Source organism: Heteronotia binoei, chromosome 12, assembly GCF_032191835.1.
Source record: "Heteronotia binoei isolate CCM8104 ecotype False Entrance Well chromosome 12, APGP_CSIRO_Hbin_v1, whole genome shotgun sequence".
Lineage (NCBI taxonomy): Eukaryota > Metazoa > Chordata > Lepidosauria > Squamata > Gekkonidae > Heteronotia > Heteronotia binoei.
In genome coordinates, this window is record NC_083234.1 from 60254284 (window position 1) to 60502780 (window position 248497).

General features: G+C 45.8%; 4 protein-coding genes across 7 annotated transcripts; 2 read left to right on the forward strand and 2 right to left on the reverse strand.

Moving 5' to 3' along the window:
* Window positions 1-512: 512 nt before the first annotated feature.
* Window positions 513-17548, forward strand: LOC132580362 (uncharacterized). The gene is made up of 2 exons (XM_060251114.1): window positions 513-1113; window positions 15260-17548. The coding sequence occupies exon 2, from the start codon at window positions 15302-15304 to the stop codon at window positions 16643-16645; it is 1344 nt and encodes a 447-aa protein (XP_060107097.1). The 5' UTR covers window positions 513-1113; window positions 15260-15301; the 3' UTR covers window positions 16646-17548.
* Window positions 17549-19453: 1905 nt separating this feature from the next.
* On the reverse strand, window positions 19454-38239 carry FBXW2 (F-box and WD repeat domain containing 2). The gene is made up of 8 exons (XM_060251610.1): window positions 37639-38239; window positions 34362-34470; window positions 33405-33914; window positions 30555-30749; window positions 28785-28918; window positions 26396-26482; window positions 24981-25150; window positions 19454-21358 (listed from the first exon to the last, which is right to left on the reverse strand). The coding sequence occupies exons 3-8, from the start codon at window positions 33892-33894 to the stop codon at window positions 21070-21072; spliced, it is 1365 nt and encodes a 454-aa protein (XP_060107593.1). The 5' UTR covers window positions 33895-33914; window positions 34362-34470; window positions 37639-38239; the 3' UTR covers window positions 19454-21069.
* Window positions 38240-48587: 10348 nt separating this feature from the next.
* On the forward strand, window positions 48588-67158 carry SLC2A8 (solute carrier family 2 member 8). Its single transcript, XM_060251359.1, has 10 exons — window positions 48588-48756; window positions 52688-52850; window positions 54737-54943; window positions 56948-57047; window positions 59332-59543; window positions 61196-61342; window positions 62100-62208; window positions 63198-63362; window positions 64425-64570; window positions 65013-67158. Exons 1-10 carry the CDS (start codon window positions 48668-48670, stop codon window positions 65166-65168), a joined length of 1494 nt encoding a protein of 497 aa, XP_060107342.1. The 5' UTR covers window positions 48588-48667; the 3' UTR covers window positions 65169-67158.
* A 17158-nt stretch (window positions 67159-84316) lies between these two features.
* On the reverse strand, window positions 84317-233532 carry GARNL3 (GTPase activating Rap/RanGAP domain like 3). Of its 4 annotated transcripts, none has more exons than XM_060251123.1 (29): window positions 233405-233532; window positions 191397-191466; window positions 134725-134799; window positions 132983-133082; window positions 131309-131427; window positions 130965-131029; window positions 130030-130093; window positions 126892-126918; window positions 124131-124206; window positions 117387-117485; window positions 115120-115223; window positions 114676-114784; window positions 112708-112753; window positions 111738-111844; window positions 110098-110213; window positions 108302-108406; window positions 104465-104539; window positions 103672-103783; window positions 102538-102636; window positions 100086-100199; window positions 99020-99195; window positions 96861-97019; window positions 95620-95686; window positions 94343-94450; window positions 93376-93494; window positions 89472-89607; window positions 86860-87069; window positions 85766-85877; window positions 84317-84558 (listed from the first exon to the last, which is right to left on the reverse strand). In XM_060251123.1, exons 1-29 carry the CDS (start codon window positions 233500-233502, stop codon window positions 84405-84407), a joined length of 3021 nt encoding a protein of 1006 aa, XP_060107106.1. In that variant the 5' UTR covers window positions 233503-233532; the 3' UTR covers window positions 84317-84404. The 4 variants fall into 4 exon arrangements, with proteins under 4 accessions (XP_060107106.1, XP_060107109.1, XP_060107108.1 ...); XM_060251126.1 differs by lacking the exon at window positions 233405-233532 and adding an exon at window positions 210738-210953; XM_060251125.1 differs by lacking the exon at window positions 233405-233532 and adding an exon at window positions 192080-192179.
* Between the last annotated feature and the right edge of the window lie 14965 nt (window positions 233533-248497).

A 248497-nucleotide genomic window follows, 5' to 3' on the forward strand; every position in this document is an offset into this window, starting at 1 on the left:
GCAGAACGCCACCTTATTGACTTCAGGGGGCTGAGAAGAGAGTAACTCTGCTTTGAGAGCATGCAGCACACACAAAAAGAGGGTGCTTAAGTGTTTACCCCAATGCCGTTTTTACTGTCCTGAAATGGCCTTGAGGAGATGCTATTTGACCCACTGGGGCAATGGCCTTCATTTGTATGGAGAGATTATAGGAAACAGCAGTTCCCTGGGGTTGTTTCAGGTAAAAAAAAATTGGGAAGGGGGGTTTCTTTCCCTCTAAGCTGAGTTAGCATGAGCTAGCGCATAAATTTTTAGTCTCTAGCTCACACATTTTTGTCTTAGCCCAAGAAAAAGGGCCCCAGAGCACAATAATTTACACAGTAGCTCACAACTTTAATGCCAGTAGCTCACAAAGTAGAATTTTTGCTCACAAGACTCTGCAGTTTAGAGGAAACATTGGTCCCAATAGTCCCAGGCTGAATTGACACGGCACCTGTGAGAATTCAAGTTTCAACCAGGAAAACCCTCCCAGCACACATCTGCTTAACAGGAGCCAGGACTAGTGGCTCATGGGGTTAGGCTTTCAGGGAGGCCCATGTTCTGCCTGTTTTTCCCCAGGTGAGTATAAAACCCGGAAGCTCAAATGTGCTTCACCCACCCACCTCTTTTCTCTCTTTCTTTTTCAAAGCAACGCTGCAGCGACAACAGATGCTTTAGGCTTCCGCTGAATGGCGATTAAGCAGCTGTCTAACTTCCCTGAGGCAAGAAAAACCTGTTTTCCCCGACAAACTTGAAGGTTAGACTGTGCCAGGAGAGACTGATGAATACTTCAGATGGAGCACCGGGTTCCGTCCTAGGAGCTGCCGCTCTTCCATCCTTCTCCTTTGAAAAAATTCAGTAGATGCATTCTAAGTACCAAACGGTTCGCAGGAAATCTTATTTCCCCACCCACTGCAAAAAAAACAAAAAGATTCAGAAAATGGAGGCTGGCTACTAATTATCAATTTCCCTATCCAAAGCATTTTCTAAAAGACGTTTGCCATTGAATGTTTGTTCCCTTCACCTGCCAGGGAAAGGGACCCAAAGGAGAAAAAGAAACAGAGAAACCCTGTGTGCAACTGGAAAAGATAGCAGGTACCGTCTTTTGTTTTTAACTGTTATGTTTTTTGAGCCGGGGGGGAGGGGGGAGTTAGACAAAGATAATTTAAACGAATCTGTACATCATTTGAATAACACAGATAAAAGATAAAACAAATACAAAGATGTTTGATTTCATTTGCTCAGCCATTTATGGGGATGTTATTTTGGGTACTCCCGCATGACCTGGAGATAGAAGCAATAGGGTACTTATTATTTTTTATTTATTTAAATTATACCCCACCCTCCCACTGAGGCTGGCTCAGGGCAGCTTCCATGTGACCTAGAAACCGCAAACTGGGTCTACCAAAACGGAGGTGGATTACGCTGCATCTACAAATGGCCTGAGGAGGATTGCCAGCAGGGGATGGGGGAAGGGTTGCCAGATCCAGGTTGGGAAACTCCTGGAGATTTGGGGATGGAGCCTGGAGAGGACTGGGGCCTCAATGGTGTACAGTGCCGTAGAGTCCACCCTCCAAAGCAGCCATTTTCTCCAGGGGAACTGATCTCTGTAATCTGGAGATGAGCTGTCATTCTGGGAGATCTCCAAGTCCCAACTGAAGTCTGGCATCTCTAGGCCTAACATTCCCCCCCTATAATGAAAAGCCTCAAAAGGAAGAAAATGGGACTGCAAAAGCAACCGAGGCAGGGAGAAAAGAGAAGGAGTATTTAACATTTTCCATGCCAGCAGTTATAACTTGCAGTGTTCCCTCTAAGCTGAGTTAGTGTGAGCTCGTGTTTTTTTTTAGTCTCCAGCTTGCCCATTTTTGTCTTATTCAGGAAGCATGGCCCCAGAACAAACTAATTGATACAGTAGCTCACAACTAGGATTGCCAATCCCCAGGTGGGGGCTGGGAATCTCCTGGGTTGGAGGCCCTCCCCCCACTTCAGGGTCATCAGAAAGTTGGGGGGGAGGGAAATGTCTGCTAGGCACTCCATTATTCCCTATAGAGACCGATTCCCATAGGGCATAATGGAGAATTCACCCATGGGTATCTGGGGCTGGGGGGGGCTGTTTTCTGAGATAGAAGCACCAAATTTGCAGTGTAGCATCCAATGCCTCTCCTCAAAACACCCTCCAAGTTTCAAAAGATTTGGACAAGGGGATCCAATTCTTTAAGCCCCAAAAGAAGGTGCCCCTATCCTTCATTATTTCCAATGGAGGGAAGGCATTTAAAAGGTGTGTGGTTCCTTTAAATGTGATGGCCAGAACTCCCTTTGGAGTTCAATTATGCTTGTCACAACCTTGCTCTTGGCTGCACCCCCCCCCCAAAGTCCCCTGGCTCCACCCCCAAAGTCCCCTGGCTCCACCCCCAAAGTCCCCAGATATTTCTTGAATTGAACTTGGCAATCCTACTCACAACTTTAATGTCAGTACCCTCACAAAGTAGAATTTTTGCTCACAAGACTCCTCAGTTTAGAGGGAACGTTGATTATAAACTCAAGAGTTGTGTGTCTCCCTCCCCCACTTGCTTTTCCTCATGGAAGGAAATGGATATGGATACAAATGCAGGACATTGAGGAGAAGGGGATCTGCTTCTCTTTCAAAAAAATCAAGCTCACCATTACAGATTGACTACCACTCTGATAGTGTTCGACATTAATTGCTTCCATTTAAGGAAACGGCTGCAAGTCATTTCTATGGAGGAAAGGAAGGATTTCACAGCCAGGGTGGTAAACAGGAGCCCACAACTGACCAGGGAGAGGTCCAGAGTAGTGGAGGTAGATGGAGACACCCTGTACAAGTGGCACAACCAGGGCTAGCCCAAGACTGCCTGGCACCCTAGAGACTGGAGAGCCAGTTTGGTGTAGTGGTTAAGTGTGCAGACTCTTATCTAGGAGAACCAGGTTTGATTCCCCGCTCCTCCACTTACACCTGCTGGAATGGCCTCGTGTCAGCCATAGCTCTGGCAGAGGTTGTTCTTGAAAGGGCAGCTGCTGTGAGAGCTCTCTCAGCCCCACCCATCTCACAGGGTGTCTGTTGTGGGGGAGGAAGATCAAGGAGATTGTGAGCCACTCTGAGACTCTTCGGAGTGGAGGGCAGAATATAAATCCAATATAATCTTCTTCTTCTATTGGTGCCCACCCACGCTGCGCTGATACCATCACTGAGTCACATGGGGGGGCACTCAATTTGGTGTCCCCAGAAGGCCAGCGCCCTAGGCAATTGCCTAGTGGCAGGGCCAGCCCTGGGCATGACTATATGTAGGCAATGCACACAGAGGCAGTGGTGGGGCTGTGTCTGCTGACTTTGTTTGCACAATAGGGTTGCCAGGTCTGTGCTGGAAAATACCTGGTGACTTTGGGGGTAGATCCAGGAGAGGGCAGGATTTGGGGAGGGGAAGGCACAGTGCCATAGAGTCCACCCTTCAAAGCAGTCATTTCCTCCAGAGGAGCTGATCTCTGACAGTTGGAGATGACGTGTAAAAGTGGAGGCTCTCCAGACCCCACCTGGAGACTGGCAACCCCATCACAGTGTGCATTCAGAATATAGGGCTTCATCCCTGCCATTGGGAAGATGACCTTTCGAGGGCAGCCAAATACAGGAAGATTCTGTGCCAGCGCTAGTCTGAGTGCAGATTCTGTGCCAGTCTGAGTGCACATCAGGGGAAGCAGGTATGATCCTTTTGCCCATGTTGGTTGTGTAGATGCAGCTGTAGCATAGCGGCTAAAAGAAAAGAGCTGTGAATTGGGAGGTTCCCAGTTCAAATCTTGCCACTGCCACACATTCTCTTGTTTGCCTTATAGGCTAGTTCCTTTCCCTCAACTTCCCAATCTTCAGCATGGGAGATATTAATACAGACCTTGGAACACAAAAAAAGATAATGCACATGAAACTCAGAGCTTTTCATAAATGCGGAGAACGTTGTATGGCTATGTTGCATGGATGAGATTAAATGTTTCCAACATCTCGCCCTCCCCCAGCTCAAAAATCCAGTGTGGGAGGAGGGTGGGAAGGATGGAAGAAGTAAGGGTGTATGTGGAAAGTGGGGATGTCCCCAGTCCTGCCCCTTTCATCAGACACAGTGGTCAAGAACCAGTACTAAAGAGGAACAAATGCAATACATCTCTTAGCTCAGCGTGGGATTCAAAACACTATGCAAAGGGTTCTGCTTTGCAATGAAAATCCAAACACAAGCTGGCTTCACTTGAAGGTTTTGCTGGTTTTAACCTTCACCTTGCTTGTGTTTTGAGGCTGTCAGTTATGTTGCAATGAAGAGCACTTCTTTAGCAAGCAGGTGGGGCTTCTTTAGCAAGCAGGTGGGGCTAGGATGTGAAAGATAATAACCCAGATCTACTTCCCATTAAATCTGCCTCATCCATGGGTGGCCCAACTGTGACTCAGGAGCCACATGTGGCTCTTTCACACATATTGTGTGGCTCTTGAAGCCCCCATCACCCTCTCAGCCAGTTTGGAGAAGGCATTTGTCTCTTTAAATCACTTCTCAAGCCAGCCAAAGGCTTGGAGAATGCATTTCAAATTAAAGTTGCTTTCTTTCTACCTCTCCTCCATCCCCCATATATTTTCCTTCCTTCCTTCCTTCCTTCCTTCCTTCCTTCCTTCCTTCCTTCCTTCCTTCCTTCCTTCCTTCCTTCCTTCCTTCCTTCCTTCCTTCCTTCCTTCCTTCCTTCCTTCCTTCCTTCCCTCCCTCCCTCCCTCCCTCCCTCCCTGTCTCGCAGCTCTCAAACATCTGATATCCATGTCTTGTGGCTCTCAAACATCTAACATTTATTCTGTGTGGCTCTTATGTTAGGCAAGTTTGGCCACCCTGTTTATCCCACTTCAGACTTCTGAGTTTATCCCACTTCAGACTTCCGATGACTAGGGTCGCCAGCTTGGGGTTGGGAAAAACCTAGAGATTTGGGAGAGAGGGGAGCCTGAGGATGGCAGGGTTTGAGGGAGGGGAGGGACTTCAATGTGCTATGATGCCATAGAGTTCATCTTCCAAATCTGCCAGTTTCTCCAGGTGAGCTGATCTCTGTTGCCTCGAGATCATTTGTAACAACAGGAGATTTCCCTCCACCACCTGGAGGTTGGCAACCTTACCTGTAACTGTATGGAATATGTCTCCCTGCAAAATAATTCCCTTCTCACAGAAAGCAGACGTTAGGAAGGGAAGTTCTAACCTCCCCTTACATGCTAGTTTTATATATGGAGGCATTTTGTTTACGGGGTTAGACTGGCTGTTTCAATTACAGGGTAAGTTCCTGAGGGCCCCTGGATGCCAGGAGCAAGAAAAGTCCAAGCCCCAGTAGCTCTGCCAGAACCGCTGGGGCTGTTTGGCCTGGACCTTAAAGCAGCATGGACAATAAGCCCAACTTAAGGCGTCCAAGGCACCTACCCCAGCACCCATGATGGGGAGGGGCATGTTTAAAGCCTCCCCCATCCTGCAGCTATGTTTATTGTCTCAGTAAGAACTAGGCCCAGATTTTGTGTTTGGGCTGTAAAGATCAGATCTTGTCACTGATTTCCTGTGCCAAGGCATCCTAGATGTTGCATTGGGACCCAAAGGATTAGTTGCACCTTGGTCCTCTGTGAAAATCCCCAAGCTCCTATATATCAGCTTGCTGTCTGGGGGGAAAAGGGATATAACACCACAGCTGGTGCTGGGGGGGTATCTTTCTCCTGCTGCTGCTCCAATCAGGATTGCCAAACTCCTGGACAGGGTGGGGCTGCTCCTGTTTTGGGGGTCCACAACCCACTGGCCCACAGTGGGCCGATGGGGGGGGATCCCCTCCCGACATCACTGGCACTTGTAAGTGATGTCATCATGCCAGTGACATTGTGTGCTGGCCGCTCTAGGAGCTTCCGGGAAAACTCTATGGTTTTCCTAGACACTCTAGCAATTTGGGAGAAAAACTCTATGGTACCAGAGGTTAGAGGCCGTGGGGGACTTAGCAACCCTAGCTCCAATACATGCAGAAATAAGTAAAATTTGAAAACCCTGGGACTCATTTTCATGGGCTTTATAATCCACTGTTTGGTTGGAACCCACAGATTTGGTAAGAGGAGGGGCCCCAGTGTGGTGCCTGTGGGTGCTATGGTGCCTGCCAAAACCTTTTCTGGTGGCCACCAAGTGTTTTTAGGAAGTGGTTGGGGGCAGGTCATGCTTGGCAGCAACTGTCACCACAGCACAAGGATCTATACTGTGTGAGTGAAGGTAAGCTGCCGCGATCATTTGTAGCTGGCTCCTCCTCCTGCAGCAGCCATTTTGTTGCTGCACTGGGGTTGCCAGACCCCTGCTGGGGGTGACGGAACCCCCATTTTTGTGGGGCACTTCCCCACTGCCAGCCAGCTGTCCATTGGTGGAAAGCTCCCCACAAAAGCGGACTCGGGGTCCCCCCTGCCGGCAGCTGGCTAGTGGCAGGGAAACTCCTCACAAAAGCTAACTCGGGATCCCCCCTGCCAGCAGTCAGGTAGGACTTGGCAACCCTATGCTGCCATGCCATGTCAGAATTCCAAACGTGCCCACAAGCTCAAAAAGGTTTGGGACTCTTGATTCTAGAGAAGCGTTAAGTACAGTTGGCTGGACAATCTGTCAGAGAAATGAGTGGAAGTTCCTTCAAAAAGAATTGCTAAAGGTATGATTTCAAACCATACCCGTAGCATATAAAATGGGTCTCTAAATAAGCCAAAGTGGCTACATTAAAAAAAAAACAAACAGCCTAAAAGCTAAGAGGAAAATGGAAAAGGAATGGCTCCCTTGGGATGTCTACAGATGAGACAATCCAGCTGGTAGGGGAAAAGCCAGAAAAATTAAAGTTCAAAATGAACTCAAGCTGGTGCAGGATGCTAAGAAGAATAAAAGGGGTTTTTAAAAGTATGTTCAAAGTCATCATCAGAATAGGAAGGAAACAGTTACTGCTTAGCAAGGATGGGGAAATGTTAACAGGTGACAGAGAAAGAGGAATTGCTCAGCTTCTGTTTTGCCTTGTTTTCCTTCCAGAAGAACAGCGTGCAACCTAGCAGAAAATTCTAGCTAAGTTCAAGTTTCCAGGGCTGGATGAATTGCATCCAAGGATATTAAAGGCACTTGCTAATGTATGCTCAGTGCCTCTGACCCTCACCTTTGAGAAATCCTGGCAGGCCGGTTGGGTGCCACAGGAATGGAGATTGGCCAGCGTTGTCCTGATCTTCAAAAACAGGAAGTAGTAGGATCCAGGAAACAGCAGAACAGTCAGTTTTATTTTGATATAATGGAAGACATTAAAATAAATTATTAAATGGGTCAACCTGTAAGTATCTTGATAACAGTGCAGTGACTATTAGAAGCTCAGCATGGATTTGTTAAGAAGAAAGCCTGCTAGACTCATCTTAATCATTTAGAATCGTAGCGTTGGAAGGTATCCCCCAGGGTCATCTAGTCCAACTCCTTGCACAATGCAGGAAATTTACAACCAGCTTTTCTGTTGATATAAAAAGGAAAGGCGGGGTCTCCTTTGACCACCAAAATGCGATGCTGGGGGTTATGGGACCTGCATGAACAAAAGCTTGTGATAAAGAGTAGGACTGGGTAAGTTGGAGCAAGAGAGTTGACTGGATCAAAAACATTTTTTTTTCTGCAGGGCATTTTACAACCCAGCTAGCAAGCGAATTAAGTGCAGGTCATTAGATGAGAGTATTAGCAAGCTGACCCACTGTTGACTGGAGACCCATATTCAAAGAGCGTTCACTTCATCGCTCTAGAGGGAGGTTCTCAGGTGGTGTAGAACAGGGCTCTGTCTTGGGCCTGATACTCTCCCACCTTTTAAGAATTACTTGAATGAAGGAATGGAAAGAATCCTTACAGCTTTGCAGATGACACTGAGAGGGATAGCTAACACCTCAGAGCAGTGGTCTTCCCCCTATGGGTGAGGACCTCAGGCAGATAGATCACCAAACTCCCTTGATGAGTCATGAGCTCCTAATGAGTGACCATTTTTGCCGTTTTTTGGGAAGAACATCCTGACAGTGCAAATCAGGGCTGGTGTCAGCAAACACTGCAATGAGGCAGCTGTTGGGACCAAGGATCTCTGGCAGGCCCAGTCATTTGCTAGCACTCCACCACCCATGCATTCTTGCCTGATGCCACTGGGGAAAGGACTGCAGGCTGCAGTTATGGGCATGACTTGGGATTTGTATGATTGTCTGAACATGCAAAAAGAGATAGGAGCCATGGCACCCTTGATCTGTAGACATTTGCACCAGAGCTGGTTCCAGGTTTGGGGGGAATCTTGGGCAGAGAGTTGCCAGGGCCCTCCTCTCCTTCTCTGCCCAGGAGGAAAAGGCTGGTTTGGAGGGTGGAGTCTATGGCATTGTACCTGTCTGAGATCCAACCCATCCTCAAACCCCACCCTCTCCAGGCTCCACCTCTCAAATATTAGGACAATGGAAAGACACATAAAGTAGGTGGGAGACATGTAAATAGGTGGAGGGAAGAAGTCCATGAGTGCTGGTGGGTGGGCAAAGGAGAGGAGGGCCCTGGCAACTCTCTGCCCAGGACCCCCAAAACCTGGAACCAGCCCTGGTGCATATGCCTAGAGATCAAGCGTGCCGCAGCACCTACTTTTTTTTCACGTTCAGACAATCATACAATCCATGGTTCAGTTTGCTGCTGTTTTGTATTGTGTTTGAATCGATCCTGTGCCCTCCAAAAGAAATCATGCCTTGAAAGAAATGCTTACTTGTGATTTCCCCCCCCCTCCCAGAATGCTGTTGAGTAAACTAGCTTCCCTCCCATCCCTCATCCATACAGGAAACACACACCCAGGGTGACCTGCCCTTACTGTGGCTATGACTTTGCTCACCCCTACATCTCTGTTATCTCAGCAAATGTGAGGGTGGGGTGATTGGTTTGCAGCAGATGAAGCCTCACCTAGGAACAGTTTTGAATAAAAACAGCATCTGCCACTTGTATCACTGTAGCATCCATTTAAAGCATGAGGGTTTCTTAGACATGTTTGAGGGCTTTTCATTTAGCAAAATGGTGCTTGGGAGGCAGGGAGCCTGACAGTGGTTTATAAAATTATACCTGGTGTGGAGAAAGTGGAGCACAGAGCTTTCTCACCTTCTTCCCATAATGTTACAATTCCGGGTCACCCAAAGAAACTGATAGGACAGGACAAGACAAAAGGACATTCTTACTTGCTGCTGCAACATCTAGTGACATCCACTGGCTTGGATGGCTTCAAAGCAGAACTAGGCAAATTGTGGAGGGGAAGTCTATCAAGACCCACGATGACTAAGTATGGTTGCCAGTTTCAGCTAGGGAAATTTCTGGAGAATTGGGAATGGGGCTTGAGGAAAGGAGAGATCTCGGTGTGGATTCTTGAAAATCTTTTGGTAGCAGCCAGATAATTATTGGTGTAACTTGGAAACAGCCAAGCCTGCCTGATATTGATGAATGGGCCTATAAAATAAGGTACATGAAATTCAGGGCTTTTTTTAAAAACAGGAACGCAGTTCCAGCTGCCTTGGTGTCAAGGGTGTGGCCTAATATGCAAATGAATTCCTGCTGGGATTTTTCTACAAAAAGCCCTATGTTAAACAATGGTGACATCAGGGGGTATGGCCCAATATGTAAACGAGTTCCTGCTGGGCTTTTTCTATTAAAAAAGCCCCGATGATATTGATAGATAACATTGGTCTCTATGAGAAAATGCAAGAAGGAAAAAGGAAGGCTGTGGAAACAGAGAGATGTGGTATCCTTTTATTCCACATTGGAACAGAAATAAACCCAACAAACAGGTAAAATAGAATATCCTGAGATAAATTTGAACAAGGGACCAACAGATAACTATTAGGTTTGCATATGACAGCAGCAGGTATTACTGTTTTTGTATCTTTTTTGTTCTTTTTATATTTTTGTATTTGTTCTTCTCATACAGAAATGTAGTAGATTCTTTATTCTGATCTGTGGGAGGAGGTATTTGTGAGTTTCCTGCATTGTGCAGGGGGTTGGACTAGATGACCCTGGAGGTCCCTTTCAACTCTATGATTGATTCTATGAATTTAACATTGTATTTGTGTATGAGCATTCTAAAATAGAATAAATCTTAACAATTTAAAAAACCCTCAAAGTTGTGGTGAGAATAAAATGGAGTGTAAGAACAAATGTATGCCCCCCTGAAGTCTTTGGAGGAGTGGCAAGATTAGAAGGCACTACATCAATAATAGAAAAAGAATACCAGGTTTTGTGAGAGAGGCTATAGCAGGAAAGTGTTCTTGCCACAGCCGTGGTTTGTGTGCTTCCCAAAGGCCTGGGGGTTGCCACAGTAAAAACAGGGTGCAGGATTAAATTGATCTTTAGCAATTTTTTTTCTAAAATAGAAAAAAAAATCTAAAATAAAAAATGTGGAGGTTGCTCCCCAAACCACTCCCCTGATTTGCCTAATTGTGATTAGGCAAGATTCCCTTGGGCTCAGGGTGTATACTTCATGAGAACTGACATCATGTTTAAATTATCCTGAAAAATTCCTCCGTGGGCAACTGGGCTGGTTAGCATGGTGATGTGTTTTAAATGGCGTAACGGGAAAGTTGAGGAAGTTGTTTTCTACTTAGGAAAGGTGTTCATTATAAGGCAATCAAACCAGACAATAGCAAAATCAAAATGCCTAAAAGCAAAGAGAAAACAAAAGGGCTCCATCCATCCTATATATTTCTGGTGCTGGCTGTTTATCAAAAAAAAGGAGACACTTGGGCAACTTGAGTGGTAGATGTTTCTGTTCAAAGTGAGGAAACACTGGACTTCCATCCATTTCTTTGAAGTCCTACCAGGAAAGTTTTACAGCCCAATCAAGTGAAAAGGCCAGCTATGGCCTGGGATACAGGCCGGTTACAAGAAAAGCTAAAGCAGCTGGGAAGAGTACAGTCCCAAATGCAGTGATTCTTGGTTCCTAATCCCCCAGTCCCAAATCCACTTCCCACTCCCTTCCACTGGGGTGAAAATTAAGAGCCACCCAGGAGAGGTAGATTTGCAGATAAGAATCGGTGGGTTGGCATGGTTATTTACCCCCTACCAAGTATGTGTTTGTCCCTGCAAGCATACCTTCAGCCCGACAAACTCCCTGCATTTAGAGTTGCCAGGGCTTTTTTTTTGTAGCAGGAACTCCTTTGCATATTATGCCACACACCCCTGATGTAGCCAATTCTGCAAGGGCTTACAGGGCTCTTAGTACAGGGCCTACTGAAAGCTCTTGGAGGACTGGCTACATCAGGGGGTCTGGCCTAATATGCAAAGGAGTTCCTGCTACCAAAAAAAAAGCCCCGGGGTTGCCAAATTCTAGGTGGGGGCTGGAGATCTCCCAGAATTTCCAGACTGTAGAGATCAGTTCCCCTGGAGAAAAGGATGGCTTCAGAGGGTGGGCTGTATGGCTTCACACTCCTGCTGAGCTTCTTCCATACCTTCAAATCTCCAGGAATTTCCCAACTTGGTGTTGGCAACCCTACCTGCATTTCATCATGTAGAAAGCATGCAATTTGGACTCTCTGCATCCTTTGTGTATACCTTCTAACCTTTCACCAGCCAAAACAGGAGCACACTCGCAGAAACCCAACACATCTCCCAAGAATCGTTGCTCACATCCTATCTCCCTTCCTGCCACTGCCCCACATTACCAAAGAACACTAGCTCACCATCTGTATGATGCATTTGCTGACTTCTTGGCAACTGACGATCTTGTAGAGCCAGGAAGGTGTTAGTTCTTTGGATGAAAGGGACACATACTCTCTTGGACACTTCCAGGATCTCTTGCTAATAATACTTTCTCAAACAATCCACCAGTGGCACCTTAAAGACCAACATCTGTTTCATGAGCCACATATCACTTCTTTAGATATGTAAAGAAGGGATCCTACTTATGAGGAAGATTACAAGACAGAGGTGGGAAGGAGGAGCTGGTTTGGTATGAATTCCATCATGAATCTTTGAGATTCCCTGTAATGGGGAAAGGAAGGGGCTGATGCAGAAAAATTAGGTATCATAAACTAACAATTAGCAATTACACATAATGGATTATGAAGGGGTCAGCTTTGAATTGGTAAGCAAAGCGATGAAGTATATTAAATAGGGTAAATAACTACTCGGGTAGTACAACATTTAAGCAAAAATTAACTGATATTGGTATAATGCTAGAGCCTGATGAAAAATGTTGAGTGTATAAAGTGTTGTCAAGTCACAACTGATTTATGGCAATCCTGTGAGATTTTCAAGCCAAAAGCCAATCAGAGATAGTGGTTTTCCATTGCCTGCCTCTGCATAGCAACTCCAGACTTCCTCGGTAGTCTTCCATCTAAGTATTATCAGGGCCGACCTTGATTAGCTTCGGAGATCTGACAAGATTCCCAGTCAGGGAAAACATGTTATGAACATAGGGTTGCCAAGTCCAATTCAAGAAATATCTGGGGACTTTGGGGGCGGAGCCAGGAGACATTGGGGGTGGAGCCAGGAGCAAGGGTGTGATAAGCAGAATTGAACTCCAAAGGAGTTCTGGCCATCACATTTAAAGGGACAGCACACCTTTTAAAATGCCTTCCTTCCATAGAAAATAATGAAAGATAGGGGCACCTTCTTTTGGGGCTCGTAGAATTGGACCCCCTGGTCCAATCCTTTTGAAACTTGGGGGGTTTTTTGGGGATAGGTACTAGATGCTATACTGAAAATTTGGCACCTCTACCTCAAAAAACAGCCCCCCCAGAGCCCCCGATACACGCAGATCAATTCCCCATCATTCCCTATGGGAATCATTCATGGAGGTGCATAATGGCTGTGGGGGTGGGGCTTCCCCCGCCAGCCAGCTGGCTGGGGGAGGGGGGAAGCCTGTAAAACCCGGGGATCCCCCGCTGGGACCTGGGGATTGGGAAGCCTATATGAACAGCCAATTAAAATGGCTAAAGAGTTGTTCCTGTAGAGCCATTAGAGATATCATAGCGACTAAGGAAATCCTAGCCTCTGTTTAAGCCGGGATGGCAGGTCGTGCTTAATATCTTGATGAGTTCTACTTCAGATTGTATATTGCCATTGATTCTGTTTTGGTAGAACACTGACTTTCAGGTCTGTAGTAGTATGGCCAGGGAGATTAAAATGTTCCCCCACTTGTTTCTGGATGCTGTGATTTCCTATGCCCAGTCTGCAGGGACAAAAGCCAAGTGGGGCAGGAGCTGCAGTATGGAGGGGCATTTGAATGAGATGGAGTGAAAAAGCTGTCAGGATCCATCCCAGTGGAGCTCATTAAAGAAAAACTCAGATGAAGAGTAAAGAAAGCCACTCTTATCTGGGAGAACAGGGTTTGACTCCCAACTCCTCCACTTGCAGCTACTGGAATGGCCTTGAGTCAGCCATAGCTCTTGCAAGAGTTGTCCTTGAAAGGGCAGCTGCTGTAAGAGCTCTCTCAGCCCCACCTACCTCAGGGTGTCTGTTGTAGGGGAGGATAAAGGAGATTGTGGCCACTTTGAGACTCTGAGATTCAGAGTATAGGGCAGGATATAAATCCAATATCATCATATCATAATCTTATCATTGCTTTTGTCTTCCACTGATATTAAAGAAATTACTCAGGGCTTTTTTTGAGCAGGAACACACAGGAACGCAGTTCCGGCTGGCTTGGTGTCAGAGTGTGTGGCCTAATATGCAAATGAGTTAGGCTTTTTCTTTAAAAAGCCCTGAAATTACTAATAAATCTTTTATTAATTATTAAGATTTTTTTGTGTATTCTTAAGTCAAATAAGTTAATAAAACTTCACATATATCAGATCAAAACAACTTCACATTCTAGTATATATGAAACACAGTAGATTCCAGATGTCCAAATAGGAGGAGACAGCTATAAACATGCCCTGAAAAACGTCTGATCAGCTCAGTTTAACAGCGAGAAATTCCATTTATCATCAATATCAAATGTGGGCCATTAGAACCACTGATGAGAAGCTACATCAGAGAGCATCGTCTTCAATAGCACATCCGCAATTAAACTGGAACTGATATTAAAACAAGAACTAAATATTGTACAATAGGCTGTATATTTAGTTCTTGTTTTAATATCAGTTCCAGTTGATTGGACTTTTTTCAATCCACATTTATAATTGGATTGATATAAATATATAAATTGGATTTATATAGTATATATAAAACACGTTACTGTGTTTTATATATACTCTAATGTGAAGTTGTTTTGATTTGATATATATGAAGCCTTATTAATGTGTTTTCTGACTAATGAAAACACAAAAAAAGCTTTAATAATAAAGATTTAGTAGTGATTTCTTTAATGTCACTGGAAACGGGAAGATACACAGTATATATTTTATGCAATTACTTCTACTGCTACGGCAGATCACCTGCTTGCAATCTGCTTTTCACTCTGCTACTCAGTGTGGCAGTGGGAGAAAAATAAACCTCCCCCCCACACACACCACACACACACACTCTTTGACCAACAGCATGACATTACTTTTGGGCAAAAACTGTAAGTGACATCACCTCTCTCTAGAAATCTCTCAGGTAGTTTGCTTGCCAGGAGGGTGGTTTTTTTTGAGGGGGGGCAATTTCAAAGAGTTGGTTCTTATCTTCAAAGTCTTAAGAAGTCTACTACTAAATGACCCCATATGAGCCTACCAGCTATGTTCATCATCAGAAATTCCACACGCTCTCTGGCTTCAGAGGTCGGGAGAGCAGACTATAAGAGTTGTGGCACTCCATTGTGGCACCCAACTAGCAGAACGTGGAATAACTCCCGTCTGGCACCAAATCTGGTGGCTGTTTGGAACTAAGGCAAAGCTTCTGTGGCTGCTGTTGCATCTTTGGTTCAGGTACCTATGGACCATTGATGTCTTCATGTTATGCTTGTTTAGTGTAGTGGTTAAGTGTGCGGACTCTTATCTAGAAGAACCAGGTTTGACTCCCCACTCCTCCACTTGTAGCTGCTGGAATGCCTTGGGTCAGCCATAGCTCTGGCAGAGGTTGTCCTTGAAAGGGCAGCTTCTGGGAGAGCTTTCTCAGCCCCACCCACCTCACAAGGTGTCTGTTGTCGGGGAGGAAGATAAAGGAGATTGTGAGCCACTCTGAGACTTTGAGATTCGGAGTGGAGTGCTTACAAAGGGAAAATGTCTCAAGAACTATTTTATACCTGCAAGATGACTCCAATTCTTGCCTGCATTCTTTTTCAGGCTCAGCTGTGGAACACGCTTGGAGTGAAACCCAAGTCGGAGATGATCTGTTTCAGGAGAAAAGCTTATTTGGCCACTGCCATGTTTCTAGTGGCTTTTGCCTGCATGCTGATGATTTCTTACCTCCGGACACAGAAATATTCTTTCCAACCCAAAACTGCCCTACACAAGATCAAAGGCTTCTGCACTGGAGGGATCGTCAATAATTCAATCTCATCTTTGAGTGACAACAAAACCTTTGTTGTTGCCCCATATTTTGATAACAGGGTGAAGAAACTTGTCCGGACGATTGGGATCGTGCATTATGAGGAAGTCAAGGAAATGTACTGCTTGTTCTGTTGCCCGACTGGAGATGACATATATATTTCCAAGGCTTTGATAGACATTCACGAAGATCGATTTGGATTCCCCTATGCAGCAGCAGACTTGCTTTGTATGGAACCCACAGAATGCGATCCACAGTACGTGTCTTTTAACTGGTTTCAAGGAAATGCTGACCAGCTACCTCGCTTTGAAATACAGAATCGTAAGATCACCAGCTCTCTTGTGGATTTCACTGTGTGTATCTCCACCATGTTTGGAGACTACAACAACGTCTTGCAGTTCATACAGAGCATGGAAATGTATAAACTTCTTGGGATGCAGAGGGTGGTCATCTACAAGAACAGCTGCAGCCAACTGATGGAGAAAGTCCTGGAGTTTTATACCGCAGAAGGGACTGTTGAGATAGTCCCCTGGCCAATCACTGCCTACCTCAATGTTTCTACTGAATGGTTTTACAATAATGACGGGACTCAAATAGGTTACTACGGGCAAATCGCAGCCTTGAATGACTGCATCTACCGGAATATGTACAGAAGCAAGTATGTCTTGCTTAATGACATTGATGAAATCATTCTGCCCAATCAGCATCCAGATTGGAAAACCATGATGCGGGATCTGCAGGATCAGAATCCAGAGATTGGTATTTTCCTGTTTGAGAATCACGTTTTCCCTAACACTGTCTTTACCTCTGCTGGCATTCCATCATGGGACACAGTACCTGGAGTCAACATACTACAGCACGTGTTACGAGAACCGGACAGAAAAGAAGTCCTCAACCCACAGAAAATGATTGTCAACCCGAGGAAAGTGGTTCAGACATCTGTACATTCCGTCCTCCAGGCATTAGGAAAAAGTCTGGATGTTCCAATGGATGTTGCCCTTGTTTACCACTGCCGGACCCCCTTCCAACCCAACTTAACCAGGGAATCCCTGATTAGGGACACAACTCTCTGGCGGTATAACTCATCACTGATCAGCAGAGTGAACCACGTACTTCAAAAAATACCCTTGTTAAAAGGAAAGCGATTGGCAGATCTTGAAGTGTTGATGAATCAGAGATGACTACGGTAACAACTGGGAATGAACTCATTCTTTCTTAAGAAAGCCCATCCAAAGCCTGACCCAAAGGGGTCCAGTGACTGGATTTAATGACAACACTAATTTGTAGTTAGGTGCCAAGAAGTAACTATGCAGAAGTGAAGTCTGGGTCGTGGAAGCTTATGGATAAACTGTACTAGCCTTGAAGTTGCCACTGAACTTCCATTGAATTTTGCTGCAATAGACTTACATGGCTACCCCTCTGTAATTACGCTGCCATGCTCGTCAGTGACAGCTAGGAAAGGAACCTCTTGGTGCAGAGGCAGAATACCTCTGACTACCAGCTGCTAAAGATAATTGTTACTTTTGCATTGTTTAATGTTATAATAACATAGCGATGTCTGAAGATATGGAAAATGTCTTATTTTGCACCAGAAATTGTGGCTCGATGTATATGCAAGCTCAAACAATTAATTGACTAAAAGTCAGGTAATTAATCAGCTTTCGTTCACCGTGTAATGACCAGTAATCATAGCACAGTATGTATTACTTATAAAGTCAGGAAGAAGGGCATTAGCAGAATTCTTTGCATGCCGTGCTAATTCTCCGCTTATTGGAAATGATCAAGGCAGGGGAACAAGGTAACCTGTGGACAGAAGTATTTCAGTTGGCCTCCATAATCTCGTCACTGTGCCACCACCTTACTACCTCTGTGCTGGAAGTGGGTCGACATAGGAAGAGAACTTGGGGGATGCGGGGCAGAGAGAAGAAAATGAGGGAGGGGAAGGAAACTACAAAGGGAAGCAGAAATATCCACTGCTGTCTCTGTTTTACTTTGTGATGTCTTTGCCAACTTTGTGCTAACCGTTTGGCCTCTTTCATTTGAACTGCAAACACAGGCAATTCAACTGTTATTTTGTATATCAATATGACTCAGGTATTGTATTGTTCTGTCTTCAGTAGAGTGCCATCCCAAGAACTCATCCCTGTGAGCAAGGGTCATTTCATAGAAAAAGAGGTGCCAGAGCTCATTAGCACAACTCATTTGCATATGTCACACACACACACCCCGACATCACCAGGTGTACTGTCAGCTCAGCACCGACTTTAAAATGCTTCTTGAATTATAATTGTCATAATTACTCCCATACTTTTAAAATGGCTTTCTCCTATGTGGCCACAGTGGCATGAGGAAGATTTCTGTCTGTTTTGTATGTTTTGGCTATTTCCCCATTTTTTGGTGGGCAAAAATATTAGAAAGTTTGTCAAATATTAGAGTTCAGCCAAATTCTCACAGGGGGTATGAACAACGAAGCCCAGAAGCAAGTATTTGGGGATGGGGTTAAGAAAGAGCACAATAAAATTCAGAGGTTCCAGAGCTCTGCTCTTGTGAGTTCCTGCCCAAAATGAGGCCTGACTAAACCCATTGTAAAGGATCAAGGACTTCTTTGCAAGGTCCCACAGAGTCCGTCAGGGCACAATCCCGCCCCCACGAAGTTCATTGCCTGTACCCAGATAATCCCAATAATCAGAAGAGCGTGTCTTGCCAGAACTGCAGAAGAAAACAGCACACTGATTAGAGTGCATCTCTTCTGTGGCACTGGTGTGCTTAATTATTCATAACTATTATCTATTGCTGCTTTGCATCTTTCAGAACAAGAGAACATCTTGTACTAAGACAGCAACTGCTGTCCAAGTTTGAAGTAATGACCGAATGTCCCCAGCAAAGCTTTATTTAGTTAGTTAATTTATATTCTGCCCTTTCCAGACAGGCTTTGGGTTTAGTATTTCTGTCGTGACCTCTTCCCACAACTCGAAGGTGGCCTCCATTTGCTACTGCAGATGCCAAATGATCAACAAACATACTGGGAACAGTCATATTCTGTACTTTAAACATCACCTTGAACGATAGAATGCAGTGAATTTTATAGCACAGAGACAGAAATCATGACCAGCATGTCTGCGCATCAAGGGGCTGTTCGAGGCACACAAAAATAGGGACTGGTTAAAACATTAGCAGCTGTTTGACTCCCACCTTAGTACGTATTCTGCAGTTTCGAGAACAGGTGCCCTTGAGACAATTCCACTTGGAATAAACGTGTGTGGTGAGGAGTGGAATCACACCTGCCGGCTCCACCGCACCCTCCATGAACAGAACCAGACACCCAAGCAATCTAATCAGTGCTGTGAATTAAGCCAGCTACAGCAAAAGACAAAGAGCCACGGCCCAGTCCAAATGCTCTTTTAACCTGAAATAGTGCTGTAAAAATAACAAAGATGTGTTTTTGTTGAAACTGAATACAGAGGAAATGCTGCTTTTAGAAGCAGATCATGTTAATTACAGTTCTTGGGCACAAAAGTCTGGATCCTGCAACTAAGAAAAAAATATAATGGCTACCTACCTAAAATAGGTTTACGTTAACTTCTGCCAGATGGAAATGATGATACTGGATGGAAGACTTTCAAGATGATGACCGTTGGGGGGGGGAGGGAAGCCAGCACACATTCATGGGGCAGCCCAGCCAGATATGTCCATAGCTAATTTCAAAACTGTCCACCTCTGCAACGCAGCCATTGAGCTCTTTAATCACAGCTCTATTCTTGTTCAGAATACATCAAGAAGAGCCAATTTGCAAGCACACTGCTGCCTTCTCCTCATCTTAGGGTCAAGGCCTCAATTCACCCCATTAACCAGCCAACATGGAGCCTGCCCGCATTAAGGGACTTAACTCTTCATTTCATTCACTGTTAATAAAACAGGAAGAGGTGAGTGGATTTTAGCCCCCGACAACCTAAAAGTGTTAGTTGAATAACTGAGCATCAGCACAGAAGTCCAACCAGGCAGATGGTTTTATTAATATCGTTGTGTAAACTTTTGTAGCGTGTGCTGGAAGTAGACTGCCATCTTCGATCCAGCGCCCCTCCGAGAACAGAAGCACAAGTGGATGGGTGGCGGGAGAGAGAGTCCTCCCCTCCACCGCATATTGTTCAGCGCTCTCTCCTGTGCCGTTATTTCAATCTTAAAATTACTTCGGTTGGATTTCAAGCTGCCAGGCTTTAGCCAAACCACAGCTTTGGCCTCTGCACTGGAAAACGAATGGTTAAAAGGAACATTCCCTTTCTTTTGACTTGAGAGTCCTGTGCTGGTAGCACTTCAGTGAGCAATTACAGGAACCAAAGCCTCTGTATGCCTGTGGAGATGAGTAGGAAAGATGAAGGCTGACAAGTGCATGCTGCTACGATACTTCCTCCTAACTCTGTTACCCAATTATCTCCCTATGCAGGGAGAGCACTGTCCACTGGAGCTCTTAGCTACCACTTATTTTTGCGACCATCTCATTCCTTCTCATTAGGTTCAGGAAGCCATGATGGAAACAGCTGCAGATTTCTTCTTCTGCAGAGAGATCAGGGCAAGGGAGGCGAAGGCTTGTTACTGAGGGAGCCAGGGCTTAAGAGAGGAACACTGACTCTGCTAAGCAAGCAGGTTCAATGATGCTTTCAACCGCACACACTTGCAGATCTTTCCTGTACAAGGAGCCGCTCCAAGCATGTGGAGCCTTCCATTGACTTGATGGCTTGTTAGAAAAAGGCAACTTTCTCAAATTGGCCCAAGAATTTGCCTTACAAGACAAAGCATGCCTCTAGTGAGGGATGCTTGGATGTCAACCCTTCCAGCCCACCTGTTTCATCATATGGAGAAGGGAATGCCCATTCCAAAGGAGCCAAACTTTTGGTAGAAAAAACCCTGTATTTGCTGTTTTGCAAATAACTGCAAAATCTCCTGCTTCAGATATTCACAGAGAACAGCTGAGAAGGGGGAGGGTCTACTTTCACTGCATACAGAGGTGTGGGTGTGTGCAGTTAGTAAAGTGACATTTGAACAGCTAAAGAGAAACCGATTAACCTGCTTGTAGCAATCTGATTTTTTCCACAGTGAAGGTGCACAAAATATCAGAAAGAAACAACTGGATTCACTCCCTCCTTTTTTCTATCGGAGAGAAAAGGGGACAGAAGGGGGAAGGGCTGAGAGCCAACACCCTTCTTCTTTTGAGTAGCATCTCATTTTTGTTCAAGGGGAGAAAAAAAAAACAACCAAACCAACAACCCCAAAGCCACAGTTGAGAAAGATGCCCAAATGCGTATGCTTGAACATGAATACTCAAGTCAAAGACAGAAAATCAAGGATGTTCGCATGCTGTGGTGCATTAATGTTTCTAAAAATAATAATACGCACCCCTCGGTGTTATTCTGCACCTCCCCCATCTCTCCAATGCCCCAGAAAATTAAAGGTAAAATGATTGTACATTGATTGTACATTGCATGATGGTGTCTGGAAGATGCGCAGCTTTGGTTCATGCAAAGTCTTCTCTGGCTGACCTGTTGCTGGCAGTCTCAACTGTTCATTTATTTTAAAAAGCCACAACACATGTATTATCTGCTGCTCCCCTTCAGCCATGTTCCTTCCACAAAACCAGATGAATACTGTGGTCGGGCATGCTGGTGGCGAAGACCAAGCCCATGTCATTCTGGCCGTCCAAGCCGTTGAGCCAAGACATTTCTCCAGCCAGAAAGCTTGACCCCCTCTTGGACTTCCTGTATTCTGGCAGCGGCCAGCGGCTAATCAGTTTCTCTGTCCTCAAATCCATGATGTACAGGTAGTGGTTATCAAACAGTAGGGCAAAAATGTCACCGAAGCCTAGCAACGACAAGTTTGCAAACTCTGGAGGTTTGATAACCCTGTGGTGAAAAGAAGGCAGGGGGAGGGGAAAAAAAAATCAGAAAAGCATGGTAGGTAAAGGACAGCTTAGCCTTAAAGAAACAGGGTTTTAAACAGGGTTAAATCTAAGCCGGGGCCTGGATGCTGTGGTCAAAATGGAAGATGGAGAATGGGCAGAAAGTTGAATCCAGGCAACACAGAGGTATTGCTCGCACTGAGGCTGGAGTTCCTGAAAGGGTCTGGTTTGAAACTAGAAGGTGCAAGGTGGTCCTTCTCACGCATTTTTAAGTGGGACCCGCTTCTAAATTTAACTCTGCTTTTCAAGACCAACTTGCAAAAGTGACTCCATACTACTTTCTCTTTCCAATGTGAAATGCAGGAACCTCACTTCAGTTAGCAATGACCAAACTTACACTGTTTTTTGGTGCTCATTATTGACAAATATGCAGCATTACCCAGCTACAGGCTGCATTTTATGGCCATTTCATGCTTTAAACAGAAGCAAATCCAAAATTGCCATCAAGCCACCTCTCTTAACTGAACTCGGTTGGTCTCATGATGCACCTGCAATAGTCACAGCCCACTTTTGGACACGAAACCCCAGTGTGAGAACCGCAAGTGTAAGGCTATCACAACCGGATTCTGCTAAGGCCCTAGGGATCTTATTAGAGACATCCCCCCATCCAGGAAAACACATGACAGAGCAGGTGAGGTTTGCTTTTTTCCATTTAGATCACAGCTGTAGATTATCAATCCTCCTGGACAGGGCTGATCTTCTAGGCTAGGCTACTCTAATGCATCAGAAGCTACCGCTGGTTTAAAATGCGGCCGCCCATTTTTTAAAACGGAAGCAAATCATTTTGTTATGCAGCACTGTTATCGAAACTTTATAAGCTTATTTGTTCCCTGGTTCAGTACTCACCATTAGAGCCCTTCACAACCCCACCCCCACGCTGCATTTTGAACCTGCACACCAATTACACTCCTCAGACCAACACATGTTGAAGGTGCCTTCTCTTGCATGTTACAGTTGTCCACAACCCATTCCTTCTCTGTAAAGGTAGTCCCCTGTGCAAGCACCAGTCGTTTCTGACTCTGGGGGTGACGTCACATCACAACGTTTTCACGGCAGACATTTTACGGGGTGGTTTGCCATTGCCTTCCCCAGCCATCTACATTTCCCCCCCCAGCAAGCTGGGTACTCATTTGTAGGATGCAGATTCAGATTTGCATTACGGCAAGGACAGAGTGCCAAATAGAATCGCACTAATCCTGATCATAGAACTCATTTGCACTAATCTGCCTTAAGAGTTGTAACAAAACCATTACATTCAAAGTAGTATATTTGTATGGCTTGCCTTAAAAGTATATAGTGCCTTTTCTCTCTCTATTCCAGGCCTGAAGTGGTCTGGGGAACAATGGACAATAGGCCTCTATTAAGAGTCCTTGCTCAGCATAATATATATGAAAGGAGGCACATTACATATCACAAAGCACATTTCTCTAGCAAGAGAACATTATCAAAGTTCTGTTAGCATCCTTTGGTAAGGAAAGCTTTTCTCCCTGCCTTGAGGAAGGGCCTCCTAGTCTGAAAGGAGCAATCACGCCTACGCAGTAGAGATTGTACTTACTGACACATTCTCTGGAACAAAACCAGAAACCGGGCAGATGCTAGATGCCAGGAAAACAGGGGATTGGGAGTAGAGAACAAAGAAATCCCCAAGGAATTACCTCACCCTAGTACAGACGGGTTTCTTTAAGCCATGAGATACCACAAAAGACTAAGAGTGAGGTTTTGTAACCAATCAACAAGACCTGCTTTGTTATCAGAAATTGCATAACTATGCTATGTTTGTAAAGATGGGGTTCAGGAAAAACGCAAGAACGATGGTGGTATAGAAAGAGCATGGCTTTTCCTTCTGCCACCGGTGGTAATACAGGAATCTCTGGTTCAACTCACTTAGAACTTTGGCTGTTGAGTCTCCTCAATTGGGCTGGAGGGACTCAACTTTTGGGCACAGATGGTGTGTGCAACAATTTTACTGACCTTGGAAGGATGGAAGGCTAAGTCAACCTTGAGCCGGCTACCTGAACCCAGTTTCCACCAGGATCAAACTCAGGTCGCGAGCACAGACTACAGTACTGCAGCTTTACCACTCTGTAGCTGCCCCATAATTATTGAACAAACTTCCCTTGAAAATGCAAAAGACCTCCCTCCAACCTTTGGAAAGCCAATAAAAACTGTTCTATATCAGAGGGAGCTCACATGGATAGGACTTTGTGTATGAACTATCAAGGTTTGATGGCACTACTTGACATGAGCTCACTGAGGAAAGCCAAGCTACAGTTGCACCAAAAAAGCTAAAGCACTAGGGGACTGAGCAATGAACTCTCTGGCTCAGTGTCCTGCTGGGGGTACTGGGGATCCAGAAGGGTCTGTGGCTGCCAATGCAGAGACCCAAAAAACGCAGCAGTTGGATAAGACCAGAGGTTCATCAAATCCTGCTTCCTATCTCAAGAGGCCTACAAGCAGGGGTTCAAAAGCTAAAGCCCCTCAACTGTTTACCCCACTACACACACTACAACTCAAGGTTCTATTTTGCTATCGTGGCCAATAGCCACTGATGGACCTCCCCCTTCATGAATCTAATACCATTTTACATCTGTCTCAGTTAGGCACAATTACCATGCCCTAGAGCAGCAAGAATGCAGAAGATCAAGGGGAAAAAAGGAGAGTCACAGGGTAGAGTCTGAGAGAGGAAGGAAAAGAGGGAGAATGGGCAGGGAAGAGAAATACGCTTGGCCAGGAAAGCTGCAGATATATGGGGAAAGTGAAGTTCACATAGGGAATGGAATAGGTAGCCACAACTTTAGCTGCTGTTCTGCAGCAGTAATGATCAATCCTATTTTTAAACTGGATGCTGACTTTGGATACATTGACACACATAGCCCAGGTTAGCCCAATCTCGGAAGCTAAGCAAGATCACCCCTGGCTAGTATTTGGATGAGATTCCTTCAGGGAATATTAGAGTTGTGATCAATGTTCCCTCTAAGATGCAGAGTCCTGTGAGCAAAAATTCTACTTTGCGAGCTCCTGGCATTAAAGCTGTGAGCTCCTGCATAAATTAGTGTGCTCTGGGGCCATCCTTCCTGAGCTAAGACAGAAATGTGTGAGCTGGAGGCTAAAAATCTGTGAGCTAGCTCACACTAACTCTGTTTAGAGGGATCACTGGTTGTGATATGGAGGCAGGCAATGGCAACCCACCTCTGAACATCTCTTGCCTTGAGAACCCAACGAGGTCATCATACGTCAGCTGTGATTTGACAGCACTCTCTACCACCAGAAGAAACAAATTAGACCTCACAAGCTAACATGTTCCAGTTGGGGTGCAGTGAAAAATCCTAAACAACCCTGCAAGTTTCTAGGCTTCAGTCACTTGAAGCTGCAGGCCAAGGCCATTGCTGGTTAGCTCTTTCGTTCATCTTAACTTGTCCCTCCATAAAAATGAAGCAGCATCCATTGCATTTCTTCCCTGATTCTCTCCCTTCTCTCTCCTGAAGAATTCCCAACAGGAGGTATTAAGGATCAGTCCTAGTTTTCCTAGATGCAAATGTCTCAGCCTGGAATTCAAAGTGTTTTACCTGAGAATATTATAGCTGGCAAAGTCCCATTGGTACAATCCAAGCGCTGAGCTACACACAATGTATTTCCCATCGAAGTGAAGCCGGGGCTGCAAAGAGATACTGCGGTCTTCCGACACTGTCAGGGTTTTCAGGCATTTGCAGTTGATCTCTCTCCCGATGGGCCAGATCTATTTAAAAAAATTACAACATGGAAAACATGAGGGGAAACATTACCGTTTGCCAGCACCGAATCCCATTTGAGGAATCTCTTATGCCTAGAATGACCTCTCAGACCACCTCCACTCACCCTTCAAATCCCCTCTCAAACACACCGTTACCATTAACTCTTTATCTATATGAACCTGCTTTATACTGGGTCAGTCCACTGCTTACTGCTTAGAGTGACTAGCAGCAGCTTTCCAAGGTATGGGTATGTTTAACCTGGAGAGCAGATGACTGAGACGTGATAGGAAAACCATCTTCAAGTCCTTGAAGGGCTGTCAAATGGAGGGTTGCATCAAGGCTTTGTTCTTGTGGCCCTTTCTTACATGCCCAGGGAAATGCTGTTTACCACTTTTTGGGGCTAAGTTGCAATTTTTCTCCAGGCCAGTTTGGTCATGGGATTCTGGAGGGGGGTGGTTTTGGCCATCTTCTGGACATGGAGCAGGAGTCACTGGGTGTGTGTGGGGAATGGTATTTGTGAATTTCCTGCATTGTGCAGGGGGTTGGACTAGATGTCCCTAGAGATCCTTTCCAACTCTATGATTCTATTCTCTCAGGCAAAGAAAATTATTTCCCAGTTCCTGTTATCTCAGGTCCTTTAACCTGAGATGCCAAGGATCAAAGGTGGGACTTGATTCATGCAAAACTGATACTTTACAACAGTTCCATGGCCCCATCCATTGGCTTAACCCTTTTGTCCGCTAAAGAAAGGAAGTCTAACCATATTTGTGCACATTCATCTCTGTTCCCTTCTACTGCCAGAATTTAGACTGCAAGCTTCTCAGGGCAGAGACTTCATCTCTTGTTTTGGTTAGTAATGTGAAGTGCTATCAACCCCAGTTTTACTATAATCCATAAATGAGAACAAGATAAAAACCTTGGAGTGCAAGCAAACAAACAACAGGCAATATTTTTAGAGGCGTCCTTGAATCAGCCGTGTTGAACATAGACAAGACACAATATTATTTTGTAATATTAATCCCATAGCGAGGCTGAATTTATCTAAATGGAATGGAGCAGTGAGGACTGCAGGTCATTGGGACCTCTGCCTTCTAAGGCATTCCACTGGTGGGCAGTATTTGGTCACGGATGCATTTAGTTATCCACAACCAAACAGATCTTCACATGTGCCTTCAGAACGTTCTCCTTACTGTTCAAGCCTGCAATTTCTCCAACTTCCAAGAGTTCAACAAGGCAGATGCGCCCATTACCTTGATTTCATACTTGTCGGCGCTTAAAAGAATGTAATCCCCAGGGCTGTGCATGACAGATTTGACTTTGCACTTTTGCAAGACCACCTGCAATGAGAAGAAAGGTGTGGTAAGGCCCAGATAACACAAGACCAGTTCGCAAAAGGTGAACATAAGAGAAGCAATGTTGGATCAGGCCAATGGTGCATCCAGTCCAACTCTGTGTCACACAGTGGCCAAAAAAACCCCAGGCACCATCAGGAGGACCATCAGTGGGGCCACGACACTAGAAGCCCTCCCACTTTGCCCCCCCAATCACCAAGAATACAGCGCCTCACTGTCCCAGACAAACTTCCAACAATACGCAGTGGCTAACAGCCACTGATGGACCTCTGCTCCATATGTTTATCCAGTCCCCTCTGGAAGTTGTCTATGTTTGCAGCCACCACCGCCTCCTGTGGCAGTGAATTCCTGTGGCAGGCGCTGCACATTTGTTCAGGTATGTTGGCATCCTGGGTGGTAGAAGCGTTCTCTCTATACAAACCAGTTCCCAACATTCTGCAGCTCCAGAGCAGGGCTACCCAAATTAGTTGAGCTTGCGGAAAGACTTGGAACGTAGAAAACGGAAAGTGGGTACCACCATAAAACAGCTGCTATGTAGGGCTATCAGAAAACGCTGGGAGTATGCAAGTCAAGCATCCTCCTAAGACAGAGGCAGCTGTTTCTGAATGAGTGCTCCCTGCAGACACAAGGATGATGCCTCCTGGACTTCTCTGAATTGCCTTTTGCTACAATGAGCTGGAGGAAAGCCAGAGTTGGTTCTTTGATTTGGGGGAAGAAATACTTTAGAGAAGACAATAAAGAGCCCCAGGAAACGTACTGATAGGCACCATGGCACTCATAGGTCCCATATCGGTGACCCCTGATCTTGACCAAGAAACAGAACCCAGACCAAAGATAATGCAAACAGGAGCAAATGAGTCAAACCCACTTGTCCATTTATCCCAGTATTATCTACTCCAAAGGGCAGAGGCTCTCCAAGGTTGCAAACAGAAGAGTTCTTTCCTGAACATGACAGCCTTTAACTATAAGTGACCAAACCTGGAACCCTACTGCATACAATGTATGTGCACTACCACTGAATTACTACCCTTAGTTAGTTTGGAGGTATTCTGCTGCTTGGCATGAAAACGTATCAGGCTCAAAACCAGTCATTACCCATTAAAAGGATGAAAGGTAGCAGGACTATGAATGAGATCCTTGAAGGATATTTTATTTTGGCTTTATTGATATATTCTTCCGTATGTGTTGCTAAACACTCAGGGAAACTGATGGATGAAAGGCAGGCTACAAAAAACTACCAATGATATTTTTCAGCCAGGACAGAGAAGTCTGAACTAGGGATGGGCACAGAATGCAAAAATGTTGGTTTGTTTCATTTCGTGGTTCACTGGGTTGCTGGAATTAGTGGTCGGTTTCATTTTGTGTTTTTTCGATTTCCCGAAGAATCCATAGCCTGTTGAGTTTGGGAAGGCACTGAACAGTCCCCAAGTGAGCTAGAGACACCAAACTTGTGGCAAACTCTTCAGTGGACTTTCCTCTACCAGCTTCCAAGTTTGGTGCAAACTGGATTTTTGGAGGCTGAACTACAACCCCCCCCCCCAGTAAACTGCTCTCTTAGGAGTATGTCAAGCTGGGGAAAGAAAGGGTAGCTGCCCTGCAGCTTCCAGGGGGTTCACCCCCAGGAAGCTTGGAAACTAACTAGACACCACAGCTCTCCTCTCCCAGCCCCTGTGTGCTTCTGCTCAGTTTCCAATGAAATTGACTAGAAACCGCAGGGGGTCGGAGTGAGCAGCTGAGACATCTAGTCAGGGCCCCGTAGCTGCAGGGGGTCGGGGTAAGCGACTGCAACGTCTAGTCAGAAGCACAGGGGTTGGGGATTCATGCCAGCACCAGGCTGTCCGGAAAAATGAAGCAAACACAAGCCAAAACACATGCCAAGAAAAAGGCTAGTTCATTTTGTGTTTGGATGCAGTGGGATTAGATGAACCAGTTCAGAATGAACCACAAATCGGCCATTTTTAGCACAAATAATGATTTGTTGTTCTGTTCATGCCCATCCCTATTCTAAACTAGATGGGTCTGCCTCGACATAGGACATAGAAAATTGAACTCACGTTCGGATTTTCCATATGTAGCTGGCATTTTAATGTTGCTGCTCTCCCATCATGGAACACAAGGCAGCAGGCACAGACCTCCCAAGGGATCAGCCACCCAGGGGCTGACCAGACCTAGACCTGCTAAGCTTCATTAAAAATCAATCAAACAGAGCAGGCCAAACCTCTCCCCGAATGACACACGGCATGGACTTTTACCAACAGAGGAACAAAACAATCCAGACCAGGCATACCTTAGTGACCCATTCTGTGTGTCCGGTCAGTGTATTAAGACACACTCCAGTTGACAGAGCCCAGACTTTCACAGTGAAATCCGCTGAGCCGCTGACCAGGATATCCAACTCATCGTTGTAATCCACGCTAAAAACTACAAAGCAAAAGGCAGAAAGAACAAGCTTAAAGATCAGCAAGGCCAGCTTCCATTTTCTCATTTGGGACTAATCTGGTCAATTTCTTTATCCTATATACATCCATCTTGCTCACTGGGGTGAAAGACAGATTATGGGACATAAAAACTGTGCAAACAAACAGCATAAAACAACACATAGATAATGCAGATGGACTGGGATTACAGAATAAGAGAACAATGGTCAGATGTTCCCTTAAAGCTTCCTTTGGATTTCATCTGGGTATCATCATATATAGGGGCACAAAGGAGAGCTGTTGTTCCCCAACAAACTATTAACAATGCAGTAAGTGGGAACTGAGACAGACATTCTTTCCATGTGCCTCCACCATCAGTACAGTTAAGGGGCCATCAGGGTGAAAGCCTTCTTGGTTATGACAGCTGTGGCTCTGGAGCTCCTTTCTGATGGATGTCTGCTTGCTTCAGTCTTGCTGGCATTCCATTGCATGCTTCAAAGACAACTTTTTACTAGGATCTTTATTGGATATGCCGCTCTTTAATGGCGGGGCTGGTTTGTAATGCTTCTTTATGATGTTAGTTTTAATTATATGGTTAAGGTGGAAATTAGAAGCTGGTTGTTGGCTGATGGCTTTGTTTCTACTGCAGTGTTGTGGGGTTTGGGTTTTTTCAAGCTTGTGGCATACCTGCCTGGACTGAAGGGCAGGACAGAAATGATTTTACTGAAATCCATCTTGCAGTTTGTTTCTCTCAAAAATGCAGTGTCGACTTAGAAGGATGTGAAGTCTTGCTTAGAATAAGATTTCAGCAAATACCACCACCATGAAAAACGGCTCCTTAACAATCAGATTAAAAGCCTGTGTACAGACAATATCACAAACGTTAAGGAGTAATTTTTCACACTTACATTCAACAAATGAGTTTGAGGACCCACTGGGTCATATATGAAAGCCAAGAACCTTGTGTCTGTGTGTGAAATTTAGTGAAATTGGGGTAATTCTGATACAATTTAAATGCAGCATATATGAATATGTATGTGTGCAGGGTGTTTCTTACTTGTAGTTTTGCATTTATAGTTCCACCTTACAGTCTGAGAACTGAAGAAGAATAAAATCGAAACGTCTTGAATATCTAGACTGGACGTCTTGCGAAGGCTGAATGGATTTCCTGATTCTTTTCCCTCTATTTAGAGAAATTTTGGACGTTTCATTGACTATACCATGGACTTGATTTATTAAAGGGATAAGAGTTTGCTTTATAAATATGTTAACATGTGTGGAAACTGGTTTAATACTGAATATATTGTGTGAATTATTTGTAAATTTATAAGGAGACTGAATATATACAAAATTTGTTATTTAATAAGAGTGTGAAAAATTGTTACTTAGTGGTTTTTCCATCCAAATATCACCACCATAAAAAACTGCTCCTTAACAATTAAATTTAAAGCCTGTGTACAGACAATATCACAGCTTTTTAATGCAAGTGTTAAGAAATAATTTTTCATAGTGATGTTATATTTGCATGTATTTGGGTATTTTAAAGAAATTCTTTGCACAAAAAAAAATCCATCAATAATGTGCAGGTAAGTCTTCAAACCCATAAGATGTTTCATCCTCTTTTGCAGCCTGTAACACACCTGCTCCTGTGTGGCCCCGGAAGTATTGGGTCTTGGCTCCTGAACTCCACTCCCAGCAGGCTACTGTGTTATCAAAAGAGCCTGTGACGAGTTTTTGCTCATCGAACTTCACTGCTGCACAGGTGTGGGTCTGGATCCCGTAGATGCACTGCCCCGTGCTCACATCCCACAGCTTGGCAGACAAGTCGTCCGAACCTGCAGTTCAAAGGAACAAGAAGCACTTTGAATGCTATGCAATGATTCAGAAATGCTATATTATTAAGTACTTTTTAACAGCGCTTTGGAGAGGAGTTCTTTTGCCAGGTGACAGTGTAATCGTCAAATGCTTGGGGAACTGAATAGCTTTGTAAGGGCCCCGCAAATTCACATTTCTCCCGTTGTTGCAAAAACGAGAGGCTGCAGAAATGCCTTGTGTTCTTTCTAACACAAATGGAAACAGATAGATACACCTATGGAACTGTGTTTGCCACCACACAGGAAATACAACCCATCACCCCTATCCAAACAAACTCCTCAATGCAAGCTGGTGATCAACCACTAAGCCTAAACAGGCATGCAAGCCAGACACATATTGCTTTCAGGCTGCGGGAAAGGGTAGAATAGAATAGAATAGAATAGAATAGAATAGAATAGAATAGAATAGAATAGAATAGAATAGAATAGAATAGAATAGAATAGAATAGAATAGAATAGAATAGAATAGAATAGAATAGAAATCAGCTAAGAAATAAGAATAGAATAGAATAGAAATCAGCTAAGTAAAATGAAAAATAAAAATAAAACTGCATTCTGATCACTTTTGCTCAAGGAAGGCTTCCTGTGCATAGTTCCAAAATCCTGCTTCCCAACATGCATTAATTATTCTACCCAGACGCAGCTTCAAGTCAACAATGCAGACAATAGAGTAAAGATCGAGAGTTCCCACAGTCAAGTCTTGGCTGATCTTCAAACTTCACTTTCTCCCACAGCATTAGCTATATAGCTTTGAATGCGGAACTTAGGGTCATCCTCATTTCAAAGAACCTGGGCCTGATACGCTGGAGAGCTACTGCCTGCCAAGAATGTGTGAATTCAATGAAGGGTTTTTGAACGAGGTTCCAGGAAACATGGTGCCTTAAGAATGGGAGGGAGGAGCAGCTCCTGAGCAAGAATGTCAATCATGGCAAACAAACTTCCCTCAAAGGTTGCACATTGAAGCTCCCCCACAGTTACAGGGCACACATCCCACTGTCCCTTCTAGCGTGCAATCTAGTCCACATTTCCTACAAGCTTCTTCGTAAAGGCTGAAGGACAACAAGGTGTCACAGTTCCTTTCTAGCACTCCTGGGTGAAAACAACAGCCACTCCACAGGCAGGAGACAATCCAGGCACTCAGATCCTGGAGAGGGCCCACAAACCTGGCCAAGGCTTCAAGTGAACTACACAGGCAACACACTCCCAAATGGTAACAATGATTCAGCAGACTGAGCTATGCGGAAATTCTGGACTGAAGGCCACTTCATGTAACTCAACTCAATTACTACCTATTGCAGCTTCTGGAGCCACTTTTTTTGGAAACACCTTAAAGCCAGAGGTGCAGCCAAAAGACAAAAGGCTGTTAGCCATTACTGTTGCATGCCAAATCTCTGCCATGCAAAACAATCTCAGCAGCTCTAAAGTGAACTTCAATGCGATTTAAGCACCTCCTGGAGATACCTGTTCAGGGTAGAGACTCACCACAATGCTGCCTAGTGGCAACTGAGTCTCACAACAGCTTTATCTGATAGAGAAGATCTCAGGCCTCCCTCCTATTGCTCAGGGACAAAGGCAAGTATAACACGGCACCAAGCCACCCTTACAACTGGCCCTTCACTACAACATTTCTAAGAGAATGCCAAATATCTGATAAACTAAGGTTTAAAAAGTCTGCTCAATGACTAGTGGTTTAGGTTCTGCATTAGCTGCTGCTTTTATGGCCATTTCTTGTAATTTATTACTTTTGTTTTTCACTGGATGCGTTCACATGCACTAAATAACCCGCTTCACAACTGGATTTCTACAGTGTAAGAACAGCAAGATCCACTTGCAAACAGTCGCCATGTGAAAGCACCCACTGTTTCTACCTGTTTTTGAGTTTGTTGCTGTATGCCACTTTGTATGTTAGGAAAAAAGCAGAAGGGAAATCCTTCTGAAATAGATAAATCTAGTCATTCCCAATGCAGACACATGACAAATTTACCTGCATTCTATCTATGCTTGGCGCAGGGTATCTATACATGTGGACATATGAAGCTGTCTTATACTGAATCAGACCCTCGGTCCATCAAAGTCAGTATTGCCTACTCAGACTGGCAGCGGCTCTCCAGGGTCTCAAGCTGAGGTTTTTCACACCTATTTGCCTGGACCCTTTTTTGGAGATGCCAGGGATTGAACCTGGGACCTTCTGCTTACCAAGCAGATGCTCTACCACTGAGCCACTGTCCCTCTGAGTGTCACTGCTCTGGCTATTTATGTCTTTTTCACTCAGGAATCATGCAGTGACTCAGGGTTACGTTCCTCCAAGGGCAGGTTGTTCTTACTTTTTTTGTATGCTAAAGCAAGCAAATGAATGAAAACATGCTTCAGTTTTAATCCAGGAAAAGAAAAGGCATCTTTGAGACAAAAAAAAATACGGGAAATGTTGCATTACCCCAGAAGATAGACCAGTTTTGTTTCCCTCATACTGCAGATGGAGGAGAGGGAGGCGAGACTGCGAGAACAGTGTCTTGCCAAAGGCCACCCAGTGAGTTGATGGTTGATGTGAAAGCTGAACTAGCAATTTCCTGATTTGCAGCTCATATCCTTTGCCAACAAGCCCAAGGGCATTCCTACCTGTACAAAGAAGCCCGTCTTTATAGTAAAGTGCATAAACCCTGGCACTGTGTCCAATCAGCGAGGAGGTCTCAAAGGCTTCATGGTCCTTCAGTTGCTTCATCCTTAAAATGGCCTTCAAGTACACCTTTTTCCAATGCAAAGCATCCTGGACAGAGTCATCGATCTGCCAGCCCAAATTCTTACAGGCAGTCTGCCACACCTCCGTACAGGCACTTATGACCTTGTTCCACTGCTTAGAGACAAGGCAACACGTGAGTAAGGTCTGAGGGTCAAGCCATTTTAACAAATAGAAACTGAGTTCCAGCGGGAGGAGTTTGAGGAAGTCCCGTTTGAGGAGGGTCTCTAGGTTATTGGAGAGATGCCTGAGCTGGACTGCCCCGCTCAAGCCAATCAGGTGATCCAGCGTCTCATTTTTCTGCAAGTCCGTCAGAGAGAGAAATGTAACAGAAATGTTATCAAGCCATGCTTCAAAGTCCTTTCTCTCCATAAGGTTATGGAAACATTTACCTGCAGTATATCAAAATATGGTATTAGTCTTGCTCAAAATCAAACACAAACATCACTGTAATTGTCACACTCATCATCTCTGTTGTGTTTCAAGACCACATTGATAATATCACCCAGTACAGTTATAACTCAAAATCACTATGTATAGTCTGTAGAAAAATTGTCCCTACAATGACAGCAATAAGGTCTAAAAACCTGCATGATTACAACACGCTGAGCTTGCAGAATTTTGTTGGCCACCACAAAATTAATTTGGCCTCCTGTCAATCTCAAACTGTTAGAAATAAAGCACATTTCCAGTCCTTACTGAGAAGCTATCTATAATCGGCCTTCCTTTGCTCTAGGGAGTGGAGTTAACTACTTTGTATGTTAGTTGTATCCAACTTTACAAACCTAGTTCCCTATTCTCCCTATATCAAACCTGAATGGGAAAAGATATGCACTTACCTTAGATAGTTGCCTGTGTTAGAATGTTGCTCAGCAGGTAACAACCAATGTTCTCCTTCTCTATTCCTGAAGCCCAACAGAGTTTGGGATCTCGCTGAGGCCATTTCTCCTGGAGGAGCAATAGGAACTGTAACCCAGTGCAATTTATTCCAAGCAAATGTACATAATATACATAAGAAATAAGGGGATTAACACTAATTTAGCACTCAGTGTGCTGGAGCTGTACAGAGATTAGCAAACCAAAAGCAGTATTTAAAATATAACAACAACACAGTCCATACTAGGCAGATCATTCTACAAGTATTCAGTGGTACCTCTAAAAAATAGCAAGAACAGATAAAACTAGTTCTAACATTTACTGATTTTGCTACAAGGACACAGCAAACCTCCTCCACCTTTGATGGGAGAAAAACAAAAAACACTTACTGGAAATTAATAATTGCCGCACATTTATTGAAAATGTACTAATGAAAATGTGCATCTCTCCTTTCTCTCTGCTGGACAAACTGGCTCCTACAATAAAACCACATACACTAAAAACAAAGCAAAAGATGTTTTTTAAAAAGCGGCTTCTCTAAATTGCCTGCCACTTATAATTGTGTCTCAATGAGAGACCATTTAAAGCACACTTAAATCATTTCTGGAAATTGCAAACAGTGCCTTTTTAACCACCTTGGGAGGACCATTCCATAATATAGGAATGGCCACAGAAAATGCATATGTTGAAGCCAAAGCAGTTCTCACAGCCCTAGGCAGGGGAGCAACAGAGATCCAGAGCTGATGATTAGAGCTCCCATATAAGCTTATATGAGTGGAAATAATCCCTGTGATACATGGGCATATCATATCAAAAATATGAAAGACTGGGGAAATATTGAAAACAAAATACCACTTGAACCAAAACTGTCTCTTCTCTACTTTGTAAAGCAAGACACTCCAAGGAAATATCAAGAATTAACAGTACATGTGATAGTAGCAAACTTCCTGTTTGAACCTTATGTGATGTTTAGGAATTATAAGATATTTAGATCAATACCTGTCATTAAAACACAGAATATATTATATGAAAAAGAAGATATTGGATTTATATCCCACCCTATACTCTGAATCTCAGAGAGGTCACAATCTCCTTTACTTCCACCCCCACCCCACAACAGACATCCTGTGAGGTAGGTGGGGCTGAAAGAACAGCAGCTGCCATTTCAAGGACAACTCCTGCAAGAGCTATGGCTGACCCAAGACCATTGCAGCAGCTACAAATGGAGGAGTGGGGAATCATATCTAGTTCTCCCAAATAAGAGTCCACACACTTAACCACTAGACCAAACTGAGCATTAATATTTTATATTTGGTCAATATTTTTATTTCATCATGTACCTGTTTATACACTAAAATCAGTGGGAAGAATTTTGTGGGTTTTAATTTCTATTTCGCTTTTCACAATATTTTGTTTTTTCAGATGTTTGAGTGAAGCTTCTACTCTTATTATATAGGAAAGAAAATGGGCAGGAATTACAAAAAATAATTTTGGGAAGTAATTGGGTGTGAGCCAGTGAGGCGGGAGGTTTAAATTTGAACTTGGCTCTTGAAGTAAAAACTAAAGGAAGAAAAGGGGGACAAAAGGCTTGGGGGATGGGGCATGTCACCAACAATAACCCAAAGAAGAGCGAAGTCTAAAACACCAGATATTGCAAATCAAGGATTTGTTGTTGCTGCCATTAACTCATAGCTGACGTATGGTGACCCCATGTTTTCAATGCAAGGGATGCTCAGAAGTGGTTTGCCACTGCCTGCCTCTACGTCAATGTTTCTTCTAAGCTGCAAAGACTTGTGAGAAAACATTCTACTTTGTGAGCTACTGGCATTAAACTTGTGAGCTACTGCATAAATTATTGTGCTCTGGGGTCATCCTATCTGAGCTAAGACAAAAATGTGTGAGCTGGAGGCTAAAAATCTGTGAGCTAGCTCACACTAACTCAGCTTAGAGGGAACACTGCTCTACATCACAACCCTGGTTCTGCTTGGAGGTCTCCCATCCAAACATTAGCCTGGGCCAACCGTCTTTACCTTGCAAGATCTGACAAAACTGTGCTAATGTGGGCTATCCAGGTCATGGCAGAATCAAAAACAAGACTATTGTCGTTGCGGTGATTTGTAGACTTTCCTAGTTCAAAACAGGATAAGGAACGGGGGCACTTCCAAGGCCTGCAATACCTGACAGTGAGAGTCAAACAACTTGAGAGAAGTGTTCCCTCTGAGTTGGCATGAGCTGGCCCACAGATTCTTAGCCTCCAGTTCACACATTTTAGTCTTAGCTCAATGATGATCTTAGAGCAGGGGTGGCCAATGGTAGCTCTGCAGATGTTTTTTGCCTACAAATCCCATCAGCCCCAGCCAGCAGGGCCAATGGCTGGGGCTGATGGGAGTTGTAGGCAAAAAACATCTGGAGAGCTACCGTTGGCCACCCCTGTCCTAGAGCACACTAATTTATGCAGTAGCTCACAACTGTAATGCCAGCAGCTCACAAAATAGAGTTTTTGCTCACAAGACTCTGCAGCTTAGAGGGAACACTGATTCGGAGGTCTGTGGCTTTCATGCCTGGCTAGGGCAGGCTCCCCCCAGCTGAAGCAAACAGGATGCTGGGCTTAACGGACCTTTGGGCGTGATCCAGCTGAGCTCTTCTGGAATTCTAATCATCGCCTCCAAATAAAGCTCAGACGTTGATCACCCTCCCCACCTGCCCTGACTAGGGCCCTTTCTCATTCTCACAGTCTAACCCAGGGGTGGCCAAACTTGCTTAACGTAAGAGCCACATAGAATAAAAGTCTGAAATTTGAGAGCCACAAGACATGAACATCAGATGTTTGAGAGTCGGAAGGAAGGAAGGAAGATAGATTTGGGGGGAGAGGTGAAAAGAAAGCAATTTTAACTTTAAATGCATTCTCCAAGCTGCTGGCTGGCTTGGAGAAGGGATTTAAAGAGAGAATTGCCTTCTCGAATTCGGCCAACGGGGTGGGGGCTCCAAGAGCCGCACAATATGTGTGAAAGAGCCACATGTGGCTCCCCAGCCTCAGTTTGGCCACCCCTGCTCTAACCCGATCCCACTCGGGATTTCTTATCCACCTCCTTCAAGGCCCCGCCCATTCGCTTGGCAGGCCGCTTGGCAAGCGCCTCCCCCTGCCTCCACCCGCTAAGTTCGCGCTTCCCGTCACCTCCTCCCTTTTCTCCTTCTTGCCCCTCTTTTTTCCCTCTCTCGGGGGTGGGATGAGGCTCGAACCTTTTGCCGCTGCCGCCGCCGGGTCCCAGCACAGACTCTACCCCAGGCACTTCCGGCGCGCGCGTCACGTCATCGCCCGGCGCTCGTCGCCTTTCCTTCGCCCCTTCTCCATAGCCCTGTACAAGGCCCACTTCCGTCCTAACCCGGAAATAACGTTTTCTATTGCAAAGCGGATATGATATCCTGATACGTTTGGGCATTTTTTGAGAGGTCTGAGAGGCACAGTGGTTGTCGAGGAGGGGAACGCGCTTGAATGGCACATATAGCCTGAATATTTAAAACTATTAAAATAGAATATTTAAACGCTGACTTTGACGTCACACTGATGTAACCACCCGTCATTTCTGCGTTTAAATGTTGTCATCTCGCCATGCCTAATTTACAAAATTATCAGGAAAAATTTTCAGCAGCATGGTTTCCCGTAGTATCAGCAAAATGTGGTTCCTAATAAGGCTTATTATGCTATTTTTCTAATATATGTCGTTCCTTAGTTGTATCTTCTCTGTAGCGAATATGTATTTGTCTTTGTTGTAATGTACTGTCATATTAGTTTGGTGTATGTTAAAAATAAAGATTATTTCAAAAATCAAAAGAAAAAAAATTCGGCACTCAATAAAAATATTTTGTGAGTCATGACTCAGGAAAGCTCCTACCCTACCACCAATTTTGTTAGTCCTTAAGGTGCTACTGGCTCTTTTCTGCTCCTCTGGGGCAGGGGTGGCCAAACTGTGGCTCTTTCACACTTATTGTGTGGCTCTTGGAGCTCCCACCAGCCCTTTGGCTGACTTGGAGAAGGCATTTCTCTCTTTAAATCACTTCTCCGAACCAAGCCAGCTGGCAGCTTGGAGAATGCATTTAAAGTTGCTTTCTTTCCACCTCCTTCCATCTATTTGCCTGCCTTCCTGTCTTGCGGCTCTCAAACATCTGACGTTCATGCCTTGTGGCTCTCAAACAACTGACATTTATTCTGTGTGGCTCTTGCATTAAGCAAGTTTGGCCACCCCTACTCTAGGGATTGTTCCTCAGAAGCTGGGGTCGCTTCAAGTCTCTTAAACCCGAAGTATCAACGAGGACAGTTTTGGCATTCGAAAGCGGCTCCTTTAAAAAAAAAAAAATTCTCTGACGTAGACCTCCAAGTCCTAGAGCGACCCAAAAGGAGTAACCTCCGGAGGGACTGTTTAGGAGTCGGACTTCCGGTTTGGGATTGTTTTGGCTTCCCCTCGCACCCAACAGCCTCTGTTGTTGATGCCCGCCCCGCAGCTGATCCTAGAGAGAGCCCTTGGCGGCCTGGGCGCAGGCAGAATTAGGCTCCGTATTTGGACTCTAAAGGAGGGGAAGGTGAGTTTGGGGCTAGTCCAGGCCGCGCAGGCTCTTGCTCTTGCTCCACTCTCGCCTGGTGGAGACGTTCACTTGTCGTTCCAGCACCGCTGCTCTTTCTATGTGCTCTTTAGCCGGGGCCGGTCTGTAGGGAGTCAGGGATTAAAGGAAGAGCGAGGACACCACTCAGGGGGACTAGAGGCAAAAGCGAGTAAGGTCTGGAGTTGTTGTTGTAGGACTCTTCTTCTGGAGAAATTAACGTAGCTTTGATTTGTATGTTGTCATGGTACCATCGCTGTGCCTCGACCCAGTTCCAGCTGAGACGTCTTCCCTCCTCCCAGTTGCTAGCTATCATTGACAAGGCCAACCGGCTAAGAGAAAGGAGCCAGGCGCTTCTTCATCGTTCCTAGATCCAGCTCCAGCGAAGACCCATCCTCCATCTGTCACTAAGGGGTAAGGTTGCCAGGTCCAATTCAAGAAGTATCTGGGGACTTTGAGAGTGGAGCCAGGAGCAAAGTTGTGATGAGCATAATTGCACTCCAAACAGAGTTATGGCCATCACATTTAAAGGGACTGAACACCTTTTAAATGCCTTCCCTCCATCGAAAATAATGAAGCACGGGCACATAAGAACATAAGAGAAGCCATGTTGGATCATGCCAACGGCCCATCCAGTCCAACACTCTGTATCATACAGTGGCCAATAATTTATATATATAAATATATACATATATATACACACTGTGGCTAATAGCCACTGATGGACCTCTGCTCCATATTTTTATCTAACCCCCTCTTGAAGCTGGCTATGCTTGTAGCTGCCACCACCTCCTGTGGCAGTGAATTCCACATGTTAATCACCCTTTGGGTGAAGAAGTACCTCCTTTTATCTGTTCTAACCCGACTGCTCAGCAATTTCATTGAATGCCCACGAGTTCTTGTATTGTGAGAAAGGGAGAAAAGAACTTCTTTCTCTGCTTTCTCCATCCCCTGCATAATCTTGTAAACCTCTATCATGTCACCCCGCAGTCGACGTTTCTCCAAGCTAAAGAGCCCCAAGCATCTTAACCTTTCTTCATAGGGAAAGTGTTCCAAACCTGTAATCATTCTAGTTGCCCTTTTCTGCACTTTTTCCAATGCTATAATATCCTTCTTGAGGTGCGGCGACCAGAATTGCACACAGTATTCCAAATGAGACTGCACCATCGATTTATACAGGGGCATTATGATTCTGGCTGATTTGTTTTCAAATCCCTTCCTAATAATACCCAGCATGGCATTGACCTTTTTTATTGTAGTCATTCTTTGGGGGCACATTCTTTGGGGGCTCATAGAATTGGACCCCCTGGTCCAATCTTTTTGAAACTTGGAGTGTGTTTTGAGAAGAGGCACTGGATACTATGCTGCAAATCTGGTGCCTCTACCTCAAGCCCCCCCCCCCACACTTTCTGATGACCCTGAAGTGGGGGGAGGGCCTCCAAACTGGGGGATTCCCTGCCCCCAACTGGGGATTGGCAACCCTGCTAAGGGGATGAGTCCAATTGTAGACAGTCAACCCTCCATCTGGTTTGGATCCAACTGCAATGCTGAGGCCAGCAGGAACAGATGCAATAACAAGGCACCTCTCAAGCTCGGGCTCAGTTCTATCTAGGAGCTCCTTTCCTCCAAGCTGCCAATAAGGCTGCCAAATGTCTAGAAAAAAAATCTTGCCCCCTTAATAGACATTTAAGGTGCCAAGATGGATAGATTTAGTGCTTCATGACATGGAGCTGAATAACATCTGGCAATTGCAGCAGATCAAACTGATATCCAAGGGACTGCTAGAGGGACTTGTTTTTAAAACTGGCAGCCCTAGCTGCTGAATGCCATTGCCGAAGCATATCTTAATATTTGTGTTAGATTTAAGTTGGTGCAAGCTGCTTTGGGAAGGGGAGGGAAGGGGGGGGAGTTGAAAAGTGGAATGACAAAGTATATAATGCACGCTCAGCGAAGTCTGATGGTGTGAATGGACTATTACTTCACATTGGCTGAGGATGGGGAATTACAATTTTCAGTGCTGCCTTGTTTGTGTGCAGGGACTTCCTGCAAGTTAAGAAAACAAAACTAACAGGCAAGGGACCAAAGTGATCTCCCTGCCATTTCTTCAGTACTGTAACTCTTTCCTCCTCTCATTCTGCTGCAGGTGTAGACAGGGCTTTTTTGTGTGTGGTGGTTCTTATCACAGATTTAGATGGTTCATGCCAGCCTGATTTTGCCACAGCTCAGAAGCTGTATTTATTAGATATTGGTATTTAGGGGGATTGTCCAATCAGTCTACATTCCTGTTGTATCAACTTGGTTACATATTTTATATCATTATACGCTTCCTGTGTATAACTCTGTCATACAATATAAATAGCTGGGCATGGTTGGCCCTCATTAGTCCTTGGTTAGGAGACCACCAAAGAAGTTCAGGGTTGCTATGAGGAGGCAGGCAATGGCAAACCACTTCTGTTTGTCTCTTACCTTGAAAACCCTATGAGGTTGCCAAAAGTCAGTTGCAATTTGATGGCACTGCTGCAGCCACCACACCATGATACTGAGTACTGGCACCTTTTTTCAAGCCTCTGCCAAGTCCTCATCCTTGTGCAACAGCCAGCTGTACTCAGCCAGAGAAAAAGAGAGTGGGACCTCAAAAACAGCTTAGTGGGGATTTGCAGAGGGAGGGGGGAATTGGTGGAAATCAGTGCAGCCTCATATATGACTACTGACTATTTTCTAAAAACACTTTTCTGGGAGTGAGTCCTGCTGAACAGACTTGAGTAGGATTCCTAGTAAACCATTATAGGATTGGTCTCCTGAGTGCCTTAAAGACTACTGGATCTGCTGTGGCACAAACTATTGTGGACTAGAGCCGGCCTTATTAAATGCATGAAGTATATTCTGCACTGGCACATATGTGATAAGCACATACATTTTATTGTTCTAATAAAATATTTAAAAGGGGGTTTCCAAATAAAATAAAAATGAATGCCAAGATAAACACAAACACTGAATACTTAAGCTGGAGTTCTGACAAGGAAAATCATTCGTATTAACCAAAGAATATTTGCCTAACTTGGCTTTTCAGTCAAAAAAACTGGCTCCCAAAGCAGCTTATGTAAACTGAAAGCTAATAAAGATATCAATTAAAATGGGGGTGTCGAACTCATTTGTTATGAGGGCCGGATCTGACATAAATGACACCTTGTTAAGCTGAGCCATGTCACGCGGGGCAGATTAGGTAGTAGAGATATAAACTTTATAAAAGACACAGACAAACACAATTTTTTTTAAAAAAAGCATAAAATAAAACATGCTTAAAACATTAGCATTTGTTGGTGTTGAAGGTGCTTTCTGTATCTCTCCCATGGGATCCAGGGAACTGGGCAAAGGAAGCTCTGGCTCTTTCCTTCCTTCCCCAGGGGACCAGGAGGGGGAGGAGCCTTAGCCAACAGAAGGAAGAGAGGCTTGGCTCTGCAGTTCTGCTGTGCAGTTGAGAGAGCCTGGCAAAGCAAGCTCTCCCTCCTCCCCTTCCTCCCCAAGGCAGGAGCTTCAGCCAGTGGAGAAAATAGAGGCTTTGCTCTATAGCTCCTTTGTGATTGAGCAAGCCTGGCAAAGCAAGCTGTTATGCAGAGGGAAGCAAGAGAGAAGGAGAAGGAAGCAGATGACAGCCAATTGCTCGGGGCGCAGATAGGAGCCCTCAGAGGGGCTGATTTGGCCCCCGAGCCACATGTTTGACATCCCTGAATTAAAATATAATTTAAAAATATTTTGGGGATGAGTCTTCTGAATGAGATTTGGCAAAGGCAAGAGATTATAGATATATGCCTCAAATTTGGTTGCCAGGTTCCCCCTGGCTACTGGCGGAACGGGAATGTAAAGTTCCTAGATCCAAACTGAGAAACTCCTGGAGGTTCAGGGGTGGAGCTGAGGAGGACGGGGACTTTAGTGGGGTCCATTGCCATAGAGCCCACCCTTCCAAGCATCCATTTTCTCCAGCGGATCTAATCTCTATAGTCCAGAGATGAGCTGTAAATCCAGGGTAGTTTTAGGTCCCACCTGAAGACTGGCATTCCTAGTCATCAGGTTCAAACATGGTGGGGATGCTTGTCCTCAGGGTTTCGTAGGGAATGGCCCCTGCCATTGCTTTCTGTACAAAACAAAGAATAAGAAGGAAGCATAGCAGCTCCTGGAAGCAAACCTGACTGCCAGCTCTACTGGCTTTTCCCAGACTGCTCTGGGTGTGGTTGTGGATATTCAGAAATGAGGGAAAGGCAAGGTTTCTTTGTTTCCATGCTGCCTTCATTATTACTTCATACGATGTGCTGGCTGACATCAAAGTTTGTACGATGCAAGCTTCTCCTAAGTCACAATGATGAAAGCAAGGGGAATGTTGATGTTACTTCTGATTGGGGCTATTCTGGCTTGAGGCAGACATCTCCTTACAAGTGGTATGTGGCTTAATATACTGGGCATACTCCAGCAAAATGATGTACTTCTAAATTTCCATCTGCATCCATGAAAAAGTGTTCACATACTTGGAGCTCTCTCACTGAAATCAGCGAGGCTTGGAAGTGCTTCTGTGTGGCTGTACCGTGTCCGTTGTCTCTTGATACGGCACAGGAAGAGCGGTGTGATTTTCCCCTCCCCATTTTAAATTTGCCCCCAAGGAAGAGTCCCAAGTGATTGAAAAGCTTCCACATTGTTTTTTGAAGTAATATGACTCCCCATAAATGTATTCTGTTTTCTTCCCCTGGTCTTGTAGCTTTGGATACTGTAGAGATGGGAGCCCTGCGGCTGCCTCGGAGGCTCCTATTAAAAAATTGATTTACTAATATTAAGCTCTTTAAAGAGGATAGCTGCAGAATAATACCTGTATTAGGACCAACTGGAAGGCTGCAAAGAAGTTGCCAGCAGCCTGGAGGAGAAGTGCCATACTCATTAGCCTAAGTCATTAGCATATGCTTTGCCAGAGGTTTAATAGGCAGATGGAAGTTTTTAATGGCATGGAGGCAAATAAAAAAAAAGAGTAGTCTCTTGTGCAAGCACCAGTCGTTTCCGACTCTGGGGTGACGTCGCATCACAACATTTTCATGGCAGACTTTTTACAGAATGGTTTGCCATTGCCTTCCCCAGTCATCTACACTCCCTCCCCCCCCCACCCCACCCCACCAAGCTGAGTACTCATTTTACCGACCTTAGAAGGATGGAAGGCTGAGTCAACCTTGAGCTGACTACTGAACCCAGCTTCCACCAGGATTGAACTCAGGTCATGAGCAGAGCTTAGAACTTCAGTACTGCAGCTTTACCACTCTGCGCCACCTTGTAAATAACATCACCCTACGCAGGCCTTGAATTCAGCAAGAGCTCACAGGAGCACAACTCCTGAACCTTTCTGAGAGTTGCCCCTCCTCCTCCTCATCTACCTTGTCCATTGAATAGCAGGTGAAGCTGCATAACAATCCCTGGATTAGGAGAGTGGCCAGCCAGCCACCAGGAGCTTTGCCACACCCCCAGCAGCCCTCATTAACCCTTGGTGAAGCCCACACCACCTTTTCTCCACTTATGTGATTTTGGGTGGCAGGTGGCTTGCTGACCTTTTGACTCTGGAGGGGGGGCAAGGAGAGCCCCAGGTGAGCAAGGTCTGCTTGAGCTGGCTGGATCTCTATCAGCCCAAGCAGGCCTCGCTCACCTGGGGCTCTCCTTTCTTGTGTTGGATTGCTTTTGGCTGGTGGGGGGATGGCATATGCGAATGACTTATGCTAATGAGCTCCACCACCTATTTTTCTACAAAACGACCCCTGACCCTAAGCCTCTGCTAAAAGGGCAGGGTATTTTCCCCCCTCTGGTTTGTTGGCAACCCTACAAAGAGCTGATCCAGTTTTGCAGTTAAACAAAGTATCAGATTGGATATTTAAAAAATGGGCAGAGGGGAATATGTCAGTGTGCAAGATGGAAAAATTCTAAACTGTAGCTTTATGATAAGCTGGAGGATACATAAACGCCAGCTTTCCATTTTTACCCAGGAATTATTTATAATTTTATTTGTGTTATTTATGGTCTGCCTTTCTCGCTGGGACTCAAAGTGGGTTATAAAGAGTGAGTCAGTAATCCCCAATTTCTGATCCCATTCCCTGGTAAATTACTTAATTTGTCCCTGTTTTGCATTTGGTGGCAGTTTGGCAAATGCTTTAAAATGTCCATATGTGTCAGTGCATGCTAGAGGTCTGATGCTTCTCAGTCTCAAGAAATTAAGTCTCTGGATCTAGAGGTGTCTTGGTTGTACTGTGCATTAATGTGCATAAACATTAAGGCACCATGTAGCTTACAACCTGCTGTTTTCCACGCTGCACGCTGTAGAGATCTCTTTTAAAATGTTGACTGAAGCTCTACCATAGGACAGGCTGCTACACAGGAGAACCATTCAGGGTGCAAAGAGCACCTTTTGTGGGGAGAGGGGAATCTGTGAAGTGCAGAAAAAACAAGGAGTTCCAAGAACACAAATCTGAAATTTCCTCTTGTGAAATATTGGAGGGTAGGAGATAGCAGATGGAGGCCCAGATAGCAGCCACTGCCAAGTCCGCATTTTTTCATCTCAGGCGGGCAAGGCAGTTGGCCCCTTTCCTGGAGGACAGCGACCTGGCAACAGTGATCCATGCAACGGTCACCTCAAGGCTGGACTACTGCAATGCCCTCTACATAGGGCTGCCCCTGTGCCGAACCCGGAAGTTGCAGCTAGTGCAGAATGCCGCTGCCCGGCTGTTGTTAGGGCTCCCTAGATGGGAGCACATTCAGCCGGGGCTTCGGGGACTGCACTGGCTGCTGATAACATACCGAATTCGGTACAAGGTGCTGGTCATGACCTTTAAAGCCCTTTATGGTCTGGGACCTGCCTACCTTAGGGACCTTCTCTCCCCACATGTTTCCCAGAGAGTGCTGAGGTCGGGGTCTCAGAACCTCCTTACAATCCCTGGGCCAAAGGAGGCCCGTCTGAAAGTGACCAGGGACAGGGCCTTCTCAATTGCAACTCCCTGTTGGTGGAATCAGCTCCCGGAGGAGGTGAGGGCCCTGCGGAACCTTGAACAGTTCTGCAGGGCCTGTAAAACAACCCTCTTCCGGTTGGCATATAATTAATTGTGATCGGAATGCCTGAATATTAAATCTCGAACATCAGATTATTGAATACTGGAAAAACTGAAAGACTGATTTAAGGAAACGTAGCATAGTGTATATCGATGTGAGTTTTATGTATTTTTAGGTTTTTATGTATTTTATTGTATAATTATTAATGTATTTAAATTGATCTTTGTTAGCTTTTTTCTGTTGTAAGCCGCCCTGAGCCCGCCTCGGTGGGGAGGGCGGGATATAAATCGAATAAAATAAATAAAAATAAAAAATAGGAGAAAGTATTATGCAGACTTAGGCTCAGTTTGGACATCACATGAAACTATGGCTTAATGGAACAAATAATGGTTAATTGACTTCTGGAATACTCCACTACATTGGTTCAAGCAGCCAGTCAGCCTTTATTGGCGTATAACAAGATAAACATGACACAAAAGGAATAAAAATAAGAATATATTACAGTAGTTAAATATTGTCGTCAATTATTTCTGAAGTTTCTCCTGATGCAGCTTTATGGTGAGTTAAAAGAACTTTGCCACATTCTCAGTTATAACAGAGGAGGAGTCATTTAAAAGGCAGTAGACCTTGTGGAGAGGCCCATTGTATGAGCTAGAATAGAGCTTAAATATTTAAAACGAATATCTACATAGAAAGAACAATAGAGGAATATGTGGAATTGTCTCAATGCAACTGGTATTACAGTGTCTAGCTGAATATCCAATCATTTAAAATCTGCCATATAAAATTGCAGATGGCATGGCATTAAATCTAGCTAAAGAAAAAGCTCTGGGTTGTTGCAGTATTTGCAGAGAATATAGATATGGGGCCACCCGACTTACTGCCAGTGGGATCTCCAAACTCAAAGGAGAGCAAGTTTCATTTGCCATACTGTATAGGTTTGGGAGTTCAATATCCAGAATTCTGCGTTTGATCATTTGATATGTACCCATTATACTTACCTGTCAGGGGAGAAAACCTTGTCACTAAGTTGGTTTATTAAACTCAGTCTTAACTGTGGTTTCATAAGATGTATGCACAGACATCCTGGCTCTTACAGATGCCAGCCTCCAGGTGCGACCTGAGAATCCCCTGGAGTTACAGCTCATCTCCAAAGTATAGAGATCAGTTCCCCTGGAAAAAAATGGATACTTTAGAGGGTGGACTCTGTGGCATTGTACCCCACTGAGGTCCCTATCCTCCCCAGGCTTCATCCCCAAATCTCCAGGAGTTTTTGAACCTGGATCTTGCAACCCTACCTCCACATCTCCCATCGGAGTCCACAGGAGACCTGGCAACCCTACTCAGGCTCTAGAGAAAAGGCTATGAAACCAGCATTTGCCAAGGCAAATCAGGATTTGAGTGATCATCAGCAAACCCTGGTTAAATTAACCAATGTTAAAATAAGCCGTAGTTTCACGTGACATTTGAACTAGGGTTGCCAGATCTTACCTGGCTGGCAGTGATGTGGTTGGTGTGATGACATCACCTGGAAGTGACATCACTGCACCAGGCGCTTCGCTTGTGGGATGCTCTAGCATTCAGGTAAAAAAACCCTTATGTGGTGCCATAGAGTTTTTACCCAAATGCTAGAGTGTTCTGCACACAATGCGCCTCCCTCATTGACAGCACTTCTGAGTTACATCATCACACCAGACATGTCAGACGTAGATGGAGCTTTTCAGGGGCGGGGATCCCCCTGCTGGCCAGCTGCGTGCCAATGGGTTGGAGGCCCCCAAACCAGGGTGCTTCTGCCCCCAGCAGGATGCTGGGAACCCTAGCCTGAACTGAGCCTTACAGTGAACCTGTGCTTATTTACTCAGAAGTAGGGCTTAAAAAAAGGTAGTCCCCTGTGCAAGCACTAGTCGTTTACAACTTTGGGGTGACATTGCATTATGACATTTTCACAGAAGGCTTTTTACAGGGTGGTTTGCCATTGCCTTCCCCAGACACCTACACTCCCCCCCCACCCTGGGAACTCATTTGACCGACCTCGGAAGGATGGAAGGCTGAGTCAACCTTGAGCCTGCTACCTGAACCCAGCTTCCACCGGGATCAAACTCAGGTTGTGAGCAGAGAGCTCGGACTGCAGTTTTACCACTCTGCGCCACAGGGCCTTTTCCCTGGCAAACGTGCATAGGTTTGGTGCTGCCATAATTAACAGTGCAATCCTAAATAGGTCTGCTCAGAATCCTACTTATGTCTGTGCACTGAGTGTTACTCCCACAAAAGGATTGCACTGTAGTAGGCAAGATTTGGTGCTGAAATAGCTCAGGCTGCACCCCCAGAAACAGAGAGACTTTTGAAATCACAGCAGCCAGCAGTTACATGGGTTTTGCCTTTACCTCTAATTGAGACGCACGGGACACTTGTGATGCAGAGAGGAAACGTAAAGAAAAAAAAAGTGGCCGTGCTTAAAACTTCTGAGGTCACAAGACTTGCTTTCACTTCTGCCTGGAGCTGTTTCCTATCTCTTCCCTTTTTTTATAACTCAGGGCTAAGGATTAGGCTGGCCCACTGACAACAGCGCAGGCAGTGCTGCACCGCTCCTTTCCTGACAACCCCAAAGATGACTTCCGAAGAATCCAGCCCTCTTCTGGGCTCCAGGCAGGGGTCTGCAGGGATCCAGGGAGCCCCAGCGCTGGATATTTATTTGAGGTATTTCTGCCTGAGCTGTTGGAAGCAGGAGGCATTTTCCAGTGGTGTATGCGGCGGAAGGTTTTATTTGAAAGATTGCCCATTCCCAATTGTTCTAAGTGTTGTTTATCCTGCCTGATCATAGAAAGGCAAAACATTTGAAGCCAGCATCTCTCAGCCTTCTAATAGCTGAGAAATGCTTCCAGTATTAATTCAGAAAACAGCTGTGAAGGTTTTAATTTTAGAGGAAGTGTTATGCACCTCCAAAGAAACCTCAGCTGCATAGCTCTGTATGTTACTGACCTGGACATCTCCCGGGAAAATGAAGGCTAGGTGGATGATTGAAGCTGCAGGATTAATCAGCTTCTTGATTTCAGTTTTAAATCAGTTTTAGGGTGTCATAACACATAAGGTTTGAGAGTTTGCTTCTAGGTTCTTGCATATGTCTGCAAACATGCATCCCCCCCCCCCCCCGCACTGTTCCAGCAAACTTGCAGCCTTGAGAAAGATAGCTTATGAATCAGTGGCTTTATGTCCAGAATAAACCCCAGAGCAAAGTTTGCAACAGTTATTCTTTAGAATGCTCAGAGTTGTTTAAGATCACGCTTTTTGGAGAAAACTACTTAAATGGTTTAAGAAAGTAATGTGAGGCTCATGCAATTGTGTCTATATAGGATAGTGTGTCTCGAAGCCCCCTGGATCTCTCTCATCTGGGTTGCGGTGAGACTGTTTTATCTTTTCTGAGTCCATTGGCACTTTTAAGACCAACCAAGCGTTATTCTAAATACGAGTTTTTGTGCGCACGCACACTTGCACACGCACACGAAAGCTCATACCTTGAATAAAAGTTGGTTGGTCTTAAAGGTGCTCCTGAGGTCAGGTTTTGTTCTGCTGCTTCAGACCAACACGGCTGCCCGCTCGGATTTATTTATTTATTTTTTCAGAAAGGACTTGGCAAGACTTTTAGAAATTGCATTTTTATCTTTAAATGCAAAGTTAGGTTGGAAAAGGGAGGCCACATATGACTTTTTAAAATTTATAATCACAATTACACAACGCTAGCGTTTTTTGTATAGTTATGATCCTGGTTTGCTTAATACGTTCAAGAATAACTAGAGTGATTTGAAGTAAAGTTCTTAAAAGGCAACATTGGTGGATCATTGGCTTGGATACAGAATTTCCCCCAAGACCTGGAAGAAATAAACTTCTGATTTCTTGTCTGTCAGGGGACCAGCACCTGTGCAGAATGACCATTGAAGAGACTGGCCATCCTTCACATGGCCTTATGATTCAGTGGTTAATGCATTGGTTAATGCATTGGTCAGTGGTTAATGACTCAATGCACAGCAGCCAAGAAGGTCAGAGCGCCTGCTCCGGCTGCAACGCCACTGAGGATGTTCTCCGCAGCTGAGAACGAAACGTCTGGAAAGAAAACTTTCTCCAGTAGAACACGGCACTTGAGCCCGAAAGATTCTACAAACCCTAAGGGTTAATGCATTGCTTTAAAACAATCAAAAAGATTTTTGGCTTCCGTGTGCCTGACATTCACCTACTGATGGGTATAGCCAGGGGTCGTTTTGTCAAAAAATAGGTGGCGGAGCTCATTAGTATAACTCATTAGCATATGCCCCCCCAGCCAAAAGCAACCCGATGCAAGAAAGGAGAGTGCTGGGTGAGCAAGGCCTGCTTGCTGAAGCAGGCCTCACTCACCTGGGGCTCTCCTGGGCCGCCCCCCCCCCCAGGCCAAAGGCCAGCAAGCCATCTACCACCCAAAACCACATAAGAAATGGAGAAAGGGTGGCACAGGCTTCTCCAGGGGTTAATGAGGGCTGCTGGGGGCAAAGCAAGGCCCCTGGTGGCTGGCTGGCTGCCCTCTCCTAATCCAGAGATTGTTATGCAGCTGCACCTACTATTCAATGGACAAGGTAGGTGGGGAAGAAGAAGGGGAACCCTCAGAAAGGTTCAACAGCTGTGCTCCTGTGAGCTTCTGCTGAATCTGAGGCTTGGGTGTAGCTCTGTAAGACTCTAGAAGAGGCATGCAGAGATGCAGCAAGGCAGGCTCTTCTTCGGTGGATGCTTTGGGCTTCCAGGAGACTTCAGGTAATCTCTTTTTGTACAATACAATGCCCTAGCATACAGGTTAGGAATTTCTGTGCTGACAAAAGCATGATATATCTTCACGTGCCAGGGAAGGCTGATCCATCCACCCCCGTAATCTTAGTAAAGCAGGAAAGGGTGTGGTCCCTACCTTGTTTTGATCATCAGGTATGCTGTTTGCAGGTTCAAGTCCATCCCTGTTGCCCTTTTCCTATCCTTGGTCTGTGCTCTTCATACACCGACCTGAGACAAATTCCAGAAGGGCTTGCCGCAGCCATGTTGTTCTGTTCCCAAAGAACCAGGAGTGTTGTTGTACCTTAATGACTAACAGGTTAATCTGAGCAACAGCTTTCAGGCTCCTGTGAGCCAATTCCTGAGGCTCTGTCCATTTTGTCACCTCTTCTTACAGACGGCTGTTGCAACCGAAGTTTCCATAAGTATTTGGCACCAGCAAGTGCTTCTAGATACCTGTGTGTGTGAAGTCTGGCGACAGTAAATAGACTTAGCTATTGTGCTGATAGCTGGGACTTCACTGTATTCAGCCTATTCCATGTTGCCCCCTCTCCTTTTTGTTAAAGTTTTAAAGTGTTAGAACTGTTTCTGGCATGTGGCCCAAACACAGTCATTCCAGCCGAGCCCCGTTTGCTGGGAGGATAGGACTTTGCAACTCATGTAACTGAAAGGGGATCAAGATGTGCAAAGTTGTCTGAGGCTTTGTTGCCAATCTCCCCTGCTGCCCTTCGGACATCAAGCTAGATCAGCAGTTTGCATATTGCTGCAGAGGTCAGATGATCTACAAAAGCCCGTGTTTACCAGGCTCCGAATCACTAGCTCAACCATCAGGGTGCATAGTCCAATCACACTACAAGAGTGTTTTTCTTTCTAAATGGTTTAACTGAAATGGCCTTTAATCGGCAAATATTCCAGAGCTATTTTAGCCCCTTGCAATGAAAAGCAGCCTGAATAACCCGGACTAACCTGAGCTTTGTCAGAGCTTTCAAGCTAAGCAGGGTCGGCCACAGCCAATACTTGGTCAGGAGACCACCAAGGGAGATCACGGTTGCTATGCAGAGGAAGGCAACGGCATGCCTCGTCTGCTCATTTTTTAACCTTGAAAACCCCATGAGAGGTCACCATGAGTCGGTTGTGATTGGATGGCATTTAATTATTGCCCTAACCTGGTCAGATAACCTAGACTAGTCTGACCCTGTCAGATCTCAGAAGCTTAAACTACCAAGGAAGTCCAGGCAATGACAAGCCACCTCTGGTCACCTCTTGCCTTGAAAACCCCATAAGGGGTCCCTGTAAGTCAGCTGCAACTTGATACCAAAAAAAGGCAACAAAGAGTCTTGTGGCACTTCAAAGACTAACAGTTGTACTGTGATATGCATTTTTGTGGGCCAGACCACTTCTTTAGAAGCATGAAGGACTCCATTCAGTTGTATTTATACGCACACATTAATTAGAATTGTGGTGTTTAGGAGAGTTTTTGGATACTGCAAACTGCCCGGAAGACAAATGAATGGGTTCCAGATCAAATGAAGCCTGAACTCTGCCTAGAAGCTAAAACGACTAAACTGAGGCCCCAGCATTCCAAAATAGAGGTGTACTATATGATATCATTGCGGTTGATGTTTGGCAGAGCTAAGGCTAGGCTAAACCAGTCTGATCCAGCAGGATAGTTTGAGAGAGTGGCTGGTACAAAGTTGCAGGGTCACCTTCATGGGAACTGGAACCCAGGACCCCCCAGACTTACTGTAAACGCTGGCTCCATCCTGGGTGCTGTGCTCTCCTTAGCCTTGACAGTCTGTGGAGGAGGCCTCTTCTCTTTGTCTCACTTCTGCTTCTCTTGCAGCAGAGTCCAGAACTGGAATCTCTACCTGGCCACGTTTGCCGCTGTGTTGGGACCACTGAGTTTCGGATTCGTCCTTGGGTACAGCTCTCCAGCAATTCCAGCCTTGAAGCAAAGCGACAATCCAGCTTTAAGGCTAGATGACAACCAAGCCTCTTGGTTTGGGGTAAGTCTTTGCTGGAGAAACAAAAGCAACCAATTGGCCAGAGACCAGCAGGAAATATATCTTAGCAAGCGCTGGCCTAGAAGCTTTATTTTTATTTATTTATTTTGTGGATTTATAGTCCACCCTTTCCTATAACGGGCTCAGGGTGGGTTACAGCATAATAAAACAGTTAAAAATCCAACAGTAAAACCATTAAACAATTAAAACAATTAGATAAAACAGCGTGGATGGTGTAAGCACATTTTACAATTAAGACATAGATGCCACAGGTGTCCTAGATGTCAGAAATATCAAGAATGTCAGCCTGATCTCTAGCAATCAGGATGGTAAATCAGTGTAGGGAGGCCAGTTAGATGGTATAGCCAATAAAGGACGTCCACTTGCCTCAGCTAAAGGCCTGGCAGAACAGCTCCGTTTTACAGGCCCTACGGAATGGTAGTAAATCCAGTAAGGCCCAAATCTCCACAGGGAGCTGATTCCACCAGGTCGGGGCCAGGGCCAAAAAGGCCTTGGCCCTAGTTGAGGCAAGCCGGACATCTGTTGGTCCAGAGATAGTCAGAAGATGTTGATTGGCCAATTGTAATACTCTCCAGGGCTCATATGGGTCAGAGACCAGCAGTTTTCTCCAAAACAAAACAAAACAAAAGCTTTGTCCAAATAAAAGTTGGATCCTGTGGATCTGTTCTGCTGGGGTAAGCAGCCAGCTACTGACATAAAGAGTTTCTTCTGCTATTCTTATTTCATGTGCTAGACATTTGTAGCTCGGGCAGGGGTTGAACTGATGTGCTAATTATGCCCATGTGGTTGGTTTGTTTGGGTTACAGCCTAAACAAGATGGTGTGCGTCTGCAGAGGCCCATGGGAGAGTTATTTTGCTTCACTAGCATCCTGCTTAAATGAGGCCTTAGCTGCAAAAGGAGAGGAGAACTGAGGGAATCTCCTGCCCCGGGATTTTTGGAGAAGGTGTATTTTGAGGGCAGCTCTGAAGGAAGTTTAAGGGATGGCAGTTTTGCAATGGAAGATACACCAAGGAAGCCCAGGGCCATTACAGAGGCAGGCGATGGTAAGCCAAGTCTGTCTCTTGCCTTGAAAAGCCTGCAGAGTCGCCGCAAGTCATCTGCAAGTTGATGGCACTTTCAGCTACCACCAAGGTTGGCCTCTTCTGGACATTCAGAATTCGGTTTTCTCCAGCCCTACTGCCTGTTGCTATTTTGAAAAAAAATCTATTTAGTACAGAGTTATGTTGCCCTTCCTCTAAGGAGCTCAGGGTAGTATAGACAGCTCCCTTTCTGCCTCCCTTTTATCACTGCAACAACCCTGTGAGGAAGGTCAAGCTGAAAGAGTGCGACGGGCCAAACATTTCCCCATGACTGTCAAGGCAAGAAGGGATTTGAGCTTGGGTCCCTCGGATTCTCATTCACCACCCTAACCGCTATGCAAGACTAGCCTTTTGAAGAACTGAAAATGCATATGGAGCATATTGTGTACGTGGAAGAAGAGGAGGAGGAGATTGGTTTCATATCCTGCCCTTCACTATCTGAAGAAGTCTCAGTGGTTTATAATCTCCTTTCCCTTCCCCTCTTCACAACAGACACCCTGTGAGGTAGATGGGGCTGAGAGAGCTCTAACAGAAACCGTTCTTGAGAGGAACAGCTCTGTGAGAACTTGTGTTTGACATCAGCAGGTGCATATGGAGGAGGGAGGAATCAAACCCGGTTCTCCCAGTTAAGAGTACGCATGTTTAACCACTACACCAGAATGGCAATCCAGAGTCAAAAAAGCCAGGTCCCTGCCCCAAGGAGCTTAAAAGGAGATTGTCAATTGCTAAACTGCTGCCTCTTAGAAGTTGACGTTGTGTTTTGACTCCTGTTTTCCTCTTGTGTGCAGTCTGTAGTAACTCTGGGTGCTGCAGCTGGCGGAATCCTGGGAGGTTACATGGTGGATAAAGTTGGCAGGAAGCTGAGCCTGATGCTTTGCACGCTCCCATATGTTATTGGCTTCACAGTAATCGCTGCTGCCCAGAACATCTGGATGCTTTATGTCGGCCGGCTCCTGAACGGCTTGGCCAGCGGCGTCACTTCCTTGGTTGTTCCGGTAAGAGAAAACACACACTTGTTCTTTCTCACCCCCAAGCTGGATAAAAATAGCTGCCTCGTATCTGTGGGTCCACCTCTTCCCCTCTGCCCTACCACACCAAACTCGCTCATCCCAGCTGGCCCTTCTGCAGGTACCATCCTGCAAATGAGCAAAATCAATAACTGCCACAGCTTTTTTTGTAGCAGGAACTCCTTTGCATATTAGGCCACACCCCTCTGGTGTAGCCAATCCTCCAAGAGCTTACAAAGCTCTTCTTACAGGGCCTACTGTAAGCTCCAGGAGGATTGGCTACATCAGGGGGGTGTAACCTAATATGCAAAGGAGTTCCTGCTACAAAAAAAAGCCCTGATAACTGCTTTGTGAATTCTCTGCTGTGGCCCCCACCTTATGGAATGGCCTCCCTGAGAAGGCTAGGAAGGCTTCCATTGTCCTGGGTTTTCACAAACTATACAAAATAGAAATTTTTTTTGGTGTGGGGGGCTTTTGGGGTGGGTAAATATTTATTTATTGGACTTTTATCCTGCCTTCCCCCTGCACTGCAGGGTTCAGGGTGGGTTACAACAATAACAACAAAAACAAAAGCAATCAATTAAAACATCACCCAATATTAAAACTGTAGCAGCAATTACAGTATACCAGATGGCAACCCGGTACGATTGAGGAGTCTTCCTGCCCCAAATTTCTGCATGTAGATGCACCCACGATGGGCCAATGTCCTGGGCAAAGGTCATCAGTACACCAGATGGAACAGTGTGGGCAGTGCAAAAGGACAGAGCAGAACAGAGCAGAGGAGTCCGATGTACTTTAGACACCTTCTGTACTGTAATGACAGTCAGAAAGTTGCATTGGTAAAGCGATAGGGACCGTGACTTGAACTACTGGTTCGTCTGGCTCAGCTTTGTCCATTCTGACTGGCGGTGGCTGGGCAAGGAAGGTCTTTCCCAACTCCTGCTCTTCAAAATCATTTTTAAGTGGAGTTGGAAGGAACCAAACCTGGCAGCAGCTGCATTGATCCATCTGGCTTCATATCGTCCTGCTCTAACAACCTGATACCTTCTGCATGGAAGCCATCGGGAAAGGCAGAACATAAAAAATGTAATAAAATACAAATAAGTTCTTTACTGCTGAGCTTTGGCTTTTCTCTTGAAAAATCCTGCATCTCAACCGGGAAACTGCAATGAGCCATAGTGGGCCTGGGATGGTCCCTATGCTGATGGCTACTAGCTGGATCAATGCATCAGCACTGGCCGCTCCACCGTGTAACCCCTCTGATTGGGATGCAGGTGTGTTTATAAGCAGGAGGGATAGACTGCTGTCTCAACTTAGTGGTCCAGGCATGTGTGGAAATAAATCCTGCTCATGTTTGGAGGAGCTAGTGAATGAGCAGTCTTTGCCCCTTCATCTGCCTCACACCCTGTATTAGAACTTCATGCTTGCAGAAAGCCAGCATGATGTTGATATTGATGATATTGGATTTATATCCCGCCCTCCACTCCGAATCTCAGAGTCTCAGAGTGGTTCGCAATCTCCTCTATCTTCCTCCCCCACAACAGACACCCTGCGAGGTGGTTGGGGCTGAGAGGGCTCTCACAGCAGCTGCCCTTTCAAGGACAACCTCTGCCAGAGCTGTGGCTGACCCAAGGCCATTTCAGCAGCTGCAAGTGGAGGAGTGGGGAATCAAACCCAGTTCTCCCAGATAACAGTCTGCACACTTAACCACAACACCAAACTAGCTCTCCATTAGAGCTATGGCTGACCCAAGGCCATTCCAGCAGGTGCAAGTGGAGGAGTGGAGAATCAAACCCAGTTCTCCCAGATAAGAGTCCACACACTTAACCACTACACCAAACTGGCTCTGAACTTGAGCTCATGAGAGAGACACCCCTATTGTTTCAGTCCCAAGACTTTATGGAAGAGTTGCCAACTCTTTTAAAAATAAAAGAAAAAAATCCTGTCCTTTATGTTACTTGGCGTAACCCTCTTCCTGCTTGCATATCCCAGATATATATTTCTGAAGTGGCTCACTCCAAGGTCCGAGGGATGCTGGGCTCCTGCGTTCAGCTGATGGTGGTGACAGGCATCCTGGGAGCTTATGTGGCAGGTACGGTGAACCATGTTTTGGGCTTACGTTACTTCTGCATCTGCTCTGGGTGAAGGTCCGTGCCTGGCCACATAATTTGTTCTTTCTATCGCAATGTGCCATATGTCTAGTGTTGATGATTTGAGGCTGTGTATTCCTAGATGAGTAATTGCTGTGAGACTGTATTCAGATCAATCTGCATATGGGCGTACTCCACTGTAATAATGATATTAAATGGCCTCCATGGCGAGGAACGAGGAGCCCCATGGCGCACTGTGGCAAAGCTGCAGTACTGCAGTCTGAGCTCTCTGCTCACGACGTGAGTTCGATCTTGGCAGAAGTTGGCTTCAGGTAGCCGGCTCAAGGTTGACTCAGCCTTCCATCCTTCCAAGGTTGGTAAAATGAGTACCCAGCTTGCTGGGGAGGGGAGTGTAGATGACTGAAGGCAGTGGCAAACCACTCTGTAAAAAAAAGGGTCATGAAAACATGATACATCACCCCATAGTCAGAAATGACTGGTGCTAGCACAGGGGACTGCCTTTACCTTTATGGAAAGGAATAGTGATTGACTGGCTATATTTATAAATATAAGCTTCCAAGACAATCAGATGTACCCTACAAGTAAATGTATTTAACCAGTTCACGGAGCAAGAGACCAGTTTTGCCACCATCAGTTATCAGCCTGTCTCTGGGAGCATTTTGTAGGGAAGAATATCTTATGACTAATTCTAGACTTGATTCCCAGCAGGTGGGGACACAGTGGTGCCTTGTAAGGACTGGGGAGTTGCTTCTGCAGAACAGGATAGGGTGGGGGTAGACAAAAATGAAGGGGTGAGGAAAAGAGAAGATAAAACAGTTTGTGCTGAGATGTCGGGCCTCTCTCATGAGATCTCAGCAGCCATTTTGGATTGCCTAGGCAACTGGAGTGCTGCAATATCATGCAACAGTCTCTTGAAACTTCAGTGGACATCTTCTGTACTGTGAAACAGAAAAGTCAGTGGGGGGGGGCGAAGAGGAGTGAGCATGCATGCAGATGGGAAGCCAAGTGTGTGTAGTGAGGAAGCAGAGCCAATAGGGAAGGAAAATCAAGCAAAAGATGGGAAATGGAGTCTGGCATGGGGAGGAATTTGTAGGCCCTCCTCTTGGGAGACACAATGCACACTGTCTTCCATTTTTGGTGATGTATTCTACAGTGTTTCCCTGATGGGATTTTAAGTATCTTCCTTTTGAAGGCCTGTACCCCAAGGCTTGGAAAAGCTTTTCAGAGTGGGGGTGGGGAGGAATGTGAACTCACACAGGTGCATTCGTTGGGCACAAATATTCATATTAACCCAGTACTCTCTAGAAGGGGGGCGGGGATCCCAAGAATAAATTTTGTCTTGTAACCATCCTGCTTATGAGCACAGGTGTTAAAATAGCCAGACTTGAGATTCACTATAAACAAAGGTAGTAACATTTTCTCATTGTCTGTGCCACTTGTTTAGACCAGCATGGAGGGAGGAGGAGTCCATCAACTGGCTCCTGTTGAAGTTTTATCCACTGCATAAGTATAAATGTGTGTATTTATAACCCAGTGCATGAGAATATGATCTGTGGGTCTCATGTTTTATGTGTAGCTCTGGTGGGGTTACCAACTCCAGGTTCAGAAATACCTGGTGATTTGAAGGTGGAGCCCGGGGAGGGTGGGGTTTAGGGAGGGAGGGACCTTGGTTGGGTATAATACCATGCAGAGCCAGTTTGGTGTACTGGTTAAGTGTGCAGACTCTTATCTAGGAGAACCGGGTTTGATTCCGCACTCCTCATGCATCTGCTGGAATGGCCTTGGGTCAGCCATAGCTCTCACAGAGCTGTCCTTGAAATGGTGTCTGTTGTGGGGGGAGGGAGGTAAAGGAGATTGTAAGCCACTCTGAGATTCTAAATTTCAGAGTATAAGGCGGGGTATAAATCCAACATCCTCCTCCTCTTCTTCCTCCTCCAAAGTAGATGTTTTCTCCAAGAGAAGTGGAATACATATTTTTCATTAAAAATGATAAATTAGCAATTTATGTAGTCTGGAGATCAGTTGTAATCCCAGGAGAACTCCAGCCTCCCCCACACACACACCTGGAGTTTGGCAAACCTAAGCTCTGGAATTTTGTTCACCAGCAAGCCCAACGCAACATGCATATGGCTGAATGACATGTGATGAAGGCATGGAAATGCCGTTTCCTGGGGAGCACGTGTTATCATCAGCAGTGTCCATGAAATACCGGTTGCCAGTGGATCTGGCCTAAAAACTCCTGATCTTTCTCCGTTTCCCTCTCAGGTATGGGGCTTGAGTGGCGCTGGCTGGCGATCCTGGGCTCCGTCCCCCCCTGCTGCATGCTCCTGATCATGGCTTTCATGCCCGAGACGCCTCGTTTCTTGCTGCATCAGAACAAGCGCTCTGAAGCTATTGCTGCTCTGCAGTTTCTGCGGGGACCCCTGGTGGACCATGAGTGGGAATGCAGCGAGATCGAAGCAAACAGTGGCGAGCAGGTACACACAGGCGCTGTGTGCAGAGGGCACAGGCTGGAGAAGATGGCGTGTGCGTGTCTGTATGAAGACTCAGTCCAGAAAACTTACCCAGATTGAGATTTGGCAGGGCAGAGGAGAGAAGAGTTTCAAAAAAGATTTGACAGAATGGAGAGGGGGCAAAGGAGAGTGAGGAGGATGATCAGGTCCCTGGAGACCAAGCCCTATGAGGAAAGGCTGAGGGAGTCGGGAATGTTCTGTCTGGAGAAGAGGAGGCTGAGGGGGGACATGATGGCTCTAAGTATTTGAAAGGCTGCCACTTAGAGGAAGGCAGGGAGCTGTTCCTGTTGGCAGCAGAAGACGGGACCAGCGTTCCCTCTGAGCTGAGTGAACGTGAGCTAGCTCACAGATTTTTAAGCCTCCAGCTCACACATTTTTGCCTTAGCCCAGGAAGGATGGCCCCAGAGCACACTAATTTATGCAGTCGCTCACAACTTTAATGCCAGCAGCTCGCAAAGTAGAATTTTTGCTCACAAGACTCCGCAGCTTAGAGGAGACATTGGATGGGACTCGCAATAATGGGTTTAAAGGAAGGGTGGGAAGGTAGCAGCTGGATATTAGGAAAAATGTTTTTTTACAGGAAGAGTTGTTCATCAGTGGAATCAGCAACCTACGGAAGTGGTGAGCTCTGCCTCACTGGCAGTATTTAAGCAGCAGCTGGACAAACACTTGCCAAGGGTGCTCGAGGCTGATCCTGGATTGAGCAGGGGGTTGGGCTAGATGGCCAGTATGGCCCCTTCCGACTCTGTGATTCTGTGACTCTAAGAGCCTGGAGCAGTTTCTATCCACCCTCTATGCCGCCCTACCCAGAACAATGTGGCAGACCCTTACTGTCCTCTGACCTTCCTTTCCTTCAGCCCTGAGCTGCTTAATGGAATTGCCTGTGAGGGCCAGCGCTGGAGGCTCCCGGACAAGTCTTGTCCCTGAGGGATGCCACGTATTCCTTCTGCTCCGCTTGCCAACCAAGGAGAGAACTTCCTGGCATTTCCCTTCGCCTCTGTAGAACATGAGGAAAGCCCTGCTGGCGTAGAACAAAGAGCCATGAAGCCCAGCATCCTGTCGTCCAGAGTGAGAAGCCGGCTGGCATGGCGAAAAAGGAAGCAACCCTCCCCCTGCAGCCCCATCCCCTTTCAGTAAACTGTCATTCAGAAGTACACTGCCTCTGAATATGGAGATTCCACCTATGATGTCATAGCTAATAGCCACTGATGAGCCTCTCTTCCTCCAATTCCTTTTTAAAGCCAATTTGGTGTAGTGGTTAAGTGCGCGGACTCTTATCTGGGAGAATCTGGTTTGATTCCCCACTCCTCCACTTGCAGCTGTTGGAATGGCCTTGGGTCAACCATAGCTCTTGTGGGAATTGTCCTTAAAAGGGCAGCTTCTGGGAGAGCTCTCTTAGCCCCACCTACCTCACGGGGTGTCTGTTGTGGAGGAAGAAGCTAAATGAGATTGTGGCCAGTCTGAGACTCTGATTCAGAGAGAAGGGCGGGGTGTAAATCTACGGTCTTCTTCTTAAAGCCCTTTTCTAAGTTTTTGAATCTCGCTCTTTGTTCTTTCCTCCTCCCCATCTGTAAAATGACTGTCCTTGTTAACATCCCTCGTGCTTCTCTCTCTAGCAGAAACTGGCTATAGCAGAGTTCAAGAATCCAGCCATCTACAAGCCTTTCCTAATTGGAACCACCATGATGTTCTTCCAGCAGGTGTCGGGGATCAACGCCATCATGTTTTATGCAGACACTATCTTTGAGGAGGCCAACTTCAAGGTCAGCGGGCCGCAGTTTATTTTTGATCGCCTCACAACGTCTAACGCATCCTTCCCTCTGCTGCCTGTGTCTAGCACGCTGAGGGCCACACATTAAATGCAGATGAGCCTAACAAAAGCTGACAGGATGCTTATTAACTGTGAAGAAGCATCTTGAGTTCCTTATGCAAAATACTGAATTTTAGGTTCTCCTAGACAGCAGGGGCCTCAGGTGCAAACACCAGCAGGGTAATGTGGTTGATCAGGCTAGAGAGCTCTCGATTCAAATCCCCTCTTGGTTGACCATAAGCCAGTCACATGCTCTCAGTCTAATCTGCCTCAAGGCAAGAAAGTTTGGGAATGTCTTGGTTATCATTTGGAGGGCCATCTTTGTGTGGACATGGCCTGATACCTCCAGTGTACATCACGGCTCAGTGTGCATTTGACATCTGTGATGCTTAAATGGAACATCCAGGTTCAGAGGCAGTGTGTCTTTGAATGCCAGTGCTTGCGAGCTACAGCAGGGGAAGGACCCTGCTTTTGGGAATCAAGGAAGCATCTGGCCGGCCACTCTGGGAAACAGGATGCTAGGCTAAGCGGATCCCCTTGGTCTGTCCGCCTGTGGTTTCCTTATGCAGAACTTGTTCCCAGCAGATATTTGTTCCCTCTTCCTTCAGCTGTACAAAGCAATCATGGATCATCAAACTAGACATGTTGTGCCTCAAAACACTTTGAATGATTCTCTTCTTTGGGGGGGGGGGCGGTTCTTATGCTTTCAGAACAGCAACGCTGCGTCGGTCATTGTGGGGTCCATACAAGTCTTTTTCACAGCAGTGGCTGCTCTCTTCATCGACAGAACGGGAAGGAAAATCCTTCTGGTTGTATCAGGTATGCAAATGAGCAGCTTGTCCAGTAATGAGGGGTGGGACTTTTTAAGAGCAGGGAATAGGTTTGCAGAAAAATCTGAAACCTAAGATTTCTGGAGTATAAAGTGGAGGATATAATATAACAAGTGGAGGATCTGCAAGGACATACAGGGTGCATCTCATCTTCCTTTCCCCATCATTTCCTTTTTCCCTTCTCTGAAAGTCCCCATAGCCTCTCCCCTTCCTGCTTCCTTCTTTCCACCAACCAACCAGTCTACCTTTATATGCCTCTTTGTCCTGCCCTCACTTTTCCTCTGAATCCTCTTATCCAGTTTTTCTTCTTTCCCTTCTCCTGGTAACTTCCACACCTTTCCCAGCCCACCCATCCACCCACTTTTTACCTGCCCCCCCACCCCTATCTTCAGCTATATTTACTTCCTTTATATTTCACCTCTCTCCCCAATGAGAACCTAAAGCAGCTTACATCATTCTCCTTCTCCTTTCCTGCATTTTATCCTCACAACATCCCTGTGAGGTGGGTGAGGTTGAGAAAGAATGACTGTCCCAAGGTCAGCCAGCCCGCTTGATCCTCATCTGACACTCACCATCACACAACGCTGGCTGTCAGTAGCCATCGGTCATTAGCCATAAAATGAAGACAGTCCAGATTTAAAGTTGTACTAAGTCAGGGAAAAAACAGATCAGAGATCCTCCAGAATAAAATAGTTCTAACCCTTCTCCAGAAAGAAAGAAGCAAGGAAGCGAGCTGATATTCTTGAACCCCAAATCCCAGAGACTGTGCTTGGAAAGGCCCTGTCCAGTGTACTTGCCAAACTCAGTTCGGTTCATGCCATCTTTAATAGAAGGGTGCCAGTGGCTCTCCTCAAAGCGCAGGCAGCCTTCTTCTCTCTAAGCTCACCTTGATCCCCTAGGTGAAAGATCACAAGGGTGAGATAGGGTTGGACCACATGATTCTGACTATGTATGACGAAATGCTCTCTTGTGTTGCAGGGATCATCATGGCCATCAATGCAGCAGTGTTTGGGATCTACTTCAAAGTAACAGCCCCAAGTCTCAGCAACTCCTCCTACATTGACTCACTGAATGCCACACTCATGGAAGAAGAGCACCACCTCTCTTGGCTGGCAGTGCTGAGTGTGGGTCTCTTCATCATGGGTCAGTGTAGCCATCGAGCTATTTGTTCTGGCTGCTGTATCCTTCAAGCTTCTGTGTGATGTACACTGCTTTGTTTTAACTCCTCTCCTCATGGTTGCTGACACAAGCATGGGAAGTACCCATGTGATCAGCACATTACCACAAACTTGTCATATAAGCTTTGCAAAAGTTATCCTCACTAGAGCCCTGTAAGGTACACCAGTAACATTTGTTTCTGTAGATGGGGAGGCATACGAGAGAATAGCGAGCCCAAGACAACCTAGTGAATTCATGACACAGAGAGGAGAATTCAAACACCCTTTCATAAAAAAGCTAATACCATACACGTAGAAAACTAGCATGCCAGGCAGTGGGGTATTTGCTTCATCTTCATCCTGACATGGTAGCTTTTGATGGACAAAGAGGAAGAGCTATATAGAAGTCAGATGTTTGAGAGCTGCAAGACATGAACATCAGATGTCTGAGAACTGCAAGGAAGGAAGGCAAATAGATGGTGGGAGGGAGGAGGGAGGGAGTGGTGGAAAGAAAGCAACTTTAACTTTAAATGTATTCTTCAAGCCGCCAGCCGGCTTGGCTTGGAGAAGCCAGCCAATGGGGCGGGGCTTTGAGAGCCACACAATATGTGTGAAAGAGCCACATGTGGCTCCCGAGCTGCAGTTTGGCCACCCTGGTTTAGGAGATAGTAATATTGGCTTAGCTTAAGGCATTGTTGTAAAGGTTATTAGTAAAACGATGTATATGGAGTGCTTTGAACTTTTTAAAGTGCTGCCTGAACACGTAATACTGCTGTTTGTTTACTAGGAGGGCTGATGGGTGGGAAAAAAGGACTAGGGTTGACGATTCTTTTTTTAGCATCTTTGGTTGAATGAACAAATGACTCACCTTCTAAGATTCTATTGGCAGTTTAGCGCAGTATTTTTGTTTGGCTCAGGAAAGATAATGAAAGCACCCAATCATGGTTTCTAAGTTCATTTATCTGTTCACTGCCAGCCACACTGAATACCCACTAAGCTCCTCCAGGAATTCTCCATTGTGACTGTTCTGTTCTTTTGTGACCTGCAGGTTTTGCCCTGGGCTGGGGCCCCATTCCATGGCTGGTGATGTCAGAAATATTCCCGCTCCGAGCACGAGGAGCAGCCAGCGGTGCCTGTGTCTTAACAAACTGGTTCATGGCGTTTCTGATAACCAAAGAATTCCATGACTTCATGGTAAGGAAGTGTCACATTGATGTGGTTGGGGAAAAGAAAATGGGATCAATGCCCAAGGCATTCTCAATTAGTCAGGCAGCAGGTTTTTACTTTTTTAAAAAAGGGTTTTTAAAGTGCTTATAAATTCTGGAGTTGGCAAGCATCGTCTCTGAAGAGGTGTTCCCTTCGATGTGAGAAAGAAGATGGAATGCCTCTGCCAACATGCAGGGCTGCCCCTTGGGTACGCGTCACCCCAGGCAGACTTTCCACCCGCTGCCCCCCTCCCCTCTTTTTATCTGCGGCGTCACAAACTATCAGGAAGTTGTAAACTTTCTGATAGTTTGTCTGTCTTGTGGAATTGGCCTTGTTTTGTTGGTGGTTATGAATTTGTTGAACTGTAATATATGTATAAAATGTTAAATAGTCGTCATAAAGGAAGATCTCACTTTTCTTTCCCTTCCAGGTCCTCCTGACCCCTTATGGTACGTTCTGGCTGTTCTCTGCTATGTGCCTTCTCAACGTGCTCTTCACTGTTTTTTGCATACCTGAAACCAAAGGCAAGACCCTAGAAGAGATAGAGACTTACTTCCAGGGATCACGTCAGCCATTGGCATTCTGAGGGAGGAAATCTGCCGTCTTTCCTCTAGGATTTTATCACGGGTGTTGACTGATGGGCCCCAAATCTTCCTGCTTCAAAGAGATTCTCGTGGATTTCGTGGGGAGCTGACGGGTCCAGTTCAGCTTTTAAGGAATGTAACCGGGGAGTTTTTGGGGAGACAAAGGTGGACTTTGTGTGAGGACTGATCACATTGTAGTGAAAGAACGAATGGTGCTAAACTTTCCAAAATATGTTTTTCTAATCTTTGGCTATGCCATGACATATATTTTCCGTTGTGCCTGCTGACTGCTGCTCAAAAAGGTAAGTGTTATGAAAACAGACGCATGGTTGGCCCCGTTGTTCAGTTACAGTGCTGTAGCCGCGGGGCACGGAGATCGGGTGGGCTTGGCAAAACAGCCTTCTCTCATTGCCACTGCTGCCGTATCTAGGAGAAATAGGTAGCAGCAGTGTGAGGCATCACTGGCCTGTTTCATTGGTCCGTTTTTTAAAGTCTGTAGGCCTTTGGCATACAGAGATGCGAGACCAAACTTGCAGGCAGTATTCTAGCCCGTTTGCTCAGCAGGAGGGACACGTGTCCCTATCTAGTGTTCTAACCAGTGCGTGCAAAGACATTAGGAGTAGTGGTCGAGCAACTGACTTTTTATTTGTAGAGTGTAAAATGTGAATGTTATTTTATTAATATTTAATACCGTTAACTCTGGACAGATTAGGTTGCCAGTATTTTAGGTTATGCTGAGAGTCAGTGTGGTTAGAACCAGGGGTGGAATTCTAGCAGGAGCTCCTTTGCATATTAGGCCACACACCCCTAATGTAGCCAATCCTCCAAGGGCTTACAAGGCTCTTTTTTGTAAGCTCTTGGAGGATTGGCTACATCAGGGGTGTGTGGCCTAATATGCAAAGGAGTTCCTGCTAGAATTCCACCACTGTTTAGAACACTGGACTAGGAGCAGGGACATCAAGGTTCAAACACCCATTCAGCTATGATAGTCACAAAGGGTGACCTTTGCCTCATTGTTCTCTCTTTTGGCCTCACTTACTTTGGTGGGCTCCTATGAGAGTAAATTTATTTATTTACTTCATTTGCACCCCACCTTTCAGAGAGCCAGTTTGGTGTAGTGGTTAAGTGTGTGGACTCTTATCTAGGAGAACCAGGTTTGATTCCCCACTCCTCCACTTGCAGCTGCTGGAAAGGCCTTGGGTCAGCTATAGCTCTTGCAGAGGTTGTCCTTGAAAGGGCAGCTTGTGGGAGAGTGCTCTCAGCCCCACCCACCTCACAAGGTGTCTGTTGTGGGGGAAGAAGATAAAGGAGATTGTAAGCCGCTCTGAGACTCGGATTCAGAGAGAAGAGTGGGGTATAAATCTGCAGTCACCTTCTTCTTTCTCCTTAGTGGGGACCCCAGGCAGCTTACATCATTCTTCTCTCCACAGAATAACTCTGTGAAGTGGGTCAGGCTGAGAGAGTGTGATTGGCCCAAGGTTGCCCAGCAGGCTTCTATGGTACAAATTGGGATTCGAACTTGGATCTCCCAGATACTAGTCCAGCACTCTTAACCTCTATACCACATGGACCATGCACATTGATCTCCTTGTTGGAAGGGCAAGATAAAAATGTGTTAGGTTTTTGCTATTTTATACCAATTCATTCCCACAATACCTCATATAACCTGAGGCTCTTTCACTACAAAATTTCTGGGTGTTGCATTAGAAATGCACGCGTCTTCGCAGGACGTTGGCTTTCCCCCATCCTTCCATTTGCTTAGCAGTTCTGTGCAACTTTTCTATCTGGCATGGCAACTTCTTATACCAGTAGAGGCTGGGCTGGTTCAGATGTCATCAATCTCTTTCCCTGTCCCCGTGCTTTTGTAACTACTGAACTGAATATGGCAGAAGTGTTTACCTAGAAGTTCAGATCCCAAGTTTATTGTTATAGTCTGGTTACAGAGCATACGTGTGCAGTATCAATAAAGCAGACATTTGATCTGGAAAAAAATGATTACAAATATATCTAAAATCCAGTCTAAACTACAGTGAGACCAACATAATCAAAACACAAATAATTCCAAGTATTTGAAAAATCAAGAGAAGTCTAGATAATAAACTGGCTTCCAGTTGGCAGTTAAATTTCAGCAGTCTGGAAAAAGGTATTTATATGCTGAAATTTCTGTTACTGTTCATGCATTGAACATTCACCTTACTGGAAGTTTCTGTATCTTAAGGAAGTATAATCATGTCCACACGCAGTTCAGTTCCAGCTAAAACGTTACCTGGTGATTTTGCTATCTAGCAATGCATTAACAATATTTAAAAGGACCAACTTGCACTGGTGCGCCAGCTGTAGCGCTGTATAGAACTCTATAAGGAGAGGAGAGAGGCCCTTTATCATGGGGCGATGTTTGCATTTTGATGATGCCAGAAGCTGTAAACGACGTGTTGTGTATCACATTCTTGTTTGCACTGCTACGCTCCAGAAGCAGTGACAACATTAACTCTGCTAAATACACAAAGGGCTGATGCGAGAATGCACACAGATTAATTTAAATCTTTTTTTGCTTTCTTAAATTGTTCACACTGAGAAAAATCAACACTTATCAATAAAGCAAAGTAGAGGTATTAACCCTCCCCCCCACCCCAACAAAACATAGGTAATTGAAGTGTTATGCAAATCAAACAACTTCTGGAAATTCAGTTCCATCCAGTATCCAGTAATGATTACTAGTACATGACTCAGCTAAGGGTTAAACCAAACAGGATACTGGAAATTCTGTGAATGGATCTCCACGATGTGTTCGGTTGCTAAAAAAGTCGGGGGGGGGGATTCCCAAATAGGATTAGAGGTGTTTAAGGAGGGGTGTTTACTGTTTAACTCTACCTTCTGGCACCGTGTTCTCATTTTCACTTCCCCTTCCCCTTTTAGCTTATCCTGCTGGGAGCACATAGGTGTTGCCTGTATGTTTTCCCCTATAGGGGCAAATACCACTTCAACAGGAACCATTGAAATTGGAAAAATAGCAGTGGGAATTAAACACCTTTGTGCCATAAATTCAATCCAAATTGGGATCTGTCAGATTTAGCAATTCACAGATCATGCACTGTCTCTTCTGGTTTATGCCTGTCAGGTGGTTCAGAACAAGCTGTGAGAACTTACTTGATCTGTTGGGAAATCAAATAACCTTCATTCCATTAGAGAACATCCAACATTCCATTAAAGAACATCCAGCATATTTCAGCATTTATTTGATTTTCATCCTATCTAGTGAAAGAATGCATATATTTGTTGTTGTTTTCAAATATGGATATTGGCATGAAAGCAAAAAGATTAACATCTGTGGGCATTATTTGATCAAGCCCTTTTGTGCTGGGCATTCTAATTTGGCGTTTTTCCCCCTGACGTGTCTGTGTAGGATTAAGCCTTGAATTCGCCGACCGTTGCTAGCTTTGTGTGTATTCTTGCATCTTGACTGTAGTCCCTTGCTTCTATTTGGTCTTCCTGTTGACAGATCTTCCAGGTCTTGCTACTACAGATCTTTCCTTCTATGCTGGCTTAGTTACTCAGGGAGCCTGGCAGAGTGCAACAAACTGACATCCTGAAAAGCTTTTGCTTTGGAATCTTGATGCTATGCTAGTTAATGTGCATCTTTCTGCCCTTAAGTACTTTGTGAGCCTGGGAAAGTGCAGGAATCCCTGCTGTTCTGTGCATTGGGCTTAAAGCTTTATAACTTCCAAAGGGTTTTGGAAACAGAACAAAAATTAAGTGCACATACAAAAGGCGGGGGTAAATGTCTTTCATAGGCACTGGGGAATGAAACCACCAAAGCTTAAAAAGATGACATTTTTGGTTTTGTGTGTATGTAGTTTAGTTACTAACAACAGTATTCAAACTGGCCAGTGGTTGGATTATACTTCCACCTCTGCGGTTACTTGAAATGAGGGGTGTGTGGGCACTACATTTGTGTATTTTGGGGGAGGGGAGAATCTTCCCTCATTGCTGCTGGGATCAGTAATGATCTGTCTGAACTTTTTGCTGAGATGAAAAACAAAGCCGTGCGTCGTATGCGAACCTTTCTTGCCTAGACTGACCTTTCTCTTTATAAAAGGAATCTCAGTGTTAACGCCGGGATGATAATGGAGGTTGACTTCCAAGACAATCCTGTGCATGTTTATTCACAAGTAAGTTCCAATCGGCACAGCAGCACTTACTCCTAGGCAGTGCTCCTTCTAAGCTGTGAAGTCTTGTGAGCAAAAATTCTACTTTGTGAGCTACTGGCATTTAAGTTGTGGGCTGCTGCATAAATTAGTTTGCTCTGGGGCCATTTTTCCTGAGCTAAGACAAAAATGTGCGAGCCGGAGGCTAAAAGACTGAGCTAGCTCACATTCACACTCAGCTTAGAGGGAACACTGCTTCTAGGTAAATGTGCACAGGATTACAGTCTAAACTGTCTCAACGGCTCCTCATTTCACACTGTGTATTATTGCACGGCTGTTTGGCCAGAGGGCAGTCTGGTTTGGGTATGGTATTGAAAGTAATATTTTTGTACTGACTTGAAAATGTTAGGCAAAGAGGCAGCCATCAAAGTCTATCACCATAAATGTGTTCCGCCCTCTGTCCTGGCTCATGGAATGATGCTTTGAATTGTTATATCCATTGTCTAAACCAGGGGTGGCCAAACTTGCTTAACGTAAGAGCACACAGAATAAACCTCAGGTGTTTGAGAGCCACAAGACATGCAAGTCGGAAGGGAGGGAGGGAGGGAAATAGATGGGGAAAGGGAAGGAAAGGTGGAAAGAAAGCGACTTTAACTTCATTCTCCAAACTGGCTGACAGGACCTTCCACACAATATGTGTGAAAGAGCCAGTTTGGCCAGCCCTGGTCTAAACCCTCTGTTGGGAGGGAACTGGATAATGTTCTCGTGGTCAGTGGTCTCCACTATGAAAAGATTGTCACTGATGCCGCTCTCATGTTAGAATGCTGATTATGCAAAAGAACTTGTAAAATTCTGTCTGTTCTGTCCTGAACACTTTCCCCCTTCATGATGAAAAGCTCTCTGATATGCTAGTTTGCTATATGTGGGGAAGGTTTTTTTTTTAAACAAGGTGAGATGATGAAGAGCATTTCAGAAATGGAGCCCTCCCATCTGAAGGCTGAAGCAGTCCAGTACAGAAATCCTCTTTTCTTTGGACTGTCTTGTAATTGTGCAGAACCAAGTGGTAGAGTTCCTGGGGCAATAGAATGAACGATGCTGATTCTGTCTGCAGCTGGTGGATTACCCTCCTGAATGTGCCTTGTGCCCAGGGGGAGGAGCTGTGGCTCAGTGGAAGAGCCTCTGTTTTTGCATGCAGAAGGTCCCAGGATCAATCCCTGGCATTTTCAGTTAGAAGGACCAGGCAGGACGTGATGTGAAAGGCCTCAGCCTGAGACCTTGGAAAGCTGTTTTGATGGACCAAAGTTTCTGATTTAGTACAAGGCAGCTTCATGTATTCAGTGTTTCTCCATAGTCTTCGCACATAATTCCACCCCCAAGCACAAGTACTTCCATGGGCATTCATTCTATCAGTTCTTGCTATGGCACATGTGAATGGGTTCTTTAACACACAGAGTGGGGGCCTTGGTGCTGCTCAAAGCCAAAGAACTGGTTTAGGCACCGGTGTCTGTCTTTGCCATTGTGGACCACACAGTCACAATGTAGTGCAGAACTTTGCATGGCATTTCTGTGAATGGATGGGCTCGCAACGGCCACTTTCTACCCCATGCATTTATTGTAAGCTCAGTCCCAGACACCACGTGGTGTAGGGGAGGAAAAACTGGGGAGACCCCGAGCTCCAATCTTGACTCAGCCATGCAGCACCTTGACCCAGTCTCTTCTCTTTCAGCCAAACCTGCCTCACTGCATTGTAGTGAGGAAAAAAGAGGGAGGAAGACATTATGTACTCTGGAGGAAAGGTAGCACATTCCCAAATGCTCCCGCTTCTCGCTCCACAATTAACAGTGTTAGTGCCTAATTTTGCGTTCTGTTGAAGAAAGAACTATTTAATGTGAAGGGTGCTTTTGTGGAAGGGGTTTGCCATGTGAAATAAAATGATTGACTCTCTTCTGATGCTTTGATTTCTGATCTTGCTTCCAAACTTCCTGTCTTAACGCAGGAAGCTGTTGCGAGGATAAAACTGAAAAGAGGAGACCCATATAAGCATCCCCACAGGGATAAAGTAAGGGTGAAAATCAACAAGGAGTTCCAGAGCTAACTTATTCATTAATGATTTGGAGTTGGGTAAGCAGTGAAGTGTTTGCGGATGACAATAAGTTGTCCAGGGCAATGAGAACCAGAGAAGAAGATGACTGCAGATTTATACCCTGCCCTTCTCTCTGAATCAGAGACTCAGAGCCACTTACAATCTCTATATCTTTTCCCCCCACAACAGACACCCTGTGAGTTGGTGGGGCTGAGAGAGCTCTCCCGCCAACTGCCCTTTTAAGAACAACTCCTGTGATAGCTATGGCTAACCCAAGGCCATTCCAGCAGCTGTAAGTGGAGGAGTGGGGAATCAAACCCGGTTCTCTCAGATAAGAGTCCGCACGCTTAACCACTACACCAAACTGAGGACTGTGAGGGGCTCCATAGGGACCTGACAAGTGGGTGACAGAGTGGCAAACGAGGTTCAGAGTGGGCAAGTGCAAGTAATACACATTGGAGAAAAAAATCTTAATTATTAAATATATGTCGATGGAGTCTGGACTGGTGGTAACTGACCAGGAAAGGGACCCTTGGGTCATGGCAGATAAATCGCTGAAGATGTCAACTCGGTGTGGAACTGCATTGTAGGCAAATGGTATGCTGGGGACTATGAGGGAGGGGACTGAAAGCAAATCAGCCAGTTTCGTAATGCCTTTGTATAAATCTGTGTGGCCTCAGTTGGAATGCTGTGTACAATTCTGGTCACCACACTGCTAAAAAGGCATTATATGTGAAAGGTGCAGAAAAGGGCAACTAAAATGATTTAAGGGAATGGGACACCACCTTTATGAAGAAAGGTTAAAGAGGTTAGGGCTCTTTAGCCTGGAGAAACAATGACTGAGAGGTGGCATGATTAGAGGTTTACAAAATTATGTAAGGGATATAGAAGGTAGAGAAAGAAGTACTTCTCTCTCTTTCTCACAATACAAGAGCACTCAATGAAATTAATGAGCGGTAGGCTTAGAACAGATAAAAGGAAGCAAAATGTTGAATTCACTGCCACAGGAAGTGGTGGTGGCAGCTACAAGTATAACTTCAAGAGAGGACTGGATAAACATATGGAGCAGAGATCCATGAGTGGCTATTTATCCATAAGGTATAGATGAAACATTATGCCTGGGGCAGTGATGCTTTGTGTTCTTGATGCTTGAAGTTCTGGTCCAGTGGGTGGACCTCTTGATAGCATCTGGGTTTTTGTGACAGAGTTGGAATGGATGGGCTATTGGCCTGATCCAACATGGCTTTTCTTATGTTCTGATGTTCCTCAATCAGGTAAGATAGTGGAGCCTTGTGCCCTCCCCAATAGGACAGGGGATAACTTTGACATCCAGGTATGTCCTCTGTAGTGCTGTGGGCAGAGCACACCCCCCCCCCCAATATCTGTTGATAAGGAATCTCAAGGAAAGCAAGTTAACATCAAAGAAATGGCTACACCCAAAGTCTTATTTGGGAAAAGCTCAATTAAGGCTTTATACCTATAACCAGTGTTCCCTCTAAGCTGAGTTAGTGTGAGCTAGCTCACAGATTTTTAGCCTCCAGCTCACCCATTTTTGTCTTAGCTCAGGAAAAACGGCCCCAGAACAAACTAATGTATACAATAGCTCACAAGTTTAATGCCAGTAGCTCACAAAGTAGAATTTTTGCTCACAAGACTTTGCAGCTTAGAGGGAACATTGCCTGTGACTCTTTATAGCCAGTGGTACCTGAGCTGCTGAGAGAGGGGTTTAGATGCTGTGTCCCTGCCCTTAAATAAAGGTGCATCCTGAAAGCCAGCCAGGTCCAGCATCTCCCGCAAGGCAAAGCGACTCGCTATCACTGGGGTCTTCAGGCACTCTCTGCAGCACACGGATACTTCATTAGAATTCAGCTCGCCATCCATCATCCCAGTTATTTCCAGCTTGTCTTTTTTGGGCTTGTGTTTGCTGCCGCTGGTGAGGTGAGGGTGCAGGGAGACGGCTGTGGGCTGGAGATCCTCCCCCCTCATTTGTGCTCACAAAAGCTTCCAAAACAGCAGCTTGGCAGGATTGCTGCTTGAAGCCAGCCTCGTTCCGCTTCATCCCTTCCTGCTCTTCGCTTTGACACATTTTTTTTTCCTCCTGGCTCGAGAGGCAAATATGTCTCTCTCTCAAAGAAATCTTCACATCGTGAAGCCAAGATGTATTAAAGGAGGTAGATGGGAAACTGGAATAACTGTGAAGGGAATGGCAGCCAGCCATTTTTAGGGGGTTTAAAGGGCTTCTTAGAGATGCCGCACGGAAAGGGAAACAATAAAGGTGTACAGTTGTCAGTAATCCAAGAGCAAACCATGCCCAGATTTAAGCTAGTTCAGTGCACTAAAACAACGGCACAAGGAACTCCCGGATGCACTTATTAGTTATTATGAGAGCTGATGGGTGCTGCTTCCTAATCAAGGGCTCACAACAGGGCTGCAGAAACGGCATGGATTATTAATCAACATGCCAATTAGCGTGAATGCTGAAATTGTGCATTTTCAGTTCTGCAAATGGGCTTTCTTATGCTGGCTCTTTGTTGATTTCTTACTCTGGATACTGATGTAGTTTAGGTCTAACTAAAAGGCTGAAGACTCCTCTCCCCACCCCAATTTAAAGGTGTTTTTTTAAAAAAAAAATTCAGGACTTACTGCAAGTTGAAGTGACTGCTTAATATCTGCAAAATCTTTAGGTTTGTCTTGCAAAAAAATAGATATCTTTGTCTGGTAGATATTAGAAAAGGCAATGACGGGTGGTGGGACAAAACTAAGCAAGCCTTTCATACCTTTGTTATATTCAGACTTGATGCTTTTAAGGTATGGGGGGGCCTTTATGGGGGGGCTGCAGCTGGTTCTTCCCACCCATCTCCCCCAGCTACTATTTTAAAATAAAATCTGCACTGTAAATAGGATTGCCAGATCTGGGTTGGGAAATACTTGAAGATTTGGGGGGAGGAGTTGGGAAGGGGAGGGACGTCAGTGGGATATAACACCACGGAGTCCACCTTCTAAAGCAGCCATTCTCTCCAGGAGAAATGATCTCTGTTGTCTGAAGATCAGTTGTAATCCCAGGAGATCTCCAGTTAAGAAGAGAAGACCACCACAGATTTAGACCCCACCCTTCGCTCTGAATCAGAGTCTCAGAGTGGCTTACAATCACCTTTATCTCCTTCCCTGACAACAGACACTCTGTGAGGCGGGTGGGGCTGAGAGAATGCTCCCAGAAGCTGCAAGTGGAGGAGTGGGAAATCAAACCCAGTTTTCCCAGATAAGAATCCGCGCGCTTAACCACTACACCAACCTGGCTCTCCCCACCTGGAGATTGGCAACCCTAGTGCAGATCCCATTATATCTCTTCCACTATCTTGTCTGGCCGGATCCTGTGTTTCCTCCTGTGTTCATGTGCAGCTCCCATCCACTTAAACCTTGTGCATCTGCCCCAAGGGGGAAAAATGAAATATTTAAATGTCATAAATATTTATTACATATCAAGGAAGGAAAAAAAAACAAAGAACCTACAGTCCATTTTACAGCTGTGGTCTACAGAATTGTTTAGAACTTTTTTTTTTTTTGCCATTATATTCATACCTTGATTCTTTTCTTTACAGGCTACATTTGAAAACACACACACACACGCACACACAAACAGGAAAAAAAATCAATACATTATTACTTTATAGCATTTAAAAACAATGGCAATACAATCGAGTTTAAGACACTTGGTGGTAATTTAAACTTTGAGACTCACAAGAGGATAAACCCACAGCCCAACAGTACGGAATCATTGAAAGTACAAAACCCCACTAGAGTAACAGTCAAGGGGCACAATCCAGCAAAAGTTAGGCCTGGGGCTCAGGCTGAGCTGCTAAGCATACTTACGGGGGAGCAGGTCTCATTGAACTTGAGTGGGAATATGTGAGCTGAGCAAACGCACAGAGGATCGAGCAGCCAACCATCCCACGGAAATCAAGAGGGAAACTGTTCTGTTGCAACCAAAGGCTGAAACAGATGCAAACTGGATGAGCCAGAATCAGAACTCGTGACCGTGACTTTTTAAACACTTAAAGAAGGTGAGGAAGCAGCAAGATGATGGAAATTAGTCTGGTTCAGATGCAGATGAAAACCTTCCCTCCTTAAATTCATTTTGTTAAAAAAAAAAAATATGCTGCTGGGTCTTGTTTGTAGATAAGACATATTACCATCTCTTGCACTGTTTTCAAGCAGCTGCTTTACCGTTCATATGCTCTCGTGGCTGTTCCACTATCAGGCTTTATGTGCTGTAATAGGTTCGTTTAAAAATGTTTATGTCGGGAAACACCTTGAGAGCCTTTTAAAAGTTCCAAGCAGCAGGATTAAAATTAAGTAAATAAATAGAGAATCTTACGGTACCATAAAGGTTAACCAAATTACTGTGGTGGAAGCTTTCATGAGTCAGCGTCTGCTTGGTCAGATGTATGGACTGTTACAGCTGGTTGACAATACATATACACATCCATTACAAAGAGAGTCCAGAAGGGCAGCTTCCCAATGTGCCTTGGCCCTCGATGCCAACTGCATACAGCATTTCATGCATCTGACAAAGCAAGCTCTGGCACATGAAAAGTTTGTGCCACAATAAAGAGACTTGTCAGGACCACAAGACGCTTCATTGTTTTGGCTGCCACAAACTCAGTCAGTTTTCTTTCACAAAAGAATGTAAGTATCTGTATCACACCTACTTTTGGATTTTGTTTTCCTGATCTGTATAGCTCTATGGGATGGCCTCATTTAATCACCAGATCTCAAAAAGGACATTGCAGAGCTGGAAGAAGGGCAACCAAGATGATTAGGGGATTGGAGCACCTTCCCTATGAGAAAAGTCTGTAGAGTCGGGGTCTTCTCTGTTTTAGAAAAGAGACAACTAAGGCGGGGGCAGGATAGAGATTTATAAAGTTATGCCTAGAGTGCAGAGAATGGGCAGAGAAAACACTTTCTCTCTCCCACAGTTCTAGAACTTGAGGTCATCCAATGAAGTTAATGGGCAGTAGATTCAAGAAATAAAAATAAATGTGGAATTCGCTGCCAGAGGATGACTGTTGGCCACAGACACTGGCAGCTTTAAAGGGGGATTAGACAGATGCATGGAAGATAGTCTATCAGAGGCTTCTAGATATGATAACTCCACACTCAGTCAACCTCTGAATCCTAGTGCTGGGAGGCAACATCAGGGGAAGGCCTTGGCTTCTATGGCCCGTTGTTGGTCCTCCAGAGGAACCGGTTGGCCAGTGTGAGAAAGGATGCTGGGCCAGATGGACCACTGGTCTGATCCAGCAGGACTCTTCTGATGTTCTTATCCCTCCAAAGCTGCTCTTAGTCCTGGTGGGATAAGTACAGTATGTTTAATGTGTACCTAGATAAACATGCAATCTCTTTCTCTCTGTATAGAATAGAGATGTGCATCATATCTGCCTATATAATTTGCCACACAGCTATAGAGGGTTTTGGTGTATATGGACATGGGGGGGGCAGGGGGGAAGACTGAGATCTGGAAAACAGCATCAAGAAGGAAAGGGGCAACAAATTCCCCCTTCAGGCTGTTGCCCCAGTCAAACCAGAACTCCCACTGGCTGCTTTAGATTAACAAAAAAAAATCAAGTCAGGTTATCTGACCATGGATCTTCTCAGTGACATCTGTTTGGCCCATTTGCTACAATCTTAAACTGCCCCGTTTACGTTCACTCGGTTAAATCCCAAGCATGTTTAGGACTGCAGCTTTACTCCTAAGTGGCTCTCACTGGCATGAGGGTGGTGTGGCTTCTGAGCAACCCACTCAATGATTGGGCTCGCTGGTCCCAACCAACTTGTGCCGGATTCTGACCAAAGTCTTTGAAGGAAAACAAGCAATCAAGGTTGACGACAAACTGTTTTGTACAAACATTAGAATCGGAGCGCCTTCTGTCTGGCAAGAGAAAATACTTAATAAATATTTGGAAGTCAAACCTGCAGAAAACAGTCACTTTAAAAAAAAAAAAAAGGAAAAGGGAACAGGAAAGAAGAAAGAGAGAGAGAAATCCTCCTCACTCTGGCCACACAGAGATGTTGCAGGAAATGTGGAAGTTCTTGGTCACCGGGTATCAGATGGCACAAACAGGACAGACATGCAAAGAGTGCTTGTGTGTGTCTGTGTATACATGTGTTGCAGTGCTACAAAGGAGGCAGGGACCCCAAGTGCTTTAGGAGCCTGCGTGCAAGAGGAAACCTTTTGCCACACGTTCTGGCCAAAGGACTTTCCTTTATCCAAGGGCTGTTTTGCCAGGTTTTGGTTCTTGTAACAGTGTATGGTCTGAGCAGCCGTTTCATCGCTGAAGATCTGCAGCTGTAGATCAAACGAGTGGGAGGCCACCCCAGAGCCCCACATTGGCAGCTCTGAGCTTTCCAAGGAAGACAGGATAGAAAGCACAGATCTTCCAAGAACTAGACTCTCTTCCCACCGCCTCATCCTCCTGCACCATGTTTGTTAGAACAGAAAGGAGAGGTGCTGTCTAAAACCAGGAAAGGGTGGTGGTGGGGAAACGGCAAATGGAATTTAAGTCCAAGCCGATTTTTGAAAAGCTACATTTTCCTAAGAAAGGCAATAAGGAAGAGGCTCTTTCAGGCGAAGGGCCTTTTCTCCTTCTTTATTACTATTTTCACGGCAACAGCCATGAGCGGCGAGGGTTAAGGGCCATTGTGACATCAGCAGCCAGCAGATCAACTCTCTCTCTCTCTCTGCCTTCTCCTCCACTTAGATATTTCAGTTACAAATCAAAGAAGGAACAAAAGAGAAAGCCATGCTGTGATTTTTGCCCACTTGGGGGGGGGGAGGGGGCACCTTGTCAATAATTTATACATTGTAAACATGGAATGGATGCTTCTGACTCTGTTGGGCCAGCTTTACTGTATTACAGCCTTTGCTTTTTTTTGGTCTTAATTCTACACAAATGCCTTACAGTAACTTTTCTACTGTAGGCTGGTATTGTTATTATTCCCTGTATAGTAGAAGGGTAAGCCAGGACCGAGGCTCAGTTCACTCCATGCAGGAGAATTAAGTGGGTATCCATTGTTCAATGTTCCATATATATGTTCAATGTTCCACTTACTAGGTGGCCTTAAAATATATATAAAATATATATATTTTAAAAATAACTTCACTCCCTACAACTAGAAAACTAGCACAGGAGAGAAAAAACCCTGCAACTAGAAAACAAGCACAGGAGAGAGAAAAATGTTCTCCTTCCCCCACCTCTTGCTGTGAAAACTTTTTTCTATTTGCAGGGAATTTTAAGCAGAGGGGAGCATTTATCCCTCCCACCTGAAATTATTCAGTCGGTTCATCTCAGATCTCCGCCTCCTCATTTTCCTGCACTAACCAGCTGGGGCTGAGTGGCTTGCCAAAGGCCACCTAGTAAGTCAGTGACTGAGGTGAGATTTGAACTGGGGAAATCCTGGCTTGTAATTTCAAACCACCCTGTGCTATATCAGTACATGCCACCAATTCTTTCCAATCTGCCTTTTTATATTTGACTTTTACGCCCACAAGGCTGAGACAATTAGCTCGGGCAAGACACTCAAATCTTCTTTACTCCACTATGATAAGTAATCAGGGCTATCTCTTTCCAGGGCTTTTTTTTTTGTAGCAGGAACTCCTTTGCACATTAGGCTACACCCCCCTGATGTAGCCAATCCTCCAAGAGCTTACAGGAGGCCCTATAAGAAGAGCCCCGTAAGCTCTCGGAGGATTGGCTACATCGAGGGGGGGGTGTAGCCTAATACGCAAAGGAGTTCCTGCTACAAAAAAACCCGATCTTTTCCCTGCTGCTCCCAGCACAGGTTTGGCTGCAGGCATCCCAGGGCAGAGGACAACCTGTCTTTCCTTAATATTCTGAGAAAAGCGTGGGGCATTTATGACGGAAGCGGCATTGTCAGTGCCAGATGAGGGCTGACATGAATGTGCATGCCCCCTTTCTTGCCACTGCCCGCTTATTCTGCTTTGTCCTCTGGGGTCCAGTCCACAGAGGAAAAGAGTGAACATTGATAGCTGCTGCTCCTCCTTTGGCCACTACGTACTTGTTCAGAGAGGGCAGGCAGTGATCACAAAATGGAGAAAACGAAGGCCCAAGGTTGAGGCTCTGAGAATTGGAACAACTCCACCACCGCCCACCCCGGGGGTGTGAGCTTTGGATGGGACCCTAGTTCCTGATGCCAGCCCTTAGTGGCATGATCAGTCTTGCACGTATGCCCAAACCTTTTTGAGTGAACTATTGATCTACAACATGCAGGACTCAGGAATCTTGTGAAGGCTTCAAGGCCCTGGCAAAGAACCCAGGAGACATGTAAATTTCATGCATAAGTCAGCCCCATTGGTCCCACGTCTGCACATGACAGCAAGGGTCTTACTCTGAAGGAGCAACAGGACTGCCTCCTCAACAGACCTATGACAGGCACAGGTCCCGAATGCTCCTGTTGGCAGCTCACCAGACTGTTGGTGGGTTTTCCCTGCACGCAGACCATGCCTGCGAAGGTTGCATGGGCGCAGGAGTTGTTCGGCAAAAGACAGCATGAGAAGCAGCCCTAGCAAACAAACAGATTTCATCCCAAACCAGGAACCGCTCAAAAGCTCTTTTTTTTAGAATTGGGGGGGAGGGGGGGGGAAGGATGGAAAACTGAAAAAGAACACCATAGTTAGTCAAAAGGTTTAAAATGGGGTATCATAAGCAGGCCAGTGAACTACATCAGAATTCATCAATAGTATCTCATGATGCATTTGAAACCCCAAAGCGGAGAACAGATTCAAACCGACTAGATAACATCCGATGGAGAAAAGAGATCCCAAAAAGTTTAAGTCAATTCAAATCACTTTCCAGGATCTCAAAGAGGAGGGGAAAGAACTGTCAGTTGAATAATTTCCACCCAGACCCTGCAGAATCCCCCCTGTGCTGTTTTGCAGAGGCCCGGACATATTTGCACTCAGGGGAACAAATACAAAGCTGTATCTTCACGTAGAGAGTTCCCACTACTGATCTGTGCAAATGGCATCTATCACCAGTAGAACTCTCTAAGACAGCGGTCCCCAACCTTTTTGGCACCAGGGACCGGTTTTGTAGAAGACAATTTTTCCAGAGACCAGGGCGGGGGGCGGCAATGGTTTCGGGATGATACAATTGTGCACTTTAGTTCTATTAGCTTGCCATGGTGGTTAAGTGTGCAAGGTGGTTATCTGGGAGAACTGGGTTTGATTCCCCACTCCTCCACTTGCAGCTGCTGGAATGGCCTTGAGTCAGCCATAGCTCTCATAGGAGTTGTCCTTGAAAGGCCAGCTTTTGGGGAGAGCTCTCTCAGCCCCATCCACCACACAGGATGTCTGTTGTGGGAGAGAAAGGTAAAGGAGATTATGATCTGCTCTGAAACTCTGAAATTCGGAGTGGAGGGCAGGATATAAATCCAATGTCACCTTCTTATTTTTATTATTACTACATTGTAATATATAATGAAATAATTATACAACTCACGGCCCTGTTGCTAACAGGCCACGGACCAGGACCGGTCCACAGACTGGGGATTGGGGACCCCTGCTCTAAGCGATGATGCCATGACATGCGTGGTTCATGTTTGCATATAATGGGGGAATTCAGAAGCCACAGGTTGGCATGGGAAAGGCTTGAAGGGGACAGAGAGCAGCACAGGTTCTACATTTGGTTTGCGGATGCGGGAGAAAAACAGTCAACCGTCAAAGTGCGCTGCCAGTGTGGGCTGCCGGTGCCCTGCGAACAGTGGCAAAGCAAAGGAAGAGGAATGGAGAAAAACCAAGCTAGTTTTCTTAGGCAGGGGCATCCACAGTCATGTCTGCTTGTGAACAGGGCTGTCTGCCTACAGGGCTGGCGCCAGGGGTTAGGCGACTTGCAATGAACCCTTCCCAGCTAAGTCCGACAGTGGCGCTCTCGGCTGCAAGTGGGACTGCAAATGAAGAAATGAACCTCAAAAGGTGCCAAAAAACACCTTTGCTCAGCAGCTGTCAAAGTTGACAGCTGCTCTGTGCTTTGCTGTTTACAGCCACGGGCCCTCCACTCATACAAGGGCCCTGGCCGCACGCCTAGTGTCTTGCTGGGTGCTCGCTCCAGCTGTGTTGATCGCACATAAAGATAGTGATATTACAAAAGCGACAGTAGCCACCTCTTTGACACAAGCATGCAACACAACATGAGACATGCGTTTTGCCATATTGGATTTTTCACCTACGTTTGAACGGCTTGCAAGGGAGCGCTTCTCGGCTCGCTCTCATTTGGGGGTCCGCTCCTGCACCTCAGGTATTGGTCTGTACAACTTCTGCATGGCAAGCTACAGGAGTGAAGCAGCCATTCACTGCTTGTAGCGATTGTTCATCTGACACAGTCGCTCCCACACTGGCCAAAATGTGAAAAAACCACTTATTCGCTAGCGTTTCACTCAGGGTGGATTAAGTGCTCTGTTCCTACGAGCAAAAATAAGGCAATTGTGTAATAAAGGGAGCAAGGGATTGGACTCATGGAATATTGGTGGGCAAAAGGAGGTAGGAGAAAGGAAGGTGGAATCTGGATCCAAAAGGAAGCACCGCAAATTGCAACAAGTGTACAGAGTCTTACCACTTCCTAGACCTGTCCCCTTCTAATCTCAGTGAGGGCACTGCATTCACCATTGAGCTAATTCTCCTTGTACCCATGAGGACTAGGAACATGCTCTGTTCTTAAAAAGGAAAGTAGCATTCTACACGATGCTGCAAGCCCAAGCTCTTGCCTCAAACCACACCATAAAAGCTCTGCTACTGTGCATCATTAATTGAAAGTATTGCTTCACTTAATGATTAGCTTTTAGTGCTACATGGGAAAAAAACACATCGACAACAGAAGATTCCCAAGAAGCAAAGGGGACCAGTTGCAGGACAGGTAGTTAGGCATTTTTTTGATCCATGTAATTATACACATCAGAAATGACAATGGGGAAAGGAACAAGGAACAGGCAAAAGGCTACTGGATCTAACATCTAGCACGTGGCAGGAGCACCTGGTCTGTGCGCAGAGAACTAGCACCTATGGGATCCCACCTCATCTCCTCCCTGATGCGCTAGCTTTCCTAAAGCAGGGAACTTTGGGATGTGGCGGAGCGCTCAGACGTCTCTCTCTCCAGCCTAGAGGCAGGGAAGCCACTCTTCCTTGAGCTCTCTGCTTTTGCCTTCAAACAGTTCGACAAACTCGCAAAAGGTTACGCGGTCGACAGGAGAGAAGCTCGCCCCATATGTTTTGTTCGACTGTTTTGAATTTTCTTTTCTGTCTGTAATTTTTGTAGGTGATGGATATTAAGATGCCACCAATCCCTGTGCCCTTAGATTAAGTGAAGATATGTCCTGGATAGTCTCCCCATGGCAACTCTTCCTGCCTTAGAAAGTCTCCATGGGATTCAAGTCCTCCAGGGCCAATACATGGGGCTGGTTAGCCAGGCTACTTGGAGCTCGTCCCAAGCCACCCATCCCAGTGCGCCGCAGTCAAGTGATTGCTAAAGGCAGCTAATACCATGTCAGCATAGGAACAGGCTGGGGAGAGCAGAAGGCAGGCTGCAGAAGGGACAAAGGAAAGTATTTCATCAGGGCCTCTTCCCAAGTACGCCAAAATCTACACACAAGGGTCTGGCCTGGGGTCAATATAACATTGGCTCCTAGGTAACAAATCAGGAACCAGCCTCTAAGACACATGCCCACCCTCTCCAAAGAAATCTGCCCCCCTTTCCTTCTAAGCACTTTTCCACCACTAATGGGCAGTTGAGGTTAACCAGAGTTATCCTTAACCTAGTACCTTAAACTTACATCATGCAAAAGTTCCAGATCTTAGAAAAACAGGACCCCCTAGTTACTGGTGCTGATTAGCTGCTTAAAATTCGTGGTTAAAGGGGAGAATTTGCTGGGAGGGGGATAAAGGAGGAGGAGCGTGTTGCAGAGGCCTGGCCTTGATTCGCTAACCGGGGTTAACTGGAGCCGGCACCATGCCTGCATCCAAAGCAGCAGTATTGCACACTTCCCCAGCTTTCCACAGACAGTGTCCCTACCTCCACCTGACAGGTGGCCAATTCTCTGTGCCGCTTAAAAAAAAAGAATCCTTCCTGATCCACTTTCTTCTTCTCAGCAAATGTGTAGAAGACTAAGGCCAGAGCCAGTCAAGAGCTTTCTGTTAAGAAGGAAGCTGAAAGTGGCTCAGGAGAGGTTTTGCTCCCTGTGGTGTAGGCAGGCATTGCTTTTGACCCACTGACCGGAACAGGCTTTGCAGATTGTCTGAGCAATGCCTGCTGAGCAGAGGCTGCGGCGGGATGAGGATCCGCACTGCCAGCTGCGATCTCGCTTGGCTTTCAAACCTCCAAAGAAGCACAGTCTCTCTCTCCAGCCTAGAGGCAGGAAAGCCACTCTTCCTTGAGCTCTCTGCTTTTGCCTTCAAACAGTTCAACAAACTCACAAAAGGTTACGCGGTCGACAGGAGAGAAGCTCGCTTGGCCAACGCCAGTGACACTCCTGGCTTGCAGTTTTTAGAAGGACAAAACAGAGAGACCTTTTTTGCTCAATGATTCTTTCCTATTTTTTTTTCAATGAAAAGAAGCTGCATTTCAGCCGTGCTATCACCTACTTCTGATTCAAAGAGTTCTGGGGATGGGAGGCAGATTTTATGTACATAAGACCTTCAACTTTTTCTTTTTCTTTTTTAAATCACCTTGGCTATCAGACATCTCACTCAGAAGAGCACAAGATGGCTATTTTAAGCAAGGGAAAACCTAAATTACTCCCACCTCCATCAGTTCGAAGGGTCAGAAATATCAAGTTTTCCAGAGCTTAATTGCCAATACTCTCTGTTTTGAGGATTATCAGAAAATGTAGTGTGATGCTTCCATGATGATTAGAGAATCATACGAAACAGGGGAGATGGGGAGAAGAGATAGGGGGAGGGAAGGAATATGTGTGAGTGTATGTGCACTGTGTCCAGACTGTCTTCATTTCAAATCAATGGTGTCTTCGTCAAAGGAGGTTCCGAGAAGGAAGTTGCTACCGGAGGGGGGGCTGTCTTCCCGCGTGGTGGTGTCGGGGTCTGAACTAGTGGACAAATGGCGTTCTTCACAAGTGCTTTCAGAAGAGGTGGGAACAAGTCTGCAGAGAGAAAGGCAGGAATGACTGGGGTTGGGAAATTCAACCTATCCCCCCCACATCAAGATTTTCATCTTTCCGCAGAAATAATTTAAAGTCTGGTTTTAGGCTCCCTGCGCAAGTAAAGGCTGGTACAGGCAGAACACCGGGGGATCGCTTAAAGCTAGTTAAGATGGACATGAGCAAGCATCTAAGATTACGCCCATAGAAAAAGTTAGTTAAGAGCCAGGCTTCACATTCAAAAGAATCAGCTACCGTGGGGCTGCACCACTTTAGAAGGCAGGTAAGGAACGACATGGCTGAATTCTTCTTTCTGTAACCAGCCCCCCATACACACACACACAGAAAACGAATACATCAGGAAGAAGAGGCCCTAAGCATAGCCAAGAATTTATGGAGCAGGGAAGATATTCATGCAAGTGATTCCCTCCTAGTATTCTGAAATTATATTGTCACAGGAAGGACTATACCACAGCATTATTCTCAAGTGGTAGATCAGCCTTTGATGCGTCTTGTGGGACTTGCTGATGGCTCATTCTGAGTATTTCAAAAGTATGCAAGGAAGACCAAAAGGGGGAGAGGGGAAGAAAGCAACTGAATCTCCCAGCTCTGTTCTGCTAGCAGAGGGAGAATCTCCAGCAGAAAGCATTTTATCTTCAAGTCAGGGGAAGAGTCCTAGTACCAGAAGAGCACCTCTGGTGGTGGAACAGCTTTGCAGAACCTTACCCAACCCTGTCTAAAGAAATTGGATTTAAACTACAGGGACAAGGAGCTGAGCACACGATAACCTTATGCTCATCTTCTTCTAGCATGCAAACCTGAAGCCAAGTTATAATCAACAAGATGCAGCCAACATCTATCAAAGTGAAACACTATTCATCCTAGGTTACCGTAAAACAGACATTGACAAAAATCACGTCATTTCAAATGCCTTCTAAGAAAGGAAAAACTTTGTAAGCCTTTCCAGAGAAAATCTGAAGGAGGGAGTCTCAGCAACAGTGGTGACACTTCAAAAGTAGTTAGTAGGAATGGGCACAAACTGAAAAATGAACCATGGTTCAAGCACGAACTGTGTTGGTTCGTGGTTCATTTCAAACCAGTCGGGTCGTTCATTCGGTTTGTTTTTGCAGTTCGTCAGATGCAACAGGAACTTGATCTCTTAATTCAAGGTGCCATCCATGGAAAAGTTACACATTTTTAAAACCTCTACCTGTCGCTGCTAGTTGACCGGAGTGTTCCTTGCTTGGGGTCCGTCAATTTCGGAGAAGGTTTCTTTTGCTTCTGCCCACCTTCTGACTTTGGGATGGGCTCATCTAAGAGACCTGGATAACAAAGCAAGGAAAAGATTTAAATCAGAGGGGGGGAAAGAAAGCCGAAACATTCCTAAGGATGTAGTAGAACAAAGTAAGAATCCAGTAGCCCCTTAAAGACAAGGTGCTACTAGACGCTTACTTTTTTCTCCTGAGGATGTTGCAGTGTGATCACTTGCCCCCAAACACTTTCCCACAATATTCCCTTTAGGCGGTGGAGTCTAGTGAGCAAAAATTCTACTTTGTGAGCTAATGGCATGAAAGTTGTGACCTGTTGCAAAAATTAGTTTGCTCTGGGGCCATTTTTCCTGAGCCAAGACACAAAAGTGTGAGCCGGAGGCTTCCCCACTTCCAACAGCCACCTGCCAGATGCCATGGAGATGAAGTCTGCAAGCAACACAGGAAGGTGACTGCTTTCCCCTGGTGTCTGCAAAAGGACTATGTGACAGTAACATCGCAGCTGCTCTGGAAGTATGTCAGCAAGATCCTTAAGAGGGCAATTGTGGTGCTGGGACAGAACCCTCCTTTTGGGCATCCAGAAGGAACTCCAGACCAATGTTTCCTCTAAGCTGGGGAGTCTTGTGAGCAAAAATTCTACTTCGTGAGCTACTGGCATTAAAGTTGTGAGCTACTGCATAAATTAGCTTGCCCTAGGACCATTTTCCCTGAGCTGGGACAAAAACGTGTGAGCCAGAGGCTAAAAAATTGTAAGCTAGCTCACACTAACTCAACTTAGAGGGAACACTGCTCCAGACTGTACCGAAGTAATAGTTTGAGACCCTCCTCTCTTCCCACACTGACCATCGAAATGGCCTCCATAGTTATCAACAGCCAAGGCTGGCCTAGGATCAACTTGCAATATGAGGTTCAAGTTTTTTTAAACTGGCAGCTAGCAGGAGGGAAAGCATTTTAACCAGTTCTGAAAGCCGCCACCCAAGGAAGGTAGACAGTGCGACACCAAGGACGCTACAAGGTGTTTGTCATGCAGCTTTACCCAGTAATTCTTTGCGCGTCCTGCTTGCGATCTCTTTGATTTCCATGCGTGGCAAAGAGAGGGAAGGAACGGCAGGAACGGAGGCCACACCGCCGGATGTTGGGGTGGTGATGACTTTCGGGACAAGGGGGGACTTCAGTGGACGTTCGATACTCCTGCCAACAAGGTTGCTGAGAGGAATTTTGTAAATGTTTTTGCACAGGACTTCACCTAAAATGACAAAGAGAATCAGGGACTCAAAAGGGACTAAATACAAAAAGAATAGGGCTATAATATAATAGAATGGATCAGGAAGGTACTTGATAAGGTGGCTTTTTCAAACCTGTTCATTACTGTCTCAATTTCCTGATGATTTGGTACCATTTTTTTAAAAAAAAATCTAGGTTGTCTTCAACTGGGAATAGTCACCCAGTCAATTAGGGATCACAACGTGAATGAGATTACTTTAAAAGTGCTGATGTCATTGCTTTGGTTTCCTTTCATTCCCTTAGAGGTTCATGGATTCATAAATCTGGAGCAGCAGAAAATACTTATTCCTTATTTTTTTGATGCAAGGGCTAAAAGGACTGAGGCGTATTCTGCAACTGCTGAAATAAATTTAGGATCCATATCGCTAAGCAAAAGAACCAGGATCTCTGGGGTAGAAGGGGGTGGTTGGTTAATTAAAGGCTTAATATAATGATCTCTTATATTTTTGAAAAATCTACATTTGAGCAGGGCGTGAAAGCATTTATTGATCCTGTTAAGGCCACAAGGGCAAATTCTGTCAGAATAGAGCCTATTCAAAAATCTCCCCTGTAAAATTATTGTAGGTATAATATTCAATCTTGCAAACAGGAAATCTCTGCAATATTGTGGGATGGACAGATAGTACATGTGGGGGGTGTTGATTTTGGAAAAGAAAGACCAAAAGAATGGGTGAACCAACTCTGGGGGCTCTCAGATTCAAACTACCTGAAGGAGTCTCAGAGTGGCTTACAATCTCCTTTCCCTTCCCCTCCCCACAACAGACACCCTGTGAGGTAGGTGGGGCTGAGAGAGCTCTGACAGAAATTGCTCTTAAGAGGAACAGCTCTGAGAGAACTTGTGGCTGACCCAAGGTCACATCAGCAGGTGCATGTAGAGGAGTGGGGATTCAAACCCAGTCCTCCCAGAAAAGAGTCCACACACTTAATCACTACACCAAAAGCACAAGTCTCCCCTGTGACACACTGTGCCCTTTCAGCTTTCGCCAATACACTACCTACAGCCATTGCTAAAAAAGAGTGACCTGGCCACACTGGTCTGATCATAAATGGGCTATGTGCCATTACCTTTGAAAACAATGTGAAAACTTCCAATTATCCAAAACAGGCCGCTGTCTGGGATGGGATACAGGAACTATATGACCTCAGTGTTGAAAGATCTGCACTGGCTATTAATCCGGACACAGTTCAAGGTGCTGGTTCTTACCTTTAAGATCTGAAACAGCAGCTTGGAACCCAGGTACATGAAGGACCATCTTCCCCCATATTGTTCAACCTACCAGTTAAGATCTGCCTTCCCAAGCTCCATTCTTTGTATCTCAACTTCAGAGCTGAGGTGATGACTAGCAACAAATTGCTTTTGGAGAGTATTATTATTATTAAATTTTATTTGTATCCCGCCCTCCCCGCCTGGGCAGGCTCAGGGCGGCTAACAACATTCAATAAGACATGATATAAATACAGTAATTAAAACACATTAAAATTATAAAACAGCATTAAAATTATACATAGTTAATAATATACATAGTTAATACAGATGGCACCATGTCTTTGAAATGTCCCTCCATCTCACCCTGAAGAAGGCCTGGTATCTCACCCTGAAGAAGGCCTGTTTTGGTGCCAGGCCAAAACAATTCTTTTTACCCAAGCTTTTAATTCAAAGGTTTTAAATTTTAAAATGTTTTACCATCTACGTACTTCTGTTTTATGGATTTTTTAAAAGTGCAGTGTGCTTGTTATATGCCATTTTTAAGCCCCTGATTTGCTTTTAATGGCGTGTGCTGTTTCTTTATTGGTAATTAATTAAATTTTTATATTTTTCCCTGCAAGCTGCCAGAAGTGGGACTGCCTGTGTAATCACAGAGAAAACAAATGCAACTTTTCTCACCCATGCCTGTCAAATCGCCCTGAGCCTGCTTCGGCGGGGAGGGCAAGATATAAATCCAATAAAATAAAATAAATAAAAACTCTCTGCTATCGCAGGTAGAAAAGACAGAAGATCTCTTTCTTCCTTGCAGAGAGGAGGAGGAAGATGACTGCAGATTTATACCCTGCCCTTCTCTCTGAATCGAGACTCAAGTGGCTCACAATCTCCTTTATCTTCTCCCCTCCACAACAGACCCTGAGAGGTGGGTGGAGCTGAAAGGGCTCTCACAGCAGCTGCCCTTTCAAGAACAACCTCTGCAATAGCTATGGCTGATCCAAGGCCATTCCAGCAGCTGTAAGTGGAAGAGTGGGGAAGCAAAAATCTGAGTGAATCCTAGGTGGCAGACTGGGATTAAAGTTGGATTTCTTGCCTGAAAAGGACTACCTCCTTAGTTGTGATGCTCTGGAGATCAGCCACCAGCTACTCCCTTCCCTCTTTACCTTCTGCTGCAGAAGGAGAGAAAACTGGGATCTCATGAATCGATGGCGTCTGCGGGGAGCTGGGGGAACTGGTCTCCTTGGAGCTGCTGTTGGACGGTTCACTCACTGCCGTTGCAGCTTTAAAGTAGATATCTGACTGGAAAGAGATGGAAGTTGAGTTAGTTTTAAAAAAAAGAGTTGGTTTTTATACCTTGCTTTATTCTACCCTGAGGAGTGTCTCATGGGATCAAACTCAGGTCATGAGCAGAGCTCGGACTGCAGTAGTGCAGCTCACCACTCTGCACCTCGGGGCTCCTCTCTTAACCGCTACACCACCTCATAAGCCATCTTCTGCAAGAAGGAATCTCTCATTTCCAGATGTTTGTATCTGAATAAGCTCTACATAGACCTAGTAACAAGAAACACACACACCTATCATCGGTCCTTATGAATGAGTCTGGCATGTCCTCTGCTGGATCAGACCAAACTTAATTCTAGTCTAGCATGCTGGACCCAAAAGTGACCAGCCAGATGCTCCCAGGAAGTCCATAAGCACAGAATGAAGGAAACAGACTTCCTCTGTTGTCTGTCTTCAGCTTCTGCTATTCAGAGCTATGCTAACTCTGGACATGGAGGTTCCATTTAATTATAACTGACTGATTTTCTCCATGTGGGTACCTATGTGTTTGAACAAAATGCTCCGATTCACACAAACAGAATGGTCTGCTTTCTTTTTTAACAGCTAGATTGAAGTCCAGTAGCAACAAGATTTTCAGGTTATAAACTTTCGAGAGCTAAAGCTCCCTTTGTCAGATATTTGGGAATGGAGAGCTCCAGGGCTTCTTTTGTAGAAAAAGCCCAGCAGGAACTCATTTGCATATTAGGCCACACCCTATGAAATGAAGCCAGCCAGAACTGAATTCCTGTTCAAAAGAAGCCCTGGAGATCTCAGAGTTCTTCTATCCCAGTCAGAAGGCGGGAGGGGTGTTGTGAAGAAGGAACTCAGAGATGCAGAGGTACAATGCATGCTGTAAGCCCAAGCATGGTGTAGTGGTTAAGAGCAGCGGATTCTGATCTAGAGAACTGGGTTCGATTCCACACTCCTCCACATGAAGTCAGCTGGGTGACCTTGGGTCATTGCAGCTCTCAGAGCTCTCCGCCCCCCCAAAATAAGACTAGCTCGCCACCTAGTGGTGCATAATACTAAAACTAAAGGCTGCCAGACAATCTTAAGGGTTCTCCCGGCTATACTACACACAATGCTGTACAATAATTTAATTTTGCATGCTGTAATTAGCTTGATTAGAGCAGAGGGGAAATGCTCAGGGGCAGACTATGAACATTGGTAGGGAGATAAGTATCCTGTGTCTCTATTCTGCCCGGAGATTTGTGTGTGCCCACTGCGCTGAACTTGTGAAAGAACTCAAATTTGGGAATCCTCGCGTTGTAATCTTCCTAGAATCTTCTCTGAGGACTGCCGCTCTTTGGTCACTAATGGAATGATCTGGAAGATTAAAATGTTCTCCTACTAGTTTCTGAGTGTTGCGTTTTTTAATGTCACATTTATATCCATTTATTCATTTGTATAACTATTCTACTGGCTACCCTCTTGTATAACTATTCTACTGGCTATTCTACATGGCTACCCTCTGAAACATTCTTTAAATATTTTCTTAGTCTTGATTGAACATTAGGACAATTAGGACCAATTTTCTATCAGAGGGAGGAAACGCAGCAGCTAGGTATGCCTTTCTCATGCTTTCATCCAGTTTGGAGAACAACGCCCCGCTTCTCCAACTCTCAGCCACCATTAGATGGAGGGGAAGCTGAAGCCAGGTACCCCTCCATTCTGCTTAGATCTAGCCTCTCCAGCAGTACTTTGAACTGTAACTTCATGGCTATGAGCTACTACTAATAATCAGGCCTTTTTTTGCGGAAAATGCCCAGCAGGAACCCCTCTGCATATGAGGCCACACCACCTGACATCACCATTGTTTCACACAGGGCTTTTTCTGTAGAAAAAGCCGGGCAGGAACTTATTTGCATATTAGGCCACACACCCCTGAAGCCAAGCCAGCCGGAGCTGTGTTCCTGCTCAAGAAAAGCCCTGCGTAATAATTATTATTGTATGCCATTGTGGGTAGAATAGTCAGGAGATTCCAAATCCAAACATTTATTACAGCAGAAGCCAGCAGCAGTAACAGTTCACAATAGCCAGTGAATTAATGCGAACCCAAAAATAAAATCTGAGGTATAAAAAGGATAAAATCCAGTATAAGTGAAAACAAGTTACAGTGTGTCTTCCATTACAAGGGATTTGCGTTTTCTGATTACTAAGCAACAGAATCTGGCCACAGCGCAAGATACAGAACTTTGAGAGACCGTTTTCGCACACAGCTTACCTCGCAGTCACAATCCTGTTCCCTCCGCAGCGTCCGGTCGGATTTCCCACCATCTGCGCCGAAGTTACAGGAAGTGCTGCAGCTTTTGCGTAGCAAACGTAAACCGCTAAAACCCAGTTTACGTTTGCTACGCAAAAGCCGCGGCACTTCCTGTAACTCCAGCGCAGATGGTGGAAAATCCGACAGATGCTGCGGAGGGAACAGGATTGTGACTGCGAGGTTAGCTGTGTGCGACTCTTTAGCTTGGAGAAACGTCGACTGCGGGGTGACATGATAGAGGTTTACAAGATAATGCATGGGATGGAGAAAGTAGAGAAAGAAGTACTTTTCTCCCTTTCTCACAATACAAGAACTCGTGGGCATTCGATGAAATTGCTGAGCAGACAGGTTAAAACGGATAAAAGGAAGTACTTCTTCACCCAAAGGGTGATTAACATGTGGAATTCACTGCCACAGGAGGTGGTGGCGGCCACAAGTATAGCCACCTTCAAGAGGGGTTTAGATAAAAATATGGAGCACAGGTCCATCAGTGGCTATTAGCCTCAGTGTGTGTATATATAAAAATTTTTGCCACTGTGTGACACAGAGTGTTGGACTGGATGGGCCGTTGGCCTGATCCAACATGGCTTCTCTTATGTTCTTATGAAAACGGTAAGAGTCTTCTAGGAGAAAGTTACACGAAGTTTCTGGCCTAAATTTTAGATAAGATTTCAGAGGCTTAAATTTAGACAAAAGTGGTTACATAAGATGGGACTGTTCTTCCAGTCAGGAGATTCTAAGATTATCTGGCAGCCAGAAGTTCTAGCTCTTTCAGCATGATGCAGCGCTAGATGCTGAGCGAGACTTGCTTTTAAGGCAAGAGACATTTCAGTGGTGGTTTGCCATTGCCTGCCTCTGTGTCATGCCCCTGGTATTCCTTCAGGGCTGCCCTTCCAAATATTAGCCAAGGCTGACTCTGCTTAGCTTCTGATGGGATCAGGCTAGCCTGGGCTCTTTCTGGCTGAAAAGTTTTATGTATGATTTTTGTAAATTAACGTGGAACTCCTTGTAGTGGCAAATGTGAAAATGATCCAAGACTCTGTTGATTGCAGACATGACAAGGTACAAATCTGGGCTTGTGCTGAAAACTTCTCAAGATTCACTTAAGGTGCCAAAATCCACTGGGACAGTCAAGTGGGATTGATTCCCATCACATAAGAGAGAATCAGACCTCACTCACTGAAAATCTCCAGGCAAAGGACTCTGCTAAATAACATAATAATGTAGAATTAATTTATGCAAATTGCTTTGATTCTCTTGGCTTACCATGGCAAAAACTGTCTATCCACAAGGGACAAGGACTTTCCATGCCACCCTAAACAGATTTGCAGCCTTCAAAGACCACTGAAATCAGTGGGCTTAGAAGGCCGTAATTCTACTGAGGGTGATACTGTCATTCCTGTTTGCAGCTGTCTAAACAATAAAAACGAACTTATTTGCACAGGCAACCCCTTCTTGTGTGTGTGTCTTTCCCTGCTCCTTACCCTTGACGCCACAAGCTGCAGTGCAGGGACCACAGCCGTGTGGACAAGGTTCCCATTCACCACTAACCGGATCTCGATGGAATCAGTCGTGAAGGCCAAGATGTAAGGAAAAGCACAAACTGTAAGAGGAAGCAAGAAAACAGCTTTGCAAAGGAATGACTGCAGCACAGCACACTGACTGGTCTAGCTGTTTGCTTTTTTATACAGCAGCATGAACACAGATGCAGCTGCCTTACGCTAACTCAGTACTGTCTATTCTGACTAGCAGCAGCTCTCTAGGGTCAGACTGAGGTCTTTCACATCACCTACAGCCTGATCCTCTTTAACTGGAGATGCTGGGGACTGAACTTGAGACCTTCTGCATGCTAAACAGGCACTTTACTACTGAGCCATGACCCCTCTCCCTCTGTAAAGGTACTATCAATCATCCACAGTATCTTACAGATCAACAAAAGACAGGCTCCTACACTAGAAGCTTACATCCCATAATTCGACAGTAGAGAAGGTGAGCAGGAAGACAGGACCCAGGGTAAACAGAGGAAGAATGAGCTTGTTCAGCGATACATGCTTTGGCTTAATTTCTGCAGGGGACAGAGACAAGAGGGTACAGTCTGAGTGGGAAATGTGCCCCTGAGGATGACTTTGAAGAAACAGTGAGGGGGGGGGGGGCAGAATCGTGCAAGTAATCTGGGAGGTAGTTCCAGGTATACTGGATAGAAAGGAATAAAAGAGTGGGGAAGAAGGAGAGGGACAGCTGTGGAGCTGGAGAAGTGAAGATCACGGCCGGGGGCATATTGGCATACGACAGCACCGCCACGGAAGCTTTTGATGGTAAGGATTAGGAGCTCGTGTTGGATCCTGGTGAAGAGATTTAAGGAGCAGCATCAAATGGTCAGAGAGATGAGAGGCCTTCCCTTTCCACAGCGCAATTGCCAATGCTGTACCTGCCACGGTGACTTGTTCTTACCAATAGCATAAGGAACCTGGTTCCAGCTGAAATGGAAGTCAGACGCTGAGGGCTGGACCAGAGGAGAACCCCCATTGAAGGGACACACTTTTCTGTAGTAGCAGACATCTGAAACAAGATACACCAATCTTGATGTTAACTGCAGAAAAGGGACTGTGAGAAAGTATAATGGAGCCAGGATAACCAGTCCTGTCTTGTACCACTGATAGTAGGAAGACAGAGAGAAAGATTTCCCCAGTACAGCATCTACATCACATCTGGAGAAGAGTCACCCAGTTCAATTCTATGCACCCAGCTGTGGTCAAAGACCCAGCAGAAGTGCTAGCAACCTCCAATGGAGTTGAGGGCTTGGCTTTCCCTTCTTTCACGCTTGCTGGCTGAACGTTGAAGACTGCCTTGCAACTCTTTAAGGCATCAACCTTGTCAGCCCTTTTCAACCCTTGCTTAGTGGACAGGTAAGTGAGGAAAAAGAACCAAAATGCTCTGGATCCTATATTATTTCAGAAAGTGCTTTCACAGTATGGTGAGCTCTCCTCAAAATTTAAGATTGGTCAATCAGATCTTGCTGTGACATCCAACTTTTTATAAAGACCTATTAGAAAAAGGGTCACTTCCACTGTAGCCCCAGAACGAGGGAACTCTCTTCCAAAGGAGTGTTCCATAACGGAGCAAAAGCAGTCTTGTTCCATTGCGTTTTGGGAAAGCAACTCTCTTCTCCTCAACAATGCCGCCTTTCAGTTGCCACTGCCATTTGTAAAAAAAATACTGTCTGTTTTTTTAATTGTTCTTTGAAATTGAAGGTTTAGGCTGCTTGGTGAATGGAAGTTGAAAAGCAGGAGACATGTTTCATAAGGGCCATGGTTAATTTCAGAGTCTTCCAGCTGTTTTGATACAGCTTGAATAGTTCAGTAACTGTCTAAGAGTACTTGTGAACCAGTCAAAATGATGGGTGGTTAGTAGAAGACTGTGCAATCCAAGGCATTTGACGTAGGTGCAATTTTGATTATAAGGAAACTGTGCTAGTGTTCTTAGACATTAAGAAAACTTTTGACTGTCTTGGGTTGCAGTTCCAGTCCTAGATACTTGGCAAATACATTTATCAGTGTTGTAAAAATTTAAAAATTGAATTAAAACTATACACACATACACACGCCATTCGCTGCCATTTCATCAATTGATGTTTATCTACCAAACATCAACTCTGCACTGCCATGAGACAGAACGCCATCCCACGTTCACACAGTCTCCCCTAGACAGAGTGAGCTGGTGATACTTACAGTTATAACACAAGAGGAGGCCAGCTTCTCCATCTTCATACACATCAATAGCTGCAACAAAATTAACCTGTAATGACAACGGGTAAGGGTAGTGGGCAAGCTGGAGGCGGAAGTTACAACATGCTATTCAAGGACAATCCAGTGGCTTCTCCAACATGAGCATGCCCAAGCACTGAGATCATCTGCTGCAAGCTGGGCTGTTGGGAGCTACCAAGGATTCATAGGCAAAGATGCCATCTGGACACCCCTCATTCCACCTAGATCAAACTCAAACATGTCTGAAACTCCTAGATCAAACTCAAACATATCTCATGGCTTGCCTGGCTTCACGGGCTCCAAAATAATCATAACCCATAGAATTTTGTTTCCCCTATTACACCTTGTTAGTCCTGGTAGAAAGTGACCTCACTTTTTGGAGTTAAGTGGGTGGTTCCCAGGGACAGGGCCTTCTTGGTAGTGGGCCCTGTGTATGTGGAACTTCTTCCCCAGATACATTTCTTTATTTACTTAAATAATTTTGCATCCCCCCTACTGTCAGCCTTAAAAAGGACCCCTAAGAAAGCTATTAGTAAAATATATATGAGGTATGATAAAGCAACCAAAAGATACATGGTTTTATAAAATCAGTCAGAATACAACAGCAGATTAAAGCAGCAGTGGAAATCCAGAAGGCAAATAAAATGCCTTTGAACGGCCAAAGGTCACCCAAGGGGTATCTCAGCTGAGCAGGGATTTGAACCACATTCTTCCCAGTCCAACATTCACCCTACATTCTGATGGATTAAGTGTAATCACTAAGGTAGTGATTAAGTGTAATCAATCTCTGTGAAGCAACCATGAGGCAGATCTTAAATCCTTAAGCAAGAGGATGGGTTAGTTGTCCAGCATCCTTTGCTCGAATTCTGGCAATCAGGGGGAGCCAGGCATCAACCAGAAACTAGTCCACCTGTAGAAAAGACTTTCTTTCTGCCCACTGCTGCTCTGCAGAGAACCATCCCTGCTCTCAAGACAGGCCAGGTTGCATTGGCTTGGACCTTTTTTGTAGAAAAAGCCCAGCAGAAACTCATTTGCATATTAGGCCACACCTCCTGACACCAAGCCAGCTGGAGCTGTGTTCCAGTGTGTTCCTGCTCAAAAAAAGCCCTGGGCTTAGGCATACTTGGTGGCAAGAAATATTCTGAAGGAGGGGAGGCACACAGCAGCGGATAGAAGCACTATACTGATGCCAGAGAGAAACCTACCCTGCTCGTTTCGACATGATGCAACCTGTAGGACTCGCCTGTGCTCTCATTGATCAAGTCAAACTGGTGCCGGTAGGCAACACAAATCAGGTTGTCGTTTTCTCCAGTGGGTCCGTCCACCAGGGTCATGACGACTGGAGGGTCCGACAAGCAGATCTCCTGCAACCCGAAGAACACCAGATTTCAGTCAGGGAATAGCAGAAGTAATTGTGTATTGTTTGATTTTGCAGGAATGATAGAAAAGACATATAGTGCAGTCCCAGGACACAGAATTCAACCTCAGGAAAAACAAAACATATTGTTTGTTGGCCCTTATGGTTGAAAGTGCTTTGGAAAAGGCTGCTGGATTCTCAGGAGCCCGAATGATGACTAAGATTTTCTGTGTTCTGGCTGAAGCAGAGGGCTCTAGAGCAGTGGCTCCCAATCTTTTTGGCACCAGGGACTGGTTTCGTGGAAGACCATTTTTCCATGGCTGGGGGCGGGGGCAGCACTGAGGCTTTTGCTGCCTCAGGCTGCCCACCCCCCTGCCCACAGCCTGTCCCTGCCCCAATGGGGCTGTTTCTGCTGCCTCCCTGCTAGGTGACCAGGCAGCAGAAGGCCAATCTGCGCCCCCCTCACTTGATTGGCAGGGGTCTATAAATGAGGGGTAGGCCAAGGTTGCATCCACTGTGTTCTAATGCATCTCTTTTTTGTATTAGTGTGCTGGAACAATGTTTGTAATACTATGCTACATATTAGAATGGGGGGGGGGGGACAGCACCCCTATGTTGTATGCCACTCAGGAGCACTGTATAGGGAAAGCAGCACTAAGGGGAGTGGGAGCACTGCTGCCATATTTCGCTTGATAGGTAGTGATTTCTCAGAAGCATCTTGCCTTCTAGCCAGTTCTCTGTTTCCACACCCAGGGCAGCTACTGTTATAATCAGTGCGATGGGCCTACATCAAGAGCACAATGTTTTCTTGTGTCATTACTAGGGATGAGCACAAACTGACTTATGAAGTAAAATTCATGACAAACTGTGCCAGTTTATTGGTTTGTGAACAGCTATTTGAGCAACTGTACTGTTTGCAAATCGCTCACGAACCACCATGTTTGTGTGGCAATTTGTTCAGTTCGTAAGTCTTTTAAATGCCTTTCCGTCACTTGCTGAGTTGTACTGCCACAGCATGCCTCAGCACCTGAAGGGAAGGCATTTAAAAGTGCCACCCTGTTGCGGAAGCTCCCTCCACCAACTCATAAACCAATGAACCATGAACCGGTTCAGGAAACCGAAAAGTTCATGAAGGTTTATGGTTTCTCACGAACCATGAACCATTACAAACTTCCATTTTCCCAGTCCGTGCCCATCCCTAGTCATTACTGTTATTATAAGGTTTAACTTATAACAATTATATTTGATCGGAAGTATAAACGTAACTACAGCCAGTGGTCTTAAATTTGTTGCTTTCTCCTCCTTTTTTTGCAATTTAAGATTGAATTGATCTAACAGTGGAACATTAAATCTTCCCGCATCCCCTGAAATCTATAATTGAATGATGCCCCTAGTAATTGAGGGATTGCATGTCTCCCACTCTGTATACTGGTTCTGATTATACACTGTTGCATTTTAATAATGATTTTTTAAAAGATTATACCTCTCTCGGACCTATCTGTTCCCAGCAGAGCTCAAAGATCAGTAGACTCAAACTGCTTTGAATGCAGAAGGTCACGAGGTTCAGTTCCCAGAGTCTCCAGTTAAAAGGATCTCAGTCACCAACAAGGACTTGGGGAAAGACTTTCTCTCTACATGAGAACCTTTAAAGCTCAGTGAGAGACAGACATCACAGAATAAAGCAGGGATGTACTTTCATCTCTCTCGTAGGGGGCCATAACAGGGTGTCTGAGCACATGCTTTGAGTGCAAAAGGCTCCCCAGGTTCAAACCTTGGCACGTCCAATTGAAAAGGCCCTCAGGTTGGAGGCCTGGAAAAGATGCTGGAGAGCCACAGCCAGTCAGAGTCTGAAGTACCGTGTCTGACGAATCAATCACCTGACTGGTGTATGACAGCTTTGTATGTTCACATGTATGTTGCAAAACCAGAGGTGAAGTTTTCCTCCTAGAACCCATTACTGTGCGCAGGGAGTGATGATAATTTGCCAGTGCTTTACCTCAAACCTACCCTGATGTACTGGAATTCCTCGACGGGAGAATCCGACTGAGGAGACATCAACGGGGCACTGTTGGGGCTCTCCCACTGCTTGTACTTCTTGGTAATGAGGAGCAGCTTATTCCGAATGGCAGCGACTATCCGCAGTTCGTTGCTGTGGTGGGTGTTGATGGCGTATAAATGGCAGCCTGGATGAGGAATGTCACATGTCAGTCTGGCCCACATAGGATTCCATCACTGGTTGACAGGGATGGAAGAGACAACTCTGCACCTCTGATGGGGTCTGCAGAGTTATCACTGGGGGGGGGGGGTTGTAGCATATTTGGTCACACACCCCTGATGTAGCCAATCCTCCTGGAGCTTACAGTAGGCTGTGTACTAGAAGCCTTGTAAGCTCTTGGCTACATCATGAGTGTGTGGTCTAATATGCAAAGAAGTTCCTGCTACAAACAAGGCCATGGTTATCATACCTACACACACTTCCTCTCCTGGCCTTAGAGGTTAGAAAGGCACAGAGAATAGGTCCATTTGTCCCCCAGCCAGGCAGCAGAAGGCAGTGGACAGAATGCTGGACAGCAGGAGAGGAAACTGGGAACATCTAAGTCAGCTAAAGAAGACCTGGGCTGACCATTTGTCCATTCTCTTTCTGCAGATATGTTAAAGCCTGGGCATGACTGGAGGTGAGAGCCTTTGGTGCAAGCCCAAGCTACTCAGCATGAAACTCAAATGGGTGACCTCCGGCCAGTCATTCCTTCTTAGCCTAACCTACCTCACAGGGGTGTTGGGAGGATACAGTGGTGAAGGAGAGAAGGACTTATGCCACCCTATGCTCCCTGAAGGAAGGGCAGGATAAAGAAACCAATGTGTCAATAAATCTAAACAAACCACACTTTACCAGTTCAAACATCACTGAACTTTTAAATTATGGTTTCTGGTTATGTCTCAACTCAGCCAGAGAGAAGGGGGAAGGCACAGATTACATAGACTAAAATAAGACAAACTGGGATGAAAAATGGATGCTCCCTCTAAAACAGTGGAGGACGACCGCCCCGACTTCACAGCTGACAGTTTAAGGCACCTTTTGTTTTCTCCAGCTTGTTTTCCCGGCAGTCGCATTTGCTTTTGACTTGTCTTGCTTCGATGCCTTTCCGCAGGGAACTCAGCCGGAAGACAAGGAGGCGGGCATCCTTCCCTGTTGGGCGGGAGGCAAGCAGAGAAGTTAAAGGAAGGAAGCCTGCCTGCAATTTGGGTTTTTAAAAACCAAACAGGTATGAGGCCCAAGGAATACCCCCAGCTGGTGCAAGTCAAGAGAGCCAGACCAGCATTCTGCTACTGGGTGGGAAGCTGTACTCAGCCCTCCTTCCAACAGAAAGATAATCCTCTTGCTTCTAGAGCTACAAACAGCTCCAGGGAGAGTTCGGGACTGCTGCCTTTTGCTGAGCTGCTTCCCTGTCGCTATGGGAACACAGACACCTGCTTCTGTCAAGGCTGATCACAAGCATCCCTTGTAATTGCATATGGTGAAGTCAGAAGGAATGGTGGCCAGAACAGGAGTGTGAAGCCACTGAAAGAAGAAGACAAGACCCCAGTGGCCAACAAAATTCATATCTGTGTCGCCTGGGCAACAGAACAGAGATGTCACCATAGTGACACTGGGAAGGGTCATGAGGTGCTGGAGGGCTCCAGCTGGGCATTTAAAGCCCAATTGTTGGTGGGGAGGAAGGAAGGAAGGAAGGAAGGAAGGAAGGAAGGAAGGAAGGAAGGAAGGAAGGAAGGAAGGAAGGAAGGAAGGAAGGAAGGAAGGAAGGAAGGAAGGAAGGAAGGAAGGAAGGAAGGAAGGAAGGAAGGAAGGAATATCGAAGATTGTGGGAAAATGTTATGCCAAAGTGAGGAAAACTCCCACAATTTTGGGAAAGCAGTATGACGGAAAAGCGACCCAGCCTCCATTTCAGGGCAGCTTTGTTTGAGATATTTGTTTTCTGAGAGTTGTGTGTTTAAGCTTATGGCAGAGAAGCTGTTTTTATGCCCTTGGCTTGTTTTTAATAGTTTCTGTTTGTTTTATGTCAATAATTTATTATGGTTTATTGTTCTCCTTGTAAGTTGCCACAGCCAGGACTCTGGAGAAGCAGCATATAAATTCCCTAATGAAACAAACAAGCAAGCAGAACTAGGCCATGTTCCTCAAGCCCAGGAGTCCTCCTTCCTCCATCTGATTGGGGTTCCGGGTTGGGGAGGGGGAGTGTGTGTGTGCCAGCCATCAGGAAGGAGAAGCAGCCCACCAAATAAGAAAAGGCCAAAGTGTTTCTTGAAAAAGGGAGATTGCTGGTTATTGGGGAGTGTTGAGTTCTGAAGGCAGTAATGACTTGTTTTGTTATCTCCTGCAAGGCAGCAGACCCTGCAAGCCAGTAAATTCCGTTAAGCTGTCTTTCTTTGTGTAATTACCTGCTTCAGCAACCCAGCGAGGGCTCTGGAGTCACAGTCGGAGGTTTTTATTTTTATTTTTTTTAATGTAGAACACTATTTTGCAGGAGACTCAACGTGCCATTTGAAGTCTCCACCTCCTCAGGGGAGAAAGAATTGTAACCCAAAGAAGGAGTTTTACATTTGAAAGATGCTAATGGAAGTAGCTCAAATATTTCTACCATCCTATTACTCAGAAATTCTAGGAAAGAGGGTCTGGGGTGACACAGGGTGGTGGTGACTCACAGGTTTTTACAATGGCTCTTTTTAAGCTCTAACTGTCTAACAGCCACTGACCAAAGGACCGGTTTGAAGGGGCACACGAAGTCCTGGCTCAACAGAGACATTGAAGAAATTTGGAATCTGTATTCATTTTTGATTCAAAATGACACCTCCCTCACCTTTCTTTTCTAAAGCTTGCCAATGGAAAGACACTTCATTTATTAGGTTGTTAATTTCTATAGTCACTAGGAGTAAGGCCCATTGTGGTGAAAAATACAATGGGCTCTAGAAAGAGGTAGTGGGCAAGTGCCCCTCCTTGCTGTCATCCCACCCATCCAAGTGAAAGGAATTTAAAAAAAAAACCACCTCAAGGGGAGCTGATCTCTGCCATCTGGAGAGCAGCTGTAATTCTGAGTGACCTCCAACTCTCACATGGAGACTGGCAATAACAGTTTTATTATTAAGGATGCCAATGGGCATGGGGCTCTACAGAGGATAAGGGAGACAGCAAACGAAAAGGAGAAAGGTGGAGGCAGGAAGAACCAAGGGGAGTTGCCAGTCCCATAAGCTTAGTGTGAACTTTAGCCGGGACTAAAGGGTTGAGTCAAAGGCTTTATAGAAATGGGGAATATCACAGAGGGATTGGAAGGAACTGAGAAAGATGGTATCGCACTGGTGTATACTGGGAAACAAATCCAGGCATAATGTGCAGCAGGAGTAAAACAGCAGAGGCTCTGAGGGAGCAGGAGATCTTTCAATGAATGACAGTGATGGACCTGCAGAACCATGCAGCTGGCTGTATTCTGCTCCAGAACTCAACGGAGCAATCAAATGAATGCCTTCTTTACCTTTGTCTGCTCGAGTAATCAGCAGGTCCAGAGTTTCCAATACATGCATCTGTTTGACTTGCAGAGTTTTATCAAATACTAGGATGGAAGGCTGGCCATCTGGAAAAAAAAGAATCAAAAGCTCTCACTGGGGCAACAATAGCAAGTTTCTTCTGTGTCTTAATGATGAGCACTGAGTGATTCAGAGAAGCACATTTCAGCTCCCCCTTCCCAGGTAATTCAGTTCCCCTGAAGAGTTATTTTACTATGAGTAAAGCAGGGATATCTCATATGAATATTAGGGGTCTTCAGGTCCTGCTGGGAACCAAGAAGGTAATGATCACAGGATGCACCACAAGGCCTACCCTTCTGTCCCCAGGCAGGGCTCAAGGTGCCTAAGGAAACATGAAGAGCCTATCTACATACTCTGAAAAACACATGGAATAGTCCTCCTGGTAGGACTGTGCACTTCCAAATACAGATGGAAGAAACCTTCATGAATGAAAGTTAAAAACAACTTTGCCCATAAAAAGCAAGCTTATTGGGTTCTTCACCTTAGTCTTCTCCCTGACATGCTAGAATTCTGCATGCAGGAAACTTTAATAAAAAAAAAAAACCATACAGGACCCTGACCTGGATAGCCCAGGCAAGCCTGATCTTGTCAGATCTCAGAAGCTAAGCAGGGTCGACTCTGGCAAGTACATGGATGGGAGACCTCCTTGGAATAACAGCAGGCAGCAGGCAGGGGCAGGCTTTATTCAGCCACCTTCCTGAATATTCTCTAGGCTCCCAGTAGGGGTCAATCACCAGAGGTCGCCATGACTTCCAGGTGCAAATGCTCTCTCTCTCTCTCTCTCTCTCTCTCTGTCACACACACACACACACAAATACAAAAAACCTATACAGGAGTACTAAGACTAGAGATCATTCATCTGCATTCTGACAATGTAGTCATAGGAGAATGCTACCATGTGCCTCTTCTTGAACATACAGCTGAGCTGGCCGGCAGAACTTGCCATATAGAAATTATTCAAAATTACCCCAAGCGCATCCACATGAGAACTAACCGAAATCACAGTGGATTATTTCCAAATGGTTGGAACAGGGTGCAAGATTATTAATTCAGGACAAATCAGCAAGAGCTGATCTACCAACCGTCCATAAGCAGGACTCCGCTGTCTGTGGAGACGAGCAATGACTGGCCCCACGAATCTGCGCAAATGACGTCGTGAGGGAAATTGCTGCAGAAACACTGGGACTCCCAGGGCTGCGGAACAACATAAGTATTGGCTGGTGAGTGCTAGAGAAGAGAGATCTTGTATATTCAGAAGACATTAATCACAAAAATGGCGATGCATTCCTCTAAGGTGGTAATCACTTCTGGGAATTCAAGAGTTTGCTTTCTAAACGGCCCCCTCCCAAAACCAGAGCAACCCTTACATATTACCTGTAAAGTATAAAACTCAGCCTTTGTGAACTCCATTAAAATTCTTCACTAAGCAAAGCTCAATTTTGTGACTTGCATTAATTATATAAATATAGTAGACACTATTTTCCCCCCAAGATGTTATGAGTCATTTATTCTGGTTTTGCTATCACCAAGAGGTGTAAATTGCTATGCAGGCCTTCCCTGATCACCAATAAAATTTATTCTGCCGCTTCTGAGAACATCATAAAGTGATCTTGCTGCCACTTCTTTTTTTTAAAGATAGAACTAAGAAAGAGAAAGTCTCAGGAATGGCAAGTTGGCATCCACTTCTATGCTTTTTCTATACCCCTTCAGAATCACAACGTATCTTCAGCCCTGTATGGTTGCCAAACAGAGTCTGTCTAATGAAGTCTGAATGGAATGGAATACAGTTTGCCTCCCAGCACACGTCTACAAATAAACAACAGTTCTGGCTTCAAGGAACCCTTGCAGAGTGTTACCCGCAAACAAGTCACTCACCTCCTTCTTACAAAGGGACGTGGTGGCGAGAATTGCTGGGGCATCACCTTTCACAATGGTTTTGAGTTTAAGAGCCTTCAAAAACAAGAGAGAAGAGTTCATTCAAAGGGCACTCCTGGTCCACACATTGTATACAGCAGAAGTAATGAGAAAGTTCTACTGGGGGGGAGAAGCTCCAGGCTCTCAAAACAATTCTTATTCTGGGCTTATTTAGCACAATAGGAAGAAGGAGAAGCGACGGAAGAGCCAGAGCTGCCAATCAATAGTTTGGCCAAAGTGAGGAAGTCCTGTCCTAACTATTGACATCGGAGAGAAGTATTTTTCTTGGGGCTGCTGCAGAGACTTGCAAGAGCACCATCTGGGTCAGCAGGAGTCCTGGGGACAGGCTAGAACTGCAGATTTGGGTTTGAAATGAGGGCAGAGGAACCATCTTTTAATCATCTCTTCCCCATTCCCAACATAGCAGCCACAGAAAAAAGGCCCTGTGTCCAGCATAGACAACCTTCCAAAGCAAAATTCTACTACGACAGTTAGACAGACCTGCACACAGCTTCACTGAAATTTTAATTGCTATATTGAAGTTTGGATTCTATTTTTTAAAAATTGTGTATTGTTATGGATTTTGAATTAGAAACAGTTTTAGGAGCTGGTTTGGCTTGGGAAACAGGGTGTTCGTATAATAAACACATTGAATGTTTCATAAGAAAACCAGCCCTCCTACACACAATGGAGACTTGACCGAGATTTCTGGAACAAGGTGAGATCTGCTAAATATCCCAAGATACCACAGTAACACATGCACACACTGCAAAAGCTTCAATCAGAGATCTGAGAACTGATGGGCTCCCTCCAGTCTCATCATTCCTGCCAGCCCCGCAAGGCAAATGACCTCATTTCTCTTTAAAATAAAATAAGAGCTCAATGTTCTGCCGATCACAGAGAAACCTAATCTATTAATACATCTTCGCTCTTCATGACTGACATATTTTGTTCCTGGGTTATCTTCATGCAAAACAGTACAAAAACAGCAAGAGGGAGGATGCCCAAAGACCCGTCCTGATATCATGCTGGGGAAGAATAAATTAAAGACCCTCTTTTGAGACATGGCAGAGAAGTAGGTGGGTGGCTTAGAGCAGAAGGAACCCCTTTCCTGAGCAGTAGACTGATCCTTCCCCACCCGCCATACCACCTTCCACCTGTCCTAATTATTCCCTGGACAGATGGGATATGATGATGCATTGCCACCAACCTGGCTTAACCTGAGAAGGCTCAGAGAAACTCACTTTCCCTTTCAATTCCATTGGCATTTTTTTTTTAACATGAGGACCCAAAGCTTGGCCAAGACAGAAAGAAAAGTCCACCTTGAAGAGCCAGATTTCCTTCCTGAAATAGACTTATAAGCAGTAATTTCCCTATTTTCAAATCCAGAGCAAGAAAACCCACATTAGGGGCTGCAGGTCTTTGGTCAGCCTTACAAATGGAAGCCCTGTTTAGCTGCTGTGAGACCTGCCCAGCTGGATGTGACCAAAAGTCCATCTAGCTCAGCATTCAATTTCCAATAGAAGCCATCCAGATGCTCCAGGAAGCCCACAAGAGAGACACTTTCATTTGGTTTATCCCACTCTTTAGTCAAATGACTCCAAGGCAGCTAGCTACCAAAACGAGATACCATTCTACACTGTAAGTATAAAATGATAAGTCACTAAAAGACAACAAAGGAAGCTCTTCATCTCTCCATTTATTTGTCCCCAATGCCCATTGCTCAGAGGCATAGCGCCTCTGAATATTGAGGTTCCATTTAGCCATCACAGTGGATAGATTCTGATGGACCATATCTTTCATGAATGTGTTCCTTTCACTGATTCCGCTGTGACAGTGAATTCTTTATGTTCATGCATTGTGTGACTTTCTTCTGCACAAGTGTTCTTGGTTAAGTACTTTGATTGGGCTAGACACCATTTCGGCATCACAAACATGCAGAATTTGTGAAGATGCAGTATCTCTGCATACTTGGCAAGACTGCTAATAGCAATAATTAATTTCTTTATCCTTTATTGCAGTGGAAGGATTTCTCCCGAGTCACTGTGCTGGGAACTGGTATCACTGATGAAACCAAGGATCCCTAACGAGCATTTCCAAACTGGGGAGGGAAAATTCTGAATTCAGATGCTTTAAGTCATTTAATACTGATCCCCAGATGCTGTGGTTTGCCTTTTCTCCACAAATGAGACCCCAGTGAACTTCCCAAAGCAAATTTCTTTTGCTTCAAATTGCTCCAAGAATGAGGAGCAAATTAAGGTATTTTATGGCACAGTAAAAATGTTTCTGTAATGCCTTTGCAGTTTCTTGAGGGCAGATGATAAGAGAAATTAAAATGCAGTCATAATGTATTGTATGGCATTGTGTGTAGTATAGCTAGGAGACCCAAAGAATATCTGGCAACCTTAAGTTCTAGCTCTTTTGCGGCGAGCTAGGCTTATTTTAATAAACGCCCTGTGGTGCAGAGTGGTAAAGCTGCAGTACTGCTGTCCTAAGCTCTGCTCACAACCTGAGTTTGATCCTGGCGGAAGCTGGGTTCAGGTAGCCAGCTCGAGGTTGATTCAGCCTTCCATTCTTCCAAGGTCGGTAAAATGAGTATCCAGCTTGCTGGGGGGAAAGCGTAGATGACTGGGGAAGGCAATGGCAAACCACCTCGTAAAAAGTCTGCCGTGAAAACGTTGTGAAAGCAACGGCACCCCAGAGTCGGAAACGACTGGTGCTTGCACAACCTTTACCTTTTTTTTTTTTAGGCTTATTTTGGGGGGTGACGGAGCTCTGAAAGAGCAATGACTGACCCAAGGTCACCCAGCTGCTTCATGTGGAGGAATGGGGAATCGAACCCGGTTCTCCAGATTAGAGTCTGCTGCTCTTAATCACTACGGCAAACTGTCTCCCTTTCAAATGCAGTACCAGCTGCTCATATCATACAGTTTCAAGGTAGGCTTGAAACCCTGCTGGGTTGCTTTAAGTCTGCAAGTGGCAACTATGGAAAGAGTGACACACACACTACCACCCACAAATATACAACTTGTTTTGAAATGAAGCAAACCCAGCTACCAGGATCATAAGAAACTGCCTTATACCAAGTCAGACCATGGATTCATCTACGTCGGGGTGGCCAAACTTGCTTAACATAACAGCCACATACAATAAACATCAGATGTTTGAGAGCTGCAAGACATGAAGGAAGGAAAGAAGGGAGGCAGGCAGGCAGGCAAATAGATGGGGGAAGGGAAGAGGGAAGGAAAGGTGGAAAGAAAGCAACCAATGGGGCAGTGCGGGCTTGGAGAGCCAGGCGATATGTGTGAAAGAGCCACATGTGGCTCCCAAGTCACAGTTTGGCCTCCCCTGATCCAGGTCAACATGGCCCACCCCAAAATGGCAGCAAGTCTCTGTGGTTCAAGGCTGAAAAAAGTCTTTCCCAACACCTCCTGTCAGAGAGCTGTTAACTGGGGCTGAACCTGGTACCACTTGGCCTTCCAAACCCCACCAGCTATATGTGGCTCTGCTTACTGTACCTCATTCCTCGTCTGAAGAAGTGTGCATGCACACGAAAGCTTACGTTCTGAATAAAACTAAGTTGGTCTTAAAGGTGCAATCGACTCCTATAATGAAGCAGACAAATCCCCTTTCCCCTCAACCAGGGGTAGGGAACATTGGCTCTCCAGATGTTTTTTTTGCCTACAACTCCCATCAGCCCCAGCCATTGGCCATGCTGGCTGGGGCCGATGGGAGTTGTAGGCAAAAAAAAAAAAAAAACTGGAGAGCCAACGTTCCCTAACCCTGCCCTAAACGCACCTGGCCAAGGCGAACAAATTCAGCTTGACGGGCTTCTTCTTTCTTCCTGGCCGATTTTGGGGACTCGGGTAGGACATCGCTGAAGGACCTCCTGTTAAGCATGTTCTTGACAAAAACAACAACAGTTTTTAACAAACAGGATGCGACTATAGGAGTTCTCTTAAATTTCATGCTATACTAGCTTTCCACATGCATGTTCTCCAAACAGGAGTACTCAAACAGTCTTCCAAGAAAGACTACACCACAGGTTTTAAAAATGACTTTTAAACTCTATTATATAACCTAAGATAAACTGAGGCACAACTCTATTATATAACCTAAGATAAACTGAGGCACAATTCTAGATATGAAATTCCATTTTTTCCCTTCTCCATGTGTTTAGAATTCAGTTCCAAAAGTTCCATCATACTCTAGCATTCGGGGGGGGGGGACACAAAGCCCTAGGAAAGGCCATGTAGATGAAAGGATGGGGCTATGCAGATGGTGTAACCTTGATTCTCAAGACCTGGGGTCACCACAGTCAGGGAGCAGGTATAGCTCCTACCCCAATGGTATGCTCTCTCCCATTCCAATAAATAATTTCTTATGGGAAACACAGATCCAATTTGAGGCATCATCAAGCCGAGCCATGGTTTGAACTTACAGTCATAGGGTGCCTTCATTTTCCATCTGCTCAGCTCACCAGTCTCAAAGTGCATTGTCCTCTGCAAGTTGGGCAACTACCACAACCATGGTTTGACAACTCACAGAGTTAAAGCCAACCAACAAACCATGGTTTGTAAACCCACTTCAGACCCTGGTTTCAGATCCTGGTTTGCCAACCAATCGAAAACCATGGTTTGTCCATTCAAATATCATCCTTAAGAATGAAAGGTCAGCCTTGCAGGATCAGACCAGTGGTCCACGTAGTCCAACATCTTGGCCCGCCAGTTATTCTGGAGGGCCAGAAACAGGGCATGGAGGCCAAGGCTTTCTCTCAGTGATGCCTCCTAGCACTGATATTCAGAGCTTTACTCTCTTTGAAACCAGGAGTTCCCTTCAGTCACCATGGCTAGTAGCAACTGATGGTCCCAGCTTGCATGAATTGATCTAATTCCTTTTTAAAGCCATCTATCTTTTGGCCATCAGTTCAAGAGTACATATAACATATGTGGGTACAGGACAGTACATGAAAGGGAAAGCAATATTCTCCCTTTGTTGGCTGACAACTGAGCACACTGGTCTCATCTATGCTTTTCAAGGACTCCTGATCGATCATCAGGGCGGAGCTTCTGCACATACAGCTTGCATTTGCACGGAGTCTGGGTCCATGTGCAGTGAGTGAGCATAGGCAGGAGGTTGAGTCCAGAGCACTTGATCCTGTGTCCCCTTTACATGCATAAACTTTTACTCACCTAGGGCACGCACACAAGACTACTACAGTCACAATTCTCATTTGGCATGATGGCTAAATGAGATACTGCTGAACTGACAGCAAAACCCTGACCCGACACTGTCCTCCTTGCAGAAGGGTGCAATGTGACTGTATGCACAAAGCACACAAAGATACTGGATGTCTTCTTTGGCCTGCAGTACATATAATGAGGATAGCATTCAATAAGACATCAGCAAAGACTCATCTTTGGACAGCCGTCAAACTTGATTTAGGCGAACCAAAATGGTAAAAGGGGAACTTGTTTATTACCCAACAAGCCTACTGCTTGGCAGGCAGTCTTCATCAAGAGATATCAGGGGTTTCCATTACAGAGAAAGCTCAGCAATTCAAAAAGCTAAGTTGCTGGAGCACTCGAGTTTACCTTGTGCATATCGGGCATGAGGTCCTGGTATAAGGAGCGGATCAGCATGTCCAAAGTACGCTGCCGTTTCTGAGCAAACGTTGGGGTTTCCAAAGTGGCCTTCTCCCCATTTATCACTGCAATGCAATAAACATGGGAAGACAACATATTCCTTGGCAGAGATTCCAAAGGAGTGATGGAAGCAGCAGTGTCCCTAAAACTAAGCTAGTCTGGGCATGGCCAGTGACAGGCAGGGATGCTGCCAACATTACACAACCTTGCTTATTTCACTTGAATAGAGCCTTTTCCATTTTGCTTCTAACTGTGTGGATCAAACCTGTGAGTTTTCATGGCATTTCTGGCTTCCTTGCCCATGAACTATGCATGTTTTTCAACCTTATCTGTGCAATCACCCGATTCTACTTTTATAGTATATGAATGCAATATGAAGACAATAACCACTGGCCTATCCAGTAGTTATCCACGGATGTTGTAAGGACCACTGAACAGAAAGCACTGCGGAAGATGCTAAAACTCAACACATCATTTTAATCCCACTCTTTCTACAAGGAGATCAGGGCAGAATAGAAGAAGACTGCAGATTTATACCCTGCCCTTCTCTCTGAATCAGAGACTCAGAGCAGTTTACAATCTCCTATATCTTCTCCGACAACATACACCCTGTGAGGTGGGTGGGACTGAGAGAACTCTGACAGAAGCTGCCCTTTCAAGGACAACCTCTGCCAGAGCTATGGCTGACCCAAGGCCATTCCAGCAGCTGCAAGTGGAGGAGTGGGGAATCAAACCCGGTTCTCCCAGATAAGAGTCTGCACACTTTACCACCGCACCAAACTGGCTCACTACATGGTCACTTCTCCCCATTTCTGAGAATATGTCACTGGCCCAAGATCACTCAGTAAGCTTCAAAGCTGGGTGATGATTTGAACTCGGGCCTTTAACTTACAGTCTGACATTGGTCAGTTATGTAAAATCTGCCTTGGTGGATCAGACCAACATCCACGTACTACAGCTGCTGGCTTCCAAGCATCATTAACAACATGCCTTGGAATGCTCAGAAACAGGATGTAAAGGTGAAGGCCATTCCCTGTTGCTTGTCATTGGCATGTGGAACACACAGACTGCTCCTGAATACCAAGCAAGCATTTACCTCTAGAGGATTTGACTGTGTGATACCTTTAGGATACTACGTCCAAGCCACTTCTCTTTTTCATGGGGATCTCCTATCGATGTTTGCTGAAATGGGGGATGGAAACACGTGTGGCCCAGCTGGCAAGAGAAGCAGGGACCTGGACTCCCCCTGGTCCCATTTTGTGGCACCACAGGGAGGGGTAAGAAGAAGGGTAGCCTTTTGCCGGGTAGAGGAAGTGGGCCAGGCCAAGCGCGGGAAGCAGGACCCACCCCCAGCCTATGGGCTGTCTAGGGGGTTGGTCAGAGGGCAGGAATGGCCAGCAGCTACTTAGGACCCAGCACCAACACCTGCCCTCTTTGGCCATCGGATTGCTTGGATGGTTACATCCTTCCAAGCCCATTGCAGTCAATAGCCTTAAACTGGCATGATTTTGGTTAGGACTGTGATGTGTTTTAAATAAAAGGTCTACTTTGCTTTGAAGGAAAAGGGGTGGGGGAGAGATCCAGCTTACATTTCACCAGCAGGAAGTCCCTGAATTCCTGGTGGTCCGTAAACACTGGTGGGGACGGAAGGGGAGGCCCAAAGAGAGGCACGCTTTCTTCTGAAAAGATTTTCAGCCTAGCAAGAAACACATATGGTTATTTAGGACAGGATGCAATTAGCCTAGTGACTGGATAAGATGCCATACAATTTTTTTAATAAAAAATGGTAATTTGTTACCCTCCAATCACCTCTTGAGTGATGTAATGTTATATGTGATCTAGCATTATCCTTGGGGATGATTATACTAATCGCTACATCTAATGGCAAACTGGATCACGTCTTGGCGCATCACAAAAGCTGCACAACGGGGCCACCCGCAGACAAGACGGGGAACTATAGGGATGCAGAAAAATATGACTTCACAGATCAACTGAAAGAAAAATCCCTCCAAAATGGCCTGATGAGGACTCAAGACAGCTCCAAGATACAAAAACAGTGACAGCCAGATTCTTTCCCAGGAGAGGGGCAAAGAGAACAAAACATCCGACTCTAGCCCCTGAAATTAACTCCACGGTCTGGGGTGGAATTTCTGAAGCTGCCCACCTAGGCAACAGTTCCTTGCAACATAAGCTTATTGCAATCATCATCATCGGTACCCCTGTGAATGACATTTTGCAGAGTTCCATGAACAAAGCAAAACCAAGCAAGAAATCAGCGGGCTGCCCATCCCTGAGCTAGATGAACCAGCGGTCTGACTCCATACACTCACACCCCTGGCATTTGTTCTTGACAATCAAAATAGGCTCCAGGGCTGAGCCATGAAATCATGCCCCAGGAAGAGTCCGTAACCTTTGAAAAACAAATTATTCTTTCTAGACTGTGCGCTCTTTGATCTCTCTTTTTTCCTGCTGATTTTTCAGTGGCATCGTACTAAGCAGACATCACAATATGCCACATCAAACTGGCAGAATGAATGATTTGTCTGAAACGACACTCACCTGTAACTATCATTTTGCTTATTATATCTCACTAAGGCAAAAATATCTGAAGTGTTAGTTAAAGAAATCAATTTGTGACTCTCACGTGGACGGCAACTGCTCCTAACTCGAACAGTCCGCATTTTTGACAGAAATCAAAGACAAAGCACAGAAAGAGAAGAAAGGTCAAGAATTGCAATATGCTGGAATATATTTTTTTTTCTGAGTTAAAAGGAATCATGGACCAGCCCATGGGTCAGAAATATTGTGCAGCACACTTCGAGCACACAGCTTAATTGTGTTCTGTCGCCTTAACCCTGATTAAGACCTTAATGACAGAAAAGCCATGATTTAGCTTGCTAAGCCCAACCCCCCCAGAAGGGCACAGACGAGGAAAGATATTTTTGTTCCCTTTCAAGCAAAGAAGTCAGGAAAACACCAGACTCACAGGGAGCTTTTGTGCAGACATAATGCTTAATCATCGTTAATACAGCTCATGTTTTGCAAACTCACATCGACCCATGGTTTTACATACTGATTTGCAGCCGCTCGTAAACTCCGGTAGACGTTCAGATGCCACACTTAATCACAGCTATGTCACTGTTTGCATAAGGAATGTGTGTGGTACTGTGATTAGCACAACAAAACTTGTATTCCAAAACGCTGCTACATCTTTTCTTTCACCGCAGAATTCATCAAGATTTTTGAAACAGGTACAATGCTGGGGCAATATTAGCTGTAAATGACAGTGGTTTGTTAGCACATTGCCCCCTTCCTCGCAATGTACTAGAGAAATGGAGAACATCTGGACTTAAAACTCTGCATGTCAGATAGCTAGAACATTCATCAAGAGCCCAGGAACAGCTGTCAAACTGATCTGGGGGATGCTTCTTCATTTGCAGACAACCTTCTATTTGGTGATCAGGTCTAACAGTCCCTTGATCCATGACTTTGCCACAGATGTGAGTTTTATCTCCCAATCCTGATATTCTGAAATACTTGACCCTTCCTCCCACCCTTGCCCCCACCCAATTCATTCCACTGTGTTGACTGAGGCAGATATGTAACCATACCACACACCCTAGCAAATAAAACTTTTTTTTAAAAAAAATAGGGTTGGATCCAATCATGCCTTTCCATTAAGAGAAAAATCTTTTTAAAGAGGAAAACTCCTGCTGCAAAAAGGACTTCTTCCAGTGAAGGAGAACTTTTTTGGTGTAGACATAATGCTTAATCATGGTTAACATAGTTAACGTTTTGCAAACTCACACAGACTAACCAAAGTTAGTGAAACAGAACCATCCTATCCAAACAATTTAAAACACAGCAGTAAACAGTACTAAAACCAGCAAAGGCATTTTAAAAAATAAATAAGCAAAATTTGCAGCATTAACCAATTAAAAAAAAAAAAACTCCCCCCTTCCCCCCAGCAGCACACAAAAAAAACTTTTAAAAGACAAGCTGCAGGCCCCTAGGGCACTAAAAGGCTTTAAGAACAACAGATAATAATGCAGATCAAAACATAGTAAGCAAAATGTCAGAGGAAGATTTTCTCAACCTGAGGCTGAAAACTTCAGAGACTACATCCAAAGCAAATGGATGAGGAAAGGATATTCTGCAAACAGGTGCCACTACAGTGAAGGCCCTGTCGCTTGTAACCAGCCACCATATTTCAGAAGGTGGAAGGATTTGGACAAAAAGGTCCTGAGATGGCGGGCAAGCTCAGGACTTTAATAACTAACATGTTTGTGCACTTGTCAGTAGTTTCACAGGTGGCTTGTCAGGTGTACAGGGGGATGTTGGGGGAGGGGGGGAAACCTAGAAATCCCATCTTGCCTGCAAGTCAGTTATTTGGATTCCAACCACAGTGTGCCCTTTAAAAGATTTCTCCGTGTTCTGCAAAGGACATCCAGAAAGCAGTTCAGTTCACACTGGCGAATAACGTAGCTGTCAAATGAAGATCCAACAAAGCAGTACTGAAAAAGATACGTGTAAAGTGGGAGCGGATCATGGATGGCTTAAAGGCTGGAGAAGACTCTTCCCCTTCCTGGAACACGATGGTAACGATGTCATTCCCAATATGCCGTTTCCTTTCCACCTGGAAAATATAAATGGAGATCAAACATGGCATGCAGCCCTATCCTCTGTAAGTTTGTTCAGAAGAAAATCTATTTCCATTCAGCAGAGGGCCTCACAAGACAAGACCTCAGCAGATCTACATAAGACACACAGCCCCACTCCTAAAAGGCAGAAAGCAGACAGGCGACATGGAGGCCAAACAGAACTTTGACTGCCAAAGAGAGTCTTAACGTTACTTTTCCCAAAACGCGCCTCCTAGAAGGAGTGCAGCATTCTGCCACCCCACTTCCCACCTTCTGTTCTTTGACAGCAGTTTGCGGTTTGCCAAGAAAAATCAATACGGAAACCACATACTTGCTGTTTGTTCTCTTTAGAATATGGAAGCATGGTCGAAACATGGAACATTATCTCGTGCCCTTGGTAGACCGTGTAGACGGAATAGATTCCCGTGGTATCATCTGCAAAGGGAGAGGGAGGGAAAGAAATACACTCTCAGTGGGGCTATGTAGTTCAGGGACTCCTAAAACCACCCCAGACGCCTGTTGGTAAGTGATGGGACAGCCTGCAGGCATGGGAAGAACAGGCACTGCCATGCAGAGGAAGCCCCACAGAAGTGAGGAGTGGACGAGAGCACTAGAGACTATGCAGACTTTGAAATAACCAGATTACTACAGGCGTTGCGAATTTCTTAGCAGAAGTCTATAAAACTAAATCTAGGCATACTACTGTACTTTAATTGATGGGTGTCGACTCTTGATTTCTTTCATTGGCTGCTATTTTAATTGATTATTTTATGTATTGTTCTTACTATACTCCAGGCCTTTGTATCTACTTTTGATTGTGAATCATTATTGCTTTTATGCCAATAAAGGTCTGAACTGAACTGAATTGATAACCAGACGTTAACTGGACAAGGAGGGAGCTGAGAGGAGAAAAGAAGGGCAGAATCTCAAAAAGGGTGAGTCAGTGGACCAAAACACACATGACCTAAGAGATATGCAGGGCTTGATCACAGGAACATAAGAACATAAGAGAAGCCATGATGGATCAGGCCAATGGCCCATTCAGTCCAACACTCTGGGAATCCTCCCTCCCCTATAGATTCCAGTGACCACCCATCGTATCATCTTTGGGCGGAGTGGAAGGAACCAGGCCAAAAAAAACAGTGGCCAAAAAAACCAAATGCCATCAGGAGGTCCATCAGTGGGGCCAGGACACTAGAAGCTCTCCCACTGTGCCTCCCCAAGCATCAAGAATAGAGAGCATCATTTGCCCCAGACAGAGAGTTCCTACGATAAACTGCGGCTAATAGCCACTGATGGACCTCTGCTCCATATGCTTATCCAATCCCCTCTTGAAGCTGGCTACGCCTGTAGCAGCCACCACCTCCTGTGGCAGTGAATTCCATGTGTTAATCACCCTTTGGGTGAAGAAGTACTTCCTTTTATCCGTTCTAACCCGACTGCTCAGCAATTTCATTGAGTGCCCACAAGTTCTCGTATTGTGAGAAAGGGAGAAAAGTGCTTCTTTCTCTACCATCTCTATCCCATGCATAATCTTGCAATCCTCTATCATGTCACCCCTCAGTTGACGTTTCTCCAAGCTAAAGAGCCCCAAGGAAGGTAAATTTTAGCTGAACATCAGGAGAAACTTCTCATCTCCCAACTTTTTTTGAAATGAAAATGATCTGGGCATGATGGACTCTGGGCAAGCAAGTGCACAACTTTTATTAAATCTCAGCTGGAAGCCTTTAAGAGACTGAGATCTCTTTCCTGGCAGGAGATCTGCTGCCACCCCATCACCAAAACCTCCTTCTAACCCCCCCCCCTCCGACCAATGGAAGGAAAGGTGGGAGGAAAGAGATACAAGCTACCAATTCCCACTAACAGGACTAATTTCCTTTTTGTGCTCCTTCTTTGAAAATCCATGTGCCATTTGGGAGCCCCTAGATCAGGGGCAGCCAATGGTAGCTCTCCAGATGTTTTTTGCCTACAACTCCCATCAGCCCCAGCCATTGGCCATGTTGGCTGGGGCTGATGGGAGTTGTAGACAAAAAACATCTGGAGAGCTACCGTTGGCCACCCCTGCCCTAGATCATTATCAGCGGGGATGACCATCCAGAGGCCTAAGAGCTAGAAGCAATTTATCTGCCCCCTGGTGGCCCTACCAGATTTTAATGAGGCATGATAAAAAGTCTGAGACACAAGGGAAAGGAAAACATTTGCAAGCTGGGAGAAAGATGCTATCCTTTAATAAAATGTATACCTACTACGGAGTGTGTGTGTGAGAGATACACAACATGCATGCCACACCTGCCTCTAGTTCCAGCTGAGAATCCTCCCTCCCCTACAGATTCCAGTGACCACTCATTGTACCATCTTTGGGAAGACTGGAAGGAACCAGGCACCATTCCAGCGGGCCTAGAGCCAGTGAAGAACCTCTCCCATCAGCTTTCAGCACTCTACAGCAAAAGCTTGCCACTGACTTCCTCTGCACAGAGACGTCTCCCATCCAAATACTAACCAGGGCCAACGCTGCTTAGCTTACGAGATCTGACAAGATTGGGCTAGCTGAGCCATCCAGGCCAGGCCCAATTCCTTTCACTGCCAATAAAACCTTACTTTTGGTGTCCAGTCCTCCTCTGTAGCCAGTCCAGCCCTTCAGTGTAATGGTGTCACCCAAGAGGCTCAATAACCTTTCAAAGCTCTCGCTTCCTGTTTCTGAAGGGAGACAGAAGAAAGAGACAGAAAAATCATTAAAAACCACAGCCTTGGATCAAAGCTGAATTTCCTTCACCACCCGAAGAGGAAGTTTGATCATAAGCAAGTTTGGGGCAATGTCCAGTCACAAGGATATGAACAGCTGTGCCTTTTCAAGGTTCCTCGTGGGACACTTAACATCTCAGAAGGCATGGAGGTTTATACCCTGATTTCTGCACACACTTTTGTGTCTTTAGCTTTCGCTTGGAGTTTTCCTACCCATTTTATTCTGGTTCTTTTGAGACTACTTTACCCTGATCTTTTCTGGAAGCCAATTTTGAATAGCCCTTTTCCTTGTGCATAATGTACAGTTGCCAGCCTCCAGGTGGTGACTGGAGATCTTCTACTATTACAACTTATCTCTAGGAGACAGAAATCAGTTCTCCTGGAGAAAATGGCCGCTTTGAGGTAGAATGTATGGCATTATACCCCACTGAAGTCCCTCCCCCCTCCCCAAGCCCCACCCTCCCCAGGCACCATCCCCAAAATCTCCAGATATTTCCCAACCCTGAGCTGTCAACCCTAGCATAATGTTTCTGTTGGTTTTCTTTGTCCTGTCCACTTCCACCCACCTCCAGTTGACTTTTCGATGACTGGACTGTCTTCATCATCAAACCACCCCTTTCCTCCCCCAAAAAACAAGTGGTTTTGTTTTCAACTTTTTTAAAAAAGCAGATACAATCCTAATATTGATATAAGATTTGGCTGATTTGTCTTCTTCCTGAATGATGTGCTTTTAATTGTTTTAATTGTATTTTTATTGTTTGATTGTTTAAATTTATTGTACTCTGCCCCGAGCCGTTCGTGGGGAGGGCAGAATAGAAATCTGCTTAAATAAATAAGCAAGCAAGCATGCACGAACAAAAAATAAGTTTAGTAGGTTTCTGAATAAAGTTATACTTAGTTTACTCAAGACAACCCTCAGGATATTCCTGAGTAATTTCAGCATCCTACAAGTTTCCAGAAAAATGGAAAGACAACTGAGTCATTCCCCCCCTCCCCCACACCAACCATCAGAACATTAACACAACCTTTCTAGTGTTAAGTTTCCTTTAGGTAGTGTAGTCTTGTTGCCACAAGGCTGGCCTGGGGACCAGGTGCTTCACCAGCACTGTGATGACATCACTGGCAATGTGATGATGTCACTTCCGGTGCATCTGGACATGACGTCACCATATCTTCGGCAGTGCTGTACCATGTGGCCCAAACTATGATTTTGACTGAATGCTACAGCATCATTAGTGACACAGTGATGTTGCCTCCGGTCACAGTGGCCCTCCATTTTTCTCCTCTTGCCCAGCTGGCCAGGACAGGAGATGTCCCACCCAAATTGGGAACCCGGTAAGCCTACCTTAAGGGGAGAATGCTCTAGATATATACACATTATTTTTAAAAAATAATCAGCTTGTGTACATGTTAAACAAATATTACAGGGACTCAATAGCAACAACAAGGTCACAACATATTTATAGCAACATCATTTCTGTCCTGCCATTAACACAAATCAAGACTCAGACAGTGATTTTTTTAAAATAGCTGCTCTTTAGGTCTTCTCACACTCTCTAATTAAAAAGGACAGACTTCTTCAAGTCCCCTAAGAATCTCCTCACACAGAGATGATAAGTTATTATTATTAAAAAACACAACCAGGTTGCCATAGGAACCACAAAACCATGGAGCCAAGCTTAATAGCTAGTGTGTGTTTCTGGGAGCCAGCTGGGCATATCATTTCACTGGACAACACATTTGTACATCCAGGCACACAGAAGGCAGCTTCAGTAGGTCAACCCATATGTAAATATACAGCCAGGGTGATGTGGCAGTTAAAGTACCAGTCTAAGATCTGGAAGGCCCAGCTTCAAATCTATACTCTGCCATGGAAGCTGAGTGCCCTTGGGCTACTCTCTCTCTTTCTCTTAGATTAGCCCAGGGGTGGCCAAACAGTGGCTCTGGAGCCACATGTGGCTCTTTCACACATATTCTGTGGCTCTCAAAGCCCCCACCGCCCTGTCAGCTGGCTTGGATATGGCATTCTCTCTTTAAATCACTTTTTCAAGCCAGCCAGTGGCTTGGAGAATGCATTTAAAGCTGCTTTCTTTCCACCTCCCCTCCCTCCTCCCTCCCCCATCTATTTGCCTTCCTGCCTGCCTGCCTGCCCTCAAACATCCGACATTCATGTCTTGTGGCTCTCAAACATCTGACATTTATTCTATGTGACTCTTAAATTAAGCAAATTTAGCAACCCCTGGCTTAGCCCATCTCACAGGGTGGTGGCTTTATGTAGAAAATGGAGGAGGGGAGAACAATGTTATAAGTTGCTCTGTGAAACAAACGAACAAACATGATGCCAGAATCAGCTAGCAGGCAAAGTAAGAATAGGGTCCCCATATACTAATCACTGGTCACCAATTGCTGGGTCAAGACCCACAGGTGACTCACACTAACAGTGCCCACACAAGTTCTTTCTTTGTTGGGGAAGGGTTAGCAATGGTGCAAGAAGAAAGGGTGTTATATACACTGCATATGTCAAGCCTGCTCCTGTCTATGTTTGCTTGGAAAGATGTCAAAAATGAGTGCATAGGGTTTCCGTATACACTGACTTAGAGGTTGTCCCTTCTATCCAGGGGACCACAGTTTTATACAGATAGTGGGGTTAGAGATCTGTAACAGCTTCCTCATCTCACCAGAATATAGTTTCCAGAATTCTCTGGGGATTAAAGGTAAAAACCTGACACAAATTTGCAGTGCAGATACACTGGGCAGGAAAAAACAGGCCCATTTGCAAAAAATAAAGTGAGCAATGTCAGGTGGTGACTTATGGGTTAATTCCATGATGGTAATTTCAGATGGGTGGCCTTGCAAGTATGTAGCAGCAAAATACAACCTGAGTCCAGTGGCACCTTAAAGACTCTCATTTCTTCCAGCATGCATGTTTGTGAGTCGCAGCTCACTTCATCAGATGCACCAAAGAGTACACCAGTTATGTAGGTGCTTTTTTATATACCCTGCCATTATTCTGTTGAGAATAAGAACATAAGAGAAGCCATGTTGGATCAGGTCAATGGCCCATCCAGTCCAACACTCTGTGTCACACAGTGGCCAAAAAAGACCCCAAGTGCCATAAGGAGGTTCACAAGTGGGGCTAGCCCTTCCACTTTGCCCCCCCCCCAAGCACCAAGAATACAGAGCATCACTGCCCCAGACTCCAACAATATCCTGTGGCTAATAGCCACTGATGGACCTCTGCTCCATATGCTTATCCAATCCCCTCTTGAAGCTGGCTATGCCTGTAGCTGCCACCACCTCCTGTGGCAGTGAATTCCATGTGTTAATCACCCTTTGGGTGAAGAAGTACTTCCTTTTATCAGTTCTAACCCAACTGCTCAACAATTCCATTGAATGCCCATGAGTTCTTGTATTGTGAGAAAGGGAGAAAAGGACTTCTTTCTCTACTTTCTCCATCCCATGCATAATCTTGTAAACCTCTATCATGTCACCTCGCAGTTGATGTTTCTCCAAGCTATAAAAGCAGCAACCGAATGGATATACCCGTTCAATGCATTGTTAGTCTTTAAAGTACAACTGGATTCCTGCTTTATTATGGGTTATTTGGACTAGATTTTGTCCATGTAAATATATGTTTTAAGTCAAATGAGACCAGTGGTACATCTGCCCCAGCAGTGACTACTGAAATGGTGGAAGCAGCTCTTTAGATTCTTAGACATATAAAAGTCTCCCCCATCACCTGCTACCTGAGAGCCTTTCACTGAAGATCAGTACTGGGGACTGAAGCTGGGACCTTTCTGCATGCAAATTCAGTGATCTAACCTTGAGCCACAGCCTTTTCTCAGCCTGTTTTGTTCTCAAGACAAGATGCTTCCTTCTGCCATGTTGCAATGCAAGCTCTTGAGAATGAGATAAACAGGCATGAGAAATGAAGACAGACAAATTGGGGATGGTCGAGAAACGGATGGTGTTTCTTCCTTTCATTTTGGCTGTTGGGAACACAAATATGTCAAAATGGCTTTGTAAATATAACCAAAGCATTAAGAGCCTGCCAGAGCTTTTAGTCATACAAACACAAAATGTTCTGAGTCTGACGCTGAAATATTTCTTGTCGTTTAGAGAGGAGTAGGGAAAACGAATGCCAAGACACGCAGAGATGCTTAGAACGGATAGAATGAATCCACCACTACAGCTGTCAGGGGGAATTCTGAATATGTGGGAACACCAGAGTTCTCAAGAAACCAGGGCGCCGGGTATGTGTTTGCTGCCCAGCAGAGCCAGCTAAAATTAACAGTAAATTTACTTGAAAGGAGCTTGCTGTTATGATCAACCATGACATCCTTTGGTGGGAAAGTCCAACAGAGAGAGACAAATTTATAGAATAGAATAAATATTTAGAATAGGATATCATCAATATGTTCAGGGCTATTTAGAGGGAAATTCAGGATGAGAGAGACAGAGACAGAAAAATCATTAAAAATCACAGAGAGACAGACAGACAAAGAGAGAGAGAGAGAGAGAGAGAGAGAGAGAGAGGCTGATCTCCTGCCCCCAGAAATTTGAAATCCAAATTTCAAAGGCAAGAACAAATATAACTGCTCCCCAGCAAGCCCATGGCTTGTTATATTTTATGTTGGGTGGCTTTCAATTTTGGGAGGCTTCTTGTTCCCAGAATGCCAAGGGCGCACAGCGTGATCCTAACCACACCCTGTGCCCACCGAAATCAATAAAGCATTCTACTCAGGATGCCAACAAAAGGGCCTTAAAATCATTGCCTGAAGGATACTTCTTTTTTTTCTCCCCAAGCCTGACAGTTCTGAAAAACTCGGAAGGTTTTACCCCACTTTGTATTATTTGGGTTGGCCTTGATGAACAGTATTACCTGGCTTTTTTGGGAGGGTGGGGGGCTATAGACTGCCACTACTTCTTTGGTCTTCCAACGCTGAAGACCCACTGACTTCCCCCAGGGGTCATTTCATAGAAACAGAGGTGCCGGAGTTCATTAGCACAACTCATTTGCATATGCCGCACACCCCTGACATCTCCTAGGTGGCCACAGTGACATGATGATGATTTCCATCTTTCTGCTTAATATGTTTGGGTTATTTTCCCATTTTTTGGTGGGGAAAAATATTAGAAAGTCTGTCAAATCTCAGAATCCTTGGTAAATACAGAGGAAACTCAGTGAGAATATGGCAAAAAATACAAAAAACCGAGTAGCACATACACACTATATTTATTTATTTATTTATTTATTTATTTATTTATTTATTTGGGATTTATATCCTGCCCTTCCCACGGATGGCTCAGGGCGGCTTCCAACAATTAATCGACATAAAATTTAAACAATTTCAGGTATAAAAACAATTAAATATTTAAACAGTTAAAACTTTAAAACAGAATATTTCAATTTACTGTAAACAGATGGCTGGCCAGTTACATCAGTTGTCATTCTGGCTAGGTATAGGCTAGCCGGAAGAGGGTCGTCTTACAGGCCCTGCGGAACTGCGCCAAGTCCCGCAGGGCCCTCACCTCTTCCGGCAGCTGATTCCACCATACGGGGGCCATAACGGAGAAAGCCCTTTCTCTGGTGGCTTTCAGACGGGCTTCTTTTGGCCCGGGGATAGTGAGGAGATTTTGTGTTCCTGACCTCAGTGCTCTCTGGGGAACATATTAAAGATATACACATCAATTGTACAATAACATTCATTTGGGAAGCAAACTGCAACTTATGAATGTTATTGTGCAATTGATGTGTATATCTTTAATAATATAGTGTGTATGTGCTACTCATTTTTTTTGTATTTTTTGCCAAAATCTCAGAATCCAGCAAAATTCTCACTGGGGGTTTTGTCTAACACATAAATGATAGCTTACAACCTTTCCACCAGTGAACACCGGAAACACCAATCAATGTCCAAAAATTAACCCAGTTTTGCCCAAGTTTTGCATGAAAGTCTTGTCAAAAGAATCCACAGGTTTGGAAGACAACTCCTTTCATTTCTAAGCCTAAATATGTATGACTGCATCTGCACACATTCATCCCCCATTACCCTGTTTCCCTCACCTACTGCAAGATGGTAATTTCCTAGGTGTCAGGACATCTCTTTTGCTTGTAATCCATACAAAGCTAGAAGCCAGAGAGGCTCCCCTTTATGCACTTGAAGGGTACCTGCCAACTTTTTTAGTCTAGGGAACCAGACCAGCTTTACTGTTCACTCCATGACCAAGAAGGCGAAGTTTGACTCCCAGCAGCTCAGACAGGGAAGAGCCAGTCCTCCAGGCTGAAGAAGGAAGCTACTGCTGGTTGATCTAGACCAGGGGTGGCCAGCGGTAGCTCTCATGTTTTTGCCTACAACTCCCATCAGCCCCAGCCAGCATGGCCAATGGCTGGGGATGATGGGAGTTGTAGGCAAAAAAAGATCTGGAGAGCTACCATTGGCCACCCCTGATCTAGACTTAAGAAAATCACCATGCTGGTGTGTGTTTGTGTGTGCGCACGTGCACACCCACACCCCCTTCCCCACCCCACTGAGACAAACCCAAAACCCTCAGCTGCCTCACAGCCAAGGGATCAAAATCCATTAGCAGCAGACTCACCATTGCTGAACATTTCATCATCTGTTAGCTGTCCATCTTTGGCATAAAGAACTCCAAACTTAAAATTGACTGAGCCCTGAAAAATAGGAGAACTGCATGTTATTATAGAAGAGAAACTGGCTGACTCTCCTTGTTTTATCAAATGCACAGACTAGTTTTATAAAAAAACATCTAAAAAAATTCAAAGCAGTTTTCAATGGGAAAAAATGACATCAAACGGAGGATAAGAGACAGGAAGAGATCAAAGCAACTCAGAAGACAATTAGAGTTTTCAAAGGCCAACTGATTCTAATCAAATAAAACTCTTCTATTTAAAGACAGCATAAATCTCTTATTGAAGACAATCAGTACTACAGAAATCATTAAAATCACGGAAGCAAAAAAAAAAAAACCTCTTAAAACACCTTTAAAGACTATTAAAAATTCAGCAGCTAAAAAAAAAAGACAGGAGAGATGCTGCCAACTAGGCCTCTGTGGGTGAAGGGTAAGTCTATAATGATGGGGCTACCACTAAAAATGCCATACTCTTGTTGAAGACAATCCAACATGCAATTCTGTTGGAATCCAGAGCAAGGCCTAACTCAGAGGAGTAAACAATTTCTTTAAGCCCAAGATGTTATGAAAAACAGATGATTGTATTTGCTCCTTGGAACTCAGCACTCAGATCTATTTTTTTAAAAAAAACAACTGGCAATAAATAGGCTATATGTGTGAAACCTGCAACAGCTAGAACGTATGAAGGTAGAAATAGCCATGTGCAAAAAAGAAACCATTCACAGTGGTTGTCTCATAGAGACACACACACTTTCCAAATACACACATTTTGCAGCTTTAGCAAGCCAAGTTGTTTAATTCACTTCCGGTGATCCATGAATCAGAAAATCTACCCCTGGTGCCACCCAGGTGCTCAGAGAATCAATGACATTTTATTAGTTTACCTGCTTGCCCCTTCCTCACAAAGGGGAATTACGTTGTTGTTTTTAATGTGGGATTTCCCCCCTTTTTCTTTCTCAAAGAACACAAGTTCCCAACACCTCCATTACATCCTTACAACAGAACTGTGTGGTTGGTTAGAATGAGAGATGACCAACCTGAAGTCACCTGCAATGAGTTCATGGCTGAATGGGGATTTGAATGACGGTCTTCCCAATGCTAAAGGAAGGGAACCACAGGCACTTCAAGTAAAGGTATGAGCGCCTTGAGCCAGAATCTTCCTGGTTCTGGGAATCGGATGGCTTTAGAGCAGGAATCTCCAACAGGTTGCTAACAGTAGCTCACCAGCTGCTGCAATTTATGAAACGTACGTGCTCTAGGTGTGTGTGTGTGCATGTGTGTTTAAGCTTCTGTTTCATAGGATTCGTCTCTCTAAGGCTTAATTTCATTTCTGATGCTTTTCCTAGCCCATGTTCTGTTCTAGGGCAGAACAAACTTGATAACAGGCTGGGGAGGAATAGCTCAGGATATTTTTCATTACTCTGAAGAAATAGGCTGTCAACTTCCTGGCATGGCCTGACAATCAAGTTCCCACATTTGCTGTAGTCTCTCAGTTTGGGGGACCCATTGCAGAGAGAGGCCTCTCAGCCTCTGCACTTCTAGATGATTCCCCTTCTTAATGACCCCTCTGCAAGTCAGAGTGCATTCACTACCAACAGGCAGCATTGAGAAGGAGATGGAGTGGGTGCCAGCGCCTCGCACTCCCAACTGGAGATCTAAAGTATGTTCGTCTTTTTGTATCACTAAATGGAAGCTCTTCAATTCTAGACATTCTGCGGGACATACAAACCCACAAATGTTATTGTTACGAGGGACAGCAGACGCTCAATTATGGCTTGCGGGGCTCAGGCTCCCATGAGTCATCCCTGTGTCGGCACCAAGTTACTTGCTTTGATTTATGGCCCCACCTCCACCTCGGGGGCTGAGGGTGAGTTAACAACAATTGTAGACGATGAACCTTAGAAAGGCCCACAATTGAACTGAACAGATATATGGGTCCAGGGAATACTAGAGGAAGAAGAATGAGATATGTTAATGAAAAATTTTACAAGTTCTCTCTCTCTCTCTTCCTTGCTCATTATCTGTCAGTTTACCACTTAGTTCTTCAGAATATGATGAGGTGAAAGGAGGGGAGAAGGTGGGACCATGATCTGAGCCTGCCTTTACCTCTGAAATTCCTCTCAGGATAATATGCGATGTCCATCATCTAGATGGCCGCCCAAAACAGCAGCCTTAGGTCAATGTTCTCTTCTCTCAGAGGCCCTGTAGAAATCCTTATCCCATTATGTCATCAGTTTCTCCACCCCAGAGGGGGCAGAGATAGAAATACAATGATGGCATATCATGGGGTTTATGTCCTCAACGCTTCATGTGAGAGACAGAGGAGAACATGAGACAGGCAAGCCATTTATAGTAGCATCCTCAAGGTACGCTGTTTTCTGTGGCATCTTTTACGTGTGCATGACGGGTAGTCCTGGCCTCCTACGGTGATGTGAGCAAGTGTATTTTCCAATGTGAGTATCGTGTGTGACTGCTGTCAGAACGGATCTGTGAAATGCAATAAATGAGAGCTGGTTCCGCATCCCTGACTGGCATTCTCATACAGCAAATGTGATTGCACACATAGGTTGGATCTCAGAAGTAACTCACAGGGGTTTGCTTGAAGGTGAACCTACAAAAACACACAGCCTACATCATGGAATGAGGCCAGAAACGATGTTTACTAAAGAAGCTTCTGAGAACGTAAAAAGATCAGTCTGCAGCTTACCTCTTGCTCTTCCAGAACCAGTAAATCCTGAGGACGGGGGGAGAAGGAGAAGAGAAAGAAATTTATTTAGCCTCTAAATTGATTAAAAACTCTCCCCCACCTCATTTCCACTGTGCTCGTAGTAAAATCAGAAGACAGTCCATAAAAAAATCTAATGAACATGGTCAAGGCATGACTGCTGCATATTAACAGATAAGCATAGGAGAGGATGTGTTGCTGCCTAATTCCACAGGAGCAGAAACTGTTACAGAATATGGTAATGGTTGCGGAATTCAGTTTTTGAAACATCTCATTCCTGTAATAAAAACAGCAAGTTTCTAGTTCTCATGTCTGTGAAGAAACAGCTGAAAGTGTTAGACAGTAACTGCTGTATAATATAGTGGGTTCTAAGCACTGAAGAGGCGAGGTGGTAGTGAATTGTTGTTGTTGTTCAGTCGCAGTCAAGTTCGACTCTTTGCGACCCCATGGACAAAGTCACGCCAGGCCCTCCTGTCTTCCACCATCCTCCGAAGTCTGCTCAAATTTGTGTTTGTTACATCAGTAACACTGCCCAGCCATCTCATCTTTTCCCATCCCCTTCTTCTTTTGCCTTCTTTCCCAGCATCAGGATCTTCTCCAGGGAGTGCTCCTTCTCATTTGGTGGCCAAAGTATTTCAGCTTCAGCATCTGACCTTCCAGTGAACAGTCTGGGTTGATTTCCCTTAGGACTGACTGATTTGATCTTCTTGCAGTCCAAGGGACTCTTAAGAGTCTTCTCCAGCACCACATCTCAAAAGCATCTATTCTTCTGCACTCAGCCTTCCTTACTGTCCAGCTCTCACAGCCATACATGACTACTGGGAATACTATCACTTTGACTATACGGACTTTTGTTGGCAGGGTGATGTCTCTACTTTTTATTATACTGCCCAGGTTCGCCATAGCTGTCCTCCCAAGGAGCAAACGTCTTTTAATTTAATGGCTACAGTCACCATCTGCAGCGATCTTGGATCCCAGAAATGTGAAGTCTGTCACTACTTCCATGTCTCTCCCTTCTATTTGCCAAGGTGTGATGGGTAGTGAATAACAGCTCTTTATTAGGTACAATATTGTAAGTGGCTGCACTGTAAGACTGGGGAACTGGGCCCACGGACCAACTATATACAACTCAGGGTTCCTGCTCAAGCATGTTATTGGGTCATTCAAACTGGTGGAGACCTGTGATTGGTGTAGGGCAGCAGGGATTTGGATCCTACTGCCCATTGTTCCCAAGTCCCCAAGCTCCGTTCATATGGCTCCAATGAGCCAGGCAAGAACGCCCAATTCAGTCCTTTATTGAGTCTACATACAGACTGCCGCCAAATTGGAGTACCAGTGGTCAGAGGGTAGGGCTTCAGCTGCCAGTACAAAGTGGGGGAAATCATGCAAGTAAGAGCAACCATGCAGATGCACTTATTTTGCCTGTTAGGACTGACAGCCGAAGAGCCATTCAGTCCGTGCTTAAACAACAAACAGACCACGGGGACACCACAGCGGTGTTCCCATGATCACGACATACAAAGGACCTGTTAAACATACACAAAGGGTGAAAACACTGCAGAAGAGTTTGCTACCACAAGATGCGCAATTGGGTTGCCCCTTGTCTCCATTATTATATCTATCTAGGTATCACAAATGTCGGTAAGAAAAGTTAGGTCTGGAAGAAATATCCAGGGAAGTTAGGTTAAGCACTCCCTCCTTTCATCAGATACCAAGGGAGCTCTGATTCTCAAAAGCTTATACCACCCAAACCTTGTTCATCATCTCTTAAGGGGCTACTGGACTCAAACCTAGCCCTTCTTCTGCAGATCAACACGGCTCCCTTCTGAAACTGTCTTAATGTATGTGGATATCACTTCAAGCAATCATAAAGAATCAGTGAGCTACACAATGGACCGTTACACTTTTTGGAGGGAAGAGGGGAAAGTCTCAGGATATTAAACGTACTTTAATAAATCCAAGATGCTGGGCACCAAAGCAGAAAAGCAGTTAAACGGAGATATTGAAGGAAGCAGGAAGCACCGCATGGATTAAAAATCCGTGATGAGGAAAAACTGAACATGTTGCAGAAACATTGGCTGAAGCTCTGCACTTAAGGGACACGCGTAGGGTGTCTTAGTTATTGGAAAAATGTATGCCTCCCTCTCTTTTATTTGAAATGGCTGGCAATCAAATGCATAAAACCCAACATAAAACCATGAAAACAGTGATTCATATACCTAACAGACCTGACCAGGAGACAAAAATATATTCAACGCAACAAGACACAGCTGTTTGCTATACGAAAAAAACACCACAAGATGTCCTAAATTTAACCAAATGCTCTTTGAAATCAAGACTGCTTGCAGAATTTAGTCGATGAAGAAGCTCTTTGCCTGGCAAGGCTCTTCCAAAGCGTGGGGGCTACCACTGAAAAGGCTGTAGATCTTAATGTGCCTCCAAAAAGTAGAGAGCTTTAAAAGAAATCACTGGGCTGACTTAAGTGGGAAGGAGGGTCTGAGATACAGTCATCATGTCCTATGCAGAAAGCACCTAGGAGCACAATGGATGGGGTTTCACAACGTTTAGAAGCTGGTCTGTTAATGGAGAAGAAGAAATTTAATTAAAACTGGGTCTGTAACAAGGTGTTCCTTGCCACCTGTTGCTCTGGCATCACGCCCAGCAAATGCCCCTCAAGTCCAGCTATAGATATGTTGGCCATCTGTTTCCACCTTTTGTAATACCTTTATTCAGTTTGATGGGCTACATTTCACACCACTTTTCTTCCAACCCTCTAGGGGCTTTCTTAAATACCTTCTCTTTTCATGTTAGGTTCCCCACCCCAAGGTACAGGTTAATGAAGGAGTTATATGTAGAATTTCCCTTGCTTTAAAAAAAAAAACAACACCTGGCAAACAGAAGTATTAGTCTTTGTCATTTTTAAAATGTCTCATAAACACGGAAGTGATCACTGCATTATTTGTACTATGGGTTTTACCAAAAGAGTATCTTTTTTTTAAGGAACAGAAGGGCCCTAAGTGCAAAACTTTATATCACACTGATTCTACACAACAATCTATACAGTCTGAGAGAGAAAAGAAATACTGAAAAGTATTTCCTGGAAAATGTTTTGCAACTCACCTTCTGGATTTCAGGATGAAGAATTTCTCTAGGACCTTTTTCAAATTTGTCAAGATTCATGGCACTGAAATGGCAACAAAATTGTAATGTTACTGTTTCAAAGGAATATCAGTGAATATTAACTAGAGTATAAAAGACCTTTCCCTTGTGTGTATCCTAACAAAATCTTGCACACTGCTGTAGGCATTATGTTCATCGTTTAGTGTATATTGTTGAACTGGACATAACATTGTGGGGGGTGGAGGGTGGATATCTTAACCATGGTTAAGAATCTGGAAGTGAATCACACACTCCTTCCCCCGAACCTTCACTCACTAGCATCAAACCTCTAGCCAGACTTAACCATGGTTAAGCACTATAACAACACTGATGTTAACCTTTAACAAGGATCAGGGTTGCCCTGACCTGGATAGCCCAAGCAAGCCTGATCTTGTCAGATCTCAGAAACTAAGCAAGTACTTGCATGGGAGACCTCCAGGAATACCAGAGCTGGGATGCAGGGGCAGGCAATAGAGCCACCTTTCTGAACATCCAAGCCCCAGCAGGGATCACCAGAAGTCAACTATAACTTCCAGGCATGAACACATGCATACGTACGCGCACGCACACACACACCCTTTTAAAAAAAACCATGATCAAGATTCCCTTGTAACCAGGTTTAAACACAGTTTCAAGCTGGTTAACAATTTTTTTAACATGGGATTTTGGTCCACATCAAGCACGATTCATGTCAGTAGTGCTGTAATGCTGAACCATGGTTAGAGCAGACAGGGGTGGGCGAGAAACCAGCATGAGAGGGTGTGGGGGGAATGCATGATCCACACAGCTGTTAGCGGCAACTCTTTTACAGTCACACAGATGTGTGCCTTGTTTCGTACATTTTGTTCTTCAGACCAGAAGCAAAGCACATCATAAACAAAATATGGCTATCTTACCTTAAAATAGATTTCACAGATAGAGTTTTTGTAGGACTGTAAGGGAGGCATATTTTCTGAGTACCCTACGAGAGAAAGAAACGAAGAGAAAGGCTAGAGTGCATCAGATTTTCTGCCTGACCAATAAGATGCTTATAAATATGTCAAGGATACTAAGGAGTGAATAAGACTTCAAGGGCTGTCAATACACAGATAAGGGGGTGAAAAATGGGAGGCTTGCCTTTTTTTACATCTTGGACTTCCTAGCATGGCATTTCCCACTGATTACATGAAGCACCAGAATCTGAGCTAAGAAATGAGATTATATTAAATACAGGGAGCAAAGGCAGCTATCGGCCCCTTACTGTTTTTCTCCAGAGGATCGCACGGTATTGAGGAACACGCTGATTGTTTTGGTCAGAGAGCACGACAGATAGAAAGAAAGGATTCTTCTCTGCGTCTGCGCCTACATAGTTTTGATGCACTGGAAGGAAAACATGACACCCATCAGGAAACACGCACACACAAAAAGCACCATGCGCAAGACCACAGATGCTGCATGTTGTAAGTAGGCAGTCCACATGCTGCCTCCATGCGACATTCACTGCATGTTTGGCACAAAGTGCAATTCTTTGCAGCAGGTAGGTTAATCAGAACTGCAAAAGGATAAACAGCTGTAGAGGTATAACCCAGGACTGCTATAGGAGCAACACTAGAGAATGACAGATTGACGTAGCAGGTTTCAGCAGAAGAGCATAAGACGACAGGCACTGCCCTTCTGGATCAGCTTCCAAGTCCATCTAGTCTAGCATTCTGCTTCCAGCAGATGTTAGAAGCCCCCAAGCAGGATATTTGGGATGATGATTATTAACGACAATGTTCACAAAGGCACATTTGTATATTGCTTTGGAATGTTAAAAGACATTAATGTACATTATTATCCCCATACTGCAGGCTGAGAATGGCTTGCATTAGTTCACCTATTGATTTCATGGTACAGGCAATGCTAGAATTCCTATTGGTGGTTCTCAGTACCCACCAGAATCACAGCTTTCTAAGCTCATTTACTTGAATGGATTTGGAAGGATGCAACTTTGCCCTCTGGAGCAGAGTGGTAAAACTGCAGTACTGCAGTCCAAGCTTTGCTCATGACCTGAGTTCAATCCCGGTGGAAGCTGGGTTCAGGTAGCTGGCTCAAGGTTGACTCAGTCTTCCATCCTTCCGAGGTCGATAAAATGAGCTTGCTGGGGGGAAGTGTAGATGACTGGGGAAGGCAATGGCAAACCACCCCGTAAAAAGTCTGCTGTGAAAACATCGTGATGTGATATCACCCCAGAGTCAGAAATGACTGGTGCTTGCACAGGGGACTACCTTTACCTTTAACTTTGCTCAGGATGGCACAGTCAGTCTTCTAACCTTAGTGTTCCTCCAGCTCTAAACACCAGCCAAAGCTTCCTCCATTTGTTTTCTCCCAGTTATTTGATGTTCAAAGATATCCTGCCACTGAACATGGAGGTTCCATTTAGCTGTGACTAAGAGTCATTAAGCAATCCATCTCCCGTAAACTTGGTCCATCCTTTAACTGAACAGGGCCACATTCTAGAGCGGAGAATTCTCTAAGCCATTACTATTATTATTTATCAAGTGTCCTGTGAAGGATTGCTTTCTGTTCTCTGTTTTGAATCTAGTTCCCTCCAGGGTCACCAGGCGATCCTCCTCACCTATCCCACTCCACTGCTTAGCATTATGAGAAAGAGAAAATAAAAATAGTTGCAGATGCTATGGGGCCAATCCATGACCTAAGGCTCTGACACCTACCCCAAAATGCCAACCTCTGGCCCCAGTCATGCAAAACTGTCCACTGGATGAATCCGCTCTGGATTCTGGATATGACAACATGGTGGAAGATGCAATGTTCCCAGCAGAGCTGAAAAGCACGTCTCAGGTAGCCACTTACTCTGATCAAGGCAAGCGGGTATTAACCGCTATTCAAATGCATTAATTCATTTATGCTCACACACCAACGAAACGTAAACTACCTTTTCCTAGAAAATACTTGAAGTACCATCTGGTGTGGTATTCTGGGTTTTCCAAGTGCACATCTGTTCTGCGCCACGTACCAGGAGCATAGTCTGCATTCTGAAACGGGAAGGAAATACCAGGAAATCATTCAACTCCCTGTTGTCACACCCTAGAGTACCCTGGCCCTGGGAGGAACAGATCTGTTACACCCCAGAGTGCCTTGACCATGAGGCAGACGAGTGCAGTCTTAGGGAGGGCACTTGGCACAGAGGCAGGGCAGAAGGAAGAGCAAGGCAGGTCTGCAGAGGTAGCAAAGGAACAGGCAGAGGGGACTGACAGTCAGCACTAGGCCTCCTCTCATATACCGGTTTCCTTGGGAGAAAGGGAATCCCTAGGAGTAAGCTAAGAAAGGCAGGAACTGAGAGTGGCCAGGAAAAAAGGGACAAAAGGCTTTAGCAGAAGAAAGCAGCTGATTGGTAAATGCAGGAAGCTGGAAAGGGGAGTAGGTAATGAGGCCCGGAGAGTCCCTGTGTTTTAGAGAAACTAGAACCTCACTTGGATTGGGAAGGCAGCATGCCTACTCAGAAATGGAGACACTGATCCCGGGACAGCCATGTCAAGAGTTAACCAGGCAGGAAGGGTGCAGCAGCCTGAAACTGTGGCTGAAGGAGCCATGTCTGAAGCTGCTGTAGAAGAGGTGGAGGTGATAATTGGATACTTGGCCTCCTGGCTGAAGTGGGACGCCTAACAGCATGAGTTGTGCTGCTACATGTGATTGAGCAATTAACTTGGAGACTCTGCAACTGCTTTGTGTTGGTTTGGTGGTCTTCCAAAGTGGGGGAGTGGCCCCTGGCCCTCTATATGAGCTCTCTCTCTCTCTCACACACACACACACACACGAGTGGGATGGCTCTGAAGAGAACCTGAAGGGAACCTCTGAAGCTATTAGATGTTGTCAGCTGGCAACCCAAGGGTTCATTCTGGCCCCCACCACAGCCTGTGATCTCAAACCTTATGTAAATTACCCACTTTTCCCCATGTGAGTTGATACATGCGCAAAGGCCTCTTTAACCACTCCCTTCCCAAGGCGAGCAACAGCAGAATCACTGGCAGAGCATTTCCCCTGATTCCAGAGCTCCAGCAAAGATAACAGGCCAATGGAAAAGAGCAGCTAATGCACTTAAGGGGAGGATTCCGCTAAAGCCATTCTTGTTGCTCATTATGTACATGGTGGTGAATGGAGAGCCCTTTGCCCATGGTTCAGCTTAGAAGAAGAATTGCAGATTTATACCCCGCCCTCCTCTCTGAATCAGAGACTCAGAGTGGCTTACAATCTCCTATACCTTCCGCGCACTTAACCACTACATTAAACTGGCTCTCACCAAACTAGGATAAAGTGTCTGTTCTGTATAATGCCAAAGCCTCTACTGCTGTTCATTATGGAAAGGAAGACGTCAAAAGAGCCCTTTGCCCATGTCTCTGCTTGAGCAGAAAATGAAACAATGAACAGAGTCTGTGTTACTGGGAAGATCCGTAATGTGATAGCTGAACTCTGAATCACAGAGTAGCAACCCAGCGCCGAAACTATCCCTGAAGCCATGCAGACCCAAAAACAAACAGGAGATTGCTTCAGGCTGCAATGTGAATTCTCCAGCCAAGGGCTAAAGCACAGCAGAGACTGCTCTGGATAGTTGCTCAGAATAACAAAACCAATGCCTAATGAGTCTGGATGGGAAAAGACCTTAAAACAGAGACCTACCTCGTCAATGGAGCCGTTTTCCACCCGGAACCGGCCAGCTCTTTGGATAGCTCCATCGGCGTCACTGGAAATGAGCTGTGCAACAAGAGAGGAAATGTTAAAAGTAGAAATGTGGATCTCCAAATAAAGAGAGCTCTGCTGGATGAGTCTATACATCTGGCCTGGCGAACTGATTCCCACAAGCTATACATGGAGGCCCAACCTCCCCCCCTTCCCCAATTTGCCTTCAGCAACTGGTACTCAGAGGAACATGATATCTGAACGTGGAAGGTTCCATGAAGCCATCACAAATAGTAGGCATTGATGGACTTCCAGGGGTGGAATTCTAGCAGGAGCTCCTTTGCATATTAGGCCACACACCCCTGATGTAGCCAATCCTCCAAGAGCTTACAAGGCTCTTTTTTGTAAGCTCTTGGAGGACTGGCTACATCAAGGGGGTGTGGCCTAATATGCAAAGGTGCTCCTGCTGGAATTCCACCCCTGTGGACTTCTCTTTCATGTTATTTTGCCATCCGTTGCAGCTGACTCAAGGCGACCCTGCAGGGTTTTCAAAGCAAGAGATGCCCAGAGCTGGTTTGCCATTGCCTGCCTCAGTGTAGCAACCCTGGTATTCCTTGGCAGCCCTCCATCCAAATACCAGCCGGGGCTGACCCTGCTTGGCTTCTGAGGCCTGATGAGACTGGGTTAGCTCAGACTCTGCATTTGTCTAGTCCCCTTTAAAAGACATCTAAACTAGCAGCCATCACTACATCTTCTGGTAGTGTGTTCGACAAGTTCATTATGCATCTTGCTTCCAAAAGCGGCCTTTTCTTTCCTTTATTAGCTTCCATGACCAAAGGTCTTAAGCTCAACCAGGCTATATCAATTATCAAAACATATATGGATATTCAGCGTTACTCACAATACTCACAGAATTCAAAAATTACAGTCAAAATAATCAAATCTAAAAGTAAATAAAATACGAAAACAGGAATTTCTAAAAAAACCTATCGTTCGCCTAAAGTCATCATGTTGTAGTCAAGTATATACCAGATTCTATTACAATCAGATCAATCCAGATTTTTGTTGTTTTACAGATAAAATTATCATTAAAGATTTTGTAACGAAACAGCGGTCCATTGCAGTGACCCTTCAAAGACGGCTTGCTATAGGCATGTCTTTATTTTTAAAAGATCCATTATATTTGGACATTGTTTAGTAAGGAATGGTTCATCTTTATCACTCTGTTGCAAGGAGGAGGATGCTGAAAGCAAAACGGAGGAGTGCCGTGTTCTTTAGGTTGGGGGCTGTTTCCTCCCAAGGTGCCACAGCTCCTGTCTCTGCTAAAAGATCATGCTGCAAAGATTCCCCAAGAGAGGAGAATACAGCCAATGAGGTTCCATTGTCATGGCCAGAAAGTCAACCAGATGATTATAGTCTCAGGAATGTGGCTACGTCTGTTTGCAGCAGAAGAGCTAGCTTTCTTTGACTCTCAAAAACTTATACCCAGGAACATCTTGTTGGCCTCTAAGGTGCTACTGGACTCAAATCTAATGATGCATATTAAAAGAGGAGGAAGCACATATGTTGCAATTATGTAAGCATGCCTAAAGCAGTGAGAATGCTTCACTGTCAGACTTCGACTGCAGTTTCTAGCACTCATCCTCTCCCTTTCGACCTTTTATTTATATCCCCAGAGCTCCTCTTCAGTCCCCCCCCTCGTAATTAGTACCTAACATTTATAACATCTTCACTTTTCAAAGCACTTCACATGCATTATCACATGATAGTGGAGAGAGGCTGTGGTTCAGCGGAAGAGCCTCTGCTTTGCATGCAGAAGGTCCCAGGTTCAATCCCTGGGATCTCCAGTTAAGAAGACCGTAAATTTATACTCCACCCTTCTCTCTGAATCAGAGTCTCAGAACAGCTCACAATCTCCTTTACCTTCTTCCCCCACAACAGACATCCTGTGGGATGGGTGGGGCTGAGAGAGCTCTCCCAGAAGCTGCCCTTTCAAGGACAATTCCTGTGAAAGCTATGGCTGACCCAAGGCCATTCCAGCAGCTGCAAATGGAGGAGTGGGGAATCAAACCCGGTTCTCCCAGATAAGAGTCCACACACTTAGCCATTATACTAAACTGGTTTAAAAAATCTAGGTGGTAGATGATGTGAAAGACCTCAGCCTGACACCCTGGAGAGCTGCTACCACTCTGAGGAGACAATACTGGCCTTGATGGACCAGGAGTCTGACTCAGTATAGGTCAGCTTCATTTGTGTGATGATGGGATCATAGCAATCCTTGCAATAACCCTGAGAGCTGGGTCAGTATCACTTCCCCCCATATTGCAGATGAGAGATATGCATTAGGGTAGGTTGGACTGATAAAGTAAGAGCTTCCTAAGAGGGTGGTTGTGGGAAGGCTGGGGAGGGGGCTGTGTTTCAGTTGAGGGATCGTGCCTTGTTGGAGTGGCCAAACTTGTCCACTTTCCAGATCTTTCCACTATCTTCTGTTTTCCATCTTTTTGGATCACAACCACCAGTTGATAAGGCAGACCCATTGTCTGGATTCATGTTTTTAATTCAGGCAACGGGCTTTTAGGAGGGCAGGAAGCCAGAAGCTCACAGCTGTCCCAAAGTGAAGGTTACACTCACTGTGCAAAGTGTCTATCATGCTCTTCAACGTCACTGTGACCCTGACCTCCGTTTTAAATCACTGGAGGCAACATGGCCACGAGTAGCGCAAGTTACATTTGCTTCCCCAGCGGCTGCCAAAATTGCAATTAATGGCTGGCATGGAGACAAGGAGGAAAATGAATCCTGCTCCAAAGCCACATTGATTTACACAGGCACAAATAGTCAGTAGGAAGACGGAGCTTCAGACTTGAACTAGCCCTCTGAAACCAAAAGGGTATGATGATGTGGCTCTTAGTCTGGGAGCATAATGTCATAAAATGATAGTTCTGTGATCAAGATGGAGAGGAAGAAAGAAAAAAGGAGGCAGCACAGGTTTTAAAAACATCCATACAGTCAGAATTTATCAGATGTCACCTTTTGTTCAATGGCAGGAGGGACTGTGTTGCACCCCACCCCCACCATCCAGGGTCCTACATTCATACCCTGTGGTTGCTGTATTGCAGGTGTGGCCAAACTGTGGCTCAGGAGCCACATGTGGCTCTTTCACACACATTGATTTAAAGAAACAAATGCTTTCTCCAAGCTCCCATCACCTTGTCGGCTGGCTTGGAGAAGGAATTTGTCTCTTTAAATCACTTATTTTTATATATATATATTTCATAGCTCCCCCCCCACCCGCCCCCAATCCTTCTAGACCCTTGTGGCCATCCTGGATTGAAATGCAAGGGGTTTTTTTTCTTTCAATAGTTAAGCATAGCAATAATAGTGATGATGAAAAAAAGGAAAGGAAATAAAGTAGCAAAGATTAATGTTTAATGTTCTGTCAATATAGCAAGATTAAGTTGATAATTATATCTTCTTTTGTAAACCTGCTTCCAAAAAAAAAGAAAGACACTTCTCCAAGCCAAGCCAGCCAGGGAGAATCCATTTAAAGTTACTTTCTTTCTACCAGCTATTTGCCTTCCTTCCTTTCTGCTCTCAAACATCTGATGCTCATGTCTTGTGGCTCTCAAACATCTGATATTTATTCTGTGTGGCTCTTATATTAAGCAAGTTTGGCCACCCTTTCTCTATTGCATCCTGTTCAGGGTGGTGAGAACCAGAGAGGATTGTGAGGCACTCCAAAGGGATCCGTTGAGGCTGGGTGAATGGGCGTCAACGTGGCAGATGCGGTTCAGTGTGGCCAAGTGCAAAGTAATGCATATTGGGGCCAAGAATCCCAGCTACAAATACAAGTTGATAGGGTGTGAACTGGCAGAGACTGACCAAGAGAGAGATCTTGGGGTCGTGGTAGATAACTCACTGAAAATGTCAAGACAGTGTGCGATTGCAATATAAAAGGTCAACGCCATGATGGGAATTATTAGGAAGGGAACTGAAAACAAATCAGCCAGTATCATAATGCCCCTGTATAAATCGATGGTGCGTCTCATTTGGAATACTGTGTGCAATTCTGGTCACCGCACCTCAAAAAGGATATTATAGCATTGGAAAAAGTGCAGAAAAGGGCAACTAGAATGATTAAAGGTTTGGAACACTTTCCCTATGAAGAAAGGTTAAAACGCTTGGGGCTCTTTAGCTTGGAGAAACGTCGACTGCGGGGTGACATGATAGAGGTTTACAAGATTATGCATGGGATGGAGAAGGTAGAGAAAGAAGTCCTTTTCTCCCTTTCTCACAATACAAGAACTCATGGGCCGTTTTCCCACTAGCGTTTGCTCCGTCGTAGCGCCCCATTTACCTCCGGATCTTCTCTTGGATTTCCCACATGCTGCTCCGGCGCTGCGGTTTGCTCCGGCGCTACAGGGATTTTACGCCGGAGTATGTTTTCCAGCATGTTGCCGGAGTTTCCGAAAAGCTCCGGATCCACTCCGGATCCACTCAGCGGAGTTTGCTGTGGGAAATCCATCCACGCCGGATCGACTGCTTTGTGGGCGTCACCCTCCCCCTTTTCCGTCCTCCCACCCCATCCACCCTCTTGGCCAATCATCACCCTTTCGCGGCGCTTCCCCGAAGTGCCGGCGCGTCCATTTTTTTTTTAAAAAAAGCATCTCAGTTTTGCGTAATAGCGATATTACGAAATAACAACCCCTCCCGGAATAGCCTCGTTTGCAGTTTTTTTTTGCAATGTTGCGCTGTCTCTCCGCTGTTACACCATTTCAACAGTGGATGCATTAATGTTTTTTTATTTTTTTCTTACTTCACTAAACCGGTCATTACGAGTGATGTTTCGTTACTTCGTAGTTGCGTTACAAATAACACATTTCGGCGGATACGTGATTATTGATAATATGCATTATTATTGGTAGGGTGTTAGGTTTGCGAGACTCTGATGGGTGCTATGGCGAGGGTCTCGCGAGAATTGCGGACGATACATTATAGTTGAGGGTGTTGGGTCTCGCGAGAATTGCAGCTGCGGAGCTAGAATCAGGGAATCGCCCACATCATGCTGCCGATGCTAGTGGCCAATCATGAGGCGAGAAGCAGCTGTCGTCACAATTTGCAGGAGCCGAACAGAACACTGGGAGGAAGAAGGGACAGATATTGCTGGCCGCCATTGAGCATCTTACTCCCGCCACCGCACAGCAGGTCCGTTTAAGAGAAGCTTGACTTTTATCTTTTATCGCAATAGCGATACTTCGTACCAACGAAACTACAAAACGTAAGTGGTTGGCCGGTGATAGGGAGCCATGGGGAAAACCTTAATGAAACCGCCCCTAGATGAAGGGAGACGTTGGTGTTTGGCACTTATTATACCCGCGACACTCCTCCGCCTTCTGCCTCCCTCCCCCCCCCCCCCCGCTTGCGTGGTACTGTTGATTTCTCTGCATTGCTATAGGTTCAAGCGGCGTGAACCCAAGCAGTGCGTTGCAGGAACAGGAACACAGCCAGGTTTTTACTGATGGACATCCAGGCGAGGAGTCATTTCGGGGTAAGTGCGGCCTGCAGTGCTTCTGATAAGTCTTATGTGGAATGTGAAAGCTTTCAGTGGAACTTAGATGCATTGCCCAGCTTACAATTGCTGAGCCATTGACCCTGCGTTTCCTGCTTCATGTATGAGCAGAACTGCCCCTGAAGACATGTTATAGCACAGATTTTTAAGGTAAGCATGGGCTTTGCGGCACTAGCCATGGAGAGGGATGAGTGTGGTGTCAATTTCAATTCCAGGTGACTTTGAGGAGGAAGAAGGGTGCTTTATCCAGAGGGGAGGACCTGGAAAGCCGTCTGGATCATGAAGATGCGATGGAGTGCTTTGACCGAATGCTAGCTTCTGAAGAACGCTGGTTCACTTTGCGGGGAGAGCGTGACACAGGCTTGGTAAAGAATTTCGAGCAGGCCTCAAGGTAGACTGTGGATGTTATGAGGGCAGCTGTTGATATGCTAGGCAGCATTGCCCAAATTTTTAGGGAAGGTCGGGCACAGGGAAGGGTGGGTGAGGCACCAGCCACTGCAACATCTCCTCCATATGCAGCATCTCCAACTCAGGTCGTGATCAGAGAGCTTGGACTGCAGTACTACAGCTTTACCACTTTGTGCCACGGGGCTCCTCTAGTATCTCTGGTATTTTATGGCACAATGGCCTGGCCTGACGAAGTGATATTTGTGTCAGATCCAGCCCTCATTCCAAATGACTTTGTCACCTCTGGCCTAAGATAAGTGTTTGTCAGGTGCTAAAGACTGCTAGTGTGAGGGAGTTCACCACCTAGGCAGCTGATTCGACTGCTGAAATGGTGACCCATTAGGGTTTTCAAGGGAAGAGCCATTCATAGGTAGTTTCCCCTTGCCTGCCTGTGTCACCACCCTGGTATTCCTTGCTGGTCTCCCATCCAAACACTAACTAGGGCTGAGCCCTGCTTAGCTTCTGAGATGGAACATCAGGCTAGCCTGAGCTGCCCAGATCAGGGTGGAAACCTAAAAAGTGTGTGTGTGGCGGAAATCCTCAGAATGTGTCAGAAGTCCTGATTTTTTGAACTGCACGGATGTCCTTTAGAAATTAAATATCGTGTTTTTTAAAAGTCTATTAGCTTGGAACCATAGGGCTCAGTACGAAATAAGGCATAGTGGGTTTTGGATAAGGCTTTTTCTTCCTCCCTTCCCCCGAATTCTTTTTCTGCACTTGCTATAGTTGCTTCACTTGCCAAGTCCTTTTTCCACACATAAGTGACTTTTGCTTTAATCAGGGAGGCCACCTGTCTTTCAAGAAGATCCCTAATAAAGTCTGAATGTAAACCATTTGAACCCTTCACAAGCCAAGATATCAGCTTCTCCTTGAACCCACCCAAAATACATTGGGAAACCAATTTATAAATAAATTGGCAGCTTCACCTAAAATGTGACTGCAGCGAAACTCATGGGCCACTGCCTTCAGATATAGCTTGCCCGGTTTTGGCAGAGCCTGCTGTCTCCTGCACCCTGCTCAAGTGGCAGTGTTGCGGCTTCCCGTAGGGGCAAGATGATGTTATTTCATTGATTACATGTTGTGCATGTTGTTATTGATGATGTTATAATAAAGTTATGTTTTGCAAAGGTCCCAGCTCGGTGTTTAGGTAAAGAAAAACGATATCTTAAGGTTTCAAGATTAACAATGATTTATTACAAATGACAAACTTATATACAACTTTAAACATATATACAACTTCATTCCTCCAACCCCCCACCCCTGGGCCGCTCCTGCCTCCGGACATGCCGCTCCAGGGCGTCGATCCGGCGTGTGAAGGCGCTCACTGGAATTTAGAAAAGAAGCAAGTAAGTGCAACGCCCTCAGTAATGTACGCACAGCAGTCCATCACTCACAAGAACCACCCATCCTGCAAAATAGTGAGCACTCACACGCTGAGCGGCAGAGGGCCTCCAGCCGGGCGATGGCCTCCAGCGGTGCCTCCGGTGCTGGGCGCCGCTCGAGGGCCTCGATTCTTTGGGTCAGGGACTCAATCTCCGCCGCTGCTGGCCGCCGTTCGAGGGCCTCGACCCGTTGGGTGAGGGCCTCCATTTCTGGCGCTGATGTGCGCCGCTCGATGGCCTCGATCCGGCTAATCAGGGCCTCGAGACGGGCAACGGTAACCTGTGCTTGCTGCACCGGCTCCTCCACCACTGAAATGCAAGCACACCATGCATGCACGTTAGAAAATTATAGGCATGTGTGCATTGTATAGCACATACAATGCACACATAGCATGTGTGCATTGTATAGGCATGTGTCCATTGTATAGCAACATTAGTTCGCAGTGCCCTGAGAGGCAGCTCAGCAAACCCACCTGCCTCTCTGGCCGGATCACCGCCCTCCTCCCGCGGGACTTCTGGGCTCACACCGCCTAAGATTTGCAAAAGTAATCATTAATTTTTTTTTCTGAACGCCCTGCGCACATCGCTTTTTAATGCCTCTAATGTGCAGTAACCCAGAGGTGGCTGCTTTGTCAGGTAATGTACCTTCTTGCTCCTCAGTACCCTGCTGCTCATCCTCCTCTCCCCCCAAGGCTGAGCCTGGCCGCTCTGCCTCGCCTCGTGGCCCTAGAGACAGGTAGTTAGTGCACTCCTGTACTCATCTGACAGGGCGGCTAACAAGGGCTGCAACATCATATTTATTAGAAACTTGCATGCCATGCCTATTGATTTCTATCTGCGGCTCAGCTCAGCGAACTCACCGGCCTCCTCAGCGCCTCCCGCCTCCTCAGCGCCTCCCGCCTCCTCAGCGCCTCCGGCCTGCTGGGCTGCTGGGCTCACACCGCCTAAGATTTGCAAAAGTAATCATTATGTTATTATCTTGAACCCCCTGCGCACATGGCTTATTGATGCGTTTACTGCGCAGTAACCAAGAGGCGGCCGCTTTGTCAGGTAATGTACCTTCTTGCTCCTCCGCACCCTGGTCCTCCTCTCCCTCCGATGGTGGGCCTGGCCGCTCAGCCGCGCCTCGTGGACAGGTGTCAACTAGAAAAAAACCAAACAATGAAACTCATACATGCAAGTGGTGTGAATGAAAGCACACATCATATGTGAAAAATGCACTGTAACCTGCAGGTAATATGTACTGGATCAGGACGGCACATCAGGAAATAGAATGGGGTGGGGGCGGGGTGTTGGATCCACTTAAGGAGGTTTCTGTGATCACCCATGCCCCCCCCCCCCATTCCACCAGGAATGCTCAGCAGAGCATAGGAAGGTTTGGGTGTTTGATCCACTTAAGGAGGTTTCTGTGATCACCAATGCCCCCCACCCCCCTATTCCACCAGGAATGCTCAGCAGAGCATAGGAAGGTTTGGGTGTTTGATCCACTTAAGGAGGTTTCTGTGATCACCGAAGCCCCCACCCCCCTATTCCACCAGGAATGCTCAGCAGAGCATAGGAAGGTTTGGGTGTTTGATCCACTTAAGGAGGTTTCTGTGATCACCGAAGCCCCCACCCCCCTATTCCACCAGGAATGCTCAGCAGAGCATAGGAAGGTTTGGGTGTTTGATCCACTTAAGGAGGTTTCTGTGATCACCAATGCCCCCCCCCCCCCCATTCCACCAGGAATGCTCAGCAGAGCATAGGAAGGTTTGGGTGTTTGATCCACTTAAGGAGGTTTCTGTGATCACCAATGCCCCCCACCCCCCATTCCACCAGGAATGCTCAGCAGAGCATAGGAAGGTTTGGGTGTTTGATCCACTTAAGGAGGTTTCTGTGATCACCGAAGCCCCCACCCCCCTATTCCACCAGGAATGCTCAGCAGAGCATAGGAAGGTTTGGGTGTTTGATCCACTTAAGGAGGTTTCTGTGATCACCGAAGCCCCCACCCCCCTATTCCACCAGGAATGCTCAGCAGAGCATAGGAAGGTTTGGGTGTTTGATCCACTTAAGGAGGTTTCTGTGATCACCAATGCCCCCCACCCCCCATTCCACCAGGAATGCTCAGCAGAGCATAGGAAGGTTTGGGTGTTTGATCCACTTAAGGAGGTTTCTGTGATCACCGAAGCCCCCACCCCCCTATTCCACCAGGAATGCTCAGCAGAGCATAGGAAGGTTTGGGTGTTTGATCCACTTAAGGAGGTTTCTGTGATCACCGAAGCCCCCACCCCCCTATTCCACCAGGAATGCTCAGCAGAGCATAGGAAGGTTTGGGTGTTTGATCCACTTAAGGAGGTTTCTGTGACCACCCATGGCCACCCCACATTACAGTAATAAGGCAGTAATAAAGAAGGGAGGGGTGTGTGTGGCGTTTTTGTGTTGTGTGTGTGTGTGGTGTTACTCACAATCATGATGACGGTCCTCCCAACGGGGCCGCCCCGCCAACTCCCAAAGACGCACCATGGCGTCATGGTAAGGCGTCCTGCCTGACGCCCTGGGGATACCGCCCCAAGCTTCAAGGCTAGCCATGAAGCTGCAGCGGAGGCGTTTGATTTTTGACCGGCACTGCGCGGCAGTCCGGTCAAACCCCCTCCGCTGCAGCCTCCGGGCTATCGCCGCATAGATGTGGCTTGTGTTGAGGTGGGTGCTGGACATTACATCGGCCGCGTGCCCGCTCCTCTCAACAATATCGAGCATAGCCAGCACCTCCTCCCGCTGCCAGAACGTCCCTCTCCTTCCCCTGGCTGCCATTTCGAAATAACGCTCTTTCGATGTTGCGAAATAGCAGCCTTCCCTTTCTGATTTGATTTATCCAATCATGTGGAAGGCATATCCTGATTGACAAGGCAAAAACAGACCCAGGCCAGAAACACGTGTCAGAAACCCATGGTGCACCAAAAAACTACCCCCCCCCACAACCACCACCAAAGTAAATGAACGCGGTGCAGTTTATAATGCTCAAAACTTTATTCGCTGTAACGGGAAGCAGCCTAAGTAAACGCAGGCATAATGATAAGAAATATGTAGTATTACTGGGTGGAAGTATCTACTCCGGAACCACTAAGCGGAGTTTGCTGTTGGAAATCCATCTTTTTTTTTTAAAACTTAACAGTTTTGCGTAGTAGCGATATTTCGAAATTAACAAGGGGGAAAAAAAAAACCCCTCCTGGAATAGTTCCCCCCCCCTTCTCCAGTATACATTATACATTATGGTCGATACATTATGGTTGATAGCATGTTTGGTCTCGCGAGAAATTCATGGGTGTTGTGGCGAGGGTCTCGCGAGAATTGCGACCGCTGAATGAGGATCAGGGAATCGCCCACATCACTGTCAATTAGCCAATGCTTGGAGGCTGCAAATGCTAGTGGCCAATCATGAGGCGAGTGGCAGCTATCGTCACAGCTTGTATGAGCCGAACAGGACACTGGGAGGAAGAAGGGACAGATTTGGCTGGCCGGCATTGATCAGCTTACTGCCTCCACCGCACAGCAGCTCCGTGCAATGGCGTCCAGCGGCAGGGCAATGGGGGCTCGTGGAGTTTCTTGGCGGGAGGCAGAAACAGAAGCCTTGTTGTCCATTTGGGTTGAGGATAAGATCCAGAATGCGCTGGCCTCTAACCGCAAAAACACCTATGTCTACGAGGCTATATCTAAGGCCATGCATGCCATGGGACACAAGAGGTCGGCGCTTGAGTGCCGAACGAAGACCAAGGGCTTGCGCGCGGACTACAGGAGATGCGTTAGCCACAATGCAAAGACTGGAGTATCCCCAGTTTACTGCGCTCACTTTGACGTGCTGCACCGCATCCTTAAGGATGATAAGTCCGCGCGTCCCCCCGACATGAGGAGAAGCTGGACGGCGAAGTATTACAAGGCAAACAAGGAAAACTTGCCGCTTCTGGGATCAGATAACATCGTTTCCGCTGACCTCCAAACAATCAACGCCGATGATCTCCGCACGCACACCACTGTGTCACCTCCAGGTGAGTATCAGGGCGATGCAGTGCCCCTGAGCCCTGTACTTTTCTGTGTATGGGGTTCCGTTCTCGCCCCTAAGGAAACCCACGCAGAGGATTCCTCAGTATATATGTGGGTCGCTGTGGGTTCGCCGGTGATTGGGAGGCATGGGGGAAACCTTAATGGAACTTCCCCTAGATGAAGGGAGACGTGGATGCTTGCCTCACTGTACTGTGCACTTATTAGACTCGCAATACTTCTGTGCCTTCTGCGTTAACACTGCTGATTTTCCTGCATTCCTATAGGCTCAATCATCCTGACCACAAGCGATGCGTCGCAGGAGCAGGAACAGAGCCAGGAATTTAGTGCTCAACAACCAGCAGAGGAGTCCTTGCCGGGGGGTAAGTGCCTCTGATTAGTCTTCTGTTGAATGTGAAAGCTTTCAGTGGGACTCGGAATTACTGCCCAGCTTACAATTGCTGACACTGATGCTGCTCCTGAACACATGTTATAGTGAAGAACTTTACGGTAGGCAGGGCTTTTCAGCACTTTGCACGTTAAGGAATGAGTGTTGTATCAATTTCAGGTTGCTTTGAGGAGGGAGAAGGGTGCAGTATTCAAACCGGAGAATCTGGGGATGCTGTCCTCTCGGAGCAGGAAACAGAGGAAGGAGGTATGTTTCGGGGATTTCTGCGTAAACTGCAGCAGCGGTGCCAATGCCTGCAGCACAGTAGTGCAGCTTGTAACATAGCTGAAACAATGGGTGCACTGCCAGAGTTCTCCAGGTAATGTACTCCTTCCATCCTTCTTCTTTCAGATGCTTCAGGAGATCATCTGCCGGTGTCATCAGCACAGCAAAGAAAGGAAGAGAGTGCGCAGAACGAAGCTCAACGTCAGCGAAGGGTTGCCTTGCTTAATAATGTGGCTAAGGAGATGATGATTCAAACCCGTCGGGATCACGAAGACACAATGGAGCGGTTGGACCGTATGCTTGAAGCTGAAGAACGCAGGTTCTCAGTGCAGGGGGAGCGTGATACACAGAACAGGGAGGCTTTTGAAAAGGCAACAAGGGAGACTGTGGATGTTATGAAGGCAGCGGTTGATATGCTAGGCAGCATTGCCCAAATTTTTAGGGAAGGTCGGGGACAGGGAAGGGTGGGTGAGATACCAGCCACTGCAACATCGCCACCATATGCAGCATCTACACCATCCGTCACACGTAGGCAGCTGCACCTGGATTGTGACTGCAGCTATAATCGGGGCACTCTGCCGTCAGATATGGAGTACCCAGTTTTGGCAGAGGAATCTATGCCTGAAAGTCAGCCACTCCTCTCTGTGCCTGAGAGTCACAACCCCACGTCTGTGCCTGATACTCAGACCCTACCGTCTGTCCCTGAAAGTCAGAGCGTCCTGGCTCCTGCACCCTGCTCCAGTGGCAGTGTTGCGGCCTCACGTAGGGGCAAGAAACGATCCTGCACAGGGAAGCAGAGGATGTATTTTGAGCCCTGAAAGCACTCCCTTTGGAACATCTGATGATAACTCCATTGGATTATTGTTAGGCTGCCCCTAAGGTGCACTGCTGTCTATGACAGATGCTTCTTATGTTGCTGTTTTCCAGCAATGTCCCATTCATGGGTACCAGAACCAATGCCCATCAAGGGAAGGTGTGAGTTGCAGGCATTGTTTACATGTTGTGCATGTTGTTATTCATGATGTTTTTTCATTGGTTATACCTGTTTATATGATGTTATTTCATTGTTCACATGCTGTGCATGATGTCATTTATGATGTTATTTCAGTGTTTATGCCTGCACAGGCAGTGTGCTCCTAGCTATTGCTTTGTTCCTCTGATGTTTACGCACTTTTATTAAAGTTATGTTTGCACTTCTCCCTGTTCAGTGTCTAGGTAAAGGAAAACGACACCTTAAGGTTTCAAAAGTAACAATAATTTATTTGAACAAACAACACATTTAAGAGAATGAAACTTTATTCCCCAACACCCCCACCCCTCCCAGCACCCCCACCCCTGCTTTGTCAGGCAATGCACCTTATTCCCTCAGGCCAACCAGCTGAGGACCCTCATCATCCTCTTCCACCAGGGGTGGGCCTGGCTGCTCTACCGCGCCTCCTGGACGGTTGTCGACTGCGGTTGGATATAGAAAAGAAAAAAGTAATTAGACTCATGTGAATGAAAGCACACAGCAGCTGTGAGAAATGCACTGGAATCTGCAGTGCCACTTATTGGACCAGTAATATCATAACAGGGGAGGGTGGCTGGTGGGGGGATCCGCAGAAACACCATGCATTACAGCTCTTTTCTTAGCAATAGCATAAGAAAATGTAAATTTCTTGAGCCTTCTCCTTTATGGTTGTAGGATTGCATATTACATCTAATAGGGGAGGGCTGCAACCACACCTGGATCAATAGCGCTTTTATAACAAACTGCCCATGATCTGTGCGTGTGAGAAAGAAGATATTATATGAACTGCCTGAAGTAGCGCCATTGTTGTGCATCTGATTGTTCAACTCTTTTAATATTGCCTCTTTACTGCCTATGTTATGCTGTTAGCTGCCTCGAGTCTGTATGGAATGGGCAGGATATAAGTATAATGTAAATAAATACATACAACTTCAAATTTTATTTGATTTAACATATTTATAAAAAAATTTCCCAGTAGCTAGAATGTTCAACAGCAAATTAAAATACAAACAATAATAATGAAAATATAAACAAAGCACAAAAAAGCCATAGAACATTTTAAGTAATTTATTTATTTAGTATCCAAATAGTTCCTGATAAGAATGGTTTTACACCAGCAGGGCTTATCAGAACTGGGATGGGTGGGTGTGGGTGGTAGTCTGTGCACAGACCTGGTGCCTCCCCCTGGCACACATCCCACCAGTAAGGCATATCAGAAACTAGAAGGGTGAGGGTGGGTGAATGAAAATATAAACAAAGCACAAAAAAGGCATAGAACATTTTAAGTGATTTATTTATTTAGTATCCAAGTAGTTCCTGATAAGAATGGTTTTACACCAGCAGGGCTTATCAGAACTGGGATGGGTGGGTGTGGGTGGTAGTCTGTGCACAGACCTGGTGCCTCCCCCTGGCACACATCCCACCAGTAAGGCATATCAGAAACTAGAAGGGTGAGGGTGGGTGGGGAAATTGTACTGTACTGCCATAAAGCAGTAATAAAGAAGGAAGGGGTCGCTGCCAGAAAGTGCAAAATCAAAATTCATCCATCCAATCATGGGGAAGGCATTTTATGATCGGCAAGGCAAAAACAGAGCCAGCCCAGGAGCACGTGTAGGACCACCGGTGCACCGAAATATTGCCCCCCCCCCCAACCGCAACCAAAGTAAATGAACACTATGCAGTTTATAATGCCCAAAGCTTTATTCGCTGAAACGGGAAGCAGTATAAACAAACGCAGGTATAACGTTAAGGCGATTATACATATAACGGTTGAAACAGCGTAACTTCGCAGCACCGGAAAAGCAGTCTTTCATTCAAGGGCAGCGGCAGCGAGAGCCATGGGGGACGGAAAGCCGAAGAATCATCTCCTTTGATAAATATATTCTGCGACAGCATCCCGCACAGCCCTCCCACTCTCTAACTGCCTCCTGTTTATAACCCTGAAGTCTGGTTCTTCTTGGTCTGGGAGGAGTGTTATCTCCTTATCTGGAATGTCCAGGTTGACCGCATGTCCCTTTCCCTCACAAATATTGTGCAGAGTCACAGATGCGGTCACGATGGAGAAAATACTCCGGTACTGCGCGTTCATTCGCGTTAGCAGGACACGCCAGCGAGCCTTAAGCCTCCCGAAAGCACGCTCCACCACGTTCCTGGCCCTGGCGTGTTTCTTGTTAAAGTGCTTCTGCACGGGCCCGACGGGTGTCCTGTACGGGGTCATCAGCCACGGTCTAAGGGGGTATGCTCCGTCGCCCAATACAAGCGCAGGTATGGTTACATTTCCCAAAGTCACCGTGGGGTTCCCCGGAACCCAGAGCCCTGCATCATTGCCAGAGCAGAGATGGCTGTTCGCGAGAACAAAGGCATCGTTGGTCTTTCCGCTGTGGCCGAACTCTGCATCCACGAAGCGTCCTGTGTGATCAACCGTGCCTTGGAGGATCATGGAGCAGAACATCTTCCGGTTGCAGAACTCCTCCGATTTGCCCCCAGGCGCCCGTATCGGGATGTGCGATCCATCCAGAGCAGCCACCGTATGCGGCATACCGAGCTTACCGAAACCGTCCATAATCTGTAGAGAAATGGAGCACAATGGATCAGGGATATTTCAACTTCCACTGTATTAGCAATAGAGAATCACATCAGGGTCAGATATATCGATGTTACGTTATAACGCAAAACTAGGGAAAAGAAAAAAAAATACACACCGTTCCGATGTCGTCACCGAGGCACACGACCTTTGAGAACAAACGTTTCTCGATGGCTTCGCAGATCTCCATCACAATCCCATGGACGGTGGTAACGCCGATCCCGAACTGCGCACCGACTTCCCGATAGGCGCTTCCGGTAGCGAGGTACCACAGCGCTACCGCGAGCCGCTTCTCAGGGTGGACCGGAGACCTCATCCTTGTGGTTTGCCTTTCCAGCTTGTCCTTCAAAGCGGCATAAATCTCCATAAAGGTCCCTCTGGTCATCCGGAAGTTATCCAGCCATTGCTCGTCGCCCCAGTACACAAGCACAAAGTTCTCCCACCAGCCGAGTTCACGGGGGAACACCCAATACCTGGGCGCGAACCGGATACCGGCAAGGTAGTGCCATCTACGTTGCTGGCGGCGACTGCCACCTCTAATCAGCCGAAGCCGGTCAGACTTCCTAGAGGCGGCCAGAGGTTTCGGTGATCCAAGTCCATGAGCGAGGAGTCTTTCTCCGGCGCGGAGCACTTGGCGCGCGGCGTAGATACACAAAATCAGAATATCCACTGCTGAATAAAGCAGCGCCATAGTCTCGTCATCAGGATTCTCCATTGTGAATGCTTCTGACGATACGAGGCAGTGTGGAGGACGCCGCTGCGGCCAGTATTAAAACAGAACCATCACGTGATTGTTTGCCCGCGAAAAAGGGGATTCTCTATCACGTTGTCGCGTTGTTACGTTGTTACGTTGTTGCGTTGTTACGTAATTACGCAACTAGAATGACGTCTAAAAAAAAATGATTGACAGGGCATCGACTCCAGTCGATGCCACTGGGAAAACGCCGGTGGGAAAACGATTTGAGCCGGCGCTTCAGGGAGGGCGACTCCGCAAAGAGTCACTAGTGGGAAAACGAAAAAAGTGATCCGGAGATAATTGCGCCGGGGAATAAGGGGAGCAAACGCTAAGTGGGAAAACGGCCATGGGCATTCAATGAAATTGCTGAGCAGTCGGGTTAGAAGGGATAAAAGGAGGTAATTCTTCACCTAAAGGGTGATTAACATGTGGAATTCACTGCCACAGGAGGTGGTGGCGACTACAAGCATAGCCAGCTTCAAGAGGGGGTTAGATAAAAATATGGAGCAGAGGTCCATCAGTGGCTATTAGCCACAGTGTGTGTGTGTGTGTATATATATATATATATATATATATATATATATATATATATATATAAATAAATTTTTTGGCCACTGTGTGACACAGAGTGTTGGACTGGATGGGCCATTGGCCTGATCCACCATGGCTTCTCTTATGTTCTTAATCAGGGAATCCAGACCACAAAATAGGTTTCTTTTCAGGTCTGGGAGGGCAGAACCACCCCTGGTAACATTGCTGGAAGCTGACTCCATCCCCTGCTGGCCAAGATGGATCATCTGGTAAAGAAATGCTTCAGAGGGTCAAACTAGATACGTTCTGGGAGATCTATATTCAGAGCCTACAGTGATTAAAGAAAAAGATTCAGCCTCACAGTGCCATGATTTGGATCAGGACCACGGCACGTGGGATGAGGGTTTTTAAGTCTTCTCCCCTGCACTATTTCCCCAAACTGTGAGGGTCCAGAGGAGCTGTTCTTTGCCTTGGTGGGCTAAACTTGAATATTCAATGGGACAAACAGTAGCTTCTCAGGACCACTTTAGGTAGAAAAAACTATGTGCGGGAGGTGGATTAAAAACCTTTCCACTGGGTGCCACAATCCTGGTCCAAATCAGGTCCCTCTCTGCATGAAAATTCAGTTTAAAAGATCACCAGGAGCTTTAATGCAGAGTTCCAAGACCATGTCTGACCTGGCTGTTAGCCTGCAGGCCTGTGGAGTGACCACACTGAGGGCAGAGATGCTAGCCAAGTTGAGAGCCTGGCCTGCCCATTTCTGGTCCCGGGGTGAGGTTATGTGAAGGATGGCCCTGGTCAGGCTGAATGCTTCCAAGCAAGGGTTGTGCGAGATGCAGTGATGTGAGAAAGAGCATGGAGAACCAAGATGGGGCTGGATGGAGCCTGAGAACTGGCAGCTGACTACCCCATTCATGACTTAAATCCCACTCATGAGTGGAGAACTGGGCAGACCCTGTTACCTATGGGACCACCTTTGCCCATCTGAATCTGTGCAGGACCTAACGCTGACTACCACTATCCTGCTCCCAAAAATATGGCACAAAACGTGGTTTCCAGCGAGGGTTCCCCCATTTTTGGTTATTTGATCCTCCACAAGCCAGCTGTCTGGTAGGAGAAACCCCATTCCCACCCCCCAAAAGGGACATTGCATGGCAACACTGGTTTTTTTTGCAAACTCTATGGTTCTAAAGGCAAAAAACCTGTAGAGTTTTGCCTAAAAACCAGTGTCACATGTGTCATGGGCAACACAATGGCATCACTCCCAGGCGATGTCATCATGCCCTGGAACTCCCCCAAAATCCCCCTGCTGCAACAATGAGGGGACCTGACAATCCTTTGGGAAAAGTTTTCCAGTGATTTGTTTGTCCGTTCTTGAAAATTCTTGCAAAAAATTAAGAACGATGAATGGATGCCATTGCCAATACAATGTCAGGCAAACCTGGAAGTTTCAGCGGTGCAATTAATGTTGTTCAGGTGATCATCCTATGAAAGGTATGAGAGTACTACAGGTATGTTTTGCTGATTTTAAAGGGAGGTGGGTGTGGAATGGTATGCCATAGCCCAATCTTGGTACTTGGATAGGAGATTAGCAAGGAAATCTCTGCAGAGGAAGGCCACCTCTGCTTTAATAGTTGCCTTGAAAACCCTGTGGGGTCACCATTAGTCAGTTGTGACCTGTTAGCACATACATACATATAGTGGGACAGGGGAGACCATGAATACATACCGTAATGCAGATTTAAAAACCAAGTTAGGAATTCATCCAGTTGGCTATGCAGGTCCAAACAAAACTAAAGCTAAAATTCTTATTCAGACACCACCGCTCACATGGTGGAAAGGCACTGTCATCTTATTTGAAAGTAACGAGTAATGCAGGTGAGAGTGTAGAGAGTAACAACGAAATTGTGGTGTACCACTGACCTCCATCAAGATTTTAAATCAGATCGTGCTCTGTTTAGGACAACAGATAATTTTCAAACATGTTTTCCAGAAAAGATTCCAATCATAACTTTCTGCAAAATCCTCATCACTCCCTGCTATAGGTGCCCGCACTGAATAATGAAATCGGTGGGAGCATGGGACAGGGCTTTTTCATTGGTGGCTCCTACCATTTTGTCCAGGAAAACTGTTTTTGCGCCCTTGCTCATAACCTTCCAGAAATCTTTTAAATTATTGCTTTTCCAGAGGTCTTTTGGAGGCTGCTAAATAAAGCAGTGTCCTGCTAATCACTTGAGGTTTCTGCTGCCTGTTGTTTCAGATTTATTTTGTTGCTTTTAATTGCTTCAGATGCTTCATTACTGCTTTTACTGTTGCTGTTAAAGCTCCTTTGTTGCTATTTTAATTTTTGTCTGATACTTTGAACCTCTCTCTTGCTTTTATTATTGTCCTGAACTGCTCAGGACTACCGTTCACTTAATAGATGGAAATCTTTCCAATAGCCATACAAACTGGCTTGATAGCATAGATGCACCTGAGTGATACCCTCCCAGCCACCGGATTTTTGACGTTGCCCATGCCCCCCCCCCCCCAAGATCCACAGAGAGTGGCACTAGCTCCTACCAAGCTGGGGCAATGCATGGGTGTACACAGTGAAGAAATCAAGAAAAGAACCCTGTTGTCGCTCAAACCAGAGTGCAAGCCAGCTTTTATAAGCATCAAGTCTGACACAGGACTTGCTCTGGCCAATTGTTGGTGTTGGGGCATGTGCTAAGCAGTACTAATTAAAAATAGAACATTTGTGATGCCTCCAGGAATAGAAACATTTCCTTGTCTAATTATATGACCGGGGGGGGGGGGAGGGGAATGAGAGCACCCAGTGGGCAAAGAGTTCCTCAAAAATCTCATACAGCTAGGATTTATTTATAGTATACTAAAGAGTATAAATATGGCCTCTAGGGAAATCTTATGATTTCCCTCTGCCATTCTCATGTAACATCCGTGGCAGCTTGTGGTAATGGTGGCATGCAGTTGCAGAACACCCCACCATTCCTGCGCAGCTGTTTTGTGGTTACGATCCTTGTCTGGCCAGCAGCATCAATTACAAACGAATGCTGCAAAATAAGCCGTAGGTTTGTAACCACTGACCAGGGAGGAACTTCCAACAGCACCCCCTGAGAAAGCTCCACAGCTCATTTCGTAAACCAACACAGGGGCGTGAGCTGACATGAATGAAAAGAATACATAATCAAATGTATGTCGGCCTGATAAAGAAAAGCGAAGACAGTCGGACTGTTTTCTCTTCAGACAGACGCCAACTAATGACTCCAATAAAAGCTTAATGAGGTATATGAAATCAGATGCGGTTTCAGGGCTATCGAATGGTCCAGAGCTGATTATTCATCAGGGACTCCGGCAGCAGAACCTGATCCATGTCTCCTGTCAGTACATTAAAAGTTCCTTTCAAGATGGCATAGAGCTGAGGGGAATCATGAAGCAGACAATGCGATGGATGAGGCCCTGGGACTTAAACCAGAAATCTCAGGTGTGAGGCCTAGTCAACCACTGGGGATGGCTCTGGGCTCTAAGCAAGGGTCACAGAGGAAAAAAGTACTGTAACTACTTAGCCACCCATACTTCGGCAGAGATGGATAGAGTGGAAAATAACTTCTTGCTCACTTTGCTTCAAATCTCAACTGTTTAGCACTGTACAGCAATTGCCTTAACATTGAAGGTGAGCAGAAGGCAGACATTTTTACCCTTCCTTGCCCACGCTGGATAGGAGAGTGGGGTGTGTGTGTGAGCAATGCTAAATCCACCCTATCGCCTCGTTCCAGAATATATAATGTAGAGGTGTTGCCCCTTTTGCTGTTTATTCTTATTTTTATTTATTTAGAGGGCATATACACAAGCCAATGCTGTAAAGGTTGAACAACCTACAGTGCCATGACAATTTCCCAGCAGCCAGCCACAGCCCAAAGCGTGACTAAAGTAACAGTGACCACTGGCAACATTTAAAACTGTTTCTAAAAACAAAAACCTTAAAGCCAATAAAAACAGCTCAAAGAGTTTTAGATCTTGTTGTTTTAATGCATGGAGAACGCTTAAAAGATCAATGAGTCCTGGATTGGCAGGGGTGGGATGAAAAATCAGTGCTTGGGAACTCGCAGCGCACATCTCTCAACCCAAATCTCCCCTCTGGTATACTATAAGGCCAGGGTGGCCAAACTTGCTTAATGTAAGAGCCACCTAGAATGAATGTCAGATGTTTCAGAGCTGCAAGACGGAAGGAAGGAAGGAAGGAAGGAAGGAAGGAAGGAAGGAAGGAAGGAAGGAAGGAAGGAAGGAAGGAAGGAAGGAAGGAAGGAAGGAAGGAAGGAAGGAAGGAAGGAAGGAAGGAAGGAAGGAAGGAAGGAAGGAAGGAAGGAAGGAAGGAAGGAAGGAAGGAAAATAGATGGAGGAAAGGAGCAGGGAGGGAGAGGTGGAAAGAAAGCAACTTTAACTTGAAATGCATTCTCTAAGCCACTGGTTGGCTTGGCTCAGAGAAGTTACTTAACGAGAGAAATGCCTTCTCCAAGTTGCATGATGGGGAGTTGGGGGCTTTGAGAGTCACATGTGTCTCTCAAGCTGCAGTTTGACCACCCCTGCTATAAGATGAGGAAAGGTATCCTCCCTTCTATTTCCTTATTCTCCCCCTTCAGTTGATACTCAGCGGCTATCAACATTCTGGGGCCAATCAAAATAATCATTCCTCATTAGGCTATTGTTTTGGAGGGATGCCTATTTGCTTATTAAAATTGATTTCTACCCCCTCCCCCCAGCATATCTGAAGAAACCCTGGAGTATAGCAGAAACCCCTGCCCTGCCACTGGATAGTTGTCCTCTATTTCCCTACTGATCAGAATGGGTGTATCCTTTGCTACTGGAACAAATGAGGAGGCGGAGATCAGCTGCTGCTACTGACAGCGTGAAGTCTAAGGACTGGATGGGCTTGCTATAAATGTCAGGAGCCCCACCATCTTCCCTTACCTGGCCTACAAAGCTCAAGCTGGATAATGTAGAGTCCAAGCATAGATCTGGGTTCAGCCACCCAAGGCCCTGGCCTTGCCTGAATAGACGGACAGTCATTCACGGAGGACTTAACAGTTGCTCAGGCAGTCACATCAGCCCTGCTTTCATGAGCAAAGCAAGGCAACTCTCCCTCCTCCCTCTATGCAGAAATGTTTGTCCCCTGTGGGATGTTGCCTTGGTTTTACAGGAAATGCTGGGGAAAGAATACGGAACATTTGCCAATAAAATCCTGTAATGTTTGGAGGCAAATTCATGGCATGTTTCGGCTGGCTGGTCTTTGAACCGTCTCCCTGTCAATCTCCTCCCCAGACGCACAAGCTTGGCCAGACTTGTGTTCCCACGTTTCTGACATCCTCGAAGAGACTATAAGTCTCTTATTCATCATATTTGACTTAAACAACCAGCAGTTAGTAATTAAGAGTTGGACGTGTTCATTCTCAGATTGCATTTAGTCACTTTGGGAGAGCATAAATGTTAAATTAGCAGGGGGATTGCTGCAGCCTATGCTTTGTATGCCTGTGTGCAGGTGTGAAGGGGACGGCAAAAGATGAGATGGCTGGACAGCATTACTGATGTAACAAACACGAATTTGAGTAGACTTCAGAGGATGGTGGAAGACAGGAGGGCCTGGCATGACTTTGTCCACGGGGTCGCAAAGAGTTGGAATCGACTGTGCAACTAAACAACAACAAAGTGCAGGGGTTAGACCAGGGGTCAAACATGCGGCTTGGGGTCCAAATCAGGCCCCCAGAGGGCTCCTATCAGGGCCCTGAACAACTGGCTGTCATTTGCTTCCTTCTCTCTCTCTTGCTTCCTTCTGCAAAAAGCTTGCTTTGCCAGGCTCTCTCAATCGCACAGCAGAGCTACTGAGCCAAGTCTCTCTTCCTTCTATTGGCTGAGACTCCTCCCCCACCTGGTCTCCTGGGGAAGGAAGGAAAAAGCCAGAACTTCCTTTGCTCACTTCCCTGGATCCCACGGGAGAAATTCAAAGTAAGCGCCTTTAAGACCAACGAGTGCTAATGGTTTAAAGGGTGTTTTAAGGTTTTTAAAAAATCTTTGTGTTTATCTGTGTCCTTTATAAAGTTTATATCTCTGCTACCTATTCATAAATGCGTACACACATGGCCCGGCCCAACCCGACATGGCTCAGCCCAACAAGGTCTCATTTATGTCATATTCGGCCCTCATAACAAATTAGTTTGACATCCCTGGGTTAGACTGCTGCACTGCATATACAGGCTGCAGTGAAGTTTGAAGGACCAGCTGCACACTATGAAAGGAAAGGAAAGGTCCCCTGTGCAAGTACCAATCGTTTCCGACTCTGGGGTGACGTTGCTTTCACAATGTTTTCACAGCAGACTTTTTCTGGGGTGGTTTGCCGTTGGCTTCCTCAGTCATCTACACTTCCCCCCCCCCCCCGCACCCCAGCAAGCTGGGTACTCATTTTACCGACCTTAGAAGGATGGAAGGCTGAGTCAACCAGGAGCCGGCTACCTGAAAACCCAGTTTCTGCCGGGGATCAAACTCAGGTTGTGAGCAGAGCTTAGGACTGCAGTGCTACAGCTTTAACACTCTGTGCCACGGGGCACACTATGAACACACTTGAAACTGCCTATCACACATCTGAGGTTCAGAGCAGTGGCTGGGAACAGCCAGGGCTCCAGAACCTCAATGATAACTTGATGTGGCAGCTACTAAAATGCAAATTCTTTGTTGGCAATAAGATGGCTGATGCAGTTACCTCAGCCACAAGTGTGGCCATAGCACTGTCCTACCTCTAACTCTGTTTGGGCTGTCAGACTCACTTTCACCCAAGTATTTACAGCAGCATCTCCTTTAGGGCTTGTTTCAGCAGAGCTATCGGGCTTAGCCAGAACAAGAATTGTCTTCTCCACACTGTGGTAACTACAGCTTTTTTTGGTAGCAGGAACTCCTTTGCGTATTAGGCCATGCCCCTCTTATGTAGCCAATCCTCCAAGAGCTTACAGGGCTCTTATTACAGGGCCTACTGAAAGCTCTTGAAGGATTGGCCACATTGGGGTGTGTGGCCTAATATGCAAAGGAGTTCCTGCTACTCAAAAAAGCCCTAGTGGTAACAATCCCTCTCTCCACTGACCCCCTTTTTATCCCTGGAGTGGTGTATGAGCCCCCACTCATTCTGCCCAGATTAGAATTCCCAAATCCAATTCAAGAATTATCTGGGGACTATGGGGGTGGAGTCAGGAGCAAGGTTGTGACAAGCATAACTGAATTCCAAAGGGAGTTCTGGCCATCACTTTTGAATGCTTTCCCTCCACTGGAAATAATGACTAGGGGCACCTTCTTTTGGAGCTCATAGAATTGGACCCCCGGTCCAATCTTTTTGAAACGTGGTGTTTTGAGGAGAGACATTGGATGCTATGCTGAAAACTTGGTGCCTCTAACTAAAAAAAAAACCAGCCCATCCAGAGCCTAAAATACCCGTGGATCAATTCTCCATTAAACTCTATAGGAATCAGTCTCCATAGGGAATAATTGAATGCCCAGTAGACATTTCCCTCCCCACCCCTGCTTTCTGATGACCCTGAAGTGGGGGGAGGACCTCTAAATTGGGGATTCCCTGCCCCCACCTGGGGACTGGCAACCCTAGCCCAGATGACCCCAACCTCACCTTCCCCATAGGTGGGTGGTTTGGTGCAGGAAGCAGCCCTGATGGGCAATGGCTGTGAGCCACTGCTTCCGTTCCCATTAGCATTGGCTGGTACCCCTGGGCTGGTGACCAGTTCCCAGTGGGGTGGGCTGGCACCTTGCCTTACATCAAATCTGTCCATTGGTCTATCAAAGCCAGTGAAGTCTATTCTGTCTCACAGCAGCACTCTAGGGTCTCTAGCACAATTCAATACATGCTCTACCACTGAGCCATGCCCCTACCCCACCATCAAGGGCAAACTAGATAACATCCCTGGGTCTGACCCAAGGATCCTGCTGCCATTTTAAAGCCTAATTTGGGCAATTTAAAAATGCCATGAGGGCCTGGCAATACAGCAAAACTAGGCACTCTTATCCTGTTCCCCCTCCGTCCCATGTGCAGGCCTTTTCATGTGGCAAAACAGCCATGGCAGGGGGCTGCTTTGGCACTTGCAAAGATGCAGGGGGGGGGGGAGAGGGAAGAGTAACTGGTCCTGCTACGGGACCAATCAGAATCAGACTTTTGCAAACTTAGGCTTTAAAATGCTGGCACCCATCCCCCCAGGTCTGTCTTATTTGGCCCTCAGCCTAACCTTTCTCAGAGTTTTTCTGCAGATAAAATGGAGATCCATGTATGGAACCCTACTCTCTCTAGAAAGGTGGGATGAAAATTCAATACAGAGACAGTGTGGGGGAGGGGGGAGGTATGATACTAAGCAGCTAAGACCACACGCATAAGTCTTCCACCACATCATTATATGGGGTTAAAGGAAAATGGTCTGAGATATTAGCAGCGGTGTAGCTTACAGAAAAAGAAAATGAACTGTAATTCAAGAGTTCTTTGGTTCAAACCTCCCCGCTGCCACAAACTCATTGGTAGCCTTATGGAAGCCTCTCCCTCTTTGCCTTTGTCATTCTCTCCATCCGTAACATGGGGGGAAATGCTTGTTGTTGTTTTTGCCATCAGGTCACAGCTGACGTCTGGCAACCCCAAGGCAAGAGATGTCCAGAGGTGGTTTCCCATTGCTTGCCTTTGCATCACAACCCTGGTATTCCTTGGAGGGCTCCCCGCCAAGTACAAGGCTGACCCTGCTTAGCTTATGAGATAAGGCTAGGCTGGGCTATCCAAGGCAGGGCAGGAAAATACTGGTCTATTTTAAAGGGCTGTTGTGACATTAAAATCAACATAGTATGAGAACAAAGATATGATAAACTAGATTAGATCAACATACTGGGGTGGAAGGGTGGGGGGTGGAGGTGGAGAATGAGTCCCCAAACCAACCTGGGTTACCACATGGTTAGCTTTGATTCTGTTTTGTTCATCAATGTATATCCTGCTCACTTGACTCCAAGCTCCCTAGGCACTTTGTTGGGAGTCCCAGCTGGTTTTTACAAGCCCAGCCTCTACTGACTTGTAACTGACCTATTCCTAACTGGGAACCTAAGAACTGACCTCCGCTATCAGACCAACAGTACGTCCAAGTCCCTGTCTCCAATAGCAGCCAGACAGATGCATGAGAAAATTCATGAAAAAAAGCACTAAGTGTTGGACCAGATCCCATTTTTGTCCCCGGCATCTGGCACTTTTAGGCCAAATTACAGGTGATGCCGGAGCTCTGAGTCTGGAACCCCCACTTGTATTATTTGGCTCTGAAAAGCAGCCATGGGGAGGGGCAGAATCTGGATAGGAGCCACAGTGCTGGGAAAAGGGTGTTTCATTCCCTCACCCAAAAAATTGCCAACCGCCTGGAGAACAAAGGGTCCTGTCCCTTTAAATGAGGCTCAGTGGGATGTTATTTAGCAGTTCTTTGCCTCCATGCCCCTTCAAACTTTCAGCTGTCCATTCTGTACAGTAAGCCTCTATTAAAGGGGCATTATTTTTCTCTCCAGGTCTTTTGGCAACCCTACCTCATATAGTTTCCCCTAACGACATCGTTTCACCCTCTCCTGGCTGCCTTAAGCCCTGGGAAGAAAAAGAAAAAATGAGTGAAACCTGAGGGGAGGAACATTTTTTAATCAGGGAACCCTACCCCCAGCACCGGACTTTGTATATGAAGTACTGTTCTGGATTGGTCCCTAACAACAAATCGTCTGGAACCTTTCCACTATCCTCCAGTAGCTTCACAGCCCCAATCTAAAGACTTGGGAGGAAAGAATCAAGCAAATAAGGGCCACCCGGTCTCATCTCATCTCACTTAAGAGTCCAGACATGCTAGGAAATACACCCATCATGGTGGAATTGAATCTCTGTCACAACAGCACATGCCGGATGTCAGCATGAAACGTCACTCATCTGCAAAAAAAATAAAAAATAAAAATAAATCCACATTAAAAAGACCATCCTGTGTCTGGTTTATATCGCCCTGGTATCTTTCCAAACTGGAAATTGTGTTATATTTCACTGTTTCCAAACTCCCAAGACATGCAGAGAGTCTTTGAGGGCTGCCAAAAGCCCTGTACGTAAATAGAACATCGTCTGCTTCCACTTAGGCCGAATTGTGATGCTACATCTTCAGCCTGATTGTCTTTGCTCTGTCCAAAAGAGACTGTCATTAGTGGAAACATTAAGAGAACACTGACGCTGGAGTCTAACGGGAAGAACTAAGCAGAACAGAAAAGCTGGGCTAGGGGGGCATAAATCAAAGACTTCTGGGGAATTTAGTTAAGTGTATAATCTTAGATTTGAGTCCAGTAGCGCCTTAGAGACTTGAATGTGACTGTTCTCCTGCAGATCAATACAGGAACCCTTTGAAACTACCTTGTATAGTTTCAGAGGACTGCATAGCAAACACTATTCCTGCACTTGGGGAAAGAAAAGCAGCAGCTGGATGTTCCCAGTCTCGGAAGAAGAAGAAGATATTGGATTTATATCCCGCCCTCCACTCCGAAGAGTCTCAGAGCGGCTCACAATCTCCTTTACCTTCCTCCCCCACAACAGACACCCTGTGAGGTGGGTGGGGCTGGAGAGGGCTCTCACAGCAGCTGCCCTTTCAAGGACAACCTCTGCCAGAGCTATGGCTGACCCAAGGCCAAGCTAGCAGGTGCAAGTGGAGGAGTGGGGAATCAAACCCGGTTCTCCCAGATAAGAGTCCGCACACTTAACCACTACACCAAACTTGCTCGGAGCAGGAGACAGGCCCGGCGCTAGGGTTTCTGGCACTCCAGGCTGAACCCTGCGCCGGTGTCCCCTTCTATGATCTTCTCACACGCGCTTTGCACAAACACTCAGCCAGTTCCTCTCCCTCTTCAAAGGGAGCTGGGAAGAAGGCGGCCTCTTCTCGGCTCCCTCTGAAGAAGGAGAGGGACAGGCAATGGATGGGCCGAGACGCATTCGGGAGGGGCAGAGGCCAGGGCCCCCGAGGCCACCCCCTCCCCACAAGAGCGGCCCAAAGTCACTCCTGCTGCCGTCCAGCAAGAGACAGGGCCGAGCTGCATTTGGGAGTGGCAGAGGCTGGGGCCCCAGAGGCCGCCCCTCCCCCCAAAAGCGGCCCAAAGTTGCTCCTGCCACCACCCAGCAAGGGACAGCCAAGCCACGTTTGGGTCAGCGTGAGCAGGGAGGGGGTGCCCTCTCCCACCCCTGCGATGAGGTGGCGCCCCAGACATCACGATGAGGTGGCCACCTAAGTTGCCGACTCCCACGCGCCAGCCCTGGCTGGAGGGAAAACTGCTGAGCATGAAATAAGAAAGAGAAGTCATTTAGTTTCGCACTCAGGGCCCAAGTTCTTCATGTACAAAATGTGTACTGCGCACACAGACACAATTTGGATCAGAGCCCACATGGAACAGGAAGAAAGGATCAATAATCATTCAGTTTTGCTACTCAAAACTGATCTTCTGCTGTTATCAGCACTAGGAGGCAGGGAATGCAATTAATCTTTTACAGATGTCAGTTTTTGCCTTAGGACTTCAAGATGCAGGTTCCAGTCCTCAGTCCAACACGGAGTTCATTCAGTGACTGTGGGCCTATCTTCAACCTAGTCTTACCTCACGGGATTGGGAGGATAAAAATGGAAAAGGGAGAACTACATATGCTGATCTGTCCTCCATGATTAGATAAAAATAGATTAGATAAAAATATGGAGCAGAGGTCCATCAGTGGCTATTAGCCACAGTATATGTGTGTGTGTGTGTATATGTATGTATGCATATGTGTGTGTATATATATGTATGTATACACACACATATATTGGTTACTGTGTGACAGAGTGTTGGACTGGATGGGCCATTGGCCTGATCCAACATGGCTTCTCTTATGTTCTTATGGAAGAAGGGCTGGGAAAAGGTACAATCGACAATAAGGGAAAACTCACTTTTACAGCCTTTCACAGATAGGGAGGAAAGAGCACACCCAGAGGAACTTCTGATCTGAGTTTAGACTCTAGTTGGAAGCACCCCAGTAAATGAGCAGCAACAGCAAGCAGCAAGCTGGAGGAGAGTGCCCAATATGGCCCGGAAAAGGTAATATGCATGAGGTGCTTCCAGAGCAATAGGGCAGCAGAGCAACAGATCCAATTGACAGCAAGGGATAGGATTAACAATAATCAGGGCTTTTTTTGAGCAGGAATGCACCGGAACGCAGTTCCAACTGGCTTGGCATCAGGGGGTGTGGCCTAACATGCAAATGAGTTCCTGCTGGGCATTTTCCTACAAAAAAAAAGCCCTGATGATAATCGATTTAAATTAAGGGTGCGAAGACACCAGCTGGATATTAGGAAAAACTTTTTTATAGTAAGAGTTGTTCAACTGTGGAATCAACTACTTAGGGAGGTGGTGAGCTCCACTCACTGGCAGTCTTGAAGCAGCAGCTGGACAAACACTTCTCAGGGAGACTGATCCTGTGTTGAGCAGGGGGTTGGCCTAGATGGCCTGTATGGCCCCTTCCAACTCTGTCATTCTAGGATTATTTGCACATATGAGCCATGCCACAGCAAATATGCAACAAAAACCATGCCAGCTCCTGGGCTCCTAGGCCCAAGAGTCAGGAATAGTCAGAGAGCTCCCTTAATGTTCAAGAAGAGGGTATACAAGCTGAGACTTCTCTTCCATTGCCTCAGCCCTTTATAGAAAGTGAGGATAGCAGCTCAGTTGCCTGAGGTGTCTTTTACCTGTCTTGGGGCCTCAGAAAAATGCCTGATGCCTCCCACTGGAGCCAGGAAAGTAAATAAAAAGGAAAAGAAAAGAAAAGAAAAGAAAAGAAAAGAAAAGAAAAGAAAAGAAAAGAAAAGAAAAGGTGGACAACTAGCTCATCTGCTCAGAGAGGGATTCTTTCCCAGAGCAAGGATCTTACTTATTTCAAGAGTATGAACCCACTAGAGAACCACGAGACAATTATTCAGTCCCTGAACAACAAAGAAAACACGTTCTGTGGGTCATCCCAAGGGGTTTCCCCTGGGTGCGTTTCCAAATCACCACCAATCTTGTCTCTAGAGCACCAGAGGAAAGATGAAAAACCCCAAAAATGTCACACAAGGGAAGGGGAGCCCCTCCCTGGCCCAGATGAGCCACAACAGAAACTCCTGAGTAGCGACTGCAAGATATTCTTTAAAAATCCACCCAATTTCAGGAATGCTCAGGTTTCGGTTCTTCATCTACAAATCCAGTTGGGCAATATTGGGCCAATCACACTCTTCCAGCCTTAGCTAAACAGCGTCGCCTACCTCACAGGATGGTTGTGAGGGTTTAAAAGAATGGGTCACCAACCATCTCTGCTGTTCTGAATTCTTTGGAAGAAAGGCAGAATAAAAACTGAGAAATTACTGAAAACAGCAAGGCACTTCAAATCCAGAAGAAAGAAATGGAAGGAGCAGGGCTGCAGGAGGCCGTGGAACGTTTCAGGGGTCCTTCTGGGAGATGCGCCCAAGAATCAAAGATTTTGTGTTAATCAACACAAAACAGCAAAATAACAAGACACAAACTGCACAGTCCGCTGTGCTGCGCTGACATCTTGGCAATCTGCCTCCTTATCAAGCCAAGGCGCCCACTGAAAAGGGACAGAAAGAACCTCAGGGCTGTGCCAGTAACTGTGAGTTACAGCATTGCCCTTGTGCTCTTAAAAATACTGCAAAAGCGGTGCAATGGCTAGAGAGTAGGGCTCTGGACGTGCAAGCCCATATCCGCATTCGGATGAATTCTCCCTGCACCCATTCTACCACACAGGGCTGCTGGGAGAAGCTAAACACAGCTCCTTGGAAGAAAGAAGGGAAAAATAAAATAAAATAAATATTCCGTATAAAATATGCTATGTTTTGGCTACCTCTTTGTCCTGCTTTTAAGAATCATTCAAAACTTCTCTACTGTATTTCCTTTCTGGTGTTCGATCTGATTTCTTTCATCCTTTTCCTAACCACACATTAATTATTAGCTATAATGTGCCTGAGATCTTTCTGCTTTCTTTTAGGCTCTCTGCATTATAGAAAAGCCTGCCTCCCGTTCCCTTCAAATCCCCTCTACTTCTGCCTGTTTTGTTTGGATTCTGAGTCTCCAGGCAAGAATGTCCATTTTATAGCAGTACAGCGTCTAGTATATTTTAGACAATTTTAGAAACAATAAACGAAGAGGGAACCTACTGCACTGGGGCTGACGGAAGGTTTTTAATGCACCCAGCCCAGCCCTGGATTAGCCATTAAGCAACATAAGCACATGCTTAGGGCACTGAGGGAAGGGGAGGTTTGCTTATAATGCTTACTGTTATTTAGTGTTAAATACATTATTTTAAAAACTTTATATTTACCATAGTTGTAGGGTCTAGACTGGAAGAAAACTGAATTTTTAACCTCTTACTTCACCTTCAGCCCTTATCGAATCTTAACATCTTGTCAATTAAGCAATGGAAGGGGGGGACCATTGCTGGACTGTGTTTCAGGCATCAGTTGGCTTTAATTCGGCCCTGAGAGAACAACTGCAACTTTGCAGGGCCTCCCGGGCCAATTTGGAAGGGTTGGCCTGGAGAAGACAGCTGAATGCAAATCTCTTGCACTCGGCTTCCTCCACGATTTCAGGTATCCCAATTTTAGGTTTCGCAACAGGAGACTATTTAAATGTTTATTTTGGACATTACTCCCCCCCCCCCCATGGTGCTCCAAATGACTTTATACCATTCTGACCTGAACATTATCAAACAGGGCTCACACGGCCAATTTGGTCCCAAGGGCTTCCTTGCCACCCCCAATACAAACTTAGGCCTCATGGATCTGGCCTCCCTTACTGCTTGCTTGCTTTTCAGTTTTATGTCACACACTACTTTACACCTGCTAGTCATGATGGCTAAATCAATCCTCCATGTTCAAAGGTAGCATATTTCTGAAAGCCAATTACTGGGCCACGGCAATGTGGGGGACTTGGACCACTGCAGGCTTTTGGGGGTGAGGGATTTGGTTGGCAGCTGTGAGAAACAGGATGCTGGATGAGCAGGACCATTGGTCTGATGCAGCAGGGTTTTAGTGCAATCTAGGTTACAACATATTATACTAAAATAATAGGGCTGCCAAGCTTCCACTGGGGGCAGGTTTCCCCCAGTTTGGGGGCCCCCAACCCACTGGCAAGGAGCAGACTGCCAGTGAAATCCCTGCCCCCAAAAGAGCTCTGTTAGTGCTCGGGGAAGCTCTAGCATTCAGGGTAAGAATCTCTATGGTGCCATAGAGTTTTTACAATGAATGCTAGAGTGTCCCCCACATGATGTGCCCAGCGTGATAATGTCACTTCTGGGTGACATCATTGTGCCATGCGTGCTGTGCGTGCACAAGAGGACTCCCCCACCACAGCCAAGGTAAGGCTTGGCAACCCTATAAAATAAATAAAATACAGTCATAGCATGAATCTCTGTTGGTTATCTCCTGGGTTGGGAGATGGGCAAAGGGCTCTGAAAACCCGTCCCTTGTGAAATGCAGCAGGTCTTTCTTATGGCCCTCAAGTCATCCTCTCTGAGGCACAGGCAAGGGACTGGAGCGCAGAACAAGTGAAGGACTGCCCAAGCCTCGGCTGTTCCACACAGCATTGGAAACGGTTAAAGAGCTCTTTGCCAGTTTTTTGGATCTGGCATAACAAACCAGTTTGCTGAGCCAATACTGCTGGCCTAACTTTCCTTGTCAAATTCAAAATATGCCCAGTTAACGAAAAACTCAGTTGCCAGTTAGGGTACTAGAATCAACTTTGTTTATTATTATAAACACACAAAAAGACTTCCTGAGCCAGCTGAACAGAGCTGGTACAATTTGCTTATCTGTTGTGCTTATTTCCCATTGTTCCTACATTTTTTTAAAAAACAAACGAACATGGGATTCCCAGATGGTCTGCCATACAGACCCAATCCTAACTTAACTTTTAGAGATGGAACAGCATCAGGGAGTCAATGCAGTGTCATAGTTAGAACACAGGACTAGGAAAAGGGAAACCAGGGTTCAAATTCTCATTCAGATATGATTCTCACTTGCAGTGCAGTCCTAACCAGAGTTACAATGTTTTAAGTCCATTGACTTTAGTGGACTTTAAAGGGTATAACTTCGGTAAGGATTGCATGGAAGGTGTCACTCTTGCTCAGCTTAGCATTTTCCACAAAAAAGTTGGCTGTGAGGATAAAACTGGAGGAGTATAATCCTCAGAGCTCCTTAAGGTAATGTAAAAATATGATAGCAAGATAACAAATGACTGGTAGCATACTTCTGAAAGCCAGCTGCCAGGTCATGGCAATGTGGGAGATTTGGACCTCTGCAAGCTTTAGGGGGGTGGGATTTGGTTGGCAAGGCAGCTGTGAGAAACAGGATGCTGGATGAACAGGACCACCATTCTGGTCATCTGTTACCATGGTGATCAAAAGTTCCCCCATTAGAACATCAGCAATGACTGGCCACCACATCCAATCTTCCATTGCAATGTGCAGTTTCAGGCAGTGTTCCCTCTAAGCTGTGCTAGGGGGCACTAGCAAACAAAATTTTAGCTGGCTGCTCAAAGATTTTAGCTTCCAGCTCACAAGCATTTTTTCTTCTATTGGAAACAATGGAGGATGGGGGCACCCTTTTGGGGGGCCCACAGAATAGGACTCCTGGTCCAATCTTTTTTTTAATCTTCGAGGGTTTTTTGAGGAGAAGGACCAAATTTTGAGAAGGACCAAATTTGAATATGCTGCAAATTTGGTACCTCTACCTCAAAAAAACAGCCCCACCAGATCCTCAGATATCCTTAGATCAATTCTTCATTATAGCCTATGGGGCCCATTGACAATAATGGTCCCCATAAGCTATAATGGAGTCGGGGGGGATCAAAATTTTTGTTCACCCCTATTATGCTTTTCAGTATGATTTGTAAGCTACCTTGAGTCACAAAATGGGACACAAATATTTATATAAGTAAGTAGTTTGGGCAAGCTGATAACATTTAAGCAACTTCCTGTTTGTTAGACTAGACAGGGTTCTGACAGTGATTGTTTCTCTTCTGTTATAATTGACCTGTAAATTTGTCGTATTTCACTTTTTAAAAAAAACCCTCAAAGTAGTAGAAAAAGAAGATTATATTGGATTCATATCCCGCCCTATACTCTGAATCTCAGAGGGGTCACAATCTCCTTTACCTCCTCCCCCCCAATAGACACCCTGTGAGGTGGGTGGGGCTGAGAGAGCTTTTACAGCAGCTACTATGACTGCCTACCAGCTATGTATGGCTCTGCTCAGCTATGTATGGCTGCTCACGGTGCTGGATTCCTCATCTAATGAAGTGTGCTTAAGAGCACACAAAAGCTTACGTTCTAAATAAAAATTGGTTGGTCTTAAAGGTGAAACTTGACTCTTGCTTTGTTCAACTGCTTCAGACCAACACTGCTGCCCGCTTGGATCTAAGGACAACTTCAGTGAAAGCTACAGCTGACTCAAGGCCATTCCAGCAGGTGCAAGTGGAGGAGTGGAGAATCAAACCTAGTTCTCCCAGATAAGAGTCCACACACTTAACCATTACACCAAACTGGCTCTGAAAGAGTTCCACCCGCTCAGTGCTGATATATTTTCTAAGGCTCAGCACAGGGTGATGATCCAAGACCAGGTCTACCAATATAGTTGAAAGAGGTGGGTAGACCTGTTCTTTGAAGGCCAGGTCTACCATTATAGTGCAAAGGGAGGGTAGACCTGTTCTCAAGATTCCAGGTCTACTAATATAATGGAAAGCGGTGGGTAGATCTGTTCTCCAGAGGCCTGATCTACCCCCAAAGAGGACATTTTCTGTAATTAAATTTGGCTTCATTCTGTTTTCTTTTATAATGTTTAAATTATTCATAAAATATAGTTTAAAAGAATTCATTCTGAGATTTTTACAAGGAAATAATCTTCTAAAAACTTATTTGTGATAGTTAAATGTAGACTTGCTCACAACTTTAATGCTACTAGCTTTTTCCACTCAGCAGGCAGAATTTCTGTTTACAGCACTGTGGAGCTTAGAGGGAACACTGGTTGCAGGGGATTGTGGTTGAGTCATGAGCCACATTCTCTCTTTGAAGCCTGGACAACATGAACTGAATGTGCGCCCTGCAGCATCACCCAGAATCCCCAGTGACAACCAGTTTGGTGGCAGATGGTCAAAGATTTTCTCTGAAGGCACATGGCGTGAAAATTAGCACCATGCAACATCACCCAGACTTCTCAGTGACAACCAGTTTGGTGGCAGATGGTCAAAGATTTTCTCTGAAGGCACACACACAGTGTGAAAATTAGCTCCTGAAGCAGTACCAGGCCAGTCTAGACATAGAAATGACCTAGGTTCAAATCAACTCTGCCAGAAACCTTCTAGGGCCAGTACATCTCCTTGAGTGGGATTTACATAAGGTTGTTGTGAGAATAAGATGCATGGCAGGTGGGGGGAAAAGACTCATCAGCTATGATCACACACACTAAATAATGCACTTTCAATTCACTTTCAGTGCACTTTCCAACTGGATTTTACTGTGTGAACTGGCAAAATCCAGTTGAAAAATGCATTGGAATTGGATTGAAAGTACACATTATTTAGTGTATGTGATCACAGCCATCCTGTATGACAGACAAAGGACAGGATAAAAAATATAAACTAACAAAACCACTGCCTTAGTCCATCTTCAGTTCTCCCAGTAATTCACTCTTCAAATTTCTATCCTACCCTTCTTCCAAGGAACTCCAAATGGCATAGATGGGAAAGGATTAACCCATTTTTTCCCCACTTCTCACAACAAGCCTATGAGGTAGGTTAGGCCAAGAGAGCTCTTTAATCCAGCTCTTTAACTGGGACTGATTTCCCACTAGCCTTGTCCCAGTCTCGCGTTCCTCTTCTTCGTGGTGCTTCTGTCTGATTTTGCACACGCTGCCATCAGGCTGCAACTCACTCCGCCTCTTTCCGGCTCACTCCGCAAGCAGAAACCGGTTTTCAGAGGATCTTGCTTGCCACAGGAAAGAGGCAGAGCGAGCTGAGCCTTGTGGCAGCTTGTACAAAAATCAGACGGAAGCGCCGCAGAGAAGAGACGCAGGAGACCGGGACAAGACTAGTGGGGAATTGGTCTGGATTCCTGCATGGAAGGAAGGGGCAGACAGACACCCCCACAATGGCACAATGTTGTAAAAGTTTCAAATCCCATACTGGAACTACCATTAACTGTAAAATGATTGCTCCACAATAGCTGTAGATGTGCAGTGTGCAAAATCAAAGAAGCATAAACAGTATTTTGAAGGCCAATTAAATTGCTACTTTACGTTGTACAAATGAGCCCCATCTGGACATTGCAGTGCTTTAAAAGATGCACCTTCCTGCATTGCTTGTGGTCTCCAGAGATTTGGAGATATGTGCCCTTGATGCGACTCAGGAAGCAGCTGACAGCACAGATGCTGTCAAAACTGGAATGCCGACAGGTTTCACTGGCACATTTAATTAAAAACACAAAGCCCAAGCTGGGTGAATTCATGAAAAAGACAAATCCTGCCCCAGAAATATTTCCATGGCAGCAAAAAAAAGCCCAAGACCCTTCAAAGGATTTGGGGAGTTCAAATGTAAAGGCATCAAAGCATTTTCAGTGAGTATAGTGGTTAGAGTACTGGACTAGACCCGGGAGAGCAAAGTTCAAATCCCTGTTCTGCCATGAAATTCACAGGGTGTGTAATGGATGCAAAGTGCTTGGAAGACTTTTTTCCAGACTACGCTACCTCGCAGAGCAGCTGTCAAGATAAAATGAGGTTATGGAAAACTATCTATGGGAAATCTTATTGTACACAAAGCTAGAAATCTCTAAGGAAGAGATATAATTAAAAAATGAACTGGACTTCTGAATATTACAGGCATCTAGAGTTTGTTTTTTTTTTAGCAGGAACACAGGAATGCAGTTCCAGCTTTGTTAAGTACTGTAAGAGGTACTCTTGACAGGCTTGGTATCAGGAGGTGTGGCCTAATATGCAAATGAGTCCCCATTGGGCTTTTTCTACAAAAAAGCCCTCATGTGTCTCATCTTTTCTCTCCATCTTATGTCTACATATCCAATTTTTGCAATGAGATATTATCATTGGGGTATAATACAGCAGGGGGGGAGATAAGGGTGCCTTTTGCCCCCTTTTTGCTTACTCCCTAAATATGCTATGCCTTTTGCCCATGTTCCCCATCTGATAATCCCATCCGCCACCAACTCCTCCTCTGCCCAACTCCCCTGTTCATTCTTTATCATAAAAACAGAAAATGCTATGCAAAATAGCTCAAACACAATCAAGAAATAAAAATAAAAGGGCAGGGAAAACATTATGCATAATTTCTAATATTCACTAACACCCCTAGGTTTGGGGGGAAAGGAAGGAAACAAACTGGTTTTTTTTTTCCTATGAGGAATTCTTGAGAAATCTGGTCCATTTCCGGAGTGGAGAAGAGCTGAACCCCCTCCAGCTTAAAAAGGGAATTTTGATGATAGGCATGAGGCTTGTGGCACAAGCTGCCAATAAGCATCACTTTAAAAAAAAAAAAACATTTTTAAATAGCACATTTCCAGATCTTATAATTCATAGAGTCCAACATGAAAATGCAAAACCTACCACCTGGTAAATAACGTGAACAAAGTACCCCTCAGTGGGAAGGGACTAAGACTTGTACGCTCTGCACAATTTCTAGTCCCTCTCCACAGTTAACAAAAACAAAATAAACTATGCAAAACAAATGCCAGTGTCAATGCACCCAATTTGTATAAGCATATTATTAAAAGTTCAGAATATTCACACCTCTACCTGTGAAATAATGGTGACAATAGGTAACTGCAAAGCCAACATCTCCAGACAATAATATTTGGTATGTATAGAGCACTCTGGATTAGCCCAGGGACCATCCGCAAATCTCCAGGAATTTCTCAAGCTAGAGTTGGCAACCCTACTCTGGAGCATTTCCTGCTTTCTTCCTTACTGAACCAGATAGCTGAGACAGACTGGCGTATCTATGGCAAAGTGATATTTTGAACAGTGGCCCAGCTCTCACACATAAAGGTACACTGTCCACGAGCAACGGCAACCAGGTTAGCTTGTTGCATAACTTGTATGGCATAGCATAATGGTGAGAATGTTGGAATAGGATCACAGGGAATAGCCCTCCTGACCAACCCTTAACAATCACAGAACCTCATTTGGTATGTATGTGAGAAAGGAGCTTTTCAGTGGCAGCCCCATGATTATGGAAAAGCATGGCCCCGCCCCCTCCTTTTCAATCTTTAGGCTGGAGAAAGTTTTACTTATGGCTGCATTTGATTAAAGTAGTCCTAAATTGTGATTTTTAAAAAAACAAACTGTTTTCATGAATCTAATGCACTTTATTTTTTATTGAAAGCCACCTTGCAATCCATAAGGAAGAAAGGTGGCTGAATAATTGTTTTAAATAAGTAAACAGGATCAGGGAGAAAGAGGTTCAAGTCCCTACTCTAGCATGGAAGCTTGTTGGGTGACCATGGGCCTCTCACTCCTCCTCAGCCTAAATGACCTCACAGGGTTGTTGTAAGGATAAAATGGAGTAGGGGCAAATGCAGTAAGGTGCTTAGGGTATAAACACTGAAATAGATTTAAAAAAATAAAGTTTCAGTCCAGTGGTTAACTATGACCAACAAAGTTTTATTCAGGGTATGAACTTTCATGTGGATTCACACTTCTTCAGATACATTGAAATGGAACATATAGGCAAATTAGCATACAACATAGAAAGCTCATACCTTGAAGAAAACTTTGTTGGTCTTAAGAGGTCCCACTGGACTTTGTTCTACTGCTTCAGACCAACACAGCTACCCACCTGGATCTATAAATATAATAAATTAGTTAACAAACTGGCAAGCATTGACCTGGGAGCCAGAAAGTCTTCAGTGACTACCTCTGCCAGAAACTATTCAGTCTTAGCCTCAGTGCTTTGAAAACTCATATAAACACTGCATGTGATTATTGTGCAGCCCTCTCCACTGTGCAGCGGGAAGCATAAGAGATCTTCCCATGCAGTACTGCCCATTCTCTTTCTCCTGCCAATCACGGACCTCCCAGCATCCATACGGGGAGAATGAATCTTAACCAACTTCACAGGGTTGTTAAAACGGACTGCTATAAAACCATGGACGTGGAGTGCTTGGAAGTCTCAAAAGTGCAATATACAAGCTAAGCAGCCTGACGGTGCAAAGGGTTAACTTCTCTCCTTCCCTCTCCATGCACCAGCCCAGATGTCTCCCCTGCCAAATCATAGCTGTCAGCCCTCCTGCCGTCCTGAATAGATGCTTCACAGAAGAAAAGCTCACAACTTCACTGCCATTACTGGGTGAGAGATGCCTTAAGAGAAGATGCCTGCCTTCCAGAAGTGCCTATTGAGAGCAGCAGGAGCCGGAACACTTGCTAGCAGCAGGCAAAGTCTGAAAAGGTAGAACAGGGAATGAATGGAAGGATCGCCTTGAAAAGAAGACTTTCTTTTTGGCATGGTGCAAATGCAATACCTATCACCAGGGCTTTTTTGGTAGAAAAGGTCCAGCAGAACTATTTTGCATATTAGGCCACACGCCCTGACGCCAAGCCAGCCGGAACTGCATTCCTGTGCATTCCTGCTCAAAAAAAAAAAAAAAGCCCTGCCTATCTCCTAGCCATAAGTTTGGGAGTACTCTACAAGGACCTTTCCTCTCCTGCCTCCTCCTCCCTCTTCTCTTGGGCACCATTTCTCCTTGCCTCTCATTGCCAGAGCCAACTGCACTACAGTCTTACGCGCACAATGGCACTTTTGCTGACCATGGGCTAGCCCCCATGTTCACGACTGAGCTAAGTCTGGTTAGCAAAAAAAGCAGCAGAAGTGAAGATCTGCAGCTCCAAACCTGAAAGGGAGAGGGGAATTTGTATACAAGAGAAATGATGAGAACAAGCAGCAAAGGGTGCTCCCAGGTTCCGAACCATGGTTAGATCAGGTAGTGTTATGAGGGACCTCAGGCCCTTATGGTGTTAAGTGCAGGATGAAAGGAGCCCGTATGGATGCATTCACCATACAATCTACAGAGGAAATGATCCAAAGGAAAAGGGGACATTCTCCTTGCTGAAGAGATAAAACCAGGTAACTTGCCAGACCATTAAAGGGAAATTCAGAGAGTCACTCTCTCCTTTGCATTTTTTTTTAAAAGCATCCAGCCTATGAAAAAGTTATGAGCAACTCAAAAACTGGCGTACCCCATTGTGAACTATAGTTTAACCACAGAGTCAATTTGGTGTAGTGGTTAAGAGTGGCTGACTCTAATATGGAGAACTGGGTTTGATTCCTCACTCCTCCACATAAAGCCAGCTAGGTGACCCTAGGTCAGACACAGTTCTCTCAGAACTCTCTCAGCCCCACCTACTTCACAAGGTGTCTGTTGTGGGGAGAGGAAGGGAAGGTGATTGTAAGCCACTCCGAGATTCCTTTAGGTAGTGAAGGGCAGGGTATAAAACCAACTCCTACTCCTCTTCTTCTGATGATGATTGAGGTGCCCTTACTGCAAGGTTATGAGATACACTGGTGCACATACCTTTGAAGACCAAAGCAGATATGGCATTGTTTAAATGAGTTGGATGTAGGACTCACTTTCCACACAGCAGCTGCAGGGAACTAATTTTGAAAGCACAGCAGGGTCTTGATTTACATTGGGACTGCAGCACAGAGGAGGAAGGGCTCCTGCCTCCCCGCTGCAGCATTTTTCTGAGCTGAAATGGCCCCAGGAGTGTTATTTGCCCCCTATTCTGAGCTGCAAGTGCAGTATTATTCCATTTGCAGACCAAAAATAGAGCAAGTAACAGCTCCAAGGCTGCTTCAGCTCAGAAGAACAGCACGGAGGGCGAAGCAGATGCCCCTCCTCCCACTGCACTGTGGTCCCAATCCCAGTCAGCCCCCTGCACTGCTTTAAAATTAGATCTCTGTAGTTGCTGTGTGGCTGCACAGAAAGAAAGTTGAGTCTGAGAAAGCCAGACCCAACTCTTTAAAAACATCCTAAGACTTGAGCTATGTGTTCAGGGGCCGGGGGTGGGGGGCTGGGGTGTGGATCACAAGAAGAGATCCTTTGGGGACTGTACCATTGATGGTTAGTTAAAATGCTCCCTCATGTTAAAGCATTTTCTACCCAAAGAAAAGTAGTAAGGAAAGAAGAAAGGCTTAATCTATCCTTCAGTGGAGCACCAATAATAACAGTTCTTTCCTATTGGAATGTCAGCTTCCCCACAGGCTGGGGAAAAGATTGTGTAAAGGAATTACCTCACTGGGCTCTGCACACGTTACCAGTGCAATGTGAGAACAGCAAACCACAAGAAAGCCCATAGAGCCCAATCCTCATGTGGACTAGAATCTGGACTTCTTAAATATGGATGTCTTGCAAGAACAAGTTCCCTGCCCTTCTTCAACCATCCAGACTGCTAAAACAACAGGGTGTCCATAAAGTTTTTAAGTAGGTAACTGTCTTGTATGTAGATCGTTCTGGTCCCTTATCATGACAGGCCATACAGTGAAAATCATGCAAAGCTGTTTCCGTTTAGCAGGGGTAGGCCTGTTATAAAGTCAATGTGATTAAAGTGAGGCTGCTGCAGGCTTCTCATCTGGGGAAAAAAAAATTAGCACCAGTTCATTACGGAAGAATCCAGGGAAATTATGGGATATTTCTGCAAATGCGCTACATCAGAATACAGGCGGTAGTATAAATATATATTAAAGACCCACTTCAAAAACTGTTTGCACGTACAAAAGTAGCCTGTCATGGAACACTGGTAGTCAGGATGGAACCGCATGTTGTGAGAGACCCCAGACAGCATCCCACCCCCATATCATGACTTCTAATGAGAAGCAGCATTCACTGCTTCCTGTGGCACCACCTTGCCGTGGGTTGCCTGGCGCCTACCAGGCAAGATGTGGAAAGGGGGGAAGGAACCCCACAGTGGGATAATATGACATTAGCAGCCAATCAAAGGGCACGACATAGCACAGGGGGATGCTGGTTTGGGCTGTATCCCTCGCCTGTAACATCTCATGCATACTATGGAGTACAAGAATGTGGTCTTGGAAATGTAGAACAAGAAACCTTAGGAAACTTTAGTGGCTAGAATGCTGGAGCCGGACTAGAGACCCCGACTCAATCAAACTCCCCTGAGTTACTTTGAGACAGCCCCCACCCACCCACCTCACAGGAGTATCACAAGGATACGATGGGAAACATGTACATCCACCCTGGATAAAGAATTGAAATAGATAAGTATGGAGGTACGTATACAGGATAAACGGGGGAAGTCAATGAAGTTGGCAGCCGGTTTTAGCTCACAAGCTGCATTTGTCACAAGCAGCCAGAATATAAATAAACCCCCTGTGCCAACTATATGGCTGGAACGCTCCAGTCTCTGAGTTTAGGAAAATGAAGGAGAAGAGGTTTAACTCCTTCCAGATGAGCTGTGACAGCTTATTTTCATTCACACATTATATTGGGTTTGCTAGTTGCTGGGCGGGTGGCTTATTTTCTGCCTAACCCAGACCACGTGGTGCTGGTCATCCATTGAAGCAAACAGAACAGCTCTGAACAGGCTTCCCTTTCTTGCTGCAGAAGGCTTGTGGGGAATGTTAAACCATTCCTTCACTAGACATGTTCAAAGCCTCTCAAAGCTCTACAAATGATTACATTGGGATTCTAATAGATTTTCCTTTTTGCTCCCCCCCCCCTCCCCTTCTTTCTTTCAAGTCAACTGAAAGAAATTATTTTGCAGGAATTAGGGTACCGACCAAAGGGTATATTAAGCAAGGAATGCCATGAATACCTCATAAATAAAACAGGTTCCCATTTTAATGTTTCTATATATAGACCCTTTCACAAATTCAGGTAGAAAGCATGATTTGACATTTTGCGAGCTGTGCCAGAATTCAGAGGTCTCCAAGCCAGCGATATTTTTAATTTCCACAGAAGGTGATAATTATGCGCTGAAATATATTGTATTTTTGGTTGCAAGCCACCCAGAAGATGCTTCTGCTACAGAGATGGTGAGACACGTGAGTGCCATTTTCACTGAAAATTTGCCCACTGTTCTATACAAATCCTGATTCTAATCCACCTGAGGGAAGATTCAGTTACTAAAGAAAAAAAAGGGGGGGTGGGAAATAGCATTACATTAAAAACAGCCACCAGCCAAAAGACAACCTCTAATTTCTCAATCTGTCTGTATCATTTGAAAGCACATTAGCCAGACCGAAAGACGAATCCACTAGTACAATTAAGCAATCATGCAGCCAGGCAGGTTTCCCTTGGGAGAAAGAACTCCAGAGCTGCAGTTCTGCTATAGAGAAGGCCTTCTGCTTATAGTTTCCCACCACACACAGAGAGGAACAAACAAGACAACCCCACCCTAGCCTGGTCTGTAAAGGAATACTGCAGTATCTTCTGCTAGACCAGTTTAAGACACGACCTTCCCATGGAAAGGAAGAGCCCCGTGGTGCAGAGTGGTAAAGCTGCAGTACTGCAGTCCTAAACTCTGCTCACGACCTGAGTTCGATCCCAGCAGAAGCTGGGTTCAGGTAGCTGGCTCAAGGTTGACTCAGCCTTCCATCCTTCCGAGGTCGGTAAAATGAGTACCCAGCTTGCTGGGGAGGGGAGTGTAGATGACTGGGGAAGGCAATGGCAAACCACCCCATAAAAAGTCTGCTGTGAAAATGTTGTGAAAGCAACATCACCTCAGAGTCGGAAACGACTCTGCACTGGGGACTACCTTTACCTTTTTTTCCCATGGAAGCCAGTGATTTCAGGAACACTAGAGAATACATCTCATGAGATTAGGACATTCCCAGCCTAATTTTCCAGTCTCACATCCTAGTTTTAGGCCTGGTTTACACATGCAGAAGAATGAGGGGTTGGAACAGAGAATACTACTTCAGACTGCAGGGAAACATTCTTCTGTGTTCAAAACTCACTGCAAATGAAAAACTAGCGCAGCCAACAATGAGGAGGGGATGGCATTCAAAATGTTTTCCCCTGCCACACTAGTATCTGCAAAGGCAAAAGAACATTCCACATAGGAAACTACGACCTGCAGTCTCAAGAGGTGCAGTCCATTCTATCTCCTCACTCCACCAGCATGTGCAAGCCAGGTCTTAGTTAGTTACTTCTTGCTATATGCAACTTGTTCCAAACACTACTAGGTGGCTCAGAGAGCAATTTAAGCACCACTTATACTTGAGTGGCTGAACTGAGAACGATAGTATAATGGCTAGGCTTGTGGGTGATTCATAGAAGAGGGTTAAGAGACCAAATCTGCGCATTTACTGTTCAATATTATGCATATTTACCCAGGAGCAAGTCCCACCAACTTCAATGGGAATTAAAATGCAACCCTAAGCAAAGTCAAGGGACTCCCTTGAAGACTCCCTTGAAGTCAGGGGGACTTAATGGTTTAAGTCCTGCTTAGGACCGCACAGTTACTGTGTTCAGAGGGCTTCAGCCAATACTCCCTCTAAGCTGTGAAGTCTTGTGAGCAGGAATTCTGCTTTATGAGCTACTGACATTACAGTCGGGGCCTTTTTTTTAGCAGGAATGCAGTTCCAGCTGGCTTGGTGTCAGGGGGTGTGGCCTAATAGGCAAATGAGTTCCTGTTGGGCTTTTTCTGCAAAAAGCCCAATGTGTAACAATGGTGGTGTCAGGGGGTGTGGCCTAATATACAAATGAGTTCCTGCTGGGCTTTTTCTACCAAAAAAGCCCTGATTACAGTTATAAGCTACTGCATAAATTAGTTTGCTCTGGGACCATTTTTCCTGAGACAAGACAAAAATGTGTGAACTGGAGGCTAAAAAACTGTGAGCTAGCTCACGCTAATTCAGTTTAGAGGAACACTGGCTGCAGCCGTAGGCACCATAGCAAAGTACAAATTGCCCTTGTTTCTTCATTTAAAACTGATGCATCAAAATGCCAAATTAAAAAAAAGCTCCATCAGAACAATTAAGTGCCACAGCAGTGAATAAATTAGCTTCTTAAAAACCTGAAGGTAACAAAAGTTAAAACAAAAAAAAAGTGCAAGGAAGGAAGAACACAATGTGCCACCCCCCCCAAAAAAACCCTGCTGAATTTCAACTGATGTGGTGATACACTCAGAAAAGGGATGTTATTTGACTGCCCTTGCTTCATGAGAGGAATTTAAAACATCTCTGAATGGCAAACTGAATTGCAAAAAATTAATAAAATAACATCAAAATGTAAAACCTCAAAGAATGGAATAAAAGTGCCTGCTACTCTTTGCAGAGTCATTGCCAGCTTTGGGTTACCACGGAAAGAAAAATGAGGTACCAAATTATAGTGCAAAGCATGCACCCTGGTAGAATACCTCTTTTCCTGCCAACTTCCCTCCTCACAATTAAAAGTTTGCTTGTTTGTTTGTTTGTTTTAAAAAGGAAAGATCTGAATTCAACACAGGCTGAAATTTTTAAAACTTTCGTAGTTGGTGACTGCAAAGAGTTCTGGCTTCATCTGAATGAGACCTCCCATACCACAGAATGGTAGCTCCTGTTGAGACATTAAGAAATATTTCTAAACACTCCAACTTCTCAGAAAAAAGAAAAACCATCAACCTGTGAGGCACAGACAGGGCTGTTAGGTTCAGGAAGGAAGCAGCAGGCTGTTGTACTGAACTACTGGTCAACCGTTAAGTCCGTGCATATGACTCTTCTATAGGAGAGGCAGCATCCTGAACATGGTGTGCATGAATATGTGAGAGTGAATAACAAAGTTAAAACAGACTAGTAGAGTGTGCAGTAGACTGAAGGAGAACATGCAAGCATTACACACCAAAGTCCAGGGGGGGTTTTGAGCAGGAACACACAGGAACACAGTTCCGCCTGGCTTGGCATCAGGGGGTGTGTCCTAATATGCAAATGCATTCCTGCTGGGGGTTTTTGGTAGAAAAAGCCTTGTGTGAAACAATGGTGGTGTCAAGGGTGTGGCCTAATATGCAAATGAATTCCTGCTGGGCTTTTTCTACCAAAAAAAGCCCTGCCAAAGTCTATATTTGTATATGTACAGTGCCTTCAAAAAACCTGGACTCTGCTCTGAGGAGCTTACTATCTACATTTTGAGAATAGGAGAAACATCAAAGAGAAGAAAAACAAGAGTCTAGAATAACAAAAGGATGAATGCAGCCTCTAGCTAAACTGAAGCCCAAGTTTTGTGAGTGAAAAGTAAGGCCAAATGCCTTTGTGGGTTTTGAGGTGTGAGTGGAAATGGGCACTAAGAAAGAGTTCCAGGCACAATTGCTTGAAATGAGTCCTTTATGGATATTTGACACAAATGCGGAGGCATTAAGGAACATTTACAAACATCCCAATTTCTCAGAGTAGGGCAGCAAGGGGAAATGGAATGAAACAAAGAAAAGGGCGACACCATTTCTGGCTTAGGCTATCAAACACAAACCACAGAGTGGAAAGTCAAATCCAGCTCTTCCCATTTCTATAAAGGGTCATCTTCTAAAAGACCCTTTTTACATGATAACAATTTCGTACTGAATGGCTGGAGCTAATTAGGCAATCGTGATTTTTTCCCCCCTGTCACCAGTGTGCTAGTAGAAAGGCATCTGAGAGCAGATGTGATGAACGCATGTTAACAGAGTGGGAGACCTGTGGACAGCTGAGGGAAGGGGTTGAATCTGGAAAGCGAAGACAAAGAGTGAAAGGCAAAAAGGCACTGCCAGTGCAAAGCTACACAGAGTTTTCCCTTTTTAAGTCCCTTGAAGTTAATGAGCTTAAAAGGGCAGAACTCTGATTAGGACTGCGTGGCAACCATTACCATCAGAAGCAGCCATCTTTTAAAGTCCTCCAATTACTTGATATATAAGCACTCTTTCATAATGCTACTGAATGCTATAGATTAGCTGCTGTCAATATTTTCAAAGCCTAAGCCCATCTCTCCAACAAGACAGCTGGTTTGCAGTTTTTCTACCAGATACATGCCCCATCTTTCTCCTCTCACTGGGATGCAAAAGAGGCTGCGGCTCTCCTTTTAATACTTTCAACCAAGAGGGAAATTTGGCAGGCGCAAGCTTGTTGAGCAAGGTGTGAGAAATTGCACCTTCCAACATTCTCTCCTCCACAGCTATTATAGGAAAAGAACCTGCAACACTCTGCAAACAAAGTCAGTTCCTCCCTCCCTCCTTCCCAATTCTCTCTTGCATCCTTCTTCTCTTCTCCATCCTCCCCCCCCCCCAAATGAAAGAAAAACAGAGGCAAGGCGTCTTGTAACCATAGGGCATGGGAGGACCCACATGTGGGGTTTGATCTCCCAGATGAAATTCAATGAGATCATTCTATGAGCAGGAGGGAGGCCAAAGTTGTGCTTTTGAAAAACACAAGCCAAAGATAACCTCTGCTCCTTGTTCTAATGTGGTAGCTGGCTTCATATTGCATCAGATACATATCATCATCTACAAGTTGTCATGTTTTGGTGGGTTGCTTCTCTCTCTCTCTCCCCCCACCTTTTTGTGGCTCTCTAACAACCTTTTAAGAGCCCTGTGGTGCAGAGTGGTAAAGCTGCAGTACTGCAGTCTGAACTCCCTGCTACAACCTGAGTTCGATCCCAGCGGAAGATGGGTTCAAGTAGCCGGCTCCAGGTTGACTCAGCCTTCCAGCCTTCCGAGGTTGGTAAAATGAGTACCCAGCTTGCTGGGGGGAAAGTGTAGATGACTGGGGAAAACAATGGCAAACCACCCCGTTAAAAAGTCTGCCGGGAAAACGTGAAAGCAATGTCACCCCAGAGTCAGAAACGACTGGTGCTTGCATAGGGGACTACCTTTACCTTTTTAATAACCTTTTGAAAGCCTGCAGCAACATATAGGACACTTACAGTGCGGTCCTATACAGAGATACTCCAGTCAAAACTCATCTGATTCCAGTGGTCTTAGAATGGAGCAATTCTCTGAATAGGGTTGTGCTGTTAGTGTACAGATCTGACATGTTGGGTTATCCAAAACCAGAACTTCCAACTTTAACTTTCTATAAATAACAGCTGGAGTGGGGGGTGTAACTTAGATCGTGCTCATGGCACCAGAGAAGGGGGATTAACTGTGGCCCCTCCATACATACACCACTTTTTCAGATGCAAGCAGGCCCTTGGGAGGTACTATCGCCACTGGTAGAGAAATGTTCATCTTGGCCTCCACTGTTCAAAATCAAGATTCCTCCCTAATGTTCACACAGGATTATGCTCAGATTTGCAAATACTATATAAAACCACCATATGTAGTTCATGCATTGACCTAAAGCAGAGCAAATTTCGGCAAATTTCAGTTTACATCAGGAAAGGAATTGGAGGGAAACAGTTTACAAAATCCATGCCTAGAGCATGTGTCTTGACCCAAACACCCCACCAACTCCAACTACAGCTGCCATTTGGAGAAGTCTAAAATGGCAGAAGACGACAACGGCATTGGATTTATATTCCGCCCTCCACTCAGAGTGGCTCACAATCTCCTTTACCTTCCTCCCCCACAACAGACACCCTGTGAGGTGGGTGGGGCTGAGAGGACTCTCACAGCAGCTGCCCTTTCAAGGACAACTCCTATTAGAGCTATGGCTGACCCAAGGCCATTCCAGCAGCTGCAAGTGGAGGAGTGGGGAATCAAACCCGGTTCTCCCAGATAAGAGTCCACTCACTTAACCACTGCACCAAACTGGCAGGAGATCTGCGCCCTTATTCACAGCTGCAAAAACAATTTTCATTTCCTAGAACAACAGCAAAAAAGGATAATTAATGCACCCATCCCTCATTTTAGGGCTACATTTGTGAGTGGGTTTTTATTTTATTTTCCACACTATTTTGCCCTCTGAGGCCTACAAAGAAAAAAAATCTGCAGATTGACTCTGCAAGGTTAAGACATCTCTGCTTCTTCCAGGCACACCCCCAACAGCAATGTCATCCCGTCATCCTCTTTTATGGCACCTTTAAAAGCAATCCCATATCTGGATTAAAAAGCTGCTCATAAATATTTGGCTCCTAAAAGATTGTAATTGGTGATGGCTGGCCCTGGAGCACGCTTTGGGTGGAGCCAACCCATCTGGAGCCTACAAACTTCTCGAACAAAGATGGATCAGAAAAACAATCACATTTTGGCCTATTTAGCTCAGACAGATAAGTCGACAGGACAGGCATTTTAAAAGGGCTGGCTCCCACTGTCGCTGGATGCCCTCTACGTTAAGAGACCGATCACATTTTAAAACACTGTCCTTTAGTCCCAATTTAAATGTGACATTTGCAGACAGGAACATCTCACCCATGCAATGTTTCACATGTCCAAAATCCCTTTTAAAGTGAGCTCTCAACCATTATGAGTGAAATGTTAGCATACCAGGCAACACTTGTCTGGGCTACAGATCTCCAGTATGCTAACTTTGTACATGCAGCAGCTGAGGGCATAAATCTTTGAGAACATACAATATCACGCAGGTGAGTTCTTCTTGCCCACCAGGGCCATGTTGAAAACTGGACTTTATTCTAGAATAGGAAAACTAAAAGGAGGCCCCTGGGCTAGATTTGACCTTTTTCTGGCCCTGGTTGCCTTTTTCTGGCCCTGGTTGTCCTGCTATATGAGTATCAGGATGTGTTTATCTCCCAAAGAAAAGCAGTTGTAGAGACTCTGTGGGTATTTCATTTAAAAATGCACTGCTCTCTCAGGTGACATTTTAGAAAGGAAAACAGTTGTTGCCAAACTGGAATTGCATTCATTTCTCTGCCCCCCAACTAGTGGCGTCATCCTATCAAAACACATGGTTCCAAACAGCGGAAGGCCTGCCTGCTAGGCAATGCTGACTTTATTGTACTGCCTACCTATCCATGTGGGAACTGAAATGTTCCAGCCCTCAAATCTGTGCCTAGAGAACAGAGTGGCCCATGGGAAAACAGAAGATCATCATCACTGTGTCGTTTAAACGCTTGTATCCAAAGGCAGGCTGTTTCGGTATCTGGAGGTTCCATTCATTTTTCATGGAATTTATTTAATCCTCTTTTTAAAGTCATCTGTGGCCTTGGTCTATACAAGCCGCAGAATGAACTGGCAGAGGCCTAATGTTGTTCTGGAGATTCACTGTGGAACTGAGCTACCCGTGGTGTCAAATTGCAGCTGACTTCTAGAAACCTCATAGGGTTTTCCAGGCAAGAGATGTTCACGGGTGGTTTGCCGTTGTCTGCCTCTACATGGTGAATCTGAACTTCCTTGGTGGTCTCCAGATCCTAACCAGGGTGGGCCCTGCTTAGCTTTCTGAGATCTGGTAGGGATCAGGCTAGTCTGGGCTGGGATTTCTATAGGTTGGTTCAGTAAGAGAGAATATGCCTTTCACAATCTCAGGTTCGATGCCTCCTGGGAAAGGATCTCAGGTACCGGATGATGGGAAAGGTTTCTTTCATCCTAAGACCTCTGGAGACCCAATGCAAGTCACAACCAGCTGGCCAACAGTCCAACTCAGTTTAAGGCGATTATTCCTTGAAACAGTTTTCTCATGTCATATTAGCATGCATACGGTTTGAGACTGGTTTGTTTTGAAACTTGGCAGGGGCAGCTGTGGATCCATCCACTTGTAAGGTCCTGATTGTTAAAACTCCCAATTCTGATGGTCTGAAATGTTGAATTTCATAAGTATCCGCTATCTCTCTGAGTTGACAGAGAGGGCGTTTGTCGACATAGCCCTGTGGCTACAAATAAGATATATTTTCCCCCCAATGCATTTAGCATATGGCGAAGAAAGACAGCAACGACTTTCCCCGTCAAAGAGGCACAGCAATGCATCCTGCATATTCAACTTCCTTGTGATTTTCTCAGCTCCCTGCTTTGGCTGCCACGTCCTAGGTTAACAGGTGGGGGAATGTTGCCAGGGGGGCGTGGATGTAATTGCTGCCGATGAAGTAACCTTTTGTACTGTTGAGATCTAACGTGTCTGACAGGTTGGGTCAAAATTCATTACACTGAAGGGGATTTAGAAATAGTGTCTTAGGGGTTTTAGGCCGCGGTTCTGAGCTCCTTGATTAAACCTGCTCAATGATTTACTTTCCTTAAAGATATCTGCATTCAGCGACTAGCAAGATGGAGTGCCTTAATAGTGCTGTCCTTGGCACAGTTACACCCGTCTAAACCCCGTCGCCTTTAGCTCCTGCATCTGTAATGTTAGTATCACAGGTACTAACCTACTTTTCAAGGCAGTAGTAAGGATTATCTGGCTAGCCATATGCTGCTCAGGGCAGTATGCAAAACAAAGTTGCTAGACCTTAAGAAGCTGAAGAGAAGCTTTGAAACCTTAGAAAATGCTAGGGCAATAGTTAAAAACTCAAAAGCCAAGAAGAGGAACTGAATAGATTGCCAGTAGATTAGTGGGGGTGGGTTGGGGAAGATAATGCAAAGCGTAACTTACTGCCTGTCCTCAGAAGCAGCAGCAGTATACAACAACTAAAGCAAAAATGTGTGTACGTTGCTGGATTTGTACAGGCTTACCTTTATGTAGAACCGACTCTTTAATACATATACATACACAAACAAACATGTACGAAGCTGTCTTCTACTAAACCAGACCCTTGCTTCATCAAAGTCAGTACTGTCTATTCAGCCTGGCAGCAACTCTCCAGGATCTCCAGCAGAGGTCTTTCACATCACCTGTTGCCTGGTCCTTTTAACTGGAGATGCTAGGGGTTGAACCTGGGATCTTTAACATGACAAGCAGGTGGTCTACCATTTTGCTACAGCACTTTCCCACAAGACACTGAGAAGAATGTCACTTCTCCTAATCTTCCCTCAGTACAGCTGGGACAAGCTATCTGCTGGGTCTGACCAAAAAGGGATTCGAACCAGGGACTCCCACAGGGCACAGGTCGTTCTCGCAGCCACTACACTAGGCTAGCTGCCAGCATATGACCTGATGAGATCATTAATCTCATTTCAACACAAACAAGCCCATTAGGGACCCACTTTTCTCTCCCACAGATCTAAAGAGCTGGTTCAGTTGAAGCCACTGAAATGCATTGCCTCCCTTCCTCGGACGAAGCCACTCGGCGTACAGAAATAGACTTCAATGACATCACAGAGGATGAAGGATTACCAGTTTCATAAGACTGCAGCATGTGCTTCTGGTTACTTGCCTCCTCACTATTCACACGGCTTCATCCTAAGCCAGGTTTGTGTATTCCTAATGGGACACACGAGCAGCAGATGCCTGTGAAAGCAAGCCAGGCAGCAGATCTGGGACATCCTTATGGTCAGAAGCATGAGAGGTATTCACATCTGGTCCCCGGGACACAAGGGCACAAGAAGAGGTTGGCTGGATCACATCAATGGCCCATCTAGACCAGCATTCTGTTCCCAGCCGTGAGAACCCAGATGCTTTTTGAAAGCCCTCAAACAAGGCAATCTCTCTCTCTCTCTCTCTCTGTGCCCACCAGCAACTGGTATTGGGAGGCAGACTAGCTATGAACATGTTACTTTTGGCATATGTATCCTCTCTTTCTCTTTGAAGGATTCAAGGCAGGCTACTGTCCCAGTTCAAATCTCTATCTGGTAAACTAAAACAATGAAAACCGACAAATGCAACACTAGGTTCCATTTAGCTTTCATGGTTAATAGCTAATTCTACTCCCACTTTTAAAGGGTATTGAATCATTGGCTTTCACTATGTCACACAGCAATCAAATTCCCAATGGTGAAGTGTGGGACACAATCCACTGGTCTTCACGGCAAGTTCCATTGCTACCATGAATAGAAGCGTGCCCAGGATAATTTCTCATTGTGCCATATCACTTTGTCGGAAGGATGGTGCCATTTGGATTTTGTGTCAAAATGTCTCAAGCCAGCCTTAGATTCTGTAGTATTGGATTATCTTGGACTTAGCCTGAATATCCAGAGAATATACATAAAACAATTGGGGATGGTCACGTTATGTGCCAAAAGTTGCTTCCGACATGGCAAGCCTATGAATTAATGACCTCCAGAACATCCAATCATTAAGAGCTTTGCTCAGGTCTTGCAATCTGAAGGCAGTGGCCTCCTTTATTGAGACAATCCATCTCAAGTTTGGTCTTCCTCTTTTCCTATTGCTTTTGACTTTTGCTAGCACTAGAGTCCTTTCCAGTGAGTCTTGTTTTCTCTGTCTCAGTGGAACAGGCTTTGTTGGAAAGTGGTGGGCTCTCCTCCTTTGGAGGTTTTTAAAGAGAGGCTAGATGGTAACTTGACAGCAATGTTGATTCCGTAAACGTAGGCAGATCTTGAAAGGGAGGGCAGGAAGGGTTGCATCAATGCTTAGTTCTCGTGGTCCTTTCTTACATGCTCACGGAAATGCTGTTCACCACTTTGAAGTCAGCAATTTTCTCCAGGCCAATTTGGCCAGAGATCCTGGAGTTTTTTGGGGGGGGTTGCCATCTTCTGGGCATGGAGAGGGGTCACTGGGGGTGGGTGGGGGGGAGGTATTTGTGAAGTTCCTGCATTATGCAAGGGGTTGGACCAAATAACCTTGGAGATGAACATATGAACTTATGAAGCTGCCTTATACTGAATCAGACCCTTGGTCCATCAAAGTCAGTAATGTCTACGCAGACTGGCAGTGGCTCTCCAGGGTCTCAAGCTGAGGTTTTTCACGCCTACTTGCCTGGACCCTTTTTCGGTGGACATGCTGGGGATTGAACCTGGGACCTTTTGCTTACCAAGCAGATGCTCTTCCACTGAGCCACCGTCCCTCCCCTAATCCATTCCAGCTCTATGATTCATGATGTAACCCAAGTATGATAGCCTCAGTTTGGTAATTTTGGCTTGTAAGAAGAATTCAGGCTTGATTTGATATAGAACCAACTTATTTATCTTTTTGGCAGTCCATGGTATCCAGAAAACTCTCCCCCAACACCACATTGCAAATAAATAAAAAGATACAGATGACAAAAGAAGCAGAGCCTTTCTAGATGAGTTTTTAGTGTAATAAGTATGTAGCTGGCACTAATTAGTTACACACCACATTCTTCTAGATGTACTCCCTTCTTCCTGGACACAACATCCACTAAAGATTTCACCCCTTCCAAGAATTAAGTGATCCTAATTTCGGTGCTTAGGAAAATGCAGCTCTTCCTGAGAATGGCACATCAGGTCATGAGACTCTTTTGGCAACCACTTACCAGATAACAAGTGACGGTGGCACAGCCTTCTTTTTTCATGCTTGCACCATTTTATGAACTCATAATTTTATTTATTTATACATTTTTGTTGCTCTCTTGGTAACTGCAGGCTACTCTGACATGCTACTGCTGGAACACTCCAAAGTATTATACAGCTACAAGGGAGTGGAATGCCACATAGTCCAACTTCTAAGTCATATCCACCCAGGTGACATACATCAGCCTATGCAGCCAAGCCAAACTGTAGTGCAAGCAAAAGAAAGCTACACAACAGAAGTGCACCTAGGGCACTTCCAGCTCAAGATGGCCAAGCTAATGACTTCCATGTTGATCTCAACCACTACAAGACTTGTAGTTGCTTTCCCCCAGCATGGACGACGGATGTCAAGCTGGGGGTTCACCAAGCCCTGGCCCAAGGACAGAACTACACACAGGTTAGCCAAAAAGAATCTTAATAATAATTAACAGATGCTGTGTAGCAGGAATTAACACATTCAGATGGAAGAGAAATGATCCTTTAGCTCGGGATGGGTGAAGAGGAGAAATTTCCATAACTCTTCTTAATGATAAAAGAATAACCTCCTGGAATTTGGGATTATAGCAAATAAGGAAGTTTATCATGAGTGGACTGCATTACACAGTCCATTATTATTAGGGGCTAGGTTAACAAAAGCATCTAGTCCAGTGTCCAGCTCTCGCAAACACAGTTCAAAGAGGACATGGACATGCTGGGAAGGATTAGCAGGAAAACATCGAAAGCATCCACAATCTGCTAGGCATGAAAACCAGCATGGCAGGTTTAGATACCACACCAGCTTTGGGTACCACACAAGCTGCGTCCAGCAAAATGGTGGGACTGCTGGCCAAAGTGCACCCAACACTGTCAATTCTGTGACAATGAATGTTGTTTATTTATGGTCAATGACTTTTAGCAACCATTTATATATAGTTACAGCAATCGCAGATAAACGAAGATCCCATTAAATTCCAACATGTAAGATGTAAGGTATAGTAAATACATCATAATACCATTTAAAACATACATTAAAATCATACCAAAAGAAGAAGAGAGAGGGGGCCCCTATGTGTGTACGGTTCTGTTACTTACTCTGGAATTTTATCACATGAACACACACCTTGGCTATTTTCTGGTTCTGTGATTGGATCCCCAGATGTTTCATTCACCCTCAGGGAGATCCCCCTAATGAATTAGGGCCAAGGAGCTAGGCAAGGGTGCTTTTAATCCCCTTCAAACCCTTGTGTCATTTCCACAACTGAAACAGACTCCCATTTCTGAAGCTCTATCACAAATGTGTGTGTGGAGGGAACAGACTCCCCTTTCTGAAGCTCTATTACAAGTGTGGCCGGGGGGGGGGGGAGAGAATCTCATCACAGGCCCCCAAAGTCATGAGTTCTTTGGCCCTAGGTGATTTACTGAATCGCTTCCTGAAATACATGCCAAAGAAAATATGACTGAGCTGCAGTCAACAGACTGAAGGCCAAAGAGAAAGTGAGAGAAATGATATCCATTTCTTTCCCAAACACCTTAAGATAATGGGGAAGAAGCGAGTAACCCCTTTAGCTGGAGACAGAACATCTGCGGCTTTGATTCTTTATCATATTACTGGCCTTCTTTATACCAGATGTAAAAAACACACCCGGATTTGATCTCCATGCCACAGTATTCCACTTCAACCATCCATCAGGCACCGAGTGCTGAATGCATATTCACCAGCATGCATTCCATTCATGAGCCCCTCACAACTGTGCCACAGTCAAAAAGAGGGCTTCCCTCTCTCCGTACACTGCTGTTTCTATAGCTGACTTGTACAATGCTATTCCAAATTACCAGAGCAAGGGCATCTACGATTCAGCAATTGCCATGCTTTCTGCAATTTTTTTTTAAAGCCTCCATTCAAAAGTCAAAATATTCATTTGGTCCTCGGAATGTAAAGTGGTGCCCCCCCCCCAGGGGTGGGGTGGGAAATCTACATGGGATGTGAGCAATTGTATTATTATGTCTTTTAAAGACAAGGCTTTTCACTACCTCTCCCTTTCTCGTATCAATTTCTATCCAGGTTGGTAAACAAAACAATGAACGATCCCTTCCCATTCTTCACACAGACCTCAAGATTTGCAAAAGAGCAACCAGCTCCAATTACATCTCTTTTTTTAAGGCAATTGCAGGGCAACCATACACAATGTTTTTTTAACCCAATGAGATAACCGAGATTTTTTTAAAAAAAAAATCAACAGCAGAAATATATTCAACCCAGTCCAGAGAAACCCAAGCTTCTTTCCGATGTTTCTGTGTCGTAACCGCTTCAGCCGGGGAAGGAACACAGCGAGCCAAGAACTGGCGGGGTCCTTCCAAGGAGGCGCTCGAGACCATTTACAAAAGCTTTTCAGGTGTACGGAACAGGCTGCATTTAAAATATATATATATATATTTATTCAAGAAAAACTTACCAACTCTACCGATCCATAATGCTTTCGGCTGAATTCTCCCCGTCTACAGCCCAGGTCCTCGGAGACAGAGCTGGAATAGAAGTGCTTCATCAGTAGACATAGCTAACTGGCCCCCTCAAGCTCTTTAAAAAAAGAGAGAAAAAGATCCCCCCCCCCCTGCTCAGCTGTGCCGAAGGAGGTCTGCAGCGCGCGGCTTCACCACTGCGGGAGACCCTCGAAAGATGCACAACCACTCGCAGCCATTGCGGAGGCTGCCTTGCCGAAAGAAGGGGGAAGGGGTGGGATGCTGCTTGCCCTGCCTGCCTTCAGTTGGGAAGGCAAAAAAAAGAGAGAGCTACAATTCAATTAAATATTTAGTCACGGCAGGATGATCGATAGAGGAGGACAGGGGCAGACGGTGGCTGGAATGACGTTTGCCAGACTCTCCCTCTGACCAAAGAGAGTCCCTGAAGCAGACTCAAATGCAGGAAAGAAAGGGAAGGGGGGAAGATGATAAAAGGCAAGCAAGGCCACCTCCCCTCTGCAGCGTTAGCTCGCACACAACAAGCTGCCTTGCAATTAAAAACTTTCTTTTTAGGACATTTTGCAATTCCTGGGGTTACGTGGGGAGGGGGGATTGTCCCATTTCTGCATTAAAACACACACACACACACACACAAGCACACACACACAATATCAATGACCTTTGCCGGGTCTCCGTGACAAAGAGTAAGTTCTCACGGAAAGAAGCCTCGCTAGCCGTCATGAGAGATCAGAGCCCCTTGTGCGTGCATCACCATCGAGGCACATAGAGGGTGGCAGAGTTCCCTACAGCCAAAGGAGATGAGGGAGGGTCTCTGCCCCAGAGAAGCTTCCCCCTCTAAATTTTAATTATGGGGAGGGACTGCTGAGGAAAGGGGAAGGGGGCGGGTGTGAACCAGTGAAGTCATGCAGGCTTGGGCTCTTGTCACAGCTGGGGTTACCAGCAGGCAGCAAGATGAAATTACACTGAGGTTTCCAGGGTTCAGAAGAAGGCAGAGGGGGGATAATCACAGCTTAGAAAGGGGGTTAGGCAAATTCACCGCTGAATGGGAAAGCTGGATACTTCAGAATACTCCTGACTGGAGGGGGGAGAACCTCCTCCTTCTGTCTGTAGGCTGCCTGAAGGCATCTGGTTGGCCATTGTGAGAAACAAGAAGATGAACTCAAGGGAATCTAACAGGGCTCTGATGTTCTTCATCAAGCCATTTGCTGTCATGTGGATAAGCTGGGGAAACGGAGAACCGTCCTTGGGCTTGCATCCTTCTTCCTCTTGTGTAAAAGCAATTATTTCCACTCCCAGTGGCACAACCCGCTACCCGTTAATACCGGCAAACCATAGTTTATGCTCGCCCTACAAACCGAGACTTCAATCAGTGGTTGGATCAGCCCCTTGCAGCAAAATAACTAAATAAATAAAGCCCACCAGAGGCATAACTGACCTGCAAGACCCAACCCACAGGTGTGAGTGATCCTGGTTTGGAATTCCAGCTTGCAGAAAAAGCACAAACCCTTGTTTGGGTATAAACTATGGTTTGCCACAAAGAGAAAATAACCCAGTGGTTAGTTGCACACAGTGGGAGAAGAAAGTGTGCCAGTTCAAACATCCCGCAAGCTGATTCAAATAGTGCCAAACCATGGCTCACCACTGTATCTGAACTATATGAAGTTTTTAAAGAATCACATGGGAATGCCTCCTCTGCCCCAGTTTGGTTAACACAAACCGTTCACAAGTTATGTGCTCCCCTTCCCGTGCTTTAAACGCCACCATGCCATCACCAGTTATTGTGAGAGAAGACACCCCCCCAACACCACTGAGACCCTTGGAGGCAGCAGTGGGATAAAATGTGATAGACAGAAGTCCATCCTGTGCCCTGCACCACTTCATGGTTGCCGCAGGCTGTCCAATTCCCCTAACCCAGGGGTGGCCAAACTGTGGCTCAGGAGCCAATTGTGGCTCTTTCACACATATTGTGTGGCTCTCGAAGCCCCCACCACCGTCGGCTAGCTTGGAGAAGGCATTTGTCTCTTTAAATCACTTCCCCATGCCAAACCAGCTGGCAGCTTGGAGAATGCATGTAAAGTTAAAGCTGCTTTCTTTTCACTTCTCCCTCCCTTTCCCCCCATCTATCTGCCTTCCTTCCTTCCTGTCTTGCGGCTCCTCAAACATCTGACGTCCCTGTCTTGCGGCTCTCAGACATCTGATGTTTATTCTATGTGGCTCTCATGTTAAGCAAATTTGGCTACCCCTGCCCTAAACAGCATGCAAAGCTATCTTTGTGTAAGAGCAAAAGAGACTTATGACAATTTTCAATATTTTGCTTGATCACAAATATATAAGTAGCACATATTCAGAAGTAAAGAAGCAAGCATGTAGCAGATCCACAGGGAGAGGGAGACAGATCTAGCACCCCAAAGTGTTTCACTCTAACACAACTCTCCACTTACCTCTCTCTTTTCCAAACTGGGGTTACTTCACACATATGTATACCTGCCCAAGGACAAAAACTGTTTGGGGATTTTTCCCACACAACTACCTACAGATTTGTCCTGCTCTGATAAGACATCTCCTCCTCCCCTTCAGGAAACATCCACAGCCATTAAAAAACATTCACTTCCTCTTGTCAAAGGATTCCACACACCCCCTCTACTTCCATCAGGTGCCGCTTCAGGTAAAACCACAGTGACAGACCCATCCAAAGTAATCAGACAGCAAACGTGCAACAGTGCCCCCTCTCCAGAACTAAAGGGCAAATTATGGGAAATTGCACAGTGCATATAAATGAAAAGAGCTAAGTAGCCTTCCAAAGGACAGATGCAATTACCGGGCATCTCCAATTGTCTCCAGATATCAACATTCCAATTTGATTCTCTGGCAGGGCACTGTTCAGGGGCGTAATTCTAGCAGGAGCTCCTTTGCATATTAGGCCACACACCCCTGATGTAGCCAATCCACCAAGAGCTTACAAGGCTCTTTTTTTGTAAGCTCCTGGAGGATTGGCTGCATCAGGGGGTGTGGCCTAATATGCAAATGCACTCCTGCTAGAATTACACCCCTGGCACTGCTGATGTGATTTCAGCCATCAAGGAGGTAGAGGGTGGCCAAAACTTTATTTTCAATGGCCAATCCACAAAAAATTCTCTCTTTTTAAAGGGGGACCAAACCACACACACACTATTCTCTAAGATTGGGATATTTCAAAAACTTTATTTATTTTGAATATTTTTACTCTGCCTGCCTTTCTATCAAAACAGCACTCAGCTTGGTTCAAAAAATATTGGGGGGGGGGGGGGGGGGAGATGCACAGTTAGGCTTTGTATCAACCTACTCTGAGCCATACCTTGGTAGTACAACACCACCACCTCCCAGGGATGGATGAGGAAAGGCCCGCCCTGGCAGCCTTTAACCTCCCATTGCCACAATTACCATACAGAAATCCTCAGGAGGTTTGGGGGATCTTATGGTGCCCTCTAGGCAGAAGTGCACCCTTCTAAGCCCATTGACGTCAGTAGCCCTAGAATGGTGCAGCTCTGCTTTAGATCGCACTGTTAGGCATTAATAATACAACATGCTAGAGTTACAAAAAAGGATTTCCACAATACAATGAAAACTAGCCTGGTTAAAACTTGGATGGGAGACCACCAAGGAAGTCCAGGCCAGGGTCGCTACACAGAGGCGTGCACTGCCAAACCACCTCAATTTGTCTCTTGCCTTGAAAACCCTGCAAGATTGCCATAAGTTGGTTGTGACTTGATGGCACATTTCATCCACTGCATCTATTAAAATTCATGACACCTTTTCCTCCTCTAAGCGAGCTAGCCACTGAACAAAACTAACTGGCAACAGAATCTTCACCACCGCAGCGCCTGCTCATGACACACTCAGGCCCTCCAAACTGTGTGCTAAGAGAAATTAAATTAAATACATTTTTAAGAAGAGTCCTTTGGAGGCAAAAGCATCCATCCATGTAGAAGGCTGTCTTCTATATCTCTAGACAATTCATTGTTTTGGCCTTAATTCCTTCCAATTGACATCCACTGAGAGGGAGAGGTAATTCTTCCCTAACTTTACCTGGAGTGCAATTGGGTCCTTGACAGTCCTGAACAGCATGACAACCTTCTCTGCTGAGGATGGCATTGTTCATCACCACCAGTGCAGTTATGCAGCAAGGAAGGGGCTGCCTGTTGTGGCTCTAAATGACTATCCTTACACTCAAATTCCCCAGGAGCAAAGAGCTCCCCACAGGCACACAGGGTGGCCTAGCTTGAAAAACACATATGGGGATATAAGAAGTGAGCTTTCGGTCAAATTGCAGAAGAGAAGTCTCAGTCAGCTACCCGTGATGGGAAAGTCCTGGAATCTGCTTGAGGCTAGACAGCTCTCCCAACCCTACCTTGGTCCAGGGATTTCAGTTCCTGGCATTCTTGTGTTGCTCCCAGTCCAACTCGTGTTCTTGGTTCCCAAGCTGTGCTTGAGATCATCCCCACAGTCTGCCCCACTTGGCTAAATATCAAACCTGGCCTGGATTCCAGCCCTGTTGGCCGCTGGCTGGCTTTCGGCAAGTTATTCCAGATCCAGCTGGGAAAGGAAGCGGTGAGTTTCCCCATGGCTTTGTCTCCCAGCTGGCTCTGGGCTAACCCTGAAAATAAAGCCAAGGCTGACATTGGGTGGGGGGAAGTAGGCCTCCAGGGCCCTGTGGAAGGCTCCCACCTCCATGGGAGAGGAGATAGCATGAGAAAGTCAGTTTTTTCCTTGTAAAGCCAAAGCAGGATAGCTTCCACTGTCCACATTGACCATCTCTTCATTCAGTGAACAGAATTCTCTGCTACACCCTTCTAAGAATCTCTTCTGAATGCCTGTTGCTCACAGGGCCAGCTTGCCCATTAGGCAAACTAGGCATTTGCCTAGGGTGCCAGAAGGGGGCAGATGAATTGGGCTCTCCTTCCTCCCGGTACCCCAGACAAACACCTAATTCACGGCACGCTGAGAGGAGCGATGCCAGCCTCCCTTTACCCACTTCGATGTGGGCATCTCCATAAAGTGTTCTCTTAAGAGAGCGCAGGAAGCAATGAGGCTTCACTCCCCCCTCCCTTCTGCCCCTCATATATTAAAGGTAAAGGTAGCCCCCTGTGCAAGCACTGAGTCATTGCCAGTCCATGGGGTGGTATCACATCACAATGTTTCCTTGGTGGACTTTTTGTTGTGGGGTGATTTGCCATTGCCTTCCCCAGTCCTCATACATTACCCAGCTCAAACTCCAAATGGCCACTAAAAGCATGCTGAAGGGGGAGGGGGAAATCTCATACTGTCCTTGGCTTCCTAATCACAGAACCTACACGTTTACGAATTATCAGACATCAGGAGGACCCTTGCTGTGCCAAGACCCTGGAACACAGAAATGGGCTCCATACTGGCAGAAGCGGGGGGTGGGGGGAGGTGCTGACTTGGAAGGATTGTAAATGGGCAGCCCAGCAGTACAGCCACCTTACATCAGTGTCTTTCCAGCCACTGACTTGATAGGAGGGGAATGGTAGCTACAGACATCAGGTTAGGGTTGCCAATCCTGAGGTGGGGGCAGGAGATCCCACAGTTTGGAGGCCCTCCCCCCATTTCAGGGTCATCAGAAAACGGGGGGGGGGAGGGAAATGTCTGCTAGGCACTCCATTATTCCCTACGGAGACCAATTGCCATAGGGTATAATGGAGAATTAATCTGCGGGTATCTGGGGAGGCTGCTTTTTGAGATAAAGGCACCAAATTTTCATCATAGCATCCAGTGCCTCTCCCCAGAATACCCTCCAAGTCTCAAAAGGATGGACCAGGGGGTCCAATTCTATGAACCCTAAAAGTAGGCGCTTCATCCTTCATTATTTCCAGTGGAGGGAAGGCATTTAAAAGGTGTGCTGTCCCTTTAAATGTGATGGCCAGAACTCCCTTTGGAGTTTAGTTATGCTGGCCACAGCCTTACTCCTGGCTCCACCCCCAAAGTCCCCAGATATTTCTTGAATTGGACATGGCAACCCTAATCAGGGTTCAAAACCCTCTTCTGCTGAAGAGCAGCCACTGCAGCCTGCCTGGGAGCTGAGGCCTACCTGCAAGCAAAGTCCTACTAAGGAGCAGGAACAGGGCTGGCACAATGGTTAATTACCTGCCGATTATTTTGACGGTCATCAATCCTAGTCAAACGTTCCGCAAAGCCAAAATGCTACTGTGCGGGGAGAGGAACAGCTTTTCTTTTGCATTAAGTCATTTGTCTGCAAGAGCAGGGGGAGAAAACGGTCCCATCCCTGCTCCCCCCAGAGCCTTGTTGCAGCCAGTGGCAAATTCAGCAGCACAGAAAAAGCTTCATGTACCAGCCGCTTGCTATGAACGCAGAGATCTTCAAACAGGAACAAGGAAGCGGGCGTCACTGGGTGAGGACGCTGCCTGAGACCATCCATGTAAAAAGTTTTATATATTGATCTTTCTTTGTTGCGGCCATAGATCAACCAAGACTGACACACACAGTCATCAGCGCATCTACATACAATAAAAATTCAAAGGCACGTAATAGGCTGATTTCATAGGCTTGACCAGCTGCTTCCCTGTTATACATGCCAAGGCGCAAAATTTGGCCCCCTTAAAGGTGGTTTCGTTAGGACAATCTGAAAGGAGGAGGGAAATATAAAATGCATCAGGCCTGCCTGGAAAATTTGTTCAGATTGGAGTTATGTATAGAAACCAAATGTCCCCATTCAATACAATAACAGACGGTCAACTATTTCAACCTTGTCCAACTGGCAGGAACAAACACATTGAGAGGCTGGGGTTTCTTTTCCTCAAAGAGCATTTTGTTGTTTCAACATAACATTTAGCTAACTGAGCTTCGGGATTAATGTAAGTGCCAAATCTGGTGGTGTTATTGTCCTCTCCATGTCTAATAATCAAATTAATGCTGTATTTTATTTGTTATAGTGGGGAAAATCAGATGCAATACATAACTTATCCACAATGCATTTTATAAAGTTTATTAAGTAAGGGGGGGAAACACAGAACAGTCAAACAAGCAGTGATATTAAACAAGCTCACTATCTTATAATTCTACTGATAACAAAGTTAATGCTTTACAAATCCATGAGCCATTATTGGACATTTGCCTGGATAATATACTGGTCAAATGCCCAGCCTTAAGTAAAAAGGTGCATGGGGGTGAAAGGAAATCAACATTGTCTAGACCAGGGGTGGCCAAACTGCAGCTTGGGAGCCACAAGTGGCTCTTTCACACATATTGTGTGGCTCTTGAAGCCCCCACAACCCCATCAGCTGGCTTGGAGAAGGCATTTATTTCTTTAAATCACTTCTCCAAGTCAATCCAGCTGGCAGCTTAGAGAATGCATTTAAAGTTAAAATTGCTTTCTTTCCACCTCTCCCTCCCTCCCCCTCCCCCCATCTATTTGCCTTCCCCCCCCCCCTTCCTCTCTCTGGTTTCAAATATCTGATCATCAAACCTCTAACACGTGGAATTCACTGCCACAGGAGGTGGTGGCGGCTACATGGATAGACAGAAGAAGAAGAAGACGACATTGGATTTATATTCCGCCCTCCACTCAGAGTGGCTCACAATTTCCTTTATCTTCCTCCCCCCCACAACAAACACCCTGCAAGGTGGGTGGGGCTGAGAGGACTCTCACAGCAGCTGCCCTTTCAAGGACAACCTATGCCAAAGCTATGGCTGACCCAAGGCCATTCCAGCAGGTGCAAGTGGAGGAGTGGGGAACCAAACCCGGTTCTCCCAGATAAGAGTCGATGCACTTAACCACTACACCAAACTGGCTCTCATCTTCAAGAAGGGATTGGATAAGCATATGGAGCAGAGGTCCATCAGTGGCTGTTAGCCACAGCATATTGTTGGAACTCTCTGTCTGGGACAGTGATGCTCTGTATTCTTGGTGCTTGGGGAGGCACAGTGGGAGGGCTTCTAGCCCCACTGGTGGACCTCCTGATGGCACTTGAGTTTTTTGGCCACTGTGTGACACAGAGTGTTGGACTGGATGGGCCATTGGCCTGATCCAACATGGCTTCTTTTATGTTCTTATGTTCATGTCTTGTGGCTTTCAAACACCTGATGTTCATGTCTTGCGGCTCTCAAACATATGGCATTTATTCTATATGGTTCTTACATTAAGCAAGTCCGGTCACCCCTGGCCTAGACAGCTGCCTGGGGTGTATCACAAGGAGTGGGGGTCCTGTCACACTTACCCTTTTCTACTCAGGAAGGGCAACCAGTGCTTAGAGGGAACATTGGATGGCACTGAAAATCATGTGGAGTGTTGGCTGTGTAGAAGTAACCTGGAAGTTCCTGTTTATTCTCAAGGGAGTCGCCCAAATGCCAGGTCTCACATGGCAACTCATGAAGGGCAACTCATGAAGAGCAACCAGTCAGGAAGGGCCAGGAGGGTTCCACAGGGTCCTGCAGTGAGGAAGGGAAACACCATCCGACCTTCTCCTACTCTTTGTTGAAACACACAGTTCCAAGCATAATCTCTTATGTGGGTTAGCCTTAAGCAGACTTAATGCTCTGTTTTAAAAAGTCCCAATCTTGGACCACGACAAACGCATCTCCTCTCTGCTGAGCTAGGTGACCCACTGCCAGTTGGGCATGGCCAACAGGAGTGCAAGGCCTCTTCCTCCCACCCACCCACTCATTCTAGACTTTGCAGACCATGCAAGATCAAAACGAGCATCTGAGCAGTGACTGGTTACACTAGGGTTGACCCTGTGAGACCTGGCATTTGGGCGACTTCCTTGAGAAGAAACAGGAACTTCCAGGTTACTTCTACACAGCCAAAACTCCACATGATTTGCAGTGCCATCCAATGTTCCCTCTAAGCTGTGGAGTCTTGTGAGCAAAAATTCTACTTTGTGAGCTACCGGCATTAAAGTTGTGAGCTACTGCATAAATTATTCTGCTCTGGGGTCATCCTTCCTGAGCTTAAATAAAAATGTGTGAGCTGAAGGCTAAAAATCTGTGAGCTAGCCCAAGCTAACTCAGCTTAGAGGGAACACTGGTGCCATCCTAAGCAGGGCCTTCTAAGTGCACTGAAGTCAATCCAGCACATTAGTAAAGATCCTCCTCACAAGCTCTGGTCTCTATGCCCTTACCTCCTGAAGTAAGGCAGATGGAAAGCGGAGACAGAGCTTTTACAGTGGTGTCATCTCGCCTGAGGAATGCCCTCTGCCTTGAAGCTTGCCAAATGCCTACCCTGCTCTCTTTTAAGCATCCAGCCTAAACATTTTCTTCTGACTAGGGTTTGTTTGTTTTTAAACTGTTTTTACAAGCTGCTTCTAGCCTAAGGGCAGCTATGAGAATCATTTAGGGTGGTAACTGTTTTGTGCTTTGGGCTATTGTGTACTTGTATGCTGCAAGGTGTTCAACCATTGCTAATTTTAATAATTGTTATGAGTTCATCTTATTTTTTTCTGCTGCCTCAAGCAGGTCTCTGCAGAGGTAGATTATTATTGTTGTTGTTGTTATTTTAGGAAATAAGGGTATAGCTCATCTTAAGATGGCACCTAGGGTTGTCAGGTCCCATGCAGGAAAAATCTGGGGACTTTGGGGGTGGAGCCAGGAGCAAGGGTGTGACAAGCACGACTGATCTCTGAAGGGAGTTCTGGCCATCACATTTAAAGGGACTGCACTCCTTTTAAATGCTTTCCCTTCACTGGAAACAATGGAGGATGGGAGCACCCTATTTGGGAGCTCATAAAATTGGACCACCTGATCCAATCTTTTTGAAACATGGGGATTTTTTGAAGTGAGGCACCAGCAGCTATGCTTAAAATGTAGTGCCTCTACCTCAAAAAAGAGCTGCCTAGGGCCCCAGATACCCATGGATCCATTATACACCATGGGAACCAGCCTCATCCCACCCCCTGTTTTTATTCCCGCCCCCCCAACTGGGGATTGGCAACCCTACTTTGGCACACTTGGTCTTGAGTCCCAGCTCCATTTTCCTCCTTCCTCCTTTTACAGTTTGTTGTGTGGGAGTGAGGAAGTCCCATAAGCTATTTTGTTCCAAAGCCTAAATTAATTGTGCAGAGGAGCTGAGCGTCTGCAACAAGCAGCAATTTAATCCAATAACTCAGCTCATGGAAACTGGCCTTGCTTCTTTTTTGGTCACCAATAATGCTTTTTTTAAAAAGATAGAAAACCCATGCAGAAGAAGCACTTTGCAAAACTCTAGGTGGAAATAATGGTGCACGTGGAAAAGTTTTCCATTAGCCATCTCTGAATGTCCTAGATATGAAAAAAAGTTTTATATGAGAACATTGCACCTAGCACATTTTTTAGTAAATCCTGCAAAAATTAGCTGATTTTTTTAAAAAAGAAAGGGGAAAAAAACACTTCCTTCCTATAGTCTAATTCTGTGGCTGGGTGTGCTGGTTGCCACAGAAACCGTCATAGAAATAATTGTGTTTGGAAGGACTTTTCTTTTGGACAAAGTTGCAGGTAGAATTTTAAGCAAACACCTGGCAAGGTGGTAGGGGTTCTGGGCTGCAGCCAGTCTCCATAAGAAATCTGCTTTTCTTGATGAAATCATAGGTGTCATTAACAAGAAACACTTGAGAAAAGAACATCTTTGCACTGCTGTTCATATGCCATGTTATGGTTAACTTTAGGCCTCTTTAGGCAGTAAGTCACAGTGCTCACAGCAGCTAACCCCAAGTCATACATGGTAAGTGATGGCTGAGCCAGTGCTAATGAAGAGTCTGGCTTCCTAGAGAAGTTGTTCTCAAACCATGTTTCTTGGGAAGCTCAGAGTCCTTCACAGGGCTCTAGCAGTTCATTCAGTGATGGTAAATAAGGTCCTCCAAGAAACCTGCCTCTTACAACCATATTCCCCTTGCTACATGCAGCCATGGGAGAGCACACTGTAAGTGCTCACTTACTGAGTACAGCACCATGACATTACACCTACTTTGTTCCAATGACACCAACTGCCTTTGGGGTGGATCTTCCAACTGTGTTTTTTTGAAGGCTTAAGGCCAGAAGTCTTTGGAAGACAGAGGCAGTGATCTCCATCAATTCCCCCTCCAACTGCAGACTGCCGCTTTGCCTCAATGCTGTTTCTGTGGACCAGGGCTCTATAGCTCGTCTTGAAGCTATAACTCTTCCTGTGGTGCTCATGCTGTGGGTTGCTGACTAATTTTAAGTCAGGGTCTTTCTTTGAAAGTCCCCATGCTCTCTGCCATCTAATATTGGCTTTCTGGAGCCCTGAGGCTGATCCTAGGGGGCTCTGTATTGGGGGAACGAACCAAAGCAAACAGAAAAAGTGCTGGTCTAGGGCAGTTACTGGGAGAGCTCTCTCAGCCCCACCCACCACAGGGTGAGTTGGATTCCATGGTACAGCCTCCTTGATCTGCAGTTGTACACTCACTGAACTCCATATGGAAGATGATGTCTGGGAGAATTTCCATGGAACCCAACTCCTAGTGTTTTTGATAGCAGAAGAAGGAGATTGCAGATTTATACCCCGCCCTTCTCTCTGAATCAGAGACTCAGAGCGGTTTACAATCTCCTATATCTTCTCCCACCACAACAGACACCCTGTGAGGTGGTTGGGGCTGAGAGAGCTCTCCCACCAACTGCCCTTTTAAGGACAACTCCTGTGATTGCTATGGCTAACCCAAGGCCATTCCAGCAGCTGTAAGTGGAGGAGTGGGGAATCAAACCCGGTTCTCCCAGATAAGAGTCTAGTTGTAGTTGCAGTGGTGGCACAGGGGGGAAAGTTCAAGTAATTTCTGCAAAGCCCTCCAACCTTGTTTAAACAGCAGTGCTTTGACACTCTGAATACGTTACCTTTCCTTCCCCTGTGGCATTTCTCAAAAGGAGATCTGGGAGTCAGGCGAACAATTCAGAGGATGTATGACACCTCATGGCTGGGCACTCCCTCCCCAATTCATGCCTGCTTTATGCAAATCGGCATCAACCTTCTTGCTTCTGGTATATTTTCTGTGCCTCTTTGCTGATGATCTGAGATCCATGTGCTGCTTACAACAACAGGCTCTTGTTTGGACCATCATAAAATCCCACTTGAGGTTCTCTCCTGCATGAGAAGTAGCAAAAGCTGGAAACCATCCAATGAGCTTCACGCTGCAGCTTTTTGAGGAAGAGTTCCCCAAAGAGGCTCTGGGTAAAGCAACTGATTTATAGAAATGGAGGCTCTGGGAGAGCTATGGAAAAATATTATTGTTCGCTCCAACAGAAAACTCTACAGCTGGCTGTTTGAGGGGGAAGGGGGAGGGTCCTTTTCCTGTCTAGCGTCAAGAGCAGGCAGACTCCAAGATGCGTTTTCCAGCTTCAACAATGAGGATACAATTAAAGGCAGAAAAGCAAGGGCACCTGGGAAACATATTATGCTGGCTCTGCTAAAAGAGCTGATGGCTGGTTTCTCCAGGGCAGGCCGCAGTCCAAGTGTTACCTACATTGCATCCCGACACAGGGGTCAGGAACTCAATGGGTGTGGCCTCTCTCTGGCACACGACAGCCACTCAGCCAACTGGCCATATAAAGTTGTCTTTTACCAGATTAGGGCAACTGCCTCAGTTGTCGACCCCAGTGGTCTTCGGTCCAGGGGTCAGAAGCCCCTACAGAGCTGCCAGTTGTTGCCACCTTTTGAGAAGACCTGCCACTCATGCTCATGTGTAGAAAGCAAGGGTGCCAATTCTCCTGCAATTCCTTACACACACTGAGAGGATCAGCAGGTCTGGAAGGAAGGGTCTGCAGCCCTAGAGCACATTCTTTTTAGCAAGGGGAAGCTAAGACACACACACACACACACAAAAGTCCTCCTTTGCCCTCTCTCACCCCTTCCTTTGTCTTCTCTAAGCCTACTATTTGGGGAGGGGGCATGACTCACTGGTTAGAGCAGTGTTTTCCATTTGCAGGGTCATGTCCCGGTACCGGGCCATGGAAGCCTCACTACCGGGTCACAAGAAAAGCCAAAGCTAGCCCCGCCCCCAGCAAAGCATGACCTCTGCTCTGCTTCCTTCCTTCCCCCATCTCTCTGTTGTGCAGATAAAAGCTAGCCTTGAAGACTGACACAGGCTGCAAAGCCTGGGCTCCGTTTGGCTTCCTTCCCCCATCTCTCTGTTGTGCAGAGATAAGCTAGCCTTGAAGACTAACACAGGCTGCAAAGTCTGAGCTCTGTTTGGCTTCCTTCCTTCCCCCGTCTCTGTGTTGTGCAGAGAGGAGCTGGGCTGTCTCTCCTTCCTTCTCCCCCCCTTCCAGTGTTTGAGAGAAAAGTTGGCGCCCACTGGCACTTTAGACCCATGAAGTGTTCTTCAAGGTATGAGCTTTCCTGTGCCTTGCAGTAAGTTCTTTTGGGAAGATTTCCCCCAGAGGCCTGGGCAGCAAAGAAGGGTGTGTGTGTTTTTTTTTCAGCCAGGAGAGGCGGGGAGTGGGCATTCCAGCAGCTAGGGTTTTTTTTACCAAATGACCCCTGAGCAGAATTGTTGCTGGCTGAGGTCATCTGATGGTGAGGAAGGCTTTTTTTCTTTGCCCTCTCCCCTCTTTCTTTCTTTCCCTGCAAGTGATGCTCTGTCTGTATTCTTGGTGCTGGCAGGGGGGAAGCAACAATGGGAGAGCTTCCAGTGCCCTGGCCCCACTAGTGGACATTCTGGAAGTGACATCACAGGAAAAGGTGGAGTTCTGGTTCAGTGTGTCCCAGAAGTGATATCACTTGGCCCTTGACACCACAGGAAATGACATAATTCCTGTCTCCGGCTCCACCCCCAAATTTTAGTGGGTCACGAAGGAGAAATGTAAAAATAACCAGGCCACGGGAAAGAAAAGTTTGGGAAACCCTGGGTTAGAGCATCCACTTGGCGTGCAGAAGGCCCCAGATTCAATCCCTGGCATCTCCAGCTAAAAGGATCAGGAAGGAGGTGATGTGAAAGCCTGAGACTCTGGATGGCTGCTGCCAGTCAGAGTAGGAAGTACTGACCTTGACAGAGCAATGTTCTGACTCAGCCAAAGTCAGCTTCATTTGGTCCACCAATGCTCTCTGTGTGCTCGCAACATAGAGCTCCATCCCACCCCCCCAGAAAGGGCACAACTCTGATTCCTCCTCTTCCTTTCATGTGAATCTGATGTTACTTGATGTCCTGTCCTGGGCTTGTAGTGTGATGGGTTAAATGCTCCTGTCTGGGCATTAAAGACAAGTCCTGTGCCTAAAAAATCTGAAGGCCAATAATCTATCCTAGGGAGGGGGGCAAACTTGCTTAATGTAAGAGCCACATCGAATGAACGTCAGATGTTTTAGAGCTGCAGGCAGGCAGGAAGGAAAATAGATGTAGGGAGGGAACAGGGAGAGAGAGGTGGAAAGAAAGTGACTTTAACTTGAAATGCATTCTCCAGGCCACCAGCTGGCTTGACTTGGAGAAGTGATTTAGAGAGAAATGCCTTCTCCAAGCAGGATGATGGGGTGTTGGGAGCTTTGAGAACCACACAATATGTGTGAAAGAGCCACATGTGGCTCCCAAGCCGCAGTTTGGCCATCCCTAATCTATCCTAATGCATTGAAAAGGTAGTAACTCTCCAGAGCAGTAAATGTAGCCCACAACCTTTAACTGTAAATGCCAGAGTTGCAGTTCTGTAGCAGTTCCACAGGGCCTGAAAGACAGAGCTGTTCCACCAGGCATTCAACTGAGGCAGTAGACATTTTGTTATTCTGTGGCCTCCCTGCTGCTGGGACCCTTATGATATAACTCTGCTGACCCATTTATTTTACACCAGCTGGGGGATGTATAGGAGTGGAGGCAACTGATATTACCAACTGCAGAATTGGAGCTTGTTTTTAGATTGTTTTATTGCTTTTAGATTGTATATTGTTTTATTATATGCATTTGATTTGAATCTTGTATTATTGATTGTTGTTACCTGCCCAGAGTCCATTTGGGAAAGGGTGGGCTATAAATTGAAAACAAACAAACAAACCTGCAACCTTCTGCATGCAAAACATATCATCTGCTCCTAAGCCAGAGGACCTTCCCAACTGCAGTTCTCTCCTGGGTTTCCGTAACCAGACTGTTGGTCCATCCAACTCAGTACCACCTTCACCAAAAGACAGCAGCTCTCCAAGGCCTCGGATCTTTCCCAGCCACATCTTGCATGCAAAGCAAGCATGCCACCATCAAGCTATGGCTCCTTGAGACAATACATCTGTCATTATGTCCCTTGTTTCAAGACTCCTTGGCGCTGACTGTCCTGCATTCTGATAACCTTCTGCCCTGATTTTATGTCCATCAACTAGGCTGCTTGTGGAACACACAGCCTGTGCCTGCATAGGAAAGGCCTGTCTGGAGCAATTAGACTGCCCCCAACACAGAAATGCATGGTCATAGTGTGCATTTCATCCTCCTGGTAGATTGCCCTATCTGTTCTTTATGTCCCTGGAAATAGTCTCCACTCACATATCAGCTGTGCCCTATGCAAACCTGCCTACCTTATGTCTTTCTGCTGCTCTCTCTCTTTCCCAACAGTTCTCCCCCTATCAACCTCCTCCAAAAGAACCACATCCAAGATGGCACCAAGCACATCCTCAGCATGCAGGCTTCCTACAGCATCTTCTTTGAGGCAGTGCTGACCTCTAGGAAACCAGTGTGCACCCTTGAAGGAAGGGTTCTTGCTCCTGCCACTGCAGAAGGCTGTTGAATCCAGTCAGAGAAGCATCCCAAGGCAGCATATTTTAGATGACCTTTATTGATGACTTGATGCCTCCTAAACCATACCACAAATTCATAGCCTTTAAACTCACTTCAGTATCTGAGCTAACCCTGTTGGCTGCAATTCTGTCCCCATTCAGTTTTGCATCTTTGGTCCAGCTGAACTCATGATTTCAGCATCTTTTAAAACGAAAAAGTTTTTGTCTGCAGATAGTACTGAAATGGGACACTAAAAATTATCTTTCAGCAGAATCTGGGATGCTGATTATAATTTCATGATAAATAGACACATGGCAAAACGTTTTAAAAATAACTTTCAGAGGAGGAGGAGGAGTCAGTGACCCATATCTGTCTTCCCCCCTTCTTGGCTTCTTCTGGTGTTTCCCAAAACACTGGTGAACATTTTTTTAATTACTGAAAAAATATTAAACCTTTCTCTAACCACAGAGGTTCTCCCCACCCCAGTTCTTTAAACTCAAACTACACGTAAGTACTTTTATCAGCCTTAGACAAGGACTTTGGTGTATCAGGGGAAGAAAGAACAACCTACTCTTTAGAGGCAGGAATATATATATACACACTAGATAAAATCCCTATTCCAAAGATGCTGAAACCCAGCAATCAGGCTTCAGGCTGTGGATACAGACTAGCCTATAAATACAGGAGTTCTACTGGAGCAGATCAGAGATTCACCTGTTCCAATATTCTGTTTCAATGAAGACCACAGAATCAAAGTATCATAGAGTTAGAGGGAGCCACACAGGACACCTAGTCCAACCTCCTGCTCAATGCAGAATCACTCTAAAGCATCCTTGACAAATGTTTGTCCAGCCACTGGTTGAAGACTGCCAGAGAGGGGGAGTTCACCACCTCCCTAGGAAGTCAGTTCCACTGCTGAACTATTCTTAACTGTAAAATATTTTCCAAATATCCAGCCAGTACCTTTCTGCCCATGATTTAAACCCATTATTGCGAGTCCTATCCTCTGCTGCCAACAGGAACAGCTCCCTGTCCTTCAAATACTTAAAGAAAGCAATCATGCCCCCCACCCACTTTCTCTTTTCTAGATGGAACATTCCCAAGTCCCTCAGCCTTTCCTCAAAGGGCTTGGACTCCAGGCCCCCACCAATCAGATACATCTGGGTGGTCAAAAGATGAGCATAGAAGCAAGAAGACATTATTTATTGTTTGTTTCCAATATCAGGTACACTGCCTATGAACATGGAGTCTCTGTTCAGAAATTCTAGCTAACAGCTGTTGACAGACCTCTCCACCATAAGTTTACCCAGCCTTCACTTAAAGCCACCTAAACCAATGGTGTCCACACTGCATCTTCTTTCCGCAAACAGCAGCATCAAGTGAAAAGGCTCTTTCTATGGGAAGACCAGTCATGTTTTTGACAAGGTGAAATATCTTTTAAAGAAACAGCAATGGAGTGAGGAAAAACGGCTTGCAGAGGAAAGTCTTGTGTCAGATCAGTAAGCTCTACAGAGGAGGGGCCCATCCTTGTACTCTGTAAAATGCCCGTGCATATTTAGGACTCTATATACAATAAATATATCCACAGGGCTACTGCCGCTCCAGACATCACCAAGCCACAACCTGTGGCAAACACCTTCAACTCCTCTCCCATTGTATACCTGCAACGGTTACTGAGAAATACATATATACCCAGCACACATCCAGCAGCTGCTGTTTTAAGCTTTCCCTTGCCTTTACCATTGGAGCCCCCCCCCCCATTTATTTATTCAGTTCAATATTTATTGACAGTGAGCATGATGCAGCATTGAGAGCTCACTGGACTAGGATCTGGGAGACCCAGGTTTGAATCCCCAGTTCTGCCAAGGAAGACTGCTAGTAGACCTTGGGCCAGTCACATACTCTGAGCCTAGCCTACCTCACAGGACTGCCACTGTGAGGATAAAATGGGGCAGAGCAGAATATTGTAAGCCACTTTGGCTCCTCATTGGAGAGCAAAGCGTATTTGAAGCACATGCATGAAGTTCATCTCAGTTCCATTTTTCTCCCCAACCAGAACCCAAAGCTGTCCTCACTAGCCCTTAAGGCAAGTGATGGCAGTTGTAGGCCCATGCAGCAACATGTAATGCAAGCCTGGGAAAACAGAAGTCAAGCCAATGGCATGGGAAGCCGCCATACAATCAGTGCCCTGTGTATTTTGTAGAAATGAATGGTAGAAATGAAACGCCATACAATCAGTGCCCTGCTATCTGGATTGCAAGTGGCCCTGCTGTTGCACATGTAAAAACAGATTCTCATCACTTGGTCCCCCTGCCAGGAAAGAAAGCTCCCCTCCCCTCCCTCCAAGATGAAGCAATTGCTTCATGTTAGAGAGATGCTTGGATTACTGGAATCCATTTGTTATTTCTTGCTCCCAGAAATCCAATGATACAATCCCACACCAGCCACAGGGTTGCTCAGCATTTTGCACAGGATGCTGAAAAGACCAGGTCTTAATATCACAACCTGAGACATCTGCTTCTCGCTCCCCCCCCTTTCCCCTTTTATTTTTGTAAAATCCTGAGGAAGATTTCTGGTGAACCTGAAAGCTCACACACTGTTTTGTGTCCATATGATCGGTCCCAATAAAAGGTAACACTTGCATGGATTTTGTTCTTGTTTTGGACACTGCTACATTTCCATGTGTTGTCAATAAAGAAAGACCAATTCCCAAAGATAGATAAACAGATGTTGCCGTCCTCAGTCCAGTAATTTGCCATTGCCATTTTTCTTAAACCAGGAAGGCTCCCGGATGTGCAATATCTTCTCCCCCCTCACCCCCAGCTGAAAATAATAGGATATAAGCATGTGGCTATTCTTGTCTGTACTCCCCCCTCTTGTATTTTTAGGTAGCAGAAATCCAGCCCATGCAGCCTTTCTAGGATTCAGAACCACTTCTGTATTAGGGCTGCCAATCTCAGGTGGAGGCAGGGGATCCCCCGGTTTGGAGGCCCTGCCCCCACTTAAGGGTCATCAGAAAGCGGGGGGGGGGGGGGAGGAAATGTCTGCTGGGCACTCCATTATTCCCTATGGAGACCGATTCCCATAGGGTATAATGAAGAATTGATCTGTGGGTATCTGGGGCACTGGGGGGGGGGGTATTTTTTGAGGTAGAGGCACCAAATTTGCAGCGTCGTGCCTCTCCCCAAAATACCCTCCAAGTTTCAAAAAGGATTGGACCAGGGGATCCAATTCTACGAGCCCCCAAAGAAGGTGCCCCTTTCCATTATTTCCAATTGATGGAAGGCATTTAAAAGGAGCAGTCCCTTTAAATGTGATGGCCAGAACTCCCTCTGGAGTTCAATTATTCTTGTCACAACCTTGCTCCTGGCTCCACCCCCAAAGTCTCCTGGCTCCACCACGAAAGTTCCCAGATATTTCTTGAATTGGACTTGGCAACCCTGTGCTATATTTGCTGGAGCTGCACCTCTGGAGCTTCTGCCTGTCATGCAGCTCTTTTAAAAGCACAGGAATCCCGACCCGAGGAAAAACACCATTTCCCGCCCCTTCATTGCGCCCCGCCCCTAGGCGGGGCCAATGGGACCTGACAGCGGCCCGCCCCCATTTAGCCCCACCCCCGATATCCCGACCGTTAGCTACCGTTGTGTGGCGGTGAAGAGACGGGGATACACCGCCTCGGCGCCGGTTGGCTCCATGTTTGCTTCGCTTCTCGAGACTCATTCCTTCGTCCCGGAGACCGGCTGCCGCTCCGGTTTGGCGCCGAAGGTCCAGTAGATACAGTGGCCAACATTCCCTTCACGGAGCCACCGACGTCCGCCCCGTCTCCTCGTTTAAGCCAATAACAGCCTTCAGCTGGCACGCTCGCATCTCTCCGGCCAATCAGAAGTCTGTTCCAGGTATAACAGACACCTCGGCAGGCCAGGTTTCTACAAGCCAATTACAAGCGCCTCTACAACCAAAACATCCGCCTCTCACGTGGCTGGGAAGCCAATAAGTATTCCCTGAAGGCTCAAGGAATACTGGGATTTATGGTCCTTAAAGGCAGTATAAGTCGCATTCATTTTTCAGGTAGCCCTTTTTCTCAAAGTGTGTTTGTTTCATGTGCATACAGCATCCACTGCTTGAAGATTTATGCCACACGCACTCAACTGAAATTAAATAAGCAAAAGCATATGTGTACACCAGTGTTCCCTCTAAGCTGAGTTAGCATGAGCTAGCTCACACATTTTTTATCTTAGCTCAGGAAGGATGACCCCCCCCCAAAGCGCATTAATTTATGTAGCACCTCACACCTTTAATACCAGTAGCTCACAAAGTAGAATTTTTGCTCACAAGACTCTGCAGCTTAGAGGGATCATTGGTGTAAACACATATTCACACATACATGGTCTTACTTGTTTGAATATGTTCATTTCATTTATCCTCTACTTTTCTTCCCAGTGGGGACCCAAAGCAGCTAACACTGGTCTCCATTTTATCCTCACATAAAATCTGTGAGGTTAGGTTGAGAATGTATGAGTAGCCCAACACCCAGATATAGGGTTGCTTGCCAGGTCTGTGTTGGAAAATACTTGGGAGATTTTGGGGGTGGATTTGGGAGGGGAGGGGCCTCAGCATGGTACAACGCCATAGAGCCAACCCTTCAAAGCTGCCATTTTCTTCAGGGGCAAAAACAGACTGTGGTCAAATTAATGAACTTCAGCTTTTCTTAACGATAGACACCCTAATGTTAATATATGCAAAATTCATTTGTGTTACATAATAAACATATTCCAAAATTATTAATCCAGTCCAAAGAAGTGTTTGTGCAAAATATGCAATGTTGTTATTATATGTTGCTTATGGAAAGAAGGAACTCATGTAGGACTTCTGAGAGTCAATATATGCAAATGAATTTTGCATATATTGATATTAGTGTATTTATCTTTTAAGAAAATTTGAAGTTTACTAGTTATTTGGCCACGGCCTGTTTTTGTAATTGGATAATCATTTCTGTGGTTCTCTCCTTGTTAATATTTTCTCCAGGGGAGCTGATCTCTGCTAGTTGGAGATCAGTTGTAATAGCAGGAGATCTCCAGGCCCCACCTGGAGGCTAGCAACCCTATGGGCCAGATAAATTTCAGGTGGGTAGCCATGTTGGTCTGAAGCCATGTTGGTATAAGCTTTCATGTGCAAGCATACTTCGTCAGATGCAGTGAAACAGGATTTCCTGAACTATTACATATGCGGGGGCGTTATCAGGAAGGGCCAGTTAGAGTCAAGATGTATAAATATTGGATGATTATTAGCTGAGATTGGATTATGGTGACTGGTAAGATCTGTGAATGGCAGTAAATTAGCATACAAATACAAGAGTTAATGTGTTAGTAATACATTATACATCAATTACACCATCTTGGGTTTATTTGCTTGCTCATCTTCTAACATTGTATATGCCATTAAATGCCAACAGTGCCCTTCAGTTCTTTACATAGGGCAAACAGGTCAAAACCTACACCAAAAGGATAAATGGACATCAAGAATCACAGAACTGAGAATCCCGGAGAGGGTCTTCAGTGGGTATAATGTCATGAGTCCATATTTCAAAGCAGCCATTTTCTCTGGGGGAACTGATCTCTTGTAATTCTGGGGAAACTCCAGGTCCTAACTGGATGTTGGCAACCCTAATATAGTCTAATTAACATATAGTTAAATACACCTGTATTTTATGCTTACTGAACACCTGTTCCACATTATGTGGTATGGAGAAAAGAGTCTGGTCAAAATGCAAGAAGTACAGGATTAAATGTAATTATGTCACATTCAAATCTAATCAAGAAGAATACACAGACATTTCATTAGTTATGCTAAACAAGTTAGCACCTGTAATATATGGGGAGTCTCAGATTTTGCCAAAGCAGTAGTAAATGCTTATACAGTGCCATCCTAAGTAAAGTTACACCTTCTAATCTTGCAGGAGAAAAATCCTAAATCCCCAGAGGAGGTGGCTAGTGCAAAACTTGTTAATGAATTGCAGTTCAGGAACTAACTATCACAAGATCTGTTGATAGTCACAGTCTCCCCAAAATTAAACTCCGTTGGACTTAAAAGATGCCACTGGCCTCACACTTTGGTCTAACCTCAGAAGGCTTTTTTGTTAAGGGATCAAGCCATTGCCTGGAGATACCACACAGCCAAGTAGAACTTCTGTGTTCAGAGGCAATCTACCTCCAGATAACAGATGCTGGAAACAAACAACAAGAATGATGGTTGTCTTCGCACCCTGCTTGTGAGATCCTCGGGGCATCTGGTAGGCTTCTGTTGGAAACAGACTGCTTAGCTAGACAGACTTTTGAACTGATCTGGCAGGGCTCCTTCTTTTAATCATGAAACATTCAGGGAAGCAGAGAGACAACAAGGAGCTAAATTCAATTAAAGAACAATACCAGGAGCGTCATCATCCTGTAATTTATGGGTTTTCGCTCCCAAAATAGCACATACAATTTCTTACAGATAGAAGAGGGGAAGGAGAAGAGGCCGAATGTGCATAGTGGAAATTCTCAAGAGGCACAAAAGTGTTTCCATATGCAGGATCTTAAAAGATGAGGGTGGGGGTGAGGAGAAATTAAATTCTCAATTATCCATCTCTGTTCTCGCAATGATTTATATAAGACATTCGGTGTACGTTTAAGAAGCGATTAGGGCATGTAGATTTATGTACCTACCATATAAGAATGTAAAAAAGACCTATTTGATCAATCCCCAGCATTTGATATTCAGCTGCATCCAGCCTCTGAACACAGAGAAGTCATTTAACCATCATGGCTAACAGCCATCCATGAGCCTATAATTCAAGGAATTTGTCTGATCCTCTTTTAAAGCCAGTAGCCATCACCACATCCTGTGGCTGTGCATCTTGCACGTTCATTATGCTAAGAAAAGTTCTTGGGTGATCTATCCTGAGTATATTTTAGATGTTGTGCCAATAAAGGTGTGATGTTGCTAGCAATCGATGGAATATATTTAAGACATTTTTTCAGCCTTCCAGAGTCATCAACTTCATTGGGTTCGCCAATGTTTTAGTATTATGGAAACAGAAAAAAGGCCTTTCTGTCCACATTCTTCACACCACGCATCATTTTATAACCTTCTGTCATGCCTCCTCCCTTACTTACTTGCCCTTTCTCTGCCCTAGAAAACAACGGATTGGTTAGCCTTTCCGCATAAAGAAGTGCCCCAAGCTCTTGATCAGTTTGTAATGACAGAAAGGCAGCATATACATTTTGCAAATAATCTCTATACTAATAAAGAAGTCAGCCAGATCTGAGGATTCTTAAACCCAGCGACTGGAGCTGTGAACAGACAAGACAGATCTTTCTGCTAACCTGAAAGAAGCCCCAGGTTTGCAGAATAATGTAAAATCTAAAAAAACCCTACATTGGGGGTATAACCCCCCCCCCCCAAATTATAAAAGGAGCAGCTGTCGCTTTAAGCAACAGTTCCCTAGGTGGCAGTTGCTAGGCAACCAGAATACTCCAGACTGTGTTTCTGTGAGTAAACAGGCAGGGAGAGAGGGCAGGGTCCTTTCCATTCCTATTTTGACCTTTGCAGGGGGACTAGTTGGGGCCAGACCTTATTTGGGTCGCTAGTTCCAAGTTGGGAAATTCCTGGAGATTTTGTTGTAAAGTCTGAGGAGGGCAGGGTTTGGGGAGGGGAAAGGCCTTTGCCATATATAATGCCATAGAGCCCACCCTCCCAACTGTCATTTTCTCCAGGGAGGCAGATCTCTGTTCTCAAGTTCAGTTGTAACTCTGGGAGATCTCCAGGTCTCACCTGAAATCTGGCAATCCTAGGCCTGAAGGCAACCTCTGGGTTGTGTGTCTCAGCTACGCCTTGCTGCCTGCTTCTGTTCAACAGCAGCCACCCCATGAAAGCCAGTGTGGTGTAGCAGTTGACTCAGGTTTCAATCCTCATCTTGCTGTGGAAGCTCACTGAGTGACTGGATCAGTCACATAATTTCAGCCTAACCTACCTCGCAGATAAAAGGAGAGGAGAGAATAATGTAAGCTGCTTTGGTCCCCACTGTGGAGAAGAGTGGGGGTCTAAATAAAGTAAATGCAGAACAAAAGCAGCTGAAGGCGGGAGGCTGGCAAATGGCTGAGAAGGAGAGAATGAAGCGGGGGGAAAGGGGAGAGAATTTGGGAGTTGCCAGGAGGAGAGAAAGAAAAAATGGTATGTGGAGGAGGATACAGGGGAAGGTCAGGTGTCACTCCACAAGTCCTTGAAGGTTCCCCACCATGAACGTTGGCCTGGCCCAGTAGCTGGTACGACACAACTGGGTCACAGTGTTCCTAAATAAAGACTGCAGGGGCGAGGAGAGGGAGAGCTTAAGACAGAGGGGCAGATAAAAGTAGGTTGGCCATTGGGTGGGAAGGAGAGAGGGTTGCCAACTCCAGGTTAAGAATTGCTTAGTGATTTGGGAGTGGAGTATGGGCAGAGTGGGATTTGAGGGGGAGGGGCTCAGAGGGGTATAATGTCATAGACTCCACCCTCCAAAATGGCCATTTCTTCCACAAGAACTAGTGTTGCCAGCCTCCAGGTGGAGGCTAGAGAGCACCTGAAATTACAGGTGCTCTCCAGTTGACAGAGATTAATTCCCCTGGAGAAAATGCCTGCTTTGGAGGGTGGACTTGATGACATTATACCCTAGTAAGGTAGGTTGCTTCCCTCCTCAAACCTGTCCTCTCAAGGCTCCACCCCCATATGTTCAGGCATTTCCCAACCTGGAGCTGGCAACTCTAAGGAGGGGAGGGGCCGACTGATATCTGTAGCTGGGAGATCTACTATGATTCCAGGAGATCTCTAGGCCCTATCTGGAGCTTGGCAACCCTAGAAAGAGAGAAGGAAGCAGGGAATTGGGAGAGACTATGGGGGCTTTCAGGAAAAGGAAAGAGGGAATAGTGGAGGGCAGGGTGAAAGTATTTGCAGATTCCCACTTGTAATAATAATAAATTTGACTGCTTTGTTATGCCCCTTTCCCAACTCTGTAGCAACTTCTCTGAGATCAGGTATGCACAACGGTATACAGCACCCATGCACAAACAGCTCTTTCTGCATCTCCTGCCATGAACTTTGAGGTTCACTTAGGATGTTTCGGCGAGTCGCATTTATCACCAAGCTAGAACATTCTAACCCCCTATACCTCATCCTATCAGCAGTCCTGCAACCGAAGCCTGATTTCCCTTCAGACAGACTCTGAAACACACAGCTTCTCAATCATCTAAATTCTGTGCCAAGCAGCTGCCCTGGTTGGCAACTGCATTGGCCAGTGATGCAGACTCCAGCACAGGGGCCAAGTCCTTTCTTGCTTTTCCTCTTCCATTCCATTGCCAGCACATTTACAGCTGGCTGCAGGGCCCCAAAGCCTATTTCTGGTGGCCTCCCCTCCCTCCTGCAGCCGGTTAGCTGGAAGTGTGGCTAGAATGGTGGGAGGATCCTAATCATGTTTCCTTCAAAGTAAATCCCATTGATTTCCATTGGACTTCATTTGCCAGGATTTAGAAGTCTCTGTTTATCTTCTAAAAGAGTAGGCTGGTGTGCCAGCTGGTGTCTGTCCTCAGGCCCATTTGGCCCACACACCACTGAGTTGCTGAGTAGGGCGCTGCGTTGTCTGAAACACTGGCAAATGCACCACTTAAAGCATTTCTTGCCCGCCACTGGCATGCACATGTGAAAGGCAGGAGAGTTTTCAATGCCTTTGCATCAGATTTTAAAGTAAACTGGCTGACTAGAGAAAAGAGTGCTGTAAATAAATACAGGAGGGTGGATCGACCATCTACTTGTGTATTTTAACCTCTCTGCTTATTTCTCATCCTCCATTTTCCCACAGAATTGTACATATCTTGGAAAGGCTTTTTGCACATTCCTTTTAGGTGCTCTTCCATGTACAGAAGTATCTTTTTGGTCACATGCAAGGCTAGTTTGTGCATTTCTTCCTCAGCTCGAACTCACTGCCTTCCATTGAAACTGACAGGGTCCGTTGTCAAAGTCTGCCCACTTTCGCCAGCTTCAAAGGGGCTTGTATATGTAGCCCTTGTAAATGTGTTATATGATTGGTCAATTGACCGTAATAAAAAATGACTGTCTGTCTGTCTGTCTGTCTGTCTGATGTAGCCCTTGTGGATATAAGAGAATCTAAACCTGACAGGGTACCTGTGAAACTGACAAGGCTGTTCACCACCACCACCACCTTCGTGAGTCCCAGCAGCAAATCAAAGAGAGGAACGATGGAAAAAGCAACAGGTATAAACACTTGGAGCACTTGGTTACTCTAAAGCCCCTCCAAACATAGGGAAGTGGCTTTTATGTATATGATCAGCAAAACACATATCCTTATGCAGGCCTTGAATTCAGCAGGTGCTCACAGGAGCACAGCTCCTGAACTTTCCCCATCTTCCTCCCCACCTACCTTGTCCATTGAATAGTAGGTGCAGCTGTACATTCAGCCGGGGCTCCGGGGACTGCACTGGCTGCCAATAATATACCGGGTTCGTTACAAGGTGCTGGTTATTACCTTTAAAGCCCTATATGGCCTAGGACCTACCTACCTTAGGGACCGTCTCTCCCCACATGTTCCGCAGAGAGTACTCAGATCTAGTTCCCAAAATCTGCCAGTAATCCCCGGGCCGAAGGAGGCCCATATGAAGTCAACCAGGGATAGGGCCTTTTCAATCACAGCCCCCTGCTGGTGGAACCAGCTACCAGAGGAGGTGAGGGCCTTGCGGAACCTTGGGCAGTTCCGCAAGGCCTGTAAGGCGGTCCTCTTCTGGTTGACATATAACTAACTGGTATTTAAAAACTGCAAAGGAAGGCTGTGAGAATAGCACCGAACTGTCAGACTCTTTGTTCTTGTTTTACTGTTTTAACTATTGTAAATTATTGTATATGCATTTTAATATTTATTAATCTTATTGTTCTAGCTTTTATGTTGTAAGCGTGCTGAGCCCGCCTTGGTGGGGAGGGCGGGATATAAATTGAATAAATAAATAAACAATCCCTGGATTAGGGGAGCGGGCAACCAGCCAGACATCTGGGGCTTTGCCACACCCCAGCACCCTCATTAACCCCTGGAGAAGCCCGTGCCACCCTTTCTCCACTTTTTATGTGATTTTGGGTGGTGGGTAGCTTGTTGGCCTTTTGCCTGGGGGGGGGGGCGGCCCAGGAGAGCCCCAGGTGAGCGAGGCCTGATTGAGCTGAGTGGATCACTAGCCAGCCCAAGCCGGCCTCGCTCACCCGGGGCTCTTCTTTCTTGCATCAGGTTGCTTTTGGCTGGTGAGGGGACAGCATATGCTAATGAGTTATACTAATGAGCTCCACCACCTATTTTTCTACAAAACAACCCCTGTCCTTATGGCAGCTGGGGGTATGTGTGCAGGAAAAATGTTGATAATGCAGACATACTGCTGGGGTACCTTGAGTAGCAGAGCATCTTCCAAGGCTCCTTGAACTCTGGCTTCTGGGATCTCTCTGATAACATGTCTCTTTGGGGCCTGGTCTGGCTACATGCTGGCCTTTTCTGGCAAACGGGGCTGCTAGAAATATTTTCAGAAATACTTTTTCTCTCTGGTATTGGTTCCTCAGTCCCTTCTACTGGTGGGCTCAGCTTTTTCTCTGGATCCCCTTCCCAACTCCTCTCCTAAATACCTTGGTCCATGAAATTGTCTTATATGGCCCAGCTTGTTGACAAAGTAAAACATGGACTGCTTGACTGTCTGCACAACATGACTCCCCCACATGCTGATCTCTGGCCTGCAGAAACCATGCAGTTTGTACGCCTTTCTGTCCTCTCGAGGACTTAGAACCCTACTTTTCCCCCATAGTCAAAGCTCAGCGAATATTTGCTTATTTAGAAAAACTTATATGACATCTCTCAAAAAAAACACTGTTTCAGACCACTTGCAAGAAAAACATCATAATGAAATCATAAAAACAAGCTATATAAAAACATAGCATAAAAACAAGCTAGGACACAAAAACAAGACATAATAGCAACAATTTCAAAATGTTACATGTAAAACAGTCCTCAGGCTAGAAGCTTACTCCAAAAATAACTTTAAACAATGGAACCCTTTAGTTAAAAGCCCAGGCAAAAATAAATGTTTTGTCCTGGCACCAAAAAGAGAATATGCTACGCAGCAGGCTAATTTCAGGGGAGTGCATTCCTCCTCCGGTGAGGTGCCACCACTGAAAAAGTCCTTTCTTTGGCTGCCATCTGCCTCACCTCCACAGGTGGGAGTGCAAAGAACAGGACTGGAACAGGATTTTAACTGGTGGGCCAGATAATATGGGAGGAGTACCCCAATTATAGATTCCAGCTTTCATCTATAAGGATTCCAGCAAGGATCTGTGCACAGCCTTGCATTTTACCCTCCCTCCCCCCCCCCCCCAGCCCCGAGTCACTATTCAAGCCTTCCTTCCATACAACCTACTTGCTTTGCACTTCAGGAGGCTGTTTGGTCATAGAATTCAGCATCCTTCCCTGGAACACAGCTTCTCTCACACTTGAAGCATTTAATTGCATTTAGACATCTAACGCCAACAAATAAAAACATGATTTGAAAGAAGCCAGTCCACTCCCAGTACCCTTGGTGCAGATCTCACTTTCCATCTCTTGAAGTTTTTATTCTCAGCCACAAGAAAGGATTTTTTCTCCCTCTTGCTTCCAAAGCCAGGAATTAATATAATCTTATCGCTAACATCAGCTACTCTTTAGTGCCCTCTTGTGGTCTTCTATGAGAAAGGCAGAGACTCAGGCACACCCCAATCCCTTAACACAGCCAAGGATTCTCCCTTCTTTTCCCCAAGCTATGGATTATATATATCTGAAAGTGCAATATCAGCAAAGTTGCTTTAGTGTGTGTGTGTATATATAGCACCAACACTTCATCAGTCCTACCAACTGAATAAACATGGGAGTCCCCCCCCCCCCCCCCGGAAAGGTTTTAGGAGGAATGTTTCCATATTTGGGTCTGAAATTTGCAATATGTTTATATGACCTAGACAAGCTGGAAAACAATACACAGGCAACCTTTGCATGGTTAAAAAAAAATCATCACCATGGGCATGTAGAAAGCGAGCCACCCTTTGCAGCACTGCGAAAATAATCTGAAATGCGTTCGGAGGGGGAAAGCTTCCATTCATAGCACTGCTAAAGGCTTCTTCCCTTACCTCATCCTGTCAGCATTTCTTATCCATTTAGCATGAACAACAAGCAACCAAAGGGGGTGGGGGAGAGAAGACAGGCTAATTTTTTAAAATGGAAAAGGAAGAAGAAACAGCAAAGGGCTGGCATGAATGACGCACATTTGTCAGCAAGACACCGCCTAGTTTAAACTCAGGATTCCAATCTTGCCTCTTTGCAGGAGTGAGAGGGGTTGTTTCCCCCCCCTTAGGGGGAGGGCAGCACACAATGCAGCAAAGAGGGAAACAGCACCACGGGGCTGGCACAGCCCAGAGAGAATCGCAGTTATGCTCAGAGAGGAAGGCTGGCGGCAAGCCGAGGAGAGCTTAATTCAGCGTTGCCAGGTAAGTCCGCTGAAGCTCCTAGCCCACAAAAGCTGTTCTTCAGCTGGCTTAGCCATATAGACAGAGCTCAGTGGTGAAGCACCAGAAGGTCACAGGTTCAGTTCCTGGCAGCCTTTGTTAAAGGCTCTCAAACCTTATTTTCTTTCCGAGGCCCCAGACAGCCGCTGAATCTTGATGAAGAGGGCTCGGATCACCCAGAGATACGACAGTAAATGAATGCCACCAGAGTCCTGCTTTGCCTTTATTGCAAGAGATTCCAATCGTTCCCTCTTTTGGAATTACAATATGTGTGCTTTGTCATGTAGGTGTCACAGGACTGTTTGGTGTAGTGGTTAAGTGTGCGAACTCTTATCTGGGAGAACCGGGTTTGATTCCCCACTCCTCCACTTGCACCTGCTGGAGTGGCCTTGGGTCAGCCATAGCTATCGCAGGGGTTGTCCTTGAAAGGGCAGCTGCTGTGAGAGCCCTCTCAGCTCCATCCACCTCACAAGGTGTCTGTTGTGGGGGGAGAAGATATAGGAGATTGTAAGCCGCTCTGAGTCTCTGATTCAGAGAGAATTGCGGGGTATAAATCTGCAGTCTTCCATCTTCTTGTCTTCTGTTTGTGCTGCAACAGCCTCAACTATCCGTAGCATATACATTCTTTATCCCTCCTTCCCACCAAGAGCAATGGATTAGAGATGACCTGTAAGGTTAAACCAAATACTATACTATTAGCAGTCAGCACCTCCTCCGAAGTGCTGCATGCAACACAAGGAATTCAAAGTGTTGTGCAAGGTTCCTCCATCTTTATTTTCTATTCACAACAAGCCTGTGAAGGAGGTTCAGCTGAAATGTGTGATTGGCTCAGCATCATGAGCTTCAGAGTAGAGTGCGGCCTTGCATATCCCAATTCCATATCTGCTGCTTTAACCACTGCACCAGCACTACGTCTTACACTAACCGTGCAATCTTAAGAATACTTTGCCCTGACCTGGATGGCCCAGGCTAGCCCAATATTATCAGATCTCAGAAGCGAAGAAGGGCAGGCCCTGCTTAGTATTTGGATGGGAGACCACCAAGGAAGCCCAGGATTGCTGCTCAGAGGCAGGCAATAGCAAACCCCCTCTAAGCATCTCTTGCCTTGAAAACCCCATGGGGGTGCCATAAGGCAGCTGCAACTTGATGGCACTTTGTACCCAGTAAACTGCATTGAATAGATCAGAGCAGGATTTGGAGTAGAGCAATTTTCTGGAGTTAAAGAACTGACCGAATGATTGACTGAATGAATAAGTACAATCCTGCACAGGAATATACCCTGTTAAGTTCACTGAAGTCTTAAAAGGTGCCACTCTTCTTAGGATTGCGCTGACGGTCAGTGTTGGTGGAAGTTTTTGTTTGCTTGCTTGATTGCATTATTGATGCCTTGGAGATCATACTTTTTAAAAGGTATATATTTTATTTATTTCATTTATATCCCTCTTTTCCTTAATGGAGACCCAAAGTGGCTTACATCTTTCTCCTCTCCTCCATTTTATCCTCACAAAACCCCTGCGAGGGAGGTTAGGCTGAGAGAATGTGACTGGCCCAAAGTCACCCAGTGAGCTTCCATGGCATGAGCAGAGATTCGAACTCGCGTCTCTCAGATGCTAGCCTGATATACTAACCACTATACTACACAATTTAAAAACAAAACAAAACACAAAGACACACAACATTGGGATGAAAATCTCAGCATAGGATTTTTAAAAACTAAGAGTAAATACCAGGGCTTTTTTTGAGCAGGAACGCAGTTCCGGATGGCTTCGTGTCAAGGGGTGTGGTCTGATATGCAAATAAGTTCCTGCTGGGCTTTTTCTACATAGAAAACCCCTATGTGAAAAAATGGTGATGTCGGGGTTTGGACTAATATGCAAATGAGTTCCTGCTGGACTTTTTCTACCCAAAAGGCCCTGGTAAATACTATTAACCAGGGAACAGAATTTGAAGTGGAAAAGGCACAGTCGGGCATGGCAGAAACAGCAAAGCTGGATTTCAAACACTGCAGTCGTTTGAATGGAAATGTCAGGAGAGATGGAGCCCCCAAGGATAGCAAATCTGGGGTTGTTCTATGGCTAGACATATCCAGAATCTACAGCTAGCTGTCTGGACTGCAGTTGGGTTTTGTTTAGATCTCTTTCTGCCCATTTAAGGTCACAAGTCATGATACTGAAGAAGGAAAAATAGCAAAGGCAGGAGCCAAAAGGAGCAATCTGCCAGGTTTCCCGAACAAGCGTCACTGAAAGCCAAGGCAGTGGTCTTGCGCAGCCCAGGCTGATTGAGCAGGAAAGCGTCCTGACAGATGAGGGCTCAAAATCCCCGCTTCCATAGCCAAATCCGTTTACATGAAAATTCCAAAACAGCTGCATTCATATAAACCTTCTTAGATCAGCATTGTCTGCTCTGACCAGCAGCTTCTTCTTAGGCATCGAAAGCCTTTCCTTTAACTGGAGATACCAGGAACTGATCCAGGGACGTTTAGCATGGAAGCAGATATTCTGCCACCAAACCATCCCTGTGAATGAAACAGCTTTCTTCTGAGACAGGTGACTGGTCCATTTAACTCAGCATTGTCTAGCTTGATTGGTGGCGGCTCTCTAGAGTCCCAAGCAAAAGAAGGTCTTTCCCAGTATCTGATACATGCTCAGCATGGGGAAGATCCAAGTATCATCTCCAATGAAAGGATCTCAGGTGTTTGGGAGAGATGTTCTGCCTAGGGCCCTGGAGGGCCACTGCCTGTCAGAGTTGACAGCAGTGAACTAGATGGAGCAACAGCCTGACGTGGTACAAGGCAGAATCATATGAACTGGGGACCCTTTAACCAGAACTGCCAGGGTCTGAACATGTGCAAGCCATGTGCTCTAGTACAGCGCCATGGCTCCACCCAGCATGAAGTGCATTTTGTATTATTTATATGCAAACTCCACCCCCACCCCCGCCCTTCATTGCTGGCTTTCAAAGTTTGGAACTTTCTGAGGACACTCTGCATGGCCACCAATCTCTCCACTGAGCACTGAGTCAGGGATTCTCTGTGCATGGTAAAGGATTCTGGGAAATATTCACATACAGTCAAACCTCACCCTAACCATGGTCTAACACACCCAGCTTTTTTCCTGTGACCGTACATTGCTACGCGGGGCATAAGAACATGGGACACAAGATAGTCAAAAGAACGTAAGAAGAGCCCTATTGGACCAGACCAGTCCATCATCCTTTCTCAAACAGTGGCCTACCACTTCCTCTGGAGGGTCAACAACAGGATGTAGAGGCTGCGGTCTTCCCCTAATGTTGCCTCCTAGCACTGATATTTAGAGGTTCACTGCCTCTGAATGTGGAGATTCCCTACAGTTACCATGGCTAGTAACCACTGTTGGACATATCACAGGTTATATTTCAGGGAAGTCAGTTATCCTGTTACCAAACTTCTCATCAGGAAACTTCTGAGAAACATCTAAGGAACTCAAAAAGTTTATTGATGAGATACTAAAAAGCCCCAATTCCACCAATACATGTTCACTCCCACGACACTATCACCATTTGTTTTTGCCTTTTTTCATCCTGACCACTCAGAACTAGACAGATCATCCTAGCCATTCATGCCTGAGATGGAATTTGGATCAAGAAATTCCTGGTTTAACCTGTAACCTCATAAATGAGGATGCAGATGGGGAAAGGTGCCATTATCTTGATTATCAGGTTTTAACATCATGGAAGCTCTATCCAGATCTGGTAACTCTTGTGAAAGGTTTAGTAACTGGAAGACCCCGGACCAAATCTAGCCACTTCATTTGCCAAAAGGTGGATGACAAAAAGTGTCTCCAGCAGGCCCCCATGAAGCACGGCTGATCTGGAAACTGGACCTCTGCCTCTTGCTCCATCTTTAAAGTGGCATTTCAAGAAAGCTAGTTGCTCACCACCGAGGTTCTAGCTCCCTCCCCGCCATCACCAATTCTTGTACACTGGATAAAATCAACTCTTTTTCCATTTTCTCTCTCATCCAATGGGCTGATGGCAAAGCTTTCTCTGGAATGTACCAGGAAGGAGGCCTGCCTAGAGCAGTGACTCATGCAGAGGCACAACAAGCTGCCTCTTGGGAGAGTGAGTAATGCCAATGAGTCCTTGAATTTAGAGTGATTGATCATACCACATTCCATAAAGAGATGTGGCAGAAATATCCTTCTCCTGGAAGGAGGCCACAAGGTGAAAGCCAGGCATCAAAACCAGGATTGCACCACAAACGAGGCATGCTCCAAACCACCAACCCAGCAGATTTTCTTCTTGGCACCAGTGAAAAAATGGCCGTCCACTTTTGTCACTGGCTGATTTAAAAGACCCCGAAGCCACATAGCAACAAAGAAATCTGCTGCCAGTGTTCAGATTGTAATTTCCAAGAACTTCAAATATGTAGATGCCAAAAGCATAAAAGGGGGGGGGGAGGAACAAAAAGGAAGATCTTTCCATTTCGTTTTCTGAAAAACAGCTCATTAAACAAATGAGGAGGAAAAATGCAGTGCAAGGAAATGACAGCGCTAGATTAGTCTGTATCCTGCAAATTATTACCAGATCAGGAATACAGGGAAATATAAGACAGACTTTTTTCTTTCTGGGAGGATTCCTGGTAACTATCAAAACTGTGTGACGAATTAAAATTGAACAAGTAAAGTTTTCCCCATCTCAGTGCTAGGAAAAATGGTGCCTGCCAGATTCCTGATTTCCATGGGGTTGTTAAGGGTGCAGGGAACCTGGAAGAATAAAGGAGCCATTGCTGAAATTATAAGAAGAGGATATGATAGTCAAGCAAAAATTCACACATTGGGACACTAGGGTGATTTAAAAAAAAAAGAAAGAAATAGAAATAGAAATATGCTATGAGAAATAGAAAAATGGAAGGCAGTCCGAACCTACAGGAGAGGTTGTCTGCTGAGTCTCTGCATGATTCGCTTTTCAAAGGATTCACTGGTTTCTTTCCAACCATCTTCTGCTGACTGAGCAAGTAATTTGGCCACATTCGTGACTGGATCATTGTGATCATCGCTCTCATCCACATTCTGCTTTCCCTTGCTCTGTCTCATGCTCAGGCTTCTCTGCAACGTCAACACACAAACACACACTACTCTACCTGAATTAGGATTGCCAATAGGCAGGGCTTTTTTTTTTTTTGCAGGAAAAGTCCAGAATGAACTCATTTGCATATTAGGCCACACCCTCTGATGTCATGATAGTTCCACACGGGGCGTTTTTGTAGAAAAAGCCCAGCAGGAACTCATTTGCATATTAGGCCACACCATCTGATGCCAAGCCAGCCAGAACTGCATTCCTGGGCATTCCTGCTCAAAAAAAAGCCCAGCCAACAGACATACATAAAAGAGCCCTGTCCCTTTAACAGTGTCTTAACAAGATGCTGTATACCCGGTGGTGTTCCTTACCTCCTCGCCATGGAAAGCTTCTGCTGCCCATTTTCACTCATAGAGCATCTATTAAAGCAGGGGCCCCCAACCACCAGGCTGTGGACCAGTACCGGTCCGTGGCCTGCTAGCAATCAGGCCGTGAAGGGAGGCAGAGGCGCCATACTGCCTCCACCTGCCCATGACCCAGGCAGATGAAAGAGGCAACGCAGCCTTGCTCTGAGGCAGGGAAGCAGCCTCGGAGTGAGGTAGAGCAGCCCCACTGCCCCTTCTGCCCGCCCAGGACCCAATCAGCTGATCGACGGGGGTCTTTAAATGGGAGGGGGAGGCAGATTGGCCTTCTGCTGCCTGGCCACCTAGTGGGGAAGTGGCAGAAACAGCTCTAGTCTCCCTCTCCCCATTAAAAGACCGCCATGTGAGGCAGGGATGGGATGCGGGGGGGGGGGGGGCAGCCTGGGGAAGCAAAAAACCAAGCACCACCCCCTCACCAGTCTGTGGGAAGATGGTCTTCCACAAAACCGGTCCCTGGTGCCAAAAAGGTTGGGAGCCACTGTACTAAAGGGACAGGACTTTTGTCTCCAGGTCTGTTGCACACACAGGGTTGCCAACCCTGAATAAGAAAATACCTGAAGATTTTCCTGGCAAGGAAAATATCCAGGGAGGGCAGAGTTTGGGGAGGGGACAGACCTCAGCAGGGTATAATGCCACAGACTCCTCTCCAAAGCAGCCATTTTCCCCCCCAGGGAAGCTTATCATCTGGAGAGAACTGTAATAGCAGATCTCCAGGTGCCACCTGCAGGTTGGCAACCCTAGTTGCCATCCCAGTTTTAAAAACAAATTTGATTTAGCCACTTCCATCCAATTCTAACCCACGTGGTCACCACTTTGACTAACTGGCCATGTTCAAATCCTTCCCATGATCCCTTTAGCCCCATTTACCTAACTTTCCTTGCTGAGACTTTTTAAATAAAACGGTGGCCGCATGATTCCCTTGCAGCTCCAAAGCCGGCTCCCCTGCCAGCACAGCTGGCCCAACAAGCAGGGCAGTTTCTAAAGAGAGGGCTGCCAAGGCCTATGTCGAGGCCAATGGATCTAGCGGCTCCCCGTCCCCTTGCCTGCGAATGACTAGAGCGGGCTCGCCCCACTTGGCAACCCTGCATTCCACATCGAAACCTGGCATTTTAAAACTTGGCTGCTCTCAAATGTCACCTATAACTGGAGCTTAAGGGAGAATGTACAGAATGCCAGCACATTTCTCTGTGTCTGCACCTCTCCTCTGGGGCCAAGAATCCTAGTTAAACACAAACTCTAGTTACGCATGGTCCGGGACTATGGGGGCATCAGCTAACCAAAGTTAGTTCCCTCCCCCACTAATAGGGCCTTTATACCTGGATTAAACCCAGGCTACAAATCACAGTTACTCAGGGTGAAACTAAGGGCATAATTCTACACACGTTCACTGGGAAGAAAATCCCTTTGAGCTCCATGGGGGATTATTCAGTATTGATAGGATTGCAGCCTAACATTGTCCCTGCATTCCTACATGACAAGGACAGGAAATTACAGTGCAATCCTAAACCGTTACAGCCTTCTGAATCCACTTGAAACTGTTTAGGATTGCATGGCCAGTGTTTAACTGGAAGGTTCAGTTCTAGAAAGGAGCCACAGGGAGGGAGGGCCACAGGTGAGTACATTTTTTCCCTGTCTGCAATGACAGGTGACATCAGGGCTTTTTTTTGTAGCAGGAACTCCTTTGCATATTAGGCCACATGCTCCTGATATAGCCAATCCTCAAAGAGTTTACAGGGCTCTTAGTACAGGGCCTACTGTAAGCTCTTGGAGGATTGGCTACATCAGGGTATGTGGCCATTTAAAGGAGTTCCTACTACAATGATTTTCAACTACAAGGAAGTTAAATTTAAGCAAAAACTTCAAAAGGCTGTTCAGAGTTGGAATGAGCCCATGCCAGGAGGGCACACCACTTGTTTCCTTGAAATATTGGGGGGGAGGGGCACGGGATTAAGTATAGGGTATTTGCTTTCAGGCAAGGCGTTGCTGCATATCCATGGCACTCTCCAAATAACTCTGTTTTGCATTCATTAAGAAAATCTCTATGCTGCCACTCCAGAGAACCTGTGGGAGGTCCTGTTCAGACAGCATCTCAAACCACAGTTTGCACTAACTATTGTTCAGAACCCAAACTGTGGCATCAGCTTTCAAAATCACAAGTAGGCGGTTTCTGGTCTCCTTTTTTTAACATGCAAGTCCACAACTTTCCTCCTATTTTCATGCTGCAGCATTCTCCAGAGGAACATCAATGGCTCCCACTGATGCTTTGCCAATTCAGACACCAAACCACAGTTAACATAAACCATGCTTTGCAAGCCAGCCCACATACATACAAAAGCTGCCTTAATTCAGATCATTGGTCCATCTGGTGAGAGTAGACAATACTGAGAAAGGTGAAGATGATCACTAGTCAAGATGATTCATTGATATGTTGTAAACCATCTAGAGCAGGGATGTCGAACTCATTTGCTCTGAGGGCCGGATCTTGATCTTGTCGGCTGGGCCATGTGTGTCATAAAATGTAATGCCACGTCAGGGAGATATAAACTTTATAAAGGACACAGACAGACACACTCAACCTAATCCACCTCACTGATTTGCTGAGCCTCAGCCAACAGAAGGAAGAAAGGCCTGGTTCAGTAGCTCTGCTGTGCAATTGAGAGAGCCTGACAAAGCTAGTTCTCCTTCCCCCACTTCCACCCCAAGGGAGGAGCTTTGTTCTGTAGCTCCTGTGCAATTGAGCAAGCCTGGCAAAGCAAGTTGTGATGCAGAAGGAAGCAAGAGAGGGAGAAGGAAGCAGACAACAGTGAGTTGCTTGCGGACCTAATAGGAGCCCTACAGTGGGCTGATTTGACCCGCGGGCCGCATGTTTGACACCTATGACCTAGAGAGCCTACAGGTGATATAGAATGGAGGAGGAGGAAGAGAAAACTTCCCAGAATGTGGAGGGAAGGCTGGCCTGGAGAATGGATGAGAGAGAGAAAAGCTACTGTGTGTCCAAAGTACCCATTCACAGAAGAGGCTGCCTACTCTATCTCTGCATGATTGCCTGCTCTGGCCTCCTTTTGATCTATCTGTGCTGCAAGCAGCACACCTCTCCCATGACTGTCTTCTCTTGACACCACTCTGCTGTAATGATCTGCCATTCTTATTCATTCTTGCCTAACTTCCTGGATCCCAGAGACCTGAGTTCCAGTCAAGATTGCCAGACTGCTTGGGGGGAAGATTTGATTTCAGCCATGGTTCCCCAAGAATTCAGCTTCGGAATAGATTTTTAATGCCAGGTAGGGATGAGCACTGGACCACAAAATAAGAGAAGGAAACCTCTCAGGAAGCACATAGTGCCATTCGCATACCACCATGTAATACCCACCAAGCCCTCATCACATCAGGACTTCAGAAGCAGAGCATCTTCATGTCTTTCCCACCACTATACTAGGAATTGAACCTGGGACTTTCTGCATGTGAACGCTGAGCCAAAGTGCTTCATCTAAACATGGTCTCATATGAAACGACTTTATATCAAGTCAAATCACTGAAACATCTAGCTCAGGTGTGGCCAAATCTGCTTAACAAAAGAGTCACATAGAATAAATGTCAGAAAGCTATGAGAGCCACAAGACATGAATGTCAGACGTTTGAGAGTCACAAGGCATGGACATCAGATGTTGGAGAGCAAGCAGGCAGGCAGATAGATGGGGAGGGGGGGGATGGAAATAAAGCAACTTTAAATACATTCTCCGAGCTGCATTATACAAAAAAAATACTAGCCCATAGAAAGGAGGCTTGGCTTGGAGAAGTGATTTAAAGAGAGAAATACCTCCATTCAGCCAACAGGGCGGCAGGGGCTTTGAGAGCCACACAATATGTGTGAAAGAGCCACAATTTGGCCACCCCTAATCTAGCTTAATATTGCCTACTCTGACCAGCAACAATTTTCCAGAATCTCAGACAGAGAAAGCTCTTTCCCTGCATGTCCCCCCCCCCCCACCCCGAGATTTTTTAAAACTGCTGATGCCAGGGACAGTACCTGCGACCTTCCAACACAAAGCAGTTGCACCATCAGTGAACCATGACCCAAATGTTGGGATTGCCAGGTCTGTATTAGGAAATACCTGGAGACTTTGGGGGTGGATCCAGGAGAGGGTGGGGTTTGAGGAGGGGAGGGGTCTCAGCGGGGTACAATGCCATAGAGTCCACCCTTCAAAGCAGCCATTTTCTCCAGGGGAAAGCAAAAGTCGCAAAGAAAATCACAGAAAGAAATTGTCGCGAAAAGAGAAAGACGATGAAAAATAACTAATACAGTATTTGAGCAATATCCCAACTAGTATTAATTAGATTAATTGTATTAAATCAATATGTAGAAGTCTCTAACAAGTCACATAAGTGATGTTACAATGAAATTGATTTCAGATGGCAATGAGCTCACAGTGTTTCCATTCAATAAAGTGCTTGTGCAAAACAGTCTCTATAATAATCCTTCAAAGTACATAAGTGCCAAGAATATAATAATTGGACATCACATCACTGTCCACCTCTGATGTAGCTTGCTAGCTGTTCAGTTCGTTTCAACCATCTTCCTCATGGAGGGGTAATAGACAGTCCACAATTTTCATATTCCAAACCATTTGCAGTCATTAACAGTATGAATAAGCACAATATCCTTCCAGTGGAAGACTTCTACATATTGATTTAATACAATTAATATAATTAATACTAGTTGGAATGTAGTTCAAGTACTGTCTGTTATTTTTCACCGTCTTTCTCCTTTTGCAACATTTTCTTCAGGGGAGCTGATCTCTGCCAGCTGGAGCAGGAGATCTCCAGGCCCCACCTGGAGGCTGGCAACTCTAGCAGTTGGGCCTTCCTTGAGTTCACATCATGTGCTATGACTGCATAATCTCAGGGGGTTTGCAGTCTGGCTAAAGTTCCTCAAGGGAGAGGGAAATGCATTCTACACATGCTCAGAGGCAATCTTATTATTTCTTTGTAGGTGCCAGCTTCTGAGATTCAGCTGTGGCGTGAGACATCCCCCAGGTTAACAGGATGTTTTTCAATTCCCAGTTGGAATATAAGAAGCATTTTGCTAAATCAGACCAAAGGTTCACTCTCACAACATCCTTTCTTCACCAACTGCCAGCAAGGAGCTTCTGAGAAATGTTTACCAGCAGGGTGTCCAGGTGATAACCCGCCCTCTCGCCCCCTCCGGTTTGTTCCCACCATCTGTGAATCGGAGTCAGACTTCTTCCTCCCATGGAGGCCCCATTAAACTATCAGGGTCAGGGCTTCTTTTTGTAGAAAAAGACCAGCAGGGACTCATTTGCATATTAGGCCACACCCCCTGGTGCCAAGCCTGCCAGAACTGTGTTCCTGTGTGTTCCTGCTCAAAAAAGGCCCTGATCAGGGCTAACAGCTGGTGACAGACCACAAATTTGTCCAAGCCTTTTTTCTTTGCTGGTATTAATCGCTTCAGCCGTTTCACCCATACCACTCTCTATCAAGAAGATAACCCCCACTGATTTTTTGTGTACAGCAATTTTCTCTGCTGGTTTCACAGACGCTGCAAAATCCTGGTCCTGTTTGACATTTTCAGTCTGGGTTAAAAACTGAATTGTGCCTTCAGACAAAGTGGGACAGTATGTGTCCACAGCAGACCCCAGTTTCATCACAATCAAAAGTGGGACACAGGGCATTCCATGCCCTTTGAGAGAGCCAGCTGTGGTGCAGTGGTTAAGAGCACCAGACTCTAATGAAGAACCAGGTTTGATCCCCTGCTCCTCCACATGAAGCCTGCTGGGTGACCTTGAGCCAGTCACAGGTCTCTCAGAGCTCTCAGCCCCACCTACCTTGCAAGAAGTGGTCCCTCTAAACTGAATTAGTGTGAGCTAGTTCACAGATTTTTAGCCTCCTGCTCACCCATTTTTGTCTTAGCTCAGGAAGGATGACCCCAGAGCACAATAATTTATGCAGTAGCTCACAACTTTAATGCCAGTAGCTCACAAAGTAGAATGTTTGCTCACAAGTCTCCACAGCTTAGAGGGAACATTGCTTACAAGGTGCCTATTGTGGGGAAAGGAAGGAAAGGTGATCGTAAGCCTCTTTGAGACTTCTTAAGGTAGAGAAAAATGGGGTATAAAAACCAACTCTTTTCCTTTTTTTTATTCAGATTCTCTCCCCTTTGTTAAAGGAGGGCTGTGGCTGAGCCCTAGAACAGCCGCTTTGCATGCAGAAGGTCCCAGGTTCAATCCCTGCCGTCTCCAATCAAAAGGAAGTGGATGTTATTGCAGACCCTGGAGAGCCAGTCAAAATATAAAATGCTGAGCCAGATGGTATTAGACTGTTTCAGATGCTTGTAACTTAGAATCATAAGAGTTGGAAGGGACCCCCAGGGTCATCTAGTCCAACCCCCAGCAAAATGCAGGAAATTCACCACTACCTCCCCATATACAAACCCCAAGTGACCCCCCCCCCACCTCCATGCTCAGAAGACGACAAGACCTCCAGGATCCCTGGCACAACTGGTCTGGAGAAAATTGCTTCCTGATCCCAAAGTGGTGGCGATCAGCATTTCCCGGTAAGAAAGGGTCAGGAGAAGGCAGATTGCGGCTCACCGGGCAATTCCGAGCCGACCAGGATCCTTGCCAAGATGACTCGTGGCCCTTGGTTTTGAGCCAGCAAAGCTTCCTCTTCCGAAGAGATCCCGAGCAGACACTTCGGTGTTGCAAATGTAAAGCCCCTCGGCAGGCTGAGGGGATCCTAAAGGGGGACTGAGCAGACTCTCCGGCCCACCCTGCAGCGGGACTGGGAGCGGGGGTGGGGGTGTGGGGGGGTGTCTCTTATCTATCTCCATGGAGACTTTTGGCGGCGCTCGCTCGCCTGCGCTGGCTTTGAATGGAACCCAACAGCTGCCAGAGGAAAGCGGGAAGAAAGCTAGTTCCCCCCTCCCCGCAATCGAACTCCGAGAGGGTCTCCTCGAATGTCACAGAGACATCCGGGTCCCTGAGTCGTTGGCAGGGCGGGGAGCAGAAGCAGCAAACGTGCCGCTTTGGGCTGCTGCTGCAGTCCGGAGGAAGGAGAGCCCCCCAAACTGGGGGGGGGGGGGGGGGGACCGCAGGTGAGGCGGGAGGGAGGGAGGGACGGTCCCGCCTCGCTCTCCGGGATTTCCCCACCGATCCGAAGCCCCCCGCCCCGATGACTTTCCCCATCTCTCGCCCCCCGGCACGCATAGAGACCCCAGTGGGCTCGGCTTACTTGTCGTTCTCCGGCTCGCTCTCGAAGCTGACTCCCTTCCGGAGCAGGGCGGCGCGGCGGCTCCTCAACCGGGATAAGGGCGCCGCCTCCAGAGCCATGATCCGGGGGGGCAGGGGGCTCTCCGCCCCCGAAGCCCCCGGCGGGGATCCTGCGAGGGCCGTGGCGGGCAGCGTGGCGGGCGGGCGGGCGGCTTGGCTGTCCGGCCGCCTCGCTCTCTCGGCCCCCCTCCCGCTCCTACCCACCGGCTGGATCCGCCCAGCTTTGGCGAGGGGCGCACGGAGGCGCGGGGAGGAGGCGCAGCCGAGAGGGAAGGCGGCCAGGGACCGAGGCGCGTAGTCCCCTACCTGGAGCGAGAGGTCCGCGTGGAAGCCTCAAGTCCCTGCTGCAGCGGGAGCGGCGGGGCCAGGGCCCTCTGCACATGCTCAGAGGACCATCCCTTCCTTCCAAGCCGGGTCACTCAGGAGCGCTTAATTACAGGGTGGAGAGACCCCTGAGCTGGCGGGGCAACTGAGCTGCATTTCAGACGTTTGTTCTGGCGAGCGAGGCCGGCCTTCTGGAAACTTTCTGGTTGCCAACAGTTGCCTGGCAAAGCCCTGGAAATCTGAGGATGTGGTGCCTGCGGGGAGGTGAGCTCCACAGGGAGGTCATGCCATACAGCCCACCCTCAATATTCCCTCTAAGCTGTGGAGTCTTGTGAGCCGAAATTCTGCTCTGTGAGCTACTGGCATTAAACTTGGGAGCTGCTGCATAGATTAGTTTGCTTGCCCTGGGGCCGTTTTTCCTGAGAAGACAAAAATCTGTGAGCCAGAGGCTAACAATCTGTGAGCTAGCTCACACTAACTCAGCTTAGAGGGAACACTGCCCACCCTCCAAAGTTGCCATTTTCTCCAGGGGGGAATGGAGAGCAGTCCTCATTCCTTGCAAACTCTCTGCTTCCAACTGGCCAAGGTCTCTGCTCAGCTGCAGCAGCATGAGGGACCCTAGCCAGGTCTCTGAAGCGACACCCCTCTGCCTGGCTCCATGAATGCATGAAACTGAATCAGACCCTTTGTACCTCAAAGTCAGTATTGTCTGCTCAGAGTGGCAGTGGTTCTCTAGGGTCTCAGGCAGAGGTCTTATATATAATTTTTTGGGCCACTGCGTGACACAGAGTGTCGGACTGGATGGGCCATTGGCCTGATCCAACATGGCTTCTCTTATGTTCTTATGTCTTTCACATCACCTACTGCCAGGTCCTTTTAACTGGAGATACCGGGGATTCAACCTGCGACCTTCTGCATGCCAAGCAGATGCTCTATCGCTGAGCCACAGCCCCCCTCCCCTTCCTCCTAGGATATTTTAACTTCCTAGCCTGTCCCTGAATGTAATGGCAATATTTTTAAAATACAAAAATACACATTGAAACCAGTTGAAACACCTGCAACTTGATACCCCAAACAGAACAGTGACAATAATAGGGTGGTGTGGCCCCTCTTCTCTATCACCATGGTTTCAAGAGAGCAGGACGGCAAAGCAGATTTGCGCTGGGCGGGGGTCATTTTGTAGAAAAATAGGTGGTGGAGCTCATTCAGGGATTGTTATGCAGCTGCATCTACTATTCAATAGACAAAGTAGGTAGGTACAGGGGAGGAGGGGGAACCCTCAGAAAGGTTCAGGAGCTGCGCTCCTGTGAACTCCTGCTGAATTCAAGGCCTGGTGCTGGGGAAGATGTTGCACATTGGAGGGGTCACCACTGAGAAGGATCTATCTGTGGCAGCCTTTGGAAGGCAAAAAGAGCCCCATAGCAGGGCTTTGGGTGACCATCTCAGCACATGGGCTGATTGCCTGGGAAACCAGCTTCAGGAGTCAAGGTGGGAAAGAATTGACAGGGTTGGCGCTGACTGTGACTCGGAGCAATGCCTGAATCGACAAACTGACTCTGGAGGTTGCTGCACCATAGAAACAGAATTGCTGAACAGATGGGAAATGGAAGTGAACCGACAGACTCTGATCTTATGTTCTGAACCTATGTTCTTCTCTTGCGGAATTATGTCCTTTTATGGAACTCACTGTCATAAAGCGGTGGCGGCGGCAGCTCCCTTCAATGGCTTTTTGAATGGAGATTAGACAAAGTTATCAAGGAGAAATCTGTCAATGGCTGTTAGCCAGAAATGGCTACATGAAACCTCCAGGTTCAGAAGCAGTATACCTTTGAATGTCTGTTGCTGGGGAGCAATACAGGCTGGTCTCAGAAGCACCTGCCTGGCCAGTTTTGGAAACAGGATACTGGACTAGAAAGACCTTTAATCAACCTTAGGTTTATCTATGGATTCTCTCTACATGTTCCCTTTTACAAATGCATATTATCTAATTAAACGTAGAATTTTAGATATAGAATTGCAAAAACTAATCAGTGCTGCAAATACATCTTGCTCCCCTTTGAATTTTGGAATTCCCCCAGTTGTGGAACATGGCGAGTTGATAGATAAGAAGGCATATGACCAATAGTCGTATGCCTTCTTATCTATCAACTCTCCATGTTCCACAATTGTGCAGAGCATTTACTCTTGTCTGATGTAATACTACCCCATCAGCAGTTACCTATGGTAGATATTTTAAAAAATCCCACTCTCGTTAAGACTTTGTACATGCAACTTAAAACAAGTTGATTCGTTGTCCCATATTCTTCTTTACTGCTCCCAATTTGATACTATACGTCTTAGGTTTCTAGACCCAATTCAGCTCAAAATGACAAGTTGCTCAGATGCTGCAAAGGTATGCCATCTTCTGAATGATTTGTCATCTGAAATAACTGAAAAGGTTGCTTTATTCTTGAGTCTGGTAATCAAGGATCGATTGTTAAATGTATATGACTGGTTTATTTTGTTATTTCTGTATCTCTTTTTTGCCTTATTTATAAGCTGATATATGCCAATAAAGGCTTGTGTGTATGTGAAGACCTTTGATCTGATCCCGGGTTCTCCTGATGTTTCTGTGTGTGATTCACTGCCACAATATGTGTAGTAGTGAATACTGGGTTAGATGTCTTTTAGATGGGACTACAAAAAAGACAATCTATCAAGGGCTATTTGCTGTAATAGTTAAACAGAACCTCCATGTTTAAAGGCAGTATACCTGTAAAAACCATATGAGGCTCCCTTATACAATGCACCACTTTACGGCTGATTGTCTAAATAAAAGGAAAGAAAAGCAGCCATCCTCAATCAGAAACAAACAGTACAAGTTTGTTTGTTTGTTTTTAAAAAGAAGCTTACCATGTGGTGTTCATTTGTCTATAGCAGCATTAATAGTTGCTGAACTCTTTGAGTTGGCAGTATTTCACACATACACAATTTTTTTCAAAGTCCAATGGGAATTGTAGTTTTCATTTCCCCCCTCCAAGTCTAATGTTATTTAAAAGTTAAAAATTGATTGCACATTGAGAACTACTCAAACAAGAATAATTACATTTTTAAAGTAAGTATATCTGACTGGGAGACAAAATCTACCATGTGATCAAACTATAAAGAAATTAAACCTAGCGAGCACAGCGAGTCGATGACCCTGGATGTCCCTTCCAACTCTGATTCTGTGACTGCAGAGCCGCAAAACTGTTTAGCAGATTCTCAAGTCAGTATGGTGGTGAAGGGAGGAGGCCCAAGGCTCAGCACAAGTCTGAAAATGGTATGCTTGCCTGCGGAACATGTTTGGCATGAGGTTTGCAGCATCCCTGTTCACAACAACCCTGTGAGGCAGGTTAGTCTGACAGTGAGTGACTGGCCAGCCAGGTCTTTTTGGTCCTAGCTCAGTATTCTAACTACTGTAGATATTACAGATTAGATTGCTTCCTTACAGCTCCCTCCCTCCCTTGCCACCACCTCCAGTTTTTAAAAGATATATAGTAAATGGAACATAAGTTTGAGATTTTATTAGATGAGACTTGCTACTTAGATGTCTCTTGCTGCAATTCTGAAGGCACTTCCCTAAGATTAAGCCCCGTTGAATAACATGAGACTTACTTTTGAGTATATGTTTAAGATGCTCCATCTGTGTGTCTTTATATCCAGCTATGAACTCAGCTAATCGCAGAGTCAGTTCTTGCAGTTGCTTCTTGAGCAGATGCTGCAAACTTCACAGGAACAAAAAGCACGAAATGTAATCTAGCCAATATTGGTCATTTAGAATGCATTCAACTGTGCAGAGGCGAAGACGGAATGAATTGGAATGGATTCTATGTTTTTACAATGCAAATTGGTGAATTTAATGGCCTAACTGTGACCTTGGAGGACACTGCCTCTTGCCCAGAAAAAAATTAGATCTCAGACTGAGCAAAAGCAGCTGCAAACAACCTGGCCCTGTAGCCCAAGCCAAGCTGTTTGGCATGGCACTCTGCTCAAGACAAATTGCCAGAGAACAATCAGCTGATCTGATGACATTAACTCTAATAAAGAGAATTCAAAGTAACTTCTTCTGGCCACCGTGTTCATCATAAAGATCCCAACATGCTTCAATGAGACTTTTAAAATTGGGGATGCTTTAAACTGACCCTTGAATCTTCTGTGTGCAAAGCTTCTGTGTGCACATAGTCTTAACTCTAAGCCATGGCCTCTCTGTGCCCTAGAACCCAAGTTAAAGCTTCATTTTTATGTAAATGTCTACAGAAACATGCATGAAAACCACACGCATTAAGTAGGGGGGTGGGGAATCACAGAATCATCACCTAGGCTCGTTGTGTGCCAGATATTTATTTATTTATTATATTTTTATACCCCCCCATTCCCTGCAAGCAGGGCGAAGGGAGGTATACAACAGCGCATTAAAACAACACATCATATGCAATAAACCCCCCAAAATTATGATAAAGTTCAAATAACAATTCCATGTAAGCAGGTGGCAGTCAGAAATTTTCCAGGAGTGCAACCGCCTTGGAAAGGGAGTGAAAGCACCAGTCAAATGGATGGCATCAGTGTCCTCAAGCAAACACCTGGCAGGACACCTCCACCTTACAGGCTCTGTGGAACTGTATCAAGTCCTGCAGGGCGCGGATGTCACTCAGCAGAGAGTTCCACCAGGTTGGGGCAGCGGAATACCTCTCAGGCCAGCGACCACAAGCAAGCTCTTTTTTTTTATTAATTTTTTTATTTTGTATTATAACTCATATTATTTCTCCAACTTACACTCCTACAATATCACATTCCTTTTACAGATCCATCAGTTACCTCCCTCCCCACTCCCACCCCTCCCAAATTGACCATTATAGAGCTCATTTATATTTGCAACCACATGCACACTCTGTGGAGCCTGAGCCTTATTTCATTATTGGCCCCTCCTGTTTTTACCCATCCTATTTATATTTATACCATTCTTCCTTAATTTCTTCAATCTTATCCTCTCCTTGCTGTTTTAGTATTGATAATATATCTGACTAAATCCATTCGTATAAATAACTGTTCCTTTTATCCAAAGTCCATTTCGTGGCATCTTTCCAACCAAATGCTATGACAGCCTGGACTGCCAAAATCATAGCTTCAAATATATCTCCTGGAAAGGCTTATCCACTTTAGGGTTCCCCACTATTCCCATAAATAACACCTTTCCCGAATGTTTCACTTTAACCATAGGTGCACATAATGTCCCTTCTCCTTTTTGCAATGCCAGCAATTGGATCTCAACCCCTTCATCGTATACACTAGTTGAGCCGGTGTTCTATACCATTTCCAGATTCATTTCATTTCCAATTCTCTAAATTTTTCCAATTTTATATCATTAATATTTCTCATTACCACAAGAAAGTTCTTATCAGCTGAGTGTAATGCTCTTTGTGAGGTATGCTGGGAGAGGCGGTTCTGAAGATACGTGGGTCCCAGACGATTAAGAGCCTTGATGGTAAGCAGCGCACCAGCATGTTGAATCTGACCTGATGCTCAACTGGCAATCAGTGCAGCTGTTCGCGGGGCCCCTGTAAGGAACCACACTGCTGCGTTCTGGATTGTGTTTATCCTCTGCTGTCTGGCATGGGCCCTTTTCCACATATGACACAGGCAGCTCTCAGTTGGTATGGAAACACATTCAGTATAATGAGGCCTTAAGCCAGCATTAGTGCCTTGGTTTTGCCATGATCGCCGCCGCCCAAATTCTGACCCAGAAAGGGGGAAAGCATTGCTGATTCCTTGCCTGGTTTTCTTCGAAGCCATTAAGCCAGTGGTCCCCAAACTGGTGCCTGCAAGTGTCAGGTTGCACCCATTTGCTTCTCCTGCCGCATAGCAAAGAGCCACTCCTGATTTTTCTCCACTTTACTGGAGTCAGTGGTGCTTTGAAATAACCCAGGAGACATCACCTTTGTGTCTGCCAGGGAGCAGCCATGCAGAAACAGATGCCTCCGTCCTAGGAGGATGCTGGGCTTGGAAACATTTTGTGTAACCTCCTGGCATTTTGTGCCTGGACCGAGCCCTCACAGCAGTCATTCTGCACACACTTCCCTGTCTCAGAAATCTAGAAGATGAAGATGATGATGAAGACAATGATGATGATCTCCTTTATCTTCCTCCCCCACAACAAACTCCCTGTGAGGTAGGTGGGGCTGAGAGAGCTCTCCCAGAAACTGCCCTTTTAAGGACAGCTCTGCGAGAGCTATGGCTGACCCAAGGTCATTCCAGCAGCTGCAAGTGGAAGAGTGGGGAATCAAACCTGATTCTCCCAGATAAGAGTCTGCGCACTTAACCCCTACACCAAACTGGCTCTCAAGTTCAACATGACTGGAGATACCTGAATCCAGCCTCTATGCAGAATATCCAGGAAGTAAAAAACACCAGTCTGGGATGGGTAGGGTTTCTGTGCATACCCCTCACCCACCAAGCCCAGGCCCCTAGTAGGCTTGCCAACCTCCAGGTAGTAGCTAGAGATCTCCCACTGTTACAACTGACTGAGAGAAAATGGCCACTTTGGAAAGCAGACTCAATGCTGTTGTACTCCATTGAAGTCCCCCCTCCCCAAACCCTGCCTTCCTCAAGCTCCGCCCCTCCAAATCTCTAGGTATTTCCCAACTCGGAACTGGCAATCCTAACCCCGAGTTATTGTTGGGGGGGGGGGGGGGCAGACACAATGCTGTCTCAGCAAAACCCTCTAGCTGAGAAGTGAGAAGCTGTTCAGAAAGGATGCTGAGTGCTCAGAACAGCAGTTGAGTGACTCAGCACACGGGGGGGGGGGGGGGGGGGCTGGATGCAGTGGGTCCAGTTAGGTGTAGAGAGCCAGTTTGGTGTAGTGGTTAAGTGAGCAGACTCTTATTTGGGAGAACCGGGTTCGATTCCCCACTCCTCCACTTGCACCTGCTAGAATGGCCTTGGGTCAGCCATAGCTCTGGCAGAGGTTGTCCTTGAAAGGGCAGCTGCTGTGAGAGCCCTCTCCAGCCCCACCCACCTCACAGGGTGTCTGTTGTGGGGGAGGAAGGTAAAGGGGGAGGATTGTGAGCCGCTCTGAGACTCTTCGGAGTGGAGGGCGGGATATAAATCCAATATCTTCTTCTTTTCCTCCTGCTCAAGCATGTCGCTTGTGATAAGTAGTCCACGGGGGCAGCAAAGACCTGAGCCCATCTCAGATCCCTGAAACTGTTGGAGCTCCTTTGCCCTTACTGAAAGACTCCCCTTGGTCACCCAAATGAGAGTCACTTGAACTTACACCCAGAATTAAATGCCCCACACATACGGGGATTGTGCATCTAAGGCCCATGGAGGGAAGGAAGCCATCCCCTAAATTGGGGAGCACATGCTGCAGCAAGGGCCGGACTAACAAATAGGCCAAGTAGGCACCAGTCTATGGGCCCCGGGCTGGCTTTAAGGGCCCCGGGCTGGCTTTTTCCTCTGGTTTCCCCTGGTTGTTAACATTTGTTTTGTGTAATAAAATTGGTTTATTAAAATTGTTGGTTGGAAAAAATTAAAAACTTATTAGGATATAATTTCTGAGGGGGCCCCCAAGATTTCGACTGCCTAAGGGCCTCCACAGGGTTTAATCCAGCACTGGCTGCAGCCCAGGGGAAAAGGCAAGGTTGCAATCAAGCCTTTGCAAGCAGCCTCTCACCTCCTGGGGCTTCTCCTCCAAAACACGCTTGCGATGAATCTTTGAAGCCAGTCTTTTGCCTTTGACATATTTCGCAGTATGCAGTGCAAACTTGCCTTCTGACTTATCTGCAGAATGCTCGATAAGCAGATGTCAAATCCCTCAAGCACACATTTGCAGGAATGGTTTATTTGATCTCAGGCCGGCGAGAGGCGGAGGTTGCTGTGGGCACTGATGGCGCGCATTAGGTGTTCTGACTGGCCAAGGAAGCATCCCTCATTTTCTAACCAGATTTTCAAGGTGAAATCCTGTCCTTGCTTATCTTTTTTTGGTAAGATCTGAGGCTTTTGAAAACGTCAGGCCAGTTGCCAGGGCTACTATTCTTTGGCACCCTATCACCATCTCTAGAAGCGAAATCACAGTTCCATCTAGATAGTCAACGTCACTGAACGCCTTTCAACAGCACGCACCAAGGACATCCAGATAACGAAGTCAAGCCTCCTATGAACCATTCCTTGGGAAACGGTTACGATCACTTTGGTAAAAGGAACTCCATCGAGAACTGGTGCATGGCTGGCTACTGCAAAAATAAATGAACATGCAGGAGACATTCCATAGGGGATTATGGTGAGAAAGTCATCCTTAATCTGAGAACAGGGGCTGCAAACATACACATGTTCCTGTTTCCTGATCTGTGATATATTGGAAGATATGACAAATAATACTTTGGAAAAATCCATACAGCAGCTAATTGATAACCATTTGGAAGCATACAGTTTGTTGAGTGTCCTAGAAGAGATATTTTGTATCAGATGGAAGGTTTTTGACTTGGAGTGGGCTTGGACAAAGCATAAGCAAAATGTGGTTTGGAATATCACCAGTCTACCCGTTACTGCAACTGCAAGTTGTTGGGACCAAAGTGGACTCATACAAAGAATTTCTGGAGCAGAGGACTTTAATTTACTATGAAAGCCAGTTGGAAAGGACAGAGCTATATGTGTTGATTTCTCTGTTCTGGTTCCTTTTGTGTTTGTGTCTCTCATTGGAGTTTGTATTATAGCATTATTAACTGGGGAATTATTTACTATTGATTCATTAATATCATAAATTTTCATAATTTGGATTTGAGGGCTTTGTTCACTTGGAGGCTTTTGCTTTTTCAGTCTCACCTTTGTTGTCTACTTCAACCTCCAAGCAGTAGCTGGAGACCTCCTGCTAAGACCCTAGAAGAAGCATTCTCCCTTTCAAGGGATGCCTCTTTCTTTAACAGGAAAAGCATCCCTACATCTAGCTCATCCAAAGCTCTCTTAGAAGAGAGCTCCACCTACTCTCACACAGAGAAGGAAGTGTCCCCAGTACCATCTTAGAAGAGGTCCTCCTGCTGTCATACTCACAAAGGGAATGCCTCTTCCAGCATTCTCTCAAAGGTGGCAGATCATTCTTCCCTTTCATGCACAGAGGAACACAAAAAACTGCCACAGACTGAATCGGATCATTGTTCTGACAAGGTCAGTACTGTTTATTCAGCCTGGTAGTAGCTCTCAAGGTCACAGGCAGAGAAATCTTTTGTCACCACCTGCCTGATTCTTTCACCTGGAGATGTGGGGGATTGAACCTGGGGCCTTCTCCATGCAAAGGGATTGAACCTGGGGCCTTCTGCATGCAAAGCAGATGCTCTACAGCTAAGCCTCGGCCTCGTCCCAAGATGAAGCCTTTTGCAATATGCATCAAGTTGTAAAACATGAAATGTTTACTCATCATATGCAAATATATGCATATTATGATTGATCAAATATCATACTAATAGTTACATAAAATTTCTTTAAGCATTTAATTAAGAGTGTTCTAAAAGCTAGTTAATAAATCATATAGTAGTGTGTATATAGTGTGGAAAGTGATCAGCTCTCAGAAACTGGCTGTGATCACACACACCAAATAATGCATTTTTAATCCACATTTGGTGCACTTTCCAACTGGATTTTGCCAGTTCACACAGTAAAATCCAGATGAAAAGTGCATCGAATGTGGATTGGAAGTGCATTTTTAACTGTGTGTGACTGCAGCCACTGTCTATCTAACAGTGCAGAAAAAAAAATTGGGACCGCCTGCTTATTTTCAAGATGGAAACTGGGTCAACGCAGTTCCCTATAGCGACATTAGAGGGCAGCAGCCACACACAAAAGAAGAGTCAGACTGCAGTCCAATGGCACCTTAGAGAACAAGGATTTCAGGGTATTTTCATGGTCAAATGCTTGAAAGTTTATACCATGAAAATCTTGTTGGTCTCTAAGGGTGTCAGTGGACTCAAATCTGGATTTGAATCTAATTGTTCTACTGTAGCTCAAAACAGCTACTTTCTGAAACACAAAAGAATAGCAGATCTTCCAAGTATTGTTTCAGAAGTTCCTCTTAAAGTAGAACAGCCACCGTGTGAGCCAAATGCACAGTTTCTTTTGGCTGGCTACCTTCCTTACATCTGAAGAAGAAGTTCTGCACCCTTTCCTCCCCTTCCCACTGCATTGGCACATGCAGACCTGCTGTGTGGAGAGAAGTACATGTGAAAGTTCCCAACAAGCGAAGGGTATTATTACACCTTCCCACAACACCCTAGGTGGCTGAAAACACTTGGATGATTGCAGCAGGTTTGGCCCTCTCAAGCTCGGGCTCAAGAGAAACTGGGAGTGGCCAACTACCGTAATTGTTTCTCTTTGGAGAATTTGCCTGGTTTTGACAGCTGATCACCAGTAGGGTGCCAAAGTGAAGTGAAGACCATTCCTGTACCGCCTAGCTTTTTTCTTTTCTTTCTTTTTTGCCGTCAAGTCAGAGCTGGGTGTTCAAGGCAAGAAGGAAGAACAAGACGACGATGATGATTATGATTATGACGACGATGATGATATTGGATTTATATCCTGCCCTCTACTCCGAATCTCAGAGTCTCAGAGCAGCTCACAATCTCCTTCAGACACCCTGTGAAGTGGGTGGGGCTGAGAGGACTCCCGCAGCAGCTGCCCTTTCAAGGACAACCTCTGCCAGAGCTATAGCTGACCCAAGGCCGCTCTGGCAGAGGTTGAGAGGGCCAAACAGAAACTATTTGCCAAGACCATTTGCCATTGCCTGCCTCTACATGTCTCCCATCCAAATACTAGCCAGGGCTGACCCTGCTTAGCTTCTGAGATCTGATGAGATCAGGCTATCCGCACCAGGTCATGCTACCCACCAGCTGCTAAAGTGCAAGTTGGAGGGAGAAAAGGAAAAGTCAGGCACCTGTCATTTAGGGTTGCCAACTGCCTGGAGAAATGTCCTGCCCTTATAATAGAGGTATGAAAGGAAAGGTCCCCTGTGCAAGCACCAGTCGTTTCCGACTCTGGGGTAACGTTGCTTTCACGTTTTCACTGCAGACTTTTTACAGGGTGGTTTGCCATTGCCTTCCCCAGTCATCTACACTTTCCCCCCCAGCAAGCTGGGTACTCATTTGACCGACCTCGGAAGGATGGAAGTCTGAGTCAACCTCGAGCCAGCTACCTGAAAACCCAGCTTCCACCGGGGATCGAACTCAGATCATGAGCAGAGCTTAGCAGTGCAGTACTGCAGCTTTAACACTCTGCGCCACGGGGCTCATAATAGAGGTATAATAAGGCATTATTTACCAGGTGACCTCCACACCATGAAAAGCTTCTGCTGTTTGTTCCAAATGTTAAACCTCAAGTTAAAAGAAAAAGGCCCATATAAGAGACACTTTCCCTTTTCAGTTGCCAGTTCCCATTGCACAAGATACAGTTTGTGGAAGAAGCAGCTGGGCACCCTTGAGTCTGTCTGGAGCCACTCCAGCTGCACCCCCCCCCCCAGTCCCCATCTGCCACTTATGACTGAAAGCAAGGGGAGAAGAGAAGAAACAGCAACCAGGCTCCCTCCCCATTGCACCCTTATGAGACTCCCCCCCCACCCCCCAATATCTTTTTTTGGTTTAAAGTGATGTCAGCCCTCCGTTCTTTCTTTCCTTTCCGAAAACAGGATAGAAATACATGTACATAAACAAGACTGAATCATGTTTTTCAGGTGCAAACCGCTTCACAATGACCTTGCATGATGACTGGCTATTATTCCCATTGTATATTACGGTGCATTAGATCCATAAAAAAGAATGGCTTGTCACTTGCTGAAGGCCATGCAGTGAATTCTACACTTAGCTCTAGCAGGCTGGGAGGGCAGGGTGAGGCCACTCCATCCTGGCAATAAGCTCATTCCGTCCACAAGGAAGCAATGCAATTGCGGAAGCCAGCACTGGCTTGGTGTTATCAGAGGAGTGAAACTGGACTCCTTCGCTTCTCACGACCTTGGCCCTTTCCACAATTCCCCAGTGGTTTTCAGTTTGTTGCCCTTGTGGCTTCCTGTATATGGCAGCAGCGATGAGGCTCCTCCCAAAGGGAAAATTTCTTGCGTTTTCCCTGCATTGTTTCCCACCACAGCAGTCACCCCCTCCTCCCATTGAAGGGGGAGGGGTGATTTTCAAGGGGTTTTTTTTAAGCTGATAATTGATATGGCGATATACCAATATATCAGCGTAACAATATGTTAATTACTGATTTTGAAAGTCGTCAAAGCACCCAGGCGAGGTAGCCCGGCCGAGGGGGGGGGGTGGCTGTTGCAGCAATAGGGACAGGCAAAATGGTGCCATTTGTGGGAGGAGTGGGGAAATCTAGAATTCTTGCCTGCACAGCAGCCTTTTGTCCTCAGCTTTGATGCGAATTTTCCCGAACCAACCCAGCACAGTGGAGTTGGGAAAAAGCAAAGAAAAGATAAAGAAAACTTGGAAATTGCGTGAGTGTTCCATGATGCTGTGAGGAAGTGGGGCTGCCAGTTCCGGGTTGGGAAATACGAGGAGGGGGAAGCCTTGGAGGGAGAGTAGAGAGGAGAGGGATCGTGACAAGTTGTAATACCAAGCAGTCTGCCTTTCAAAGCAGCCATTTTCTCCAGGACGAGTGAAATAAATACATATTTTAAATACATAATTTTAAAAGTGATTTATGTAGTCTGGAGATCAGTTGTAACTCCGGGAGATCTCCATCTCCAATCTGGAGCTTGGCCGCTTTACGGGGAGGTGGGCTTCCCAAACTATCTGTGCCAGGGCAAACAACCCATGTGGAAGTGATCCTTGCCTCTCAACTACAGACCAACTCTGGGCACCAAAGAGAGGGTCTCTAGGATTTGTGGACAGAAAAGGGGCTTTTGGAAATGGGGCCTCTTGGAAGCAGGGCTTTGTATGTAGAAAAAAGTCCAGCAGGAACTCATTTGCATATTAGGCCACACCCTCTGACATCACCATTGTTCCGCGGGACCTTTTGTGGGAAAAGCCCAGCAGGAACTCATTTACATATTAGGCCACACCCTCTGATGCCAAGCCAACCAGAACTGCGTTCCTGCTCAAAAAAAGCCCCGAGAGAGAGAAGTGTGTTAATTTTGGAGAACCAGAGAGCCCATCCCAGCAGAAGACCCCAAGCCCTTCTGGCCCTGGCATTCCCCTCCCACCTTGGGTCAGGAATGCCCACTTCACTGGGATGTAACCTGCTTGCTCTAACCCTGAGTACTGAAAACTTTCAGAGTAGCCCACTGGGTGATCTTTGGATGAGAGAAGACTGGGGCATCAAGGCAAGCATTTATATAGAAGTAGCAGTGCAGAGACACTAGGGTTGCCAAACCCCAGGTGGGGGCAGGGGGTCCCCTGGTTTGGAGACCCTCCCCCCGCTTCAGGGTTGTCAGAAAGCGGGGGGAGGGGAGGGAAATGTCTGCTGGGAACTCTATTATTCCCTATGGAGATTTATTCCCATAGAAAATCATGGAGAATTGATCTGTGGGTATCTGGGGCTCTGTGGGGGGGGCTGTTTTTTGGGGTAGAGGCACCAAATGCTCAGTATAGCATCTAATGCCTCTCCCCAAAATACCCCCCAAGTTTCAAAACGATTGGACCAGTGGGTCCAATTATATGAGCTGCAAAAGAAGGTGCCCCTATTCTTCATTATTTCCTATAGAAGGAAGGAATTGAAAAGGTGTGCCGTCCCTTCGAATATGATGGCCAGAACTCCCTTTGGATGCTTGTCACAGCCTTGATCTTGGCTCCACCCTCGAAGTCTCCTGGCTCCACACCCGCAGTCCCCAGATATTTCTTGAATTGGACTTGGCAACCCTAAGAGACACTGTGCTGTTAATCTGAGGTTAATCTGCTGCCACATATCACATTATTGTGAAGATGCACCCCAGATTCTCAGTATGTATTTGAGAAAACACAATCTCGCTTTTGACACCAGTTCTGCCTGTTCCCCCCATTCCCCAAGCACTGATCATTTCCAAGGGCAGCATATTTGTTTTCCTGTGAATGAGAGAAAACAGGCATCTTCTTGTTTCTTTGGCATACAAGCAGAATATAAGTGGAGACGAGCAGGAAGGCAGAAGATATCTTGCAAAGCTGCTGCAGTTTCAATTAACTCCCATCAAGAAACTCCCATCGAGAAACCCCTGGTGCACATTACACTGTTCCTGGGTCCACCCCATGTTCCTCTTAGATCCTGTGTGTCAGGAATTCCCTGATGAAAGTTAGATTCTCCGGTGTGTTAGGGGCTCGGCTCAGCTCAGCTCAAGACTGCTGGGAGAAGAGGTTTACGTCATCCCCCCTCCACCTGATATGGCCCTGGGTGTCACTATGCACTATTAAGAGAAACTAACCTACATTCCAATGGTACACATGCAGGGAACAAGGAAACTGTGGCTTCATGGACCCATTTCAGGTCAGGAAAATAGCGCAGGAGAGAAGATTTAAGCCCCATCTGCCCATACACTACAGTCCATATCTGAACCCTGGGAATCAAGCTTTACCCAGGAACTTCCAATACATATCTCTTTGAGAGTTTCCAGGGACTCCGGAAGTCAACCTGAGAACAATGTCCTCAGTAGTTGGGCCTTTTAGAGGGACTTATACCCTGGAATCTCAGCCATGCTGGCTGTTGAATCTGTTCATAGCAAAATCAGCAAAGAAGACTTTCACACAGCAGGGAACCAGGGAGGGCCTTC

Excerpts from the sequence above, each read along its gene's own strand:
- LOC132580362 (XM_060251114.1), top strand. The coding sequence starts at position 15,302 with ATGATCTGTTTCAGGAGAAAAGCTTATTTGGCCACTGCCATGTTTCTA.
- FBXW2 (XM_060251610.1), bottom strand. The coding sequence starts at position 33,894 with ATGGAGAGAAAGGACTTTGAAGCATGGCTTGATAACATTTCTGTTACA. Across the intron at positions 28,919-30,554 it reads CCGGGGCCACACAGGAGCAG|TTTTTAGCGTGGATTACAAC; the intron begins GTGTGTTACAGG and ends TTTGCTTTGTAG. Across the intron at positions 25,151-26,395 it reads CCGACAAGTATGAAATCAAG|ATCTGGCCCATCGGGAGAGA; the intron begins GTAATGGGCGCA and ends TTTTTTAAATAG.
- SLC2A8 (XM_060251359.1), top strand. The coding sequence starts at position 48,668 with ATGACTTCCGAAGAATCCAGCCCTCTTCTGGGCTCCAGGCAGGGGTCT. Across the intron at positions 57,048-59,331 it reads CCTGGGAGCTTATGTGGCAG|GTATGGGGCTTGAGTGGCGC; the intron begins GTACGGTGAACC and ends TTTCCCTCTCAG. Across the intron at positions 63,363-64,424 it reads TGTGGGTCTCTTCATCATGG|GTTTTGCCCTGGGCTGGGGC; the intron begins GTCAGTGTAGCC and ends TGTGACCTGCAG.
- GARNL3 (XM_060251123.1), bottom strand. The coding sequence starts at position 233,502 with ATGGCTCTGGAGGCGGCGCCCTTATCCCGGTTGAGGAGCCGCCGCGCC. Across the intron at positions 131,030-131,308 it reads CGATCCTCTGGAGAAAAACA|GGTACTCAGAAAATATGCCT; the intron begins GTAAGGGGCCGA and ends TTTCTCTCGTAG. Across the intron at positions 112,754-114,675 it reads GATCCGCTCCCACTTTACAC|ATATTTTTGCCTTAGTGAGA; the intron begins GTATCTTTTTCA and ends CTAACACTTCAG.